General features: G+C 44.1%; 11 protein-coding genes and 1 long non-coding RNA gene across 25 annotated transcripts; 4 read left to right on the forward strand and 8 right to left on the reverse strand.

The window, feature by feature from the left end:
• Positions 1-305: 305 nt before the first annotated feature.
• On the reverse strand, positions 306-18248 carry LOC118386129 (calpain-8-like). Its single transcript, XM_052525818.1, has 21 exons — positions 17864-18248; positions 12972-13041; positions 11866-11984; positions 6390-6523; positions 5940-6111; positions 5623-5706; positions 5432-5517; positions 5243-5320; positions 4543-4736; positions 4133-4335; positions 3723-3802; positions 3505-3627; positions 3358-3394; positions 3124-3198; positions 2985-3030; positions 2604-2665; positions 2277-2345; positions 1703-1781; positions 1424-1540; positions 1265-1317; positions 306-881 (listed from the first exon to the last, which is right to left on the reverse strand). The coding sequence occupies exons 1-21, from the start codon at positions 18056-18058 to the stop codon at positions 855-857; spliced, it is 2103 nt and encodes a 700-aa protein (XP_052381778.1). The 5' UTR covers positions 18059-18248; the 3' UTR covers positions 306-854.
• A 38275-nt stretch (positions 18249-56523) lies between these two features.
• LOC118386137 (B-cell lymphoma/leukemia 11A) lies at positions 56524-71157 on the reverse strand. The gene is made up of 3 exons (XM_035773599.2): positions 70894-71157; positions 68551-68895; positions 56524-60113 (listed from the first exon to the last, which is right to left on the reverse strand). The coding sequence occupies exons 1-3, from the start codon at positions 70943-70945 to the stop codon at positions 58375-58377; spliced, it is 2136 nt and encodes a 711-aa protein (XP_035629492.1). The 5' UTR covers positions 70946-71157; the 3' UTR covers positions 56524-58374.
• Positions 71158-72351: 1194 nt separating this feature from the next.
• LOC118388755 (CLK4-associating serine/arginine rich protein-like) lies at positions 72352-88340 on the reverse strand. Of its 9 annotated transcripts, none has more exons than XM_052525830.1 (21): positions 88221-88340; positions 83992-84131; positions 83637-83734; positions 83364-83465; positions 83072-83151; positions 82893-82977; positions 82633-82772; positions 82264-82360; positions 81925-82003; positions 81746-81819; positions 81471-81512; positions 80660-80845; positions 79779-80096; positions 79236-79427; positions 76589-76628; positions 74847-74907; positions 74680-74738; positions 74479-74525; positions 74317-74402; positions 73882-73906; positions 72352-73072 (listed from the first exon to the last, which is right to left on the reverse strand). In XM_052525830.1, exons 2-21 carry the CDS (start codon positions 84088-84090, stop codon positions 73030-73032), a joined length of 1953 nt encoding a protein of 650 aa, XP_052381790.1. In that variant the 5' UTR covers positions 84091-84131; positions 88221-88340; the 3' UTR covers positions 72352-73029. The 9 variants fall into 9 exon arrangements, 3 of the variants coding, with proteins under 3 accessions (XP_052381790.1, XP_052381787.1, XP_052381795.1); XM_052525827.1 differs by having other exon boundaries at positions 79779-80099; XR_008143265.1 differs by lacking the exons at positions 72352-73072; positions 73882-73906 and having other exon boundaries at positions 76585-76628; positions 79779-80099.
• Positions 88341-92760: 4420 nt separating this feature from the next.
• Positions 92761-145804, reverse strand: LOC118386150 (protein jagged-1b-like). The gene is made up of 13 exons (XM_052525845.1): positions 144972-145804; positions 138166-138507; positions 105535-105592; positions 102309-102563; positions 101289-101349; positions 101072-101202; positions 100121-100240; positions 99740-99853; positions 96958-97071; positions 95209-95322; positions 94894-95117; positions 94658-94808; positions 92761-94538 (listed from the first exon to the last, which is right to left on the reverse strand). The coding sequence occupies exons 1-13, from the start codon at positions 145119-145121 to the stop codon at positions 94093-94095; spliced, it is 2280 nt and encodes a 759-aa protein (XP_052381805.1). The 5' UTR covers positions 145122-145804; the 3' UTR covers positions 92761-94092.
• Positions 145805-163347: 17543 nt separating this feature from the next.
• On the reverse strand, positions 163348-166099 carry LOC118386157 (U1 small nuclear ribonucleoprotein A-like). Its single transcript, XM_035773635.2, has 7 exons — positions 165947-166099; positions 165509-165584; positions 165211-165383; positions 164893-165069; positions 164553-164720; positions 164288-164376; positions 163348-164051 (listed from the first exon to the last, which is right to left on the reverse strand). Exons 2-7 carry the CDS (start codon positions 165579-165581, stop codon positions 163892-163894), a joined length of 840 nt encoding a protein of 279 aa, XP_035629528.1. The 5' UTR covers positions 165582-165584; positions 165947-166099; the 3' UTR covers positions 163348-163891.
• Positions 166100-171069: 4970 nt separating this feature from the next.
• On the reverse strand, positions 171070-185546 carry LOC118386164 (inositol-trisphosphate 3-kinase C-like). Of its 2 annotated transcripts, none has more exons than XM_035773649.2 (7): positions 183948-185546; positions 175648-175744; positions 174673-174886; positions 174362-174566; positions 174049-174150; positions 173850-173921; positions 171070-173203 (listed from the first exon to the last, which is right to left on the reverse strand). In XM_035773649.2, the coding sequence occupies exons 1-7, from the start codon at positions 185145-185147 to the stop codon at positions 172994-172996; spliced, it is 2100 nt and encodes a 699-aa protein (XP_035629542.1). In that variant the 5' UTR covers positions 185148-185546; the 3' UTR covers positions 171070-172993. The 2 variants fall into 2 exon arrangements, with proteins under 2 accessions (XP_035629542.1, XP_035629553.1); XM_035773660.2 differs by lacking the exon at positions 183948-185546 and adding an exon at positions 179289-179755.
• On the forward strand, positions 185033-187934 carry LOC127931853 (uncharacterized). The gene is made up of 2 exons (XR_008143296.1): positions 185033-185160; positions 187553-187934. It is a non-coding gene; the product is annotated as an uncharacterized LOC127931853 (long non-coding RNA).
• A 6142-nt stretch (positions 187935-194076) lies between these two features.
• On the forward strand, positions 194077-205586 carry gfm1 (G elongation factor, mitochondrial 1). Its single transcript, XM_035773673.2, has 18 exons — positions 194077-194595; positions 194769-194921; positions 195082-195214; positions 195401-195605; positions 195700-195816; positions 195972-196122; positions 196268-196422; positions 196633-196717; positions 196866-197003; positions 197260-197361; positions 197490-197546; positions 197686-197823; positions 198014-198096; positions 203695-203857; positions 204252-204396; positions 204499-204659; positions 204783-204836; positions 205021-205586. The coding sequence occupies exons 1-18, from the start codon at positions 194521-194523 to the stop codon at positions 205150-205152; spliced, it is 2247 nt and encodes a 748-aa protein (XP_035629566.1). The 5' UTR covers positions 194077-194520; the 3' UTR covers positions 205153-205586.
• lxn (latexin) lies at positions 200771-208148 on the reverse strand. Of its 3 annotated transcripts, none has more exons than XM_035773686.2 (7): positions 207897-208148; positions 202966-203127; positions 202643-202702; positions 202221-202395; positions 201938-202074; positions 201563-201625; positions 200771-201476 (listed from the first exon to the last, which is right to left on the reverse strand). In XM_035773686.2, exons 1-7 carry the CDS (start codon positions 208047-208049, stop codon positions 201357-201359), a joined length of 870 nt encoding a protein of 289 aa, XP_035629579.1. In that variant the 5' UTR covers positions 208050-208148; the 3' UTR covers positions 200771-201356. The 3 variants fall into 3 exon arrangements, with proteins under 3 accessions (XP_035629579.1, XP_035629588.1, XP_035629594.1); XM_035773695.2 differs by lacking the exon at positions 207897-208148 and adding an exon at positions 204954-205095; XM_035773701.2 differs by lacking the exon at positions 207897-208148 and adding an exon at positions 203367-203556.
• A 3486-nt stretch (positions 208149-211634) lies between these two features.
• LOC118386191 (coatomer subunit delta-like) lies at positions 211635-220360 on the reverse strand. Its single transcript, XM_035773715.2, has 10 exons — positions 220145-220360; positions 218701-218964; positions 218236-218415; positions 217926-218128; positions 215294-215455; positions 214959-215124; positions 214551-214698; positions 214317-214425; positions 213496-213700; positions 211635-213356 (listed from the first exon to the last, which is right to left on the reverse strand). The coding sequence occupies exons 1-10, from the start codon at positions 220145-220147 to the stop codon at positions 213267-213269; spliced, it is 1530 nt and encodes a 509-aa protein (XP_035629608.1). The 5' UTR covers positions 220148-220360; the 3' UTR covers positions 211635-213266.
• A 5905-nt stretch (positions 220361-226265) lies between these two features.
• On the forward strand, positions 226266-241744 carry LOC118386197 (porphobilinogen deaminase-like). Of its 2 annotated transcripts, none has more exons than XM_035773736.2 (14): positions 226266-226481; positions 233966-234019; positions 234466-234538; positions 234695-234744; positions 234907-234962; positions 235572-235649; positions 235888-235965; positions 236074-236149; positions 236309-236422; positions 238086-238124; positions 238304-238423; positions 239217-239270; positions 239373-239459; positions 239585-241744. In XM_035773736.2, exons 1-14 carry the CDS (start codon positions 226458-226460, stop codon positions 239756-239758), a joined length of 1077 nt encoding a protein of 358 aa, XP_035629629.1. In that variant the 5' UTR covers positions 226266-226457; the 3' UTR covers positions 239759-241744. The 2 variants fall into 2 exon arrangements, with proteins under 2 accessions (XP_035629629.1, XP_035629621.1); XM_035773728.2 differs by lacking the exon at positions 226266-226481 and adding an exon at positions 233635-233773.
• Positions 241745-256387: 14643 nt separating this feature from the next.
• Positions 256388-273127, forward strand: LOC118386205 (transcobalamin-1-like). Of its 2 annotated transcripts, none has more exons than XM_052525907.1 (5): positions 256388-256488; positions 271673-271708; positions 271805-271949; positions 272232-272371; positions 272739-273127. In XM_052525907.1, the coding sequence occupies exons 1-5, from the start codon at positions 256428-256430 to the stop codon at positions 272798-272800; spliced, it is 444 nt and encodes a 147-aa protein (XP_052381867.1). In that variant the 5' UTR covers positions 256388-256427; the 3' UTR covers positions 272801-273127. The 2 variants fall into 2 exon arrangements, with proteins under 2 accessions (XP_052381867.1, XP_035629642.1); XM_035773749.1 differs by lacking the exon at positions 256388-256488 and adding an exon at positions 271266-271329.
• The last annotated feature ends 6107 nt before the right edge of the window (positions 273128-279234 follow it).

Genomic DNA, 279234 nt, shown 5'->3' on the forward strand with positions numbered 1-279234 from the left:
GTGACAGAGCACGGAGGGTAACCAGAGGGAGAAGGAGGCAGAGTGTGAGACAGAGTTACTAGAGAGAGCGCGAGGGAGGGAGGAATGGAGCAAAGGAGGGAGGGAGCGAGGGGACGTAGTGGAGGAGGCGGCGAGTGCGTGTTGATGCTGTACGTGGCGTCAGTATGATAAGAATAGAGACGGTGAGTGCAGCGCGGCTGAGACCTCACCTTCAATCCCTCACCGGGGCAGGCCGTACTCACCGTGTGTGTGTGTGCTGGGCTGTATTTATAAACACAGGAATAGTTTTACATTATCAAAGCAGATTCATGTTTGCAAAGATTTATTTTCAGATACATTTCATTATTGCGTTTTTCATTTTAATTTCCAGAGCTTCAAATACATTTTCACTATTTCAGCTGTTGGGCAATACCACCTCATTATTGGAGTTTTAAGAAATACTTGGCTGTAAAACTGAAAATACTTGACTCAATTACTTTGCGGAAATAGCTGAAACAAATGAACATTTACAGATTCATATCTGTGTACACATCAAATACATTAGTAGTGACACTAACTCCAGAGGTACTATCCATGTAAATGAATGTAAAGCACTATAGGACAATATGGCAGTGGTGTATAGTATGGTGACAAAGTTCAGGGAGTGTGTGTGTGTGTGTGTGTGTGTGTGTGTGTGTGTGTGTGTGTGTGTGTGTGTGTGTGTGTGTGTGTGTGTGTGTGTGTGTGTGTGTGTGTGTGTGTGTGTGTGTGTGTGTGGACGAGGACGCCGACAGAAGCATGATGTTATCATATGCTCCTGGTCAGACAGAATGCCCCTGCAGTGCCCACGTGGAGACCCCGTTTGCAGAGCACACTCACACGGTCAGGAGTCGGAGCAGCCACTGTAAAAAAAAAACAGCAAAGAGAGGAGCAACCAGTCAGGCAGGGTTAGAGGGCATTAGTAAAGGTATAGCATATATAAAGGTTAGGGTCAGGGACAAGGTATAAGTTAGGCTTGAGGATATGGTCTGGCACAGGACGGGGTAGGGTCAGGTTATGATTCATGTTTAGGGTCATGGTTACTGTCAAGATAGGGTTATGGCTAGGGTAAGGGTTGAACAGGAATGTGGACATTATGCTAGGGTTGTGGGTGAGGTTAGGGTTGAACCGGGATGTGGACATTGAGTTAGGGTTGAGGGTAAGGATATGGTTGAACCCGGATGTGGACGTGAAGTTAGGGTTAGGGCCAGGGTTTTGGTTGATTTCATAGTCAAGGACGACTCACGGCATTGATTCCCACATCTTTGACCTCTGGGTTGCTCTCTGATTTATACAGGGCTGGGGAGAGGGGACACAAACACACACAATATTACGGCAGAACATCATAACCGGACAACAAAACATAACTCGCCTCGCTGTGTGCGTTGCTCGTGTGTTGACATACCGAATAGCTTGCGCAGCCTGGTGACACAGGCCACAAAGCCATGGAAAGGCAGATTCGGCTCCCCAGAGCCAAACCTCTCCCACAGCACCTGTATGACCTGGCCATCACACTGCAACCCTAGCAGGAGCGAGAACGGAGGAGAGAGAAATGGGTTATTATCCATTCAAGAGTGGAGTGGAGGGTCAAATGTAACACACCATATGGTGAGTGAGTGAGTGAGTGAGTGAGTGAGTGAGTGAGTGAGTGAGTGAGTGAGTGAGTGAGTGAGTGAGTGTGTACCTGCAGCCTGGAGGGCCAGACTAAGCTCAAAGGGGCTCATGGTCCCTGAAGAGTCCTGATCAAACTTGAAGAAGATGGACTGAAAGAGAGAGAGCGTGAGAGGTCAATGACAGATGGTTGAGTAACTGTAGCTAAGTAATATTACTAATTATAAACCAGGTATTTTGTGTCCTGGATACTGATTGGCCAAAACAGCATTTCAGCTGTGTGTATATCAGACAATATAAAATGGGTATGAAGCAAAAATACCATTTATGTTGGTAACCAGTTTATAAAAGCAATAAGGCACCTCTGGGGTTTGTGGTATAAGGCCAATATACCACGACTAAGGGCTGTATCCAGGCACTCCGCTTCACAATGTGCATAAGAACAGCCCTTATAAACTGGTTGCCAACGTAATTAGAGCAGTAAAAATGTATGTTTTGTCATACCCATGGTATACGGTCTGATATACCAAAGCGTTCAGCCAATCAGCATTCAGGGTTGATTGGCAGTATATAATGGCCAATATACCACAACCCCTCTGGCTTTATTGCTTAACACCTTGGGGCTTGTCCCTCTAGCACAGTCGTACCTGCAGACTGCGAAGAGAGGCCAGCACAGGCTCTGTCTGCTCTCGGGTCAGACTACTACGCCCCCCAGTCTGACAGGTGGGTTAGGGATAGCTCTCAGACACAGACCGAGGTGCTCAAAAGTACCAGGGCCCGTATCCACAAAGCATATCAGAGTATGAGTGCTGATCGAGGATCAGTTTAGATCACAATGAATAAGATTAAATGGACAAATCCTAGATCAGCACTCCTGCTCTTAGATGCTTTGTGGATACGGGCCCTGGCAAGAAGAACAAAGGCAGTGAGATGTATGGGGTAAGGTTGTGACAACTGGCCAAATGAAAGGATACATCCTCTCCAAAGATGAGCTGTCTGCATGTCTCCAGTGGCAGCTGGTAGTCTTTCTCCAAAACTGAGAGAGGGGGAGAGGGGAGGAGTGAAAGTGGCAGATGATTTTAATGCTATATTAGCTATGAGGTTATGCCTAGAGAAGTCATCTCTGTTTAGCCCAAAAAGTTTGTCGACCTGATGGAGGAAACCTTGCCACTCTGCTCCCACCTACTGGCTGTTACTGGTACTGCATTGTAAGAATATTCCCCACAATAGGACCAACGTACAAATGGTGGTACCCTTCATCACAGCAGTTTAGGGAGTTCAGCGACACGGTTTGACTAAATTAACCTTAGAAATTAACCTTAGAAATGAAAACCTGAGCTCATGAAGGACCGAACCTGAGTTAACCAGCTTCATGAACTCCTTAGCATTCAGCTTGTTGTCCTGCCAGGGAGAGAGAACAGGAGTTTAAGACTGTCTAAGGGAGATAATTCTCTTCTATGATTGAGTTATAATTTGAGAAGAGAGAGTTCCTACAGGTCCCGCCATCTCATCAAAGGTCTTCTGTACTCTCTTGCGATCCTCTGGCAACACTGGTGGCATTGACATTACCTGTGAAGGACACGGACACACGCACACGCACGCACACGCACACACACACACACACACACACACACACACACACACACACACACACACACAGTGACATTTGGCTTGCTGAACTGGAGAGCGGTAGTGCAGTAGAAGTATGCTCCATAAGGTCCAACGCACCATGATGAAGCCAGTGGAGCAGGTGAAATCTTTGGTCCTGGAATACAAGGAGGAGCTCCATCAGTCTCAACGTAATATGAGATTGTCACTGAACTGTCATCATCGGCAGCATCATCATCACCCGCCCCCACCCATCCCCTTCTGTACCCCAGATTGTTGCCAGTCTTGGAATAGACGCGGAGGAAGAATTCCGCAGGCTGGTTGGGACTGTAGGTGGAAGCCAGAATCACATAGTTTCCCGGGTCCAGCCTCACCTCCCTCCACACAGCCCTACGGCGACAAATGACAAGAAGAAGAGATGAGATACAACTTTGTAGACTGTTTTCATGAACATGTGACACAGTATTTGCATGGAGGTACAATACCTCAGGGGCTGGTACTTCCCAGAACTCCCCACAGGCTGCTGGGAAGAGAAGAAGCTCTGGTCCAGACACAGGCCCTGGAGCTACAAGAGGGGGAGCGGGGAGGAGAGGAGAGGGGAAGATAGGAGAGGAGAGAGAGGAAGAAGGCAGATATAGAAAGGAGGGAGAGATGGAGGTAGTGGTTGGAGAGAGAGGGGGGCAGCAGACATGGTTGTTAGATTAAAAGTGACATTATCTAACAAATGAAAATATGTCGTTTTTCCCCCAATTTCTTCCCAACATGATACTCACCTTTGGAGGAACCTGCGGAGACAGGAAAAACGTCAGACTAACTGAACATGTAGAACATTCAGATTCACAGCACACACGGGGACAACGCATGTTCTCTCCCTCGCTCTCCCTTCCTCTCTCACCCTGTAGATGTGGAAGGCGATGTGGAGGAAGTTGACTTTGTCCTTCTTTCTCCGGTTTTTCTGCAGTAGTTCCACCAACACGGTGCACTGCTTCGCTTTCTCCTTCTGATTCTCGGCCAACTTCTTCTCCTCCGGAGTCATCGCATGATCGTCATCATGCTCGGCAAGGACAAGCTGGAACTGGGGATTCTTCCAGAAGGATCCTACAATAGAGGAGGGATTGATGGTAGTAAATGACAAGGAAGGTAGTAAATGAAAAGTAGATTAAATTACAAACGTTCTACACACACACACACACACACACACACACACACACACACACACACACACACACACACACACACACACACACACACACACACACACACACACACACACACACACACACACACACACACACACACACTCACGAGGGTAAGTACAACTTCCCCCTGCAGTGGAGCCTGATACCCAGGAGCCTTTATGGGAGCTGAGGGTCCAGGAAGAGATGGGGGCGGCAGGGGAGTCGGGGTCGGTGGGTGCGTCCTCGTCCACTATGGGGTCAGGGTCCACACTGCACAGCTCCACTGTGCCAAACAGCTTGCTGAAGTCCTCCGCACTGATCCTGACACACAGAGAGGGACGCGCACTGTTGGAATGTGTTCGTGTGCTGTTGTTGTATTGTATGAAACTAGATTGCACTTTAGAGTTGGAGACATTTATTAAAGTGTCATTCCACAATGATACAATGCAAAATGCAGATTTTAAAAGACCACATTGTGGACCACTCAAACAGAGTTTTGAGACACGAAAAACCAGTCATAGTCCAACATGGTACACAGTGTTTCATTTGGAGTCATCTATCATTCATTACATCATCTATGCATTTTTGGTGTCAGTTATTGTACATTACATTGTATTTACACGTGTGTGTGTATCAACAGAAATAAAGTACAGCAGACATAAGGTGAGACTGGTCGATGTTTGCGTCTACGTGTGTTTGTGTCCATGTGGGTTTGTGTCTATGTGGGTTTGTGTCCATGTGGGTTTGTGTCTATGTGGGTTTGTGTCTATGTGGGTTTGTGTCTATGTGGGTTTGTGTCTATGTGTTTTTGTAATGCCAGAACCTACCAGAACTCTCCGTCCTCACTATTTTTCAGCTCAATCCTTTTCTTTTCAGCAGCATTCACATCATCCCAGTCTTTACTCCTGCAATTACACACACACACAGGAAAATGAGCACGGGATCACTGTGTAGTGACAAAATGAAACACACACACACACACACGCACACAAACGCACACACACACACTTCCTCACTTGTCACTCCAGGGTCCAGAGTACTCCACAAAGCCCCAGGGGTTCCTCAGCCTCAGTAACAAGGCCTCACCAGCCGACTTCTTCACCTGAACCACACACACACACGCACACAAACAATTATGTTAGCAAAATGGGAAAGTGGATTATTTTCTCAATGACTTTAGTTCAGGGAAGCACAGTATGATACATACCGTGTCAGTGTCTGTGATGGCGTAGGCATGGCCCTTCACCAGTCCCTCTGCAGTCACGGTGCCTATCTCAAGATAGTTACTAGCCTGTGGAGATACACAGCATGTACACAGTGAAAGTCACACTTGCAATCACAGTAGCTATTGACGAAGGAGCGGTGTGGGTGTCAGAAAGGTGTGTAGCTTTGTTGGTACAGCATTCTGTGTGTGTGTGTGTGTGTGTGTGTGTGTGTGTGTGTGTGTGTGTGTGTGTGTGTGTGTGTGTGTGTGTGTGTGTGTGTGTGTGTGTGTGCGTTGTTGCTTGCTTGTTTGTGCTGTACCTGTATGAAGCAGCTGAGCAGGCTGCCACGGGACAGGGCATCAGAGAGGGCTTTCCACATGATCCTGGGGGTGCGTGAGGATACAGGGAGGGAGTAGGCTATGCCCCCTGTGAAGTCCTCCATCGCCTCAGAGATATTACCCCCCTTCAGACTGCCATATGACCCGATCAGCCTGCTCCGATATAGGGGTAGAGGGAGCAGGAGAAAAAGGTGTGTGGAGAGAAAGGGGGAGGGGATAGAGTGGTGGGGGAGAGGAATGAGGGAGATAAAGGGGACATTTTCTAGATTGACATTTTCTGCGATTTAGCAGATGCTCTTATTTATAGTGACTTATGATAAACATATTCAAATGAGGCTGAAACCTCATAAGAGCATTGTCAGGCACACACAAACACTACAACCATATAGCATATTACACACGCGCACACACACACACCCCGGTTGACTCACTTGGCATAGGCTTTCTCCACCAGGGCGCTCCAGTACTCGTTGCGGGTACAGGAGTAGCTGAAGAGCAGGCGGCCTCCGCGTACAGGCAGCCTGTCATCCACTACCACCTCCACCCACTCACCATACTGCCAGAACTACACAGGAAGAGGGAGGTAGCGAGGGAGAGGGAGGCATAAAGAGGGTGGACAGTAAGGGAGGGAGAAGGGATGAGGGGGATGTAGGGAGAGAGGGAGGGAGAAGGAGAGAGAAATCTACATTTAATGTGTTGCGTAACAGTGGGCAAGTACAGGCCTGCATTTAAACATCCTGGAGGTCATGAGTTATGACTTGGTGATGTTCTCTAATTGCTTGCCCATAAGCGCGCGTGTGTGTGTGTGTGTGTGTGTGTGTGTGTGTGTGTGTGTGTGTGTGTGTGTGTGTGTGTGTGTGTGTGTGTGTGTGTGTGTGTGTGTGTGTGTGTGTGTGTGTATCCCAGGGTAGTAGCTACCTACAAGTCTGGACTACACTCCCAACATAACCCCTCCAGTTATCTAAGTCCACTCATATTTATCCCCCTTCCTTCCAACAAACATGTTAAGTCATGCCACACATACTTCACTGAGAGGACATTAGAAAATATTAAAGCAATTACAGAGTCATAACTCATGACCTCTATGTTTTAATGTTTCCATTGCATGTCTTTTCACAGATGTTATTTCATGAGACAATGTTTTTGTCAGGACCCGGTTACGAACCCGGGTCTCCGGAGTGAGAAACAGTCACTAAACCAACTGAGCCACGAATAGTCAGCAGAACCCAGAAGATGAGGCAGACACAGCAGTACTTGAGACGGTGTATTTAATGAAGTAAAAAGTGAAGTTCTTCTGGAAAACATGTAACTCCACAACCTCAAAAGGAATTCCACAAGAACAAAGGCAATCCTCCAAGACAAAAAGGCAAATCCACAAGGTGGAAGGCACAGCACAAAAAGCCTCAAAAGATACTCAAAAATAAACAAACAAGAACAAAAAACAGAACTCCACAAGAGAGTCCACCGGGATCAACAAGCGCTCACAGAGTACTAGGGCTGGGTGCTAACATACAAACACAGAGCAAAGAACTGAGTAAAACAAAGGGTTTAAATACAATCAGGGGAAACGAGGCACAGGTGCAAATAATAATGGGGATCAAGGGAAAACAAAAGGTCAAAAGGCACAATGGGGGCATCTAGTGACCAAAAACCGGAACAACCCTGGCCAAATCCTGACAGTTTTAGTAATCAATCCCTTTAAATTGACACAATTGGTCCAGAGACCAATTAAATGATAATGACGCCAGGGGCAAGTTTGCAGAGACGAGATAGAGAATGGGTTAGAGGTGTGTGTATGAAAATGTGTGAATGTGTAGGGGGGTGTAATTAGAGATCTCCCTCTTAGTGATGGGAAGGGGGGATGAAAGGTGTGTGTGGGGGGTCATAAATCTAGTAGGGTAATTATACAGCAGTACAAGCAGACTAGCACAAGCAAAGTTAATCTAGGGCAGGGATCATCAACTAGATTTTGCCACAGGCCCATTTGTTCTTGAGTGGATGGTCAGGGTGCCGGAACATAATAACAAATTATTTGTAGACTGCAAAATGACCGCAAGTAGCCCAAACAGGTCAAATATTTTACTAAAACAACCCTTTCAAACTTCACATATATCTCCATATCACAGGGGGTTCATGGCACCTTCATTGGGGAGGACGGGCACGTGGTAATGGCTGGAGAGGAATATTAGTTACACCACCCAACTTGGTCTCAAAGCGTTTTGTATTATTCTGTACGTAAACCCGAACCACTCCACTTAGTATGATATGTCACGTTTCATGTGGTTACATAAGACAGATGGTTACTAAAAGCAAAAACAAAAGGAGGGTGGGTGCACAGCAAAAACATCTCCCCCTCCTCCCTCTCTGCAGATGACTTCGTCAACCATTTTGAAAAGAAGGTCGACGACATCCGATCCTCGTTTGCTAAGTCAAACGACACCGCTGGTTCTGCTCACACTGCCCTACCCTGTGCTCTGACCTCTTTCTCCCCTCTCTCTCCAGATGAAATCTTGCGTCTTGTGACGGCCAGCCGCCCAACAACCTGCCCGCTTGACCCTATCCCCTCCTCTCTTCTCCAGACCATTTCCGGAGACCTTCTCCCTTACCTCACCTCGCTCATCAACTCATCCCTGACCGCTGGCTACGTCCCTTCCGTCTTCAAGAGAGCGAGAGTTGCACCCCTTCTGAAAAAACCTACACTCGATCCCTCCGATGTCAACAACTACAGACCAGTATCCCTTCTTTCTTTTCTCTCCAAAACTCTTGAACGTGCCGTCCTTGGCCAGCTCTCCCGCTATCTCTCTCAGAATGACCTTCTTGATCCAAATCAGTCAGGTTTCAAGACTAGTCATTCAACTGAGACTGCTCTTCTCTGTATCACGGAGGCGCTCCGCACTGCTAAAGCTAACTCTCTCTCCTCTGCTCTCATCCTTCTAGACCTATCGGCTGCCTTCGATACTGTGAACCATCAGATCCTCCTCTCCACCCTCTCCGAGTTGGGCATCTCCGGCGCGGCCCACGCTTGGATTGCGTCCTACCTGACAGGTCGCTCCTACCAGGTGGCGTGGCGAGAATCTGTCTCCTCACCACGCGCTCTCACCACTGGTGTCCCCCAGGGCTCTGTTCTAGGCCCTCTCCTATTCTCGCTATACACCAAGTCACTTGGCTCTGTCATAAACTCACATGGTCTCTCCTATCATTGCTATGCAGACAACACACAATTAATCTTCTCCTTTCCCCCTTCTGATGACCAGGTGGCGAATCGCATCTCTGCATGTCTGGCAGACATATCAGTGTGGATGACGGATCACCACCTCAAGCTGAACCTCGGCAAGACGGAGCTGCTCTTCCTCCCGGGAAGGACTGCCCGTTCCATGATCTCGCCATCACGGTTGACAACTCCATTGTGTCCTCCTCCCAGAGCGCTAAGAACCTTGGCGTGATCCTGGACAACACCCTGTCGTTCTCAACTAACATCAAGGCGGTGGCCCGTTCCTGTAGGTTCATGCTCTACAACATCCGCAGAGTACGACCCTGCCTCACACAGGAAGCGGCGCAGGTCCTAATCCAGGCACTTGTCATCTCCCGTCTGGATTACTGCAACTCGCTGTTGGCTGGGCTCCCTGCCTGTGCCATTAAACCCCTACAACTAATCCAGAACGCCGCAGCCCGTCTGGTGTTCAACCTTCCCAAGTTCTCTCACGTCACCCCGCTCCTCCGCTCTCTCCACTGGCTTCCAGTTGAAGCTCGCATCTGCTACAAGACCATGGTGCTTGCCTACGGAGCTGTGAGGGGAACGGCACCTCAGTACCTCCAGGCTCTGATCAGGCCCTACACCCAAACAAGGGCACTGCGTTCATCCACCTCTGGCCTGCTCGCCTCCCTACCACTGAGGAAGTACAGTTCCCGCTCAGCCCAGTCAAAACTGTTCGCTGCTCTGGCCCCCCAATGGTGGAACAAACTCCCTCACGACGCCAGGACAGCGGAGTCAATCACCACCTTCCGGAGACACCTGAAACCCCACCTCTTTAAGGAATACCTAGGATAGGATAAAGTAATCCTCCTCACCTCACCCCCCCCTTAAAAGATTTAGATGCACTATTGTAAAGTGGCTGTTCCACTGGATGTCATAAGGTGAATGCACCAATTTGTAAGTCGCTCTGGATAAGAGCGTCTGCTAAATGACTTAAATGTAAATGTAAATGTAAACATCTAGCAACCCAAAGGTTGCGAGTTCAAATCTCATCACGACCAACATTAGCATTTTAGCAACTTTTCAACTACTTACTACTTTTTTAGCTCCTTTGCATCTACTTAGCATGTTAGCTAACCCTTTCCCCTAACCTTAACCCTTTTAGCTAACTCTTCCCCTAGCCCTTAAAACTAACTCCTAAACTTAACCCTAACACCTAACACAAAACCTAGCTAATATTAGCCAGATGGCTAACGCTAGGCACCTCGCTAGAATCCTTAACATATCATACATTTTTCAACTTTGTAACATGTTGAACATTTTGCTTATTTGTAACATATAATACAAATTGTAATTCGTAACATATCATACAAAATGGGTGATGGACAACCACAAATTATTATATATACCACATGAAATGTAACATATCATACTAAATGGAGTGGTTGCCCCACCTGGTCCCATAACACACACTAACACACACCTATATCCTCTCATTTCCTTTGTTCCCGTAATAACTCTTTATTTCCACCTTACCACTGAGAAATAGCTACATGGACCGAGTTTACCTTGTATCTTTGTATATTTGCTCTGTCTCTGTGTACACTCACAGGGCTCCCTACGCACTCACACACACTGTCACTCCAACGCACTCACACACACTGTCACTCCAACGCACACACAAACACTCACTCCATCATTTGCACACTCACACATACATTTATACTGACTCCACTCACATACAAGCTGCTGCTACTCTGTTTATCTTATATCCTGTTGCCTAGTCCCCTTACCCCCTATTACATATCTACCTCCATCACTCCAGTATCCCTGCACTAGAGGAGATCTGCAAGGAGGAATGGGCCAAAATACCAGCAACAGTGTGTGAAAACCTTGTGAAGACTTACAGAAAACGTTTGACCTCTGTCATTGCCAACAAAGGGTATAATAACAAAGTATTGAGATACACTTTTGCTATTGACCAAATACTTATTTTCCACCATAATTTGCAAATAAATTCATTAAAAATCCAACAATGTGATTTTCTGGTTTTTCTTCTTCTAATTTTGTCTGTCATAGTTGAAGTGTACCTATGATGAAAATGACAGGCCTCTCTCATCTTTTTAAGTGGGAGAACTTGCACAATTGGTGGTTGACTAAATACTTTTTTGCCCCACTGTATAGCATGCTTACCTACTTACTTTATTGTGTTTTTCATATTATTGTGTATTTCATATTATTCTCATTTCTTGTGTGTGTTTTTTTTCTATTAGTACATTTGCTATTGATTACTGCATTGTTTTTTTTATGTACCTTTTATTTAACTAGGCAAGTCAGTTAAGAACAAATTCTTATTTTCAAAGATGGTGGGTTAATGGCCTTGTTCAGGGGCAGAACAACAGTTTTGTACCTTGTCAGCTCAGGGGTTTGAACTTGCAACCTTCCGGTTACTAGTCCAACACTCTAACCACTAGGCTACCTTGCCGCCCCATTGTTAGGTTTTGAGTTTGGAAGAAAGGCATTTCACTGTACTTGTGCATGTGACATTAAAACTTGACACTACTACTTTTCAGGCCTGCGTTTGCTACTCTCACTCTTTTACATGGCATGCTGCACTAATACGATTGTAATGGACATTCTCGTTGTAACGACAAAAAAGTGAGTATGCAGAACACATGTACACTGCAAGCTCATGAACCCTCCCCACGCATTACCGTGAAGTGGAAGATGCCAGCATAGGATTCTGTCAGGCTCTGATTAGGTGGTACCACTTTGACAAAGAGATTGGGGTGCATGGTAAGGCAGGACAGGGCAGCCAGAAGCCAACAGTCACCTATTAGAAAAACAAAGAGACAGGCCAAAGGCATGATAACTAGCCGTATGAATTAGATTTGATTTCAATTGATTCTACATGTTTTTTTTGTGTTTTTTTCCCCATTTCAAATCATTTCCTGACGCTTGAGGAAGTTCTAACACTGCAGAGTTCCCACACTCACACACTCTCTCCCTCACAAACACACACACATGCACAAGCGCACAAAAACATGCCTGTACACACACAGGCACATTCCTCTCTAACAGTCAACAGCTGCTCTTTGTGTCCGTGTAGAGGAAAGAAAGAGGTGTTGATGTCTGATGCACACACACACACACACACACACACACACACACACACACACACACACACACACACACACACACACACACACACACACACACACACACACACACACACACACACACACACACACACACACACACACACACACACACACAAGGGATGCCACATTGCCACCAGATCCTTTACACAAACCCAGAGGACAAATAATGAAGCAATAACAAGAGAGCAACATGAGAATTCTCCCTATTTCACAACAATGAAAAACAGACTGGACATCACATGAAAAGCGGTGGTAAACAAGGCACATTGTTTTTCATGGGAGAAAGGGGTGTGACCACAGGGTCCATTTTAGACCCACAGATTCCCCCAGGAGGTTGGGACTGGGAGGTGAGAGCACAGAATGTCTCCCCGATCCCCATGCTGTTGGGCCATGTGTTTGGAACGGAGCCCCTGGGGTGGTGTGGAAGGGTGACCTATTCAATGTGATTAGAGGATATCTAACCAGAGTCTGAACCACACAGATAGTAGAACCAGGATATCATCTCGACCCCATTCCCAGGAGAATAGGTTTGGAGAGGTGAGGTCAATCTAGTTCTACATGAAAACCGTGAGTTGGAGTGAGCATAAGTGTCTACCTGTTACTGCAATGATATCCCATCCTACGATGCTTAAAACACACGCACGCACACACACACTTACCCAGCTGGCCCTGGCAGATATCGGTGGTGCAGGTTGTGTCCTCCACAAACACAGCATTGGCACTGATCTCCTGCAGAGAGAGAGAGAGAGAGAGACACAGGGCAGAGTTCAAGACTACAGTTTACACTGTCTGAGGGAATGTGTAACTCTTTGTTTCATTCACATAACAGTTGACTGGATGATGACAAAGCAATGTCCCTGATTTCAACTGCATCACAGACGTTCCATGGCTTCTTCGGTTGTTCTCCTCTTTCCATGTCATTTCTGCTTTTAGTGATTTCCTGTCCAGCTGTTTGGCACAAACTCTGTAAGTTCTCTTTCTTTTCTCTCTCTCTCAACATTCTCCGTTCTGTCAATTCGCTCTCTTCTCTCTCTGAATACGCTCCAGCAGATCAATCTATCTTCCTCAGAACGAGACCACACCTGACAGTGAGTCATCTCCGGTGTAGCCTACATCTGTCCAGGAGCATCACCCAATTACATTTACATTTACATTTAAGTCATTTAGCAGACGCTCTTATCCAGAGCGACTTACAAATTGGTGCATTCACCTTATGACATCCAGTGGAACAGCCACTTTACAATAGTGCATCTAAATCTTTTAAGGGGGTGAGAAGGATTACTTTATCCTATCCTAGGTATTTACATTTACATTTACATTTAAGTCATTTAGCAGACGCTCTTATCCAGAGCGACTTACAAATTGGTGCATTCACCTTATGACATTCCAGTGGAACAGCCACTTTACAATAGTGCATCTAAATCTTTTAAGGGGGGGGGGGTGAGAAGGATTACTTTATCCTATCCTAGGTATTCCTTAAAGAGGTGGGGTTTCAGGTGTCTCCGGAAGGTGGTGATTGACTCCGCTGTCCTGGCGTCGTGAGGGAGTGTGTTCCACCATTGGGGAGCCAGAGCAGCGAACAGTTTTGACTGGGCTGAGCGGGAACTGTACTTCCTCAGTGGTAGGGAGGCGAGCAGGCCAGAGGTGGATGAACGCAGTGCCCTTGTTTGGGTGTAGGGCCTGATCAGAGCCTGGAGGTACTGAGGTGCCGTTCCCCTCACAGCTCCGTAGGCAAGCACCATGGTCTTGTAGCGGATGCGAGCTTCAACTGGAAGCCAGTGGAGAGAGCGGAGGAGCGGGGTGACGTGAGAGAACTTGGGAAGGTTGAACACCAGACGGGCTGCGGCGTTCTGGATTAGTTGTAGGGGTTTAATGGCACAGGCAGGGAGCCCAGCCAACAGCGAGTTGCAGTAATCCAGACGGGAGATGACAAGTGCCTGGATTAGGACCTGCGCCGCTTCCTGTGTGAGGCAGGGTCGTACTCTGCGGATGTTGTAGAGCATGAACCTACAGGAACGGGCCACCGCCTTGATGTTAGTTGAGAACGACAGGGTGTTGTCCAGGATCACGCCAAGGTTCTTAGCGCTCTGGGAGGAGGACACAATGGAGTTGTCAACCGTGATGGCGAGATCATGGAACGGGCAGTCCTTCCCGGGAGGAAGAGCAGCTCCGTCTTGCCGAGGTTCAGCTTGAGGTGGTGATCCGTCATCCACACTGATATGTCTGCCAGACATGCAGAGATGCGATTCACCACCTGGTCATCAGAAGGAGGAAAGGAGAAGATTAATTGTGTGTCGTCTGCATAGCAATGATAGGAGAGACCATGTGAGGCTATGACAGAGCCAAGTGACTTGGTGTATAGCGAGAATAGGAGAGGGCCTAGAACAGAGCCCTGGGGACACCAGTGGTGAGAGCGCGTGGTGAGGAGACAGATTCTCGCCACGCCACCTGGTAGGAGCGACCTGTCAGGTAGGACGCAATCCAAGCGTGGGCCGCGCCGGAGATGCCCAACTCGGAGAGGGTGGAGAGGAGGATCTGATGGTTCACAGTATCGAAGGCAGCCGATAGGTCTAGAAGGATGAGAGCAGAGGAGAGAGAGTTAGCTTTAGCGGTGCGGAGCGCCTCCGTGATACAGAGAAGAGCAGTCTCAGTTGAATGACTAGTCTTGAAACCTGACTGATTTGGATCAAGAAGGTCATTCTGAGAGAGATAGCGGGAGAGCTGGCCAAGGACGGCACGTTCAAGAGTTTTGGAGAGAAAAGAAAGAAGGGATACTGGTCTGTAGTTGTTGACATCGGAGGGATCGAGTGTAGGTTTTTTCAGAAGGGGTGCAACTCTCGCTCTCTTGAAGACGGAAGGGACGTAGCCAGCGGTCAGGGATGAGTTGATGAGCGAGGTGAGGTAAGGGAGAAGGTCTCCGGAAATGGTCTGGAGAAGAGAGGAGGGGATAGGGTCGAGCGGGCAGGTTGTTGGGCGGCCGGCCGTCACAAGAGGCGAGATTTCATCTGGAGAGAGAGGGGAGAAAGAGGTCAGAGCACCAGGTAGGGCAGTGTGAGCAGAACCAGCGGTGTCGTTTGACTTAGCAAACGAGGATCGGATGTCGTCGACCTTCTTTTCAAAATGGTTGACGAAGTCATCTGCAGAGAGGGAGGGGGGGGGGAGGAGGATTCAGGAGGGAGGAGAAGGTGGCAAAGAGCTTCCTAGGGTTAGAGGCAGATGCTTGGAATTTAGAGTGGTAGAAAGTGGCTTTAGCAGCAGAGACAGAGGAGGAAAATGTAGAGAGGAGGGAGCGAAAGGATGCCAATTGTACACAACTAGAGCTACTCATATCCTCATCAACCTCAATTCATAATGTCAATGTAAAAATGATAACATAGGCTACAGATATCCATAAAATAAGCATGACTAAGAAATGTGACTATTGCAATTTAGAAGTATGTTTTTGAGAGTGACCACATGGCTGACTATCATGTAGACCAGGGTTCCCCAAACTCTGTCCTGGGGCCCCCCCTGGGTGCACTTTTTTTTCTTCCCTAGCACTGCATAGCTGGGAGGGGGAACCCTGATGTAGCCCAGTTGTCACCAATCGGTCGATCGCGATCGACTGGTCCATCTTCAAGGCATCCCTAGATGATCACCAAACATTCCTGTAGAAAAGCGATAAAGGATTGAGTTCCTTTGTGTGTGTGTGTGTGTGTGTGTTTATGTGTGTGTGTGTGTGTGTGTGTGTTTATGTGTGTGTGTGTGTGTGTGTGTTTATGTGTGTGTGTGTGTGTGTGTGTTTATGTGTGTGTGTGTTTATGTGTGTGTGTGTTTATGTGTGTGTGTGTTTATGTGTGTGTGTGTTTATGTGTGTGTGTGTTTATGTGTGTGTGTGTTTATGTGTGTGTGTGTTTATGTGTGTGTGTTTATGTGTGTGTGTTTTTATGTGTGTGTGTTTATGTGTGTGTGTTTATGTGTGTTTATGTGTGTGTGTTTATGTGTGTTTATGTGTGTGTGTTTATGTGTGTGTGTTTATGTGTGTGTGTTTATGTGTGTGTGTTTATGTGTGTGTGTGTGTGTGTGTGTGTGTGTGTGTGTGTGTGTGTGTGTGTGTGTGTGTGTGTGTGTGTGTGTGTGTGTGTGTGTGTGTGTGTGTGTGTGTGTGTGTGTGTGTGTGTGTGTGTGTGTGTGTGTGTGCGTGCGTGCGTGCGTGCGTGCGTGCGTGCGTGCGTGCGTGCGTGCGTGCGTGCGTGCGTGCGTGCGTGCGTGCGTGCGTTGCGCTGCCAACTCTGCCTACCTGGCAGACCGGGAGATCTGTGGCTAAATCGAGTGTGCCGGCACTGGCCAATCCGGTAGCTCAAATCACTGTGCCTACAGCTTCCGTCATCCTGGCCACAAAATTTGATACTAGCCTATGTGAGATTTCATAACTTTTAAAACCATAACCAGAGAGAGACTGTCAAAGAATAACCTACAGCAACAAGCTGCTATTCTGAGTGAGTTCACATCTAAGTTTTTATTCAGTACTGTTTTATTTAACTAGGCAAGTCAGTGAAGAACAAATTCCTATTTACAATGACAACCTACCCCTTCCAAACCTGGGCCAATTGTGCACAGCCCTATTGGACTCCCAATCACAGCCATATGTGAACCAGGGACTGTAGTGACACCTCTTAGCACTGAGATGCCGTGCCTTAGACCACTGCGCCACTCAGGAGCCCTATTAAAGCACTATTACAAACAAAACGCTCTTCTTCCTACTTCCACTGGAGCTGCAATGAATGAGTATCCAAGTGTAGGCTACCCATAGCCCTGCGTTTTTATTATTATTAGCATTTCGTCCTGTCTATTGTAATATCAAGGAATTATGTAGCTTTCTCTGGTCATAGGGACAACATTAATTTGTGCATGAGGCAGACGCGGTTTGAAACATTCGAGTTTCGCCATCAGGTGGAAGATTGTGTCCTCTCTCTCTGGTCAGTCTCCCTCCCTCAGCTGAGACTAATGGTGTGTTCAAAGCAACTCGGGAATCTCATACTTCAGTGTGTTCAATACAGCTGGGAACTCGGAATAAAACAAGATCCGACTTGGGGGGGAAAAAAATCTTTAACAGTCATCCAACTGGGAATTCCAAGTCGGAAATATTTCTAGAGCTCTGACTTTCCGACCTGAAAATCACTAATATCATGATTTGACTTCGTTTTTTCCCCTTCTTGTTCCCAGTTGTCTTGAACGCACCATGACCATCAGAGGCAGTTAGCATCAGTCCAGTAAAATAAAAAAGCTAATTATTTCAAATTATACTGTGCCTCGCAAGTGCTACAACTGAAATATTTTGCTATCAAAGCTCGAGTTTTGAAATATAATGTGGCCTAAGAATAGCAATATTGGCCGGCCAGGCGTATAGCCAATATGCTGTGATAATGTATTTGTCGTACTGCACAAACCTCAATTCTACAGAACAGTTTTATTATTTTAATATTTCATTTTTTAAAGTCGTGTTTAAAAAATAAATCACTGCGGTAGATCTCGACTTGCTTGTGTATACACTGATAGGACAGTAGCCTACCTTGGGTCGCAGCCACTTGATCTCCTTTTTGGGATCCGGGTCGGTAGGCATACCGATTGAGCTCTGGTCCGGGGCGAAGGTTGAGTCAGAGAACAGCGAACCGGATTTAACGCACGCATCTAGGAGGGCTACATAGTCCTGGTCCCGAAATTGAACAGGGTTGGCAATGGAACCGGTTGCGACCTGAGTCTCCATTTCCAATGTTCAAGTTGAGATCAATTTGGAAAAATAGTAAACGTAGCCTAATTAGAGTTCAACTATGCCAGCTTTCCTATTTTGACTCACTCCTGTATGCTTATTTTTTGGGACTTGTGCAACAACCCCTGTTCTTAAATACACACACACTCATTCACCCGTATGGAGACATAAGGGCGCCTCCCTTACTCGAACCATCCCAGAAAGGTATGCAGAGCCCCCGGGAGGTTTGGAATTTTCTCCTTTTGTTAACACAATCAACATGTCCCTGTACTGTGGCCGGAATTGTGATCGTATCAATGTAATGTTAGCCACTCTCAATGCAACAAATATGAAACAAAACGAACTTCGACTTAGTAGGAGAGTGTATGCAAGATATTTTGCAGGGAACTTCTGGGTAGAATTATATTGCAACGACTGGCACAAGCGACTAGATATATGTGCTTGTTTTGAGATCAAAGCGAGAGCCGTATGTACTGCCACGTGTGCACATTTGTTGATATTCTTTGTTAGTTAGTGAGTTATTAGCCCAGTTATAGCTCATTTCTGGTCAGCAATGATGGAGTGATTGCTTCATACAAAAGCAGAAACTGTGTACATTTCTAGCCATCTGAGTCAAGTAGATGTTTTTATGTCTTAAAAGGGCAGTGTTGTATTTTGAGACATGCTTTGAGGGTAGCATAGATTTTTGTCTGATTCTCTGTAAAAATTATATGGGAATAAGAATTATTCTTATTTTGTAAATTGGTTTCTTGCATAAATCTATTTTGCTTCTGAGTGGTGACTTGCCTATACAACAGCATTTTCAGTGATGTCCTTGTCTGAAGAACAAGTTGATAAACAGGTTAATGACAAACCCTGCATGTTTTTTCAAAGGTGTCTTGGAATGTAGGCCTACATTGAACACCCCATGTTGTCTACTACTGTAGGCTGAATGATATAACTACAGTATGTCCTTGTGTCACGCCCTGGTCGAAGTATTTTGTGTTTATCTTCATGTATTGGGTCAGGCCAGGGTGTGGCATGGGGTTTTTGTATTGTGGTGTGTTTTGTCTTGGGGTTTTGGTGTTGGTATTGGGATTGTAGTTTAGTGGGGTATCTAGCAAAGTCTATGGCTGTCTGGAGTGGTTCTCAATCAGAGGCAGGTGTTTATCGTTGTCTCTGATTGGGAACCATATTTAGGCAGCCATATTCTTTGAGTTTGTCGTGGGTGATTGTCCTTAGTGTCTTTGTTCCTGTCGCTGTGTTAGTTGACAAGTATAGGCTGTTTCGGTTTTCGTTACGTTTAGTAGTGTTTGTGTTAATTCGTGTTTAAGTTTGTTGATTAAACATGGATTGCAATCTACACGCTGCATTTTGGTCCGACTCTCCTTCACCATATGAAAACCGTTACACCTTGTTAAAATGTTATGGGATGCATTTTCTCTGTTGTTTTTGACATTATTATCAAAGAGCCACAGTAGCCTTCCTAGCCACTGTTAAAAACAGTGACTTAAAGCAGGTGCAGCCTCAGTGTTGACATTAAACGCCGGAAATTGCACAGCATTTTCACAATGTTCAAGTTAGCAGACCTGAAATTTCCTCAGTGCTGAAAAAAATGTAAAGGAACATTGTCTATGACACTTGCTTTGTCCACAGGAGGATTTGGACTCTCAAAGAGCCCTTCAGTCTGTCACTGGGCCGTTCTCCTTCACGCCTGATTAAATCGACAATGAGGACAAGAAAACAATGACCAGAGCAAACAAACAAAGAATAACGATTCAAACCCATAGAATGGTGCCCATTTAACTCCATTATCCGCCTGCCCATTCTCTCCATATGGTCTTTGAGGTCGGGATTATACACAGCCCTAATAACATAGCTCGCCGATCTGCCCTAAACATCCACGCCTTCCGAGACCCTTTTGATCCCACGACTCGCGACGTTCTGACGAAAACTGTCACCGCCACTATTTAAAAATATATAATGTATAAATGTTTATGTATATATATATAAATATAAATATATATATAAATGTGTTACAAATTAATTTAAAAAATAGGTCAGGGAAATGAACAATATGAACAATATGAACCACCTGAAATAAAATAAATAATCGGGAAGCTGTAACCTGTAACGCACCTCGTTCAGTCTCATCAGGATTTTAAATGGTCCCACAAACCACGGACCCAGCTTCCGGCAGGGCAGGCGGAGGGGCAGGTTTTGGGTCAAGAGCCAGACCCGGTCCCCCGGTGCAAACACCGGGGCCTCACTTCAGTGACGGTCTGCGCCGGCTTTCTGGCGCAGCACGGCGCGCTGAAGGTGAACATGGGCGGCGTCCCATGTTTCCTCCTCACGCCGGAACCAGTCGTCCACCGCAGGAGCCTCGGTCTGACTCTGATGCCAAGGAGCCAGAACCGGCTGATACCCCAGTACGCACTGGAAGGGGGAGAGGTTAGTGGAGGAGTGGCGGAGCGAGTTCTGGGCCATCTCTACCCAGGGCACGAAAGCTGCCCACTCCCCCGGCCGGTCCTGGCAATAAGACCTCAGAAACCTACCGACATGCTGGTTTACTCTCTCCACCTGCCCATTACTCTCAGGGTGAAAACCCAAGGTAAGGCTGATCAAGACCCCCAGACGTTCCATGAACGCCCTCCAGACCCTCGAAGTGAAGTGGGGACCCCGATCAGACACTATGTCCTCAGGCACCCCGTAGTGCCGGAACACGTGTGTAAACAAGGCCTCCGCAGTCTGTAGGGCTGTAGGGAGACCGGGCAGCGGGAGGAGACGGCAGGATCTACAACAACCAGGATCGTGGTGTTTCCCTGTGATGGGGGAGATCGGTCAGGAAATCGATCGACAGGTGTGACCATGGCTGCTGTGGAACGGGTAAGGGGTGTAGCTTACCTCTGGGCAGGTCCCTAGGAACCTTTCACAGAGGGCGCACACCGAGCAGGAGGAAACATAAACCCTCGCGTCCTTAGCCAAAGTGGGCCACCAGTACTTCCCACTCAGACAGCGCACCATCCGACCGATGCCTGGATGACCAGAGGAGGATGACATGTGGGCCCAATAGATCAGCCGGTTACGGACAGCAGATGGAACGTACAGACACCCCGCGGGACACTGGCGAGGAGCGGACTCTGCACGCCATGCCTATTCAATGTTAGCGTCCAGCTCCCACACTACCGGTGCCACCAGGCAGGTAGCCGAGAGTATGGGGGTGGGATCCATGGGCCGCTCCTCTGTGTCAAACAGCCGGGACGGTGCGTCTGCCTTCACGTTCTGGGAACCTGGTCTGTAAGAAAGGGTGAAAACAAAACGGGTGAAAAACATGGCCCACCTTGCCTGGCGAGGGTTCAGTCTCCTTGCCGCCCGGATGTACTCCAGATTGCGGTGGTCAGTCCAGATGAGAAAAGGGTGCTTAGCCCCCTCAAGCCAATGTCTCCATGCCTTCAAAGCCTTGAAGACAGCCAACAGCTCCCGGTCCCCCACTCATAGTTTCGCTCTGCCGGGCTGAGCTTCCTCAAGAAGAAGGCACAGGGGCGGAGCTTCGGTGGCGTGCCCGAGCACTAAGAGAGCACGGCTCCTATTCCCCAGCCTCGGACGCATCCACCTCCACTATTGACGCCAAAGAGGGATCCGGATGGGCCAGCACGGGAGCCGAGGTAGTATTTGGCAAACCCTAGAAACCGCTGCACCTCCTTACCGTGGTGGGAGTCGGCCAATTACGCACAGCTAAGGTCACTCTCTATCTCCACCCCTGAGGTGGAAATGCGGTACCCTAGGAAGGAGACGGACTGTTGGAAGAACAGGCATTTCTCAGTCTTGGCATGCAGGTCATGCTACAACAGTCGACCAAGCACCGTGCGCACCAGGGACACATGTTTCGGCACGTGTAGAGGAGTATATCAGAATGTCATCCATATACACCACTACACCCTGCCAACGTAGGTCCCTGAACATCTTGTCTACAAAAGCTTTGAAGACTGATGGAGCATTCATCAACCCGTACAGCATGAGGTACTCATAATGCCCTGAGGTCGTACTGAACGCTGTCTTCCACTCGTCTCCCTCCTGGACACGCACCAGGTTGTAAGCACTCCTGAGATCAAGTCTGGTGAAGAAGCGCGCCCCGTGCATTGACTCAATCGCCGTGGCGATAAGCGGGTAACTGTACCTCACAGTTATATGATTAAGGCCTCGATAGTCAATACACGGGTGCAGACCTCCCTCCTTCTTCTTCACAAAAAATAAACTTGAGGAGGCGGGGGAAGTGGAGGACCGAATGTACCCCTGACGCAGGGATTCGGAGACATATGTTTCCATAGCCACCGTCTCCGCCTGTGACAGAGGATACACGTGACTCCTGGGAAGTGCAGCGTCTACCAGGAGATTTATCACACAATCCCCCCGTCTGTGGGGTGGTAATTGAGACGCATTCTTTTTGGAGAAGGCGGGAGCCAAATCGGCATATTCGGGGGGAAACCGAATAAACACCTCCCCAAGCACTCTCACAACCACCCCGTGAGAGCCCTCCGTTGCCATGAAACAGTGGAGTCATGACAAGCTAACCAGGGTAGGCCTAGTACCATGGGAAACGCAGGAGAGTCAATGAGAAAAAGACTGATTCTCTCTGTGTGACCCCCCTGCGTCACCATGCCTAGAGGAGCGGTGGCCTCCCTAATCAACCCTGACCCTAAAGGTCGACTGTCTAAGGCGTGAACTGTGAAGGGCATAGCCACAGGAATGATGGGGATCCCTAAACTATGGGCAAATGATCTGTCAATTAAATTCCCAGCTGCGCCTGAATCGACGAGCACCTTATGCTGGGAATGCGGGGAAAACTCAGGAAAAGTATTGAACAAAAACATGTGTGCAATAGAAGGCTCTGGGTGAGAATGGTGCCTTCTCACCTGGGGTGACGCCAGAGTGCCCTGCCTGCTGCCTCGACCCCCAGAGGAACCAACCCAGCACCGACCGGCAGTGTGACCTCTGCGGCCACAGATGGTGTACGAGACAGAACCTCCTACGGTCTCCCTGAGCGCAGCACCTCCCAGCTCCATGGGCATCGGAGCAGTGGTGCTGAGGGATGGAACCAACAGACCCCGATCTGGACGTCCGCGGGTAGCCAGCAGGTTATCCAGCCCGAATGCACAGGTCCACCAGCTGGTCGAAGGTGAGGGTGGTGTCTGCTAAATGACTTAAATGTAAATGTAAATGTGTCCCTGCAGGCCAACTCTCGATCAGGGTCGATCAGGGCCCTGTCGTTCCATCCCGCTCAGGCGGCCAGGGTCCGAAAGCCCATAACGAACTCCTCTGCGCTCCTCGTCCCCTGCCTCAGATGGAAAAGACGTTCACCTGCCGCTCTGCCCTCGGGCGGGTGGTCGAAGACTGCCCGGAAACGATGGGTGGACTCCTCAAAGTGGTCCAGCACCGCATCTCCCTCCACCCACACGGCGTTGGCCCACTCCAGGGCTTTCCCCGAGAGGCAGGAGAAGAAGGCGGACACCTTTTCACGGCCCGAAGGAGCCGGGTGGACGGTTGCCAGGTATAACTCCAACTGCAGCAGGAAACCCTAGCAGCAGGCAGCCATCCCATCGTACTCCCCGGGGAGGGCGAGACGAATCCCACTGGAATTGGGTGCAGGGGGAGTGAGTAGTGGAGGCCCCTGTTGTAATGGTGGAGGTGCTGGAGGAACTCTCCGTCTCTCCCAGAGGTCCATAGCTTGGACGACACGGTCCATGGTGGCGCCGAGATGGTGGAGCATCGCTGTGTGTTCCTGGACGCGCTCCTCGATCTCCATACCAGGGGCACCTGCTCCTGCTGACTACATATTCCAGTGTGGTATTCTGTAAGGGGTGCGTAACTGGTGGCAGGGAAGTCAGACACAGGAGAGCATAACTAGGTAATAGTTGGAGCAGTTTAATTTCCTAAACCAACGGCATTAAGAAAATATCAACATGGGTACAAAACCCAACGCGCACCAGTCAACATGTGCACAAGCACTTACAACAAACAATACCACACAAAGACACGGGGGGAACAGAGGGTTAAATACACAACACGTAATGAGGGAATGAAAACCAGGTGTGTGGGAAAATAAGACAAAACAAATGGACAATGAATCGGCGATGGCTAGAAGACTGGTGACGTCAACCGCCGAACACCGCCCGAACAAGGAGAGGAAGTGACTTCGGCAGAAGTCGTGACAACCCCTTGACTTTTTCCACATTTTGTTATGTTAGAGCCTTATTCTAAAATGGATTTTATAGTTTTTCCCTCATCAATCTACACACAATACCCCATAATGACAAAGCCAAAACAGTTTTTTCTGACTTTTTACAAATTTAGTTTTTTTTTAAAATCGGAAATCACATTTACATAAGTATTCAGACCCTTAACTCAGTACTTTGTTGAAACACCTTTGGCAGAAATTACAGCCTGGAGTCATCTTGGGTATGATTCTACAAGCTTGGCCCACCTTTATTTGATGAAGTTTCTCCCATTCTTCTCTGCAGATCCTCTCAAGCTCTGTTAGGTTGGATGGGGAACGTCGCTGCACAGATATTTTCAAGTCTCTCCAGAGATGTTTGATCGGGTTCGAGTCCGGGCTCTGGCTGGGCCACTCAAGGACATTCAGAGACTTGACTCGAAGCCACTCCTGCATTGTCTTAGCTGTGTGCTTAGGGTCTTTATCCTGTTGGAAGGTGAACCTTACCCACAGTCTGAGGTCCTGAGAGCTCTGGAGCAGGTTTTCATCAAGGAACTCTCTGTACTTTGCTATGTTATTTTTTTCCCTCTATCCTGACAAGTCTTCCAGTCCCTGCCGCTGAAAAACATCCCCACAACATGATGCTGCCACCACCATGCTTCATCGTAGGGATGGTGCCAGGTTTCCTCCAGACGTGATGCTTCGCATTCAGGCCAAAGAGTTCAATCTTGGTTTAGTCAGACCAGAGAATCATGTTTCTCATGGTCTGATAATCCTTTAGGTGCCTTTTGGCAAACTCTAAGCGTGGTGTCTTGTGCCTTTTACTGAGGAGTGGCTTCCGTCTGGTCACTCTACCATAAAGTCCTGATTGGTGGAGTTCTGCAGAGATGGTTGTCCTTCTGGAAGGTTCTCCCATCTCCACAGAGGAACTTTGGAACTTTGTCAGAGTGACCATAGGGTTTTTGGTCACCTCCCTGACCAAGGCCCTTCTAGCCCGATTGCTCATTTTGGCCGGGCGGCCAGCTCGAGGAATGGTTCCAGACTTCTTCCATTTAAGAATGATGGACCTTCAATGCTGCAAACATTTTTTGATACCCTTCCCCAGATCCATGCCTCGACCCAATCCTATCAGATCTCTACGGACAATTCCTTCGACCTCATGGCTTGTTTTTTGCTCTGACATGCACTGTCAACTGTGGGACCTTTTATAGACAGGTGTATGTATGCCTTTTCAAATGTCCAATCAACTGAATTTACCACAGGTGGACTCCAATCAAGTTGTAGAAACATTTCAAGGATGATCAATGGAAACAGGATACACCTGAGCTCAATTTTAAGTCTAATAGCAAGGGTCTGAATACTTATGTAAATAAGGTTACTGTATTTAAAAAAAAAAAAACAATAATAATACATTTGCAAAAATGTCCAAAAAGATGTTATCACTTTGTCATTATGTGGTATTGTGTGTATACTGATGAGGATTTGTTTTATGTAATCAATTTTAGAATAAGGCTGTAACATAACAAAATGTGAAAAAAAGTGAAGGTGTCTGAATACTTTCCGAATGCACTGTCAATCTTTTGTCTTGCCCATTCACCCTCCGAATAGCACACATACACAATCCATGTCTCAATTTAGAGGCTTTGAGGGCACCGGCCGCCATTTTTGCACTCCACAGAAGGCACAGTCCTCCATAGGAATGAATGGAATTCAAAATAACATGGGACATTGTTGTAGTGAGGATAGTAACATTATTACTATTTAAGAAAAATACTTTAAGGAATATGTTTTAATAAACAAATATATTTTTTTATGTTCAGTTCACATCATCATTTAATAAAAAATTAGGCTATGCATTAAGATGTCAAGGTGATTCGAAGCAAGAGGGTTTACTCCGCAAGAGGGTTTACTGATCGCTCCTCCTCCCGGCTGTCTGCCATCTTTGGAGACTTGCATTTCCATTGTTAGAGCGGTCCCTCGACTATCTCGTCAATATAATAGATCATAATTGCTAAAACTGTCCTCTCCATCAGACCAGCCATTTTGGGTCTTTGACGTGAGCGCCTTTTTCGCACTACCAGACTGCAATCAATAGTAGGCTACTACATTTCGCCACTAGATGGCAGTCTGTCTCTGCTAGATGTGCGAGGGAATTGGAGTTGCTGCCCATACAATTTTGAAGCACTTTAAATGCCAAGAGACAATAAAGCAAGAAAAGTGATATCATTCAAATGTTACTAGCCTTAAATGGAAAAAGAGAGACATTATATATACAAAAGAAAGTATGTGGAATCTCCTTCAAATGAGTGGATTTGGCTGTTTCAGCCATATCCGGTGCTGACAGGTGTATAAAATTGAGCACACATCCATGTAATCTCCATAGACAAACATTGACAGTAGAATGGCCTTACTGAAGAGCTCAGTGACATTCAACGAGGCACCGGCATAGAATGCAACCTGTCCAAAAAGTCAGTTTGTCACATTTCTACCCTGCTAAAGCTGCCCAACCGGTCAACTGTTATTGTGAAGTTGAAATGTCTAGGAGCAACAACGACTCCGCCGCAAAGTTTTAGGCCACACAAGCTCACATCTGTAGTCGGTTGCAACACTAACTACCGAGTTCCAAACTGCCTCTGGAAGCAACATCAGCACAAGAACTGTTCATTGGAAGCTTCATGAGATGGGTTTCCATGGCCATGCAACCACACACAAGTCTAAAATCACAATGCGCTATGCAAAGCGTTGGCTGGAGTTCACCACCACTGGACTCTCGAGCAATGGAAATGCGTTCTCTGGAGTGATGAACAACGCTTCACCATCTGGCAGTCCGACGGATTCATCTGGGTTTGGCGGATACCTGGAGAACGTTACCTGCCCCGATGCATAGTGCTAACTGTAAAGTTTGGTGGAGGAGGAATAATGGTTTGGGGCTGTTTTTCATGGTTCGGGCTAGGCCCCGTAGTTCCAGTGAAAGGAAATCATAACGTTACAGCATACAATGACATTCTAGATGATTCTCTGCTTCCAACTTTGTGGCATTAGTTTGGGGCAGGCCCATTCCTGTTTCAGCATGAAAATTCCCCCATGCACAAAGCGAGGTCCATACATAAATGGTTTGTCGAGATCGGTGTGAAAGAACTTGACTGGCCTGCACAGAGCCCTGACCTCAACCCCATCGAACACCTTTGTGATGAATTGGAACGGCTGACTGCGAGCCAGGCCTAATTGCCTAACATCAGTGCCGGACCTCACTAATGCTCTTCTGGCTGAATGGAAGAAAGTCCTTGCAGCATGTTCCAACATCGTGTGGAAAGCCTTCCCAGAAGAGTGGAGACTATTTTAGCAGCAAAGGGGGACCAACTACATATTAATGCCCATTATTATTTTATGAGATGTTCGACCAGCAGGTGTCCACATATCTTTGGCCACGTGTGTTGTATTTTCACATGACCCTCCCCTAAATTGAACATCTTACCCCCTCATAGAATTAACTCGAATAAATGCTTAGACCACAACAACAAATAACTGTATCAACCCTGTGTTTATAAACGTGGATATCTACTTTGCTTTTGTGGCACAGTCGTGTCGATGCCACGCAGGTTGAGGTTTCACCGATCACCACAGAGGAGCTCACTCTCCCTGCTTGTTTCACTTCTTCACGATCAGAGCCGGTTACAGACAATGATCAGATTTTTCAAAATTTTGGTGCCATATTTATAATTATCTAAAATTTACCGAAAACATTTTCCACCAACAAGTTTCTGTGACAATGCACTACACAACCAATAAACAAAAGGTACCGACATGGTTTGCATTTCAACACCACAATAAATAGACAATGTCAATCTCGACAAACAGAAAACACATCCCTCCCTACTTTGTAGTCTTGCCGGTGTGTCGAAGACTTGGTGACAATCTCTGAATGCCATTGAACTTGTTGGTGTTTTGGAACAGATGTCTATTTCCATTCATCAAATTTCCTCTGCACAGTTTGGATTGATTGATTGATTTTATTTGCCAGTTTAAAAAAGTACATATATACACAAATCATTTTTATAGTGACCGGGATTGCACAAAGTCAGGGACTGGTTTCCATTGTGGTCCCTATTTGCTGCAGAATATACTACAGTAATATTAGGTCTGATTGCAAGTCTAATTTACACATCTCCATCCGGCTTTCTGGTGTCACCTTGTTTTTTTTAACATAACTACATCTATGGGCTTTTATGTTTTTCTGTCGTGCGTAATGTGTGGTCGCCTAAATAATAGGCTATGTATTGGATGACGGTACAATCACTTCGCTTTTTTGGGTTTGGGCTCAAAAAAATATATTTAATGTAGGGCTCATAAAATGTATTTAATGTATGGCTCATCTGGCTCAGGTAGCATCAGACTTGAATTTTCATGCCGATCAAAGCTGTAATCAAATCCAGACATGTTAATAGGCTTTATACGCTTTACACTTCCGGTTTGGGCGTGTTACCCGCGAGAAAAAGGATTATACTCGGGATGGAACATTTGTAATACAGGGAAAATATTCTACACTAGTCTGTAGTTTATTTAGATATTTGGGGCTGCTGGTGAACCATGATGTGCTGGCATAATCAAAGTGACACTGAACAATAGCACTTGCGAGAGACTTTAGGGTGTCAAGGTATGTACATTTCACGGTTTCAAAATTCAAATTGTATCGCCGGACAACGTGACCGGGAAGATTTTAATTTACCAGACATTTGAGAAATTTACCAGACATCCATATGCATTCAGATCCGATTTGGCGCAGCCAGCCCCACCCAATAAACGAGGGATATTGGTCAAATGAGCCACGTGTACATGTCCTTTTGTATAATGATAATCATTATATTGTTCGATTATAGGAGTAACTTTGGTAGGAATGAAACATTCTTCCTCACCTCGAAGTTCAACTGTCTGAGTCAGTTGTAGCGCTGGTGCGCACCGCCTTCATATCATAGGCTAGCAGCAGCTAAAGTTTAATAATAGCCACACCAAACATCCACAAACATTTCTAAACTTTATTAGGGTAATATCAAAAGTATGTCAAGCCATTGCTTATAGTGAAAATATGAAAATATCTACTTTGAAACAAAAGTATACACCTCACACACGTGGTTGTAGTCGTAAACATGTCTACTTTGAAACAAAAGTATACACCTCACACACGTGGTTATGGGTTAAAATGCATAAGACACCTGTGCAATGTCAGATATAGAGTTGAAATGTATTACATTTTGAGTTTGCGTACAAATATTACACTTTATACACATCACAGAAGACTGAAATATAACAAAACAGTTTGACATAGAATTTAGATTTTCTGCAGCTTTAAAAAAAGTTGATTAATTATAGAATCGTGAAAAATATTAGTAACATTCCACCCATGAGGCCACTAAGTAATTTGACTGCAGGAAATGTCTCAACAGAATGAAACAAAACACTTGCAAACGGGTTTAAACCTTAACAAAAGTTTTGAACAAGGTATATTGCAGCAATTACTAAAAACGCAAGTGCCTACCATATCCAAAAATGAAAGAAATAGGCTTATGTTATGTATTTTACAACAGACCTACTTATAACCTATCTTAAACAAAAGAAGGAGCTCAAAATTAAAAAGACAGATATCATTTAATTAGCCAATGAAAATGTCTCAACAGAATTAAACAAAACAGGTTTAGCATAAGAACTGTTTTCGATTAATAAATAGGCTTACAATAATAACAAGGATATACAATAATAATTATAATAATTATGATAAAAAACAAATTATTAAACTACGTTTTAGTTCCAAAATTGCATCCTACCTAAATAGGGAGTTGAACAGTAGCCTGCATTCTTAAAAAAAAAAAACATTTTTAGTCCACTACAATATTAAAACTCGCATAAAATTCCTCTTGTAGGCTTTTCACTAAAGACATCCTCTTTTTCATCTAACTTTTGTTTGACTTGGAAAAGGCCTCCATCTTTGCAAGTATCTGTAGCCTAGACACTAGGCCAAGGCTCCTCTGTTCCTCTCTCTCCTCAGCAGCAGGCGCACGTGTGCGTGCGCAAGGCGAGAGAGATTGGTACTGAAGCGCCAATTCGGGGTGTCGGCTATGATAGACAGCCTCTCCAGGACAATTTTTCCTGCTACAGTTTTATTTATCTGCTTTAATTTTTAAATTCTCAGCCAAATGCAGGCAAGTACCAGCTAAGGGAACACATGGAGCATGTTCCCATCAGAGTTGTGTTCTATCAAATGCACTTCTTGCAGATAAAAGTATGTGTGTAATTATGTAGTGCACATGAAAATTCCCATGTATCGAATTAATGTACCGGGTTTCCATCACATTTTCAAAGTCCCACTTATGGTTTTGTCACAAAACATGTTACGTAGCGAATGTGCCCACTCTGTTATTGGCGGGTGCGCTCTAGCCAACAGTTTACAGTGCAGGTATAGCCTACTACATGATGAGATTATTATGGACAGAAGTGCCACGTTATTTTCATTTTTTTTTTTCAAATGGGAGCCAAGCGTCGATCACCATGTCACCAAAATAAGACCCTCGCTATTTATTGAAAGCATCATTAACTTCACCACTGAGCAGTTTCACCACCCTGTGAAGTTCATCATAACTTACTGCATCTGTAGCCTAATAAACTGCATGCTTTCCCAATGATGTGGTGACATTGTTATCAGACATGTAGGCTACTTTAGTTGCATAAAAAGGTTGAAAGGAAACCTGGTTAATGTCAAGCCATTTTGAGGATGCTGGATGTATATGTTGAATGAATGTGCGTATGCCTACATGACACTTTTGAAGTAGCCTAATCTGATTAAAACATTGTAACTGGATGTGTTTATGCCATATATAAAAAGGTAATACATCTGAACAGTTACATTATACATATCTTGGCTATGAAGCGTTAGGTTCTAGGTGTTTGAAGAATAGCCGGAGAGGATTGGAGAGGAAGCAGAACGTGGTAAACTTTCCTGGACAACTGGGCATGCCGGGAGCATATGTGGCCACATTATTATAGGACGACTTGGGAGAATGATGTTCTCAACAAACAGCGCATTCAGTATCAAAAGTTTTAAAAAATACAGCCAGAGTGGACTGCTACTGTTCCTTTCTAGACCTTATAAACTGTCAAAAGTAGACCCACAACTGATCCAAATCTAATGGCACATTCATATCACAGTGCTTTTGCACTGTTATTCAAATGACACTTTCACTGCGGCATAGAGTAGGCTAGAATGTTGACGCAAAGCCACAAGAGCATAGAACATATTTCAAACCTTGCTTGCTAGGGGGGGTAGTTGCAGAAACGTTGGAATGGTTATTAAGTGAACTTCCTCAATAGTTGGTCCAGATGATCCACCGCCTCCAGAAAACGGTGCCACCTGGTGTTGTAGGCTAGCATAGGTAGGATAATTGTATTGTCCCTAAACAAGATCAGTAGAGCTTTTTGAGTTGTGCGTCTTCACGGTTCTTTCATGCGCAATGATGCACCTGGCCTCTCCGCTGCCTTTCAGCTAATCCTATTTGTTCTTGTCCATTCATATAAAAAATGTATGCAGCTTTGAATGTTTTTATGTGTGGTATGATTTCTAGCTAGCCTATTGCAGATCTGGACAAACGGTCCAAATACCCTTATTGCCACTTTGAATTGTGTATGGAGGGCAGGATAGACTGTTAGACTGAAACTATGCTGACCTGTGGTATACTAAAAGTTAGCATAAGGAAAAGCATAGTGCATAATATCTTGATATAGGGGACGCACATGCAAGCAGATGAGGAAATTTGGCTTGGAATAAATTAAATAGTAAAACCTGTAAAAGAGCGAATGAAAACCAGGGGGAAAAAACGCACTACCCTCCCCTGTGCTAAAAAAAACAAAAAACAAACACAACACACCCCAAAGCTAAATAAAACGTTTGACAACCCTCCCCTATTTTGGACCCCCCCTCTCCCCCAGTAAATTGCGATTTGTCCCTGGTTTCTCCTTGGCTGTCCCATCTATGCCCCCCTCCATTGAACCTCCACTGCCTTTCCAAACCAAACTGCCTCAACTTCATCCCAAAATGACGGCTTTCAATCTCCACTATTTCCATTTTTCCACTATTTCCATTTTTCCACTATTTCCATTTTTTCGTTTTTTTTCTCAACTTTTGACGTGTTTTGAGATTCTTCGAAAAGCGCTGTACACGTAAAAGAAAATGTAAGTAAAATGTAAAAGTATAACGATGTTTACAATTAAATCTAGCCTCTTAGCAAGGTAGTCAATTTTTTTTAACTGTAATTTTTGCTCAAGGTAAAGTTTGAAACATACCCATTTGAAAAATATACTACGAGATCAAGATCATCCCAGAATTTGAGTATTACATGACATTCCAAAAAAAGGTCACGTTACGACAAAAAAAAAATAATTGTGCACTTCGAAATCAAGGCATTTGTTGGATATATTATGTATCACCTTCAAATGGACGTCTCTAGCCTTACTTGGTATACAAAACCTGTAAGGCTTTAACCATGCTTTTTTTCAAATCTATGTAATCAATTCGAATAAAACTTCACTTTTGGTGTTGCTGCCACAAGTATTCTGTCTGCAGCACACATTATGACATCACTTTCGTATGGCAATGAGGAAACCTTCCACATAAAACCCCCCCATTTCAAAAACATTGCCATGAAGATAACTCATTTGAAAAGTCCATTTTTTTTATTGTGCTTATAAACAAATGCAAGAAGGAAGTTATGAAAACAATTAGAAATATGTTTCCACAAAGAAAAAAAATACAATGTTCAGACTGGTATAATATTGGGCCCATAACATTGAGCTGTATAGACAAAACGATTCTATGTGCTGAGGTAAAAGTGGGGATGAAAACACTCAGTAGGGTCTGCAGAATCAGTAGTCTGTCATTTCTTGGGGATCTGAGACTTAAATACTCAGCAGCACTTTCTACTCCACCCATTCCATTGGCCACAATGCAATACACATGTATGAGTTACTATAAGGCTTCCAGAGAAAAAACTATTCTATGTGCCGAGGTAAAAGTGGGGTTGGGAATACTCAGTAGGGTCTGTAGTTAATCGTGAGGTACCCTATATTTTACAGTTAGCTATCTAATTGTGTGATGCCTTGAATTATGAAACGTAAAGTAGTATGCATTTGCTATGGATTGTAGTGATTAGCAGCAACAAAACATTTTGTTAGGCGCAGGAGAGCAGATAGTTGGTAGTAACACGGAGCCTTTTATTTGGCGAAACAAAAGCCCACCGCACAAACGAACACGAAATACAAAATAGGGGTTTAACATAACCCAGCGCAACCAGCCTAAAGTGCGCATACATGAACACAGATAAACAATACCACACAAAGACATGGGGGAAACAGAGGGTTAAATACACAACACATAATGAGGGAAATGAGAACCAGGTGTGTGGAAAAACGAGACAAAACAAATGGAAAATGACAAATGGATCGGCGATGGCTAGAAGACCGGTGACGTCGACCGCCGAACACCGCCTGAACAAGGAGAGGCATCGACTTCGTCAGAAGTCGTGACACATTTGCCTGGCTATCCACCAGTATGACAATCCAGGGACCGTAGTCAATTATTATTGTGACCCATCTGTACTGAACGGTAGGTAGCAAGTTAACTAAGTAAAGATGGATTGAACTATCCATTTTCTAGGGTTGTTATGTGATATTAAAATCCGTTTATTTGTTCCATGCGTGGAATACAACATTACAGTGAAATGCTTACTTACAAGCCCTTAACCCTTAACCAACAATGCAGTTAAGAAAAATACCCAATAATACCTAAAAGAATAAGAAATAAAAGTAACCAATATTTATAGAGCAGCAGTAAAATAACATTAGCGAGGCTATATTACAGGGGTCAATGTGGAGGCTATATACAGGGGGTACCGGTACAGAGTCAATGTGGAGGCTATATACAGGGGGTACAGGTACAGAGTCAATGTGGAGGCTATATACAGGGGGTACTGGTACAGAGTCAATGTGGAGGCTATATACAGGGGGTACCGGTACAGAGTCAATGTGGAGGCTATATACAGGGGGTACTGGTACAGAGTCAATGTGGAGGCTATATACGGGGGCAGTTAGTCGAGGTAATTGAGGTAATATGTACATGTAGGTCGAGTAATTAAAGGGACTATGCATACATAACAGAGAGTAGCAGCAACGTAAAACAGGGGCGGGGGTCAATGCAAATAGTCTGGGTAGCAGTAGTCTTATGGCTTGGGGGAAGAAGCTGTTTAGAAGCCTCTTGGACCTAGACTTTGATCTCCGGTACCGCTTGACCATGCAGTAGAAGAGAGAACAGTCTATGACTAGGGTGGCTGGAGTCTGACTATTTTTAGGGCTTTCCTCTGACACTGCCTGGTATAGAGGTCCTGGATGACAGGAAGCTTGGCCCCAGTGATGTACTGGGCCGTACACACTACCCTCTGTAGTGCCTTGCTGTCGGAGGCCGAGCAGTTGCCATACCTATATAACTGTCCTTCACAATGCCGGGGCTGCACAACTGTCAAGACACAGCAGTTTAAGGTTAGAGCCGTTGTCCTCCATAGCTCTGGTGTGTGCCATTTGTTTCATTACCACCATTTGAATTGTGATAATGCATTGTGATTGCATTGTCCTTCGCTTGTTATTTCTGTTGTCTAACACATAACCCCTTCCTTCTCTCTGTTACAGAAACCAATTTACACAATTCTCCATCATTCTCTGTGAGTCTCTCTATAAAGTTAAGAAGCGGGTTGATCTCTCTGTGAGATTGTCTAATTCCCTCTGACTGAGGAAGGGTCAGTGTGATGTATTTGTATTTTTATCGAACCTTTATTTAACTAGGCAAGTCAGTTAAGAACAAATTCTTATACATTCGTATATACCCACTTGATGTATAGATAAACCCACTTTTTTGTACAGTTACCTGGCCGTTCTCCTCTCCCTGTTTACGCGGTTACATCTCTACAGAATCTACAGAGGGGTTCTGGCACAGCAGAACCCCTCAGCAGGTACCTCCAGGGCTCCTGTCCCAACATCCAGATTTGTCCCCCTGGATCTACCCAACATCAGACATCCATCAAGATACATCATGCTCCTAAATCTCATCTACCATAACATTCTGGTTAAGTATTGTCTAACTAAACCTTCCCTAAATGCTTTTCAGTTGTAGGTGTGGTGTCCTAACTCATGAAGCAACAGTTATAAACAACATTCACCGGTGTTTGTACTGGGCGACTTCAACCTCCCGACGTCTGCCTTAGATGAATTTCTTTCCAACTCTCGCTTTCCCCTCCTCGTCTCTTTTGACCTCACCCTTTCCCAGTCCCCTCCCACTTTCACAGTCTCCTCCAACTCACAAGGCAGACAATACGTTTGACCTCATCTTTACTAGAGTCTGCTCGCCTACTAATCTCACTACAACCCCCCTCCAGGTCTCTGATCCCTACTTTGTTTCATTTTCTGTCTCCCTTTCCCTTTCCCCCAACCCTAACCACTCAGCTTCTACCCAGATGTTAATGCGCCGTCACAATCTTCACTCTCTCTCTCCCACTACTCTCTCCCCCTCTATCCTATCTCCATTCTGCTAAATCCTTCTGTCTCCTGATTCTGCCACTTCGACCCTACTCTCCTCAAATTCCGCATCCTATGACCCGCACCGTCCCCTTTCCTCCCGACTGGGTCGGCCCTCCCCTCCTGCTTCGTGTCTGAGTGACTCATTGAGAGTTTACAGAACAGGGTTGCAGGCAGCTGAGATCGAAGATGAAGGAAAACTAAACTTCCAGAGGACCTATCATCCTTTTCCACCTTCTCTTCCTCTGCATCAGCTTCTAAAGCCACTTTCTGAATTTCAAGCTTCTGCCTCTAACTCTAGGAAATTATTTCCCATCTTCTCCTCCTTCCTTAATCCTCCAACCCCTCCCCCTCGCTCCTCCCTCTCTGTGGACGCCTTTGTCATCCACTTTGAAAAAAAGCTTGATGACATCCGCTACTCATTCACTCAGCCTATTGAGTCCACTGGTCTCACTCACATAGGACTACCCTATGACCTCTTTCTCCAGATGACATCCTGCGACGAGTGAAGTCAGGCCACCAGACAACCGGCCTGCTTGACCCCATCCCCTCCTCCAGACCATCTCTGGAGATCTTCACCCACTCCTCACTTCCCTCATCAACTCATCACTGACCACTGGCTGTGTCCCCTCTGACTTCAAAATGGCCCGAGTTGCTCCCCACCTCAAGAAACCAACACTCGACCAACATCTGACACCCGACCAACATCTGACGTCAAAAACTATAGACCTGTATCCTTTCTTTTTTCTTCTTTCCAAAACACTTGAGCACGCGGTCTCTGATCAACTTTCTCGAAATCGTCTTGACTTTAAAAAAAATAAAAATGTACCTTTATTTTACTAGGCAAGTCAGGTAAGAACAAATTCTTATTTTCAATGACGGCCTAGGAACAGTGGGTTAACTGCCTGTTCAAGGGCAGAACGACAGATTTTGTACCTTGTCAGCTCGGGGATTTGAACTTGCAACCTTTCGGTTACTAGTCCAATGCTCTAACCACTAGGCTACCCTGCTGCTACCCTGCCGCCCACTTTAGCCAGTCAGGCTTCACGACGGGTCACTCGATCGAGACTGCTCTTCTCTGTTATCATGGAGGCTTTCCGCACTGCCAAAGCTGACTCTTCTCTGTTCTCATCCTCCTAGATCTATCCACTGCCTTCGACTCCGTGAAGCATCAGGTCCTCCTCTCCACCCTCTCGGGGCTGGGCGTCTCAGGCTCTGTCAGGTCCTTCTCTCCACCCTCTCGGGGCTGGGCGTCTCAGGCTCTGTCAGATCCTCCTCTCCACCCTCTCGGGGCCGGGCGTCTCAGGCTCTGTCAGATCCTCCTCTCCACCCTCTCGGGGCTGGGCGTCTCAGGCTCTGTCAGATCCTCCTCTCCACCCTCTCGGGGCTGGGCGTCTCAGGCTCTGTCAGATCCTCCTCTCCACCCTCTCGGGGCTGGGCGTCTCAGGCTCTGTCAGATCCTCCTCTCCACCCTCTCGGGGCTGGGCGTCTCAGGCTCTGTCAGATCCTCCTCTCCACCCTCTCGGGGCTGGGCGTCTCAGGCTCTGTCAGATCCTCCTCTCCACCCTCTCGGGGCTGGGCGTCTCAGGCTCTGTCAGGTTCTCCTCTCCGCCCTCTCGGGGCTAGGTGTCTCAGGCTCTGTCAGATCCTCCTCTCCGCCCTCTCGGGGCTGGGCGTCTCAGGCTCTGTCAGATCCTCCTTTCCACCCTCTCGGGGCTGGGCGTCTCAGGCTCTGTCAGATCCTCCTTTCCACCCTCTCGGGGCTAGGTGTCTCAGGCTCTGTCAGATCCTCCTCTCCACCCTCTCGGGGCTGGGCGTCTCAGGCTCTGTCAGATCCTCCTCTCCACCCTCTCGGGGCTGGGCGTCTCAGGCTCTGTCAGATCCTCCTCTCCACCCTCTCGGGGCTGGGCGTCTCAGGCTCTGTCAGATCCTCCTCTCCACCCTCTCGGGGCTGGGTGTCTCAGGCTCTGTCAGATCCTCCTCTCCACCCTCTCGGGGCTGGGTGTCTCAGGCTCTGTCAGGTCCTCCTCTCCACCCTCTCGGGGCTGGGCGTCTCAGGCTCTGTCAGGTCCTCCTCTCCACCCTCTCAGGGCTGGGCGTCTCAGGTCCTCCTCTCCACCCTCTCAGGGCTGGGCGTCTCAGGCTCTGTCAGATCCTCTTCTCCACCCTCTCAGGGCTGGGCGTCTCAGGCTCTGCACACTCATGGATTGCATCCTCCCTGGCAGGCCGCTCCTATCAGATGACGTGGAGAGGATTTGCGTCTGCACCACAGACTCTCACTACTGGTGTCCCCCAGGGCTGTGAGATGTGGTTGTCCTACCTAGCTATCTTAATTAAGATAGCACTAACTGTAAGTCGCTCTGGATAAGAGTGTCTGCTAATTGTATAAAATGTCAAATGTAAATGGGGCCTTTAGGATCATTTAGTGTCTGCTCTACAGGTCTAGATGGGGGACATGCCAATACATAGCCTCATCTGATACTGTGTCTATGTCTATAATAGTCTCACAAAAAACGGGGACTAACAGCCTGTCTCAGCCCTGACTTCACCAACCCCTTTAGCCACCTGAAAATAAACCAGACACGCTGCATGTTAAAATACAACACAAAGGTTTAGGGTTGCAGAGGGCATCAAATCTCCCATCTGAGGAATGTGATTATGAAATCAGCCACTATGCAACCTGCCCAAAACTTTAAATGAAATCTAATTCGCCTATGTGGTCGAGCTACAGCTGTGTTTGTCAGACCATGAGACATTATGAAAAACGGTCTTCTCACAAAAATGCCTGAGGCGTCTAAATGGTGGGTGTTCAAAGGTGTTTTCCATTTTGCTCTACGACCCCACAGTCAGTAATGCTAAAGTGCCAACTTCTGTCTGTAGTGTCCAAACTGTTTGAGCTACAAACTATACTGAACAAAATTATAAACGCAACATGTAAAGTATTGGTCTCATGTTTCATGAACTGAAATAAAAGACCCCCCCCCCCAAAAAAAAAAATAAAAAAATTTATGCACAAGTTCGTCTCTGTTAGTGAGCATTTCTCCTTTGCCAAGATAATCCATCCATCTGACAGGTGTGGCATATGAAGAAGCTGATAAAAAAACAGCAGGATCATTACACAGGTGAACCTTGTGCTGGGGACAATAAAAGGCCACTCGAAAATGTGCAGTTTTGTCACACAACACAATGCCACAGATGTCTCAAGTATTGAGGGAGTGTGCAATTGGCATTCTGATTCAAGGAATCCCCACCAGAATTGTTGCCAGAAAATTGCATGTTCATTTTTCTACCATAAGACTCTAATGTCATTATAGAGTGGCCTTTGTGGGGGAAAACTCAAAATAAGAGGGTAAATATGTACGTTTTCTGAGTTTTCTTATATATCTCCTAGATAAAGAACAGACACTTCAAAAAATTCCTTATGATCTATTTTTTTATGGTCTTTTTTGCCATTTATGAATGTGTTACTCAAATAGTTTCTTTGGGGTATAGTAGTAAAGGCCAAATTCAATATTTTATCAAATTATAATACCTAAAGGAGTTCTAAAATTCTAAATCAAATAGCAAAACAATTCCAAATGTTAGCTTTGAGTGGGGAGGGGAAAACTGAAAATGTGTTTTTATTGGCAGAGATGATTGGAACTCTTTCTTATTGGTCTATTACATAATTTATGACATGGTGATGTCACCATGGAAAGCCAAAACTCCCTCCCACTAAAACAGGCTGAACTTTCAGGCAGCCTTTTCAAACAGCTCTTACACTAAAAGTCCACTGTCTGTCATCATTTTCAAATTTTTCGAGTATTATTCCAACCCTAATGTTTGACTGCATTGGGCCTTTAAGATCTTGTGAAGTAGATATTCAGTAGAACTTTTTTTTATATAAGGGGTAGCCTGCCATCTTGTGGTCAGTTTCTGCAGTTGCAGTTACTGTCTTGTTCATTTTGGGTTCTCTACCTGGGAATATAGTGCACCTGATGGAATCTTTATCCCAGCCTCCAAAAACAAATCCTTAATGATGATGATAGGTTGTGTGTGCGTTTGTGTGTGTGTACCTTCTACGGCAGCTCCATTAGGCTCGGCGTATCCCGGTCCCTTAGTGATGATGCTCCATCCTCCCTTGTAACTCAAACAGCTCCATCTAACACACACAAACAAAATATTAATTTAAGCACTCTCACAAAATCACATGTCAATGTTGACTGAATGTATAGCTAAAAAGACAAACTCTCTCAATCCCTCACAGACAGACCTGGAAGTCGTGGTTCGTACTTTGGTTGTCCTTTCATAGTAACCACTCCCAGGTATCACAGCTTGATTGCATGACGTACGTACACACAGTTATAGTGACTACACCCAGGTCCAATGCCTTGATTGCCTGGCCCACACTAACACACAGACACACACACACACCCTTGCCCAGCTCAAAAGATAACGTATTTCCTTGTTCGAGGCCAGAGTAAAAACAGGGTTTCATCCAGCAGCATGCCAACATAGTAAACAAACACCTTGTCCCTGTGCTTCACTAACTACAGAGGGAAGGGAGGAAGAGAGACACTGAAGGTTAGTTCTGCTGAGGCAGTGTATTGCATGGTCAGCAACACACAATATAATTCCCTTTACATTCCCTTACATTATATACAAACAACATTTTGGATAGTTAGTACTCTGACATATACCTAGTGTTTTCAATAACTATTACCGATTATGAGCTTTTTAAACCCAGCCCTCTGCTACTCTCAGCCCATCCCACCAGTCTTTGTAGACCACCACGTTTTGATTTCCACGCGCCATTTATTTTTCAAATGTGCTGTGATGTCTCACATGAACTTTGAACTTTTCTAATCACATAGTATCCTCAGATTGTACGTTAAAGATAAATATTTTTCCTAAGAGTATTACTATTATTATTTATTGACTGACTATGACTTTCCACATCATCCAACACTGCGATTTGTAGGGTTAACTTTAAATGAATATTGTGATTTTTCATCCATTTCTGAACCAGTGACCAGAAATAAGCTACATGGGGACAATACCAGAATAAATTATCTGTGTTCAGATAAATCTGCAGAGCTGAGAGTGTGTGTGTCCCATTCAGGCTTCTGCCTCTAACCTTAGGAAACTTGGTGGCAAGAATATCGTATAATAATTTAAACGGAAAAACTTGCTGTTGAATCAAGTGTTGTTTTGTGTATTAGTTTATATACCGTGTGCCATGGAATTGGTACATCAGAAAAACATCTTTCCAACCCGTATGGCACAGCTGTCAACATTTGTTGTCCTCAAATGAAACTGGTATATTTTTCTATTTATGCCAATCTTTTTCAGACAGTTTTGGTCTTTAATATATAGCAGACTAACAAATTCTCTACTTTGTCCCCCTTCCACCTGCCTCCTCCATTTTTGCAGTAATGCTGCAATCAGTTGGTTGTAAGTTTGGACTGAGCAAACATTCCCATATATTTTCGATAGCTGCATGTGTGACATAAATCCACCATTACTACTCATAAAATCCTTAATAAATATATATATATTTTTAAATGTCCATCGTGCAGTTTTTTTAGCAATAAGTATATTTGAGTTTAACCATAATATTGGTTGTAATATTTGTTCTGTCTTTTCTGGAGGATACAATTGAAATTGTAACCAGTTTTGTATGGCTTGTTTCAGAAAGGGCGATACTTTGAACAAGGTTTATTTTTCAATTAACCAGAAAGTAGAAGTTGTAATCTGTAAAAAGACAACAACAAAAATTAACTAACGTTGAGGCTTTCTTAGTAATATACTGGAGAACAAATTCAGGTTTAAGTATAATTTATGTATGAGTGAAGCTTTTAGTGAGAGGTTTAATGCTTTAATATTTAATAATTTCAGCACCTAAAACTCATATTCATTATATAAATAGGCACTTTAAATTTGTCTGGCTTAGGGTTCCAAATAAAGTGAAATATTTTATGTTCATGTGATTTTTTTATTTTAAATCTGGAGTAGGCAATGCCATAAGTAAAGAAGTAAACTTTGATAGGACGAAATAATTGATCTGTGTGATTTATCTCTCCATTGTTGCAGAATCTAGTCTATTTTTGAGAATTTTCATAAAAATGTGTTGTAGTAAGTTCATTTATATCTTTAGGAATATGAATACCAAGTATGTATACTTCGTCATCAGACCATTTTATTGCTAAACTACATGGTAATGTAAGAGTTGTATTTTTTATAGATCCAATACGTAATGTGGTGCACTTATTATAATTTGATTTGAGTCCAGAGAGGCTAGAGAAGTGATTTTCAATGAGACCGGGCAGGGAACCAGATTGCATACATCGATTGCATACATTGCATACATCGACACTTTTGTTTTAAAGACCTGGATTTCTAACCCCTTGAGATGTTCTTGATGGATCGGATTTGAATAGCTAGCATTTCAATAACCATAAGAAATAGATATGGAGACAGCAGACAGCCCTGTTTTCCTGCTCTTGACAGTTGAATACTTTCTGAGATGTATCTATTATTTACTATTGAACACCTGGGGTTGCTATACATAACTTTAATCCAGTGCATAAGAGATTCACCTAAATTAAAATAGTCCAGGCAATTATGTATAAATTCTAGTGATACTTCATTAAAAGCCTTTTCAAAATCTGCTATAAAGATCAGGCCTGGTTTATTTGATGTTTCATTTTGTTCTATTGTTTCAAGTAATTATTGTATATTATCTCTCCTGTTTCAGTAATAGTGAAATCAGACCTCCTTGTTGAGTAGTTGACTATTTTTATAGGAGTAGTTAGACAATTCTAATAGTGTATCTTGAAGTACATTATTTTTGGGGGGATAAATCTCTACTGGTATGCCATCAGGTCCTGGGGTTTTTCCCAGACCAAAAGTATTTTATTGCCTCAAATTTCCTCCTCTGTAAGTTGGCCTTCACACAGGTCTTTCTGTACATTTGTTCATTTTACATTATTAGGAGATTGTGACGTAGAAGTCCGTCACTGGCCGCGGGCAGCATTTGGTTCTTTAACGCACACACATATTCATCACTCCTCCCAACGCCATTATAAGATAAGTTAACAATGTGGGTCGACACACAAATTAACTTCTGTCTTGGTGCATGCATTTCACACTTGTCAATGTTCATATTTGAGAGATACAATAATTATTATACTTATCAATGTTGTGGATGAGCGCATTGTTTGTTTGTTCTGTTTCTCTCTCTCCATCTCTGTAGCTTCCGGGTATGCTGGAAAAGGACCCGAGCTAAGGGAATTGGGTTGGCTTTATAGTGCCTGTCCCAAATGGCTCATTAATGCATATGGGCATATTGAAAGATATTGTCAGTAGTGATGTAATGTTGTAAATGTTATGTTGTGATATTGTTTAAAACCGTGTTGCAATGTATATCCTTTATGTTTAGTTCATGGAAAATGTAGGTTTGTATTGTTAATTGATTAATTAATTAGGGTTAATTGTTCTGAGGGGAGGGGCTAGCCCTACAAAAGGAGCCTCCCTTTCAGTCATAGAAGGGTTATTTTTGGGATTGAGCTGTGGATGGGGCAGCATTGTTTTTAAGCTGTCCCATAAGGTAGACGTTGATGGCAGTACTGTTGTTTTTTTGTTCCGGAATCACTTGTAAATAAACACCTTTGCACAGAAGAACTTTTGCGGTTCCGCCATCTTTTTATTTTGATAGAGGTTAGGTTATCCAGTTTAGCCTTCTGGCCTACTCTACGTGACAGAGATGGAGGAGAATGGAAAGAAAACATATGCTTAAAATATTTTGCTTCCTTTTTCAAAATATAATTTGGTGGATCATGGATGACTCTGTCATTGGTAATGGGTTTCTGTAACTTCTTTTTGGTAGGATTTCGATGTTGAAGATTCAAGTAAAATGTTATGCCCTATTTTCCATCCAGTTCACTTTATTTTTTAAATAAATTACACTTGATCGTTAATGAATAAGTTCCTCAAGTTCTTTTTGTTTTTCCTCTAACCTCTATAGTACTGTTTGTATTACCAGCTACCTGTTCAGTTAGTTCCTCTATTTCCTTTGTTCGTCTAAACTTTTATATATTCTTTTATATTTATTTATTTTTACCACTTTTTCATGGTATCGAATTGGTAGATAGTCTTGTCCCAATGCTGCAACTCCCCTATGGACTCAGGACGAGAGCCATGTGTCCTCCGAAACACAAACCTGTCAAGCCATATTGCTTGTTGACACACTCCTCGCTTAACCCGGAAGCCAGCCGTACCAATGTGTCGGAGGAAACACCATCCAGCTGGCGCTAGAGTCGCCGCTAGAGCCCGATAGGACAAGGAAATCCCATCCGACCAAATCAAATCAAATCAAATGTATTTATATAGCCCTTCGTACATCAGCTGATATCTCAAAGTGCTGTACAGAAACCCAGCCTAAAACCCCAAACAGCAAGCAATGCAGGTGTAGAAGCACGGTGGTTAGGAAAAACTCCCTAGAAAGGCCAAAACCTAGGAAGAAACCTAGAGAGGAACCAGGCTATGTGGGGTGGCCAGTCCTCTTCTGGCTGTGCCGGGTGGAGATTATAACAGAACATGGCCAAGATGTTCAAATGTTCATAAATGACCAGCATGGTCGAATAATAACAAGGCAGAACAGTTGAAACTGGAGCAGCAGCACAGTCAGGTGGACCGGGGACAGCAAGGAGTCATCATGTCAGGTAGTCCTGGGGCACGGTCCTAGGGCTCAGGTCAGTTGAAACTGGAGCAGCAGCATGACCAGGTGGACTGGGGACAGCAAGGAGTCGACCAAACCCTCCCCTAACCTGGACCAATTGTGCGCCGCCTCATGGGTCTCCTGGTCGTGGCCGGCTATGATACAGCCTGGGATTGAAGCCGGTTCTGTAGTGATGCCTCAGTGCACCACTTGGGAGGCAGTCTAAACTCTTCTGACCGAAGCTGCTGTGTTTTAGAGATGAGCATGGCATTGCATGGCCTCTGAAGACACATTTGGAAGGGTACCATACAGTAAGGGGATCTGCTGCACCTGTATATTGTGGGTGAAAAATTCAGTTATAAATGATTTTGTCTCAGTTAAGAACCAATTGTCATCCAGTAGGCCTTGATTACATTTCCATTACCCCCGTCCACATGGATATTCTGTAAGAGTTATGTGGAGGCTAATTAGATGGTGGTCCGATCGCATTCTGTCTCCTATCAATACTTTTTAAAACTTTTGGTGCCCAAGAGAATGACACAATAAATTATTCAAATTATTCATTATTCAATAGCTTGATTAAGTCTCCTCCATGTATATCTCACTAGGTCCGTTTTTTCCCCCCACTAGTACTAATGTGGGACGGTAGTTAGCCTAGTGGTTAGAGCGTTGGGCCAATAACCGAAAGGTTGCTGGATTGAATCCCGAGCTGAATCCCTGCCCTTGAACAAGGCAGTTAACCCACTGTTCCCCGTTAGGCCGTCATTGTAAATAAGAATTTGTTCTTAACTGACCTGCCTAGTTAAATAAAGGTTCAATAGAAAATGTTTCCATGATATTTGTGATCTCCTTAAGGGCGTGTGGTAGGGGTACTGTATTCTGTCTAGTACTTTGGCCTGCAGTTGTGTTCAGGCCTTGGGCTTTGGGCTCTTAAACTGCAAGAAGTGAATTGATTTGTGTGATGTGGGAACTGTCGGATGAGACAATGAGAGTCGTCTGTATATCATAAATACTACATGAAAATGACAGTGGGTTGTGATGAACAGCCTACTTGATATCTGAAGGCAATGAGCGTCTCAAGCATAAGGGACAATAAAAGTAAATCATAGATACATGAAAATGACAGTTCAAAAATCATTGTATAATAAAAATCAATCCCTGTGACATCTCACATTCATAACTGAAACCGTAACATACCAAACATTATTTTAAAACCGTTGTTTTGCATGTTAACACACCCACCTACAACTGAAAAACGTTTAGGGAAGATCTACAGAGAAAATACTTAACCAGAATGTTATGGCGGTAGATGAAATGTGACGCATCTTGATGAAGGTTGGTTGCCTGATGTTGGGTAGATCGGGGGGGACTTTGGATGTTGGGAAAGGAGCCCTGGAGGTACCTGCCGTCTGGCGCTGCAGAACCCCTCTGTAGATTCCGTAGAACTAGAACAGAGTAAACAGGAAGAGGGGAGTAGAACGGGGAGGTGGAGGGATGCAAATACAGAAAACACACAGGTATCAGTAGATCAAGTGGGTATATAAAAATGGGTAGTTTTAGTCATCTTTACTTAGCTAACTAGCTACCTTGCAGTACAAATGGGTCACAGGAATAGTTGAGATGGACTATGGTCCCTGGGTTGTTTCTAATCACTGCAATCCAAAGCAAATACTATACTTGCATTATTCAAGGCGGCACACAATCAGATAGTAAGACAGAGTTAGATTACTACTAACTTTAGCTACGTTAGTTGTACCGTTCACTATCATTATGTACAATAACAGTGTTGTAAAAACTAGCGAGCAGGATAACATTTCCATTATTTGTGTAAGTGTCATCAACAGTTGAAGAGATGCAAAGCTTACCTATCAGAACGAGCTCCTCTCAGGAAGGTAGCTAGTTAGCTTTGACTGGAGCTCCCAATCAGACAGACTAAATCAAATCAAATCAATTTATATAGCCCGTCGTACATCAGCTGATATCTCAAAGTGCTGTACAGAAACCCAGCCTAAAACCCCAAACAGCAAGCAATGCAGGTGTCGAAGCACTACATTATTAGCATCGATACGAAAAGTACGCCCAAATTAAATCTTTTTTTTTTAATCACATGCTTCGTGAACAGATGTAGACTTAGTGAAATGCTTATGGGCCCTTCCCAATAAAAAATAAACCAGAATTTGTTTAAATAATTATATATACACACACAATGCCAACAAAAATTGTGAACCCTTTGAAATGACCTAGATTTCTGCATAAATTTGTCAAATTTTCTGATCTTGATCTAATTCACAACAATGGACAAATGGTCTGCTTAAACTAACACACAACTTATTGTATTTATCTTGTCTATATTAAATACATAATTTAAACATTCAGTGTAGGTTAGGAAAAGTATGTGAACCCATAGGCTAATGACTTCTCCGAAAGCTAATTGGAGTCAGGAGTCAGCTAACCTGGAGTCCAATCAATGAGACGAGATTGGAGATGTTGGTTAGAGATGCCCTGCCCTATAAAAACTCGAAAAATTTGAGTTTGCTATTCACAAGAAGCATTGCCTGATGTGAACCATGCCTCGAACAAAAGATCTCAGAAGACCTAAGATCACAAATAGTTGATTTATCGTTGTGCAGGTCTGATCCGCAACAGAAAAAGTTGGTTTTTGCTGCCAAAGGAGGGTCGACCAGTTACTAAATCCAAGGGTTCACATACTTTTTCCACCCTGCACTGTGAATTATTTTTTACAGTGTGTTCAATAAAGACATAAAAACATATAATTGTTTGTGTGTTATTCGTTTAAGCAGACTGTGCTTGTCTATTGTTGTGCATTAGATGAAGATCAGATTTTATGACCAATTTATGCAGAAATCCAGGTCATTCCGAAGGGTTGCTACACATATACATACATATAGTAACGGAATTCCTCTTCAGAGGAGTAGCAAGGATCAGACCAATGTGCAACGTGGTAAGTGTCCATAATTATATATTTAATCAAATCAACAGCACACTGAACAAAATAACAAAAGTACAAACAACCGAAACAGTCCCGTATGGTGAAAACACTAACACAGGATACAACCACTTACAAAACACAATAGAAAACAGGCTACATAAATATGGCTCCCAATCAGAGACGACTTTTTTATTTATTTCACCTTTATTTAACCAGGTAGGCTAGTTGAGAACAAGTTCTCATTTGCAACTGCGACCTGGCCAAGATAAAGCATAGCAGTGTGAGCAGACAACACAGAGTTACACATGGAGTAAACAATTAACAAGTCAATAACACAATAGGAAGAAAAAAAGGGGAGTCTATATACATTGTGTGCAAAAGGCATGAGGTAGGCGAATAATTGCAATTTTGCAGATTAACACTGGAGTGATAAATGATCAGATGGTCATGTACAGGTAGAGAGAGATATTGGTGTGCAAAAGAGCAGAAAAGTAAATAAATAAAAACAGTATGGGGATGAGGTAGGTAAAAATGGGTGGGCTATACTTCAGCGATTTTTGCAATTCCAGTCACAGGCAGCAGAGAACTAGAACGAAAGGCGGCCAAATGAGGTGTTGGCTTTAGGGATGATCAGTGAGATACACCTGCTGGAGCGCGTGCTACGGATGGGTGTTGCCATCGTGACCAGTGAACTGAGATAAGGCGGACCTTTACCTAGCATGGACTTGTAGATGACCTGGAGCCAGTGGGTCTGGCGACGAATATGTAGCGAGGGCCAGCCGACTAGAGCGTACAAGTCACAGTGGTGGGTGGTATAAGGTGCTTTAGTGACAAAACGGATGGCACTGTGATAAACTGCATCCAGTTTGCTGAGTAGAGTGTTGGAAGCAATTTTGTAGATGACATCGCCGAAGTCGAGGATCGGTAGGATAGTCAGTTTTACTAGGGTTTGTTTGGCGGCGTGAGTGAAGGAGGCTTTGTTGCGGAATAGAAAGCCGACTCTTGATTTGATTTTCGATTGGAGATGTTTGATATGAGTCTGGAAGGAGAGTTTACAGTCTAGCCAGACACCTAGGTACTTATAGATGTCCACATATTCAAGGTTGGAACCATCCAGGGTGGTGATGCTGGTCAGGCGTGCGGGTGCAGGCAGCGAACGGTTGAAAAGCATGCATTTGGTTTTACTAGCGTTCAAGAGCAGTTGGGGGCCACGGAAGGAGTGTTGTATGGCATTGAAGCTCGTTTGGAGGTTAGATAGCACAGTGTCCAAGGACGGGCCGGAAGTATATAGAATGGTGTCGTCTGCGTAGAGGTGGATCAGGGAATCGCCCGCAGCAAGAGCAACATCATTGATATATACAGAAAAAAAGAGTCGGCCCGAGGATTGAACCCTGTGGCACCCCCATAGAGACTTCCAGAGGACCGGACAGCATGCCCTCCGATTTGACACACTGAACTCTGTCTGCAAAGTAATTGGTGAACCAGGCAAGGCAGTCATCCGAAAAACCGAGGCTACTGAGTCTGCCGATAAGAATATGGTGATTGACCGAGTCGAAAGCCTTGGCAAGGTCGATGAAGACGGCTGCACAGTACTGTCTTTTATCGATGGCGGTTATGATATCGTTTAGTACCTTGAGCGTGGCTGAGGTGCACCCGTGACCAGCTCGGAAACCAGATTGCACAGCGGAGAAGGTACGGTGGGATTCGAGATGGTCAGTGACCTGTTTGTTGAGAACCATACTAGGCCAAACACATAGAAATATAACACAACAAAACATAGAATGCACACCCCAACTCACACCCTAACCAACTAAAATAAAAGACATAAAAGTGGAACAAAGGTCAGAACGTGACAGTACCCCCCCCCCCCCAAAGGTGCGACACCGGCCGCAAAACCTGAACCTATAGGGGAGGGTCTGGGTGGGCATTTACCGCAGTGGCGGCTCTGGAGCGGGACGTGGACCCCACCATAGTCTCGGCCCACTTATGTGGCACCTTAGGAGTGGCGACCCTCGCCACCGACCCCGGATTGGGGACCCCAGCAACGGGTCCCGATTGGACGGGAAATTCCGGCAGCACCGGACAGGAGGGAGACTCCGGCAACTCCGGAGTGAACGGCGAGTCCTGCAGCCCCGGAGTGACGGGAGACTCCAGCAGCGCTGGACAGGAGGGAGACTCCGGCAGCGCTGGACAGGAGGGAGCACCTGTAGAGAGGAGATGGAGAGACAGCCTGGTGCGGGGGCTGCCCCCAGAGGGCTGGTGCGTGGAGGAGGCACCGGATAGACCGTACCGTGGAGGCGCCCTTGAGGTCTCGAGCACCGAGCCTGCACAACCCTACCTGGTTGGATACTCCCCGTAGCCAGGCCAGCGCGGCGAGGTGGAAAAGACCGCACTGGGCTGTGCTGGTGAACCGGGGACACCATGCGTAGGGCTGGTGCCATGTACCCTGGCCCGAGGAGACGCACTGGAGACCAGATGCGCTGAGCCGGCTTCATTGCACCTGGCTCGATGCCCACTCTAGCCCGGCCGATACGAGGCGCTGCGCTGTAACGCACCGGGCTATGCCTGCGCACCGGGGACACAGTACGCCTCACGGCATAACACGGTGCCTGCCCGGTCCAGATCTCTCCACGGTAAGCACGGGGAGTTGGCTCAGGTCTCCTACCTTACTTAGTCACACTCCCCGTCTGCCTCCCCCCCAAGAAACGTTTGGGGCTGCCTCTCGTCCCAGCCACGCTGCCGTGCTGCCTCCTCTCAGCTTTCGCTGCCTCCAGCTCTGCCTTGGGGCGGTGATATTCCCCAGCCTGTTCCCAGGGTCCCTTGCAGTCCAGAATCTCCTCCGATGTCCAGGAGTCTTGAGATTTCTGCCGCTCGTTACCACGCTGCTTGGTCCTCTTTTGGTGGGTGGTTCTGTAACGGAATTCCTCTTCAGAGGAGGAGTAGCAAGGATCAGACCAATGTGCAGTGAGGTAAGTGTCCATAATGATATATTTAATAAATCAACTGAAAAAAGTACAAACAAACAACCGCACCAGTCCCATATGGTGAAACCACTAACACAGGATACAACCACCCACAAAACATAACAGAAAACAGGCTACCTAAATATAGCTCCCAATCAGAGACAACGACTGACACCTGCCTCTGATTGAGAACCATACTCGGCCAAACACATAGAAATATAACAACAGAACAAAACATAGAAAAACAACATAGAATGCCCACCCCAACTCACACCCTGACCAACTAAAATAAAAACATAAAGGAACATAAAAAGGTCAGAACGTGACGTATATCTATATCTATATATCTATATATATACAATGCCTTCAGAAAGTAGTTATACACATTTATTCCACATTTTGTTGTGATACAGCCTGAATACAAAATGGATCAAATATATATTTTTCTCACCCATCTACACAAAACATCCCATAATGACAAAGTGAAAACATGTTTTTATACATTTTTGTAGATTTATTGAAAATGAAATAGAGCAATATCTCATTTACATAAGTGTTCACACCCATGAGTCGATACTTTGTAGAAGCACCTTTGGCAGCGATTACACCTGTGAGTCTTTCTGGGTAAGTCTCTAAGAAATTTCCACACCTGAATTGTGCAACATTTGCCCATTAACAAAAATATTCAAGCTCTAAAACTTCGTTGTTGATCATTGCTAGACAACCGTTTTCAGGTCGTGTCATAGATTTTCAAGTAGATTTCATTTAAAACTAACTCGGCCACTCAGGACAATTCACTGTCTTCTTGGTAAGCAACTCCAGTGTAGATTTGGCCTTGTGTTTTAGGTTATTGTCCTGCTGAAAGGTGAATTAATCTCCCAGTGTCTGGTGGAAAGCAGACTGAGCCAGGTTTGCCTCTATTATTTTGCCTGTGCTTAGCTCCATTCCGTTAAATTTTTATCCTGAAAAACTCCCCAGTTCCTAATTGTTATAAACATACCCATAACATGATGCAGCCACCAGTATGCTTGAAAATATGGAGTGGTACTCAGTAATGTGTTGTATTGGATTTGCCCCAAACATAACACTTTGTATTCAGGAGAAAAAGTGAATTGCTTTGCCACATTTCTTGCACTATTACTTTGTTGCAAACAGGATGCATGTTTTGGATTTGTTTTTTTAAATTACAGGGTTCCTTCTTTTCACTCTGTCCATTAGGTTAGTATTGTGGATTAACTACAATGTTGTTGATCCATCCTCAGTTTTATTCAATCACAGCCATTCAACCCTGTAACTGTTTTAAAGTCACCAAATCCCTGAGTGTTTTCCTTCCTCTCCTGCAAATGAGTTAGGAAGGAGGATGACTGTATCTTTGTAGTGACTGGGTGTATTGATACACCATCCAAAGTGTAATTAAAAACTTCACCATTCTCAAAGGGATATTCAATCTCTGTTTTTTTCTTTCTTCCCATCTACCAATAGGTGCCCTTCTTTGTGAGGCATTGGAAAACCTCTCTGGTCTTTGTGGTTGTATCTGTTTGAAATTCACTGCTTGACTGAGGCACCTTACAGATAATTTTATGTCTGGGGTACAGGGATCATTCAAAAATCATGTTAAACACTATTATTGCACACAGAGTCAGTCTGTGCAACTTATTAGGCGACTTGTTAAGCACATCTTTACTCAGGAACTTATTTAGGCTTGAAATAACAAAAGGGTTGAATACTTACTGTCTCAAGACATTTCAGCTTCTCATTTATAATTCATTTGTAAAAAAAAATTCAAAAACATAATTCCACTTTGACATTATTTAAAGTGTGCAGGCCAGTGAAAAAAATAAATCACAATTTAATCAATTTTATGTTCAGGATGTAACGCAGTAAAATGTGGAAAAAGTCAAGGGGTGTGAATACTTTTGGAAGGGGGGTACCAGTACATGGGGTACCACTACCAGAGTCCTGTTTAGTAGACTTATGTCTTGTGGGTTAGAAGCTGTTCAGGGTCCTGTTGGTTCCAGACTTGGTGCATCGGTACCGCTTGCTGTGCGGTAGCAGAGAAAACAGTTTATGACTTGGGTGGCTGGAGTCTTTGACAATTTACAGGGCCTTCCTCTGACAACGCCTGGTATAGAGGTCCTGGATGGCAGGGAGTTTGGCCCCAGTGATATTCTGGCTGTAATCACTACCCTCTGTAGCGCCTTGCAGTCAGATGCCAAGAAGCTGACATGCCAGGCGGTGATGCAGCCAGTCAAGATGCTCTCAATGGTGCAGCTGTATAACTTTTTGAGGATCTGAGGAACATATTCCAGTTTGTGCTATAGCGAAACAGTCCTTTATCTTAGTATCCGCTTCATTGGACCACTTCTGTATTGAGCATGTCACTGGTACTTCCTGTTTTGAGTTTTTGCTTGTAAGCAGGAATCAGGAGGATAGAGTTATGGTCAGATTTGCCAAAGGGAGGGTGAGGGACAGTCTTGTAGGCATTTTCATGTGCTCATCCATACGCAAAGCACAGACGTTAGGAAATGATCAAGAACATTTCCCTTCCGACACCGCCTACGCGGTACATGACGTCTTTGCATCTGAAAATCCATAGAATATGAATTCCAAAAACAGATGTGTTTTGACACGCTCAGATGAACGGTCGACAGCAGAGTTATCCACAACCATCGCTAACTGCTCCTTCTCCCGGCACGAATCAGGGCCTACTCTCCTTAGAGCTGACTTAGCTGGCCATCCAGGTAATGCCAGGTCATGGCAGTTAGGCTGTGTGTGTGTGTGTGTGTGTGTGTGTGTGTGTGTGTGTGTGTGTGTGTGTGTGTGTGTGTGTGTGTGTGTGTGTGTGTGTGTGTGTGTGTGTGTGTGTGTGTGTGTGTGTGCACGTGCATGCGTTTATGTCTGTCACGGAACCCTGGAAGGATGGATCTGGGGTCAGAGGAGCTAGTTCTTCCAGTTCTCTCATGTGTTGCTGGGGAGTTAGAATGACCCTGTGACTGGCCCTCAGGTGTGGAGAGAGAGAGGGAGGGAGGGAGGGAGGGAGGGAGAGAGAGAGGTTTATAACCAGGTGCAGAGAGAACATGGTCATGTGTGTGTCAAGCGTTGGAAGTGTAAACAGACTGCTTGTTATTGAGTGGGTGGAGGTGGCAGTGGAGGTTTTATTAATGAGGTAGCTAGTGCAGGAATGAGACTGTGAATATCACATTCTTTCTTTCTCTACGCTGGTCATAAGGGTGTATTGAGGTGGGTGGAAGAGGTCCAAATGAGAATTTCCACTGAAATGACAGTACTCCAAAGAGCATTTCAGCAAATATGTTCAGTGTCAATAGAGCAAAAAAAGACATGACACGTTTCAGGCGTGACGAATAGTGAAAATAAAGAAAACGTTTAAACGCTCCAAGTTTTAAGCAAGGTTTGGACCACTGTGGGTCCTGGCAAAGAGTACGAGCCGTAAACCATGAATTGGGAGATGGAGACAGTGGCGTCTATGACATACGATCAGTGTATTAGGCTACAATTCACTGAAGGGAATCAGGCAGACACAGATGTTCAGTTAGGCTATTCACTGAAACTGTACTCGAGGACATGACTCATCTTTAGGAAAACACTACTAAACACACATCTTAATGCTGGTAATATTAGCCATTTTGGTGAACTTCAGGCTTCAGTGTAAAGGCAGTTGGGTCCATTGAAATCCTGTAGATCCTAGAGGTTTGCTGTTTGCACCACCTAAATGGCAGACATCAATAGACGTCCTGCCCTGTTTTTATCATAACCTTGTATCACAGCGTTCCCACCTTGTCATGATTATTCCCCATAGAAGCCCGGCAAGGCCACTCTCATACGGTCCTCCCCAGCCATTCAATATCATTATATAACCCTTAAAGAATGGACACCATCTGAATGCATTGTTTCCCCCCTGCTCATTATGTGGAGGTGTTGAACGGCACAGACTGGATTTGACGGCTGGGACCGCGTCGCCTCTCACCCATCCTCTCACACTCTCACTGGGAGAGGAAGGTGATGGAGGGGAGGGCAGACGGTGGGGGAGTTTAATTCCAGGGTTTAGGTTTCACGTTGTGGTCTTTGTTGGAGGGAGGGAGGGAGGGAGGTGGAGGTTGTGGGAACGAAGGCTTAGCCTATTCATTCCCAAACGCATCTCTCCCCTTTCTCCTCACCCCTTTGGTGTGAACCCTCACCCCTGCCTTGCCTTCTAAACTGTACCCCCTCCCCCTTTCCGTTCTGGGAGGCAAAGAGGGAGTCATGGGGGTGGAGGATTGGATGGCAGACGTTAAATGTAATTAAGAGAAGTTAATTGGCTTTTTACATGAGAAAGCCTAACCTTGGTTCTAATATAAGGTAGAGGCATGTTTGTGGCTCCAGGCCTGCCCCATACAATACCACAGTGTATCACAGACCTGCATGTCTGTCTGGGCTATTCGTGGCAACTTTCATAATTGGATGTCTTATCAATACGACAGTGTGTCCCTGTTTACCCCTTGAGATTAAACTAATAACAAGAGTCAAAGACAATATCAAGAATGAATCCCATGACCGCATGGCCATAAGGCAGGGAAGGTAACCGTGACGGTGCTGCGAGCTCTATAAACACTTCAGTTGGTTCAGCTGTTAGTATTTTGTACACACACTGGAACCTCTTGCACAACCCTGATGGCTTTCTGGCCATTTTACTGCAGGTAAAGACATTAAATGTTCCAAAAGTTTCCAACCAGAAGAGGCTGGTGGGAAGAGTTATCGGAGGACGGGCTCATTGTAATGGCTGGAGTAAATGGAACGTCAAACACGAGTCAAACACGAGGTGTCCATATGGTTTGATTTGTTCGACTCCGTTCCATAAATTCCATTCCAGCCATTACAACGAGCCCGTCCTCCTATAACCCCTCTCCCTGTCCTGGCCCAACAAAAGCCTCCTCTGTCGAGCTGAGACACGGCTATTAGATCTCAAAGTCCATGCCACCGCCGCCCCAGGGCTGGGCTCTGGTCAGACACACACACACACACACACGGTCAGCTGATGATTTCCCCCGCACCCTGCCCTGCTCTATTGGCCGACGGCCTGTGTCTGATAAAGTCCAGAAAGGTGATTGGCTGACCCAGTGTGAACGGAGCAGGGTCGGGGTTGGTCATCGTTGCTCCGGTACAGAGGTGTGGACTGGAGGTGGCTGGCAGGAATACAAAGGCCAGTTGGGGGTGGGAAGGTAAGCATTTGCCGTGGTGGCTACTGCACTGCTGTGTATCACCTTACCTTACGTAATTTACGTAATTTGGTGCATACGGACACCAAATGGTGCAGGAGTGCCCACGTAGCGTACCTGCCCTGGGTCCAAGGGGAGAAGTGCAGGAGGTTACCTGTCCCACACCTGTGTGGTACCTGCCCTCTCACCCTCTTTGGGGAGAAGAGCAGACCAACTCCTCTGGGTCTGGTCCAGTGAACGGCTTTGGTTCTCTTCATTCCCTCCTTATCCTCCCCTCTACACAATAGAAATCGGTAGTGGGGGGCGTGTGCGCATCTGGTGCCCACCCCTCCCACCGGCCATGCTGAAAGCTCATTAAAAATGGCTTGCTGTTAATGAGCTATAGGGATCATAGCTGCCTTCTCATTAGAGGGGGCAGGGCTATGGCCATAGGATGCTGGCGCAGGGATTTTTGTGCCCCCAAAATGCAGTCCGCAATTACGTGAGCGCAACCCCCTGGCACCCAGTACCCCCTACCCCTAGAAACCTTACAGCTTTCCCCTGTCCCATCCCAATTCCCCTGGATATGTAGCCTTCTACATAAAGTTCAACTGGCCTACAGATTGAGTCACGTCACTTCCTTGTAGAAACTCCCTCCGGTTGGCGTTTGATCTGATGCGGGTTGTTTCTCTGTGGACTGACTCCAGTCATCCCGAGTTATGAATGTTTAATGTCAGAGCACCGGATCAAGGACCCTCAATGCTTGTTTACATCCGTCTGACGTTTGTTGCCTTTGACCTTCAGGAGCGGGTTAGCCATTCCTACACGGAGACCAAAACACACACACACACACACACACACGAGATCGCTTTGCCTCAAATCTTTAATGAGACTTCTCATAACCAGGTCAATGACAAAATGGTATCAAGTTTACTAAAAGACAGTGGCATAGTTAGCCTCATTGCAGTCAGCACAGACAGAGAAAACCAGGAATGCTGGGAAAATGAGTTTGAGGCATACAGCATACAGTCAATTGATGATAACAAACGGCAACGACATCTACATGTAGGAGTGCCATTTTACGTACATAACATTGGTCCCTGAACAAGTATACTCCGCTCATGTCCATCAATCATTCACATTTTACCCTATCACTACATTTCATACACAAAAGCATAGAATTGGTTTTTCAAAGTGTCCAAAAAGAAGGGTTCCCTGCCATCAGTATATATAGACATCAATAATGATCATGTAAATCACAGTAGTCAGAAAATTAGTTGGTGACACATCACTCAAAGCATGTTCTCAGCCACAATGGCAAATGTAGCTAAATGTTAGCTGCATAATTGTTGTTGGCATAGGCTCACTTTCCATGCACATAAAACAGCTTGCTTATGACTTGTTACGTCATGTTTCAGATGTAGTTAGTTAGGCATTTGACCGAAGGTTCAAGTCAAGTGTTACCAAAAAATTCCCCTGTACACACACACACACACACACACACACAGAGTAAACATAGACACATACACAAGTGCTCATTCGGTGTTACCCACAAAACTCTCCCACCTATCAACAAGCCATTCACTGTAGCTCTCCACCCTGTAGTTTAGCAGTAGATAGACTTTTCATTTGCCCACCACTAACATGCAGTGTTCATAAATAAGGACAAATTTTAAAGCACACAGGCAAAAGAAAACAGAAAAAAATGTCAGATGCCAGCAAAACATGCATGCTTAAGCTTCAAGCAATTCAGCGTAAAAAAAAAGTAAACAAAGGAAAGAGAAAAGATCCCCCCCCCCCAAACAATTATCAAGCACAAAAAGAAAGAAATTCACAAGTTTCATATGAAGTTAAATTGCAGTTTTTTTTTTATGCATAGGAGTTCAGGAAATCAGCAGATGAGACGTATACACATCTAAAAATAACATCCATACACAGAGAGGAACAACACAATGCTGCTGGGCCTCGTGAGCCTCAAACTTTACATTAAGTGGCAAGTGTTGTGACATAGAAGCACATTTAGAAGGACAGAGAAACGACAGGCAATCTATGTTTGGCTTCGTTTCCCCTTTGACCCCGTCTCCGTCCAAACAACTAGTCTTTCATTCATCCACAGAGTGAAACGACCACCATCCCAGTTGTCACCAAAGCAACGGAACAGGATATGAAAGCCTCACTATTGTCGCAATCTCTTGCCACTAGATATAAAAAATATAAAAACAATTAAACCCTTTTTACATTTGACAGTTCAGATTGGTAATCATCATTATGTTGAGTGAGTGAACCAATCAATTGACCACGGGTGTCCAATTCCTATATTCTGCTGGAGCATAGTGATCAACTTCCTGTGTTCTGGTGGACTGTGGTGGTATGAATTCCTGTTCTTAAGTCCTGTTTGCCCTCCACCTTTCCATTGCATGTCTGGGTTTTGTGCTGTGGTCTAAGTAGGTGGATTTGCATATGCTAATTGTCAGCTCTGGCGAGACGTGATGCACCTCAGCATTGCACAGATAGGGAATTCAGAGGAGAGCAGGGTTGGTACCTAGATTCCAGTTGGAATTGATGCCCAGTTGAGTGCTAGGAAAGGTTCATTACATTTATATGGATATTTATGTTGGTCAAAGTGGTTGGAATGATTGAGAGTCCAAGCCAGTGCTTCTGAATGTCTTAGTCAGTGTACAAAAGTGTGAAATGACGGCTATGCTGGACCCGTAGTTTACACCAAGCCCACATCCACACTGCCTTCAGTAGGAAGCTCACCCACATTATCCTCCACTACGGCTGGGCTGACAGTACCATCCACCTCCCCTTTCTGGTTCTCCTCAGCCTCCACTACCACCTCGATGGCAGCCATGTTGCTTTCTGTCTGGTCCGTGCTGGCTTCATCCTCCATCTTGATGACCAACCCGTCCTCCATTTTGACAAGGGCCCAGTTGGCATCAGCTGTGCTGGCCTGGGTGTAGGTCCCGACTCTGGCATGGCTCAGCCCATGCACCTTCTTCAGGTGTTTCTCCAGGGTGGCGTACACAGTGAAGGGCACCCCGCACAGCTGGCACAGGAACGGGGCGCGGGCCCCGTGGGCGCCGTGGGTCTTCATGTGGCGTGTGAGCTTGGAGCTCTGGGCGCATGCGTAGCTGCACAGGCCACACTGGTAGGGTCGTTCTCCCGTGTGGCTGCGCCGGTGCACCGTCAGGTTGCTGCTGTTCCGGAACTGTTTCCCACAGTACTCACAGGCCTCCTCCTTCTTCTTCTTCCCTGACCCCCCATCGTTGTTACCACTGTTACTGCTGATGACGCTGTTTCCTCCTCCTCCTCTCCGTTCACTCTCCCTCTGCCACTCCTGGACCACCTCGATGTTCCCACCTGCAAGCCACTCCTTCTCTCCATCCCTCTCGCTCACCCACTCCCCCCCTACCTGAGCCCTCTCCTCCCTCTCCGGACGTTTGGGGGTGCAATTTCCGCTGGCGATGCCACTCTCCCCGCTGCCACCCGTCTCTCCACTTTCAAGTGACCCCCCTGAAGGGCTGGCGTAGGGGGACGCATGCTGGGGCTCCTCTTGACCCTCCACCACTTCTCCCTGGGGTTGGAACAGCCTGAACAGGCTCATGTCTGGACCTCCAGGCTGGGAAGCGAGCAGGATAAGTCCAGAGCCTGGGGAGTGAGGCTTGGACTGGGATAGGTCCAACTCAGAGGTCTCCCTCTCCCCTGGTCCTCCACTCAACACCCTCTCTCCTGTCCCCTGCATTACAAATCTCCCTCTCATCCCCTGCCGACCCCCCTCATCCTCCCCTACCAGCCCCACCTCCACCCCCTCGTAGCCCCCTCCACCAGTCTCTCCGCGGTGACTCCTCATGTGGCGAGCCAGCTGACCACTCTGGGCAAAGGCCTGGTCACACAAGCCACAGTGATAGGGCCGCTCACATGAGTGGGTCCTCCGGTGGGCTGACAGGCTGCGGAGGGACTGGAAACCCTGGCCACACAGCTCACAGGGAAACCCCAACTGGGCGGGTCCGGACTGGGGGAAGGAAGAGGCGGCCGGGGGGGACGGCGATGGAGAGGTGACCAGATCTCCAGCAGTGGTGACAATGGTGGTGTTGCTACTGCCCTCAACCAGCTCTCTCAGACAGAAGTTGAGGGCCTGTCGTTCTCTGGAGGAAGGGATGGAGCTGGCCCGAGAAGCTGGCCTGCGGTTCTGACGAGAACTGAAGATGCGGGGCAGACGCAGAATGGAAGGGTGGAAGGCAGTGGCCAGGGTGTGGCTCAGTTGACAGGGATCCAGAGTAGCTGCAGGTTTGGAGTGCTGGTGACGCCCTCTTCCCATCTTCTCCTCGTCATCCTTCTCCTCGTCTTCCTGGTAGATACTAAAAGAGTGTGTGTGCTGGGCGTGTTGGAGCAGGGCCCAGGCAGAGGGCAACACACACTCACACAGTTGGCAGGTAAAGCAGGACGGCTCTTCTGCCACAGGAAAAAAAAACACAGTTAGTAAGCAAGCCAAGACGACATTAGCAGAAACATTTCCTTCATCTGAAAAATGTAAGGGATCTCAATAGTTTAAAAAAATTAAAACAGCACATATCAGACAGTAGGAACTATTGTGGATAGCTAGGCGGTGACAGCAGAATACTGTGATAAATAAAAGGAACACGGCACAGAAAAAAGGCACTCTGGTTAGGGCAGTACATAGGTGCAGAGAAACTAAGCCTGTTAAGTCGGTGAAGAGTGAGTGACCACAGCAAGAGGGACGGTGCTTAACATCCTCTGGTTTGCGGACGACACAACAGTGGTAGGCTTGATTACCAACAACGACGAGACGGCCTACAGGGAGGAGGTGAGGGCCCTCGGAGTGTGGTGTCAGGAAAATAACCTCACACTCAACGTCAACAAAACTAAGGAGATGATTGTGGACTTCAGGAAACAGCAAGAGGGAACACCCCCCTATCCACATCGATGGAACAATAGTGGAGAGGGTAGCAAGTTTTAAGTTCCTCGGCATACACATCACAGACAAACTGAATTGATCCACTCACACTGACAGCGTCGTGAAGAAGGCGCAGCAGCGCCTCTTCAACCTCAGGAGGCTGAAGAAATTCGGCTTGTCACCAAAAGCACTCACAAACTTCTACATATGCACAATCGAGAGCATCCTGGCGGGCTGTATCACCGCCTGGTACGGCAACTGCTCCGCCCTCAACCGTAAGGCTCTCCAGAGGGTAGTGAGGTCTGCACAATGCATCACCGGGGGCAAACTACCTGCCCTCCAGGACACCTACACCACCCGATGTTACAGGAAGGCCATAAAGATCATCAAGGACATCAACCACCCGAACCACTGCCTGTTCACCCCGCTATCATCCAGAAGGCGAGGTCAGTACAGGTGCATCAAAGCTGGGACCGAGAGACTGAAAAACAGCTTCTATCTCAAGGCCATCAGACTGTTAAACAGCCACCACTAACATTGAGGGGCTGCTGCCAACACACTGTCATTGACACTGACCCAACTCCAGCCACTTTAATAATGGGAATTGATGGGAAATTATGTAAATATATCACTAGCCACTTTAAACAATGCTACCTTATATAATGTTACTTACCCGACATTATTCATCTCATATGCATACGTATATACTGTACTCTACATCATCGACTGCATCCTTATGTAATACATGTATCACTAGCCACTTTAACTATGCCACTTTGTTTACTTTGTCTACATACTCATCTCATATGTATATACTGTACTCGATACTATTTACTGTATAAATGTAATGTAAATGTAATGTAAATGATACCATCTACTGTATGCTGCCCTGTACCATCACTCATTCATATATCCTTATGTACATATTCTTTATCCCCTTACACTGTGTATAAGACAGTAGTTTTGGAATTGTTAGTTAGATTACTTGTTGGTTATCACTGCATTGTCGGAACTAGAAGCACAAGCATTTCGCTACACTCGCATTAACATCTGCTAACCATGTGTATGTGACAAATAAAATTTGATTTGATTTGATTTGGTCCAGGTCTACAGGACAAGGTAGTTGGCGTTTCAAATAGAAAAACAATGCATTGTTCCTGCCTCTCGTCCTTTTTGAGACAGAAGCCAAGGAGAGAGGGACTCAGAGATAGCGAAGGCTGTTGATGGGACCAGAAGCAGGTGAGAGATGAACGACAGAGGCCAGCAGAAAGGGGAGATGGATAGTCAAGTACATCTGGAGAAATGTTTTAAATGTGGTTAGCATTGTCTCTTAACCGAGAGCCACTCTCCAATTAAGCTGCAAATTGCTAATTAGCGGAACCGAGAAAACGAAGGCTTTATGTAAATCAGGGACTGACTCAGCCTGCTTGACAAATGAGGCCTTTCTGCATAAATCTAAATTGGAAAGAAGATCCTCAAATTGAGGGGGAAAACAGTTCTATTTTTTGTAAAGGTTCAAAGCCGACTCTGGTATAAGCCTCTTTCATGTTTCCTGAAGTCAAAATCCTTCTGTATTTTACTGGAGGGGGAGGAGAGAAAAGATGAAAAAGAAAGCAACTGTTTCTCCCTCACCCTCCCTCTCTCTTGCGCTCTGCCTGGAGAGGATAGGAGATGTGGTGGACACATCCTTTAACTTAGCCTGAAGAGATGAGTAAGAGCAGGAGAGAAGTTGGTGTATTTATGAAAAGTGGGGTGAATGAGAGCACAAACAACAAAAAAAAAAGAAATGAGGAAAGCGAGAGAAAGATCAAAAAGGAGGATGTCGCAGCGCGGGGTCGAGAAACACCACAAACAAATGTGTCACCCCTTGGATTGTACTTCAGACCCATCCTCCTACCCCTCACCCCTCTGCCCCCCTAACCCTCCAAATCTCTCCCCGAGGGGGGGCTTTTGTCTTGGGCTCCTGGAGTGAAACACAATACCCAGCCGGTTTCTCATTCGCTCTTTCTTTCCCTCTCCATCTTTTTTTTTTGTAAGGATTCCCATTTGGCCCGGGGTAGCACTTGAATATTAAGCAGAAGCAATAACTGCTAATTAAAAATGCAGATTGGCTCGGAGCACTAACGAGCAGTAGGCAGAATCTCCTCTCCCGGGGGAGAAAGAGGGAGGAGAAAAGAGTGTGGGGGGAGATTGAAATAGGGCAAGCGAGAGTCTGTTGAAATGGGGGGGATAATGTTAGAGATGAGAAAAAACAAACAAGTCGAATAAATAAAAATAAATGGAGACAGACGTACACGTTACACTCAATATTCCATCACGTTCTTCCATTCTCCATCACATACACATTCTAGAGTGAAAGGGACACCTATCCGCTGTGGGGTTAATTGCTCTTTCAGTTTGAGTCATCTTCCTCAAGCAGACATATTCACATGCCAAGAGAAGCCAGGCTTCCCCAAAACATCTACCCAGAAAAATATGTAATAATTTATCTTTGGTCTGTTTCATTTTTTTCCTTCAAAATCGCAAGAGGCTGAATGTACAGTATCGCACCGGAGAAAGCAGCCGAGCGAGCAAAACAGCAACCCTCTGTCTCTGTATGTGTAGCTCATCTATCTGATGCTCTCTGGTCAAAAAGAGTATGACATTGTTTCCGCCAGTAGTATTGAATGCAAGAGAAGTCAGCGAGCATTTAGCCTCCCTTTATAAAAAAAAGTATAAAATAATAGCCAATCAGTGTTGAGCTAAACCGAGTGAGCTGAACTGTGAATGGTCCTGGTGCATCCCAAAATAAAAAATAAAAAAAAGGAAGCCAGTTTGGATTGGGCTTCACGCCAATCACATCGAAAGAAAAACACAGACAGAAAAAATATATATTGTTGTGTCGTTTTCCTCAGTTGGCTAGCTAACTAGCTAAAATTGTCCCTTTCCTAAATTAGCCATGAATGGAGATAGGGATTTGGACTTGTGATTTTACTTAATTCTCCGTACTGGCTAATGATTTATAACGGCGATTCTGATCCATCCATAAATTCATACATTGTTCCCCTAGCCTGAGAGGGTGGAAGTTCAATATGTAGCTAGATGTAGAAGGCGAGTGTTAACTAGTTGGCCTGAGGCATTGATGCACATGAAAAGGACGTTAGGCTAGTGAGCGAGCATTTTAGCCAAGTAGCCTAGGTCAACAACAAAAAATAAAGTGTGTACTGTATGACAGAGTCATAGACCTTTTCGTCAACATGAAAGAGAGGATGGCATTGCATTTATCGACATGTAGGGTGAGTCAACATGTTCTCTCTACTTGAACGCACGCTTGCACACAGCAAGAGAGCAAGCCATGGACAGCCACATGATATTTAGCTTATGTTGATTGGACTAAATTGTTTTATGGTATATTTTATTTGTCATAGCATAGGGGATATGATGATGTTGAAATGGTGCAGGCAGCTCCTGTTTTCTTTGCGACTTGCGCTAACTCTCCGCGGTTTTAAATCAATAGTTGTTGAGTAGTCTGAAAATGTTGTAAACATCCACTTGCTTGACCCTGCTGTAGGTCATGTAACCGTCTGTCACATGCAATATGCTTTGTGGACTCCACCGGACAGAGGTTGGTCTCCGGATTTCTGATTAAACAAAAGGTGTGGTTGAATTTACTCTGCCACCGTCATTCCTATGGTCTTGTTGCATATATACCACAGTCACAAAGGCATATGAACTAACAGGTTATAGAGCAAACAACGCAATTATCACAACACACAGGTTGTAATGTGAATTTTTTTTATGGGCTTGGCATCACCAGGGATTTTAGACAGACGCACAACACATAGCGCATACAGTACTGTATCAAATCATACCACATACAAAACATTTAACTTGAGATACTTAACCCTTGTGTTGTCTTAAGGGTAAAAAAATAAAATAAAAAAGACCCGCCACTGTTCAACAGCAGAGACATTTTTTCAATTTGAAATGTTATGACTTTTCCTACAGTGACCCCAATATTAGAAAAAGTGAAACATCGCCTTTGTTCATATTTCCATGAAAGCTGTACACCACCAGGGTACAAAGATTGTCTTAGGGACATTTTTGACCCGGCGGTTATAAAATAAATTTACGCACCACACAAACCACAGAGACACAGACGAAATTGAGATTACATGTGCTACTGATTGAACTCAGCCAGCAGCTCCTGGAGAGGAAGATCCCCATGGTTGGCACAGGTAGAAAGAACAAGCCTGAGCTCCCCCCTGCACTCCTCGCAAACAAAGTTTGCCTTCACCCCCACCACCCCACTAACCACAGTGGTTAGAGCGTTGGACTAGTAACCGAAAGGTTGCAAGACCGAATCCCCGAGCTGACAAGGTAAAAAAGTCTGTCGTTCTGCCCCCCTGTTCCGTCATTGAAAATAATATGTTCTTAACTGACTTTCCTAGTTAAATAAAAAGGTAAAATAAAATACATTTAAAATATTTTAAAAAACATCACTCTAGTTTCCTACCTCCCAAAGAGGAACACGAATGCGGTCCTCCTGAGCACACTGCACAAAACGGCTGAGATCAGTGATCGTGAGGACAGGAAGCCAGCCATCGTCCTGGACTACAACCACAACAAAGGAGGCGTGGACAACCTGGACAAGGTGACTGGAACTTACTGCTGCAGGAGGACGACTGCCCGCTGATCCCTGGTCATCTTCTATAACATCATTGATGTGTCCTCGTACAATGCCTTCATGATATGGAACAAGATCAACCCTACCTGGATGCCTGATAAGTGTTCCTGGAGGAGCTGGGAAAGACCCTTATAATCCCACACGTTCAAAGAAGGGAGCGCCTGCCCCGCACAGCAGCGCTTGTGAAAGCTGTTCAGGGGGCTGAATCTTGTTCTGATCCACCTGAGGCTGTAGCTGGGGCAGGCAAGAGGAGGAGATGACAATTCTGCCCCCCAAAGAAGGACTGTAAAACAAACTGTGTGCTGCACATGTGAGAAATACATCTGCAAAGTCCATGCACACACACTTGCATACTTTCCTACATGTGCTAATTAGAGTTGATTGATTTATGTTCTTCACGTTTCTGTTTTGTATCTATTATTTTATTAATATTTATTGTTGTTGTTGTTTATACACCTTGTGGGTGGGGGCAATGGTTGAAAAAATTGGGAAAATACTAATATTTTGTAGTTGAATTCCTCATTGTACAGTATAAGAATATCACTATGTTGCCAAAAAAGCTCAAGACATTGCTTCCCGTCAATAAAATGCATTCAAAACGACCTTCTGCACATTTTTGCTACTTTCTTAGGCTATACAATAGCCATCTCTTGCAACAACAACAAAAAGAGTATGTTCACACTTATGCAGTACCATTAGCAATACTACTTTAGTAAAGAAAACAATTGAAAACAATTAAATAGTACCCGCAAAACACCAGTCTCAACGTCAACAGTGAGGAGGCGACCCCAGGATGCTGGCCTTCTAGGCACAGTTCCTCTGTCCAGTGTCTGTATTATTTTGCCCATCTTAATCTTTTATTTTTATTGGCCAGTCTGAAATATGGCTTTTTCTTTGCAACTCTGCCTAGAAGGCCAGAATCCCAGAGTCGCCTCTGCACTGTTGACATTGAGACTGGTGTTTTGCAGGCACTGTTTAATGAAGCTGCCAATTGAGGACTTGTGAGGCACCGGTTACTCAAACTAGACACTTATCCTCTTGCTCAGTTGTGCACCGGGGCATCCCACTTGTTATATTCTGGTTAGAGCCAGTTTGCTCTGTTCTGTGATGGGAGTAGTTCACAGCTTTGTACGATATCTTCAGTTTCTTGGCAATTTCTCACATGGAATAGCCGTCATTTCTCAGAACAAGAATAGACGGATGAGTTTCAGAAGAAAGTTCTTTGTTTCTGGCCATTTTGATCCTGTAATCAAACCCACAAATGCTGAAGCTCCAGATACTCAACTAGTCTAAAGAAGGCCAGTTTTATTGCTTCTTTAATCAGAACAGTTTCAGCTGTGCTAACATAATTGAAAAATGATTTTCTAATGATCAATTAGCCTTTTAAAATGATAAACTTGGATAGGCTAATATAACGTGCCATTGGAACACAGGTTGGTTGCTGATAATGGGCCTCTGTAAGCCTATGTAGATATTCCATAAAAAATCTGCCATTTCCAGCTACAATAGTCATTTACAACATTAACAATGTCTACACTGTATTTCTGATCAATTTTATGTTATTTTAATGGACAAAAAAAGTGACTTTTCTTTCAAAAACAAGGACATTTCTCTGTGACCCCAAACGTTTGAACGGTAGTGTACATATCAATAGTTCAACCTAGGTCTTTTCCACAAATACCTCCTAACAATTTAAACAACACATCTAAATTTTAAAAAAATGGGCAATCGACATTAGATACACGTTTTCATGCACCAGTGACTCATTTCGTTATTCAAAAGTTGAATTAAAAGTTATCTGGCTTTGCTTGGTTGGATACAGCTCTTGTGTAGTGCACGTGGGTAGCTCTGTTGTGTAGTGCACGTGGGTAGCTCTGTGCACGTGTGTAGTGCACGTGGGTAGCTCTGTTGTGTGAGCCATTGGGCACAGAGAAGAGAACTTACACACAGACAGAAACATTTTTAAAAAGCAGCTAGAAAGCGATAGAGCAGTTGAGAGAGACAGAAGAGAGAGAGAGAGAGAACATGTAAAACAGGCAGCGAGAGACCTAGAGGTAGAGACAGGTTGAGAGAAAACATAACAGGCAGGACTGGAAGAGACCGAAAGAGAAAAACGTGGACAGACGGAAACAGAGCATGCAGCAGTCCCCTGAGCGTTACACAAAGGAAGGAAGTGCACGTGGCTGTGTGTGAGAGAAAGAGTGCGTATGTATGTCTAAGGGATCTCAGTTCCAAAAATATGCATATGAAACAAAACATTTAAAAATATATATGTTTTATTGTCACACACTGGATAGGTGCATTGAAATGTGTTGTTTTACAGGATAAGCCATAGAAGGATGGCGCCTCTGGTGCGAATGAGCGTCAAGTGCTTTGCGCATGGCCCCATCAACTGATTTTTCATCTACTTGAGTATTCGAACAAGCTACATTTCGGTTACTGGCTCAACGCTCTCACAGCTACCTGCCGCCCTAAAGCGCATCTAATCAGAGTCATTCAGACCATATACTGTAAATAGAATCTAGAGATTCTATTTCTATGGTTCAGACACACAATGAGAACTTGCTTGTTCACTTCTAAATACATGACCTATACATACTGTGAGTTTAGGCCCCCTCTTACTGCCTACATAGTCCTGCTTCAGATGCCTAGTAGAAAGCCTCTAAGGTAGGAGAGACAAGGAAGGGAACCATGGGTGCATCTCAATAGTCATGTCGCTGTTCTTCACTTGTCTCCATTCCTCCCATCTCTGTAAAGACGTTGGTGAGGAGACAAGGGGAGGAAGTATCACTCAACTATTTACTATCAAAATGCAGATTGGGATGCCCATCTGATGGACACCACACACTTGCACCGAGAAGCCATGCAAACATCAGAACGAACGATGGTGACATTATCCTTTTAAACATGTTGCAATGGTAGTACGACCACACCGCAGCCTGTTGTGGCACCATCTCATTGTCCCCCTCAGCTTAGCACAGCCAGTCCTCCAGTGAGCGCAGGCCGTGTTATTGCGTGGCCAGAGAGCACGGTGCCTTGCCCTACGTGTTTACCTGGCCACTTCACCTGAGAGAGACAGAGTCAAGGAGATGGAGGGGAGCTCAGGTGCACCGGAGCCCTCAGGGGCCCCCTATGGCCTCAAAACACTGCTGCCTATCCTTTCCACACAATTACCCAGCGCGTCGCTAACTCAGAGGCCTCCTCAGCACAGCAACGACCAGCTAATGAGCTGGACTGGGGGGCGGTTGTTAGAAGGGGGGGACAACAAAACAAAAAAAGTCACTAATTAGCGACCTGCCCGCACTCACCTGCTCTGTTAGCCTCCATCTTCACCTTCACACTATGCTCCTCCCCTCTGGACATGTCTGTCAAACTCCTCAACTCCACGAACCCAGCCTCTACCTGAGTGACATCACCACGTCGCTGTGTCCGGTTGGCTGGGGAGGGAGGGGTGTGGGTGTTGGGGGCGTGATTCCGGGAGCGGCAGCCCCCTTGTTTGTGCTGGATGAAGGCCAGGATGTGGGCGAGAGGGAAGGCCTGGCTGCACTGCCCACAGGTCAGCAGGTCACGACCCTCCTCAATACCCCTGACCCGGGGAAGGGACCACCTCTCCTCCAACAATGGAGTGGCAGCGTCCAAGGGCTCAGGGGCATCTGAGAGAAGATGAGAGGCAAGTGAGGGAGAGTCAGAGAAAGAAGAGGGGGAGAGTGAAAAACGAATTAGGGCAGGGGAGTGATACGGGGAAAGGAAGCGAAGACAGAGGGAGGAAGACGAAGAGAGTCAAGAAGAATATTTGAGAAAATAGAAACTACGAAGAACTTGAATATTCTGTCCATCATGTAAGATCCTACAGCAACAGGGAGACAGTGGGTGGTCAGACACCATGTAGATTGGGCAACTGCAGATATGGCCTTCAGAGAAAAACAACTCCTCCCTGTTTTTTTTTAAGCATTACTTTCGATGCTGCGCCACTCCCCCCCACCCCACCCGCTCCAGCAGGGCTACAGAGGCAGTCAGGCTATTCCGGTCAGCTGATACTGACCACTTCCCTCTAACTAACCGTTTGACAGCTCCTTTCACTGAGATGGCAGGCTGCATAGTGGCATGTCTTCACTGACACCGTTGCTTCCTGTCTCTATTGGTGCTGTGAGTAGAAATATATCTATTTTTAAATTATACCATTCCCAATGCCTGGGAGAAAGAAAGAAAACACCTGTCAACACATTCCCAATCATCAACTACTCAAGTAAGAGAAACAACAAGGCAAGGAACTGACCAGTTTATCAGCGAGAAAGTGAGTGGCCATGACTTGAAGGCGTTCAGAGTCACTCAGGGTTTGAAGGCCAAATGAATAATTTATCACTAAGAGAGTTGAGTCTAACACGAGATTACTCAAATTAAATGTGTGGTTTAGATTTAAGCACCTCTCAGGGATGTAGTCTGGTTTCCAATTTCAGTCTCTCATTAGCGCCATAAATGTAGGCTACAAAATAAAAATGTCCATGACTCATATATGACCCAAGTAGACAGCCAAAGACAAGGACGGTTAAATACCGTTGGTCGGGTTTGAGCTGTTGGACTGGCCCTCACCACTCTTTTAACGACTTGTGAGAGTTGAGGCAGGGAGTGAGTCAATATGGTCGTGTACACACCTTAAAGCTTGGACCGGCTTCACTTGCCCGGACTAGGCCGAGTACAGGACAGGTACAGACAGTACAGTCGCGCTGAGTAGCTCACCGGTGGTTACTCAAAAATGTAACCTTTCCTGTTTCAGTGCTGCTCACGGTTTGTGCAGACAAGCTAGGCGCGGTTTGCACGCACACCATTGAAGAGTCAAGGCTTGTGGTCAAACTAGACACGCTCGACTGGTCTTCATTGGGGTAACAGAGAAAGCGATGTTTTCTAACATTTTTCAGTGTTTTTGTCATAGGCCTGCCCTCAGTGACCGGGGGAAGAAACACGATATCATCAACGAACCCGCGGTTTAATAAGCAGGGCCTGTTATTTTGATATACAACTATATCTTTATGATAACCTACATAGGCCTACGCACAAGTCAAGTGTATGGGGTTTCTAGGCTAGATCATTTATTTTTGACGAAACGGCTATAAAAGTGGAAGAGGTCAGTGGAGTTGTTGTGAGGGCAGACTGTATCCTCTCCTCTCTCGCCTTGTCACACGGATACAGTGTCTAGAACACGCGGTCTGCCCCACAAGGAAGCGTTCATGTTGGCAAAAAAAGATAATTCAAAACAGCCCCTCCACAGACAAGACAGAAAGAAAAACTAGAATAAAATACATAGGCCAGTAAAGAACCCTGATAAAAAAAAAATAAAAAAACATTACCTATGTTTAAAAGCCACCTTTTAATGTGTTGTTTATAAACACATTTAATTGATTTTAAACTTCATTTGTTGCACAGCTGAGTGTAGCCTATATATAAATCAGCTCTTTACAAAAATATATTTGATAACTTTATCAATGATTTAACTTCAATGTCAAGGTGCGCATAACCCCACAAAGCCCTACTGACCCCCCCGCCCCACCCCAAAAAGCGACGTTTAACATGAATACATCGTATATAAAATACATAACATGCATATAGCCAACCCCTTATTAGTCAACTATGGCCATAGCCCCATCTCAGTTTACCTTGAATTGCACTCAGGTGTTGCGGTCGGCTGCCTTGTTTGCGTCTGGACATTCTGTTTGATTACACCAGGCAAGGTTTGTCTGGTGTATCCACAGCCCTCGATCGGAATCTGACTTAATTGATCAAGTTGATAAGAATACTGTGTAGCTCAATGGCACGGACGGGTCGTGGCTCGCTGTGTACCAGCCAGTGTTCAAGTTCAGGCTACCAGCCCCGCAGCGGAGGAAAGAAGGGGCAACATGTTAGGCGCCGCCCGTCACTAACTACTCCGACCCCGACCCCGCCCTCTACACAATGTTACACACTCACACATACCTTGTTTTACTCTCACTTGTGGGGACAAAAACAATTGATTCCCATTCCAAATAATATTTTCCCCTAACAGCCTTGTTTTTCTCTTGTGGGGGACCAGCAACATGTCTTCACTTATCCTAATGTTCCTTGTTTTACTTCTGGTCCCCACAAGGAGAGTAAAAACCTCACCAAAATAATACATACACAGAATCCTCATGCGATAGTGTCATCACAGTCTAGACCGGTTTGGCTTCTATAAGCAATCAATATTAGTGGCCCATTTATTTCAGGAACTATCTCATGCAACGATATTAAAATGCACGTTGCAGAATACATGGGATGATGGGAGGCAGCAATAGGACTTACAGCTACACAGCCACTTCCTCCTTGCACCCCTAGCTTACATGCAGCCTACTGGTTATAGCTGCCTGCTAAGGATGTGGGTGAGGAGGAAGTGGCTTTAACAAGGTCGCTGAAGACAGGTGTTTGTTTTGCTGTCCGGCTGATTTCGAAACCGATGTAAACGGTCCGTTCGTTTCTCCTTTTGTCACTCACCAGACAGCACATCAAATACAGTGGCGGGTGGGGTTAAAAACCATAGGCCTGACCGTAAACTTTTACAAAGCCAAACTAAGCAGCCTAGGCGCTAGCTTATCTTGGTTGGGAAATGATTCAGACGGATTAGGAGACAATATAGCTATAAAGTATGTTGTGAAACATTGTAAATGGTTAGATGTAACACATGATGAATAATGTGCGTAAAAGGTAGGTTATTACACGAAATAAGGTGTTTGGCGCCACCCGGTGGCTAAACGTGGCCTGCTTAACGAGAACCGCGCCTTACAAGTAGGGTAGTAGACCATAAATGCTGACACCTTCCCTTCACACTCATCACTTCGTGAGTTGATCTTACCAGTACGCTAAAGCGCAATCATTTCGACAAAATGCATTATAATGTATCTTAGCTACAATAACCAAACTACTTGTTAAATTGGTCCTTGACATTTATATAACTCCAAACAACTTTAATCAAGAGTTGGACAAGACACTTTGCTGCTTGACTCAACAAAGCCTTAGTGAATTGTTGCAGTTATGACTTGGGGACATTTATAATGCACGTATGAGAGATGAGAACATTCAAGTAAAGACACAAAACCAATAGATTGACGACAGATACTTTTTTTTCATTTTATTTGGATTTCTCAGTTTGATAACTGATCATATATTTGGATTAAAACAATCTGTTACTCAGAAGAGTACAATCAAGTCTCAATTCAATGGGTGAGTGGTTGGGGGGCATGCCATACAAAAAGATTAAAATCATTAGCGACCAATTATTTTTCGTATTCACATGGAGCTGTACACCGCCTCGGGATTTCATCAATGTTCACTCACTTGTAATTGAAGAAAACTATGTACATAGATGAAGGTAAAAATTTAAATCCGATTTCTTTTACATCCTATTCAGTGATGCCAACATACTCTTATCAGAGAGAGATTGAGGGGACAGGGGCACAGGGAAAGATAGAAAGAACACCCAGAGATGGAGAAAAAGCAAGACCATCATAAAAGGAGATAAATATGTATACAGAATTACTGATACTAAAATGTGGCCAGATGCAATAACTACCAAATCTCAATCTCCGGCCTCCAATTCAGCTCTTCCATTTTCCTCTCCCCCATCCATCTCTACCTCTCCCCCATTCAGTCTCTCTACCACTTCTCTTCCATTCAGCACATTGTCCCTCACTTCTCTCCTTTTCTCAATTCTCTTCACTGGAACAGTAGGCAGAAGAGGGGATGAGGAGGGTTGTGGGGGTTAGTGGGTCCAAGCGGTATGTTTAGTATCGGTAATATGGACTCCTCGACCGGGAACGGGACCTCCTGGAAACCCGAGAAAAGAGTGTGTTTGAGTCTCAGGTAACACAGTGCTACATTTGGACCCCCACAGTATATTCACTACCCCCACATATAATGCTATATGTCAAACTGGACATGACTAGCCAGTTATTACACAAGACATTACTTTCTTTAAAATATTGGGATACTTCCTGGTGTAAACAGTTGCTCTCCAGTATTTGCTGGTACTTGCTAGCTTGTATCATATTTGACTAAGCTACCATTGGTCGCATACACATGGATGGTCTAAGTGCAGAACTGCTGTAGTGTATTGAGACTTACAGTGTTAAGCCTCATCTGTTTCTGATGTACTGAGACTCCAGGTTCAGTGTGTGTCCCCCCCATTACCCAATACCACAGCCGGCCCCACAACTCCCCAGGGAGGACCAGGGACGAGAGAGCCTAACATCAGTACTGACAGCCCTCTGTGAGAGTATGCAGGCTTTTGATTCAAACTCTTTGTCCCAATGTGGGTGCGTGTGAGCGGGAGAGAATACATTTGAATACGAGTGTGTGAGGGGGGGAGAAAGGAACAAAGAGTGTGAGAGTGTGTGTGTCTGTCGTGTGTCACAAATAGAACACTGGAAATCTTGAGCATTACAGAAATATGCTCAACATTGTGTTAATCACTCTAAACTGAATATGGACTTCAGTGATCATAACTTCCCCCATTACAGTGTCGAGAAAGAGTTGCGACAGATCGCAGAGGGAGAGTACGATGCGCTACTGAGATAACGTGCGCGACAGTCAACATCCTTCCTCAACAGTGGAGATTCTTGTGGTTGCTCACATACCTTCTGGATGAGCTGTGGTCACGACCTGAGGGACAGACAAGAGGACAGACACACCTGATGAAAGAATGACCAACACAACAGCGTGCCAGAAAGTTAACTGACAACACTCAGAACTAGTACTGAGCCAATGTCACACACATTGACAAAAAAAAAAAAAAGTATCATTTGCAAATTCTTACTTTTAACTCTGCATTGTTGGGAGAGGGCTCGTAAGTAAGCAATTCACGGTGAAGTCTACACCTTTTGTGTTCGGCACGTGTGACAAATACAATTTGTTTTGACAACTAATACTGAGCCACAACTAGTACTGAGCTACTGTTAGAGGCTTATGAGCTGCATCCCAATTGCACGGCCATTTCAAAAAGTGTGCAATTGAACACATCCCGTCAAGGATTTAACAACGGTGACAGTTAAGGGGTGACTCACTGGACTCACCATATTTAGATGGGGAGGGCGAGTGGCTTTGTCGTCCGTACTGTCTCTCCCACTCGTCCCTCTCTTTCTCCCGACGCTCACGCTCCCTGGAACACACATCACCGTTTAACCGGAGTCATACGGCACCACAATGCCGCATCACACACAATCACACAGTCTTACTTCATGCGGATCTTGCGTGCCATGGCTCTGAGCTCTCCCTCGCGCTCCTGTAAAGTATACACAGCCATGAGGGCCAATGGCAGATGACAACATGTATCAAAGGACTGTCTTAGGGGGACACTGTCTGTTTCTAGAGGAAACATCACAATATGCTATTGTGGGGGGCTGGCTAGCAGATCACAAACACAAATCCACACACACCGCTCGCTTATTTTCCTGCTGAGTGACTTTCGCCTGGGCTGCTTTCTTATCCGCCTTGGCTGTGGGAGAAACAGAAGAGCAGAGGTAGGATTAATATTTATATACAAACACAGCATCAACTAGTTGTAACTGAGACTGACCAAACAGAGTCCAGTCTGTCTACTCACACTGCCTGTTGAGGGCCTTCTGCATGCGTATCTTCAGCTTCTCCTGCGGGGTCATCCTGGGCTGTAAGAGACACGCAGGCATCAGCACACACACTCGCAGGGCAGGAGCGCAGGGTGTGTGTGGAACTACGGGGATGGGCACGTTTTGGACCACCACTGCCTCATAAAGCAGCTGGTAAGGCCACAGTTAGTCATATGGGGGTTATACGGCCATAAATCACGTGAACCGTTTGTCATGTCCTGTTCTCTGCTGGACTGGAAGAGCCGGCTCCGTGAGGAGAGGCAAACTCAGTGCCCGTTGCACACTGTAGCAGGACAGGATCACATTACATGGAACTGGACTCTTAAGTATATGTGTCTTATGCATTTGTACATATGTGTGATGTTGTGAGGACAGCTAAGGGTAAGAGAGCCGAACAGGGAAAGAACAGTCTGGCACAAGTAGCGCCAGCAGCCCTCCCCTCCCCTGTACATTCCCTGCTGACACTCCCTGGCCAGGTAGGAATTCAGCTTGAAGATAAACAAGCGCACACATACACAACAGGCTAAAATGGCAACCTACTGAGTTTAATGACCCTTCCCTCTACCACTCTCTTGCTCCGACACAGCAACTACGAGACATCCCTTTACCCCGGTGAATCCCCTGTACTGGAGCGGTTACTAGCCATGTCTAGTGGCGTGTCTCTAAGGGGAAGGCAGCAGGTAACAGTGTGTGCTGTTCAGTCCTGGGTGGAGAGGCGCGGTGGTGTATTTCTCCTGCCTGCTCAGACAAGCCCAGCCCCCCTCACCGCTCTGCTGTCCACAACAGCTGCATACACCTGAGAGCTCCGACCTCACTACATAGCAGCCTAAAATGGCCTCCTCTCCCGAGTGTCCTTCACTTTAGCTGATCTGAAACGTAACAGAGAAGAATATAGAGTATGCCTGCCAGTGCACCGCCTTGACCGGTCTAGTTCTTTTACCGTCAGCGCAGATGGCAGAATGGAGACGAGGAGAGGACGCCTCTTAAGACTATTGGAACGCACCCAGACTACTCTCCACCCTATTCTCTTATATGGCTTCCTTTACTACTCCTGCGCTTTTACTGGCCCAGTCACTTAAGATCAATGGTGAGGGGAGAGAGGAGACAAGGAAAGGAGACAAGGAAAGGAGACAAGGAAGACATTTAAGAGCTTCTGACAATGACATATCAGTGCTTTCCCCTCAGTCGGAGGGCACAAGCTTTAAAAATGTGTTGTCTATATGTAGAGTGAAACGTCTCAGCATTGAGATTGAGGGACACACTCCACTCTCTGGTCTGACCCACACCACTCTGCATAGCTCAGCAGGTGCCGCAGAATATCCATAATATAGACAGATACATAAGTGACAGAAAGGGTGCTGGGAACACCAGTCCATTCAGGGATACAGAGAAAGAAGGGTCCGGGAAAAGTCTGTCACAACACTCTGCAATGTAGGTTGTGCCCTTTGGAGGCAGGCTAACCCTGTAACCACACTCTACACTGAGTAGAGAAGGGTTTATCTCTACACTACATTCAGGGGGGAGGTAAGGACACATTTAAAAATATGGGAGCTCCACAGAGAGGGGCAGTCAAAAGATATTTCATATGATTTCCATTCTCTGTGTGCACAGTGGCCTTTTGGGGGGGTCCCCGGCCTGATGGATAGCCAGCTCAGCCTGTCAGGGGTGAGGGAGGCGTAGACTTTTGCAACAAACCCAGCTAGATCAAATTCTTACTGACTTTGGCAGCTCCCGTCTCTTTACCACCCGGAGTATCAGGCCTGGAGGGAGAGAAAGAGAGAGGGGGGGAAAGAAGAAGAAAAGTAGGGCTGAAATGGTCACCATTTCCCATTTCAGAGCTCCTCCATGGGACAGACTAGGGCAAATATTAGCTACTTATTGCTGCTGTTTGTTTTAAACGGCATGTGAGGGGGAGGCTGGGTGTATATATATACAGTGGGGCAAATAAGTATTTAGTCAGCCACCAATTGTGCAAGTTCTCCCACTTAAAAAGATGAGGCCTGTAATTTTCATCATAGGTACACTTCAAATATGACAGACAAAATGAGAAGAAAAGAACTCCAGAAAATCACATTGTAGGATTTTTAATGAATTTATTTGCAAATTATGGTGGAAAATAAGTATTTGGTCACCTACAAACAAGCAAGATTTCTGGCTCTCACAGACCTGTAACTTCTCCTTTAAGAGGCTCCTCTGTCCTCCACTCGTTACCTGTATTAATGGCACCTGTTTGAACTTGTTATCAGTATAAAAGACACCTGTCCACAACCTCAAACAGTCACACTCCAAACTCCACTATGGCCAAGACCAAAGAGCTGTCAAAGGACACCAGAAACAAAATTGTAGACCTGCACCAGGCTGGGAAGACTGAATCTGCAATAGGTACGCAGCTTGGTTTGAAGAAATCAACTTTGGGAGCAATTATTAGGAAATGGAAGACATACAAGACCACTGATAATCTCCCTCGATCTGGGGCTCCACGCAAGATCTCAACCCGTGGGGTCAAAATGATCACAAGAACGGTGAGTAAAAATCCCAGAACCACACGGGGGGACCTAGTGAATGACCTGCAGAGAGCTGGGACCAAAGTAACAAAGCCTACCATCAGTAACACACTACGCTGCCAAGGACTCAAATCCTGCAGTGCCAGACGTGTCCCCCTGCTTAAGCCAGTACATGTCCAGGCCCGTCTGATCCAGAAGAAGATTGGGAGAATGTCATATGGTCAGATGAAACCAAAATATAACTTTTTGGTAAAAACTCAACTCGTCGTGTTTGGAGGACAAATAATGCTGAGTTGCATCCAAAGAACACCATACCTACTGTGTAACATGGGGGTGGAAACATCATGCTTTGGGGCTGTTTTTCTGCAAAGGGACCAGGACGACTGATCCGTGTAAAGGAAAGAATGAATGGGGCAATGTATCGTGAGAATTTGAGTGAAAACCTCCTTCCATCAGCAAGGGCATTGAAGATGAAACGTGGCTGGGTCTTTCAGCATGACAATGATCCCAAACACACCGCCAGGGCAACGAAGGAGTGGCTTCGTAAGAAGCATTTCAAGGTCCCGGAGTGGCCTAGCCAGTCTCCAGATCTCAACCCCATAGAAAATGTTTGGAGGGAGTTGAAAGTCCGTGTTGCCCAGCAACAGCCCCAAAACATCACTGCTCTAGAAGAGATCTGCATGGAGGAATGGGCCAAAATACCAGCAACAGTGTGTGAAAACCTTGTGAAGACTTAGAAAATGTTTGACCTCTGTCATTGCCAACAAATGGTATATAACAAAGTATTGAAATAAACTTTTGTTATTGACCAAATACTTATTTTCCACCATAATTTGCAAATAAATTAATTAAAAATCCTACAATGTGATTTTCTGGAATTTTTCTTCTCAGTTTGTCTGTCATAGTTGAAGTGTAACTATGATGAAAATTACAGGCCTCTCATCTTTTTAAGTGGGAGAACTTGCACAATTGGTGGCTGACTAAATACTTTTTTGCACCACTGTACATATGTGAGTATTAATGTGTGTGTGCTTTAGAGGTCTTCGCGAATCTACCTATACCTGATTACCAGACCCAGAATTCTAAATATCACGGGGTCTGGGTCAGATCTGATTGTCACAGGTCTCAGGTACCTGTCATTTTAACTGAGTTTGCACATGATGCGTACAGATCCAAACAGCGACTGCTGCAGTAGAGGGAGAAATGTAATCATTTATGCTGCTGCTCTTGCTTTTCACGAGAATGGCACATGTAGCTTGTTGGCCAATTATAAGTCAAAGCGGCAATAGGCTACAGTCAGAGGCTCCATGTGTGGCAAAAGTTATAGATATCTAGTCAATGGAATGTAAAGTTAGGCATTTCACTGTTTGGCTACACCTATTGGTTTACAAAGCATTTGACAAATAACATTTGATTTGTAATCATATTGAATGATGAATAACCTAGCTATGGCAGCTATCTACTATAACACGAGTCGGCTTGGTTGGTTGCATTCCCTCCCTCCGTCCTTCCTTTGGCTTGGTTGGTTGCGGTATCATCTTTCACGCCCTCCTCCGTGTCACTCGCTCACACACTCGGAGTACACGCACGGCCCCCCTCTCTCCCCCTTGCTTATCAGCGCCAGTTAATAAAGTAGCTTAAAATGTACTTTTTGTCTGATTCCGGTCTGAAGTCGGTCTGGATCGGAATGGGTCTAGTTGTTCTTGTGTACTTTTAGAACAGGTCATTATATTTTAAAATTGTATTTATGCATATCGTGTCTGCGCAGGAAAGCCCCAGGTCTATTTCGGAACGGGTCCAACTTTTTTTTAACCCGTTTAAGATCTCTAGTGTGTTTATGCATGTAGGTGTCAGTGGACTCACTTTCTCAGCTTGTCACAGAGTGCAGTGGCAGAGGGCGGGCCTCCTCTGTGTGAGGGGGAAGGGGTGCAGCTGGGCTGGGGGGATTGGGAGGGGCTAGGACTACTGCTGCTGACCCCCCTCTGATGGCCTCCCATAGTCCGCCCCCCACCCCCCCGCCTTGCACGGGCCCCCTGTCGAGAGTTCGAGCGGGACCTGGAATTCGAGCAGACAGATGTGATCAGCACAACAGCGAAGAGCTCACCGGTTCAAGTGGTAGGATTTTTAAAAATACATTACGTTCAGGATTTACTTAGGTTAAAAAAGTCATATGGAGGGGCCTCCCAAGAGGCGCAGCTGTCTAAAGCACTGCATCGAAGCGCTAGAGGCGTCACTACAAAACTCGGGTCCGATCCCAGGCTGTGTCGCAGCCGGCCGTGACTGGGAGACCCCCATACGGAAGTTGCAGCGATGGGACAAAACTGTAACTACCAATTGGATATCACAAAATTGGGGAGAAAAAGGGGTCCAAAAAATAAATAAATATTGTTGTCTAGGCTGCCTTACCGTGTGCGCCTGCGTGCCACGAAGCGACGTCCCACGTCCCTGTCTCGCTCCCTGTCCCTCTCCCGGTCTCCATCTCGGTCATTGGAGCGGGACTGTGTCCGGTCGCATCTCCTCCGTGACCCCCCTCTTCCTCCTCCGTTGGCTCCTCTACCCCGGGACCGCGAGTCGGAGCGCCGCCTCGACCGGGAGCGGGAATGTCGTCTGTCCCTCCCTCCTCCACGGCGTCTGTCGCGGTGTGAGTGAGAGGAGGAACGAGAGGAGGAGCGATGAGTGGAAGGGTGGGTGGAAGAGGAGGAAGGGCTGGAGGAAGAGCGGCGTCTGCTGAACAGAGAGACAACACTGAGGTATTAGCAACGACCCACAGGCTGCTCTAATCCTAAATGTCCGCTTGAACTCATTTTTATTTCAGGTTTTGATCTACATTGGACTGATAGTGCTGCAATTTTGTTGTAAAATCATGTAACCACACAGGTAGACCAGAGCTCAGGACTTAAGCATTGCTGCTACTTTGTGAACCATACTGAATATTGACACATGGCATACATGCCATATACGTTTTCCCTTACCTCCTGGTGCCTTTAAAAGTGGTACTAAGTTGTCTAGGGCAGCTTTTAATGTGAAGAAGCACACAATCTAATTGATTTACCATGAATAACAACATGCAGAATTAGCTGTTTGGGATGTACAAACTAACACGCATCTCTAAAAAGGTCACTACTAAGACTGTAAACTGTTCAGGTCAAACTTACTAACCTAAATCGGAGCTCCACTTCACCTACCAAATCTCTAAAGCCCAAATCTTTACAGCTGTAGTCAATGGACAGCAACATGACTGACAGGAGTAAACAACCAATGGAAAGCAGAAAGGGAAAGCTACCGACCGGGAGCCCCTGCTATGACCTGCGGGCTGGTGCAGCGAGTTGGCAGGGGTGTGGACAGGGGGTGGAGCTTGAATTGCAGCGGCAGCCTCCTCGTCACTGCCTCCGAAGCTGGTGATAAAAGTGATCTTCTCTGGGCCCGGGGAACGGGAGCGGGACCGCGACTCCGAACTGGACTCTGACTGGGGCCTGAGGGAGAGAGGAAGGAGGTCAAAAAAACTAAACAAAACAAAAAACCACAGGGCTACTTATATTTGTCTTGTTTCACACATGTACAAGCGTGTAACCTGTACAAGTGTGTGGTGCGAACTTGAACCCACCCTCGGAGAGTGGGCTCAAGGCCAGGGATCAGCCATTATTGACAGCGATGCTGGACTAATTACGGGGTAAAGGAAAATTCCACTCAAAAACTGTTGGTATTTGTTTCACTAGTCAACTGTTGATACAGTCCCAAAATGGCTTGCATGCCAGCAATCACGTTTTCAAGATATAGAACTTTCAAAATACAGAAAGTGTCACAGTATGATGCATTTTGGCATCATGTGCTAGGGCAGATGCTCCATACCTAGACAACTCAGGGATTTGAACTAGCTCTAACCACTAAGCTACCTATCGCGCTGCCAGGGAAGGGAGAATCAGTGTTCTCTCTACTGATTAAAAGGGTGACCTCAAACTAGCAAGCAGTTCATCATTAGTTGGTAGCACTGACCAAAAGGATGACAGTGCCATTACTTTCCTAGTCAAAACATACTATTAGATGGACTTGAAAGTGAAAAACTTCAACAGAAAGTTAAATGGTTGGCCTCCAGCTCACCGTTTGTAGGGATCGTAGGTTGGGCTGTCTCTCCTGGCATAGCTGGAGATCATAAACAGGGAATGGTTTAAAAGAGGTGTGACAGTGTGTCTCGTACCATGTGTGCACTACACATTGGTCGTGGATGAGGTGAGTTACCCCATATATTACCCCGTATAAAAATCAGGGTAAATTCAGAAAGCAAACTAAATTCAAACGACAAAAGCAATGAAAATAATTGGAATTTCTGTGTACTTCCTGAATTGACCCCAACCCTGGTATAAACTTCTGTTTACCTGGGTGGGCTGATCTGTCTGCCCTTCAGTCTCTTCTCTCTGAACTCCCTCCTCTGTCTGCGAGAGCGACGGCCCTGAGGGTCACACCCACAGTCAGTCAGTCAGTCAGTGACATCATCAGGGAAAAGGCCTACCAACAATCATTGACATAACAGCAACACACACCAATTCTTTCTTACCGAGTACATGGCCTTCTCTGCCTCCAGAGCTTTGGCATGTTTAATGGCCTCCAGCTCATCCTTGTCTTTCCTCAACATCCTGTCAACCAGTCAGCCAGTTAACACATTGTATATAACAGCAGACTTTTTACTCTTTAACCTTTGTTAAAATACGCTATGAAAGGAACTGGTCATTTACTAGAAGCATAAAATGCACAAAAAAAAAAAAAAATGCAACACGAAGCAACGTAAGCGACATTTAAAAAACAAAGTATGACAGGCATTTGCGGCGATAATGTAACGTCGACAATTAAAATTGTAGCGAAACGCATAGCCTATAATGGGAGCATGTAGACTGACCTGACAAAATCTCCCTCTGCCATTCCATATGGAGTGGCCATCTTGTTCAGATCCAACTCCTGCTCTGTGTTGAGCTCGTCAACGTCCACCTCCACGTCTGAAACACACACAACAAAATGGTATAAGAGAATAATGCATACTCGCATTCCACATACATGACCATTTTCTGGGCTTGTTCAAAATTGCAGTCAACATGATGCATTCTGGGTAAATTGTGACCGACTGATCTACAAATAATAATTGATTTTATTTTTGACGCAACGTCATTTCTAGATCAGTCAGTCGGCTGCAATGTCAAACAAGCCCAATGTCCACTTAACCCAACCACTCATACTTACAGTATGTGGGTGAGAAGATACGGGAACTCACCAATGTCTGGAATACCCTCGTCCTCCTCTGATTCGCTGTTGTCAGAGTCATCCTCCTCCCCTTTCTCTTCTTCCTCCCCAGGCTTTGTAACAGTACTGTCCTCGTACGTGTAGCCAATTGTGGCCTTCTCCTTGGCAAGCCTAAATGAAAAAAAGGTATGGGTTTATTCATAATCAATACAAATAATCTAAATACGAGTATACTTCTATAAGCCATAAATAGAGAATGTGGAGATCGTGAAAAGATGGGATAGGACTAACTTTTTCTTCTCGTCCTCATTTGGCCTCTGCAGGCCACCATAGAGCTCGTCCATTTGGATCTGGTACAAACACTGCTCCTCAGAGACTGCAGAGGGACAGCGGGAGGTTAGAGAACACAATATACCCACTGGGAGGGAAGCACAAGAGACATAGCATTACCAACACTGGTGGATACTCACTGCTGGCAAAGTCGTTCTGCACTAGGCCTCTGTAACGCTCATAGTTGCACTTCCTCTCCTCCGACTCCTGCTCTGGTGTGCTGCAACCCAAACGCAACACTTCAATATGTTTGATAAAAAACGGCGGTGGTTCCACGTAACACATTTGACCTTTCATATCACATTTCATTAAACAACCACAACAAATATACCTGTGTGTGTGTATGATTATAATCAATTTCAGTGAGGACATCTTTACTAGAGTGTTGTAATAAGGTAGGAAGTCTGAAGGAGACCTCAGTCACACACTTACGCTGTGTTGAGGAGCGGAGGGGTGTAGGTGAGTATGAAGTCCAGGTGTGCCCTCACGTCAAACCTGTCAATCATGTTGTTGGCGTCTCCCTGCCACGGCATCCTGCAACAACAAGAGAACATAACATCCTGATTAGTGTTCTCAGGTGGTGCGAGCGTGTGATGTGCAGAAAGAGTATTTGTGTGACAGTATTATATCAAGAGTAAGACATGGTGGCATGTATGCACATGCATGTCTTGTGTGTGTTGTACTCATGCGCGTTTCTCTCCTCACATGTTGACGGGGCTTTCTGCGGCGAGCGCCACGGCCGAGTCCAGATGGATCTTATAGGCCCGGCCGTGAACCTGAAGGAACTGAGCCGGGTCCTTTTTCTGTAGAGGAGAGAAGGGTGAAAGGAAGGACAGGGGGAGGAGACCAGAGCAGGTGAATCTTCATTCAGTAAGAAAAAATAAAAAATAAAAAAAAAATCACCAACTCTGGTCCTGGAGAGCTACACGGTGTGAAGGCTTTAGTTCCAGCCCAGCACGAAACACCAGATTGTATGAAGTTGTGCAGATCTGGATGATTCGTGTAATGAGCTATGCACAAGAAAAGCAACAAAAAAAAACAGTGCGCCTGGGCGACTTACGATCTTCTCGTAGTACTCTCGCCGGCGCTCGCCGCGGCGTTTGTAGTCCACCATCATGCCGCGCAGCTTGCGCTCATGTTTGCGGGCCTCCTGCCACATGACGGCTCCGCTGGGGGTGGGGGCGCGGCGGGGCACGGTGACTGAGGAGACAGGACCATATTACACAGAATAAAAATAGAAGACGCAGCAATAAAGACTTTACAGAGTTAAAGTTTATGTAAGGAAATCAGTCAATTTAAATAAATAAATTAGGCCCTAATCTATAGATTTCACATGACTGGGAATACAGATACATCTGTTGGTCACAGATACCTTAAAACAAAAAAAAAGTAGGGGTGTGGATCAGAAAACCGATCAGCATCTGGTGTGACCACCATTTGTCTCATGCACGGTGACGTAACTCCTTCGCAACGAGTTGATCAGGCTGTTGATCGTGGCCTCTGGAATGTTGTCCCACTCCTCTTCAATGGCTGTGCGAAGTTGCTGGATATTGGCGGGAAAAGGAACATGCAGTAGTGCTGTCGATCAAGAGCATTCCAAACATTCTCAATAATTGACATGTCTGGTGAGTATGCAGGCCATGGAAGAACAGACATGCTCAACTTCCAGGAATTATGAACAGATTCTTGCGACATGAGGCCGTGCATGATCATACTGAAACATGAGGTGATGTCGGCAGATTAATAGCACGACAATGGGCCTCAGGATCTCGTCACGATATCTCTGTGCATTGAAACTTACATAGATAGGAACACACTTGCATTCCTGTCCCTAGCTTATGTCTGCCCATGACATAACCAGACCACGTGGGCACTCTGTTCCCAACGTTGCCCAGACCACGTGAGCAACTGGTTCCTGGACTTTGACGGGCCGCACCCAGGTGGTGAAGGTAGGAAACATCTCCACTCCGCTGATCCTCAACACTGGGACCCCACAAGGGTGAGTTCTCAGCCCCCTTCTGTACTCCATGTTCACCCATGACTGCGTGGCCATGCACACCTCCAACTCAATCAACAAGATTGCAGACAACACAACAGTAGTGGGCTTGATTACAAACAATGAAGAGACAGCCTACAGGGAGGAGGTGAGGGACCTCGGAGTGTGGTGTCAGGAAAATAACCTCAATGTCAGCAAAACAATAGAGATGATCGTTGACTTCAGGAAAAAGCTAAATGAGCACCCCCCTATCCACATTGATGGGACTGCAGTGGAGAAGGTGGAAAGTTAAGTTCCTCTGTGTACATATCACCAACAAACTGAAATGGTCCACGCACACAGACAGCAACAGCACCTCTTCAACCTCAGCAGGCTGAAAAAAGATTGCCTTGACACTAAAACCCACCACTAACTTTCACAGGTGCACAAGAGCATTCTGTCGGGCTGTCACCACCTGGTACGGCAACTGCACCGCCCACAACCACAAAGGCCATCCAGAGGGTGGTTCGGTCTAGAGGTCGACCGATTAATCGGAATGGCCGATTAATTAGGGCCGATTACACGTTTTTATAACAATCGGAAATCGGTATTTTTTGGGGCCAATATGCCAATTAAAAAAATAAAATAATAATCATACCTTTATGTAACTAGGCAAATGAGTTAAGAACACATTCTTATTTTCAATGACGGCCTAGAAACGGTGGGTTAACTGCCTTGTTCAGGGACAGAAAGACAGATTTTCACCTTGTCAGCTCGGGGGATCCAATCTAGCAACCTTACAGTTAACTAGTCCAACGCAATAACGACCTGCCTCTCTCTCGTTGCACTCCACATGGAGAGTGCATGTTACGCGAATGCAGTAAGCCAAGGTAAGTTGCTAGCTGGTATTAAAATGATCATAATCACTAGTTAACTACACATGGTTGATGATATTACTAAATATTATCTAGCGTGTCCTGCGTTGCATATAATCTTACTGAGCATACAAGCATCTAAGTATCTGACTGAGCGGTGGTAGGCAGAAGCAGGCGCAAGCATTCATTCAAACAGCACTTTCGCGTGTTTTGCCAGCAGCTCTTGCAATGCTTGACGCACAACCACTGTTTATGACTTCAAGCCTATCAAGCCTATCAACTCCCGTAATGAGGCTGGTGTAACCGAAGTGAAATGGCTAGCTAGTTAGCGTGCGCGCTAATAGCGTTTCAAATGTCACTCGCTCTGAGCCTTCTAGTAGTTGTTCCCCCCTTGCTCTGCATGGGTAACGCTGCTTTGAGGGTGACTGTTGTTGTGTTGCTGGTTCTAGCCCTGGAAGGAGTGAGGAGAGGGACGGAAGCTATACTGTTACACTGGCAATACTAAAGTGCCTATAAGAACATCCAATAGTCAAAGGTTAATGAAATACAAATGGTATAGAAGGAAATAGTCCTATAATAACTACAACCTAAAACTTCTTACCTGGGAATATTGAAGACTCATGTTAAAAGGAACCACCAGCTTTCATATGTTCTCATGTTCTGAGCAAGGAACTGAAGCGTTAGCTTTCTTACATGGCACATATTGCACTTTTACTTTCTTCTCCAACACTTTGTTTTTGCATTATTTAAACCAAATGGAACATGTTTCATTATTTACTTGAGGCTAAATTGATTTTATTTATGTATTATATTAAGTTAAAATAAGTGTTCATTCAGTATTGTTGTAATTGCCATTATTACAAATAAAAAAAATTAAAAGTTTTAATTTTTTTAATTGGCCGATTAATCAGTATCGGCTTTTTTGGTCCTCCAATAATCGGTATCGGCGTTGAAAAAGCATAATCGGTCGACCTCTAGTTCAATCAGCTTAATTTCTCAGAGATCAAATTAGAACATAATGTGTCAGGAACGCTCATTTTATCTGTTCCAAACTACAGAGACAATTTCAGAAAAAATTGAGATGGTGGTTGTCATGGTTTGCAGAAAAATTGGAATGACCAATGGTCCATACACACCAACACAGTCGTGAAGAAGGCACAACAACTCCTTTTCCCCCTCAGGCTGGATAGATTTGGCATGGGCCCACAGGTCCTCACAAAGTTCTACAGCTGCACCATTGAGAGCATCTTCACTGCCCGCATGACTGCTTGGTACGGAAAGTGATTGGCATCTGACTGCAAGGTGCTACAGAGGGCAATATATACGGCCAAGTTCATCACTGGGGCCAAGCTTCCTGCCACCCAGGACCTCTATACCAGGCGGTGTCAGAGGAAGGCCCTAAAAATTGTCAAAGACTCCAGCTACCCTAGTCATAGACTGTTCCCTCTGCTACCACACAGCAAGCAGTACCGGAGCGCCAAGTCTAGGTCCAAGAGGCTTCTAAACTGCTTCTACACCCAAGCCATAAGACTACTGAACATCTAATCAAATGGCTACCCAGACTACTTTGATTGCCCGCCACCCTCCTTTACACTGCCGTTACTCTCTATTATTAACTATGTATAAGTCATTTGATTAACTCTACCACACGTATACATTACCTCAATTACATCGACTAACCGGTACCCCCTGTATATAGCCCCGCTATTGTTATTTTACTGCTGCTCTTAAATTAGTTCATTTAATTTATTTATTTATTTTATTTTTTTAAACTGCATTGTTGGTTAAGGGCTTGTAAGTAAGCATTTCAGTAAGGTCGACTACACCTGTTGTATTCGGCGCATGTGACAAATAAAATGTGATCACCTCGTACACTTCCACATCGACTCGGTACGTGTACCCGGTGTATAATAGCAAAGTTCTCGTTACTCATTGTGTATTTATCCCTCCTGTTATTATTTCTCTAAATAGTTGGTTAGGGCCCTAAGTTAGCATTTTACTGTTATGCTACAACTATTCTTTACGAAGTATGTGACATTTACAATTTTATTTGAGCCCTGACCCTGCAAGCGCACCGTGGCGCAACCAAAACAACACGGTAAACACCGTTTTCGTCACTAAAGGTACAGATGTAGCACACTCGTTAGTTAACGTTACCTAGGTATACTAGTAAAGCAAGATTTGGTTTGGAGACTTAAAACACCATGTCTGCAGAAAATAGGTTTTAGCTTCCTGAATTTGCCACAAATTGCTAGCTACTAAACGCAATGACTTCTGGCCCACTAACGTGTTAGCAAGCTAGCCAGCCATTCAGCTAATGTTAGCTAGCAATTAGGGGGGGGCTCCATGTGTGGTTGGGATAATGCACACGAAAGATTGTGTATGAATACAATACATGCAGTCATTCATTTAGTTGATTTTAGGCACGCATTGGTATACCTGTTTTTGTAGTTCTCCAACACACACTTGAATTATTTCCTCAGATTGTTCGGCTGAGCGATAGCAGCCGAAGTCATCTCGTCACGGTTACACCTCCTTTCAGACCGGAAGCTGACTCTGAGTTCTTCTATGATATATTGACGATCACACAATTTAATGTGCATCCCGCCACCCACTGTTCGGGATGGAAACAGGATTCCCAAAAAACTGAACAAACTACTAAAAAACGACAACAACAAAAAAATGCATAAATAAAACCACAACGTTTTAAAAAATATATTTTAAATAGATCTGATCCCTACGCAGGCTCAAGGGGAACCTGGGAGGCCAGGTCTTCCGGAGCCAATACAACTTGCAAGTCTTCAGATGTAAAATCCTTAAATCCCAAGGATGGCCGCAGACATAATAATGGCCAGTTTCTTAGACTTGTTTGAGACTCGTGCCTTACAGTGTATAACTGTGGCAATGAACGCAACAAAATCCACATTTTTAACAAACAGGGTATCTTTTGTCTGGAAGCAAACATTTACTACAGGCTGTGGTGCGTCCACTACTAATATCTTCACCAGCATCATTTGTTTTCTTAATTGTTTTAATCGCCCCCACATAGGAGATTAGATCGACAGCTCTATCTTTTGCCACCTCAATCTCCTTTACCCTTATAGTGCACTCCAGGAACTCAAGATCGTGATCTCCACCACAATTGCAACACTGTTGCCCTTCTGCACACCGTTCTTCAGTATACTCTGTCCGTCTGTTGAAACATGGACATATCCTTTACAATTCTTACAGTGGAGTGGTTTGGGGACGAAAGCTCTTACAGCATATCTAACATAACCAACCACATGCATTGGTATTTGCTCTTTATGAAAAAACAACAGGACAACAGGCTTTCTTCTTTTTCTCTATTCACGCCGGGCACCAACCACCCCAGGAATTCTCTTCAGGTATTCAACCGGAACATCTGTCGTCACTCCTGAGATGACTGCTTTGACGGGTGCTCTAGTCCGAAGATCAAAACACAACACTTCTGTTCTTTTTGAGGCCCACTGCAATCTTCCCCTGTTCTTCAGAAATACAATTACTCAAAATAAGACCACTCTTGATCACTCTGACAGACTCCACTTTTCCAAGCGCATACTTCACCATTTTTGACACCTCAAACGGGTCTCCCACATATGCATGCCTACTCAAAAACGCATCCCAACAAGGAGCGATTCATTATCATTCATACATGTATCCTCCACTCCAATTTTAGACAATTTCGTTTTTGTTCCAGTTTTTGATACTATTGTTGTCCATTCAGAACATTCATCTTCACCAAATTTACTCGACACGACGCTTGATCCGTTGTAGGAATCACCTTCTGCTAACCCCATCTCCTCACTCTGAGTTAGTGGGATGTTGTCAAAATGGTGTGTAGGTTATTTTTCTTCTTCTTTGGTATGTCATGACTGTTCATGAGAATCCAAAAAGGTCAGATCAGGTTTGCAATGAATAACTTCAATCAGACCCCCTCTCAACAGTAAACAGGGATGGAAATAACTAGTGGGGATTAACAACTCACGTCCTGGTGTAAATCAAGGAGAAGATCCAGGCTCTCCCTCTCCAAATTCACCAAAGTAATGTGCTTTGTCTCAGCAGACCTTTTTCCTGCTGACACTTGAACACATTCAAAAGCAACTACTGGAACAGTATTTCTAACATAGAACGTGGGGAATGGTCAGAGGCGAACTATAGAACACTAATGTCATTTTGTTTGTTATTTTGTGATGACATTAAACATGTTATAAAGGAAATACTGTAACTATGAAAGTATACCCACAACATATATGAAGTTTTCATACTATGCATTGTGCATGTAATATGACATAAGATGAAAGTGTTTTTGTTAAGAGAGGGATGTGATTTGAGAAGCCATAAGAGATAAGTGTTTTACATAACTTTGCACCGGGAGTAGTCACTGCCCTGAAGTGGAGTCAGAGAGCGTGTCAGCCTGCCGGAGCCGTCCCTTTCTGTCAAAAGGTGTAAATGAATGATTAAGAAACAAACACATTGGACCAGAAAAGCATGAAGTGGCAGCTACACGTTTAAAACGGTTTGAACTTTGAATCTCAACAAGAGGTGATGACAAACTCATCTCCCGGACAAACACTGGTACGGCTGATTAGCTGTCCTAAGTAAAGTTTCTTCAAAAGTGAATTTAAGTCGGACCATCCTGTTACTCTGCTCAAAACATCATATTACGCTACTCAACCCCCCACTGGGGAACCATCGATACGGCTCGGTAGCCTATCTTCAAAAAAGCATCTTCAGGAGCAAATGGAAGGAAAATCACTCCTGTAGTTCTGTTCAGGACTACGTGACAGGTTACTGGGTACCGGACAACAACAAAGAAGGACAACAGTATAATAGCCAAGTTATCATTACTCATTGTGTATTTATCCCTCCTGTTATTATTTATCGCTATAATGGATGGGTGACAACTAAGTTCGACTGCGCAGCCAAACTGTTTAGACTTGTATTGAAAATCTGCAGATAAACTCAAGTGAAGCTCACTATTGATTGATTGATTGATTGGCACATTTTCTGTATTTAAACAAATATTTAATAGAGTTAAAATTATATGAACAATTAATTTACTGGCACTAAGCCACAGATGAATAGTTAGTGTTGCAAACTAGTATAAAAGCAAAAGTGTTTTCCGCGAACATAATGACTACCTTTATTGGCCACCAGATGGCGCTACATAACCTGTAATTTCTTTGTGGTTCATTTACCTAATCATTCTCTCGTTCCTCTGAATTCATTGCCAGATGATGAAGCTGTAGCAAAACTCAATGAGTACCCTTTTGATATGATTCTACCTGCCCTGCTGCTTTGAATGGTAATATGAAGAAAGTGAGATCTGTAGTGTTCATATTCAGTTGGAGGTGCCACATATTGAAGAATAGAAATGTCTCCCAAAAATTCCACCTTTGAGGGACAAATGGCTTATATTTATCATACCTATCATACCTACTTGTGAGTTATGTTGATATTGAAAAGGGGGTTGTTCCACCGATTCGGTGCCTTTTGAGAAGTGTAGCTTAACTTGTTTAAAAAAATGAAGTTTAATTTCAGCTCATTTTAACCTTCTGCACGAGGAAAACATTTTCAACTTGATAAAAAAACACATTTTCCCATTTCAAGAGGTACATTTTTTTTGACTATAGTAAGTTCCTATTCAGTGCCAAACAAAGTAACAGGGTTCTTAAATCAACCATAAATCCCCTTGTGACAGGAAGCTTGTGTTCAACAGGGAGTGGAAATTGAATGCAAGCTTCACAAAAACATATATAATTGTTCAAACATTTCAAGCCTAACATCTATCAGTCACAGCGTTGACTTATTATTCTCGAACCTCACCGTTTCCCACCACAAAACACCAGGAAATGGCCAAAAAGAGTAGAAGATGATTTGAAATAGAACCACGAGGAAAGCTGTCGGGAACGTTATCCTTTCATCGCTACTTTCAACCACTCCAAAGCTAATTTCTGACAAGAATATTGAGAGGTCAGAATGGAAGCTACAGGTTTCCAACAGCTAGTGGTCTCTGGCTCCTCAAAATAGACCTAGAGGAACTAGCAGAAACATTAAAACCACCCTCTGTGATTTTAACCTTGACCCCCAGTTCATGGATTCAAAGCTGCAGGGGCGGACATACAGGCACCAATGAGATGCCAAGTGGACAAACTCTCACTCGAGTAGCAGTAGGAAACATCACCGTAAATGGAATGTGTGATATATACCCTGAAATAGTATGATAGCAAAATTAACGGATGATTGATGAACGAGGAACTTTGACCTTTGCTTGGTTGATGATGGGTGGGTTATGGAGTCATCCTGAGCTGCACAGCAGGTGTGAAGAGGTCTCTACAATGCAGTGGTTTTGTGTGTGTGTGTGTGTGTGTGTGTGCATGCGTGTTGGGTAGAAACTCTATTTCCTACATTTCCTTGTGGCCAGGGTGTGGACGGGAAGCCCATGGTCATTTCCACCCTTTCGCCTGTCTGAGAAGGGCAAAGGTCACATTCGTCATAGCCATAAGCCTGCTCACTAACTGCTCTGACCTCTCACTCACTTTCTCACAACATACACACATATATATCACATATTAATTCTCACTGTATTGTGAACCCACTTACAGTATCTCTTGCTCTCTAACATAAACATGCAGGGACTTACACACTAGCAAAGTCCCTCACAGGCAATTCAATCAAAGCCGGTCAGGTGTGTTATGTGACCTCGTGACACGGTCGTGGTGGCTTAGAGCCATGCTCTTCATGATGGAATATCCTCTCTGGACTCCCAGTACTGGTGGAATAGAACAGGCGCTACTAGCCATAGAACGGCATGACCCATTCGAACACTTTGAAAATGTCTTTCCTTTCTACCTCCCGTGATGAACAATCTGCCGCGACAGGATTGCTGAAAGCTACCCGTTCCCCCGATCCATTCGTGTTGGATCTGAGACATACAAATAACTCTGCGACACAAACGTTGATTTGGAAGGTAAATGCACTTTAATTTACAATCCACACCCGCTTGCAGCCCCAGACGAACGGAAGGAGAGAGAGGACAAATAAAGCAAAGTAAAACAGCGACATTCAGAGACAAACCACAGTACAAAAAAAAAAAACATGTCAATATGTACAACATATATACACAACAGAGCTATTTTACACACAGGTATAAAAAACATCTTACATCTTTTGACAACCGCAGTGTGTTACAGAGACCGCACAGGCAACAGTGTCATGTTTTAACTCAGTTCTCTCATGTTTTAAATGGATTGGGGTCAGGCTCTACTCTCTTGTCGAACCTTTCCCTCTTTTTTATCTAAAGGTTGCATTTATTGATTCTTTTTTCCCTCTTTTGCGCCTTCAGTCATTTTCTCTCTTTCTCCTGGCAACAGGCATGAAGCTCTGTAATGCTTATCACACACACACACACCTCAGACTGACACACGCTGTCCGCCTGTGTCAGAGACACACAGTGACCAACGCACAGAGACACACAGAGACCAACACACACCTCACACAGACACACGCACACACACACACACACACACACACACACACACACACACACACACACACACACACACACACACACACACACACACACACACACACACACACACACACACACACACAATAATTATACCACAGTTTATCCTTCAATAATTAATGTGGAAATGGACTAATTGGAATTAAAACCACTTTGCCCTTCCCTCACATCCCCTGTCGGTTGCTGCCGCCCAGAAGGCAACAGCGCAGGGCTGGAGTTCCTGTAGAGGTCCCGTTACATATGTCGGTAACAGGCCATCCAGTCCTTCCAGGGCAACCAGGGCAGTGGGGTGCCTACAGAGGGACATTAAAACTGGGGAATGGCTCACAGGGCTCCTCACAGTTGTTCCCGTCTACATGAGTCCCCATACAACACAGAGACACTCAGACACAGGCCAGACTCTTAACTCAAAGGCCAACCCTCGTAAGATTAGCTCCGGGGTCAGCAGTTCAGAAGGGCACGATGTAAAAAGTTCCCCGCCATGCTGTTTCTGGGTGTTGGCGAGGTCGGTCCCCAAAATAGATCTGCTTAGCTACCTCGTAGGCCCAGCATTCTACAACAATAATTTATGCCAATTAGCAGATGACAATATCAGCTCACAAAAGATGAGGAGTCAACTCACAGAGGGATGGGTCGGGGTGCGGTCATCGCCACAGGAACCTGTGCAACATGCCACGGCGCCGGGGCCCAGTGCCAGGGCCCGGTCAGAGAGAAGCGGGCACAAAATAATAAAAGCCTCTAGACAGTTGAAAGGTCCAAAGGTCACACCTCCAGTTCCTGTTTGTCTGAGTAGTGGAAGCGGTTGAGCTTCTCCCTCTCACGGTTGGAGATGTCCTGTTTGGGGGCGTGGTTTGATGGTTTGAGTGCAGGGGAGGGGTGTGAGGGGGCCGGGGAGGGGGGCAGAGTGAGCTCGATCTCTTCGCAGAAGCGAGGTACAGGGACAGGGACAGGGGTGTGGGCGGTGGTGTTGGGGGTGAGAGGGGGCAGGAGGGGCGCGGGGCGGTCCAGGTTTCGGACGAGGGTGACGAACTCTCTCTGGTTGTTGATGCCCTCCTCCTGGGGCCCGCCCTGCGTCTTTTTCCGTCGCCGGTGGAGACGGGAGAGGAGGAGGGCGCAGGCTGCGCAGCCGCACGCCGTTACTAACGCTGACACTCCCACCAACACCATGTAGAGATAGACCCCTCCACGAGCCGGGTCTGACATGGCACCTAGTGAGAGACAGAGCGACAGAGAGAGAGAGGGAGGCATGTTAGTTAGTTAACAAACACACCTGTACACACACATAATGTGAAAAATAAAAAATCTCCCTAGTCCCACTACGACTCACCTGGACAGTGTTGGCCATGACAAGGGTCCTTAAGGCTCGTGCACTCATTACCATAGTAACCCTCGGGGCAGGCACACGTGTACCCCCCGTCGGTGCTCTGACAGGGCACCCCCTGCTGGCATGGGTTGGGATTGCACAGATCCACCACCATCTGGAAAATATTAACAAGAACAAAATATGTGAGGAAGATTCAGAAAACCAGTAGGAAGATGACGAATCTGAGAATGGAGTCTGACCTCGCAGTACGTCCCTGAGTAGCCCATGGGACAGCTACAAAGCTCCGCCCTGCCCTCCGTGTCCACACACTGGCCTCCGTGCTGACAGGGGGTGCTGTCACAGGGACTGGGGCCAGTCTGGCAGTGCTTCCCAGAGAAACCGGGTACACACAGGCAGTGTGAGCCTGACACAGAGTCCTCACAGTGACCTCCGTTTAGACATAACCCCTGGCAGCTGCTGTTCCCTACAGAGCAGAGATAAATACAGATGAGCGCACGCACGCGCGCACACGCACACTGGCACACATCTTGCTCCATCCTCAACCTCATACTCACTGACGTCACAGGTAGGCCCCGCCCAGCCTGGCAGGCAATCGCACAGGTATCCACCAATCAGATTACGGCAGGAGCGGGCATGGACACACACACCCGTGTCACACTCGTTGGTGTCTGTGGAGAGAGATGGGAAGTAGAGAGAGAATGAGAGAACACATCAATGAAAATGCCTGGTGGGGTCTCGGGACAATCTTGTAGCTTGGGCCAATTTACAACAGCAGTCATTTTGTAAGTGCCTGGCACAACTCACATATACGGAGAGCAATAAAACCTCTTAAAAAGAGAATGAGCAAACTTGCTAGACAACAATGACAAAGGCTGTGGTGACTGAAATGTGACTCTACGTGCGTGTCTCTACATGTATGTCTCTGTGTGTGTGTGTGTGTGTGTGTGTATCTGTGTGTGTGTGTTTGTCTCTACATTTATGTCTCTGCGTGTGTGTGTCTCTACATGTATGTCTCTGCGTGTGTGTGTATCTGTGTGTGTGTGTTTGTCTCTACATGTATGTCTCTGCGTGTGTGTGTCTCTACATATATGTCTCTGGGTGTGTGTGTATCTGTGTGTGTGTGTGTGTGTTTGTCTCTACATATGCGTGTCTCTACGTGCGTGTCTCTACATGTATGTCTCTGCGTGTGTGTGGGTTTGTGCATCTGTGTGTCTCTACATGTATGTCTCTGCGTGTGTGTGTGTATCTGTGTGTGTGTGTGTGTCTCTACATGTGTGTCTCTACGTATGTCTGTGTATGGGCGTCTCAACTCCTACACGAGACCCCAGGGAGCTGAACCACCTCCAGTGTGGATATAGAAGTACTCGTGTCTCTGTCCCCTCTGCCAGACTCCAGAGTGTTGGAGCTGAGAGAGGTCTCTGATAGCAAGGCAGAATGAGGGTGTGACACCATCAAATCAGGAGACAGGAAGCAGTCAGGTAATAGAAACCCTGCTGCTGTCAGCCCCATAAGGATTTTACCACCAGGGATGAGAAAGAGCAGAGAGACAGGGAGCGTGGACCTTTGCAGGAACAGCCTGAAGGCAGGGGATTGCCACTGATTCAGCCAGTGAAGACTGGGAAGGAACTCAGAGACAGAACTATGTCAAGTATATTCTCTGTGTGTGTACTGAGTCTGTTTTACCCAGATTGAGGGTCAGGATTTTGGGGAACCTGTCCTGTGGGTCGGAGCTAAAGCCTGGGCTGTGGTGTGTGTGTGTGTGTTGAGTGCAAACAAGTGAATGTGAGCAATGTACCGCGCGCACTGAAGTGGAACTGTAGGGGATTATCAGGTGTCAGTGTGACACATCACTTCAACACAGAGGGATATAAGGAGACTGTCATCCTGAAATATGTCTCCACGGACCTTATGAGCCCCAAGCCTGTCTGTGTGTGTGTGTGTGTGTGTGTGTGTGTGTGTGTGTGTGTGTGTGTGTGTGTGTGTGTGTGTGTGTGTGTGTGTGTGTGTGTGTGTGTGTGTGTGTGTGTGTGTGTGTGTGTGTGTGTGTGTGTGTGTGCCGACCCCCTACTGAAGTATCATCTGTCATTAGAACTAATATGCATCAGGGCTTTGGGGAATTTCTTCTCAATACGAGAGTACTGGGGTCTAATGGACACAGTGTAACATTGTACGCATACCGAGTTAGATCTGGTTGCCTGGATTCTCAAGCTTGAAGTGCTTTGTGTGGACATACTACGTATCGACGCCGAAGAGGGTCGCTCTTGCGGACGACTAGTGTTCCATAGCGTGTCCATCTCACTGACCTAGTTGGCAGGTTCTGCCAGTCCAGCCGGGGGGGCAGAGGCACCGGAACCCCTCTGGAGACTCCTGGCACGTCGCCCCGCGCCCACACGGGTTTGAGTCACACCGCCGCTCCGCTAAGAGGAGAGAGAGAGAGAGAGAGAACTCAATGAATGAACCGATCAATCAAGAACATATGTTGATTATACGGCAAACAGTAAAATAACCAGTAACTCACACCTCAACATCCCTGAGGAGAGATGGAAAAATATGGATCCACCTAACAACCGACCAATTAATCGACCGACCAATTGGTGTATTAACCGTGATTCTTACCTACCCTTGTTTGTCCTATTATTGCTCATTTTATGTGTGTGGGGGGGTTCTCAGCTTTCTTATTCGCCCGCGTAATGAGTCGTTCTAGATTAGAGTATTCGCGAAAAATGACCCGGATATAAATGTTCAAATGCAAATGTGTGCGCAGTTGTATGTGCGTCAGCGATGCATGCGTGTGTTCCTAACCGTCGCGCTGGTATGTGGATGCTCGCGGCCGGGTTTTCATCCCCCTGTTCTCTTGCTCTGGTTCCGGCGCAATGTTCACACCTCACCGGGTCTCCTAAGCTCGCTTTCCCATCCGGGGATAGGGGGATAGGGGAGCGAGAGATAGGGAGCCAGAGACAGAGAGAGAGAGAGAGAGAGAGAGAGAGAGAGAGAGAGAGAGAGAGAGAGAGAGAGAGAGAGGGAAGGGGGATAGGGGAGCGAGAGATAGGGAGCTAGAGAGAGAGAGAGAGAGAGAGAGAGAGAGAGAGAGAGAGAAGGGAAAGGGGGATAGGGGAGAGGAGGGAGCAGCCACGCCTCGTTCCACTTCTCTGGAGAGTAATTAAAAACTGAGAAAAAAAGGAGGAATATATGGAGAGAGGATGACGGAAAGAGAGAGAGAGGGAACGGGTAGAAACGACAGGCTGGGAAGGAGGTAGGTAGGGTGAACCCATAGGCTAACATGGCATATTTGTTTAGTAATGCGGTCACTGGTTTTTTCTCTCTCTCACTCTCCATGCAGAGCCACTGTGGCGTACATTTCTCATCAGTCAGCACCTCTCTCATAGCCCTTTCCCATTTACCTAACCCCATAGTCATACCAGTTTCCATGATCCTGACCCTTACCCCAACCCTGCACAATAACCCATTCAAAGCCACCGCAGCCCAGGGGGCGAGTCAATAGCAAGCAAAGTACCCTCTAATTAATGTCCAGTATATAAATCACGTCGAAAAACTGAGCTGTGTTGTGGTTCCGACATCCATGCCCTAGTACCCGAACCGACAGTCTGTCCCCCAGGGTGTGTGTGTGTGTGTGACTTCGTGCTCCCACCCAGTGACAAACAGTAGATAGATAGTTCAGCTGTTTGCCATGTTGTCAACAAACGCTCAATGAATAATAGCATTCTAATTGGCATCATTACTACAATGTAATTGCCTTGAGAATTTCTGTTGAGAGGGAGAGAGAGAGGGAGAAATTGCTTGAGAGAGGGCGAGCGAGAGAGAGAGAGAGGAATAAATAACGAAAGAGAGAGAGGGAGACAGGGAGGTAGAGAGGGAGAATGTTCTTGTAAACACGGTGTCCATTGAAAGAGAGAGAGAGAGAGAGAGAGAGACAGAGACAGAGACAGAGAAAGAGACAGACAGACTAAATTGCCTTCTTTCTTCGCACACAGCCAGACTCTCATACTTTCCCACACACGTTAAAAGAAAATAAGCAGTGGTAGAGACAGGGAGGGAGGGAGAGTGAGTTTGTGACCTGGGGCTACGGTTCCCCTCTGTCCTCACTGAGGAAGGGAGAGCACCTGCGGCACAGTCATTATTTCCCGTGAGTGTATCTGCTGTACCTGTCTGACTGTCTGCTGACCTACACAATAAACAAACATGGGGGTACAAAGAGACAAAGTGGAACCCTGCATGTTTCTACAGATAGCGCTTAGATATCCAGATGTAACATTTATGAATGCATGACTAAACCACTTAGGACAAAAGCGTCTGCTAAATGACAACTATTTGATTATTATTATTATTATATATATTATCTTACGCTCTGTCTGCGTCGTGCACACACATACGCAACACACAAACAAACAAACTAACTAACAAACACACAGACACACGCGCACACACACACACGTGAGATCACGAGATCTTTTGATTGTGGCCTCTGATTCTGGACCAGACTGACCCTGTAATCCACCCAAACACTTGTGACCTCAATGCCCCCCCGTAATGGTAAAGTGTAACATTCTCCAAGCTGTGTGGGCCCCTGTTAACTTGTGGGAAGAAGGGGGAAGGTAGTCAGTGGTGATTGGTATTCTAACTAAAGACCAAGCACTCATCTTAACTTAAATGGTTAAGCCTGTTAGCTAATTGGCTAATCAGCAAAGATCAAAATACATCCCCCTCGGGCCCTCACATACCCCAAACACACCCCATGTTAACCTGCCCAGCTTAGCAAACTCTACCTGTTTTGAAGCGACACGGCCAGGGACACACGGAATGGGTAACGGGTGCATGTGACTATGCCGACTGTGCCTATTAATTTCCCTCTTTCTCTGACACACATAACAACTGGGGGGGGGGCATGGTTGACTCCACGTCGTTAATGTGTTTGTACCAGTGGTGTAATGGCTTCTATCTGTATCTGATTACTGTGTCGCTTATGTTCTGTGCAAATCAGTCTCATCCTGGACACTGATTAGAATCTTGGCACTGGCTCGGCTCCAATCGCGGCTAATCTCAGCCGTGCTGATTGGCGCTAATTACCGTCGGCGCAGGTGTGTCCGGTCCAGCTGTCCGCACAGACACAGCTGAAACCCGACGGTTCCTCCGCACAGGTGGCCCCGTTCGCACAGGGGGACGAGAGACACGCATGCTCCACTGAGGAACGGGAGAGAGGGGGAAGGGAGAAGGAGAGAGAGAGAGAGAGAGAGAGAGAGAGAGAGAGAGAGAGAGAGAGAGAGAGAGAGAGAGAGAGAGAGAGAGAGAGAGAGAGAAAGAAAGAAAGAAAGAAAGAGAAGTCAAACTCAGAACCAGGCAAATTCGGTCATGAATCTGGTCACTAAGTGCCCACGTGCTCGAAGTTCCTTCACGCTGATATTATTCTCAAGATTCTCTGCAGAAGTACTGCAGCAGCAAAGAACTCACCGATATCACAGTTGCGCCCGCGGAAGCCCTCTTGGCACTCACACTGGTACTCGTTAGGCTCTGTGTTGGAACAGGTGCCCCCATTCTTACAGGGCCGGTGTGTACCGCAGTAGTTCAGATCTGAGAGGTAAAGGGAGATGGGGGAGACGGGGGGGGGCAGCAAAAAAAGAGTGAGGATAGGTAGAGTGGAGGGCAGTTGAAAAAGTGACGGAGAGGGAACGGGGTGAGGAAGAAGGAGAACAAAAGAAAAAGGAATCATCTCCAACCCTTCCTCTTTTCCCGTGTCCTTGAGCCGTCTGGTCTCAGAAGCGCAGAGCGGCACTGCCACGTTAGCGCAAACACACACACACAACAAAGCGATCCGCGGCAGTTGACACTGAGACATCCTCATTAGATACATAACATTAAACTGATAAAGTTTTCCATAAACCACAACCCCCCCCAGAGTGAGTGAATCCATGTCAGTGTGGTACAGGAGAGCGGCTGCCTGCCTGGGGCCCGGGTGTGGGCCCTGTGCGTGGAAGAAGGCAGTATTAAGCCCAACTTTCTAAAGATCTCTCTCTGCAGTGTTCGGCTCTCTTTGTGACTGAGCCTCTTCACAGACGACCTGAATGGAGGGACAGGGAGAGGCTCAGTACCCCAAATAGCTAAGCAGGACACAACCCAGCCCAGCTCACATTCACTTTACCCAAGGCTATCGCCTTTCCCCTCACAATGCTCAGCTGCTGGCCCCTCATGTGGCTCCCGGAGGTTCCCACACTGGGGCACAGGAGGGCAACATTGGGGAATTGTTTGGACAATGTTGCGGTAATGTCACCCATTCACTCACACGCGGTCGAAAACAGACTGATGCACAAGCACTCTCAAAGCATGACCTTCTTCTGATCGATGGCTTCCTCTTCTTTATTCCAACGCCGGTACTGCGTGGACGCAAACACACACAAAAATCACCTTTGTCACACAGCAGGCCTCCCCAGTTGACGTCACACACACACTGCCAGGGTTCAACGCAGCTCCCGTAGACGCAGCCTGGGAACGTCATACACCGGTGACACAGAGCACCCTCATAGCCGTAGTGACACCTGCAAAACACAGAGGCGGGGGGGGCTACATGGTAAGATACATGGAGGCCTTTGAGAACAAATTTTATTTTCGACGGCAGACTCACTTGCATTCTCCAGGCACAGAGCAGGAGCCATGGATCTGATGACACCCCTGTCTGCACACCGCTGTAACACACACACACACACACACACACACACACACACACACACACACACACACACACACACACACACACACACACAACATTACGTCACCGTCTGTCAGGTCAGAGGCAGTCCACTGACACTGGGGACCTATATAGACGCTGCAGTCCCTAGGTGCCGACCAAGAGTACAAAACAACACTGTCATCAAAGAAACACAGCACACAGAACCACAACAGCACACAGCATCACTGACGTCAGGTGAGGTAGTTCCATTTATGGTAACGTTCAGTGCTCGCCACCCTCTACGCTTCTCTGGGGACAAACTCCACTGACGGCTCTCAACAAATGGATGACTCCCTTCCTGTATCTCTCCGGTCGAAATCAGCGCCCTGCTGAGGAGGAAGTGAGATGAGCCAGAGGAGGGTGGTAAGCGGGAGGGAAGGGCCACAGGATGTCATTACTCCAGGCTCATATCCTCCAGGGTTTCCGCCATCATTTCCTTGATTTAGTCTCACCTCAGCAACCCTGCCGCTTCAGGTCAGAGGTCAGAGTGTGTGGTCGCCTTAATGATGACTCACGAGCCGGAATCATAAAGTGACTTTGAAAAAACTGTCAGGACATTTGAGGTTTTAAGGGGATTTTCCAGGCTTGATGGTTATAAACTTGGTTATTACCTTGGCATAACATACTAAGAATAGGAATTGACACACAAAGAGCCACGAATCACAGGCAAGGAGGAGCCATCACTTGGATTCCATCCAATCATTTGTGCTGGCCCTAATATGTCTGTAGTCTATAACACCAAGTCCCTAATGCAGGCAAAGCCTGAAACGTGTTGGTTTCCTCAATAAAGAAGCGTTTTCTATCAACTTCCACTGTCCTCTAGGAGCTGCTGAAGGTCCTCTTCACTACCGGAAGTCCAACACAATATCAGACACAAAACAAACCTTTGCCCAGCACCAGGTGGCCCTCGCTCACCTTCTCGACACTCCGGTCCGGTCCAGCCCTCCTTGCAGACCTTGATGCCGCTGACGTCACAGTCAAAGTGTCCGAAGAAGTCGTCCCGGGGCCGGCAGAACTTGTTGCAGAAGGGGCCGTAGTAGTTGAGGTCACAGCGGTACCGCAAGCGGTACTCCAGGCTGAGCGAGCGTCCGTGGTGACGGTACGTCTGCCACTGCTCGCCGGGATTCAACATGGAGGACAGGAGGACACGCTCGATCAGACCAGCCTGACCTAGTGGAGAGAGAGAGACAGAGAGAGAGAGTTAGATTTGCCTTGAGAGAAAGACAGTAGAGAAGAGACAGCGTGTAGGTAAAGAGAGCAGCTAAAGGGCACAGGGTCGGTGTGGCTGCCTTGAAAGAGAGAGAACGAGAAGGGACAGAGTCTCGCTCCACCCTGTATGGTGGCGACATGTTGTGAGAGCTACTGGTAAGGAGAAGAAGACAGGGTGAGGGCAGAGGTGGCAGACAAGAGACAGGGTGAGGGAGCAGAGGGCACAGAGGGTAGAGGGGGCCCAGATGGGTAGGAAGGGCACAGCGTTTGGGTGGTGACATGGTGAGAGAGCTGCTGACCCCGGGGGGATTTCCCAGAGAGGCTGTCATCTCCACCTCAGTTATAATCCCCCCTGACAGGGTATTAACCCACACAAAGCACTGTGTGTGTGTGTGTGTGTGTGTGTGTGTGTGTGTGTGTGTGTGTGTGTGTGTGTGTGTGTGTGTGTGTGTGTGTGTGTGTGTGTGTGTGTGTGTGTGTGTGTGTGTGTGTGTGCATCTGCGTGTGTCTGTGTGAGGTGTGTGTTGGTCTCTGTGTGTCTCTGTGCGTTGGTCACTGTGTGCGTGCGAGAGAGAGAGAATGTGAGTGGCAAAACAGTGTACTGTGTGAATGTGTATTTAAGAGACGGGGAGATGGAGCAAGAGATAGAAACAGAGAGAAAGAGGGGGCCTGTAAGTGAGTGGGAGAGAGAGAGAGAGCATTAGAGAGGGAGGGAGACAGGGAGGGAGAGAGAGAGAGCGAGCGAGGGAGAGCTAATAACACACATAGCAAAAGTCCTGATGGAGGGATGAGATCATCTGGGTTTGAAACAAAAGAATGAAAACAGGGGCACATATTGTCTGGAAGGGGAGAGGGAACACAACGGACACTAAGGGTGTTATCCCAGCTATACCCCCCCCCCCCCCCCACCCCCCCACCCCATTCTCCACACGTGCGGCCGTGTGTGTGTGCGTGCGTATTTTGAACTTGCAGCTACAACAGCATATGTTCGTTCCTTACTTTGACGCCTCCGATGAGTCCAACAGCTCATTTCAACGCCCACAGTAAAGTGCTCTACCAGAGAGACAGAGTCAGAGAGGCAGTGTTGTGAGCGAGTGTACAGTATGACTGTTCCGCTGTGGCGAGTTGGGCACAGTTAAGACAGGGACAGGCGGAGAGAGAGGTCTCAATGGGCGAGAACCCACACAGACAAGGATCATGTCTAGTATCTAATCCTTTGTGATTGTGTCCCACTGCTCTGTATTGGATCTGAAGTGTTTGCCCTTGACGGTGTCTGTGTGTGTGTGTGGGGGGGGGGGGGGAATAGACAATCCCAGTCAATAGATCAACAGATAAACACCCTTTGAAACTGTCTCCAAACACACATTAAAAGAGGTTAGGGGGAGAAAGACAAAGGAAGAAAGAGAGACAGAGAGAGACAGAGAGAGACAGAGAGAGAAAGAGAGAGGGACAGAGAGAGAAAGTGAGAGAAAGAGAGAGGGACAGAGAGAAAGTGGGGTGCGGTTGGTTGTTCAAAAAAGGGGGGAGTAGTCGTTTTTTATTGATTGTATTGCCTTTCGTGTGATCCAACGAAAATGTATTGTTCACATAAAAAAGAGGGATAAAATCACCGGGGGAACACAACTAGCTCCATTCCGGAGAGTCGATGAAGGTCATTAATGTTTTACAGCGTTGTCACTATGTTCTCCGCCTCTGTCCAAGGACTCTGTAGCTCTGTGTTCGACAGATACATTACAGCGTTGTAATCCATCCTGATTAGAGCTGTGGGCCTGTAAGTTGGCCCTGACTGCTCTAGGATGTCTGTTTTTTATTTATTTAGCTAAGCTGGGAGCCAGGAGAGAGGCTTTAAACCCAATGTGGTAAAAAGAGAGAATATTTCAGGAGCTCAGGAAGAACGAGGGATGGCGCAAACGAGACTTACGGCTAGAGCTGTGGAGGGCAGAGGGAAAGAGAGGGAGAAGGAGGAAGAGGAGGAGGTCTGGGGTTTGGGTCCCAGTCTCTCATTATCTCTCCACTCATCTTTTGGCTGAGTCTGTCTGCAGCCTTTTACTGGGCAAGAGGGGGCAGAGGAACGAGGGAGACAGGATGAACGGGAAAGGCTGGGGAACGAGAGGAATGAGGAAGGATAGTCGCATCTTTGTGTTTGTGTGTCTTAGTGTGTATGTAATGATTATTGAAGTGTTGATTTTGGTTTATGTGTGTGATGTATGTGTGTGTGTGTGTGTGTGTGTGTGTGTGTGTGTGTGTGTGTGTGTGTGTGTGTGTGTGTGTGTGTGTGTGTGTGTGTGTGTGTGTGTGTGTGTGTGTGTGTGTGTGTGTGTGTGTGGTCTATATCTGTCTGTTTTTAGAGAATGCTGCTCACATTCCCTATCTCTGATTATGAGCAGAAACAATAAGCGGAGTGTGAAATTAAAGGGTCTGACTGGGAGACCCTTACACTGAAACACACACACCCGCACCAGCACACATACAGGCACAATTAGAAGCACATGCAGACGCACACACACACAGACAGGCTTGGGGCTCATAAGGTCCGTGGAGACATACATACACCCACCCTGTACGCACAACCACAAAGGCAAACACATTTTCTACACGGCAAGTGCAAACTGATACACATTCAAGACAGACAGACATACTGGATGTGCCTCCTTTTCAAGACTGCAAGGGGACCCAGTGAGGACAGGGGGGAACCATAGCCCTGGGTCACAAACAGGAAGGGGGAGGGGCCACATGCACTCTATGTCCCCCTCCCTGTCTGTATCACTGCTTATTTAGCTTTTAACTTGTGTGGGAAAGTATGAGAGTCTGGCTGTGTGCGAAGAAATAAGTCAATTTAGTCTGTCTGTCTCTTTCACTGATTCGCTCTCGCGCACACGCACACACACACACACACACACACACACACAGGGAATTCTCTCTCCAGCCTTACCTGATTCGGATGTTTTGTTGTCATGGTCCAGAGCCTCTAACACCAAGGAGAACGATTTCTGTGGAGGACAAAGAGAGAGAACAAGGTTCAATCAATTCAGTTTAATCTACGTACGTAGTTCAGATCCAAATGGATTTGTCACAAAGTGCTGAGCCACAATCTGGCGTGATTGCTAAAGAGTTAGCCAAGAACACGTAGCAGCTCACAGTAGTCCTACTGATGAAATGAAACAAACACAACCTTGCAACCTCACAGTGTTAAGAACAATGTCATTTTTTGACTCACTCCAGAAACGTCCATAAAATCCATGAGGCAGATGGGCTGTGATTGGTCACGGAATTTTGGATGATGGTAATTGGCCAGCCAAATGACCGTGGTCACCGCAATAACAGTTTGAATAGCATTTTTTTAAATTTATTTTAATTAAATAATATTCCAATTAAATCAATCCTGACAAACATGTTCTCCTATCCTCCACTCCAGATAAATAGAATGAATAGAACAGGCGTTTTCATTCTAGTCAATGATGGCATAATGGGTGGACTGGCTACCATTGCGAGTGTACCGATTGCAGAGATGGACAGACCATTTTTTCTGGTTATATTACAGTCAATGAACAAAGTAGGCCACACAAAGCTGCTATTGCACTGGAGAGCCAGAACCTTAAGGACACCGGAACTGACCATTCCGGTGGTAAACAGAGTCTTAATTTATCCACTGTCTTTGGCCATAGGAGCAAAGCAGGAAGTAAAAAGCAGGAAGTGTACCCATCAATGTGTGCTGTGATTTGTTGATTCAACTCAACTGACATTCCAAAGAAAGACATGAGCCACATCAGGTAACATCATTTGAATGAACATTCTACATTTCAGCAAGGAGAAACAAAGATTCCTCACATGTGTTAAGAGTCCATGTTAGCGCTGAAACGGAAACAACCTCACGAAAAAAACTGAGTGCTCACATGCCAAAGTATAACACTTTTTTGGTTATTGCATGATTCCATATGTGTTATTTCATAGTTTTGAGGTATTCACTATTATTCTACAATGTCGAAAATAGTACAAATTAAGAAAAACCCTGGAAAAAGTAGACGTGTCCAAATGTTTGACAGGTACTGTACATGTATCAATAATTATTGGGGAAATTATTGGGAAAGGGAAGCATTTTTTCATCTTTTGGCTCTATACTCAAAAAGTTTATATTTTAAATCAAACAGTGACTATGAGGTTAAAGCGCAGACTACTTTAATTTGAGGGTATTTTCATCCATATCGGATGAACTGTTTATAAATTACAGCACTTTTTGTACATGGTCCCCCCATTTTAGGGCACCAAAAGCTTTGGGACAAATTCACTGATACAGTTCATTCGGAATATATTCAGACCCCTTGACTTAAAAAAAATAAAAATATTGCGTTACAGCCTTATTCTAAAATTTATTAAATAAACATTTCCCCCATCAATCTACACACAATACCCCATAATGACAAACCGAAAACAGGTTTCATCCAAATGTTTCTACAACTTGATTGGAATCCAACTGTGGGAAATTCAATTGATCGGACATGATTTGGAAAGGCACACACCTGTCTTTATAAGGTCCCACAGTTGACAGTGCATGTCAGAGCAAAAACCAAGCCATGAGGTGCAAGGAATTGTCCGTAAAGCTCTGAGACAGGATTGTGTCGAGGCACAGATCTTGGGAAGGGTACCAAAAAATGTTTGCAGCATTGAAGGTCCCCAAGAACACAGTGGCCTCCATCATTCTTAAATGTAAGAAGTTTGGAACAAACAAGACTCTTCCTAGAGCTTGCCACTAGGCCAAACTGAGCAATCGGGGGAGAAGGGCCTTGGTCAGGGAGGTGACTAAGAACCCGATGGTCACTCTGACAGAGCTCCTCAGTGGAAATGGAGAACCATCCAGAAGGACAACCATCTCTGCAGCACTCTATCAATCAGGCCTTTATGGTAGAGTGGCCAGACGGAAGCCACTCCTCAGTAAAATGTACACAACAGCCTGCTTGGTGTTTGCCAAAAGTCACCTGAGGGACACTCAGGCTATGAGAAACAAGTTTCTCTGGCCTGAAAGCCAAGCATCATGTCTGGAGGAAACCTGGAACCGGTGAAGCATGGTGGTGGCAGCATCATGCTGTGGGGATGTTTTTCAGCGGCAGGGACTTGGAGACTAGACAGGATCGAGGGAAAGATGAACGGAGCAAAGTACAGAGAGATCCTTGATGAAAACCTGCTCCAGAACACTCAGAACCTCAGACTGGGGCAAAGGTTCACCTTCCAACAGGACAACGACCCTAAGTACACAGCCAAGACAACGCAAGAGTGGCTTCGGGACCAGCCTTTGAATATCCTTGAGTTGCCCAGCCAGAGCCCAGACTTGAACCCGATCAAACATCTCTGGAGACTGAAAATAATCTCTGCAAAAGGTGCTTCAACAAAGTACTGAGTAAAGGGTCTGAATATTTATGTAATTGTGATATTACAGCTTTAAATTGTAATAAATATGCAAAAATGTCTAAAAAAACTGTTTTTTCTTTGTCATTAAGGGTATTGTGTGTAGATTGATGAGAAAAAACTATTCAATTTTAGAATAAGGCTGTAACGTAACAAAATGTGGAAAAAGTCAAGGGGTCTGAATACTTTCCTGATGCACTGTATGTGTATTAAAGTAGTAAAAAGTATTTGGTCCCATATTCCTAGCACGCAATGACTACATCAAGCTTGTGACTAAACACATTTGTTGAATGCATTTGCTGTTTGTTTTGGTTGCGTTTCAGATTATTTTGTGCCCAATGAAAATGAGTAGTAAATCATGTATTGCGTCATTTTGAAGTCTGTTTTTATTGGAATTAATAATATAATATGTTTCTAAACACTTCTACAGTAATGTGGATGTTACCATGACTACGGCTAAGCCTGAATGAATAGTGTATAATGATGAGGGAGAAAGCTGCAGACACACAAATATCATACCCATAAGACATGCAAACCTCTCACCATTACAATAACACGAGAGGTTAGCATTTGGGGGGGTGTCTGTTGTTATTAAATTATTATTAGAGATACACAAATGGTTTTTTTTGCACCCACCAGGCGTCATGCCCACAATGGTGATGTGAGGTGAAATGCGTATATTCTAGGATGTGAGCACTCGGTGTGTTTGACCGGACGAAGATCCGTTTGGGATGGAAACGCTGTCATTAAAGCGGTGAATTGGGAGCTTCAACGGTGTGCGGGCCCTTCTTGTACGACCACAAACTCTTCTGTAACTATGTAAAGAAAAAAGTATTTAATAAGAATATTTCATTCATTCAGATCTAGGATGTGTTATTTTAGTGTTCCCTTAATTTTTTGAGCAGTGTGTATAATTTTTTATATTTATTATTATTATTTTTTTTCAATACGTTTATGACAGTTATTTTATTTTCATGACGATCTTCATCCATAACCATCGTTTACACGGTTATACGGTAATTGTGCCAGCCCTATAAAGCAGCACTGATGTGATTTGCCAAGCTAGGCTACCTCAAGGAAGCCGTGCTACCCACATCTACGGATCCTAGATCAGCAGATCCTAGATCAGCACTCCTACTTTGAGACGTTTGTGGATACGGGCCCAGGTACAGTATGCCTGCATGATACGACAGAGTGGGGGGAACCCTTAGGAATTCAGCACCTTACAAACAGCAGCAACACAGAGAGAGACACACAGACATAGAGAGAGAGAGAGAGAGAGAGAGAGAGAGAGAGAGAGAGAGAGAGAGAGAGAGAGAGAGAGAGAGAGAGAGAGAGAGAGAGAGAGAGAGAGAGAGAGAGAGAGAGAGAGAGACTGTAGTACTGTATAGACTACTACATCCGGCTACAAAAGGGCCTGTACAGAAGACAGGGACAAACAGCAGATATCTTACGATTTAGGATTTACAAAGATTCTTACATTTTTTTCCCGCTCAACCTGTCTTTTGGTGCAGATCAGCAATGAATAATTCAGACCCATGTCCCCCCTCACACCAGCCACACCAGTGGCTGCCATGCAAATCACCCCGCCGTGCATTGTGGGCCGGGTGTCCTCCTAAAGGGCTGGATGGATGTGCAGTCACGCCTCTGCTCTAAGGGCCCACCGCTGAGTGGATGAGTGGAGCGAGGGAGGGAGGGATGGAGGGATGGAGAGGCGGACGACGAAAGGTGAGTTTAGATGGAAGAAAAGAGGGTGGAATATAGGTTAAAAGGTAGTGCGCAGAGAGTACATGACATGTGGAAGAATGACAGCAGGATGGAGGGGAGAGGGAGCGGGTATAGAAATGTGTAGAAGGTAGTTAATTAGAGGTTGGGGGGGACAATCAGGAGTGTGGAGGGAGAGGGAGCGGGTATAGAAATGTGTAGAGGGTAGTTAATTAGAGGTTGGGGGGGAACAATCAGGAGTGTGGAGGGGAGAGGGAGCGGGTATAGAAATGTGTAGAGGGTAGTTAATTAGAGGTCGGGGGGGCAATCAGGAGTGTGGAGGGGAGAGGGAGCGGGTATAGAAATGTGTAGAGGGTAGTTAATTAGAGGTCGGGGGGACAATCGGGAGTGTGGAGGGAGAGGGAGCGGGTATAGAAATGTGTAGAGGGTAGTTAATTAGAGGTCGGGGGGGCAATCAGGAGTGTGGAGGGGAGAGGGAGCGGGTATAGAAATGTGTAGAGGGTAGTTAATTAGAGGTCGGGGGGGCGGAACAATCAGGAGTGTGGAGGGGAGAGGGAGCGGGTATAGAAATGTGTAGAGGGTAGTTAATTAGAGGTTGGGGGGGAACAATCAGGAGTGTGGAGGGGAGAGGGAGCGGGTATAGAAATGTGTAGAGGGTAGTTAATTAGAGGTGGGGGGGACAATCAGGAGTGTGGAGGGGAGAGGGAGCGGGTATAGAAATGTGTAGAGGGGAGTTAATTAGAGGTTGGGGGGGGACAATCAGGAGTGTGGAGGGAGAGGGAGCGGGTATAGAAATGTGTAGAGGGGAGTTAATTAGAGGTGGGGGGGAACAATCAGGAGTGTGGAGGGGAGAGGGAGCGGGTATAGAAATGTGTAGAGGGTAGTTAATTAGAGGTTGGGGGAAACAATCAGGAGTGTGGAGGGGAGAGGGAGCGGGTATAGAAATGTGTAGAGGTGAGTTAATTAGAGGTTGGGGGAACAATCAGGAGTGTGGAGGGAGAGGGAGCGGGTATAGAAATTTGTAGAGGGTAGTTAATTAGAGGTGGGGGGACAATCAGGAGTGTGGAGGGAGAGGGAGCGGGTATAGAAATGTGTAGAGGGGAGTTAATTAGAGGTCGGGGGGGGGCAATCAGGAGTGTGGAGGGGAGAGGGAGCGGGTATAGAAATGTGTAGAGGGGAGTTAATTAGAGGTGGGGGGACAATCAGGAGTGTGGAGGGGAGAGGGAGCGGGTATAGAAATGTGTAGAGGGTAGTTAATTAGAGGTGGGGGGGACAATCAGGAGTGTGGAGGGGAGAGGGAGCGGGTATAGAAATGTGTAGAGGGGAGTTAATTAGAGGTTGGGGGGGACAATCAGGTGTGTGGAGGGGAGAGGGAGCGGGTATAGAAATGTGTAGAGGGGAGTTAATTAGAGGTTGGGGGGGGGCAATCAGGAGTGTGGAGGGGAGAGGGAGCGGGTATAGAAATGTGTAGAGGGGAGTTAATTAGAGGTGGGGGGACAATCAGGAGTGTGGAGGGGAGAGGGAGCGGGTATAGAAATGTGTAGAGGGGAGTTAATTAGAGGTCGGGGGGGGACAATCAGGAGTGTGGAGGGGAGAGGGAGCGGGTATAGAAATGTGTAGAGGGGAGTGTGGAGGGGAGGACGAAGGGAGGGGTAGAGTGTAGACGTGGAGAGCGTGCGCGTGTGAGACCCGAGGTGAGGGTGGGGCATTGAATAAATAGGTCGGTGGGTCTTAGACCGGCCAGGCATTCAGGAGAACAGGATATAGGAGGGAGAGAACGGGAGGATGGAACTCTGGCATGGTAGAGGAATAGAGGAAAGTGGAAAGTGAGGAGTTGAAGGTCGAGGGGAGATGTTAGATAAAGAAGGTGCGGAGAAGAAAAGTGCTGGAACAATGGATTACAGCACAGAGGAGCGGTAAAGAAGAGTTGGGGAGGCGAGGGGGGAGGTGTGAATGTGGAGAGCAGTGACGAGGCGGCGCGCGCACACGCCGGATTAGAGAAGAGTGAGACATCCCTCTCTCTATCTGAGTTTTCCTCAGTCCGCCTATTTTACCTGTGGTGTTTACAATCCACCTCCATTCACACACACACACACACACACACACACACACACACACACACACACACACACACACACACACACACACACACACACACACACACACACACACACACACGCACACACACACACACACACACACACACACTGAAAAAATCCTTATAGACTGGCGACAAATTAGGATTGAAGAACAGCGACCGTTCTACCTATTCTATTTCTATGTGAGAGGGGACTAGGGAGGGGTGAATATGGGCAAAAGTCATCATTGGTTTGGACATCCTGTCAGAGAACTTCTGGGTAGGAAATGATGCAGCGCCCAACACACACACACACACCATTACCTCAGTGTTGGCCTGCTAGCTAAGGACACCTTTCCCATCCAATTTCCCTCCTTATCTCTCTCTCTCCCTCTGTTCCCCAACCGCTGCCCCACCCCTCCTCCACCCCTCCCCCATTCTCCCCCACCCTGTACCTGCTCCCATGCCAGCAGCAGGCTACGACCTAAGGGAGGCCCATGTGACCCACAAACACACACATGCACGCAGAGCCCAGGTCACACACACAGCCAGGTGACACACACACTCAGGAAGGGTGTACCTGTGACCAAACCTGTTGCTAAGGCTGGGATCACACCCAGGGGACCAGAGTAACCATGGTTACTCATCATGACATCTGTACACTCATTTCTTTGTTGTGCAATATTTTAGCCCTGCTATTACATGAATTGTTATTTTATTGCTACTGGTCATTTTCATGTAAAAGGATCAATGAGCACCAACATGTGAAATTCATAGGAGCATTTGGTGTCAAATTAAAACTAAGAGTCTATATTTTGGAGAAATGAAGAAATCCTTTTCCAATCCAAACAATTTGGAATAAGCAAAGGCTTTGATTTCTGGGCAAACAGATGGAAAAGGGTTCGAAGACAACATCTAACATAAACATTATTAAAAGGAATTAGAAATACATAAAAACACAATAATGTTGAAGACCCCTGCCAACTAATATTAACACTTATATTTTGTTTTGGAGAGATTTCTCTGCTTTCTGTAAGTTTAAGAAACATTGCCTTACCAAAACACAAATATCTTTAATATATTAGCTACTGAACTCTACTGTACTGAACTCTACTGAACTATACTCTACTCTTCTATACTCTACTGTATTCTACCGTAGCGTACTCTACTCTACCGTACCCTACTCTACTCTACCATACCGTACTGTACTCTACCGCACTCTACCGCACTGTACTCCACTGAACTCCACTGAACACTGCTGTACTGAACTCTAATGTACTGTATTCTGCTGTACTGTACTCTGCTGTACTGTACTCCACTGAACTCTACCGCACTGTACTCCACTGTACTCCACTGAACTCCACTGAACTCTGCTGTACTGAACTCTAATGTACTGTATTCTGCTGTACTGTACTCTGCTGTATTGTACTCCACTGAACTCTACTGTACTGTACTCCACTGAACTCTACTGTACTCCACTTAACTCTACTCTACTGAACTCTACTGTACTGTACTCTACTGTACTGTACTCTACTGAACTCTGCTGTGCTGAACTGTACTCTACTCTACCATACTCTACTCTACAGTACTGTACTCTACTCTACTCTACAGTACTGTACTCTACTCTACAGTACTGTACTCTGCTGTACTGTACTCCACTGAACTCTACTGTACTGTACTCCACTGAACTCTACTGAACTCTACTGTACTGTACTCTACCATACAGTACTCTACTCTACCGTACTGAACTGTACTCTACTCTACTGAATTCCACTGTACTGTACTGAACTCTACTCCACTGTACTCTACTCTACTGAACTCTACTGTACTGTACTCTACCATACAGTACTCTACTCTACCGTACTGAACTGTACTCTACTCTACTGAACTCCACTGTACTGTACTGAACTCTACTGTACTGAACTGCACTCTACTGAGCTCTACTGTACTGTACTCTACTGTACTGAACTGTACTGAACTCTACTCTACTCTACTGTGCTCTACTGTGATGTCCAAACTTTTGAAAATTACGCTACCGGTCAAAAGTTTTAAAACACCTACTTATTCAATAGTTTTTCTTTATTTTTAATATTTTCAACATTGTAGAATAATAGTGAAGACATCAAAACCATGAAATAACACATATGGAATCATATAGTAACCAAAAAAGTGTTAAACAAATCAAAATATATTTTATATTTGAGATTCTTCAAATTGCCACCCTTTGCATTGAGGACAGCTTTGCACACTCTTGGCATTCTCTCAACCTGCTTCATGTATATAATACCCGAATATGCAAAGGCGAATATTGCATATTTATACCTTTGTGTACCTATTTAGAATACATCGCCATGAAGAGAACGACATTCATATCCATAATAATGCATTTCTGTGTAGTACAGATCAGGGACCCATGATGAAATTCTGATACCACAATTCCATTACCATGTGTAAATCCACTTCACTTCCTGTAGTTTAATAACCAAAGCGATTTTTTTTCAAAGTCAATGTGTCATGACTTAGCTGACACCCCACTCTTTCTGCAGACATTGTTGAATCTTAATTCAGAGCAGATATTTAACAGAAAATAGAAAAAACGGAGGGAGATTTGACCAAAATCCTGCTACCAAACTTTTCATCTGCACAGTTCTTCCAGTAAAAGTGTTTTTGTCAACAAAACCTGCGTAAATTGTTGAAAATAGTCATTGCGCATAGAGTTGTAGGGTTTGGTAAACATTGAAATGAAGTGTTTTTAGTTTGGCATATATTTTAAGTGAAGAATCTGAGTGTCAGCACAATTCCATTACCATGGAATTGCCCAATTGTTTAATTTTGAAGGTCTTGGGACTACATTTTTGTATGAACTGTGCTATAAAGGTCATTATCAAAAACCGTATCGCATCATTTTCCAATAATGCCATGCTACAAAACAGATACACAGTCCAACACACTTCAAAATGTAATCTATCAGTAATGCAATAAAACACAGATATGCAAAATCAGATGCACAGAAGCATACCAACGTATTCCAAAGTAAACACAACAAAAATACGACAAATATAAGCACCAACCGAATCATTATTATTATTAAACCACAATAATCTGATGTGAAATATATACTGCAGATTAGAGGTCGAACCGATTATGATTTGTCAACGCCGATAATGATACCGATTATCGGAGGACCAGAAAAGGCCGATACCGATTAGTCGGCCGATATTTATATATATTTGAAATAATGACAATTACAATAATACTGAATGAACAATGAACCCTTTTATTTTAACTTAACATAATACATAAATACAATCTATTTAGTCTCAAATAAATAATGAAACATGTTCAATTTGGTTTAAATAATGCAAAAACACAGTGTCGGAGAAGAAAGTAAAAGTGCAATATGTGCCATGTGAAAAAGCTAACGTTTAAGTTCCTTGCTCAGAACATGAGAACATATGACAGCTGGTGGTTCAATATTCCCAGTTCTTTAATATTCCCAGTTAAGAAGTTTTAGGTTGTAGTTATTATAGGAATTATGATGCGTCAACTATTTCTCTCTATACCATTTGTATTTCATATACCTTTGACTATTGGATGTTCTTATAGGTACTTTAGTATTGCCAGCCTAATCTCAGGAGTTGATAGGCTTGTAGTCATAAACAGAGCTGTACTCAAGCATTGCTAAGAGTTTCTCGCAAGCGCAGTAAAGTTCTGTTTGAATGAATGCTTACGAGCCTGCTGCTTGCCTACCACCGCTCAGTCAGACTGCTCTATCAAATATCAAATCATAGACTTAATTATAATATAATAAACACACAGAAATACGAGCCTTTGGTCATTAATATGGTCAAATCCAGAAACTATCATTTCGAAAACCAAACGTTTTTTCTTTCAGTGAAAGACGGAACGATTCTGCATTTTGTCGAACGGGTGGCATCCCTAAGTCTAGATATTGCTGTTACATTGCACAACCTTCAATGTTATGTCATAATTATGTAAAATTCTGGCAAATTAATTGCGGTCTTTGTTAGGCAGAAACACAGTTCGCAACGAGCCAGGTGGCCCAAACTGTTGCAAACCTTACTCTGCTTGCACTGAACGCAAGAGAAGTGACACAATTTCCCTAGTCAATATTGCCTGCTAACATGCATTTATTTGAAAATATGCAGGTTTCAAAATATATACTTCTGTGTATTGATTTTAAGAAAGGCATTTATGTTTATGGTTAGGTACATTTCTGCAACGATTGTGCTTTTTTGGCGAATGCGCTTTTGTTAAATCATCACCCCTTTGGCAAAATAGGCTGCGATTCGATGAAAAATTAACAGGCACCGCATTGATTAAATGCAACACAGGACAAGCTAGTTAACCTAGTAATATCATCAATCATGTGTAGTTAACTAGTGATTATGTGAAGATTGATTGTTTTTTATTAAGATAAGTTTAATGTTACTGTAGCTAGCAACTTGCAATGGCTCCTTGCAGCCACAAGGTCCTTTTGACGCTGCACTCGCGTAACAGGTGGTCAGCCTCCCACGCAGTCTCCTCGTGGATTGCAATGTAATAGGCCTTAATCGGCGTCCAAAAAGGCCGACTACCGATTGTTATGAAAACTTGAAATCGGCCCTAATTAATCAGCCGTGCCAAATACGCACACCCCTAGCACCCGCACATATATCCACTCACTCTCTTACATACTGACAGAAACATACAAACAAACTTTCTTTGACACACAATGTTTCCCTCTCTCCTTGTCACTCGACCCTGCAGCTCCACCACAGCAGACTGGTTCCACTCGCTCTCTTACAAGTCAGGATAGAAACACGCAGATACGTCGCTAAGGTCGCTACGGTCGCTAAGGGGGAACGAAACAGGCATGACTGAGTGCACAGTGTGTGCGTGTGCGTGCCTGCGTGTGTAAACAACAGTAATGAGACACAGGGTCTCTGATGACATCAGCGACAATGACAATAATGCAGGGATATTTCTACCTTTAGTCACCAAAACAACAACATTGTGATATTTGCGCTATTCGGGACAATAACAGCAGGAGGGATGACAGAGCCGGGGGAGTGACATGCGTGTTGTTTATGTCTGAGAGCGTGGTGTGTTTGTGTGTGTGTTTGTGTGTTTGTCAGGGTGCAATGTCGTTGTGGGAGTGTGTGTGGGAGCGCAGTGTTGTCCGGTGTGTGTGCGCAGACTACCACAGTGTGTTTTGTGTGTGTCATTTCATTGTTCACTGTGTGTGTGAGTGTGTGTGTGTGCGTGCGTGTGTCGTCTAAAGCTCAGGAGAGAGCTCAAAGCGTGTCACGGCAGTGAGTTGAGAGGCTGGAAAAAATAACATTTAAAACACTTTAAAATGTAATATGATTCGTACAAGAGGACACTCAACTGGACTTTCCTAACCTCACTATTTCCCCCAGAAAACATTCATGGAATGTCTATCATCTCTTGCAGAACTGTCATTCGTTTCATCTTCTCTTAAACCAGTGTTCTGGAAACATTTGACAAATGTTACCCCTCGTAACCTCTCCATCCGCAACAAGTCTGGGGTTGATGTTGCTGTGGGCTGGAGGGATGGACGGGGCCTTTTTCCATTTGGACATACCACAGCTCCACAGTTCCAGGTCTCTCATGCTATGCCCTCGTTGACCACTCTTCTTAACAGGCTGTGTTAGCATGGAGAGAGAACGAGAGGGAGTTCCCAAAACAAGACGCAATAACAACAAGGAAATGAAACAGCCATAAATCCCTGGAAACTGTCTGATTGTTTCTCCCTCCCTTCCCTTTCAGTCTACCATACATAACAGAAAGGCCTAAGTTAATTATGCCCAGACAGATCCCCATTAATGCCCACAATCCTACCCCTCCACATGCCTTTTCCTCAAAGCTCATGGAGCCAGGTGTGCTCCTCTCTCTCCATTTATCCCTGATGTTTAGTCTCTCTGCCTTTCTCTCTCTCTCTCTGTTGTGTCTTTTATTCCTCTCACTCCATTTAGGATGGGCACCATGACCCTCCCCCTCCAGTCACTCCCCACCTCTCTCTCAGACATGGGCAGGGAAGGATATCCCGGCTGAGCCAGGCTGTACAAACACAGCTCTACGACAGGAAGGACTCCCAGCCCCGAGAGAGGAATTTCCCTTACACACACGCGCGCGCGCGCACACACACACACACACACACACACACACACACACACACACACACACACACACACACACACACACACACACACACACACACACACACACACACACACACACACACACACACACACACACACACACACACACACACACACACAAACCACCAGTGCACATGAGAAATATGACAGTCAAAACTATCGACTATAACAGTATTTTCCCTCTCTCTCTCTCTCTCTCTCTCTCTCTCTCTCTCTCTCTCTCTCTCTCTCTCTCTCTCTACCTTTCTACCTCCATCACCGCATTTTCTACATTCTACATGAGCAGCACACCAATCATTCTGCTACCAGGCCCATTACCATGAAAACCCTTCTCTCATACAGATGGCACCACTCTCCTGAAGTATCAATAGCCCAACTGTAATTATAGACACACATACACACACACACACACAGACACACACACACGTCGCCTCAGTAACAGTGTTGTCATGACAGCGGTGCTTGAAGCTGGATACCACCACACCAGCAACACCCAAATGGAATCACAGCAACAGCGGGTCCATCCCAAATGGCATATAGTGCACTATACCCTAGGGGCCCTGGTCAAAAGTAGTGCACTACGTATGGAAAATAGGGTGCCATTTGAGACACAGCCAGTTTTACCTTTCCAAGACAGACCGACGCACTAGTGTGAATTTACAACAGGTACATGAATAGAAGGGGTTATGTGAAATAGTAGTAAGAATATGGATTCGCCAATGAGGCGGCAGCGTAGCCTAACAGTGAGAGTGTTGGACTAGTAACCGAAAGGTGGCAAGATCGAATCCCTGAGCTGACACGGTACAAATCTGTCGTTCTGCCCCTGAACAAGGCAGTTAGCCCACTGTTCCCAGGCCGTAATTGAAAATAAGAATTTGTTCTTAACTGACTTGCCTAGTTAAATAAAGGTTTTTAAAAAATGAGAGTACATCCTGGTGAATTGATTTTGGCACAGCTTTGATAGGCATTTATAATTCTGGAATACTGGCTGCTTTCTAAATAACTCAGAGCATAAAATTAGAATGACTTCTAATCTGACTATTTCTAAAAGAGGGAGAACCAACACTGAATGTACAAAACATTAAGAACACCTGCTTTTTCCATGACATAGACTGACCAGGTGAACCCAGGTGAAAGCTATGATCCCTTATTGATGTCACCTCAAATCAGTGCATATGAATGGGAGGGGACCGGTGCAAAAAATGATTTTTAAGCCTCGAGACAATTGAGACACGGATAATGTATGTTCTAATCATATATATGTTTCACCTTTATTTAACAAGGTAGGCCAGTAGAGAACAAGTTCTCGTTTACAACTGGAGGAAGAGGGCTCAGGGAAGAACCATATTAAATGCTATCAACATCATAATACTTGATCAAGCCTTACAATAACAAATCTATGCAGTGTGTGTGGAAATGGACATCCCTCTCCCTCTAGTACAAGTTCATCTATTGCTCTCATACTCTACCTGTTCCCTCTCCCTCTTTCTCGTCCCTTCCTCATTACATACTGTGACACGCAACTCTTCGGGGAAGTTAGGAACCGATATACACAGGCAGTTAGGAAAGCAAAGGCCAGCTTTTTCAAACAGAAAGTTGCATCCTGTAGCACAAACTCCAAAAAGTTCTGAGACACTGTGAAGTCTATGGAGAATAAGAACATCTCCTCCCAGCTGCCCACTGCACTGAGGCTAGGAAACAATGTCACCACCGATAAATCCATTATAATTGAGAATTTCAATAAGCATTTTTCTACGGCTGGCGATGCTTTCCATCTGGCCACCCCTACCCCGGTCAACAGCCCTGCACCCCCCACAGCAACTCACCCAAGCCTCCCCCATTTCTCCTTCATCCAAATCCAGATAGCTGATGTTCTGAAAGAGCTATAAAATCTGTACCCCTACAAATCACCCGGGCTAGACAATCTGGACCCTCTCTTTCTAAAATGATCTGCCAAATTGTTGCAACCCCTATTACTAGCCTGTTCAACCTCTCTTTCGTATCGTCTGAGATTCCCAAAGATTTGAAAGCTGCCGTGGTCATCCCCCGATTCAAAGGGGGAGACACTCTAGACCCAAACTGCTACAGACCTATATCTATCCTACCCTGCGTTTTTAAGGTCTTCGATAGCCAAGTTAACAAACAGATTACCGACCATTTCGAATCCCACCGTACCTTCTCCGCTATGTAATCTGGTTTCAGAGCTGGTCATGGGTGCACCTCAGCCACGCTCAAGGTCCTAAACGACATCATAACCGCCATCGATAAGAGACATTACTGTGCAGCCGTATTCATCAACCTGGCCAAGGCTTTCGACTCTGTCAATCACCACATCCTCATCGGCAGACTTAAAATCCTTGGTTTCTCAAATGACTGCCTCGCCTGGTTCACCAACTACTTCTCTGATAGAGTTCAGTGTGTCAAATCGGAGGGCCTGTTGTCTGGACCTCTGGCAGTCTCTATGAGGGTGTCACAGGGTTCAATTCTCGGGCTGACTCTCTTCTCTGTATACATCAATGATGTCGCTCTTGCTGCTGGTGATTCTCTGATCCACCTCTACACAGACGACACCATTCTGTATACTTCTGGCCCTTCTTTGGACACTGTGTAAACTAACCTCCAGACGAGCTTCAATGCCATACAACTCTCCTTCCGTGGCCTCCAACTGCTCATAAATGCAAGTAAAACGAAATGCATGCTATTCAATCGATCACTGCCTGCACCTGCCAGCTCATTCAGCATCACTACTCTGGACGGTTCTGACTTAGAATATGTGGACAACTACAACTACAAATAAACTATGAGTTTACAGCTAACTGGTTAGACTGTAAACTCTCCTTCCAGACTCACATTAACCTCTCTAGGGTAGGGGGCAGCATTCGGAATTTTGGATGAAAAGCATGCCCACATTAAACGGCCTGCTACTCGGGCCCGGAAGATATGATATGCATATAACTGGTAGATTCGGATAGAAAACACTCTAAAGTTTCCAAAACTGTTAAAATAGTGTCTGTGAGTATAACAGAAAATCTGAGAAAAATCCATTCAGGAAGTTTTTTCTTTTCGTTGTGTAGTTTTCTATTCAATGCCATTACAGTATCCATTGACTTAGGACTCAATTTGCAGTTCCTATGCTTTCCACTAGATGTCAACAGTCTTTAGACATTGTTTCAGGCTTGTATTCTTATAAATGAGGGAGTAAGACCAGTCTAAATGAGTGGACCCTCCCGTGTCGCAGAGCTTTTTCATGCGCAATCCCGAGAGAGTGCATTTCTTGTTTACCTTTAATATTGACAACGTTATTGTCCGGTTGAAATATTACAGATCATTTAGGCTAAAAACAACCTGAGGATTGAATATAAACATCGTTTGACATGTTTCTATGAACTTTACGGATACAATTTGGATTTTTTTGTCTGCCTGTTTTGACTGCGTTTGAGCCTGTGGATTACTGAAGAAAAGTTTTTGGATATAAAGAGACTTTATCGAACAAAAGGAACATTTATTGAGTAAATGAATGTCTTCTGAGTGCCACCATATGAAGATCATCAAAGGTAAGGGATTCATTTTAATCTATATTTCTGAGTTTTGTAACGCTTTTGCTTGGCTGGTTACTGTTTGTAATCATTTCTCAACTGGGCTATGTTCTGGGCTAGGTATGTTCTGGGCTAGGTATGCTTTCGCCGAAAAGCATTTTATAAATCTGACACCGTGGTTGGATTAACAAGAAGTTCATCTTTAAACCTATATAAAACATGTTTTGTTTTCGGAATTTTTATAATGAGCATTTCTGTATTTGAATTGGGCGCTCTGCAATCTCACTGGATGTTGGCCAGATGGGACGCTAGTGTCCCACATACCCTAGAGAGGTTAAGCATCTCCAATCCAAAATTAAATCTAGAATTGGCTTCCTATGTTGCAACAAAGCATCCTTCACTCATGCTGCCAAACATACCCTCGCAAAACTGACCATCCTACCAATCCTCGACTTCGGCAATGTCATTTACAAAATAGCCTCCAACACTCTACTCAACAAATTGGATGCAGTCTATCACAATGCCATCCATTTTTTCACCAAAGTGCCATATACTACCCACCACTGCAACCTGTACGCTCTCGTTGGCTGGCCCTCGCTTCATACTCGTCGCCAAAACCACTGGCTCCAGGTCATCTACAAGTCTTTGCTAGGTAAAGCCCCGCCTTATCTCAGCTTACTGGTCAACATAGCAGCTCTTACCCGTAGCAAGCGCTCCAGCAGGTATATTTCACTGGTCACCACCAAAGCAAATTCTTCCTTTGGCCGCCTTTCCTTGCAGTTCTCTGCTGCCTTGACTGAAACTAACTGCAAAAATCACTGAAGCCTGAGACTCATATCTCCCTCACGAACGTTAAGCTCCAGCTGTCAGAGCAGCTCACAGATCACTGCACCTGTACATTGCCCATCTGTAAATAGCACATCCAACTACCTCATCCCCATACTGTATTTATTTATTTATCTTGCCCCTTTGCACCCCAGTATCTTTACTTGCACATTCATCTTCTGCACATCTATCACTCCAGTGTTTAATTGCTATATTGTAATTACTTCGCCACAATGGCCTATTTATTGCCTACCTCCCTTATCTTACCTCATTTGCACACACTGTACATAGATGTTTTTTCGACTGTATTATTGATTGTATATTTGTTTATTCCATGTGTAGCTCTGGGTTGTTGTATGTGTCTAGTCTAAATGCTTTGCTTTATGTTGGCCAGGTCTCAGTTTTCAATGAGAACTTGTTCTCAACGAGCCTACCTGTTTAAATAAAGGTGAAATAAAAATGGCTTCTCTCACACTACCTCTTTCTTTACACATTGTTATCTGTATCCCAAACAGAGGATGGATGGAATTAGAGGAGACATACAGGGAGAAAAATACAAAGAGAGCAGCAATGCATATACACTGCGTTTCAAAGGTTTGGGGTCACTTAGAAATGTCCTTGTTTTCCATGACAACATACATGAAATGAATTGCAAAATGAATAGGAAATATAGTCAAGATGTTGACAGGGTTATAAACAACCATTTTTCATTGAAATAATAATTGTGCCCTTCAAACTTTGCTATCGTCAAAGAATCCTCCATTTTCAGCAATTAAAGCCTTGCAGACCTTTGGCATTCTAGTTGTCAATTTGTTGAGGTAATCTGAAAAGATTTCACCCCAGGCTTCCTGAAGAACCTCCCACGGTCAAGCTGCTCCCACAATGGCTCAAAAGGGTTGAGATCGGGTGACTGTGCTGGTCACTCCATTATAGAATGAATACCAGCTGACTGCTTCCTCCCTAAATAGTTCTTGCATAGTTTAGAGCAGTGCTTTGGGTCATTGTCCTGTTGTAGGAGGAAATTGGCTCCAATTAAGCGCCGTCCACAGGGTATGGCTTGGAGTTGCAAAATGGATTGATAGCCTTCCTTCTTTAAGATCCCAGTAACCCTGTACAAATCTCCTACTTTACCACCACCAAAGCACCCCAGACCATCATATTGCCTCCACCATACTTGACAGATGGCGTCAAGCATTCCTCCAGCATCTTTTCATTTTTTTCTGCATCTCACGAATGTTCTTCTTTGTGATCCGAACACCTCAAACTGAGATTAATCTGTCCATAACACTTTTTTCCCCCAATCTTCCTCTGTCCAGTGTCTGTGTTCCTTTGCCCATCTTAATCTTTTCTTTTTATTGGCCAGTCTGAGATATGGCTTTTCCTTTCCCAGCCTAGAAGGCTAGCATCCGGGGGTTGCCTCTTTGCTGTTGACGTTGAGAATGGTGTTTTGCAGGTACTATTTAATGAAGCTGCCAGTTGAGGACTTGTGAGGCGTTTGTTTCTCAAACTAGACACTCTAATGTACTTATCCTCAGTTGTGCACCCGGGCCTCCCACTCCTCTTTCTATTCCGTTTAGAGCCAGTTTGCATTGTTCTGTGAATGGAGTAGTACACAGCGTTGTACGAGATCTTCAGTTTCTTGGCAATTTCCCGTATGGAATAGCCGTCATTTCTCAGAACAAGAATAGACTGACGAGTTTCAGAATAAAGCTCTTTGTTTCTGGCCATTTTGAGCGTGTAATCGAACCCACAAATGCTGATGCTCCAGGTACTCAACAAGTTTAAAGAAGGCCAGTTGTATTGCTTTTTTAATGAGCACAACAGTTTTCAGCTGTGCTAACATAATTGCAAACAGGTTTTTTAATGATCAATTAGCCTTTTAAATTATAAACATGGATTAGCTAATACAATGTGCCATTGGAACACATGAGTGATGGTTGCTGATAATGGGCCTTTGTACGCCTATGTAGATATTCCATAAAAAAATCTGCCGTTTCCAGCTACAATAGTACAACATTAACAATGTCTACACTGTATTTCTGATCAAATTGATGTTATTTTAACCTTTCTGCAAGTAAGGCTAGTTTCCTGAATTTCCTCCAGTCTGATGTGCTCAAAGTAAACTGCCTGTTACTCAGGCCCAGAAACTAGGATATGCATATGAAAACATTCTAAAACTGTTAAAATAATGTCTGTGAGTATAACATAACTGATATAGCAGGTGAAAACCTGAGGAAAATTGATCCGTAAATAATTTTTGGGGAGCTCAGAATGACTTCCAATGCAATGCCATTGAAAGATCTAATTTCCGTCACCCAGATTTCAGTTCCCATGGCTTCCAGTAGATGTCAACAGTCTTTATACAAGGTTTTAGGTTTAAGTATTTGTAGTTGTTCCAAGTTGAGCGCCAGGGCAAAAGTAGTGGGCGCGCTCTTTGTTCTTTTCCTTTGCTATTGAACATAGTAATCTCCGTCTGAAATATTAGCGTTTATTTTGATATTAGACAACCTGAGGATTCATAGAAAACATCGTTTGACTCGTTTGGATGAACTTTGCTGGTAACTTTTTGGAATCCTTTGTATGCAAGTTGAAGGACTGGATTATTGAATTCAATGGCGCCAACTATACAGCGTTTTTGGGATATAAAGATGGACAGTATCAAACAAAACAACCATTCATTGTGTAGCTGGGACCCTTGGGATTGCAAACAGAGGAAGATCTTCAAAAGCAAGTGATTTATTTTATCGCTATTTGTTATTTCGTGACGCCTGTGCTGGTTTGGAAAATATGTTAATGTGAGGCGATATCCTCAGACTATCGAATGCTATGCTTTTGCCGTAAAGCCTTTTTGAAATCTAACAACGCAGTTTGATTACCAAGATTCTAAGCTAAAGAATCATGTATGACATTTGTATTTTCGTGAATGTTTAATATTACGATTTTGTATTTGAATATGGGGCACTCCGATTTCACCGGATGTTGTCGAATTTGATCCCGCTAGTGATGGTGTACACAGTTGAAGTCAGAAGTTTACATACACTTAGGTTGGAGTCATTAAAACTCATTTTTCAACGACTCCACAAATTTCTTGTTAACCTCTTCAACCTATGGGGGCGCTATGTCATTATTGGATAAAAAAACGTGCCCGTTTTAAGCGCAATATTTTGTCACGAAAAGATGCTCGACTATGCATATAATTGCCAGCTTTGGAACGAAAACACTCTGACGTTTTCAAAACTGCAAAGATATTATCTGTGAGTGCCCCAGAACTGATCTTACAGGCGAAACCAAGATGAAACTTCAAACAGGAAATGAGCAGGATTTTTGGCGCTCTGTTTTACTATCGTCTCCTTATATGGCTGTGAATATGCTGTGAACGAGCTTATGCGCTCTGCCGTTCGTCCAAGATGTCTGCAGCATTGTGACGTATTTGTAGGCATATCATTGGAAGATTGGCCATAAGAGACTACATTTGCCAGGGGGCCGTCCGGTGTCCTTTGTCTAAATTGGTGCGTAATTCCCAGTGGCAATAATTTTACCATGCGATACAGAAGGAGACGCATACTTCCAGGAACGATACATCATTGAAGAGATATGTGAAAAACACCTTGAGGATTGGTTCTAAACAACATTTGCCATGTTTCAGTCGATATTATGGAGTTCATTTGGAAAAAGTTCGGCGTTTGGATAACTGAATTTTCGTTTTTTTTTGGTAGCCAAACGTGACGCACCAAACGGACCGATTTCTCCTGCACAAAAAATCTTTCAGGAAAAACTGAACATTTTCTATCTAACTGAGAGTCTCCTCATTGAAAACATCTGAAGGTCTTCAAAGGTAAATGATTTATTGAATGTTTTTGCTGGTTTTTGTGAAAATGTTGCCTGCTAATGCTAACGCTAAATGCTAATGCTAAATGCTAATGCTAAATGCTAACGCTAAATACTAAATGCTAGTTTGCTATGGTAGAGAAGCATATTTTTGAAAATCTGAGATGACAGTGTTGTTAACAAAAGGCTAAGCATGAGAGCTAGCATATTGATTTCATTTCATTTGCGATTTTCATGAATAGTTAACGTTGCGTTATGGTAATGGGCTTGAGGCTGTAGTCATGATACCGGATCTGGGTTGGCTCGACGCAGGAAGTTAACAAACTATACTTTCGGCAAGTCGGTTAGGACATAAACTTTGTGCATGACACAAGTAATTCTTCCAACAATTGTTTACAGACAGATTATTTCACTTATAATTCACTGTATCACAATTCCACTGGGTCAGAAGTTTACATACACTAAGTTGACTGTGGCCTTTAAACAGCTTGGAAGATTCGAGAAGATGATGTCATGGCTTTAGAAGCTTCTGATAGTCTAATTGACATCATTTGAGTCATTTGGAGGTGTACCTGTGGTTGTATTTCAAGGCCTAACTTCAAACTCAGTGCCTCTTTCCTTGACATCATTGGAAAATCTAAAGAAATCAGGGGGGGGTCGTGACCCTGTCCATATAATTACGCCTCTGTTCCTTTATGCTTTCCATCTTTTTGTTTTTCTTTCATTCAGGACATGATTAGTATCAGACTCTTCACCCCCTCCCATTCCACCCCTCCTCCTCTCTCTCTGTCTTTGAGTAACATTCTTAGCAGGTTAATTGGCTTGACAAAGGTATGTGTTTCCAGGCTACTTCAAACACTCTGAAACAACAGAGCCCTTGCGGCATGGCATGTTCCCACCCTGACTCACCCTCATCTCCCCATTGTGTCCCCCTCGCCTCACCTCCCCGGCCCACAGCGAGACGCCCCCTCCGGCTTCCGCAGGAAATTACCTTGTCTGGTCACTTGGCTGCTAAAAATCCACACTTGTGTGTTTAGTGTGAGGCACGGCAAGTGAGAAAGTAGGTATGGGGATGGGTGTGTGTGTGTGTGTGTGTGGTCACTGGATGGCCTCTCAAAAGTTCTCCAGTTTCTACTTTCTCAGTAAACCGGATTCAAGGTTGTGGAGAGAAAAAATCTGTTCATCCCAAAAATATAGACATCTACTCTCAAGTACACACCCCACACACTCTCTTTTCCCAGAGATGAGATGTCAGGTTCGTGAGTCAATCACCCACAGACCGACAGCAGAACAGAATGAGAGCAGTGTTCATGTGTTAATCATGAGTAGTACGTGTGAAATGCTTGATAGTGTATGTGATGTAAACAGAGAGGTCTACTTTCTTGGGGATCTGAATATTGACTGGTTTTCATCAAGCTGTACACTGAAGAGGAAGCTTCTTACTGTAACCAGCGCCTGTAATCTAGTTTAGGTTATTAATCAACCTACCAGGGTGTTTACAAACACTACAGGAACAAGATCATCCACATGTATTAATCACATTTTTACTAATGCTGTAGAACTTTGTTCGAAAGCTATATCCGTACCCATTGGATGCATTGATCACAATATAGTTGTTGATAAATATGTGCCTGTAAAGAAACTGACTGTTAGAACTGTTAAGGCTCCATGGATTGATGAGGAATTTAAAAAACTGTATGACTGAAAGAGATGGGGCAAAAGGAGTGGCTAATAAGTCTGGCTGCACATCTGACTGGCTGACATACTGCAAATTGAGAAATGATGAGACTAAACTCAACAAAAATAAGAAGACACGTTATTATGAAGCCAAGATCAATGATATAAAACATTTTAAAGTACTTTAAATGAAACTAGGGACAGAAAGACAAATTAAACTCCATCTACCATCAAATCAGATGGCTTATTCATTATTTTAATGATTATTTCATTGACAAAGTGGGCAAATTTAGGCAGGAAATGCCCATGACAAACAGTGAGCAATTATATTAATGTATAAAAAAACTAATAATGATAGAAAAGCATGGCAAGTTTGAATGTTGTAAAGTTAGTGTGGGAGAGGTGTAAAAATTATTGTTACCGATCAATAATGACAAACCTCCTGGCATTGACAACTTAGATGGAAAGCTACTGAGGATGATTGCTGACTCTATAGCCACTCCAATCTGTCATATTTTTAATCTGAGCCTAGAGCAAAGTCTTTGTCCTCAGGGCTGGAGGGAAGGCAAAGTAATTCCGCTACCCAAGACTGGTAAAGCGGCCTTTACTGGTTCTAACAGCAGACCTATAAGCTTTCTGCCAGCTCTTAGAAAACTGTTGGGATAAATTGTGTTTGACCAAATACAATGCTATTTCTCTATAAACAAATTAACAACAGACTTTCAGCAAGCTTATAGAGAAGGGCACTCAACATGTACTGCACTGACACAAATGACTGATGATTGGTTGAGAGAAATTGATAATAAGAAGATTGCAGTGCAGCATCTGTTAGATTTCAGTGCAGCATTTGATATTATTGACCATAACCTACTGTTGAAAAAACTTAAGTGCTATGGCTTTTAAACCTCTACCATATTGTGGATTCAGAGCTATCTATCTAATAGAACTCAAGGGGGTTTATTTAATGGAAGCGTCACTAATGTCAAACATGTAAAGTGTGGTGTACCACAGGGCAGCTCTCTAGGCCCTCTACTCTTTTCTATTTTTACCAATGACCTGCCACTGGCATTAAACAAAGCATGTGTGTCCGTGTATGCTGATGATTCAACCATATACGCATCAGCAACTACAGCTAATGAAGTCACTGAAACCCTTAACAAAGAGTTGCAGTCTGTTTTGGATTGGGTGGCCAGTAATAAACTGGTCCTGAACATCTCTAAAACTAAGAGCATTGTATTTGGTACAAATCATTCCTTAAGTGCTAGACCTCAGCTGAATCTGGTAATGAATGGTGAAGCTGTTGAACAAGTTTAGGAGGCTAAATTACTTGGCGTTACCTTAGATTGTAAACTGTCATGGTCAAAACATATAGATTCAATGGTTGCAAAGATGGGGAGAGGTCCCGCCGCAATAAAGAGATGCTCTGCTTTTTTGACACCACACTCCAAAAAGCAAGTTCTGAAAGCTCTAGTTTTGTCTAATCTTGATTATTGTCCAGTCGTGTGTCCAGTGCTGCAAGGAAAGACCTAGTTAAGCTTTTTGGGATAGGGGGCAGCATTTTCACTTTTGGATGAACAGTGTGCCCAGAGTGAACTGCGTCCTACTCTGTCCCTGATGCCAATATATGCATATTATTAGTTGTATTGGATAGAAAACACTCTGAAGTTTCTAAAACTGTTTGAATGATGTCTGTGAGTATAACAGAACTCATATGGCATTCGAAAACCTGAGAAAAATCCAACCAGGAAGTGGGACATCTGAGGTTTGTAGTTTTTCAAAGCTTTGCCTACCGAGTACATATTGAGATATGGATGAGGTTGCACTTACTAGGGCTTCCATTAGATGTCAACTGTCTTTTTAAAGTTTAATGAGGATTCTACTATAAAGGAGGGGCTCATGAGACCTGTTTGAGTCAGTGGTCTGGCAGAGAGCCTCGGTCTCATGACGCGCGCTCCCGACAGAGTTACCTTTTTTGCTTTTTCTGAAGACAGGAATTCTCCGGTTGGAACATTATTGATGTTTATGTTTAAAACATCCTAACGATTGATTCCATACGTCGTTTGACATGTTTCTAAAGGATTGTAATGGAACTTTTTGAGTTTTTGTCTGGATGAAATGCTTGCGCCTCATGAAGATGGATTACTGGGCTGAACATGCTAACAACAAGTGGCTATTTGGACATAAATGATGGAACTTTATGGAACAAATCAGTCATTTATTGTCGAACTGGGATTCCTGGGAGTGCCTTCTGATGAAGATCATCAAAGGTAAGTGAATATTTATGGTGTTGTTTCTAACTTTGTTGATTCCAAAATGGTGGCTATTCCTCTGGCTGTTTTGGGTTATGAGTGCCGTTTTTTGAAATCTGACTCAGCGGTTGCATTAAGGAGAAGTCTATCTTTAATTCTGTGAATAACACTAGTATCTTTTATAAATGCTTATTATGAGTATTTCTGCTAAAATCACCGGATGTTTTGGAATCAAAACATTACTGCACATAAGCCGCCAATGTAAATTGAGATTGTTGGATATAACTATGCACATTATCGAACAAAACATACATGTATTGTGTAACATGATGTCCTATGAGTGTCATCTGATGAAGATCATCAAAGGTTAGTGATTCATTTTATCTATATTTCTGCGTTTTGTGACTCCTATCTTTGTCTGGAAAAATGGCTGTGTGTTTTTGTGACTTGGCTCTGACCCAACATAATCGTTTGTTGTGCTTTAGCTGCAAAGCATTTTTTAAATCGGACACGATGGGTAGATTAACAAGATGTTTATCTTTCATTTGCTGTATTGGACTTGTTAATGTGTGAAAGTTACATATTTCAGAGAAAAATATATATATTTCGCGTGCTGCCTTTTTAGCGGAATGTTGTCGAGGGCTAGAAAGGTTAAAGTGCAGCTGGCCCAGAACAGAGCGGCACATTTTGCTATTCATTGTAATCAGCGGGCTAATATTAATTATACGCATGCCAGTCTCTCTTGGCTAAGAGGAGAGGAGAGACTGACTGCATCACTTCTTATTTTGATAAGAAACATGAATGTGTTGAAAATCCCAAATTGTTTGCATAGTCAACTTACACACAGCTCTGACACAAACACTTATCCTACCAGACAAACCATCAAGGGTCTTTTCATAGTCCCCAAATCCAGAACAAATTCAAGAAAACATACAATATTATATAGAGCCCTTATTGCATGGAACTTCCTTCAAAATCATATTGCTCAAATAAACAGCAAACCTGGTTTCAAAAAACATATAAAGCAACACCTCCCGGCACAACGCCTCTCCCCGTTTTGACCTAGATAGCTTTGTTGTATGCCATTGATATGTAGGCTACGTGCACCTTTTGAAAAAGGTATGTAGTTCTATCCTTGAGCTGTTCTTGTCTAATGATGTTCTGTATTATGTCATTCTGTATTACGTGTCATGTTTTGTGTGGACCCCAGTAAGAGTAGCTGCTGCTTTTTGTAACAGCTAATGGGGATCCTAATAAAATACCAAATACCACAGTTAGAGACTGTGGCTTCCAAGGCACCATAGAGAGATTAAGAAGAAGGATATGACTTGGAAGATGACATATAAAGGACAGGGAACTGCACTTGGGACCCAGGGGTTTATCCAATTCACTATGTTGCATTCACTGTGTCCCTGAACAGGGATGCCCCCAGGGAAACCGTTAATAGTATGACCATTGTTCCCTTCTACATCTAATTCCCACCACAAAATAAGCTACAGTGAGCTCCAAAAGTATTGGGAAAGTGAATTATGTTTTGCTGTTATGGTACTGTACTCCAGCACTTTGGATTTTGGATTTTAAATGATACAATAGCTTTGAGGTTAAGTTAAAGTGCAGATTGCCAGCTTTAATTTAAAGGTATTGTCATCCATTTTGGGTGAACTTACAACACTTTTTGTACATAGTCCCCCCATTTTAGGGGACCAAAAGTAATGGGACAAATTCACTTATATGTGTATTAAAGTAGTCAAATGTTTCGTATTTGGTCTCATATTCCTAGCACGCAATGATTACATCAACTACACAATTGTTGGATGCATTTGCTGTTAGTTTTGGTTGTGTTTTAGATCATTTTGTTCCCAATAGAAATGAATAGTACATCATGTATTGTGTCCTTTTGGAGTCCCTTTCTTTGTAAATAAGAATAGAATATGTTTCTAAACACTTCCTGCGGATGCTACCACGATTACGGATAGTCATGAATGAATCGTGATTAATGATGAGTGAGAATGTAACAGAAACACAAATGTCATACCCCCCAACAAATGCTAACCTCCCCTGTTATTGCAATGGTGAGATGTTAGTCTGTCTCGTGGGTATGACATTTGTGCGTCTGTAACTCTCTCACTCATCAGTACTCACGATTCATTCAGGACTATCGTAGTCGTTGTATCACTTCAAATTCATATGCTGGAGTACAGAGCCAAAACAACAAAACATTTGTCACTGTGCCATTACTTTTGGAGCTCAGTGTATGTGGTTTAACATCAACAGAGGGACAGAAATGAGTGCAAGAGCAGTAACAAGCAAAGGAATGGGTTTCCATGGGCATAAAGAACAGAGAGAGAGAGAGAGAGAGAGAGAGACAGTAGGAGAGAGAGAAAAAATGAGAGATATGGAGAGAGACAGAGAGAGTAGGAGAGAGAATAGGAGAGAGAGAGAGTATGAGAGATATGGAGAGAGACAGAGAGAGTATGAGAGAGAGAGAGTAGGAGAGAGAGAGAGAGAGAGAGAGAGAGAGAGAGAGAGAGAGAGAGAGAGAGAGAGAGAGAGAGAGAGAGAGAGAGAGAGAGAGAGAGAGAGAGAGAGAGAGAGAGAGAGAGAGAGAGAGAGAGAGAGAGAGAGAGAGAGAGAGAGAGAGAGAGAGAGAGAGAGAGAGAGAGAGAGAGAGAGGAGAAAGTGTGTGGGAGTGTTGACAGATGAGTGACATCATAGGGGGTGGACACAGGGGATGGAGGATAGAGTAGTAAAGGTAGAGAAACAGAAAAATGGAGGGGGGTGCTAGAGGGAGCTGGGTGAGGAGTCAATACACTTCTGTAATTACACCTGCTCAACTAACAAAGCTGTGTGCCCATGCACTTCTTCAAACACAGCATACTCAGATGAACGCACGCACACAGACACACACACACACACGGTCCCTCCAGGATCTCCAAGGTGATCTGCTTCCCCCTCCTAATATAGAAACTCCCATTTCAATCCAATTTGCACACAAATGAAATCATTAAAAGGCTGCCTCCCTAGAGAGACTTGTGTCCTCCAGGTTATTAACTTATCTCTAAAAAACACAAGGCTCAATCCCTGATGGAATCCACTTTCTTTGTGTGTCATGATACACTGTGTGAGCATGGGGTGCTAATTGACAGCATGCATGCCAGTCGATTTGTGCCTGCGCTCCTGTGCTGTGTGGCTACAGAAGCATATACAGTAGGGGAGTATGAGAGGGCGAGAGAGGAGTGTGTGTGTGTGTGTGTGTGTGTGTGTGTGTGTGTGTGTGTGTGTGTGTGTGTGTGTGTGTGTGTGTGTGTGTGTGTGTGTGTGTGTGTGTGTGTGTGTGTGTGTGTGTGTGTGTGTATGTGTGTGTCCAATGTTAGCTCCACAGGTGAGTGTGTATGGGAGAGTCAGCGGCGGACAAAGGAGAGGAAAGCACAAAGGAGGAGTAGAGAAAGCGAGTGAAAGAGAGGGAGCGACCCAAATGAAAGAACGCTCCAAGTGAGCTCTCTGTCCTCCTCTCTCCTCTCATAACCCCTTGGCCAGCCTGACTACCCACACAACGCCAATGCACAGGTAAACCCGTGGTGTGTGTGTGTGTGTGTGTGTGTGTGTGTGTGTGTGTGTGTGTGTGTGTGTGTGTGTGTGTGTGTGTGTGTGTGTGTGTGTGTGTGTGTGTGTGTGTGTGTGTGTGTGTGTGTGTGTGTGTGTGTGTGTGTGTGTGTGTGTGCGTCCGAGCGTATTAGAACCAACCTAGAACACAGTAGAGTACTGGCTGAATGACATGTGCGTAAATCCTCTAATTTGCGTGTTTGACAGCAGGGCCATTTTTAGTTTGATATATTTAGACGTTTTAACCACTAACTCTCACGAACACTTAGTTAACAAATAGTAGTCCTTCCTCAACAGTTCTGTGGATATATGCCTCTTTTGTCCGTTCTAGCGTGGCCATCTATTGACAACCCTGAGAACCCTAGTTTGGGAACTATGAGACATATTTCAACTATGACCTTTGACTGCTGACGGTTCCTGGTACTACAGCCCTCACAAAACTGGCCCATATTCACGAGGTTAGTCGTGTAAACAGTATGTGTGGCACGGAAGGTCTTTCACTCTACAACCTGAACATACAACACAATACTGTACAAGCATGTCTTTTTAAGTAAACTTTATGAACAAATAAGGCAAGTGGTGGGAGCGAATGAAGAAAGAAAAGAAAGAGAGTGAAAAAAAGTGGTATTACTACAGATGATATGGTTACCGAAACACACACACCACACACACATACACGCACACACTCTGAACGCGAGTCGCGAGTCCCGACAGCTGAGAGCTCTCTCCCTCTGGCAGTGAACCTGACCTGGAATCAGATTTAGGGGCTTTAACACTTGAGGTCAGGATTATGAATGATTGACCTAAGATTGGCCTAAGATGAAGAGATGGGGACCACAGCCCGTTCCGTTCTTTTTAATGGCGTTTGTTTAGTGCCTATCACAAAGTCATTTGTCACAGGACTCTTAACAAAAGACTAAGCCCAAGCCCTTCCTCTAAAGCCAGCCCAAGGCAACAACAGCACGATGGGAGAAGTTGTTGGGAGTAGACAGCAAAGCAGGCCACTTAAACAGTTCGGTGTACATCATACTGTAACATTGATGTCAACGGGAGCCCGAAAGTTCAAGTCAGGCAGAACAGATCTAGAGATATGATTCTTAACTGACTTGCCTAGTTAAATAAAGGTTTAAATACAAATAAAAATACATTTGAGAGGAACAAGACTTTAGAGAGATTATAATGCACCTTTGTCTAAGAGCTGCCTGGCAACTCCTTCTGGTGTACCGCCTATTCACTCCTTCCATTCATTCAGAAACAGTGTAGGTTTCCTCTGCCACATAGACAACGACAAAAAGACAAACCCCACAGACCCCCCCCCCCTCCACCAATCAGATATGAGGTTGGAAACAACAGCAGAGACCGTGCGACTTGAGAGAGACGACCTCACGGTTCTAAAATGCTTTGATATTTTATATCTGAACGGAAACGCCTTGGCTAAAACGTCCCAGACTGGGCCGCTAGCTGTCCCTGGACTTGGGAGTCAAACTGCAGCCAAATACTTCAGTCCATATGATTAGACAGTGAGGGGCTGGGAGACACATGTGCGCACACACACACACACACACTTCCCTGAATAGATGAGTGGAGAGAAAGAGCAAGGGCAGGAGATAAAGAGAGCTCACCTTTCCTCATAATGACTGTGCTCACCTGTTCATCCCCCTCACCTGGGGCAGAGGGATCAGAATACTGCCTGAGCACCCCCCTCCTTCTGTCTCCCCCCCACGGCCTCTCCCCTACCTCCCAGAGATGGCCAGGTCTTTCGGAGCATGCAGTTGCATGGTTTGCTAACTATCTGTCTGATAGAACTCAGTGCACTCAATTTGATGGGCTTGTGTCTGTTAAATTGTTTGTCTTGAATGGTGTGCCCCAAGGCTCTGTACTTGGTCCTCTCTTATTCACTATCTATATAAATTATTTAGACAAAAATGTCCAAAATGCACAACTTCATTTTTATGCTGATGATACTGTTATTTACTGTTGTGCCTCGTCTCTTACAAAAGCTTTCCAGAACATGCAAACTGCTTTTTATACTGTTCAACATACCTTGTGTCAATTGAAGCTTATCCTCAATACTGAGAAAACTAAACTAATGTTGTTTTCTAATGCAAGAAATAGACCTCTGAACTTTTCACCTATTACTACCTGTCAGGGCAAGGAGATTGAGGTTGTAACCTCATGTAAATATCTTGGAATTTTAATTGATGACGGCCTCTCTTTTAAATTGCATATTCAACAACTTACAAAAACATTGAAGCTGAAATTGGGATTTTATTTTAGGAATAAGGCCTGTTATTCTTTTGAAGTCAGAAGGAGGCTAGTATCAGCTACATTTATGCCTTTACTAGACTATGGGGATATTTTATATATGAATGCTTCCGCTCAGTGTTTGAGATCAATTGACACTCTTTACCATGGCACTTTGAGATTTTTTTTAAACTGCAAAACCCTTACGCACCACTGCACTTTGTATACCACGGTTGGCTGGCCTTCTCTAGTCACTCGTAGGCTCAGTCACTGGTATACTTTTATTTACAAAGCCATTTTGGGTTTACTACCTTTTTATTTGTGCATGTTTATGTGGTGGGTACTCTCTTCGTTCGCTGGACTTTATCCTGCTAACTGCTAAATGTCCGAACTGAATTTGGTAAAAGGGCTTTTATGAACTCTGCGCCATCGTCTTGGAATGCCTTACAAAATACTTTTAAACTGGAAGAACTTGTCTGTCTGTAATTTTTTGTAATGACTTGGTGCTGCCTATCTTGGCCAGGGTGCTCTTGAAAAAGAGATTTTAATTTCAATGAGCCCTTCCTGGTTAAATAAAGGTTAAATAAAAAATAAAGCCATCCCCATAGAGATGCTGGCCTGCCTCGGAGTCCCCCCTTCCCCTGCAGCCCAGCCCGCCCCACGGCCAGGGCCTGAAACTGATCCAGACAAGACTTTCTGCTGGAGAATTTTCTCACACTCATACCTGCCACTCACACGCCTCCCCAACATGGAGGAGAGTCACTGACACGGACCGTGTATGAAGACACACTTCCACAGGCGAATGGACTGATACCGATTAACGTGAGGCGGATAAACGCGGAGGCGCTGCGTGCGTGCGCGCATGTGTTCCAGATGCCTGAAGCCAGGACACACAGACCTGTGCGCTCCAACACCAGACCAGCTGGTGAGCATGACCAGCCTTATTCCCGGTCCGCCTCTAAATCTCCACCAGGGCTTTGCACAATATTAAAAACATTATTACTAGGCAATATGAATATAATTACAACCATACCGTCAGCTCTCGTTCCCCGTTACTATAATACTTTCATTATGAATAACTATTCAACCTCACGGAGGAGGTCAGAAACGAAGCATTCCAGACCTTAATCAAATATAGACCGCTCGCATTGAGACAGCAAACGTTGAAATAAACAAACGCTCCCATCTCAGGAAGGAAGACAATGTGGATCAGTCGTCCTGTGTGTGCCAAGTCATCTAAAAGGGATACTCGCTGTGGCTCTGGCCCTGAAACGACTCGGGCAAACAGACATTAATTACAGTAAAAAAAACAAACAGGGAACTACTTCTAATGGGCGTGGATGAAGGGATGGAAGGAAGGAATGAAAGGATGGAAATGGGGTCGGGGGGGAGACTGCTCGTTGAGGACTTTAGTGCTTTCTACCACCAGCTAAAAGCTTTCACCCCCCTCCAGTTGTCTTTCCAGTCCCTTTCCAACCCCTTTCCAACCCCCCCCCCCCTAGCGAACATCTCAGGGCTTAGTAACAGTCAAATAGAACAACATATTTGTGAGCAGCAGCAATACACAAACCTATGTGAGCCAGAACCAACAGACTTTGGTCAGGGGGCTTTTCTATCCCCCCCTCAAGCCCTCCACTCAACCTCAAGGCTTCAAAATTACTCTTTAATTGTATTTGTTGTTTCTATTTCCCCTCTTCCTGTATTGTTTGGGTCCTCCTTATGGGGGACGGAAGACGAGAAAGATAGAATTGGATTATCGATGGGTCTAATGTGCGATTAATAGGCCGGCTCTTTAATGAATACACGAGTCGTAGCCCCCAGCCTGGACTCCGTATCTGATACAGACACAGGCAAGTCGATACACGAAGTCAGACAGAGAGGAGCGATATCAGGGACTTTAACGGAGATAAAAAAAAACGCAACAGGGGAGAGTTTAGGAGGAGAGAGAGAAAGGGATGGATAAAGAGAGACAGAGGGAGAATGAGGGAGAGAGAGAGAGAGGAGGGAGAAAGAGCATCATCTCAGCATCGCACCCAGTGCCCGTGTTTAGACGAGCAGAAAACTGCCACTAGCTTGTGCAAATAGGAGCAAAGCCTCTTGACTGAATGCTAAGAGCTAGTGTCAACACTGTCACAGGTCTCTGTGAGTGTTGACCTACTTGAACCGCAACATGTTACCATGGTAACCACATTGTAACTCCACTTCTATACTCACCGGCCAGGCGTATTTGAAGGGAATGACAATGTGTCCTGTAGTGACATCCCCTCCTCCTCCCCCTCCTCCCCCTCCTCCGTCGTGACCTCGATGACGGAGGGACTGGGTGTTGCCCCCCAGGACGGTGGTGCTGCCCGCCCCGAAGGTGCAGGCTCCGGTGGGGACGACGCGGGCCTGGTACTCCTTGAGGCAGGCCTTGAAGAAGGTGTCACACTGGTCCCTGAGAGAGCAGCGCTGCCCCTCGGTGGCCTGGAGGTCACAGCACTCTCCACTCTGCAGCACACCTTGGGGGTTCTGGAAGTGACGGATCTGCAGCTCAAACATCCCCACTGCACACACAGCCTGGAGAGGGGGGGGAGACAGGAGAGTTAGGATGAGGTATAACTCACACACACACACAGCCTGGAGAGAGAGGGAGACAGGAGAGTTAGGATAACGTATAACTCTCACACACACACACACACACACACACACACACACACACACACACACACACACACACACACACACACACACACACACAGCCTGGAGAGGGAGGGAGACACTCACACACACACACACACACACACACACACACACACACACACACACACACACACACACACACACACACACACACACACACACACACACACACACACACACACACACACACACACACACTGGACAGCCTGGGAGGGAGACAGGAGAGTTAGGATGAGGTATAACTCACACACACACACACAGCCTGGAGAGAGGGAGGGAGACAGGAGAGTTAGGATGAGGTATAACACACACACACACACAGCCAGCCTGGTATAACTCACACACACACACACACACACACACACACACACACACACACACACACACACACACACACACACACACACACACACACACACACACACACACACACACACAGAGAGAGGGAGACAGGAGAGTTAGGATGAGGTATAACACACACACACACACAGCCTGGAGAGAGAGGGAGACAGGAGAGTTAGGATGAGGTATAACACACACACACACACAGCCTGGAGAGGGAGGGAGACAGGAGAGTTAGGATGAGGTATAACTCACACACACACACACACACACACACACACACACACACACACACACACACACACACACACACACACACACACACACACACACACACACACACACACACACACACACACAGCCTGGAGAGAGAGGGAGACAGGAGAGTTATGATGAGGTATAACTCACACACACACACACACACAGCCTGGAGAGAGAGGGAGACAGGAGAGTTAGGATGAGGTATAACTCACACACACACACACAGCCTGGAGAGAGAGGGAGACAGGAGAGTTATGATGAGGTATAACTCACACACACACACAGCCTGGAGAGAGAGGGAGACAGGAGAGTTAGGATGAGGTATGACTCACACACACACACACACACACACACAGAATCATATACACCACCCAAAGAGAGGGTGAATCTACGGAAACAAAAACAACTGGTTTGTTGAAAAAACGTTAATGAATGTGATGAATACACCTGATCAATGGGTGAAGTATCGCATTTCATCCCAGTGCTTTCCAGCAATGGGATTCTATCTCTCTCTCTCTCTCTCTCTCTACTGTCATCCTTTTCTAAGTGGTATAAAAAGAGAGGGTGATTGAGAAAGGAAAAACAACATTGATTCACACACCCCATCAATCAAATCACTTCATCCCAATGGAGAGACACGCCCCCACTCCAGCAATCCCTCTCTCTCTCCGTATCTGTCCATTTATCTCCCTCTATCTGTCTCCATCTTTCCCTCCTAGCTTATTTACCCTCCTCCCTCCCTCGCTCTCTTTATCTTCCTCTTTCACCTCTCCCCTCCCCTGTGTCATGCCCTTCCTACACCTCTCCATCTAGCGCCTTCCTTTCTTTCTTCTCCTGTATCAGTACCCCTCCCTTCTTTTCTCTCCCTCTCTCCCCAGTGGGACTCAGACACTGGGAACCTGGCCACGGTTTCTCGGTCCTTCTCCTCCACTTCCTCCTCTATCTGGGAACAGGCTGCAACTCTTGCCCTCGCTCTTTCTCTCTGCACCAGCTCTTCTTCTCTGCATTTCTTCTTTTCATCTCTCTTTCTCCCTCTCTCTGTCTCTCTCGTTCTCCATCTCTCCCTCTCCCTTTTCCCAGAGCCTACAAAGCATATTCTTCTCAGCTGGGTGCAGAAGGGGACAGACAAGCTGGTAGAGCTAACAAGCCCCCCAGAGGGACAGGTGTGTGTTTGTGTATGTTGGTGTGTTGTATGGCAAGGAAATAATGGTTAGGATTTCCAACCACTATTAAAGCACAAACCACACAAACACACACATCAAACACATGTCACATGCACACACATCACATACACACACGTCACACACACACACACACACACACGTCACACACACACAATGAAATTATGCAATAACGAATAACGGTGTAATAGTCTTGACAAAAGCCAGATAGAAGAATAGCTGGTAAGTCAACCCATTGTGCTGTTGTATTGTGTCCCTCACCTGCCCCTGTCCCTGGGCTAGGGGGCTAAACTCTCCTACATCAAACAGCCCGTGGAGATACAGGCCCACTCATCACTCTGCATCCTCCTTTCTTCCTCTCTTCTCCTCCCCCCCTCTTTCTCAGCCATTCCGGGAATACCTGAGTTTCAGCGCTCCATCTGACCGCTCCAAGCCCTCAGCCTCGAGCATCACCATGGAGAGCTGTGGTAATTAAGTCCCCAATGAACCCAAAAACAGGGTGAGACCAGGACCACAACCTGACCCTGGATGAACCCGGTTGGATTGTACACTTACTAACTCTATTGTTAAAACCTCTTAGATGTAATGGCAAAATAGACATACCAGAAAGGAACTGCTATTCGTGTGTAATTACATGATTCTGACATGCCAGAACGTATTTTAAAGAAGACATCTGGGAGACGAGGAAATCATCAGAAGATAGGAGTTACATAGTTCAGAATACACAAAATCAAGCACGCACAAAATAACCGTTTTCTTTTTTCATTTTAAAGTAATCTTTCATTGACAAGCTATAAGTGAATTATTGATGCCCAGAGCTGGAAACACATCAGACGGCTTTCCACAACATGTGAGCAATATCAGAGAAAAAAAAAATGGGATTGATCGACCTAACAACTAGAAATGGACAGATGTTTTAGTAAGTGATGTCAGGTGTGGACACGGGACGTTTCCAAGTGTCGATAAAACCTCTCCAAAGTGGCATATGTGTGTAAATTAGATCATTCCATTGCTATCACATATTTGCAATCCCTAAATGCTATTTGTTCAGTATGAAAACACAATTTCCATATCAATTACCATAACAACCTCACTCAAACATGGTGGTGTTATGAGGTATCCAGGGGACATTCAAGTGTCCTTTCAACCTCTCCAAAGTCTCCAAATGTGGTAATTACACTGTTTTTGCACGCACTGGATATGCCTGAAAAGGTATTGTTCACAATCAAATCAAATAAACTACATTTGTACAACACCAACCTCTCTCAAACATTGTGGTGGTTGTTGGTGGACATTACAGGGGATATCCCAATGTGTTCATCATATTTTTCATGGATTATCATAACACCTTTGTCGCTATAGCTCAAGCACAGACCAAAAGGAAGCTTACCGTGTAAAATGATGGCTGTTTGGTGAAAGCGTTGAGTAGAAGAAAAAAAGTACTCTCGGGGCTGGTGATCAAAAACGGTAGGTCACAGGTAGGCAAATAAGACATCCTCGTGATCTGTGGAGTCCCGGTTTTTGGTGTGAATCGACGTATTTGGTCTTTATTTCGTTTGTGCTTCACAAAGCTAACCCGAATGTAGGTAACAGCCATCTTGAAATTAGGTCTTTGGCTCGGCCTGCCCTTATTTATTTTTATTTTTATTTCACCTTTATTTAACCAGGTAGGCTAGTTGAGAACAAGTTCTCATTTGCAACTGCGACCTGGCCAAGATAAAGCATAGCAGTGTGAACAGACAACACAGAGTTACACATGGAGTAAACAATTAGCAAGTCAATAACACAGTAGAAAAAAATGGGCAGTCTATATACAATGTGTGCAAAAGGTATGTATGCCCATATATGGTAGTAAGTCACACCAAAAATGTTAAGGCACAGATCAATAGCCAATATATTCAGCTTTCCGCAGATACCCTGATTTTGCAGATAGGGGCTACCGTTCTCATACCAGACTGAATTGAATTTTTTTCAAATCAAATAGGGGGTTTAAGAGGTTTTAAACACTTAACTTTTAACACTGTTAATTATGGCACTATCTTGACTGTTCTGTAATAACAGAGTAATATCAGAACAACATTATGCACTGTATCAAACAACATTAATATATCATCCTGAATGCTCTTATCTGCATTGCACTAAATTTGACACATCCCCAGACCTCTACTCTTACATGTTATAGTATCTTCAATGCTGAAATGGATGCAGTATATCAACTCTCCTGTGGTGATCCTACATTATAAATGTCCCACAGCACAGTAGAAAGGTCTGCATCGTACTGCAGTAGGGGAAGGGATGTTATATTAGTGAAGAGCTTCAGAGCTGGGTGCAGAGATCCATGTGGATCATTCACATGCCCCAGTGCTACACGGCTGTGGCCGCTGGCCCAACACACACACCCCAGTCCATGAGTCCACACACACACACACACACGCGCGCACACATGTACGCACACACACACACACACACATGGGCATCTCATTTCACATAAATGCACACACACACACACACAGAACGTTCTATCTTGCCTCTGCACTGAGGGCTGTGTCACTCCGCCAGTTGGGGGCCCTTTTAGGCCGACAACCATAGCCTGGGGGTGGGTCTGGGAGGGGAAGAGTAGAGAACAGATTCAGCCAGCGCTCTACCTCCAGGCTTTCCCTCTTGGTCTGTGTGAACTTGAACTTGAATGTGACAGGCCCATGTCCAATTTGACTGAATGTGAATTGGTTTTCTATGTGTTCATAGTGGTTTGAGTGTTGTGTTTTTGAATCAAACTCATTATTACCTAGTTATTACAACTATAAGGTAGCTTATAAGGTAGTTTCTCGGCGAACACATCAGTGACAAACTCAAATGGTTCACCCATTCAGGAGGCTGAAGAAATTTGGCTTGGCACCTAAAACCCTTACAAACTTTTACAGATGCACAATTGAGAGCATCCTGTTAGGCGGTATCACCAGCTGGTACGGCAACTGCACCTCCCGCAACCACAGGCCTCTCCAGCGAGTGGTGTAGTCTGCCCAACGCATCACCGGGGGCAAACTACCTATCCTCCAGGACATCTTCAGCACCCGATGTCACAGGAAGGCCAAAAAGATAATCAAGGACAACAACCACTCGAGCCACTGCATGCACTCCGCTATCATCCAGAAGGCGAGGTCAATACAGGTGCATCAAAGCTGTGGCCGAGAGACAGAAAAACAGCTTCTATCTCAAGGCCATCAGACTGTTAAATAGCCATCACTAGCATATTAGAGGCTGATGCCTATATACATAGACTTGAAATAACTGGCCACTTTAATAAATGAAACACTAATCACTTGAATAATGTTTACATATTTTGCATTACTCATCTCATATGTATATACTGTATTCAATTCTACTGTATCTTAGTCTATGCCGCTCTGACATTGCTCGTCCATATATTTATGTATTCTAAATTCCACTTTTACTTAGATGTGTGTGTGTTGAGTGTATTGTTGTGAAGTTGTTAGATGTGACTTTTTAGATATGACTGCACTGTTGGAGCTAGAAACACAAGCATTTCGCTACAGCCGCAATAACATCTGCTAAACACGTGTATGTGGAGGCGAAAGAAATGCACAGCTATTTAGGCGAGGTGCTGGCTGGCGACGTAGAACACTCGAGAAATGAAAGGAGAGCCGCACACTCGAGGAAGCTCAGATGCAATCATTTAATAAGACGCTGGTAAGACCTGACAAGACAAGACCGAACGGGTCAACACGTGTACGTGACCAATAAAATTTGATTTGATTTAGATGTATACTATGCTGGACTATTCCTGGTCGTCTGCAGAGCTTTTACATACTGTAGAGAGAGAGGATGGACTACATTTGTGGGAAGAAATTAAGGGAGGCACTGACTGTAAGACACGTGAATAAACACACACACACACATTACAAGTACACCCACGCAACACACACACACAGACTGACTGACCAACAATTCCCGTGAATCCCCTTTCATCGTGTGATCGTGTTCATAATATTCACAAGGTTGACTTGTGCGTGTACTGTAGTAGTAAACACATAGAAGACAGCCTTACTCCATCCACGGACACCATCACGTTTAGCTTGTTTATCTCCCATAAAGGATGTATTTTTACACCATTAGAGCCCACAGGAGACTGTGTTCAGAACATTTCCCTCTGCAGGTTCTGGTTTAAACAATGCACCTCGTGGATGGGTCTTCTAGCATTCTTCAACAGGAAAACAAATCAATTGCAGTGTAATAGTCTTCGAATGCCAATAGCAAACATTGGTGAAATGAAAGGTCATGCTTGGTGAAGGTTTGATCATGTAGCCTATAGAAGAAAGGACACGCCCATGGGGCAACAAGTGGATGACCAGACAATTAAGACGCACAACAACAGGTGGGCACCGCGCTATTAGAAGCAACGGTAGACATATTGACCAGAGAAACAGGGAAGTAGAAAGTGGGCAAAATGATTGAATATGTGGGAAGAAAACACCGACTGTAAAAGTCAGGGCAGGTTTAAACAACGGCCAAAAATAGCGCTTAATCGGTGCGGCTTACCTGCGGCTGCAGAGCGAGGGCGATGAGAAAAATCACGGTCCACTGCTGTCTCCAGCGCCGATCTCTCCTCATCTCCGTCCTGGCGCAGCTCCTCGCACCTTCGCTGCAGCAATCAACCGGATTTCGTCCGTGCGCTCTTTCTCTCTCCATCTCAACGTCACAGGATCGAGGACAAACAACGAGGCAGTATCCCCTCTTCTCTATAATATCCCTTTCTCGGCTATCTTTAAGCGCCAGTTCATCGTTTCGTACTAGGCTTGAGAGAAAGCATTATTGCCTAACTTGTATTGTTCCCCTTGTGGAGTTCCTCCTGCCTGCCCGCCCCGCCTCGACCCTTCTCCCCGGCTTCCCCCTCTTGGTGCGGTGTCCAGGGTGGGTCTCTCCTCGGAAGAAAAAAAACACTCTCACTCCACCAGGTCGATCTTCACTCCACCTGCCGTTAAGAGGCTTTGAATGTCAGACCTGCTGGCTCCCTGACTTGAGCTCTCATCCCAATTACACTCTCCTTATGCGCAAAGCACTCGCCCTTCAAACTAAACCCATACGCATACACCCTTTCCTTCTTTGCGCCACGGACTCAAATTGATACCCAAATGAAATAGGATCTCCCTCTCTTCCAGTCCAGACTCTACTCTCTCTTGTTTATCCACTGCATGCTGCGTCCCTCACTCTTTCCGTAGGCTTTCCAACCCGGTGTGGTCACTTCGCTCAGGGCTACGGATCCGAATCACCCAGGTCCCGGGCAAGGCTCTGTGCGTATCGGCTGTGGGAAAGAACTCGGCGAACAAGGATGCCAGCCAGTGACGAGAGGCTGTGTGTGTGGGGGGCGAGGAGGGTGTGTCCTCAGGCAGGGGATATCCGTCTTCTCTTTTTATGTGCACGCGGTCTGTGCGCTTGCACCCCTGGACGGTTCCTATGGGTTCCCATCGTTGCTGGAATGCCTGTCCTCTCCTTTCTGTCTCTCACCATCTCGCAGAGCCATTAAACAAAGGAGTAGGTAGGTATTGATTATAATTATACTGTTTTAATTACCCTTGTAGAAAAGTGTAACTGCATGAGCAGGCTTTTGATAGCCTATAAAAAAATGGCCATCTTGAACCTCTTTTCAAATCATTTCTCTCGCATATTTGACCATGAAATTAGATATTGTGTAATTCAACTCGACTCTGTAATAGAATAATGGGCCTAACCCCGGTTTCGGGCCTCGGTTAATCCGGTATAGATCAAAGCGCCGCTGTGCCAATTAAGTAGGCTATCGGCCACAGTCTGCACTGTCTGTAACTGGTCGGGAAAACTGAAAAAGTTTCTATGGGACTACCTCAGCGCAATTAGGAGACCGCTTATTATGGTAGTGGAGAATGTATTTACTAACAGAATCCAATCAGGCCTGTGTGCAAAACAAATCGGAGAGAGAAGAAAATACACTAAAGTTTGAGTGGCCAAACGGGTGGCAAAGTATGTGGTGTTTATGCTGTGCTATTCTTACATAGCCGGACCGCAGCTGACGATTGGACGTTTAAAATCGTTTGATTATGAGTGTACACGAAAGGACATGACATCATTTCTTCCAGCTCTGGCCGTCTCGTGTCTGTGTGTGTCACTGCGTATGCGCATTTACAATTAAACCTGCCTGGACGACTACAAAGATTCCACCGGTTCATTATACTGTCAACTGTAGTTGCCATATAGCCATAACAAAAGTGAACAAATCGTTTCCTCTAAAATGCAATTAAAAAAAAAATAAACTACAGCCTAGTTAAAATAAACTCTGTCAAAGCAACTCAAAATGTTATATGGTCACCTTCAATTTTGAGTTTATATCCAATTTAATTAAGCGTTTCATGCATTAGTGCCTTGACTTTGCCCTCTGTTTTTACATTATAATTTAGGTTAATGTAAAGGTTTATTGATTCCCAAATAGACAATAATGTTGTTGGGTTTTTTTTCAAATGAAAAACACAATGGTCTTGATGATAACCAAGTGTCTTGCTATTACATTTTGGGTTAGATTCACAGTGATTACACTAAACCTTGATTAAAAAGCAATGATCTTACTTAATGTATTACTATAATGTTATCTGCTTCATGCTTAACAATTATTTTAAAATGTTGTCCAAGACAACAAGTTTTTTTCCTTTCATTTGGGCTATTGGCTTCACCCCATAAGACATTACGTCCCACCGATGGACAATACACAAAAGACAGTCAAAGTGTACTGTTTAAACATAACTAATGACACTTTCAGAAGTTTCTGACCACTGTAAAAATTCTTCAAAACATCCGTTCTAAACATCCGTAATGGATCCTCATTAAAGGATTTGTAGTGAAGCCTACTCGTTCCAATTGCAGGGACACAAAAGAGTCCTGTTTTTTTTATTTTTTCGCCGCTACCTCCCTGAAGCAGGAGTGGATCATTTGTGTGCCTGCTACCTCCCTTGGATGTGGTAGCCACTGCGAAATCTAACCCTGATTCCCGTTACGCATGGTCAACACAGAAACTCCCATTTAAAGTTGATAAGGCACACATTCCAATGATAAGCCTGTGCCAAAAGCGAGAGCACCCACCTCTGCATAGCCGCAGGAAGTAGGGGTGCTGAGAAATGCTGCAGTACCACCTCAAATAAATGATTTTAAATATTTTTTTAAAATTCTCTCTCACAAAAGTAGTGCACTGTGCCTTTGCTAGTCCTGTATTAGCGGACCAATATACTGCCCAACCAAGCAAAAAGGCAGTAACTGCTCATAGCATGTAACTGAGAAAAATGGCTTTTATTTACCTTGGTTTCACAGTTACCTTATGCAGTTACTGCAAACATGACCCCCATTTTGTCCAAAACACAACACCAATAGAGGCAGGATACTTGTCCACATGATTAAGCTTGCATGTAATGTAGAAAAAATGACATTAACTAATTTTTCGACCAAATGAGAAGTTACTGCCTTCTTGCTTGGCAGGGCAGTATAGCTGTCTGCATTGGACAAAAACATAAAAACAGTGATGGAGGACACCCAAGCTCACGTGTGGGCAACGAGTGGTAGGCCCCAAACAACCCACAGCTGAAGCCACTCAGGAGGTGTTCTATTGGAGAGTTTATGGAGTATAACCCCCCCCCCCCCCACGTAGGCCAATAGGTCAGGAGGAGTGACACTGGTAGGATAGGCAGAGAGGGACCAAGGGGATGGACGGTCTAATGCAGGCAGTGAGAACCAGGAATAGGAGCACCACAGCCAGCCCCCATTATCTGCCTGCACCATCACTGGGGCCAGGTAAAATAACTAGACTCTACCCTGAGGGCAGAGACAGGATCCAGAGGTCGCCGGAGCAATGTTCACCTGCCAAGAGTGAGAAACCAGGCATGGGCGAATGAATACATAAATAATGCACTCAGAACCACTTAAAAGGATAAAAAATTGCAACAGAATACAGATTTATTTTATTAATTGGTTATGTCCCCTGGATTGACAGCTATTTCCTCTGGTGTGACACCAACTTCCTTTCACACCAAGCAAACAAAGCTGTCACACTGTTGGAAATCTCAGGCTGTATGGTCCATTTTTGGGTCTTGTTGTTTTTTGGGTCTTACAGTACAGCCACTCGTTTGACAATACAGCCATCCACAACATGTTTCCATTGTTTTTTATACTTCAATTGTCAAAAAAAAAAAATTATGTCATATATACAGTACCAGTCAAATGTTTGGTCACACCTTCTCATTCAAGGGTTATTCTTTATTTTTTACTATTTTCTACATTGTAGAATAATAGTGAAGACATCAAAACTATGAAATAACACATATGGAATCATGTAGTAACCAAAAAAGTGTTTCACAAATAGATTTTATATTTGAGATTCTTCAAAGTAGCCACCCTTTGCCTTGATGACAGCTTTGCACACTCTTGGCATTCTCTCAACCAGCTTGGCCACTTTAATAAATGGAACACTAGTCACTTTAACAATGTCACTTTAAAAATGTTTACACGTCTTGCATTACTCATCTCATATGTATATACTGTATTCTCTACTATTCTACTATATCTAACAATGCTGACCACACCACTCGAGTGCCATACACGAGAGTTGCAAAAGTTGGAAGTTTACATACACTTAGATTGGAGTCATTAAAACTAGTTTTCAACCACTCCACAAATTTCTTGTTAACAAACTGTAGTTTCGGCAAGTCGGTTAGGACATCTACTTTGTGCATGATATTGCTGCACTGTCGGAACTGTTGGAACTAGAAGCATAAGCATTTCGCTACACCCGCACCAACATCTGCTAAACATGCGTATGTGACCAATAAATTGGATTTGGTGTGCCATGCACCAAAATCTCAAATTTGGACTCATCAGACCAAAGGACAGATTTCCACCGGTCTAATATACATTGCTTGTGTTTCTTGGCCCAAGCAAGTCTCTTCTTATTATTGGTGTCCTTTAATAGTGGTTTGTTTGCAGCAATTAGACCACGAAGGCCTGATTCACGCTGTCTCCTCTGAACAGTCGATGTTGAGATGTGTCTGTTACTTTAACTCTGTGAAGCATTTATTTGGGCTGTAATTTCTGATGCTTGTAATTCAAATGAAATTATCCTCTGCAGCAGAGGTCTTTCTGGGTCTTCCTTTCCTGTGGAGGTCCTCATAAGAGCCAGTTTCAACATAGTGTTTGGTGGTTTTTGTGACTGCACTTCAAGAAACTTTCAAAGTTCTTGACATTTTCAGGTTTGACTGACCTTCATGTCTTAAAGTAATGATGGACTGTCATTTCTCTTTGATTATTTAATCTGTTCTTGCCATAATATAGACTTGGTATTTTACCAAATAGGGCTATCTTCTGTATACCATCCCTAATTTCACACATCACAACTGATTGGCTAAAACAAGGCACACCTGTTAATTGAAATGCATTCCAGTTGACTACCTCATGAAGTTGGTTGAGAGAATGCCAAGAGTGTACAAAGCTGCAAACAAGGCAAAGGGTGTCTACTTTGAAGAATCTCAAAAATAAAATGTATTTTGATTTGTTTAACACTTTTTTGGTTACTACTTAATTCCATATGTGTTATTTCTTAGTTTTGATGTCATCACTATTATTCTACAATGTATAAAATAGTAAAAAATAAAGAAAAACCCTGGAATGGGTAGATGTGTCCAAACTTTTGACTGGTACTGTACATTCAAAAAACTGTCACACTAAGAAATGTACCCTTTTATGACAATGGCAGATAAGTGCAATATTTTGCTAAATATTTCTTATAAAGCTTACAACCTGTTCATGCCATGTGCTCCAGCCATCTGTTCTGTACTTCCGTCTTGCAAGAGAACCCTTCCCGGTGCAATGGTGCCCAAATGCTAACTTGTTGTTAAAATTACAGAATTGTGTCACACACCAAGTGGACATTACTTTTAGGGTCAAAATGTTATCAACCAGAACTATTTGGAAATGTCATGAATAGACTCTCTTGAAATATAACTAAAATGATGAAGGGAATGTTATTCATTTAAAAATTATTTTTTTTAACTTAAGTTCAATGTTCCAAAACCTTACATGGGACAGTCACACCATTGGACAATTGTCAAATTTGGTTAAAAATAGTTAGAAAACAAATAATGCATGAATTTACAAATGATCCAAATGATATTTTAGTATTATAGGCTATTGTAATTTTAGCCAATTTAATTAGTTATATTTGTGTTTGACATCATGGTAAAAAAAGGGGTGTCACGTCAACTACCCAAAGCATCCAGTTTCCTGTATGTGCATAAAGGTAGCGTTGTATGTAGCCATCTTGACGTTGAATACATTTTATACAAATGGATGAGAAGCAGAAAATGAAAGAGAAGTGTGGGTTGCGTCTTTTTGCATTTTGGCACTAGTTCCAGTAAATATTTTCCACTGTCCATCTAGTTCCTGTCCGCGCGTCCGTTGGAACCAAGACTACAGGACAATGTGTCCGCTTCATGCCTGAAATATAATGAGCCAATTTTAGTGACCCCCAGTTCTCCCCCTCTCTTTCTCTCCCTTCTCTGTGAGAGCAGGGATGGACTTGTTGCTTACGCTGACGCCCCTGGCAACCAGTAGGCCTAGTATCTCCGTTGCCACGTGCTGCGCCACGACCCGTGGACAGAACAGAGGGCTCTTGAAGCGCTCTGTGCTCATTAGCATAGAGCAGCAGTGACCCCGAGACATGTGCTGAATTTGAATCATCCTCCCTCCCTCCCTCCAGAATGAAGCGATCTGCAGGTCGTTTCTACATTATGTTGGCACCTGGTGAAGAGTGAAGGGCTTGTTATCATCTACACTGCCAGCTGAATGTACAAAGTGACTCGGTCAATAATTGCTTTGAATACCCAACATTAGTGGTTGGGTGGTTGGTGCCATCTGATGGTGACCGTCTTAATGACACATACATAAGTAATGAGAGATCATCAAGGGGCCCTTGACTATCTACGACTTGAACCACATAGTCGTTCTAACTGATGATGTTTTCAGATATTTGATGGGCACAAATGAAGGATGTGTATATATAGGGTCCATGCATCATTGGAGGCTGTTTTCAACAGGATCTAGGCTATCCTTATAATAGGTCTAGTTGTCGCTAAATGACCATTCAATTATCTCCATAGTCTACTTCACTTCAAAGCAATAACAAATGTGCACAATCACATTAGCCAGTTTACTGTGAAGTGTCAAAGCATGAGAACGGCCAGAGAGCTTTGAAGAGGGCCACAGCCACAGATAGATTTACTCTGGATAGTGAGTGATGGCCAACCAGTACTCCCCAATGACACAGCAAGCCCTACAGAGATGAGCAGTAGGCTTTGTGTGAAAGACCCTTCAACAGCCTACAGTAAACACCCCTTAAACATAAAAAGGTGATTTACTTAATTCAGGGTTAGCCTAAACTGTTATTGTCTTTGGAATGCTATTGATGTTCTGATCTTATAATATACGTAGATGTGCTTGGAGATGTCCCACGCAGATGGCGGATAAGTTGCCTCAGTTCCCCGGCTGAAAGATCCCAGTGTAGTGAATAGGGAGTGGCATGTCGCCAAGAGCATGGGACACTGACACACACACAGACACACACACACACACACACACACACACACACACACACACACACACGCACACGCACACGCACACGCACACGCACACACACACACACACACACACACACACACACACACACACACACACACACACACACACACACACACACACACACACACAGTGCCCGAGCGGCTAAGGTCAGCGCTTTCTCAAGGCAAAATAAGGGAGTGTGGAAAAGCTTGGGAAACTGCAGAAGAATAAGCATTTTGTGTACACTGAAGAGCTGACCTAGAGACAATTATTCAGGGAACAGTGGAAGTCGACAACAGGAGGCCCTTGTTTGCACTGGATACGGTTGATGGTACAGGCCTAAATTAACCCTTTCAAGCTTAATTCACAAGTCGCTCTGCTCTCCCTTCTTAAATCCATTTGGAGAGGGGAAGGTGCTCCTTCTTGACTAGCAATTACACTCCACTATCTTTTTAAGGGCCTGCTCTGGCTAAACCACGGGAAAAATCATGGGTCCACCAATTCTAACTCATGAATAAACAAACTTGGGTAACTGATATGGTTCATAACCATAAATGTGTCATAAGCACAGGTAAAACAGTGTGGTTGATGTTGCCTTGGAATGATCTAAAATTTAACTACAAGCACTTAAGACGCTTTATGAACTACACACTTTTGAACAGCTACCGTTAAAGATAGAGAGCAGTGAAACATTTATAGTTTTGCGGGAGCAAAGCTGTCCTGGAAAGAAAACAAATTATTTATTGACAGTAGGACACCAGTACAAAGCCAGTGACCACCGGTGTGCTAAAAAGACCCCTTAAAGGCCTTGTCTGGCTAGCTCCCAGTGCTATGAATTAATAGTGTTTAATTAGGGGTTCACCAATTATTATTATCTGAAATCTCAATTGTTTTGACACGGTCAAATAACCAAAGCATAGATTGGTAACCTTTTTTCTAATTCGGCACACAGAAACTAGAGGCCATGAGCAACTTCGTCAAAAAGAATGGAACCGAAACGGACTATTAATCAATTCACTTTTTGACTATGTAACGCTAATGCTTAAAAGAATCATAAAGAATCATCTTCTCATGGACTGAAAGTTTAGATTCACTCCAAATGTGGTCTTTGGACACAATAGTCCCTAAAGAGTTCGAAAAAAATAATGTGATTTTGGAATAAGTGGGGCACTTTGTTCATTTCCATCTTCTGTTCCATCTTTTGACATCTATCCAACATAGATCTAGTTTTGTCCCATAGGAAAAAAATATGGTGGAGCTAAATGTTTTTCCTCATAATCCTGGACTATCAGACCAACATCTTATTACGTTTGCAATCGCAACAAATAATCTGCTCAGACCCCAACTAAGGATTATCAAAAGTCAAGCTATAAATTCTCGGACAACCTAAAAATTCCTAGATGCCCTTTCAGACGCCATCCACCTACCCAAGGACATTGGAGTACAAAAATCAGTTAACCACCTAACCAAGGATCTAAACTTTGCCTTGCGTAACACCCTAGATGCAGTCGCACCTCTAAAAACAAAAAACATTTGTCACAAGAAACAAACTCCCTGGTAAACAGAAAACACCCGAGCTCTAAAGCAAGCTTCCAGAAAATTGGAACTGAAATGGCGCTCCACCAAACTGGAAGTCTTACGACAAGCTTGGAAAGACAGTATCGTGCAATATCGAAAAGCTCTCACTGCTGCTCGATCAAACAGCATTTAGTTTTGATACTGTCGCAAAACGGACTAAAAAGAAGCATTCCCCAAGTGTGGATGGCCTTCACTTCAGCAGAGATGAGTTCATGAACTTCTTTGACGAAAAGATAATGATCATTAGAAAGCAAATTACAGACTCCTCTTTGAATATTTCTCTAAAACTCAGTTGTCCTGAGTCTGCACATAACTGCCAGGACCTAGGATCAATGGAAACACTCAAGTGTTTAATATCCGTATCTCTCCACACATTCACGAAAATAATCATGGCCTCTAAACCTTCCAGCTGCCTACTGGAACCTGTTCCAGCTAAACTACTGAAAGAGCTACATCCTGTGCTTGGCCCTCCTATGTTGAACATTATAAACGGCTCCCTGTCCTCTGGATGTGTACCAAACTCACTAAAAGTGGCAGTAATAAAGCCTATCCTGAAAAAGCCTTGACCTGGAAAATAAAAAAAAATATTGTCCTACGGTACACTGAATCTCCTATTCCTCTCAAACATTTGAGAAAAAGCTGTTGCACAACAACTCACTGCCTTCCTGAAGACGAATAATATACACGAGACACTCCAGTCTGGTTTTAGACCTCATAGTACTGAGACCACACTCGTGAAGGTAAGTAAATTACCTTCTTCTGGCATCAGACCTAGGCTGTGCATCTGTCCTACTTCTCTTCGACCTTAGTGCCGCTTTTGACACCATCGATCACCACATTCTTTTGGTGAGATTGGAAACCCTAATTGGTCGACACGGACAAGTTCTTGCCTGGTTTAGATCTCACCTGTCGGAAAAATATACGTTTGTCTCTGTGGATGGTTTGTCCTCTGACAAATCAAAGGTAAGTTTTGTTATTCGTCAAGGTTCAGTGTTAGGGCCACTATTGTTTTCACTGTATATTCTATGTCAACTGTCACTGCTATGCAGACAACACACAGCTGTACATTTCGATGAAACATGGGGGAGTCCCAAAATTGTCTACCTTGAAAGCCTGTGTTTCAGACATAAGGAAGCGGACGGCGACAAATGTTTTCATTTTAAACTCGGAGAAAACAGAGATGCTAGTTCTAGGGTCCAAGAAACAAAGAGATGTGTTGTTTGATCTGACAATTAATCTTGACGGTTGTAGAGTCATCCCAAACAAAACTGCGAAGGACCTTGGCATTACTCTTGACCCCGATCTCTCTTTTGACGAACATCCCAAAAACATTTCAAGGGCGTGCTTTTGTCACTTCTAGATTAGGCTACAGCAATGGTCTACTCTCCGGCTACATGGATAAATCACAAAATAAACTTCAGTTAGTACTAAATAAGGCTGCTAGAATCTTGACTAGAACCATGTGATCATTATACTCCAGAGCTACCCTCTCTACACTGGCTTCCTGTTAAAGCTAGGGCTGATTTAAAGATTTTACTGTTAACCTACATAGCATTACATGACCTTGCTCCTACCTATCTCTCTGATTTGGCACTGCCGTACATACCTATATGTATGCTATGATCACAAGACGAGGTCCTCCAAATTGCTTCTAGAATTTCTATGCAAACAGCTGGAGGCAGGGCTTCCTTTTATAGAGTTACATTATTATGGAATGGTCTGCCTATCCACGTGAGAGGCGCAGACTCGGGCTCTACCTTTAAGTCTTTACTGAAGATTCATCTCGAACCACCATGTCTCTGCCTGGCCGGGCTCCCCTCTCTCCACTGGGATTCTCTGCCTCTGACCCTATTATGAGCGCTGAGTCACTGGCTTACTAGTGCTCTCCCATGCCGTCCCTAGGAGGTGTGCGTCACGTGATGACAGGATTTTTTCGCTATACTCGACTTGAGTGGGATGAGTCACTGACGTGATCTTCCTGTCTGGTTTTGCTCCCCCTCAGGCTTGTGTGGCGAGGAAAATCTTTGTGGGCAATACTCAGCCTTGTCACAGGTAGTAAGTTGGTGGTCTGTTGTTGATATCTCCAGTATCTACGCTGCAATAGTCTACATGCTGGGGGCTAAGGTCAGTCTGTCCTATTTGGTGTAATTCTCTTGTCTGATCTGGTGTCCTGTGTGATCTTAAGTACTGTATGCTTCCTCTAATTCTCCTCTCTCTCTCTCTCTCTCTCTCTCTCTCTCTCTCTCTCTCTCTCTCTCTCTCTCTCTCTCTCTCTCTCTCTCTCTCCCTCTCTACCACACCTACTGTCTTGACCTCTGAATGTTCAGCTATGAAAGGTCAACTGACATTTACTCCTAAGGTGCTGACCTGTTGCACCCTCAACAACCACTGTGATTATTATTTCACCCTGCAAGTCCTCTATAAACGTTTGAACATCTTGAAGAACGATCTGGCCTTAATGGCCATGTACTCTTATCTAGTGTCCTGTATGTTCCCTCTAATTCTCCCATCTCTCTCTCCCCCTCTCTCTCTCTCTCCCTCTATTCCGCACCTGCTGTTCTGACCTCTAAATGGTCGGCTATGACAAGCCAACTGACATTTACACCTGAGATGCTGACCTGCTGCACCCTCTACAAGCACTGTGATTATTCTTTGACCCTGCTGGTCATCTATGAACATTTGAAAATCTTGAGGAATGATTAGGCCTTAATGGCCATGTACTCTTATAATCTCCATCCGGCACAGCCAAAAGAGGACTGGCCACCCCTCAGAGCCTGGTTGCTCTCTCGGTTTCTTCCTATGTTCCTGCCTTTCTAGGGAGTTTTTCCTAGCCACCGTGCTTCTACACCTGCATTGCTTGCTCTTTGGGGTTTTAGGATGGGTTTCTGTATCAGCACTTTGTAACATCTGCTGAAAAATACATTTTATCGATTTGATCGATATACTGTAAGCCCGACACAAGATACATTTCTGAAATCCTCAAGATGTTTCCTAATCACACAAAAAAAGCTAATGTTAACATATTCACATTAGGCATGTCACACCTATTTGTGTACACTGAGTCAAAACCATATTTTCAGAACGCATTTGGTAGACTGGGATAGCAGGTTTGATAAACTGGGACACCATTATTATATTCCTAAATGTACCCAAATGACAATGAACTTTTGTGTGATATGGACACGTCTGAGTATTTCAGAAATCTATCATGTTTTGGGCTAATACAGTACCTTCAGAAAATATTCATAGCGCTTGACTTTTTCCACATTTTGTTTTGTTACAGCCTGAATTAAAAATGGATTCAATTTATATGTTGTGTCACTGATCTACACACAATAGTCCATAATGTCAAAGTGGAATTAGCTACAGTACCAGTCAAAAGTTTGGACACACCAACTCATTCAAGGGTTTTTTCTTTTTTTTAAACTATTTTCTACATTGTACAATAATAGTGAAGACATCAAAATTATGAAATAACACATATGGAATCATGTAGTAACCAAAAAAGTGTTTAACAAATCTAAATATATTTGAGATTCTTCAAAGTAGCCACAAGCTTCATGAGGAATGCTTTTCCAACGGTCTTGAAGGAGTTCCCACATATGCTGAGCACTTGTTGGCTGCTTTTCCTTCAATCTGTAGTCCAACTCATCCCAAACCATCTCAATTTGGTTGAGGTCGGGTGATTGTAGAAGCCAGGTCATCTGATGCAGCACCCCATCTGATGCAGACGCCTTTGGATAAAAGCGTCTGCTAAATGACATATATATATATATATATATATATATATATATATATACCCCATCACTCTCCTTCTTGGTCAAATAGCCATTATAGAGGCTTGAGGTGTGTTTTGGGTCATTGTCCTGTTGAAAAACAAATGATAGTCCCACTAACTGCAAACCAGATGGAATGGTGTATCACTGCAGAAAGATGTGGTAGCCAGTCTGGTTAAGTGTGCCTTGAATTCTAAATAAATCACAGACAGTGTCACCAGCAAATCTCTCCCACACCATCACACCTCCTCCCCCATGCTTCATGGTGGGAACTACACATGCAGAGATCATCCGTTCACCTACTCTGCGTCTCACAGATGCAGCAAATACATGTGTACCAAGCTTGTAACGTCAAACAAAAATCTCAAATTTGGACTCATCAGACCAAAGGACAGATTTCCACCTGTCTAATGGCCATTGCTCGTGTTTCTTGGCCCAAGCAAGCCTCTTCTTCTTATTGGTGTCCTCTAATAGTGGTTTGTTTGCAGCAATTTGACCATGAAGGCCTGATTCACGCAGTCTTCTCTGAACAGTTGATGTTGAGATGTGTCTGTTACTTTAACTCTGTGAAGCATTTATTTGGGCTGCAATTTCTGAGGCTGGCAACTCTAATGAACTTATCTGTCACGTCCTGACCTTAGTTCCTTTTTTTATGTCTCTATTTTAGGTTGGTCAGGGCGTGATTTGTTTGTATTTCTATGTGTTTGGCCTGGTCTGGTTCCCAATCAGACGCAGCTGTCAATCGTTGTTTCTGATTGAGAACCATACTTAGGCAGCCTGGTTTCGCCCTTGAGTTGTGGGTAGTTGTTTTCTGTTTCGTATCTGTACCAGACAGAACTGTTTCGGTTTCGTTCGTTTGCGTTGTTGTTTTTGTATTTTTTCAGTGTTCTATTAAAATAATTATGAACATGTACCACGCTGCACCTTGGTCCTCGCCTTCTTCCACCTACGACGATCGTTGCATTATCCTCTGCAGCAGAGGTAACTCTGGGTCTTTCTTTCCTGTGGTGGTCCTCATGAGAGCCAGTTTCATCATAATGAAGAAACTGTTTTTTCCCACATTGACTGACCTTCATGTCTTAAAGTAATGATTGAGTGTCGTTTCTCTTTGCTCATTTGAGCTGTTTTTGACATAATATGGAGTTGGTCTTTTACGAAATGGGTCTATCTTCTGTATACCAACCCTACCTTGTCACAACACAACTGATTGACTAAAACACATTAAGAAGGAAATAAATTCCACAAATAAACTTTTAATAAGGCATACCTGTTAATTCAAATGTATTCCAGGTGAATGAATACCTCATGAAGCTGGTTGAGAGAATGCCAAGAGTGTGCAAAGCTGCCATCAAGGGAAATAGTGGCTACTTTGAAGAATCTCAAATATAAAATATATTTGGATTTGTTTAACACTATTTTGGTTACTACATATGATTACATATATGTTATTTCAGTTTTGATGTCCAAACTTTTGACTGGTACTGTATATATATATATATATATGTCCTTGAGTGGTCGAGCCAGAGCCCGGACTTGAACCTGATCGAACATCTTTGGAGAGACCTGAAAATAGCTGTGCAGCAACGCTCCCCATCCAAGCTGACAGTGCTTGAGAGGATCTGCAGAGAAGAATGGGAGAAACTCCCCAAATACAGGTGTGCCAAGCTTGTAGCGTCGAGGCTGTATGGTGCCAACGGTGCTTCAACAAAGTACTGAGGAAAGGGTCTGAATACTTTGGTAAATGTTATTTTTTTATAAACTAGCAAGCATTTTTTAAAACCTGTTTTTGCTTTGTCATTATGGGGTATAGATTGATGTGTAGATTGATGAGGGAAAAAAACAACTTAATCAATTTTATAATAAGGCTGTAACGTAAGAAAATGTGGAAAAAGTCAGGAGGTCTGAATATTTTAGTAGATGCATATTAGCACATATGCTAAAATGCTAAAATAAAATACTTTAAAATACTTATTCTCCTGACCCAAATAACACCAAATTGAAATGTAGGCCCATGGTACATGTCTTAACTTAGTTTGAGAAAAACTAAGGGATTGGTCAAAAGATGGCTGAGTTAATGACAAATCAAAAATCAGATTTCACATGTCCATTGAAACCACTGTAAATCCACTTCCCAGGGCCCTATCAACTTGAAACTTGCAATCACTATCACGATGAACCACCCTGAATAAAGGTATTGATATAAAAAAATGGAAACTATTAACAACTCATTCTTTGCATTATGTAACGTTAATGCTCAAAATCATCTGCAATCATCTTCTCCTCATGAACCATACTTCAGATCCACTCCAGATGTTGTATTTAAACTCATTACATCAGTCTTTAATGGTTTATATATGTTTTGCTGCACTCAAACATGACTGCAGTTATTTTATGCTAATGCTAAAATAACTGTTTTATTTTTTATTCTCATGACCCATAAATCAGATTGACTCCAGATGTAGTATATAAACTGAATTGAGAATGATTAGTTGTTGCATTCAAATTTGGCCACGGCACACCACAAGGTAGCACCATATAGGGCTAGCAGGGGTGAACCGATGGACATGAGGCCATGACATTTGGGGTGTAAAACTTATGTATATGCGTTTAGAAGATCACCTGCCGCGTTCAAAGATAACCAACCTACAGCACTGGACTAAAATGCATATGTGTTGTCCTTGTAGAATTGAGATAAACACAGTCATGCTTTCACTCATTGCACGTATAGCTGGGCTCCCTGCCTGTGCCATTAAACCCCTACAACTCATCCAGAACGCCGCAGCCCGTCTGGTGTTCAACCTTCCCAAGTTCTCTCACGTCACCCCGCTCCTCCGCTCTCTCCACTGGCTTCCAGTTGAAGCTCGCATCCGCTACAAGACCATGGTGCTTGCCTACGGAGCTGTGAGGGGAACGGCACCTCAGTACCTCCAGGCTCTGATCAGGCCCTACACCCAAACAAGGGCACTGCGTTCATCCACCTCTGGCCTGCTCGCCTCCCTACCACTGAGGAAGTACAGTTCCCGCTCAGCCCAGTCAAACCTGTTCGCTGCTCTGGCCCCCCAATGGTGGAACAAACTCCCTCACGACGCCAGGACAGCGGAGTCAATCACCACCTTCCGGAGACACCTGAAACCCCACCTCTTTAAGGAATACCTAGGATAGGATAAGTAATCCTTCTCACCCCCCCCCCTTTTAAGATTTAGATGCACTATTGTAAAGTGACTGTTCCACTGGATGTCATAAGGTGAATGCACCAATTTGTAAGTCGCTCTGGATAAGAGCGTCTGCTAAATGACTTAAATGTAAATGTATAGGAAGAAGGTTTGTATGTGATAAAGTGTTTTCTTTGTTATCCAACTGTTCTTCTGTCCTTTCTGTCATCCTGTGAACCCAACTCATTGCTTTCTTCTTATCAAGACCTTTCTCCGGTCAGCGGTCATTTAAGGCATAATACGACGTTTTGGCAACTAAGACATTTTTTCGACATACCCAGAGTCAAATGAACTTGATGAGGACCACAATGGAAATAATTCTCTGGGCTTCATTGTGTTTTTATCCTCGATAATGTTTAAACGTGTGTAATGTTGTCTCTGGCTGGAAAAGTCTACTGCTTTTAATTGTGTAATAAACTCCATCAATCATTTTTATGTCACTCAATGCTAGTTTGTAGAAAGTTGAAGGTCGTTTCTGGAGCCAAGGCTAATAGTGTTAGCGCAATACTGGAAGTCTACAAGAACAGCTAGCAGTAGCTCTAGAAGCGACCTTCAACTTCCTTCAAACATAAAAATGGTATCCATGAGTTCATCTGACTTCATCTGCGAAGGTGCATAAAGATGGCAGCTCCCATGTATTTACCACAAATGCCTAATTTGCTAAGTTCGCCGTAGTGTACAATGCTCTCAGGTACTATTTTTAAAATGTTATATTGGCATTAGCACAGTGTACATGTTCCCAATTCTAGCTCCAAGACAGCGGCAATTTGAAAAAATGAAAAAGTAGTTTGTGCTGATTTATCGGCTCACAATCCCACCTACTCACAGACACAATCAATGCTAAAGACATTCAAAGAGGAAACGTCTTAAATTAAATCTCCAAAACGTCTTTAAACGAAGTGAGCACAAAGGGAAAATAGCATTGATGAAATGGGCCATCCAGGCATTCCTGTCCGATTCATGCTAGGAATTAGATGAAACTGCAGTGGCTGAGGCCAGAAAGGGAAGAGAGTGAGTCAGCAATGATGATTTACGTGGTAGCACAGAGCCATTTGATTATGACACAACGCTCCAGAAAGAAACCGCATTACTTTATAGGTTATAATAATCAAATGGAAACGTTATCCCAAATTGTTTTAATTGATAGCAGAATTATCAAGGGGAGTGCACAAACTCAAGTTCTTGCAAAAGTGTAGACAAGAGGCCAAATCAAAGTTTGGACTACAGTCCAACCAGTCCGCCTACTGCAACATGTTGGGAAAAGCATAATATTTCTCACTGCATTAGTTAGTTAGACACACAGAGGACACAACATTGTATCTGTCCCATTATAGTGTCTGTGAGAGCATGGGCATCGACATTTTGATGTATTCTATCTTCTTCTACTACTACTTCTATGAGATGGTAAACAAACTGAAAGGGTACATATTGCCAGCTGGAGTGGGATGTTTGAACAGGTATGAAGCCACGGTTGGCAATTTACTGCCACCTGCAATTACGGAAGGTTTGCTCACAAGTATAATTCATTGGCTGATCCATAGAGATGGAAAGAGGCCTCATTATTATATCTGTGCCATCCTATCTCAATTTTGAAGTAGTCCATTTTCTACTTCACAATTGGCTGATCGCTCCTGATGACCCAGTTGGACATGCCTCCAACAGGGTCACCAGGAGGAATCAGCCAATGAAGTTGGAAGTCCCACCCAGTTGACTACATTCAAATGGTGGAAGCCTTCAATGGCACTGCCACTGTTGTCTTTTGGCCACTAGAGGCCTTGATCATTCTCTATAGGCTGATCCCTCCTGATAACCTGGATAAAATTATGTTATCCTTCCTTAACCCATAGGAAGGCCCACCCAGTTCACTACTTCAAAATGGTGAAAGACCTCAATGGCACTGCCCATGCTGAAACTGGCTTTCGGCACGAGAGTCCATCATTCAATGTGGTTACAGACACGCCATGGAAAACTCTGATAAACACTGCCCTCATCAGGGTGTCAGTCATCATTGCAGCTATAGTGGTGGTTTTGATACTGAAACAATGGTTCAGTGAAAGATGTTCATGAAGTTACAGTAGGCCGTTTGAAATCACTATCGATATAATTACATCTCTGTCTCATCTAGAGACATTACTGCGCAAGAACCCATATCTGGGGCCATGTGTAACAAACATCTCAGAATAAGTGTTCGGAACTAAGACCAGGGGCTGTATCCACAAAGCATATTAGAGTAGGAGTGCTGATCTAGGATCGGTCCATATAATCATAGTCATGATCGAGAAGGAAAACCTCACCCCAGATGCTTTTGTGGATAGCGGCCCAGGTCCCTCTTCTCCATGTAATATTAAATTGTGCTCGAGAAGGAAAGGCTTAAATCACAAGACAAGTTGGCTGACATTACAAAAAAGATGCGTGCGTCGATGGAGCCGGCAGACATGCGTTATGATTTTGAACAGTCAGCTAGCAACAATGAGACGCTGCCATGTAGGGAATCGTAGGTTGCTCATTTCAGTTGGTTTGGAGGCGTTTATAATATACAACATTTGCTAGTTAACCAACAACGTATTTGCGAGAAGTGCTCATTGAGCAAAATGTATTTGTTTTCAATAAACATTGACACAATATATAGTTGTCAATCTAAGCCAACCCGGCCCAGTTTGCTCCGTAGTTTTGTTTACAATACAGCCCATGGCGTCTCCCCAGACATAAAAGCAGAAACCACCCACAGGATTAGTCATTAGAAAAGGCAGGTTTTAATCAAACAGAAACGCTCCAGGTACAATGTCTGGGTGAAACAGACCCCGGGTGCAATGCTTTTACAACATACAAACAGTAAAAATGTAAATATACTTACTTATTATCCTCAAAGAATGGGTGCAGAAACTGACTAAATTAAAAATGTTCTCAACCAGAGCTATGGATACGCAAATGTCAGCTAACTGTCCTGTTAACACCAAATCACTATACCAATATTCTCCTTACAAGTTATCGTTTGAGCCTAGCGCCAGCATTGCAATCATCAAAATGCTGACCTGTCTACGCCTGTGCTCTGAAACTGTCGGTACCCTACAATCAGACACAAGGCAAGTCATCTCCAGTTATTCTGTGTGTGTGTGTGTGTACAAGTAACGCACTGCACCTTCTTGGCAAAGGACAGGTTAGTAGTCAGCTCTGTGCTGGTATAGTGTAAGGTGAGGAGGTCTCTCTGGTGTGTGTGTGTGTGTGTGTGTGTGTGTGTGTGAGATTGTAAACCATTTAAGAGCTCTCTGGTGTGTTATTTCTTGGCGAATGAGATCTTCATGGCGTTGGTCTGGGTGATCTTGAAGCCCTGTAGAGCTTCCCTGGCCGCTCCAGCCTGCACGTCATTATCAAACTCTACAAAGGCGATGTCGTGGCGACCAGGTACCAAACGCACCTCTTTGAACCCAGGGAACCTGAAGTGGGAAAACAGTCAACATCAGGACAGAACTTCAGGCAGACTTGTTAAAGAGACACACCCATCAAGGGTCTATACTTGTCAACATACACAAACACTAGTAGACAACATAACCACAATATTGGAAACTGAAAACAGAACAGATACTACGGAACATGGAAAAATAAACATTACATTTTCACACTGCACCAAGGAGTACATGAACAGGGGGGAATACAATGAAGAGGTACTAACTGGTTGAAGAGCATAGACAGCATGAGCTCGTTGGTCTCCTCTGGGAGGTTGGTGAGGAAAAGGATGTGGTTGGGAGGGTTTTCTGCAACCTGGAGGTAAAGAAGATCACATTTATCAATGTAATGAGTTAGTGAGATTATACAGTAAGACAAACTTCAAACAAACTCATGATTACAGCATTCCACTAAACAGACTCGCTGTTTAGTTAATAAAAAGGGCGCTGACAAGATATAAACTAACACTGATAAACACACGTGATCCATACCTGGGCGTGGGGCATTTGCCCTGGCATCATCCCACCCGGAAGCATAGCACCAGGGGGCATCCCCCCAGGGCCCATCCCAGGAGGTGGCATCATCCCTGGCGGGGGCATGTAAGGGGGCTGCCCTGGCATTTGCATCATACGAGGAGCCCCGCTCATGGGTGGCATTCCCTTCAGAAAAAATTAAATAATGTTCAATGAACTCAGCCGCATTATCAATTAGCAATACACATGGAATAACACAATCTGCCATTTTAGATAGACATGTCTTTAAGAAAGCCATGCGCTTAACACGTTATCAGTGGCTACAAAAGGTGGTTCTGTCTCACAGTAGAACACTTACAGGCATGGGTGTTGGAACTCCAGGCCCCATGGGTACTACAGGGGTTCCTGGCACACCCTTCTTGGCCCCTGCAGCCTCTGGGCCCTTGACCCTCTTCTCCTTCTTGCGGTCGCGCTCCACGTAGGTGCCCTTCATTTTAGCGATGATGTCAGAATCCCCTTTGGCGTACCCAATACGCTGTGACGAGAAAGAGGTATAGTTGACGACAGGACTATTTAAAGGACAGGGCTGCATACTGGAGAACCATCATTCTCTAGATAAAACATGTGTCAGGCAAAAGCTAGCTGATGTGTACCATGTGTATTGGCAGTAGCTCACCATAGGTTTGTCATAGAATGGGAACCCCTGCATGGAACGCAGAGCATTGGAGGCGCTGTTGACCTCCTTGAAGATGACAAAGGCCTGACCCCTCATCTTCAGGGAGCGGGCAACCAAAATGTCAAGGATTTGACCAAACTGGGAGAAAATGGCGTACAACGACTTCTTCAGTTCTGGGGGACAAAGGGTACAAACCAGACATGTTTATGCAAGGAGCAGTTGGCATGGTTGATGGGTAAACAAATAGACATCAGGGCAAAATAGTAACAAAAATGGGGGGGGGGTAGCCAGATCTAACCATCTTTTTTAATCTTCTCGTTGAGGTTGTTGATGTATATGGTGTGGTTGAGACGCATATCCGGAGCAGCCATCTTCTGTGAAATGAAACAAATGGGTCATTTAGAACACATGTCAACTAACGATACTTTTAGCGCCCTATAACCTCCTTAAAGTAGCTAGCTAACTTACGTAGCTACATGTAAAATAAGGTGGGAGGTAACGACAGCTAGTTTTAACCATTAACCACGTGTTTTACAATTAAAAAGTAGACAGTTAACTAACTAAAAAAGATAACTAGCTAGTTACCATTTGTTAATGTTAGCTGCTGGCTAAATTAGCTACTACAGATAAGTTAACGTTAGTTGGCAGACGCACGCCATCAACGTCCACTCATTTTCCCAAAATGGTGACTTGCATATTAGAATAAATAAATCAATGATTGAGACGTTGTATTTACCTTTCAGTACTGAGATGCACAATATAATCGGCCTCGAAAGAAATGAATGAAACGAGTACCCGACAACCCACTTTTTATTTCTGCTGGAACTTGCTACTAGCTAACATCGTATACGTATAAAGCCTTAATAGCTAACAATGCCAACTATTTTTGATTGGCTGGTGTAATTTCCGGATCCTGTCCAGAATAGCTTTTCATTGGATTATTTTAGCCACCCCGTTAACATCATTGGATATGATGTGCTACATTTCAGACGCTCCCGCCCATTGGTAACGTTGCTGCTCATTCACGAGTCAACCTAAGCAAGATGCTGCGCAGATGCTCAAATCTGAAAATCATATTGATTTACTTTTACACATCCAAAGAATTAGGCTTTAACATATCCTTATGATATTATCATCGTGCAATCTACTGTGTTTGAGAGCCATCCGTATGTTTCAAACAGCTATTATTCGGTTCAAAAGATGAACTACTTTTCAATTATTTTGTTATTGATAGCTAGCTAGCTAAGTAGTTATTCTGTTCTGTAAACTTACTGTAGAAAATGCCACATTGTAGCCGCTTTCTATGAAAGTCGTGTTTGTTACCAAACATGGCTTTAATTCAGCTACCTAGCTAGCAGCTACTAGTCCTAACATGTAACAACTTGAAAATAGCTCTCAGGTCTGCACTTGAAGTCGTCTCATTACTAAACTCAACTAAAACAGACATGCAATAAAGTCAATGTTAATCAGACTGCATGTCATATGCACATATTTCAGAAACGTTTTTTGCAACTTTAGTCATGATGTAACATACAGTACATTCGGAAAGTATTCAGACCCCTTCCCTTTTACACATTACGTTACTCCTCATTCTAAAGTTGATTATTATTTTCCAGTCATCAATCTACACACAATAACCCATAGTGACTAAGAAAAAAAAAAGTTTTTAAAAACAGAAACACCTTATTTACATAAGTATTCAGACCCTTTGCTATGAGACTCGAAAATGGGCTTAGGTGCATCCTGTTTCCATTGATCATCCTTGAGATGTTTCTACAACTTGATTGGAGTTCACCTGTGGTAAATTAAATAGATTGGACATGATTTATAAAGGCACACAGGATTGTGTTGAGGCACAGATCTGGAAAGGGTACCAAAAAAATTCTGCAGTATTGAAGGTCCCCAAGAACACAGTGGCTTCCATCATTTTTAATTGGAAGAAGTTTGGAACCAACAAGACTCTTCCTAAAGCTGCCCACCTGGCCAAACTGAGTATTCGGGGGAGAATGGCCTTGGTCAGGGAGGTGACCAAAAACCCGATGGTCACTCTGACAGAGTGCCAGAGTTCCTCTGGGGGGGGTGAACCTTCCAGAAGGATAACCATCTCTTCAGCACTCCTCCAATCAGGCTTTTATGGTAGAGTGGCCAGACGGAAGCCACTCCTCAATAAAAGGCACATGACAGCACTCTTGCAGTTTGCAAAAGGCACCTAAAGGACTCTCAGACCATGAGAAACAATGTTCTCTGGTCTTGTGAAACCAAGATTGAACTCTCTTGCACCATCCCTACGGTGAAGCATGGTGGTGGCAGCATCATGCTGTGGGGATGTTTTTCAGCGGCAGAGACTGGGAGACTAGTCAGGTTGAGGAAAATATTGTTTTTTTGTAAGGTTCACCTTCCAACAGGACAACGCAGGAGTGAGTGGCCCAGCTAGAGCCCTGACTTGAACCCGATCAAACATCTCTGGAGAGACTTGAAAATAGCTGTGCAGCAATGCTCCCCATCAAACCTGACCGTGTTTGAAAGGATCTGCAGAGAAGAATGAGAGAAACTCTCCAAATACAGGTGTGCCAAGTTTGTAATGTCATACCCAAGAAGACTCTGGACTGTAATTGCTGCCAAATGTGCTTCAAGAAAGTACTGAGTAAAGGGTCTGAATACTTTCTGGATGCACTGTATCTAGACATTAGATGTAGAAGCTCTGACAGTAAGTTAAGCAATAAGGAGCTCAATTAATAGGCCTCCTACACAGTAATGTTTTATTTTTTTATGTACACAAATTAAGCAAATTTCACTTAATCATTAATGCAACTTTATTCCATCAGTGGATCACATGTCATTTCAATAGCTTCCTGTCATGGAGTGGAGCCCTTGTCAATTCCCTTCTGTCTCTTATCACCCAGAATTGCACTGCATTGACAGGTATTTCAATGGAGCACCTACAGCTGCCTCGGGCCAAGCAAGAAGAAGCTGTACAAGGCCACAGTGGCAGGAAAGACCTCTGCCGAGGGGGATCACTCAGAGGCCCAGTGCTGCTCAGAGGGAGAGCAGGTGAGGCTCACTGTCTACATAAAAATAAGTTATCAGACAAGCGTTGCAGATTAAAGCTATTTAAGATCTGCATCATGGCGGTTGGAAAACCACTGGAAGAGTTCTGCAGGTAGCCTAATGGTTAAGAGCTTTGGGCCAGTAACCGAAAGGTTGCTGGTTGGAATTCCAAAGCTGACTAGGTGAGAAAATATGTCTATGTGCCCTTGAGCAAGGCACTTAATCTGTAATTGCGCCTGTAATTCACTCTGGATAAGAACATCTGCTAAATGACAAAAATATCTACACCGTTCACACTTGTGGTGAGTGTGTAATTTATTTTACATTTTTAATCGGGCCTACAGATTATGGAATGGAATGGGGCCATCAGTTGCAAAATGGGTAACACTCTCCACCTTTATAGTCAATGCACTGGGGTGGGGGTGTTCTGCACCTGGGCGTTCAGTTTAGAACAGATTCTGTCCATGAAAGCAGCACTGTTGTGATCATGTGGGAGTTGCCACTACAAATAGAACACAAATGCAAGAAAAGAGATGACGCTCTGAGCTATCCCATCAAGACCAAGCTACAGACTACTGTGATATATCCATTGTTCAATAACTCATTTGTTACCAGCTGGCAGTAAGAACATCTGTTTTGTGGTGTGGCTGATTGTTTGCTGGTTGATGTAGTTTCAGGAAAGACCTGCAGTGGATGCTGTTCAACAAGTATGTGCCTTCCCTCATCCAAGACAGCCCACATTAAGTCACGTAAAGCTTGATTTCGGCTTGTCAAAATGTAGCATTCCTCCATTGAAGGAATCACTGATCTAATACGTGTGAATTAATCTTTCTTGATGACTTTTGTTGGTAGTTTTGTCATTAAATGTGATGTTATACTTCCTAAGGTACATACCCCTGTCTGAGGTGTGTCTTTTTACGTGTAGATGTGGTCTGGTGGATCTATGGATGGCAGATCACCTACCACAGCCCCCTCAGTGTTTCCATGGAGACCATAGTCCAGACAGTGATGGACAGGGGCTACACAGTACAGGAGGAGATGTTCTCAGGTAATGCTTTAGCCATCTGTGCTGCATACACCGAACAACCGCAGAGCTGTACTGTATTAGTGAGGCTAGTGTGTGTGCTTTTTCCGGGGTTACAGCACCCTGGCTTCCCCCCCTGTCTGCACTCACCTCTCCCAAGGTTCTGTTCACTTGGTCCCCAGCTGCTGACTGGGCATTCTGTGACCTCAAGCTCCGCTTCACCACTGCTCCCATATTGGTTCATCCGGATCTGTCCCGTCAGTTCATGGTGGAGGCCGATGCTTCAGGAGTGGGGGCTGTCCTGTCCCAGGATTTTGCACTGGACCCCAAGTTACATCCCTGTGGCTTCTCCCGTCCCCTAAATGCCAGGAGAGGAACTACGATGTGGGGAATTGTGAGCTTCTCGCGGTGAAGATGGTGTTGGAGGAGTGGAGACACTGGTTGGAGGTGGTGGCGGAACATCCGTTCATTGTGTGGGCGGACCACAAGAACATGCTGAGCGCTTGTTGGCTGCGTTTCCTTCACTCTGCGGTCCATCTCATCCCAAACCATCTCAATTGGGTTGAGGTCGGGTGATTGTAGAGACTAGGTCATCTGATGCAGCACTCCATCACTCTCCTTCTTGGTCAAATATGCCTTACACAGGCTGGAGGTGTGTTTTGGGTCATTATCCTGTTGAAAAACTAATGCTCGTCCCACTAAGCGCAAACCAGATTGGACGGTGTGTCGCTGCAGAATGCTGTGGTAGCCAGTCTGGCTAAGTGTGCCTTGAATTCTAAATAAATCACTGACAGTGTCACCAGCAAAGCAGTCCCACACCTCCTCCTCCATGCTTTCATGGTGGGAACCATACAGGCAGAGATCATCCTTTCACCTACTCTGCGTCTCACAAATACACGGCAGTTGGAACCAAAAATCTCAAATTTGGACTCATCAGACCAAAGGGCAGATTTCCACCGGTCCAATGTCCATTGCTTGTGTTTCTTGGCAGAAGCAAGTCTCTTATTAGTGTTCTTTAGTAGTGGTTTCTTTGCAGCAATCCAACCATGAAGGCTTGATTCACGCAGTCTCCTTTAAACAGTTGATGTTGAGATGTGTCTGTTACTTGAACTCTGAAGCATTTATTTGGGCTGCAATTTGAGATGCAGTGAACTCTAAGGAACTTGTCCTCTGCAGCAGAGGTATCTCTGGGTCTACCTTTCCTGTGGCGGTCCTCGTGAGAGCCAGTTTCATCACAGCGTTGATTGTTTTTGTGACTGCTCTTGTAGAAACTTTCTGGATTGACTGAGCATCATGTCTTAAAGTAATGGACTGCTTCTCTTTGCTTATTTGAGCTGTTCTTGTCATAATATGGACTTAGCCCTATTTGGTAAAAGACCATATTCTGTATACCACCCCTACCTTGTCACAGCACAACTGATTGGCTTAACGCATTAAGGAAAGAAATTCCACAAATTGACTTAAGGCACACCTGTAATGGAAATGCATTCCAGGTGACTACCTCATGAAGCTGGTTGAGAGAATGCCAAGAGTGTGCAAAGCTATCAAGGCAAAGGGTGGCTACTTTGAAGAATCTAAAATAGATTTTCATTTAACACTTTTTTGGCTACTACATGAATCCACGTGTTATTTCATAGTTTTGATGTCGTCACTATTAGTCTACAATGTAAAAAAATAAAGAAACACTCGAATGAGTCGATGTGTCCAAACTTTTGTAGGGGAGTGTAAAAACATTCATCAATAAGATTCATACTTCTGATGTTTGGTGTTGAATGAGACGACACAGGGTTTCAGATTAGAAAGACTTGAGCTCTTAGTTCCAGTTTATTGCAATCAATGGTATTCTAGACAGAGAGCAGGGACCAGTCTCAATCCTCTGAACATTCGTATTTGTGCTCTTGCAATGCACTGTCTCCTGAAGTACAGCACAGAGGAAAGGCTTATCCAAACTATATAACATCTTAGGCTTTCCCAACCCAATTACAGTCCAGCGCTCAGCCACACCCAAACAGTCAGAAAGCCAGTAACTATCAGGTTAAGATGAAGAAGAGGATACATGGTACGTAAGATATAATACTTTGTAAACAATATATTGTTCCAGAATGTGTTTTTATGGTGTGAGATGTCAACAGAAGAAACATAATTCCATGATGTCAATGCTGACAGTCACACACAGAGCGCCTCCATTTTCTAGACATAGAAATCTACACACACACACACACCATAAATACACAAACAGTGTTGTCTATGTAGGAAGACTTGGATGGGAATGTTGGCTGGCAGATCTACAAATCCAGTGACAAGTCTGACGTGTGGATGACCATGTCATAACAAACAGTAGGTCATTCATTCCAGTTTCAGGTGACTTGTTCAAATAGTCATTTCAGTTGTCAGGCCAATCGTTGCCCATTCCAGAAAAATGTATGAACCGAACTGAAGGAATAAAATGGTCACAACTCTGTAGATTGATCAACTTCTATTCACCAGAAAATGGTTTGCTTATAAGAACCTTGGACACCAGAGTGAATCCATATTCAGAGACACAGAGGCAGGGCTAGCTTTGTTCAATGGCTTTTGTGAGGAACCCATTTGTGCAATCCAGTCTAGTTAGCCATGACCACCAAGTCATGTGCCCACTAGGAGAGAAAGTAAAGAAAAAAACATTAATAAGATCCATTAGTCCAGTGGTTCCCAATCATTTGCGGTTACTATAGCAACAGCTGAATTTTGCTCTGCCCAGAGTACCCCGTCATGTACTTTTTACCAGTAAGCCTATGGTCTCATTAAATATTCTCAAGTACCCCCCTGTGGATCGACCAAGTACCCCCAGGGGTCCTAGTAACCCTGGTTGGGAACCACTGTTAGTTTATCTGCTGGGTCAACTCTGCCAAATCAGACACCACACGGGGTCAGACAGAGCCAATCAACAGCCTCCAGTTTTCACCAGGTGTCAATCCAATTTACAAAAAACAAATTGTTACAGACTTTGGGTCAACTCTCCAGCAAACTTTGGAATGATATATAAAAAAAAATATCTGCCTCCAATCACAAAATCTAGGCACAGAAAAAGTACAAAGTATAAAGAGGCTACTCGTGAAGGGAAACAGATGAAATAAAACTGTATTTACATTAAAAGGCGAAGTACCAGATAAAGTTTACATATACACCACTTTTTTTCCAGTGTTTCTAGTGTTGACAAATATATAAAATAGTTTTAAAAAAAGCATAAAGTCAAGTGGTCCACAATGAAAATAAAAATGTTCTCCATTGGTCACTTGAGGAGGATATATCCCATTGGAAAGGTTCAGTACATTATCATCATACTCGTGATAATATGAAGGAACAGTAGTGTGTCCGTGTGTGTGTCCTTGTGTGCGTGCTGCTGTGATAGTTGACGTCATAGCTCTTATAATAATGAGAGAGGTTGATGAGGGATGACAACACTAGTTGTGTGGACAGGTTTCCTCACTCTGGCTAAAGAGCGTCCACCATGTTCTGTGCGCTCCTCCGTTTGCCTCTTTCAATGTCATCCTTCTTTCCTTTCCCCTCCATCTCACCAGTCTCACATCTAGTTTGGGTAATGACCCATTCCATTTGTTCTTCCACACTTTCATTCTCCATCTGTAACTAGGATGAGAGTGTTCTCTCCATCCTCCTCCTCTCTCTCTTCCAGGCCATCCCTTTGTGCTCTCTCACACGGCCCGCTCTTTCTCAGCGGCTGGGGGGGAGCATGGTACTGAGAATGTCTATGAGGTTGTCCAGACCCCACAGGTAGCCATCCTCGCAGTTGCCCTCGATCCAGGGGGTCCGGTGGTCCAAGGTGAGGGGGGCAGGCAGGGGCACCGTTTTCCCAAAGTCTATCATCCACACACAGGCCTGGCCTGACGCATCGTGCACAAACAGCAGGGAGCTGCCCACCACCTGGGAGAAAACAGGACATTTGAGTTCAGGCTTGTCAGTGAGAGTGTTTGTTTGTGATTTAAAGCTGCACTACGCAGAAATCGCTCCGCCATGTCCTGGTTACTAAAATTATAATAGTTTGCTTAATTTGGAAGACACATTTCAGTTGAATGCATTCAGTTGTACAACTAACTAGGTATCTGCCTTTCCCTTAATTAATTTTCAGTTTGTGAGACAAAACAAGCATGTATAGTGTAGAGAATCATTGTAGCATCTAAACCACTGAAATATATTGTCTATTACCAAATAAATATTGTATTTAAAGCTGGTGTACAAAACAAAATTTAAGAATGGGACGCATCGAAATAGTTCACATAGAACAGATCTACCGCTTCTTAGACTTGCTTTCAATGAGGATGACAGATCTATAACTATTTCTATTTCAATTTGGTCCAGCAGCCCAAAAAGTAACATATTGCAGGTTTAATAAGGAATTTGAATCATGTTCATATCAATCACATTTAATCATAATCCAGCAAACAAGTTTGTTGAGGGAAAGTACTCATTCCAAACTTTACTATAAATATCGTCTTCAAGTAAAGCAGAGTACTATGGGTACAGAGAAGTGGGAAGTAGTATAGGATGTGAGTGAGTTTGTGTGGGTTACCTCATGTGTTCTGAAGAACTGTGACTTCTCCAGCACAGATCGCAGCTCCTCCAGACGTTGCAGGTAGACTTTCTATCAGAGAGAGAACGGGAGACAAATAGTCAAATAGACAGTCAATCTGAAGGGACTGAGTAGGTCCCCCAAGAACTCATGTTCCCTTATGTACCACCCGACTAAATGTCCCTCTAGAAACGCGTACCAGGATCTGAATGTTCCCATCAACAAAATCTCCCAGGGCCTGCATGACCTGCTCCCGGTGTTTGGTCTTCTTAAAGTTGGTGTTGCACGTCCCATCCGCTCTCTGCAGATAACAAAATACACACAAGTAATTATTGATGAAGATAAACTATTATTCGTTTTTTTAACGAAGTAAGCTTTATGTGACATCTTTGAGTACACACCCATTTCCTTGTCTCATTGTTAATTTATTTTGCCCATAAGTTTGAAACACTAAAAATCATTTCTCAATCCCCTCATTTAGACCCCAAGTTGAACCCAGTGGGCCGCCTGACCTTGATGCCCTCGATGCGGAAGCCCAGGGTGGCAGTGGAGCTGAGGGTCTCTCTCCACTGCATGTATCTGGGCTTCAGGATGCCTTGTTGGGCCCTCTCCTGATCCGTAGGGGCCCCAGGGTCCACGGCCACCATCTTCTCATACATGTCCCTGCGGAGCCGTGGACGCTCCCTGGCCTTCAGTAGCTCCTCTGCCAGGTAAGTCCTGATAGGACAGGGAAGACCGGGTTAGTGAGCCAGTTCATCATCTAACAGCGGAGTTATCCAACAATAGTCATCTCCTCTCCAGCATTGGTCCTGGAGAGCCTCACCTGCTGCCCATCTTGCAATCCATGATGGAGGGAGAGTCAAAGTCAGCCAGGAGGTCGTCCATTAGGTTGTAGTCCTGTTCGTCCCTCTGAACCACGCCGTAGTAGCCAGGGACATAGGGCCGCAGAATGTCCCCCATCAGCTTCGACAAGCACAGCTGCTCACACTCACAGTAGCGCTTCAACAAACGCCCATACTCCCCCGCCTGGAAGTTACCTACGAGACAGAGGGAGGGGACAAGTGAGTAACAGAGGAAAAGAAAGTGAGAGAGAGAGCAAGAGAAAGAGAGCTAGAGAAAGAGAGAGAGCTAGAGCGCGAGAGAGCTAGAATGCGAGAGAGCTAGAAGAGAGAGAGAGCGAGAGAGAGAGAGCAAGAGAGAGAGAGAGAGAGAGAGAAAGAGAGCGCTAGAGAGCGAGAGAGAGAGCTAGAGCATGACAGCGAGAGAGAGAGAGAGCTAGAGAGAGAGAAAGAGAGAGAGAGCGCTAGAGAGCGAGAGAGAAAGAGCTAGAGCACAAGAGCGAAAGAGAGCTAGAGAGAAAGAGAGAGCTAGAGCACTAGAGAGAAATCTAGAGCACTAGAGAGAAAGTGAGAGCTAGACCACTAGAGAGACAGAGAGAGAGAGCTAGAGCACTAGAGAGACAGAGAGAGAGAGCTAGAGCACTAGAGAGACAGAGAGAGAGAAAGAGAGCTAGAGCACTAGAGAGAAAGTGAGAGCTAGAGAAAGAGAGAGAGCTAGAGAGGAGAGAAAGAAAGAGCTAGAGCACTAGAGAGAAAAAAAGCTAGAGCACTAGAGAGAAAAAAAGCTAGAGCACTAGAGAGAGCTAGAGCACTAGAGGGAAAGAGAGAGCTAGAGCACTAGAGGGAAAGAGAGAGCTAGAGCACTAGAGAGAAAGAGAGAGAGCTAGAGCACTAGAAAGAGAGAGAGAGAGAGAGCTAGAGCCCTAGAGAGACAGAGTGTGAAAGGGAGTGGTGTATACCTGCATGCCCGGCGAGCTGCACCCAGGGATAACGCTTGTTCAAGGACACGAAGGGAGACCAGTGCACCATAGTTTTCAGCTTCTGCCATTGCTTGGTCTGGGAAGGAGAGAAGCAACAAAATGGGTTACACACCATCAGTCAGCTAAACTAGTGGTTTACATATGGTCATCCCGACTCATTCTTACATACACTCACACTCGACCGGAGGCACAGAGTGAGGTCCCAGCTCACGTGAGCCAAGGCCAGGTACACAACATTTCTCACAGCCCCCCCCCCCATTCAAAAACATTGACCAGAAACGTCACACTGGTTCCGCTGTAACAAAAATATAACGTTCCTGGCCTACACAGGAACACTATGTGCGAGTTTGATTGAGTAAGTGAGTGAGTCTGCGGATGTGTGTGTGTAGTTAGTTTATCTTTATTGGAAAAACATAGCAAGGTCACTATGCAAGAGAGTTTGACGCAAGCAAGCAGAGAGGAGAACACACAGCATCGATTGCACACACACACCACTGATTAGGAAATGATACTGTGTGGGAAATCACTGGAAGGAGACAGAGAGAGATAGGGACAGAGAGACAAGGAGAGAGCAAAGGTAGGGCATAGACAAAACGTTTGAGGAAAAGAGAAGAGAAAGAAGATGGGAGGCAGAGGTCATCATAGAGGTAATTGAGTGGAAGGACAGGGCGTCATAAACCCATATTTATGATCATTTACAACCCTCGGACTGCTAAAGAACGCATGCCCCACTACACTCCAGCCCAGTACAACCAACCAACCCCAGCCAATGTTTGTCTGCCTCCTCCGCACCCACGCATTCTTTACACTGGACTGCTGAAAAGTTGTACTGAATACAGAGCGAGGGAAGAGGAGAAACACAGGCCAGAGGCCGTGTTCATTAAATATCTGAGCAGCAGTGCTGATCTAGGATCTGTCCATATAATCGTATTCATTATTAAAATCGGAGACGCTTTGTGGATACGGCCCCTAAAGTTGTGCTGAATACATGGTGAAGAACAGAGACAGCGCAGGCTAGTAGTTTGAGTCCCGGGTCAATGTCAACAGAGACTTCCGAGCTCTAAAAGCTCTTTACCAGCTTAACCCAAACATAACCCTGACCTCAGAGCAGAAACACACAAAAGTGTACAGTCATCCACACACATACCTGCCAGACTGAAAACATTGCAAAATGAAGACAAAGCCCAGAAGGAAAAGTGCAAAGAGGCAGAGATCAATGTGACAGGTGAACGATGAGCTAGCTCCACGGTGGCACAGCACTAATCTGCAGGGGGAATCCAGCTAAATCAACCACTTTATCATTCTCTCCCTCTGTCCCTCTCGGAGCTGAGCATTGGGTGCTGGGTGTCACTACAGGGGGTCCGGAGAGGTACGGGGTCGTCAAAGCAGGGCTATACCCCCCCTAAATGGCTCTTTTACTCCTCTCTCATCCACTCATTTATCTCCCACTCGCTCTCTCTCCAGCAGTTCAGGCCAAACAGTTTAATGAATGGCCCGGGGGGGCATGTAACTCAGTTCCCTCTTTTCGATTTCACCGCCTCCTCCCACCTCCATTATTACCTGACCCGAATGACCCCGGAGAGAAGAATCTTCCCTTCCTTCTCTTTTTACTTCTCCTTTTCCCTTCCTCAAAGTATTACTCCCTTTCTCCTGCCTTCACTCACTGCTTCCCGCTGTTGTGATCCTAATCCCGCTCTATTTTCCTCCTGCTCCTCCACTACATAACAGCAGAGCTCTGTTGTTATCCTAATCCCGCTCTATTTTCCTCCTGCTCCTCCACTACATAACAGCAGAGCTCTGTTGTTATCCTAATCCCGCTCTATTTTCCTCCTGCTCCTCCACTACAAAACAGCAGAGCTCTGTTGTTATCCTAATCCCGCTCTATTTTCCTCCTGCTCCTCCACTACATAACAGCAGAGCTCTGTTGTTATCCTAATCCCGCTCTATTTTCCTCCTGCTCCTCCACTACATAACAGCAGAGCTCTGTTGTTATCCTAATCCCGCTCTATTTTCCTCCTGCTCCTCCACTACATAACAGCAGAGCTCTGTTGTTATCCTAATCCCCCTCTATTTTCCTCCTGCTCCTCCACTACATAACAGCAGAGCTCTGTCCCTCTGCCGCCTTCCTCCATCCTTACCCCAGTCTTTTCTTCCCTTCATTCTACACTACGTTCTTGGAATGTGTCTTGACTCCAGCCAGCAGCCATGAAACACACACACACACACATTATCAGTAGTGACATTCTGGACGTCAGTGTTGTCCGCAAGAGGAACACAAAAGCTCTGTTCTGACCACGAGGTCAAGAACTAAAGGTCGTGAAGCTGTGACCCTACTGACCTACAGCCCTAGTGTCTATTCTGACAGCAGCCGTCATCATAAATCTCCCTGGCTTACCACCGCCTTAGCCCAGATAGAGACAAAGCAAACGTCAACTCAGAGAACCTTACTAAAACACCCACAACAAAAACAGCTTTTCATAATAAAGACAGATCCTAGGTGTTAAACCTGCTCAAATAAAGATACAATCATCAAATTGTGTGTTGAACTTTAATGGACCCAATACACACCTGACCCAGCCTACAGACACACAAAGACAACTCTCCTTCTACCTGTCCATACTAGCTAATGCCAAAGCAGCTAGATAATCCTTCTACAGACAGAAACCAACACCTGCCCAGACCTGCCTCAACTGGAGAGGACAGGGTTTGTAGCAGAACTTCCACACATACCTGTGTGGATCAGCACAGAGAGAGGAGATACTGTGTACCTGCCCACCTCGTACCTAATCCTAGAGAGAGAAACACAGCCTTACATACTGGATGTACACCAGGGGCGCGTTCAGCAGGACGCAACGTTTTGGAGTGTTCAGTTAGCAATGCGCTATGTAGAACAAACATGCCTCTCTGACTAGTACAATAAGGAATCACGCCGGCTCTATTTGTGGCATTTCTATCTGCAACGTTCAATGTGGCCCTACATTCCAGCCCACAAGGACAGTCTTCACCTGTCCACACCAAAGGTTATTATATCCATGACTAGAAGACTATTGTTATCGGACTTCAACTCCTCGCTATACTATACTTAAGCAATAAAGCCCGAGGGCGTGTGGTATACAGCCAATAGGCATGGCGTAATGCAGATGGCATATACCCCAAACCCCCAAGGTGCCTTATTGCTAGTATAGACTGGTTACCAATGTAATTAGAAGGGTAAAAATACAATTGTGTCATACCAGAGGTATACGAGCTGATATACCACAGCGTTCAGCCAATCATTCAGGGCTCGCACCACACAGTTTATATTGGGGCGGCAGGGTAGCCTTGTGGTTAGAGCGTTGGACTAGTAACCGGAAGGTTGCAAGTTCAAACCCCCGAGCTGACAAGGTACAAATCTGTCGTTCTGCCCCTGAACAGGTAGTTAACCCGCTGTTCCTAGGCAGTCATTGAAAATAAGAATTTGTTCTTAACTGACTTGCCTGGTTAAATAAAGGTAAAATAAAATACTATATTTTTTTATGTAAACCTGTCCTCCTCCACCTGTTGGCATCCAGCTCCAATCTCAACTCTTCCCAACAGTGTATCTAATCTAGTATGACTAATCGGTTTGTCTCATCTCTTACCTGGCAGACTGAGCAGTAGTGGAGCAGCAGACCGGCGCTGACACAGGCACACACAGACATAGAGGGGAGGTGAGAGTGTAACCAGTCCCACACACTCCGCGCCATCAGTACAGGTTCTCCAAACGAGACCGCCACGAGCATCCGGCGCTCCATCGGACTGTCCCTCAGTCAGCCTAGAGGGGTTAGCATTTAGCCTTGCCCCTCTCTGTATGTCCCCGTTAGCCTAGCATGAGCATTTATCCCTACCCATGACTGTTAGAAGGGCTGCAGCTCAATGCTACAGAGGCCAGCTGTCCCTCAGTTAGCCCTGCAGCATTAGCAGTCAACCAATGCAATTGCCTGGCTTAGTTAACTTGTGTCGTCTGGTTAACATCCCCTCTCGTGTGAGGTTACATTATAATCCCTCTCCTACTGAGCCCTCCCCCCTCTCTGCCTTCTCTTTAACACCAACTGATCTCTGGCCTCTATGCAGCATTTTGTCACTCCTCTCTTACAGTCTCACCGTCTCCCTACCTGGTGTTACTTCTCCCTCCCAGGTCTCGTGCTCGCTCGTCAACTCGTCACTCTCCCTCACACTAATCCGTCACTCGGCGCTACATTTTCCCCTCTCCCAAAGTTTGGTGACCTCTGTCTCCCCTTTTATCAATTTTCCCCTCTCCATGTTTCTTTCCCCACCACACCAACTGTCTTTCTGATATCAGAGTCCTCTCATAATCTGTTTATAGTAGTCAGTAGCAGTCTCTCTCTAATCCCCCCAATCAGCCCGTCCTGGGCCAGTGTCCTCAGAAAGACAGAGTCCCCAGTGACAGGCACGTCTGTAATACCCAGAGAGAAAGGGCCTCTTTACTCTGCACTACTTTGATGACACACTCTAGTCCCACAAAATGTACTTCTGTAGTGTAGAGAGAGACAGAGCGATTCAAGATCTCTCTATGAGAGATGTCTCCCACACTAGCTCCGGAGGTAGCTCTAGCCCCCCAGTAGTATAGCGTATAGACAATGGCTCTCCCACACCACATGTCCCTAAAATAAATACCTTAACCAGCAGACAGCATTTTTTCCCCCCTCTGTTAACTGAAAATTAAAGGATTTCAAAATATCAAAACATTTTAGACAGACAGACAGAAAAAATAAAAAATTGTGGGGCAAAGACAGCTTTCAAGTGTGAGTATGATGCAAAAGACATCGACCTAACGTAGCCAATTCTGTTTTATGGGAGTCATCATGCTGGAGCCAAAGTGAATTACTAGATTGGATATTCAGAGGAAAACATTTCTAAATACCCCTAAGCACTAACCTCACTTTTGCTCGCTTTCTTAAAAAAAAAAAGATTATGTGGAACCCAGGACTCCTTGGAAAACAGTAGCATTTGTTACAGAGTGGGCTATCCTGACTAAATAAAGACTATTTAAATCCACTAGAGTACTCCCCTATAGCTCCCTCTAAAACCTTCCCCCACAGTCCTGTTTCTCTTTGTCCCTCAGAGAAACTCCTCAGACATACAAGCCCAGAGAGAAAGAGAGAGAGAAAAACACAAGCATGTGGCTATTGTAAATAGCTTTTGATTTATTAAGGGGGTACGCCCTGTTTTACTGCTCACAACACCAGCGTGTCACTGCTGTAGTCTTTAAAAAGATATCCTCCGGCGATTTTTTTATTAAAAAAAATAATTATAAAAAAAACTGTTGAAAAGCAATATCCCACACTAAAAGGGTCAAATAATATATCTTCAGCATATGTTTGGTAGACCGCTGCAAACTTCAAGGAGTAGGGCATTGAAGGAGTTGGTCTGATGGGAATCTGTGATGTCGCGGCCTTCCCCCTTGCTTGAGGAACAACAGAGAAGCATTAGAGAACAAAAGAGAAAAGCCTCTCTCCACTTGTGCCGTGGCATAACGGACTTGGACCACCTATTGAGATGTGCCTTTTGTTAAGTAAATCTTGGGATATCGTTTATCCACAGTAAAACGTTGAGTAGAAGGACATCTTACTCTTAGGTGTGATGCTGCTCTTTTTCCAGGCCTCTGTTACATGTAAACCACATCCCCTTCATTCTGCTCTGGGTGGCATGAGCAGCACAGCTCAACCACAGCCCAGTTAACACACACAACAAAAAAAAGTCTGACACAAATGTGTGTTTTAATGCTTGTGTGGACACTTACAAGTACGTGTAAGAGTGTTTGTGTGTGTGCGTGTGCATGCATGTTCGAGTGTGGCAACTTTGCCATCGTGACTTGCATAACGTGAGATTATCAACGAGTTGTTCTTGTGTGTGTGCGTATGTGGAGTATGTGCTGTACGTGTGTTGTGGGATATATTGTAGAGTGTGTGTAGGGAGGGTACTTTATCCTCCTCCACTTATTTATATTTTCCTCTGCCTTCTGTTCCACTGCCTGTGCATCAGGGGAAAACATTGTGCTGTGCTGCAAGGCTTAAATGGGTGGGGGGGGATTGTCAGAGAAATGAAGGGATGATGCAGGCAGAAAGAGACTATGAAAATATGTCAAAAGTAATGTGTAATATTTCAGAAGTTACATTCAAAATACAGACCAGAGAAGAAAAAAAAAAAGAAAAAAGAGAAACAGCACCATATATGGCAATGATGTCGCCTAGCAACACAACTGCCTGCAGACCAATTTTCCATGACACTCTGAGATGGCATCAGAGTGTGTAGTGCCTGAGTGTGTGTGCCTTCAACTCTAAATATGCAGTGTGAGCAGGCAAGTATCTACAATGTACGTCATTGAGCAAAGTGTAACAACTGGTTTGGCCACACTTTGAAAGTGTACAATTAGCCAATAACAACCAAAGCCCTAATACTATCACAACCAACACTCGCCTCAGTGCTGCCGTATCACACCAGCTAGATCCAAAATGGACATCCAGTACACTCACTATGTTCCAGATATTCAATCATAACAGTAGTGTGGGAGGGATCTGTAACATGGGAACTGCTGACTAAATTCATACATTAAACATGACACACACACACACACACACACACAGATATGGAAATATCTGGACTCACAGAAGATAAAGCAAATTAGAGAAAGCAAATGAGGGAGGAAAAGAGAGCGACAAAGTAGGTAGAAAGAGAGCTATGGCTAAGTATCGGAATTCAGGATGTTTGGGTACATTATTTTTAAGGCTCACTCTCTCCACACATTGACTCACACACACACACAGTATAGAAACCCACTGGAGCACACACAATGTGAGAGTGAGTCACTCACAGCAATGTCATCTAAATAGGTCAGTCATTATGTGTATTTTTGGAAGACCATCTCCCTTTCAGAGACATGAAGAAATGAAGGCTGAACACATGTTCTCCTGAAGTAGTTTCTCTCATAAAACACGTCGATTACAACAACTATGCACTCAGAGAGAGAGAAAGTAACAGGGAGAGAGAAAGTATGTGTGTTGGTGAAATGTAACATGTATACATTCTAGGATTTTCACACAGTGGTGACTTCCAGGGATTCACACCATTCTTGTTCAGGGAGAGAGCTTGCCCGCATTTCATTTGGTCCATTTCTAGGAAAGACATCCTGTTTTTGAGCTCATGTCATTCCAAACATTTCTGGTCAGGGCGCATCAAAGGCCTCTGACTGGGGAGGGAAACATACCACTGTAAAAAGCTGGTTCGTACACGGGTCAAAACAAGAACATCTTGGGGTTCAGCAAATGACCCCGTGTTTATCAAGACGAGCTCATTAGTGACAACCTCAGCTAAGGCTCATAGTGGTGGGAGTCATGGGTAAAGGGCCACTTAGGAGTGAAAGGGACTTCATTGGTGAACCTATTTATTGGCTTAGGTGTATTATGTAAGCGACACCACAGGTTCACCTCGCTCAGCTGATTTCCACCATATTGTTTACACCCAAAGCTAAATATTCACCACACACCCTGTGGTAGGAGCACAGGGGCTTGGTGGCTTTGTGTGTGTGAGACATTTGAGTTTCAGATATGTTATCTAGGAGTTGATCTGACATAGAGTATTGTGTGTGTGTGTGTGTGTGATTGACATGCAATCTGTAAGTCAACAATGGAGTTGTGGTTCTGGAACATGCATTATCAGTGAATGTCTGCTCATTAGGGCATCATTTCAAATCATAGTCTTTTTCCATTTATGCAGAAGAGATGCACTATGCCTTATATCAATAGCATGAGTGCATACAGTAGGCTACAAATGTACCATGGAAGTGTGTGTACAGAAAGTAGTCTAACAAAAAGCATGTGCTGGTGTACACCCAGAGAAATTATTTTGTGTAGAGGTGCTCACTAACACCATATAAACTGCAAGCTGTAAAAAAAATATATAGTGTTTATATAAAAACTGATTGGGTAAACCAACAACATTTTACCCTGAAGGGGGAACAGCAATGCTGAAATGTTGGTGGTTTACCCAATCAATTACTTGGAGTTTATATAGGTGCTATGCTCTTGATTTATTCGTGTGCAGAAAGTAAACAATAGGGCTGTGTTTAAGTATGTGCCCATCCATGGCACTTCTGGCCAACATTTAGGATCGATTATAGCCAAAGAGTTTAACATAATACTAATGGGTGTTTTTGTTATGCAACTTCATACAGAAGATAAACCTCTAGTCAGCACACCACCAGATTTCATGCACAAACAAATTAAGGATGGCACACTCACCCCCATTCCTTCGTCTGGACTGCCCAGCATGTTGCAAATGACTGGGGACAGGCTGGACTCGATGTCGCTGCCGGTGAAGTCATCCTCGGACTCCTCAAACGACGAGGCGGAGGATACGCAGCCGGCGGAGGACGAGTTGGAGAGCTTTCGGCGAAAGCGCATCAGCGCCGGGGAGCCTCCACAGCCACTGTCCGAGCAGGGGGACTCATCGTCGGCGTTTGGATCCAGGGATGATCCACCGATTCCGAGTTCCATGGTCCTTGGGTCTAGTGTTTCCTGAGTCCGACTGGGGCTTGGATCTCTGGTTATAATAAGCTTTGGGATAGTACCAGGGAAACGTTGGCTACCTAGTGGACTTTGGATCTGTCCGTGTGGATGTTTTGGAGAGTTAATCGAGGGGTCCTCCTGCTTCCCCGACTCAACCGGACAACCGCTTTGTTCATTTTTCCTGACAGCTTCGGGCTCACAAGAAGCAGCGAGAAAGTTCGATTTGGTCATTTCTAACTCTGTGTGTGGTATATCATACCCGATCGGTTCTGATACGCCACTTGTCAGAGGCTCGTCTAAACGCAAGCTCAGTGATGCCAGGGTCAGTTTTAAATTCTCCTCTCCAGATATGCGCCAATGGACTGAACCATCCGGTGGTACAGCCCCCGATATCGCCATGACCTCGGAGGCAACCCCATCCTGTTTATCAAATCCGAATGGCTTGTTTTCCATGGCCCAAGCCGGGGCATTCCAGACATGATCCTCCCCAGTTGTTTCTGGGCTGCTGCGCTGCGTAACCACGCAGCGGGTTCTTTCGAATCCTCTGGCCAGCGTATCCAAGCCTTTCGCATCGAAGGAAGAGTCGGCCGCTCCCTTGCTCACAGCGTCACTGTCGAGAGCCTGAATATTTTCATAATGAATTCGAGATGGGTATTCGGCGACCGGGGTGGTGTAGTCCACTACCTCCGACTCTGTCTGGCCTCTAAACAACTTTCCTCGCCCGTGACCACGAAGGGTTTCCGAATCTCCAGATCCTATTACAAGCCCTACCTCCGGTTGACCTGTGCCTGGCGAAGGCAATTGCTTCGTTTTCATCAGATTCCTGTAAAACCGGTCACCCCTTCGCTCCACGCTGGTAAATCTGCAGATAGGGAGTCGTTTGGCTGTCTCAGTTGGTTTCCAGTACGAGAGACCAGAACGCGTTTGACCCATTCTGTACACGGTAGTAAGTAGCGCACAAGTCACACCTTCCAGAGATGTTTCCAATTTGAAACAATTCTCACTGTGCTACAAAGTAACACATGAGTCACGTGCTCCACTCATTGTTGCCAATGGTAAATGACAATTATAGGAAAATGTTGAAAGTGTTTGAATATTCCATATCTGCAAGAAAAAACAAACAGTTTTAGAATATTTTGCCAAAACACTTCACATGAGCTACTGTACTGCTTTCCATTTGGTCTTATCTATGTCATATTGCAATAAACAACTTTAAAACAAGCTCATAAAAAAAGGTACAAGGTGCAAATTTTTGCTTTCATTAAAAGAGATGTGAAATTGATGTTCGGTGTGAAGGGTAAACATGTCAATATGCTACAAAAACAGGAAAACGTTATTTTTTGTGCCCTTTGAGGCCAATAACTTGAGCTATATTGCTTTGCTCATGTTTTAGTATTTATTATGGATGGGGTCGGCAGGTAGCCTAGTGGTTGGAGTGTTGGACCAGTAACCGTTAAGGTTGCTGGATTGAATCCCCGAGATGGGAGAAGGTAAAGAAAATCTGTAGTTCTGCTCCTGAACTAGGCAGTTAACCCACTGTACCCCGGTAGTCCCTCATTGTAAATAAGAATTTGTTCTTAACTGATCTACCCCATTAGCTGCTGCTAAGGCATTAGCTACTCTTCCTGGGGTCCAGCAAAATTAAGGCAGTTACACAATGCAGCACTCCATCACTCTCCTTGGTCAAATAGCCCTTACCCAGCCTGGAGGTGTTTTGGGTCATTGTTCTGTTGGGGGGGGATGATATCCCATCTGGTTTGCGCTTAGTGGGACTGGCATATCTCTGCAGAATGCTGTGGTAGCCATGCAGGTTAAGTGTGCCTTGAATTCTAAATAAATCACTGACAGTGTCCCCAACAAAGCACTCCCACACCTCCTCCTCCATGCTTCATGGTGGGAACCATACATGCAGAGATCAACCTACTCTGCGTCTCAAAAAAGACACGATGGTTGGAACCGATAATCTCAAATTTGGACTCATCAGACCAAAGGACAGATTTCCACCAGTTCAATGTCCATTGTTTGTGTTTCTTGGCCCAAGCAAGTCTATTCTTATTATTGGTGTCCTTTAGTAGTGGTTTGTGGCCATGAAGGCCTAATTCATGCAGTCTCCTCTGAACAGTTGATATTGAGATGTGTCTGTTACTTGAACTCCGTGAAGCATTTATTTGGGCTGCAATCTGAGGCTGGTAACTCTAATGAACTTATCCTCTGCAGCAGAGGTAACTCTGGGTCTTCCTTTCCTGTGGCGTGTCCTCATGAGAACCAGTTTCATCATAGCGCTTGATGGTTTTTGCAACTGCACTTGAAGAAACTTTCAAAGTTCTTGAGATTTTTCGGATTTGATTGAGCTTCATGTCTCAAAGTACATCATTACTTCATTAAGAGTGTTATTTTATTGTCCCCAGCACAAGGTGCACCTGTGTAATGATCATGCTGTTTAATCAGCTTCTTGATATGCCACGCCTGTCAGGTGTGGGATGTAAACACATTTGTGCACAACAATGAGAAACAAGCTTTTTGTGCATATAGAACATTTGTGGGATCTTTTATTTCATCTCATGAACCCAACACTTTGCATGTTTCTAAGCACCTAGAATTTCTAAGCAAACAGCTGGAGGCAGGGCTTTCTCCTATAGAGCTCCATTTTTATGGAATGGTCTGCCTACCCATGTGAGAGATGCAAACTCGGTCTCAACCTTTAAGTCTTTACTGAAGACTCATCTCTTCAGTGGGTCATATGATTGAGTGTAGTCTGGCCCAGGAGTGTGAAAGTGAACGGAAAGGCTCTGGAGCAACGAACCACCCTTGCTTTCTCTGCCTGGTCGGTTCCCCTCTCTCCACTGGGATTCTCTGCCTCTAACCCTGTTACAGGGGCTGAGTCACTGGCTTACTAGGGCTCTTTCATACCGTCCCTAGGAGGGGTGCGCCACTTGAGTGGGTTGAGTCACTGATGTGATCTTCCTGTCTGGGTTGGTGCCCCCCTTGGGTTGTGCCGTGGCGGAGATCTTTGTGGGCTATACTCGGCCTTGTCTCAGGATGGTAAGTTGGTGGTTGAAGATAACCCTTTAGTGGTGTGGGGGCTGTTTGGCAAAGTGGGTGGGGTTATATCCGTCCTATTTGGCCCTGTCCAGGGGTGTCCTCGGATGGGGCCACAGTGTCTCCTGACCCCTCCTGTCTCAGCCTCCAGTATTTATGCTGCAGTAGTTTATGTGTCGGGGGGCTAGGGTCAGTTTCTTATATCTGGAGTACTTCTCCTGTCCTATCCGGTGTCCTGTGTTAATTTAAGTATGCTCTCTCTAATTCTCTCTTTCTCTCTTTCTTTCTCTCTCTTGGAGGACCTGAGCCCTAGGACCATGCCTCATGATGACTCCTTGCTGTCCCCAGTCCACCTGACTGTGCTGCTGCTCCAGTTTCAACTGTTCTGCCTGTGATTATTATTATTTGACCATGCTGGTCATTTATGAACATTTGAATATCTTGGCCATGTTCTGTTATAATCTCCACCCGGCACAGCCAGAAGAGGACTGGCCACCCCACATAGCCTGGTTCCTCTCTAGGTTTCTTCCTACGTTTTGGCCTTTCTAGGGAGTTTTTCCTAGCCACCGTGCTTCTACACCTGCATTGCTTGCTGTTTGGGGTTCTAGGCTGGGTTTCTGCACAGCACTTTGAGATGTCAGCTGATGTACGAAGGGCTATATATAAATACATTTGATTTGATGTTGTGTTTACATTTTGTTCAGTATAGTATCTCTGCCTTGAGGATCTCCTGGAATACAAGCTAAATTGGCTTCAGCAAGGCCACAGGAGCCAGGTCCAAGTTGATGTGACTTCACTTTATCTAGATTGATCTATCTGACGATTTTCGTAAGCAGCATCAGGAACCTAATTAGGCAGCTGTAGCTAATATCACCTTCTACCAAAGATGGAAAAGGAAGCGAGACATCCCACTGTTTTTCAATGGAAGTCAATGAACTAAGCAGAACTAATCACATTCGTTTTTAATGGGAGAGCCACCCTGTTAAGTAGACCAGAACTTACCATTTTGTACAGTGCTAAACGGCCTGAGTGAACTATCTTAAGTTATCCACCATCGTTGCTTCTACAATGCTGCCCACATTTCTGCTGCCCCTCCGGTAACCTTAACGGAGCAGGCGTAAAATAATGGCGTTTCTCTTTCTGGTCCTGACTTAAACATTTTAGGCAGGTTCTCTTCTGCACTGTTCAACCAATCCAGTAGATTTGGAGCAGGAGTTAAGTTGGATTGTCGCCTTGTTGATGTCCAAAAGTGGAAGTCACGTCACAGGCTCTCTTTCGATTTCACATGAAAACCGGACGCATCTGGTTTTCGTGGCCTTTCGGTGTTGCAATGTCACGATACATAGCATAATAAAGCTGTAAACCATTAGACTATAAGGAAGATCTGAGGGGGGTTTCACTGTTCCATGTATTTTCTTTAACATGAAAAGCTTCTAAGTGGAAGTTAATGAGATGAAACAACAATGCCGACAGGCAAAGATGACATGTCAATTTCCCCTAGCATCAAATCAGCAGAGAGGGTGAAGTAGTAGTTTGCGTCACACCGAATCTAAGTTTGCGTCACACTGAATCCCCTACAGTAGGGATGGGTAATCTTGATGGGGGGGGGGACCACAAAGAAACCGAACTCATCCGTTGCCCATCCCTGCCCTACATAATAGACAGAATCTAGGACATTGGAAGGAGGTCGGTTCAGTTTCTAGTTTGAGACTCGTTGTAACACTGATGTGTCTTTTACCACAACATTGTAATAGGGAAATGCAATATGACTAAAGTTCATATTTGGTTTGTAGTGATCAACACAATGTTTAGCATATTTGGAGTTTCTGTTAATCACCATTTCCAGTGTTCTGTTTGTGACACTCAAGATGCGGATTGATGGTCACTAGAGTTGATGCTAAAAGTTATGGATTATACTCATATCTGTTGATAGCGATAGACACCAGACTGGAGGTACAAGGACACACAGAAGATTCACTGTTGTATTGATAACATTTTGTGAACGCTGATTCTGTAGCAGTTGACAAAGTCACTGCCTTTTTGTTGACTTCCTACAAGCCTCTCGGGCTGGTGTTTGATTAATGGATCAACTGTTTGTTGCAATGTGACCTGCTGACCCAGGTTCCACAATAGAAAAGAGACCTGCGTTTTTCCACACGTGGATTTGAATAGTCCTATGCATCATGCCAAGACAATACACTGACTCATAATCATGCGGTCTGACTAGATTGTCCAGACCGAATGAGAGCAGCATGACAGTAGAAACCCTGTCAAGTCAGGAAGGAGTGCTTAGGCACAGGAAATGAGATGGGAAGGAAAGTAATGGAAAGATTTGCTCATGCAACCTCCACACACACACACACACACACTCACAAACCACACACACACACAAACTGATCCGGACATAATGAATAAGTGGCAGTGAATCACACAAGGATGACAACAACACTGTGCTGCGTTGACACACCCCTCACGGATAGGGATGTTGCAATGTCCTTTTAGGGAAACTGTTCATTCCATATTGCTGCGTGTGGAGGAAACTCCAGAGATTAACACACATCACCGATGGTGAGATAAATTTAGCAACCGGACAGCCACCACAAAATAACCCAGTATGGTCATAAAGATGAATGATGAACACAACCAGTTAGCCTAATGTAACAGGTTGAAGGTTCTAGCCACTACGCCACTTTGTTTAACAAGGTGAGGTCCTCGGATAAATGTATATACTACTAAACATTAACAAAACACAGGTTCTTCACATCAGGGGTGGAGCATGGAAATGATAAGACATATTGCACATGTCAAACATGATCTTCAGCGCTATCGCTCGAACATCAAGCTCTCCAATGGTTAGATTCAATACAAATTTGAAAAGTACATAGTTGAGGAAGGAATGCTCAGGAAGACCGTGAGAGGATCTGGAGGGAGAAGGGCAGTAGTACTCTCTTCACTGCCTCAGCATATGACACCTTCTGTACTGCTCTGATCTTGGCAAACCTCAAACTGCCTTTCTCTCACCGGACATCTCTGATGTCCAACACCATGGGTTAAAACACACTTATTCCATTTATACTACACCTTCCTTTGTCTCGTGCCCTCTTTACACACTTCTCACATCTAGAAATATCCCTCTTACACACTGCTGCAACATGACACCTAAAACAACGTAATGGATTTGGGACAAAAGCTCTCATGGGATAGCTGACACATCCAAACTTGACCTTGTCAGCTTGATTCGGCATCAAAACACAGGACAGACAGTGTCTGCTCTGTTTTACTACCCTCTCCACCAGGTCTGCTTCACACGAAAAGGCGGGTGTCACAGACACCGGGAATCCTCCATTATTAGTTGATCCTCCTTAACGCCACCCCAGTTATCACTCCCTTCAACTGAGCCCTGCTCCGGAGAGCAAAGCAAGTCCGTATTTTTTGGCACGTGATGCGGAGCGCCTGCTCCCTCTGGAGGGAAGAAACAAAGAATCATCACGAGTCCACTTTGAGTTACTTTCACCGAGTCAACAGTCCCCACCCTCTTCATCACCCGACCTAACACCACATATGGATCAGTCAGAAGGAAAGGATCCATTCTCTCCAAAAAAAGTCTCCCTCCCACTGGGCCAAAAAGCATCTTTATCATCATCGGGATGAGGCTCGAACTCCGGTCTTCACCGCACCTGCCACCGCAGGTAATTCATCCTCACTCTCGTCAGGTTAAACTTCTGAGCTACCGAGTACATCATTTTTTGGGGGGTACTTACCGCCAATCTTCCACACCACACAGCTTCCCTCTACTCCTTTTCCTTCTTCCTCTCTTTCCAAAAATGTCCAAATCTCCCCGCTCCTTCTGATCCTTCAGCCACTGTTGTAGCAAACTGTTCAAATAGTTCTTGCGGCCATGTCACGTCAACACAAAAAGCTCGATCACCGGGCATTTATACTCAAAACCCTACCCCGCACTCAAAGGAAGCACCTGGAACTAATTACAATTAAGTGACGCATGTCACTCTAAGATAAACACACTATGATGATCACAATAACTGTTATAAGATACATATAGGTTACAGTAATTGAAACACATGAAATCCATGATCAACTGGTATACCGATGAGCAGAGAGCCAAAGATCAATAAGAGATAGAATAGGCTACAAAGCACCATGAAAAAACAACTACTTCTCCAAAGAGCATCAGACTTTCTCCATAAACTGAAACGAAAACTTACCATCAGTCAAGTGTCTGCCAATAACCTGTTTGTTGTATAAAAGTGCCTAGCCTGGTTGTGTGATGCCAAACCAATGATGCTTCTCCTTGCTTGTTAGGCTGGGAATGTAGCGTCTCAGTGTGATGTCTACTGTATCTGTATCTGGGTGTGGAAGGGATGTCAATGCGGCGTATCTGTTTGCTGTGAATGTGCAATATGGTGAGGTAAGAGCATGTGGTTAAAGTGATAGAGGAAGCACATGTCAAAATACTTGCTCACTGAACATGGAGTGTTTAAGTTGCTCTTCTTCTTCTGCTATGCTATTATGGCGGTCCGCAAACATATGTTAGAGGTGTAATGCTGTCACCCACTGTACAGGGTAGTATACGAGATTTAAAAAAAAAATGTATACTAATATTGTTCCCAAATAACTAACAAAAGACAAAGAAACAAAAGCAAAAATCAATGTACTTCTTCATTCAAATTCAAAGGTCAACTCCGAGCCCTATAGGCTCTGGGGCCTGAAAAGGAAGAGCGTCTTTGGGACAGTATTCCTTGCGATGTTTCGACTGTGAAGTCCTGAAGACCCAATAACTTTTCAGCCGTAAAATACAATTATGGCCAGCTTCGTGGACTTCTTGTTGGTTTAGGCAGTACAATTAATCACGTGCAATAAATGTCACAAAATCCATCTTCACGATCAGCGTGTCGGTTTACCTCAACTGTCGAACGACACTGAATCTCCTCAGGCTGTGGGGCATCCACTGCCATATCTTCAGTTTCACTAGCTTCTATTTTGCGTACCTCCTTGTAGGAGACCTGCGGTACAGCCCTGACTGACCCTTGCCAGTTCAAACTCCTTTACCCTTAACCGGGCACTCCGGGGAATTGGGAATGTGATTTCCAGCACAATTGCAATGCCATACATCCTCAGATTCTTCATTCCTTCGACACACACTTGATACGTGGCCATACCTTTTGCAATTTCGGCAAAACACGGCTTGGACATGAAAGCACTCACTGCATATCTCACACAGCTTCACATGTGAAGGGAGATACTCTCCGTCAAACATCAATAATACCAACAGGCTTTCCCATCTTTTTCAATCCAATGCACGGTTCAGACAGCGTGCTCCAACTACTCCTGATGTGTTCCTCCGTAAACCACAAGGCCTCAAAATCCAATGCGACATGAGAGATTACACCTTTTATCGATGCTCTGCTCCAAAAATCTAGACTCTCCACTTCATTTGTCGATACTTTATAGAGCCTTAATGCCTTTTCCTTCTGCTCTTTCGGGCACAGAAGAAGTTAAAACAAAACCACTTCTGGTCTCTTTGACCAACTCCACCTTTCATAATGCATATTTTACCATCCTTGATACTCCAAAATGGATCTCCCACAAAAAAAGTAGTATTGCTAGTGAATCGTACTCCAACCAAAAACCTATGCTCATTTACAACTTTAGCCCCCTTTTGCTCCATTTCCTTTATCACAGTCTTCCATCATATTCAATATTCTTCCACTCCAGAAACAGTCATCCTTCTCGTCCTCTAGTTGCATCTAGTTGAGCATCTCCATTCTGTCCGGCCATGCTGGATCCATCGTCCTTCCGGTCCCCAAGGCTCGAGTCCTTCCGTTTGAAGTTGCTCACTGCACGCCACACATTTTATGACATGGAAAGAAGGACACACCCTCAACGGATAAAGCCAAGGCCACTCTCATAATAAACTCTGCCCAAGTCATAGCCAAACAAAAGCCAACGATAGGCCCTGTGTGTGACTCAGTTCAACCAAATACATATTATAGTGAGTAATATTCACGACATGTTATAAACTGAACACTGCAACAGCTCACGGAATAATCTTCTAAAAGCAGAAGCATACATGTTTTCCTGTGTAGGCTGGAGTACTGTATTTCATCCAGGGCTCGAAATAAACTTTTTTAAATTGGTAGCACTGGTGCGCTCCACTTTCAAAAAGTTAGAAGCACATAACATGATTTATACTGATCAAAAGCATAAATGCAACATTCAACAATTTCAAAGATTTTACTGAGTTACAGTTCATATAAGGAATTTAGTCAATATAAATAAATTCATTAGGCTCTAATCTATGGATTTCACATGACTGGGCAGAGGTGCAGCCATGGGTGGGCCTGGGAGGGCATAGGCCTACCCACTTGGAAGCTATGCCCACCCACTGAGGTACCAGGGCCCAGCTAATCAGAATTAGTTTTCCCCCACAAAAGGGCTTTATTACAGACAGAAATACTCCTCAGTACCCCCTCAGACAATGCCGCAGAAGAGGAAGCCAGATGTGGAGGTCCTGGGCAGGTTACACATGGCGGTTGTAAGGCCGGTTAGACATACTGCCAAATTCTCTAAAACGATGTTGAAGGCGACTTATGGTAGAGAAATTAACATAAAATTATCTGGCAACAGCTCTGGTGGACATTCCTGGAGTCAGCATGCCAATTGCACGTTCTCTTGAGACATCTGTGGTATAGTGTTATGTGACAAAACTCCACATTTTAGAGTGGCATTTTATTATCCCCATTACAAGGTACACCTGTGTAGTGATCATGCTGTTTAATCAGCTTCTTGACATGCCACACCTGTCTGGTGGACAGATTATCTTGGCAAAGGAGAAATTCTCACTGACAGGGATGTAAACAAATTTGTGCACAGAATTTGAGAGACATATGCTTTTGTGTGTATGGAACATGTCTGGGATCTTTTATTTCAGATTATGAAACATGGGACCAACACTTTACATGTTGCATTCATATTTTTGTTCAGTGTAGATGGCTTTGTCTGGTGCTACGTTTGGATTTTTGGGAATGAACGAGCACACGTTTGTCCGCCTTGCCAATGTGAGTCACTGTTAAATTTGGCAAAGTGGATTTTGTCGATCCCCCCCCAAGTTTGACTCCTCAGACCTGCCGTAGTCCAGGAAGTAATGTTTCACAACGAACCGGCGTGCAGTACGGTGACTTTCACGGGTTGACTGACATCCAGTGGGGGTTGTGTAAACGGAGCTAAACCCGTCCTGTCTACCATCAAAATGCGACTTCTAAAAGCAGGACTAACCTTAGGTCAGACACATTTAAGGAAACCGGGAACACTAACATTAAAAAAGGTAAGAAAATACCCCAAGCCGTTGAGAATAGGACAGGTGAGAAGGGATGGAAATGGACACGCTAGGTTAGCTATCTTACCACTCACTGGCTGTCCTGTCTCGCGTTGTATAACGTTAGCTAATAATATAGAAACTATTCTGAAAGATGTCAAAATAAATTCTTCATTTTATAGGTGTTGATGAACAGTTGTCGGTCGTGCTCCTCTGATATCGTCCCCAATGAAAGAATCCGCAACATCGGAATCTCGGCGCACATCGACTCGGGGAAGACCACACTCACGGAGCGCGTCCTCTTCTACACGGGCAGGATAGCAGAGATCCATGAGGTGAGTTAATCATGATCATAATCTGGCTCTGATTTATTGTAGTAGCTAGTTGAAGTGTGTATTTGCGCCCGCCTCCCTGCGTGTTTTAGAGGGAGACAGACAGACTAATACTATTATGTGTGTTTATTTATACATACTGTGGTTCCCTCTAACTCTATAGGTAAAGGGAAAGGATGGAGTCGGGGCCACCATGGACTCGATGGAGCTGGAGAGGCAGAGAGGCATCACCATCCAGTCAGCTGCCACATACACCGTCTATAAGGATTACAACATCAACATCATCGACACCCCAGGTATGGTTGTACCTGGCAGAAAGATTTGCATTAGTGGCAACACAGATCTTATGACCAGGTTATTTTTTTTCTTTTTTTTGATAGATATACCATAGGTCACAGATCGATGCTAGTGTAGCCAACAGCTGTTGAACTTAGAATGTATTTTTGCTTTAACCCCAGTTTCCTCCTCTCTGTCCTGTCCAGGCCATGTGGACTTCACCATCGAGGTGGAGCGAGCCCTGCGTGTTTTGGACGGGGCGATCCTGGTCCTATGTGCAGTTGGAGGGGTCCAGTGCCAGACCCTAACCGTGAACAGACAGATGAAACGCTACAACGTTCCCTTCCTCACCTTCATCAACAAGCTGGACCGCATGGGAGCCAACCCCAACCGCGCCCTGCAGGCCATGAGGTCAGCAGATATACAGATACTGTGGAGTAGACGGATCGACTAATCTGGTTTTCCATAAGCTCTGTTTTGAGTCCGACTGTGTTCCCTCTGTCAGGACCAAGCTGAGCCACAACGCAGCCTTTGTGAACATCCCCATCGGTCTGGAGGGGAACATGAAGGGCATCATAGATCTCATAGAGGAGCGCAGCATGTACTTCGAGGGCCCATTCGGGTAAGAGAATGGAGAATGTGTGATAACGGCAGGCATTTAGAGATTACTTACATCTCAGGCCTGAAACATTTCCATAGCTGGCAACCCTCTTAACTGGAAGAAGAAAAAATGTACGAAAAAAAGACGAATCCTCCTGTCCTCTGTGGTTCCTGCAGACAGAATATTCGGTTCGATGAGATCCCGGCGGAGTTCCGTGTGGAGGCTGCAGACAGGAGACAGGAGCTGGTGGAGTGTGTGGCTAACGCTGACGAGACCCTGGGCGAGATGTTCCTGGAGGAGAGGATCCCCACCGTGCCAGAACTCAAGGTTTGTGTGTGTGTTTCTGTTCATTATGTCTTCGGACATCGCAATAAATTATGTAATTTGATCTTCCGCATCAGTCATGTTTTTCTGCTATGACCTATGAACTCTGCCCCCTGGGGCCTGACCTCTCCCGTCTCTCCTACCACAGACAGCCATACGCAGGGCCACAGTGCAGCGGCTCTTCAGCCCCGTGCTGGTGGGAACTGCCCTGAAGAACAAGGGGGTCCAGCCTCTATTGAACGCAGTGCTGGATTATCTGCCCAACCCCACAGAGGTCAACAACTACGCCCTCTTCAACGATGAGTGAGTATGACCTCTGTGCCTAGACAGTGGCACCATTCAATATGACACGACCGTCTTTGAATGATGAATTGATATGCCAAAATCCGGTCAGAGTATGGGCTCGGGGACAAACTTGAGCAATGCATGCGTAACTTGACGTTTTGTGCCATTGATCTATTGATGTCAATGGAAGATTTCACCACTGTCCTTGTGCTGTTTCCCCTGTGTCAGGGAGTCCAGTGACAGTACTAAGATCCTGATGGATCCCACCAGAGACGCCTCGCAGCCCTTCGTTGGCCTGGCCTTCAAACTGGAGGTGAACACATCACAGCGCTCAAACACTGTGTGGCAAACCATCTTCAGCAAGTAATCTGGCACTTTTACTGTATACACTTTATTTGTGTGATAAACCGTATATGGGGATTGTGGCCTTTCTCTCCTCTCTTCCCCTTACTCTGTTATAGGCAGGTCGGTTTGGTCAGCTGACGTACGTGCGTGTGTACCAGGGCTGTCTGAAGAAGACAGAGTATATCATCAATACACGCACTGGCAAGAAGGTCCGTGTGCAGAGGCTAGTGCGTCTCCATGCTGACCAGATGGAGGTGAGAACCAGGAAGTGAATGTAAATAGAGTAGACCAACGGATTCAGTGCTATGAAAGGCACAGCACTGTGATTGGTTAGAACGGTAATGTTCCGTATTTGTTTTTTAGTTTGTTTCTACCACCCAGAACCAATGACCCAGATCCCCCTACCTGACTTATCCTAGTGATAACATCTCACGATTTACAAGCAACTTTATTTATACATTTTTATAACTGAAACAATCTTAATTTGGTGTCGTCAAACTGTTTGGTCAGGATGTAGAGGAGGTGTATGCAGGGGACATCTGTGCCCTTTTTGGGATCGATTGTGCCAGCGGAGACACCTTCACCTCCCGGACCAGCGCCAACCTCTCCATGGTACATTCCTATGGCCATTGTCCAGACTAGATAAACAACCATTCAGCACTCACTAACATGTATTTAAAGACGCAGTCTGTTATAATGTTATGACCTTGTGCATTATTCAACATGTGTTTCTCCCACAGGAGTCCATCCACATTCCAGAGGCTGTCATCTCCATGTCTATGAAGCCGTCCAACAAGGTGGGCCCTCTCATATTCAATGTAGTATGAGGAGTCTAAATGACCATACTAAGGCTCGATACTATTTCAGTAGAGTATATGAGCATGTATTATCAGTAATTAGCGTCTCTCTATAATAAACTCTCTTCCTGTGGATCAGAATGACATGGATAAGTTCTCTAAAGGCATCAACCGCTTCACCAGAGAAGACCCCACGTTCAGGGTCCACTTTGACACAGAAAGCAAGGAGACTATCATCTCTGGTATGGGAGAGCTGCACCTGGAGATCTACTCACAGGTACAAGTCCAGGGCTCAGCTCTCCGGAGATCTGACGATCCTTCTGTCCGCAGTGTTTTTGTTTCACCCTGTTTTTACAGTGGCTTAAGTTGTCGTGAATGTATTAGACTTCCAAACATCTAGAATCTTTAATGGCATTTCAGTGCAGTAAATCAAGCTGACCTTTTACTTTCTCGCTGTCTTTCTGTAGAGGATGGAGAGGGAGTATAACTGCCCCTGTGCGATGGGAAAACCAAAGGTATCCTTCAGGGAGAGCGTGACCAGTGCGGTACCGTAAGTACCACTCCTAACAGACACACAAGCGCCAACGATGTCCAAATGAACCACTCTCAGAAGCATTCAATTGTTTACAGTGATGGCTTCAGTCAGGGCCGGTCCTGGACGTTCTGCCGCCAAGACAAAAATCTGCCCCGCCCCCAATATGTTTGGTATTGGGCCAATTATTTTCTCAGCTAAAAGTCGGAGGCACATAACAGAAGCCCAATTAATAGGCCTATGCTACACATGAAACAATGTAACACATCTGGTTAATAGGCTATATAAACAGTTCAATGTCAATAACATAGCCTAATATTTTCAATTACATTGACAAAATCGCCAATGCCCTGCACGTTCTGCCGCCCGAGGTGAGACACGTAATTACATCTTAGACATCCTTATGAATCTAAGCATGGCACTTTCAAAAGTTACCCAGACAGAGGCTCTATTGATGCAGAGAACTGTAAACTTCAACTGCTTGCGACTCGTCCATTGTATAACCCAACAGTAGAAGTACTTCCCTTTAAGCTGACCGGGTTTAAACAAACATTTACTCTATTCAGAAAAAGAAAGGCTCAATTAATAGGGACAGAATAGCTAAATCAATTCTTTTTTTTATCTCCTCGAGTATTATAGCCTGCAGTTTAGCTTCAGATTGTCATAGAGAAGAATCAATATATGCCATTTAGCAGACGCAATATATCCCCATAGGTAGCCTAGTGGTTAAAGCGTTGGGCCAGTAACTGAAAGGTTGCGGATCGAATCCCCGAGCTGACAAGGTAAAACAAAATCTGTCGTTCGGGCCCTGAACAAGGCAGTTAACTGTTCCCCGGTAGGCCGTCATTGTAAATAAGAATTTGTTATTAACTGACTTAACTAGTGAAATAAAGGTTAAATTACAAAAAAATAATAATATGCATCTTTCGCAAGCATTTTAAAGCTTGTTTCTAACAATGTATCACCGAGTTAAGCATTGTTATAGAACGCTTGATATAATCTGGATACGTTTTAAGTATTTATTTCAAAATATAAAGCAAACGATATATATCCTTTTGGCCCTTTTCTTTAACAAAGGGTATGTGATACCCTCAGTCAATTGGTGCCCTGGTTTTGAGTCAAACACACCAAGCCCTTCACAGACAGAGGTATTTAATCAGTGCATGCGACAGTATTGGAGTATTTGGCCAACATCTATGGATAGGATAAATGTGTCTGTCAAACAGTTAGGCTTACCACTTATTTTTTGGAAGATGAAGAAATAAGCTCAAATTGCCTATGTTTATTCCCATAAACATTTTTGGTGGCCGCGTGCACATATAGGAGGTCCCTTACCAGGCAGAAGGGAATTTTACTTTAACCCCAGCATCGGAGAGTTACATTGTCGCTATCACTATGCAACCTACTACCTATAGTAGGAAAACAAGTTTCTTATTAATAATATCCCACCTGTTATCACACATGGCACGACCCCATAATTGTTACAATTAAAATAACACTTTTATAGAACATATTTAACATATTCCTGTAGAACTGTAAAACCGAGATCATTTGAGCTTTGGAAACAAGTGCTTTCATAAATGCATGGCGGGCCTCGTTTCGCTGGAATAAAATAAGCTTTATGTCAATGACCCAGCCTTAACGAATTTAGTTTATTTACATATCGAATTTGATTGTCCAACATCAGCATTTATTTATTTAGTCTCCACCTATAGTGGCCTCTTTCCTTTTGCTGTGGTGCTGCATTTGTCAGCGATGTTCTCTCTCGGTAGCTGTCCATGGTCCTGAAATCAAATCGTCTGAGTTTGCTTGAACACAAGCCTGATCTCCAGCTCCTTCCACCTCTGAAAACTATCTAGATGGTCATGTGACTTCTCATGCGAGCTGAGAAGGTGGCACTGATTCTTCCAGTCCCCGGTTCCTTCCCTGACTAGAGCAGATTTGCACTCGTGTGAAAAAAGTTTGCATCAAAAACAGAAGGCTGCATCGTTTTGCTTGGAATAGACAAGCCTTGGTCTATCCCCGTTCGCCATCCTTGTAGTGGGCCACCGATAACTTTCGTTGCTCCTCGTCTCTTGGGAAATTCCCCTCCTTATCCTGATGTGGCCCAGCCTGCACTAACATATCCTGTATCCATTCATATATTTTGGCCTCTCACCGGGATCTTTTATGTTTTTTGCCTAGGAGTCGGATTTAGCAGCAGCACCACCACTGTCGTCGGGGACAGGGAGCGACGAATCTGGGTCCAAGATAGTAGGGCCTTCGCCGGCATTGTTTAGAGGTGTGACCACCTGTTCTTGTCCAGCCAAAGAGCTGTCATCGTCGGTGGAAGTGCATGGCCCGGACTCCTCCGGTTTGCCCTCTTCCCTGCTAGAATCAGCGAACGGGGGCTCGTTGTTCTCGGCTAATGAATGGCCTGTCCTCGTGTGTTTGTCATTCTCCACACTGATAAATTTCACCAGCGAATTTCTTTGGTTTAGTGCCACTTTAAAATATATATATATATTTATATTTGCTACCTGATAGTTTGTCTTTTAGACATGGTAGCAAATTGTTTCAAATCTCTATAGATTACTTTTCGCTAAAATGATATCCACTAGTAGTAGCTAGCTAACATTAACAGGCTAGTTTAGGCTACTGCCTTAATTAATCACTAATCGTCTTCGTCACACACAAACTTAAAAAAAGACAATTTATTTGGCAGATTATTTTTTATTAATGTTTCACAATTGGATAATCCCATATAAACACACACATCACCATAGCTACCAAGGATAGTGGGAGTGAACTTCGGGAGAAGTGGGAATGGAGTGGGGGTGAGAACTGCGTCAACGCTATGAACTGATGGCCGGGGTGCCGGAGGGCGTTGTAGTAGCCAATCAGGGGCGCCGGAGGGCGGTGTAGTAGCCAATCAGGGGCGCCGGAGGGCCGACCCTGGATTTATTAGACCCCTTTACTTCATCAATAGAGTATATTAACAGAAAACGCTTTTACAAACGTGTTATATCTTACCAAGCGTCTTACAAGCCGACGCCGTAAAAGCAGTGCATTCACATAGCTGCAGTAAGGCCATTGGCGTGTGCCCTATCCTCTCTGACGCAGTAGTGGCGAAGGCAAACATTATTACTAAAGCTAAGACGAGTGTGATGTGTAAAGCTCAGCTTTTCAAAGCAGGTAGAAAGTGGCTTTTTACCCTTCGTTCAAGTCCTAAGAAAGATGTGCTATACTTTTCTTTGCAGCACTTTGAGTAAGGCTAAGGAGTATTTTTGCCGTGTATCTCAGTTGGTGGTGTTTGGAGGAGCCTCGCAGTTGTGGCACTTTGGCTGCAGCTCAGTCTGCAGGACTTGAACTCCCTGTTCTGGGGACCAGGTGACTAGCAGCTTCCAGTGGATGATCTCCTGCACACACGCAAGAATGTTCCCATATAATAATAAACATGACGTCCGATGTTCTGTTAAGACGGGTTGCAGAATGTTTTAGTTACCTGGGAAATCATTTCATGCAGCAGGACATGGTAGTTAACCCTCAGCTGGTCCTTCTCGGTCTCCTGTTAAGGGACGGACAGAACCAAGTGTGAGAAGGATGGACAGAAAGTGTGTGGGTCGGGAGTTATGGGTCAATTTGGAATTGGGCAGATGTCTCCATGGTTACACTGAGGTACTAGTCGAGTTACTGTCCGACTACATTGCAGACGCATACCAGGCCTGGATAGGTATTTTAACACATCAGCTAACCACATGGTATAGCAATCTGATGCTGACTGCACAGTCGATGGAGTGGAACGTAACCATTGGTTGATGCAATGCAATGCCTGCATATCTAGTCGGGCGGGAACTCGACCTCTCTCTTGGCTGCTCACCAGCTGTGTGAAGTTTGCCACCTGGGCCATGTTGTAAAGCGTGCTCTCATTGGACTCCCTCAGCATGATGAAACTGGAGGCCACACCCCCAAGGTGCCAGAAGGGCTTCATGTTGGGCTCCATGTGACCGTAGCTGTCTGTCAAAGAGACCACAAACACATAACGGTCCGAAAGACCACAAATGGACCACAGTCTGAACAAAAATGGTCATTTGAGTGGTTGTCATGTTTGGACATTATGCTAAGGCTGACGAAGTTGTGTGTATTTGTCTCTCTATATCTACCTGGTATATCGTTTCCTGACACCATGTTATTGCTGGCTCTGTGTTGCTGGTAGAAGGCCTCTTCCTGAGCCGTGGTGTTGCTTTGAAGCAGTCCCTCACAGGAGGCCTGGACCTGGGGAGCACTCTGCCCCTCTCCCCCTGGAAAGAAGAGCTCTGCAGAGCACTGCCCCGAAACCTTTTATAGGGAGAGGAAAGGGTGAGGGGTTGTGGTGGGGAGGAGAACATGGAGAATAGGAAAGGAGTGTTTGGGAAAGCAATGGTGTTGCAGTATTTTAGGAGAAGAGGGGAAGATGCAGGAGAGGGGAATATAGGTTGTCTAACACAGGTGTATTTATCACCGTGGCAGTGTAGCCATGTATTTATTCAAACTGCTGTTGTCTGTGCAATAGTGAGTCACTCAGAGAATGTGTGTCGGATCTTACGTTACTGATAATTTCCTGCATGGTAAGCTCCAGTTGATACTTCCTCATCTCTGCCACATCCTGAGAGAGAGAGAGAGGTGAACCACTTAATTAAAACAGTCGTCAAAATAAGCCGTATACTCAATAGGAAACCTTAAGGCACATAGATATGATATACCCAAGTCTGTTAATGTGCCGGCTGTTGATAACTGACTTTTTATCCACACTGACCTCCCATATCCATCCTCTTCAAGGATCCTTCCTAGCTTTAATATTAACCCCCCCCCCCCACACACACATACACACTCCCCAAGGTATGCTGATCTTCCCATCTCCACTCTTACCTCTGCGCTGCCGCTGTGTACTTTGCTGAGAAATATCCACCTGTAGGGTGAGCCGTAGCGGGTGTTCAGGTAGTGTTGGACCACCGTGGCTGCCCGGCGGGCAGGGTAGTGACTTGGGTTCAGCACGCCAGTCATCATCACTTCCTCCACCACCTCCCTCACCTAATCCACACCGGAGAGAAGAGAGGGGAATGAGAGCGAACAGGAGGAATGAGAGAGGGCAAGGAGGGTTGGGAGAGTGTCTGTCTGCTCTGATGGGACTTTGACCTCTGTGGGTGCAGGATGTCTGGTCCTGCCCTAGTTCTAGATAAGGAGACGACCGAGGGGGAGAATATAGAGAAACATAGTGAGTAAGGGGAGGGTAGAAAGTGTCGGAGGAAGAGGGAGGAAACTGTTCTTGCCTGTGCCTGGAAAGTCCGAGACTCCCTGCCTGTTGAGAGGCTGTTGCTGGCAGACACTCAGACCGCTGGAAGAGCAGCCACACGCAGGGGTAGAAACTTCCTGCTTCCTCCCAAGCCAGGAATTCAGTTAGGACCGCCCCTTTTTAAAGAGACAGGCCACACATTTCCCCCCTCTACTGTAACATAAAAGCATGGCAAATGACCATACAACTACTTTGTTTGTAAGTATTGATTGTTTGGGCAACTATAGCAGTTATTTACCTAGCAATGCTTTAATGAAAATCCTCTGAATGAATGACTGATTTTGACGAGATGCTTGTTTCTGCAGGTTTGACTTTACCCATAAGAAGCAGTCTGGTGGTTCTGGGCAGTACGGTAAAGTGATAGGAGTTCTGGAACCTCTGGACCAAGAGAACTACACAAAAGTGGAGTTTGAAGACCAGACTGTTGGAACTAACATCCCCAAACAGTTTGTGCCGGCTGTTGAGAAGGTAAGCATGTCTGGCTGTATTCTGAAAATCACCTAGGCCCTTGAGTAAGTGTAATTCCCATTAAAAAAAAGATATATATATATTTTTAAATCCTGTTGCTTTATTCAGGTAGAAATTATAGTAGAACTCTTATCTCATACCCCAAGGGTGGGCAATATTTTTGGCTCAAGGGCCACATTGGTATTTCGAAATTGAGGGCTGCACATATTAGTTTGTCAAAATCAATGTGGCCTACAAAAATTGCACACAGTTGAAAATATGTCGGTCCATTATCCTTTCTAAATTTTTACTTTTTTAAAACTCAAACCTCCCATGGATCGGCTACGCTGCCGCCATAGTTTGCCCAGCGCTGTCAGTCATTCTCCATCTCCTCACTCATCACTCTGTCCTGCAGGGATTCAGAGAGGCCTGTGAGAAAGGCCCTCTGACTGGTCACAAGATCTCAGGTATCAAGTTCCTATTGGAAGACGGAGCGCATCACATGGTGGACTCGAATGAGATCTCCTTCATCCGTGCAGGGGAGGGTGCTCTTAAACAAGGTGGGTGTCAACCAACCAGAATGCACCCTTGTTCTCCCTCTATACTTTTTCCACGCTTCTCAGCTTTTTGACAGACCTACTGAATGTCTCCTCTCTCGGTAGCCATGGAGAAGGCCAACGTTGCCGTGCTGGAGCCAATCATGTCAGTAGAAATTGTGGCGCCCGATGAGTTCCAAGGGACTGTCATCGCTGGGGTCAACCGTCGCCATGGCGTCATCAGTGGGCAGGATGGGGCGGAGGGCTACTTTACTTTGTATGCTGATGTGAGTGCAGCTCTGTCCTACTCATACTTCCTATTCCCTTTTTATTTCTGGAAAGACAGGATAGGTTAAACGTCTGTCCAGTCACTGTGTATTTGATGGTTAATCTCCATTTCCTCTTCCCAGATTCCACTGAATGACATGTTTGGTTACGCCACAGAGCTCCGGTCCTGTACAGAGGTAAGGCACTGGCTGCTCTAGTCGGATGTCAAGACGTCATAAAAATAAAGGACACGAAGCCATATATTTTCAATGATATTGAGTTTGTATTTCCAATGTTTTTGTTAGACTACTTACTTTAGTCCAAAGAAATGAACTATGATCCTTTCTGGAGAACTGATGTGGGGGTGTGTGTTGTGTCCAGGGGAAAGGAGAGTACACCATGGAGTACAGCAGATACCAGCCCTGTCTGCCTGGCACTCAGGAGGAGCTCATCAACAAATACCTGGAGTCAACAGGACAGCTGCCTGCCAAGAAGGGGAAGTGGAAGAACTGAGCGTGGACCACCCCCACACACACACACACACACACACACACAATCACTGAATTGTAAACACATTGCAGTACTGCAATGGAATGCTCGACAAACACAAACAGCGCTCAACCTGCTGTAAACATACTGGGCCCTGCCTTACCAAGGTGGGTGTATTATATCGTATGTGCGTTCAAAATGCTACAAATGGTCAGACAGATGACCAAGTGATTTCCTTGATTCACCCTCGTTTTCCGTCTCTCGTCCTAAAGTATCTATTTTCATTTGGCCTCGGCTCTCCAGCAAACAGCCTTGTCCCCACAGCCTAGCAGTTATTATGAAGACTTGAGGCGAGCTCAAAGTTTGGACTTCAACTTGGGCATGTATATTAACTGGTTTTGTACTATGTACAGCATGTTGTTGTTATAAATGAAGATGATTAAATAAGATTTATCTAATTCAGTGGTTCCCAAAGTTTTTAAAGTCCCGTACACCTTCAAACATTCAACCTCCAGCTGCGTACCCCCTCTAGCACCAGGGTCAGGGCACTCTCAAATTTTTTTTTTTTTGCCATCATTGCAAGCCTGCCACACGCACACACTATACGATACATGTATTAAACATGAGAAGGAGTGTGAGGAGTTGTCACAACCCGGCACGTGGGAAGTGAGAGTGGGCTTATAGGACTAGGGCACAAATAGTCAATAATTCTGCTGTCTTAAATAAAACTTTATTTGTTCATTGAAAATGGTGAATAACTCACAGGTTAATGAGAAGGGTGCACATAACTCTGCAATGTTGGGTTGTATTGGAGAGTCTCAATCTTAAATCATTTTCCACACACAGTCTGTGCCTGTATTTAGTTCTCATGCTAGTGAGGGCCGAGAATCCACTCTCACATAGGTACGTGGTTGCAAAGAGCATCAGTGTCTTAACAGCGAGATTTGCCAAGGCAGGATACTCTGTGTGCAGCCCAATCCAGAAATCTGGCAGTGGCTTCTGATTGAAATGACATTTTAACAAAACCAGAACCGCTTGTTGCAATTTTGATGAGGATCTCTTGTTCAGATATCGGTAAGTGGACTGAAGGCAGGGCATGAAAGGCATAACGAATCCAGTTGTTTGTGTCATCCGTTTCGGGGAAAGTATCTCCGTAATTGCGCACCCAACATACTCAGGTGCTTCGCTGTATCACATTTGACATTGTAAGCTTGAGTTAATTTGCACACAAAATAATGGAAAGACATGTGTTGTCCTTGTTAATGCAGACAGAGAAGACCTCCAATTTTATAATCATAGCCTCAATTTTGTTCCCCACATTGAATATAGTTGTGGAGATTCCCTGTAATCCTAGATTCAGATCATTCAGGTGAGAAAAACATCACCCAGATAGGCCAGTCCTGTGAGAAACTCGCTATCATGCAAGCTGTCAGACAAGTGAAAATTATGGTCAGTAAAGAAAACTATAAGCTCATCTCTCAATTTAAAAACAACGTTAATTCTTTGCCCCTTGATAACCAGCGCACTTCTGTATGTTGTAAAAGCGTTACAAGGTCGCTGCACATATCATTGCATAGTGCAGAAAATACACGAGTTCAGGGGCCTTGCTTTAAAAGTTAACCGTTTTCACTGTAGTGTCCAGAACGTCTTTCAAGCTGTCAGGCATTCCTTTGGCAGCCAGACCCCCTCGGTGGATGCTGCAGTGTACCCAACTGCCGTTGAGAGCAACTGCTTGCACGCACGTTACCACTCTACTATGTCTCCCTGTTGTGGCTTTTGCACCATCAGTACAGATACCAACACATCTTGACCACCAAAGTCCATTTGATGTCACAAAGCTGTCCAGTACTTAAAAAATATTGTCTCCTGGTTTCCAGAAGAGGATGTTTTCCTTAATTGAACCCCCATAAACGTAATGGACATATACCAGGAGCTGTGCCAGGCCCGCCACGTCGGTTGACTCATCCAGCTGTAACGCATAGAATTCACTGGCTTTTATGTGAAGCGGTAATTGTTTCAAAACATCTCCTGCCATGTCACTGATGCGTCATGAAACAGTGTTGTTTGATGAAGGCATTGTCTTTATAGTTTTTCTTGGCCTTTCCCCCAGCATTGTCCCAGCCATATCCGCAGCAGCAAGAAGAATGAAGACCTCCACAATAGTATGGGTCTTGCCTGTCCTAGCCACTCGGTAGCTCACCATATAAGACGCCCCTAGCTCCTTCTTTCTTGTTAATGGTATCTGTTGCTTTTATACATGTCTTAATACCCGAAAGTTGTCTTAATTCTCGCTCAAAAAACTCCTTCGATTTATTTTTCAAATTGGCATGTTTTGTTTCTAAATGTCTGCGCAAGAGTGAAGGTTTCAGCGAGAGGGGGGGGGGGACTCAAATGTATAGCCCAGTTGAAAAAATATAGATGGGCTGTTTAAAAATGTGAAGATTTTTTTTTTAAACAAAAATAAAAAATATTGTATTTTTAATAACCGTTTCACCAGGATGTCATTGTTCCTTCATTTATTTAGCAGATGGTTGTGTGGTTGACGTTAGAATTTTGTTGACTGAATTTGATATAATCTGGAAGAAAGGAAAGCACAACTTGGTTGTGACATAGTATCTAATAAGTATCACAACAAGAAGCTGGACAAGGTTAAGTCAAAGCAGTATTTTCATGCAAAACAAACTGGAGACTCATTCTGCATGTTATGTAGGCCTATGCTGATGTGCCTCCTCTGAGTAGTGGATTCTAGGGGTTTGTAGCTCACTCACCTCTGTAGTTGTCTGTGTGTCCTCGCTCAGAGGAACACTGTTTGGGTGTTGATCAGACCCCACTGTTGGTCCTGACCCAGTTCTGACAGTCACTGTCGGGTTCCCATGGACCACGGTCGGAACAACCAGAAGGATAAGTAGCGTCCAGTCCATACTCCACACTGTAAGATCTGAAAACTAATGCCAGAGAGGACTGAGGAGTCCTCCTAAGGAATGCAAACTGATCCCAGTTCAGGGTTATGTAAGAGGAAGGATATGGAGTGAGAGGAAACAGACTGTCCAGACTCAGCTGCCTGTTCTGTTTACTTGGTCTTTATCAAAACAAACTGCTCTTCTGCAATTCTGAGTCTCATATAGGCCTACACATTTAACACCGAGTGGACCTGTCCTCCGGATTAGTTATTTCTGTAAAGGTGCAGTTCAGTAAGAACTGTGATATTCCAGTTTAAAGATATTTCCACACTGATGTTGTGAAAATGATGCTATTTTAAAGTAAGAGCTTTTTGTAAGAGAACTCCTGGGGCTTCATATCAACATTGAGTAGAAACTATTCTAAAATACTACTTAAACGGAATTTAGAATGGTCATACCCATAGAAAATGTGTGACTTATCAAACAAGCGTCATAAGCACACCAGTAGGAGGTAACCATTGATAAATACCAATTGTTCTCAGCCTCAGTGCTAGTGCACGACCTTGGCTGTTTGCATGTAGACACGCCCCTAATGAACCATATATGGTCAAAACCATCCATTTAAAGCCTGTGGGGAATATACAACGCCATACCATGAAACACAAAGGCGCAACCTATAAAAGCTCATAGATTTAGTTCAGACTGAAATAGAATGGGCTTGTGTCAGAGATTGAGTACAACCAAAAGGTTTTATTTGGCTCGCTCAGTTATGGCTTGACCAGTAAAAAAAAAAAAACATCTACAAAGAGAGGACCATTAGGACAACTCAAGTTGCTTTAGCATGGCAAATATACTTGAGTAGGCAACACTCACCAATAAGCCATCCATCCTCAACCGCTCCCACCTGTAGGCGTATAGGCCAACAATACTGTTGTGCATTCCACCTAGCCACCTTATTCAGCAGCGTCTTTTGGGCATCACATGCCTTTGCTGTTTACATATAAATCGTTTTAAGATGGTGATTGTATGGGTTTGTGGGTGCCTTCTATTGCTCCGTTCGTATTTGGGAACCCATTGATGGCATGATGGCAAAGAAACCCCTCTTGACTTCAACCTGTTGTGCGATATTGTATGCGCTACTGTTCGTTTTGCTGATGATTGCATCCAAAACATTGGACCGAGGTAAAAACAGATTCAAGTTGGATATTCGCCTGTAGATTTCCTTACGTCCACCAACAGTAGTTAGGGGCCGTCAACATAGTGACAAATCACATTTTTCAAATTGCAATAGCTCTTTAACCATTACTCCTAAAACTTACTTTCAAAAACTGGTTCGAGTTAATCCGATGGCATCGACACACATTGCACACACTTTTATTTTGGTTGGTTTACATCTCACACTATTTTAAATAATTGATTTACATTTTGGAAATTCAATTAGCGCCTTGGTAATGTGACCCACACACCTCAAACAAGGTTCATAATGTACACTCAGTGGGCCTACACATTGGACACACTATTGTTTGTCCATTTGCATCTCATCAGATCTTTAACATTTCAATAGCTCCTTAGTCTGATGACCTACAACCCTCAAACTACTTTCAGAATACCCACTGAGTAGCCTTATATGTGGCAAACCTTTTGTTTGTCCATTTTCATCTCACATGATTTTACATCAATTTTCAACGTTTTTATGTTTCTAATTTCAATAGCTCCTTGGTCATGTGACCTACAACCCTCAAACTGCTGTCAGAATATCCACTGAGTAGCCTTATATGTAGCACAAACTTTTGTTTGTCCTTTTTCATCTCACATGATTTTTACATTAATTGTTCGAACTTTCAAATGTCAATAGCTCCTTGGTCACATGACCTACTGGACTCAAACCAGGTTCAGAATGTACACTCAGGGGGCCTACACATTGCACACCCTGTAGTTTGTCCATTTTCATCTCACACGATTTTACATGAATTTTGTCAACTTTAAAATGGCAATAGCTCCTTGGTCATGTGGCCAACTGGACTCAAACAAGGTTCAGAATGTCCACTGACTACCCTTCTATATTGCATACTCTTTAGTTTGTCCATTTTCATCTCACACGGGTTTACATTCATTTTTTAACATTTTTAATTTCAATAGTTCCCTGGTCATGTGATCTACTGACCTCAAACAGGGTTCAGAATATCCACTGACTAGCCTTATACATGGCACACCCTTTTGTTTGTCCATTTTCATCTCACACAATTTTACATTAATTTCCTGTTCTGTTCCCCTGAAGGACAGTGTCAAACACACCTATTCACTTGGGCCTTCCTGACCTCCAAGCAGGGCCCCATTGACCTGGTGACCTCTGACTCCAGGCTTCTAGGCCTACACTCCCTGCCCACCCTCTCCCTGGGCCTGAGTGTATAGCTTACTCCCTGGAACTACAGACCCCCAGGCCTCCACACCTGCTCTCAACACCCCTCTCACTGGGCATCACCCATCACCGCGTCCCTGCCGGGAATCAGCCATTTCCATAACCTTGCCCACCAGGCGAACCGGGGCACCCACACTTAAGCACCAGAGACTAAGTCGGGCTCGGCTCCCGAGTGGCACAGCTGTATAAGATACTGCATCTCAATGCAAGAGGTGTCACTGGAGTACCTGGTTCGAATCCAGGCTGCATCGCATCCAGCTGTGATTGGGAGTCCCATAGGGCAGCACACAATTGGCCCAGCGTCGTCCGGATTTGGCCGGGGTAGGCCGTCATTGTAAATAAGAATTTGTTCTTAACTGACTTGCCTAGTTAAATAAAGGTTAAATTAAAAGTCCCCATTCCAACCTCCATGGCCCCCGTGTCCGGTCGGCCCCGGCTCGGACTCTGGGTAATCCCCTCCTTGATGGAGGTCTCCTTGTGTAGCTGGTGACCCTTCGACTTCCACAGCAAGTCCCCTACGGGCCGGGCGGATGGGCGACCACCTAGCACCCTACCTATCCAGAGCCCCATGTCAATGTCTTATGCCTTCTATCTATGCCTTCTAATGATGTATTTGAGACAAGTGCTCATTGTTCAACTGTATATTTAATATAGTTTACATAAATCTAAGGGCGCGTTCGTAAAGTCACCCTGGCTATCTACGCCGATTTCAGATCGCTCTCGTCTGAGTGTGCAGAATAATTTATGAATTTACAAACGCTCAACACCCATCAAATATGGCTGGCGTCAGTAAACATCTGCAAAAAAACTTCAATTGTTGCCAGGAGCACAGTTACAGTCACCAACTCTCTGGATAACATGAAAACAGCATAACCAGCTCTGCTAGGCCAAGTACAATGGTTCTCTCGTTCGTCTGGAACTAGCTAGCTAACTTTAGCCAATTAGCTTGGGTGTTTAAATGCCATTGGGAGGTCAGAACGCTCAGATAAACCCTACTCCCCAGCCAGTGTGCGCTTTAACACTCAAGAGTGAAACACTCTGAATTTACGAATGCACCCGAAGCCAACCCTGTCTGCTTTGCCCCATAGTTGCGCACGTCAACCTACCTGTCTATAACGTAATTGAAATGTATTAATGAACATTGAAACTACCCCCCCAAAAAATATACAAAAATAAAACAATGACCACAAAATTGAATAAACTTTAATCAATTAAAGATCTTTTTCATCAAATAGTGGAATGTTATGATTCCCTCTTTCTTTACAGTTAAATGTCCCATCTAGCCATCTTCAAAACCCATTATCCAACCAACCACATTGAAATTCCAGGAATACAAACAAAACAAAAATAAAAATGAAACCCCTACATGTTGTTCTTATGATGAAGCGGACTTTATAAGAGACCATTCGCTCATCGTGGGAGTAGATGACTGACTGGAGTCATGAGAGGGAGGTGGTGTCACTGGCAGCAGAATCATTCTTGCAATAGGACCAAAGTATTCCTTCTATTGATGTTGGTTTGATGACTGAAGGCAGAAGACAGAACTGATATGGACCACAGTATACTGATCGGATCTCCCTTTTCAACAACATAAGTTTGTAAATAGTATTGAGCTTTCAATTGGTTACTTTTCAAGAACTCCTATAGCCACAAATGCAGTGGTTAGCCTTGTGAATTGGCTGTTCTTTTCATGGGTTGTCTTTGTCTGGTTTTCAATAACTATGCCTGTGTTGGGAAGAGATGAACAGTTCGTCCTTGAGATGAGTAGAATTTTGAAAGGGGGGAGAAAATGCCAAAAACCATTTACAGTGCTGATGTTTACTGCATTTCTAGGTATGTCTACAGAACACAAAAGGGACAAGTTAAAACACAATGAGAGAACAGGTTAATGTCAACTGCTAGAGGACTAGCTGGACAGGTCTACACAGCCATATTGGATGCTTACTCTTTTCAATCTTAAGTTTCTTAATACCACAGCCAACACCTGAAGCTACATATTGTGAGATCAACCAATCCAATGAAAAAAAAACCAACAACCTGCCTTTAGTGGGTAAACAGGCGGCATTAAAATTGGTTTCTGGTGAACATGTAGATATGATTAGAAACATGAAAGACCACATGACTAGTCCTGCTTTCTTAAAGCTGGTCCAATGTTTAATGTTCAATGTATAAAAGACTAAATGGCTCTGGTAGAGGATGCATGATTCTTTGGGGTTGGGGATGACTAATTTCTCAACCTCAAAAGTAGGGCGATGAACCAGCTGAATACTGACCAGCTCCTCAGCCACCAGGGTCATGTTCATTAGGCACCAAACAGAAGGAAACTGACTGAATCAGGGAGGGACTACCTTGGACTTGTAGAATTAGAAAAGGCTCACTTTAGTTTTCCGCAAATGAGAAAGGATACGTTTTTGTTGCAAAACGGTGGGATATTCTCTCTCCCTGTTGTGCGTCCTAACGAACACATCACTGATGCTTGTTTGTAGCTTGTACTGTCCCCCCCACCACATAATCAAGAGCACCACCCATCTCCTTCCTCTGCTGCCATTTTAGTCATGGTTTGACTTCCCGCCTCTCCTCGGCAGACAACAACATGTTTCGCTGCCTGTTACATTTTGTTTTCTATATATATATATATATAACACACACACAGTAGATTTTTCTCTCTCATACAAACATAAATACACCAATACCGCACTCCGCCCCCAGAGGGGCTTTTGAAGAGTTGAGTCCAGTTGATGTGTCGTCTCAAATGTTACACAGGCGGGCGAGTATTTATTTTGTCTTCTCCGGAGCTTGAAGGTAGATTTTTGTTTTTTTTACAGGATCTCGTATTTGTCGACAAGGAACGAAGTTTCTAAAGAGAATTTTACTGGTGCGTCTCCTTCTACGTGAGTCACTTTGGCAACCTGAGGGAATAGGAGAAAAAGGTCATGTGATGAGTGAAATGCAGGGATAGCAATGTCAGCAAGAGCATTGTGTTCCATCTTTGACTGTAGGCCTAAATGTGCATAGTTGGTAAGCATTAACGTAAGAAGGGCAACTTGCCTGTATGTCGCAGTAATTGCGTATGGATACGAAGGACACGTTGACAGGGAAAAAGTCGTTGGGTTGCCCGGCGATACTGAACTCCAGGCTGCCGCTTTTGTTTTTGGCATCTATGACGGGTAGGCTCCACTCTAGAACGTTCCGTCTGCTGTCGTGCTTATACTCTCCATCCACATCTCCTACCACAGGTGCCCCAACTCCAGACCTACACCAGGATATACACCCATATACTGTAAACAACTCATCCATCAACTTCAGGCTCTCTAACTCTCAATGATCGGCTATGAAAAGCCAACTGACATTTACTCCTGAGGTGCTGACCTGTTGCCCCCTCTACAACCACTGATTATTATTATCTGAACCCGCTGGTCATCTATGAACATCATAGCCATGTTCTGTTATAATCTCCACCCGGGAACAGCTAGAAGACGACTGGCCACCCCTCAGAGCCTTGGCTCCTCTCTAGGTTTCTTCCAAGGTTCTGGCCTTTCTAGGGAGTTTTTCCTAGCCACCGTGCTTCTACATCTGCATTGCTTGCCGGGTAGGGTTTTAGTCTGGGTTTCTGTACAGCACTTTGTGACACCGGCTGACGTAAATTGGCCTTTATAAATACATTTGATTGATTGGTTTACCGGACACAAATGAAGCATAGTCTTAGACTAAAAACACCAATGGAGGAACTCCATTGCACATGCTTCTTAGTCCAGGGCTAACTTAAATCTGTCTCTGGGAAACCAGACAATAGAGAACCCAGCAAGGTTGTTATACAGTCACAACAATACAATAAAATACAACTAACATTTTATCACCCATGCACTCACGGTATAGGGATAGCAATAACTACATCGTTGAGTTCAAGGCTCTCCTCCTGCAGTTCATATTCAATGTTCACGTCGCAGCCAGTAGCACTCTCTGAAGGCCAGCAGTTTACTACAGACAAAACAAAGGTGCGATGACATTTAAAAATGTACTACAGTTAACATAAAATAAATCATACCACAATAACTGCAGATTACAGATGGTGCCAGCAGGATGACAGGTTGAATGAGACTCACTGGTTAGAGGTATGAGGGCCTCATCTGTGCTTTGGAGTCTCCACTTCAGCACCCCCACATCATTGTTGAGGGGGAAAGACTTCTCGGGGTTCTTCAGACCAATCACAGAGTCTGAAGTGAAGAGCTTCTTATCCACATTGGGATGTGTCTAAATACCAGGGGAGATGCAATCAATTTCAACAGTGGACATACATTAATATATCTGATATGGGATGAATTGTTACATAAATCTAATACATAGGGCCGTGTTCAGTAGGAGCACACAGGGAGAAACATTTTGAAATGGAATGGTGCTGGAGTTGCTAGTCAAATAAGAACACTGGAATTTTCACAACGTTGTGCCCTAATGAACACCACCCATGAGCCTTTACAAAAGGTCATGGGTCAGTCTGGATTGGAACAACTCACCTGCAGTTGTACTCCCTTCTTGTCGTAGTTGTTGACCATCAGGCGGATGCGGCCAACCTTGTCGTCGGTGACTCTCAGCGTGATCATGCCCAGGAGCTCCATGTTCTGTAGACCTCCGTCACGTCCACAGGTCAGACTGATCTTCTCCTCAACTCTCATGTGGACACTGAGGAAAACATACATACACAGGTGTCATCAATGTTAAGATTGAGGTTTAATCGTCACACACGGGAATTATGTCAATAGTAAAGCAGACATTGATTGCAAGATAAAGACCGATGCAAAACCTTGGCTTACTATCAAAAAGTAACATTTGAAGAACAGGAATAAAATACCTCTCCACATTAACTGGTGGCGGTAGGACATTGGATGCAAGCGAAGGCATTTTCCCTGTGTTGGACATGATGGTTTCCCCCTCCCCCCTGAGCTTGTCCACAAAGTTGTCCACCTCTTTCCCCCTGGCGCCCAGCTTGAGGGCTTTGCTGGATCCGGTTGGCCTGTGGGAGACACATGATCGTCAGTACCAGCCTCTATCTGTGGCCCAGAGTTTTTCCTGGTCAGGTCACGTTCAGGGTGGGAAATTAACACCCGCCAAATGCGGGTAGAAGGGCATTGGTGGGCAAGAACGTCTTTCACCAGCCACGTTGACGGATGGTTACACACAGCATTTGGTAACAGTTTTTTTTTCAATCCAAAGCCAAAATGTAGACGGTCGAATTCACGAAAGGCTACTCATGTGTGACACTATCCTCATGTTTCTTGTCTAGTTACATAGTTTTGTTCACATGCTAGGTCGTTTTCAATATTAGTTTGAGTTTGCTGCAACTGTCTGCTGCTAGTGCAGAGATTCTCAATCATCTCTGAAAAACAGTGCTGTTGCCATAGTAACGGCTCACCCCTTAAAGGGGCAGCTGAATATTTGTCTCACTGAATGAATAAAATATTTCAGGTTAGATTGTGTTTGAGCATGGAACACTCAAATTATTTTCATAAAACTTTTAGTCACTCATAATTTAATTGTGCTCCTCAATTTATATATGTTCTCATAAATATCAGTGTTAGAGGCCTGAACTAATAATAATAAATAAGTCGTATCACTTAGCATTTTGGACAGGGCAGGCACTTTGTTGATTCTTAAAATGTTTAATTGTAGAACTGTTTATTTGTTTTACTATTCTAACTAAAGGATTGATTTGAAGATTTGAAGGCCAGCTCTCCCGCTATCTCTCTCAGAATTACCTTCTTGATCCAAATCAGTCAGGTTTCAAGACTAGTCATTCAACTGAGACTGCTCTTCTCTGTATCACGGAGGCGCTCCGCACTGCTAAAGCTAACTCTCTCTCCTCTGCTCTCATCCTTCTAGACCTATCGGCTGCCTTCGATACTGTGAACCATCAGATCCTCCTCTCCACCCTCTCCGAGTTGGGCATCTCCGGCGCGGCCCACGCTTGGATTGCGTCCTACCTGACAGGTCGCTCCTACCAGGTGGCGTGGCGAGAATCTGTCTCCTCACCACGCGCTCTCACCACTGGTGTCCCCAGGGCTCTGTTCTAGGTCCTCTCCTATTCTCGCTATACACCAAGTCACTTGGCTCTGTCATAACCTCACATGGTCTCTCCTATCATTGCTATGCAGACGACACACAATTAATCTTCTCCTTTCCCCTTCTGATGACCAGGCGGCGAATCGCATCTCTTCATGTCTGACAGACATATCAGTGTGGATGACGGATCACCACCTCAAGCTGAACCTCGGCAAGACGGAGCTGCTCTTCCTCCCGGGAAGGACTGCCCGTTCCATGATCTCGCCATCACGGTTGACAACTCCATTGTGTCCTCCTCCCAGAGCGCTAAGAACCTTGGCGTGATCCTGGACAACACCCTGTCGTTCTCAACTAACATCAAGGCGGTGGCCCGTTCCTGTAGGTTCATGCTCTACAACATCCGCAGAGTACGACCCTGCCTCACACAGGAAGCGGCGCAGGTCCTAATCCAGGCACTTGTCATCTCCCGTCTGGATTACTGCAACTCGCTGTTGGCTGGGCTCCCTGCCTGTGCCATTAAACCCCTACAACTCATCCAGAACGCCGCAGCCCGTCTGGTGTTCAACCTTCCCAAGTTATCTCACGTCACCCCGCTCCTCCGCTCTCTCCACTGGCTTCCAGTTGAAGCTCGCATCCGCTACAAGACCATGGTGCTTGCCTACGGAGCTGTGAGGGGAACGGCACCTCAGTACCTCCAGGCTCTGATCAGGCCCTACACCCAAACAAGGGCACTGCGTTCATCCACCTCTGGCCTGCTCGCCTCCCTACCACTGAGGAAGTACAGTTCCCGCTCAGCCCAGTCAAAACTGTTCGCTGCTCTGGCTCCCCAATGGTGGAACACACTCCCTCACGACGCCAGGACAGCGGAGTCAATCACCACCTTCCGGAGACACCTGAAACCCCACCTCTTTAAGGAATACCTAGGATAGGATAAAGTAATCCTTCTCACCCCCCCCCCCCTTAAAAGATTTAGATGCACTATTGTAAAGTGGCTGTTCCACTGGATGACATAAGGTGAATGCACCAATTTGTAAGTCGCTCTGGATAAGAGCGTCTGCTAAATGACTTAAATGTAAATGTAAATGTAAGATATATTAGATAAAAGACTTGGGTCACAAAAATGAAATTGAATGGAGCAATATACCACATTATTTCTTTCTAGTAATACATTTCTTGTTTTAGAAACATTATAAAGCATACTCGTCTGTCATGTGATTTTTGGTGTAATTATGTCCCAAAAATATTTGGGCTGGTAAAAAAAGAAACTGAGTGGCTAGAAGATTCTCATCTACCTGCCAGTGGCTGTTGGACCAAAAAGTTAATTTCCAACCCTGGTCACGTTATCAGGAAAAACTCTGGGGCCTATCTGCCAATCACAATTATACACAATCAAATTCAACACCTAAATTCCATCATTTGCGTACCTGACTGGGACGGGAGCCATCTTGGGTTTCTCGGATTCGATTGTGTCTGTGATGATTGACCCCGAGGACATGCTGCTCATCCCAGTGCTGCCAAACCCGCCGAAGGCCGGCACCTTCTTCCCAGAGCGCTCGGCATCTCGCCTGATCTGCTGCAGCTCTTTGGCCTTTCGCCGCATCTCTGCCATGGCCTCCCGCTCCTGGGTCTGTGGGGCCGAGCAGATGAGGAGGAACGTTCAAATCACGGTTACTATAAGCCACACACATAAACGTCCTCTGGATGGTATGAGCGCTTCAGCTACAAGTGTCTCACCTCTCTGACGGCCCGGAACACCTTCTCCTCATGAGAGTCCATCTCGGTGAAGGTGCGGATCTGGGCCAGGTTGACGTTCTCCCTGTAGCCCAGGGCCACGATCTCGTCGAAGGCGAATATCAGGTCGAAACAGTGGTCTGAGATCTCCCCTTCCTCCAGCACACGGCAGTACTCCGGGATCTGAAAAGAGAAAAACACAATTGAACGCTTCAATACCAAACCAACAGTCATACGTTTATAGTGGGATCTGATCCCATTTGAAGTTATTGGTGGGATGGATGAATTCTGAACTCGGAAGCAGCAGTGGGCTGTTATAGCATTGGGTTATCCCCTGTGCTGCTCCCAGCCTGTTGTGTGTGTGTGTGTGTGTGTGTGTGTGGGTCCTAAGTACTATGACCACAAAATGATACATTTCCATTGTCTCTGCATAATGGACCAATAAAGATGTATTGGATCGTATCATACCACGCGTGAGAAGAGCCGCAGCGTCTCCAGATCTTCCAGGATGTTGCTGTTCTTGGTGGTGACCAGCACCATGTAGAGCTTCTCCAACGGCTGGTAGACGTAGCGCACGCTCTCCGTCTCCACAAACGTGTGCTGCTTTCCCATGCCCATGAGCTTGGGGAAGGCGGCCAGAAGGCCCTCGACGCGCGTCCGGGTCATCTCCACAAACTGCCGTGACACTATTGCTTTGCCTGCCTTGGTGCACACCGCCGCTGCCAAAAGCACCTGCAGGGAGGACAGAGAGAATCACAAACATACGTTCACAAGTGGGATATCTTCATTAATGATGACAGAGTGATAGACAGGGTTACCATAAGTGGTACAAGCCTGTTCGCCCAAGCAAGGTAGTTATGTGCCAATTTACTCAGATTCCAACGCTACCAATACTTTTGTTTACACTGAACTGACTGGCTTCTGAAACCAATCATGGTTACATTAAGACACCGTGGAGCCGGCATGAGATATGGGTCGGAAAACATGGGTTTAGAATGCCACTGCTCTGGCTCCTAGCTGGCATGAGGACGAAAGGACAGTTTTCTGGGAAAAATAGCAGTATTTCAATTTTCTCTATGTATCAGTGTGGAAAGGTACAATTTGTACAGTGGCATATTCCACCCCTGCATTGAGGTACGTTTTCTAACCCATATCTCACGCCAGCTCCATGGTGTCATAATGTAACCATGATTGTGTTCTGACCCCCAGTGCAACTCAGTGTAAACATGTATAAAGATGGGATCAGAATATGCTGGCTACAATTGACTACAGGTGACAAAATAAAGTATGTCAGTCAATTACCCTCCCAGAATACCAGGACCAAAGCAAGGCATGATAACGCATTGATCCAAGCGACTTCATTTACTAGATTACCGAGTGCAAATCAATAACAATGTCATACTGCCACGATCCATTGGTTGACATTTATTGATAACTAGCTAGCTAGTTAACTCGCCTAGCAAGGCCAAGTATTTAACGTTATCAATAAAAATAGCTTAGTACAGTTGACAGCCAACAGTAGCAGCTAACCTGTACAATGCAAAGATCTATCACGATTGTTAAATTGTAGCTAGCTACCTAGTAAACTTACTTAACTAACGTTAGTTATCCAGCTAGCGTTAGCTAACTGAACTAACAACGAGCTGACATTTGTAGTAGCTAGTTAACGACATTAGGTAGCTAAGTTACATTAACTAGCTGCTAAATAATAGTAGTATTCACGTTATATAGTTAACTTAGCTAATAAAGTTGACTGGCTAACGTTACCTTTGTGGTTGTCTGGCAAGTGAAGTTTGATTTGCTTTTCATTTCATTGTGCCAAGGGGCTAACGTTAGCAAGCTAATGTTTGTTGTTATGATCAAGCTAAAGCGAAAAAGAAGATAAAGCCTTGACATGTGACACGATGCTCACCATTTTTAGTTTATCTTTAGGAAAACGATCTTGAATCCCCGATGGTGTTTGCTCAGTCGAGTTCCAGTGTTTCTAAAGCGCCGTTAGAAAGAAAATATAGTTGAATTGCTAGTTAAGCTGTGTGTTGCTAGTGTTCAATATGGCAGCCGGGCAGAGCCACGTCTCCAACTAGATGAGTTGCTTCCTTGATAAACCACTAGCCCGTCAAAAGTTGCGCGCTGTGTGCTTGATCCATAGAGATAGATAGAGGACTCTTCTTTGGGATTTGGTTGGCGGATCGCATCCAACTGTTAGGCGCATACACTGCCATCTACTGTACTGGTGTGTGAGGCCATTCACGGCCAACCTACATTAATTACATTATTTGATGTGGTAATACAAAATTGGGGGAAAGGAAAATTGCCCTACCAACTATTAGCCCTATCTAAAAAAAACACCAACTCATTTCACTATTTAACCATATCCAGTCTTACTCCAGACCAATAGTCTGAGAGGACATAACACTACCACTCAACAACCCCTGCAGCTGTTCTGCAGATGTAAATCATTGTAATCCCAAGTACTTCTCTGCCACCACAACCTCTATTTTCTTTGACTTTCAATCCATTTCTGCAGTACAATTTACAATCCCCGCTATAAAATGCCAAAAAGCCCACCTTACTGAAGCACAAATTATTCCCATCACTCTCTCTTTTGGTCTCTGCCTACTCACAGGAATGCTCTCAGTATCCCTCAACCTGTACCCATCTTCCTCTACGACTCAATTCACTGTTTCGGCATACAACACTTTCTGTACTCCTCTACCCTGGCAACTTCAATCTGCCTTTCTCTCACAGGACACCTCTGATCTCCAGCCCCATGGGCACCCACAACTAACACACATAACTTTCTCCATCGATACCACACATTCCTTCGTCTCATGCTCTCCGGCACACTTCTCACACCTAGGCACCCCCCCACCGTACAACACTGCTGCAACATGCCCATAAACTGTATCAGAATGTATCAAAAACTCAGCATGACAGACACTGTCTTCTCCTCTTCCCCATCCTCTCCACTGGATCTATATCTCATCAAATGGCGGGCGTCGCAGACATAGGGAATCTTCCATTTCAATTGATCCTCCTCAACACGTAATGTAACCCTCATTATCACTCATTTCAACAGAACCCTATCCTGAAGATCAAATCGAGTCACAATTTTTGTCCCTAATTGCGTTTTCCAGAGCGCCCTCTCACTCTGGGCGGACGAAACACAATAAATCATCACGAGCACTCCAAGTTACCTTCACCAACCACTTCTCCACCCGACCTGACACCACATATGGATCAGCCAAAATGCAAGGATCCATTCTCTCTATAAATCTCACTCCATTGGACCAGAATCATCCTAATCATCCTCGGGACAAAGCCCAAACTCTGCGGTCCTCACCGCAGATACTTCATCCTCTCTCTCGCTAGTTTCCATCTCTGAACTACGGGAGCACATATCCCTCTTTTTGCACTTGATGCCAACCTCCCACACCACACCACTTCCCTCTACACTCAACTCCTTAAAGCAGTCATCACTGCTTTAAATTCTATCACAAGAATTTGTAGACTATTGGCCCTCTTTCTGGGACTCACCCAGACCAAGACCAAGCCTGGCCTGTTGAGGAGTGACGGACTCCATCCAAGCTGGAGGGGTGCTCACATCTTATCTACCAACATAGACAGGGCTCTAACTCCCCTAGCTCCACAATGAAATAGGGTGCAGGCCAGGCAGCAGACTGTTAGACAAGCCTGCCAGCTTAGTGGAGTCTGCCACTAGCACAGTCAGTGTAGTCAGCTCAGCTATCCCCATTGAGACCGTGTCTGTGCCTCGACCTAGGTTGGGCAAAACTAAACATGGCGGTGTTCGCCTTAGCAATCTCACTAGAATAAAGACCTCCTCCATTCCTGCCATTATTGAAAGAGATCGTGATACCTCACATCTCAAAATAGGGCTACTTAATGTTAGATCCCTCACTTCAAAGGCAGCTATAGTCAATGACCTAATCACTGACCATAATCTTGATGTGATTGGCCTGACTGAAACATGGCTTAAGCCTGATGAATTTACTGTGTTAAATGAGGCCTCACCTCCTGGTTACACTAGTGACCATATCCCCCGTGCACCCCGCAAAGGCGGAGGTGTTGCTAACATTTACGATAGCACATTTCAATTTACAAAAAAAAAACAGACGTTTTCGTCTTTTGAGCTTCTAGTCATGAAATCTATGCAGCCTAGCCAATCACTTTTTATAGCTACTGTTTACAGGCCTCCTGGGCCATATACAGCAATCCTCACTGAGTTCCCTGAATTCCTATCGGACCTTGTAGTCATAGCAGATAATATTCTAATTTTTGGTGACTTTAATATTCACATGGAAAAGTCCACAGACCCACTCCAAAAGTCTTTCGGAGCCATCATCGACTCAGTGGGGTTTGTCCAACATGTCTCTGGACCTACTCACTGCCACAGTCATACTCTGGACCTAGTTTTGTCCCATGGAATAAATGTTGTCGATCTTAATGTTTATCCTCATAACCCTGGACTATCGTACCACCATTTTATTATGTTTGCAATCGCAACAAATAATCTGCTCAGACCCCAACCAAGGAGCATCAAAAGTCATGCTATAAATTCTCAGACAACCCAAAGATTCCTTGATGCCCTTCCAGACTCCATCTGCCTACCCAAGGAAGTCAGAGGACAAAATCAGTTAACCACCTAACTGAGGAACTCAATTTAACCTTGCGCAATAACCTAGATGCAGTTGCACCCCTAAAAACATTTGTCATAAGAAACTAGCTCCCTGGTATACAGAAAGTACCCGAGCTCTAAAGCAAGCTTCCAGAAAATTGGAACGGAAATGGCACCACACCAAACTGGAAGTCTTCCGACTAGCTTGGAAAGACAGTACCGTGCAGTATCGAAGAGCCCTCACTGCTGCTCGATCATCCTATTTTTCCAACTTAATTGAGGAAAATAAGAACAATCCAAAATGTACTTTTGATACTGTCACAAAGCTAACTAAAAAGCAGCATTCCCCAAGAGAGGATGGCTTTCACTTCAGCAGTAATAAATTCATGAACTTCTTTGAGGAAAAGATCATGATCATTAGAAAGCAAATTACGGACTCCTTTTTAAATCTGCGTATTCCTCCAAAAGCTCAGTTGTCCTGAGTCTGCACAACTCTGCCAGGACCTAGGATCAAGGGAGACACTCAAGTGTTTTAGTACTATATCTCTTGACACAATGATGAAAATAATCATGGCCTCTAAACCTTCAAGCTGCATACAGGACCCTATTCCAACTAAACTCCTGAAAGAGCTGCTTCCTGTGCTTGGCCCTCCTATGTTGAACATAATAAACGTCTCTCTATCCACCGGATGTGTACCAAACTCACTAAAAGTGGCAGTAATAAAGCCTCTCTTGAAAAAGCCAAACCTTGACCCAGAAAATATAAAAAACTATCTGCCTATATCCAATCTTCCATTCCTTTCTAAAATTTGAGAAAAAGCTGTTGTGCAGCAACTCACTGCCTTCCTGAAGGCAAACAATGTATACAAAATGCTTCAGTCTGGTTTTAGACCCCATCATAGCACTGATACTGCACTTGTGAAGGTGGTAAATGACCTTTTAATGGTGTCAGACTGAGGCTCTGCATCTGTCCTCGTGCTCCTAGACCTTAGTGCTGCTTTTGATACCATCGATCACCACATTCTTTTGGAGAGATTGGAAACCCAAATTGGTCTACACGGACAAGTTCTGGCCTGGTTTAGATCTTATCTGTCGGAAAGATATCAATTTGTCTCTGTGAATGGCTTGTCCTCTGACAAATCAACTGTAAATTTCGGTGTTCCTCAAGGTTCCATTTTAGGACCACTATTGTTTGCACTATATATTTGACCTCTTGGGGGATGTCATTCGAAAACATAAAATGTTAACTTTCACTGCTATGCGGATGACACACAGCTGTACATTTCAATGAATCATGGTGAAGCCCCAAAATTGCCCTTGCTAGAAGCCTGTGTTTCAATCATAACGAAGTGGATGACTACAAACTTTCTACTTTTAAACTCGGACAAAACAGAGATGCTTGTTCAAGGTCCAAAGAGACAAAGAGATCTTTTGTTGAATCTGACAATTAATCTTAATGGTTGTACAGTCGTCTCAAATAAAACTGTGAAGGACCTCGGCGTTACTCTGAACCCTAATCTCTCGTTTGACGAACATATCAAGACTTTTTCAAGGACAGCTTTTTTACATCTACATAACATTGCAAACATCTGAAACTTTCTGTCCAAAAATGATGCAGAAAAATGAATCCATGCTTTTGTTACTTCTAGGTTAGACTACTGCAATGTTCTACATTTTCCGGCTACCCGGATAAACCACGAAATAAACTTCAGTTAGTGCTAAATAGGGCTGCTAGAATCCTGGCTAGAACCAAAATAATTGATCATATTACTCCAGTGCTAGCCTCCCTACACTGGCTTCCTGTTAAGGCAAGGGTTGATTTCAAGGTTTTACTGCTAACCTACAAAGCATTACATGGGCTTGCTCCTACCTATCTTTCCGATTTGGTCCTGCCGTACATAGGACTACCTGGCATGATGGCTCCTTGCTGTCCCCAGTCCACCTGACCGTGCTGCTGCTTCAGTTTCAACTGTTCTGCCTGTGGCTTTGGAACCCTGACCTGTTCACCGGACGTGCTACCCGTCCCAGACCTGCTGTTTTTAACTCTCTCGAGACAGCAGGAGCGGTAGAGATACTCTCAATGATCGGCTATGAAAAGCCAACTGACATTTACTCCTGAGGTGCTGACTTGTTGCACCCTCGACAACTACTGTGATTATTATTATTTGACCATGCTGGTCATTTATGAACATTTAAACATCTTGGCCATGTTCTGTTATAATCTCCACCCGGCACAGCCAGAAGAGGACTGGCCACCCCTCATAGCCTGGTTCCTCTCTAGGTTTCTTCCTAGGTTTTGGCCTTTCTAGGGAGTTTTTCCTAGTCACCGTGCTTCTATACCTACATTGCTTGCTGTTTGGAGTTTTAGGCTGGGTTTCTTGTACAGCACTTTGATATATCAGCTGGTGTAAGAAGGGCTATATAAATACATTTCAGTTGATATTCACTGCACCTGCCATAACAGTTAATTCATCCTCACTCTCGTCACATTCATTTTCCTCCTTAAGCTCTTCCAAAAGTTCTATGAGATCCTCCATTCCATATTCACTCAAAACATATTCCACTTTTCTCCTTTTTTTCTTTTCCACCATCTTCTCCTTCACCAGATCTCCCAGAAGGCTTGTGCAGTCCCGCAGTCCATATTTGTTCATAACGTTCCACTTTCTTCCTTTTTTCTTGTCTGCCATCTTACCGCATCTCAGCTCATCACCATCCTTCCCTGCCTCTTCGATAAAGGACTCATCTTTGTATCTGTGCCATTATAGCATCTGTGATAGCATGGAAACCTAGTCAGTTGCATTCAACCGAAATATGTCTTCCGCATTTAACCCAACCACTATGAATTGGAGAGGGCGAGGGGGTGCCTTAATCAATATCCAGGGCAGTGCCATTGAGGCTATCTCCATTTTAAAGTCGTCAATTTTCTTGTTCTTTAGTGGCTGATTGCTCCCAATTTATAGGAATCACCATTCAGTTGACTACTTTTAAATAGTGGAAGCCCTCAATGGCAAAGTCCATGCTAAAACAGGTAATATCCATGATGAGTCCTCTATCTATCTCTATGGCTTGAACAAGTTCTGGTACAGAGAAAAAAAACTAGAAGTTAGCTAGATAGATACTCTGACATTTAGGAGAAGAGTATCAGGGTTGGCCCTTCATTTATAGCTCAATGACAAGGGTATAGTAGCTAGAAGACAGTGGTCAGCTGTGCACATGTTACTTATAAATTGTCAATGTACAAAAAATGCCATTGTTACTAAGTTTGCTCATTTTGCTAGTGAAATGTACTTTAAATTGATAAAACAATAATAAAAAAACAAATTGGGCTGTTTTCAAACGGTTACTGTGTGACCAAGAACAAATTTGCATGAAGCTTTTTTAGATGTTCGTGAACGCAGCCAATGCACACGGAAGTGAAATGACATTCCGTGGAGTGACGTCGGAAGGGCACCGGCAGTCAGCAGAATTGACCCTAGTTACAAATGCCCCGTTCATCCCTGATTACAAGGAATTAGCTATAGTCTCATGGGTTGAACGTCGGGAATAACTGACAAAGACAATACTCGCTGATCATCACTGTATCACTGAGATGTCGGGAGAGACGAGTTCACAGGTGAGAGACGTGGCTAGTTAGCTAGCACTCTGCATAGCATAACGTTCATACCTCAGTGATAACCTTTGGCGGAGTGAGGCATGCGCCATTTTTACAGCCAACCCGGACCGCGCTGATTGGTTTACTGTCGCGCCCTCCTGCACCTCGGAGCTCTACCATTGGAGAATACATCTCATATATCAAATAATTGACATTACAAATAACATCTGCCTCGACAGTCACCATTAGCAGCTACATCATTGAACATGTAGATTAGAAACTGTTATGTTTTAGTTTTCCCTTTCTAATGACAGATTGGCCGTTCCCGTAGTAAAAACTATGTGTGTTAATTCATTAAATAACAGTATAATATGATGTTCATGCCTGTCAGAGCTTCTATGGCTGCTGTACAATGCCTGCAACCAATGTTGCCTGTGTAGTAGCCCCGAGATTGCCGAGCAGCTCCCCTTGGACAGCCTCGCAGGAATATCAACCCCACAGAGAGAAGAACGAGATTGAACTTCACTTCATTTTCTAGGGCAGTTGTCGATCTCCAAGGCATTCGTATTCGATCGCAGTTACGGATTTAGGTAAAGGCGACATGGGCAGCCGCCCTGGGCGGCACGGGTAACCCGCACAAAAAAATCGGAATTAGTGTCAACACAAATCGGTTTTCTATCGCTTATTTGCACGTCACGTCAATGATATCATGCCACCACGTGGGACTGTGGGTCAATTAACCTTGTCGGGGTGGGCGCCCTGATTCTAGTTTGTGAGCTAGGCAGGCGACTGCCTAGGAAGGTCTCTCTATGATTATTTATTTGTGTTGTTCCAAATGTCTGAATAAACGTTACATTTAGTGCAGAATTGTGCTTTTTTTGGCGGGGGTGCTGAAGGGGCTGTTTTCCCAGGGAGCCATACAAGCTAGAACCGCCACTGCTCGATCGCCAAACATTTCTGTAAAAAGAAAAAAACGATAGAGCCTTGAAATTCTATTTCTCTTCCGTCTGGGCTGCTGGCGTTAGGTGTACACTATTCAGCTGCCCTGTGCGCCAGGTAGGCGAACTGTTGCCATTTTGAACCTTCTCTTATGACTGAAGGTACAAACGCTGCCTTCCCGGAGGGCCCAGAGGAGCAAATCAAGTGCACTATGTGTTTACTGTAGCAGGCACAATAAATCTACAGCCAAATTGATACTGAGATTTCAAAACGTTTAAAACCATGACTAGAGAGACTGTCAACAAATACAGCAAAGAGCTGCTGTTTTATGATTGAGTACATTCTTACTCAGCACTGATAACACTTTGTATTCAATACTTTTATAAGCAATTTCAATTTAGCGCTGCAACAAGAACTGCATCGGTAATGAATGAGTAGGAAAGTGTATCTATAGGCTTGCGTTGATATTATTAGCGGCATGGGTCTTTTTTAATATCGAGGACTAAATTACTTTCTCTGTTCATAGAAGCAACAACATGAATTTCCCTTTTTGGCCAGTGACCCTTTTTGGTCAGTGTCAGTGGAGGAAAGGGAGAGCATGGGGCTGTTGAGTCTCATCCTCAGTCTGCTGCTCTCTCCCTCCGTTGAGACTAGAGGTCGACCGATTAGGATTTTTCAACACGATACTTATTATTGGAGGACCAAAGAAAGCCGATACATAGGTAACACTGTTTGTAACAACTGAGGTGGAACCAACAACAGGAGTGGAACTCACCCAGCCTCCCAGACCTGCAGTCGAGAGGAGACTACCAGGGCACAGACCGTATGTGAAGTGGCCTGGCGCCAGTGACAAGAAGTTGTGGGAAACAGTGAATACTGACCTTACCTTGACCCTCGAGAAACTTCAAGGCACAGTGGAGAAGAAGTTGGAGAGGATGGGGGACATCATCTATGAGTACGGGACAGAAATATTTGGAGTGGAAGAGGCAAAAGGAGGGAGAAAGGTTCCAACCCCACCAGTTTCCAGGAGGCAACAAGACATCAAGCGCCTCGTACAAGAAAGGCGACAGCTTAAGAAACAATGGAAGAAGGCCTCGGAAGTGGAAAAGGAGGGCATAGAGGCACTTCAGGCTGATATCAAAACCCGGTTGGCATCCCTCCGTAGAGCAGAGAACCTATGGAAACACAGAAGGAAGAAAGTACAAACTAGAACTCGATTCTATAAAGATCCCTTCAAGTTCCTTAAAAGTCTCTTCACAAAGGAAAAAAGTGGAGCTCTAAAAACAACAAAGAAAGACCTAGAGGAGCACCTGAGAACAACAAACTTTGACTCAAAGCGAAATGAACATCTGGCCATCCCATCAGATATCCCACCCGTTGAACCCCCGGAACATCACATTGAGACCAGCCCTCCGACATGGAAAGAGGTGGAAAACACAGTTCGACGGGCAAGAACAGCATCAGCCCCGGGGCCAAATGGAGTCCCGTACAAAGTATATAAGAACGCACCAGATGTCCTGAGGTTCCTCTGGAGGCTTATGAGAACAGCTTGGCAAAAGAAGATAATACCCAAAGTGTGGCGTAGGGCAGGCGGGGTCCTGATCCCTAAGGAGAAGGATGCAGTGAACATCAGCCAATTCCGCCCAATCTCCTTACTGAATGTCGAGGGCAAAAAGGGACCTCCATGTAGTCTTTCTCGACCCCGCCAATGTATTTGGCTCTGTGCCCCATGAACTCCTGTGGTCTGCCTTCAGATTTTTCCACATACCGGACACCATCACAACCCTGGTGAATTCGTGGTTCCAGGATCTGCAGTTCTGCTTCACCACCTCATGGCAGTGTCTGAATGTAGGTATAATGGCGGGATGTACCATTTCTCCGTTGGCATTCATAATGGTAATGGAGGTTATCATCAGATCCTCAAAATGGGTTGCTGGTGGACAGCGAATCGACTCTGGTTTCCGCCTCCCTCCACTCAGAGCCTACATGGACGACATTACAACATTGACCACCACTGTCCCATGCACCAGGAGACTGCTCAGAAAACTTGAGGAGAATATCAGCTGGGCCCGTATGAAGATTAAACCATCCAAGTCACCCAGCATCTCGATTGTGAAGGGAGTACTCTCTGACCTGAAATTCTTCATCGGAGATGACCAAATCCCAACAGTGTCTGAGCAGCCGGTAAAAAGCCTTGGAAGGTGGTATGATGCAAGCCTGAAGGACAAAGACCAGGTGCAACAGCTGCGCAAAGACATCAGTAGTAGCCTACAGTCCATCGACAACACCCAGCTACCTCGAATGTTAAAGGCCTGGTGTCTGCAGTTTGGTCTCCTACCCCGGGTGTTGTGGCCCTTAGCAGTGTATGAGGTTCCAATCTCAACAGTGGAGAAGATGGAAAGAGGAGTCACAGTCTACTTAAAGAAGTGGCTCGGAGTTCCACGATGCCTTACCACCATAGGCCTCTATGGAGATGGTGTCCTCAAGCTGCCCCTCACCAGTCTAACAGAGGAATTCAAGTGTTCAAAAACCAGGCTCCAGATGACACTGAATGAATCTCGAGACCCAGTGGTGAGCAACAACGCGCCGACCTTGGCAACTGGGCGCAAATGGAGGCCAGGAAAAGCAGTCCAGGAGGCAACACGAGTCTCACCCAAGGACGCTACACTTGGCGTCACAACCAAGTCCTTAAAAACCTTGCGTCCGCCCTGGAGGACAGGCGAGCTGCCACCAACTCCCTACCACCCCAGCAGCATCACACCCCTTACGGACAAACTTTGTCCGCGAAGGGGCTAAACCACCGAAGAGCGGCTCGACACCAGTAGAGCGAGACCAGCTGCGCTTGGCCCGCGACTGGAAAATGCTAGCTGACATTGGCCGGCAACTTGTGTTTCCTCCGGAGATCGCAACCACCACCCTAAGACCTGACATGGTGCTCTGGTCCCGTTCGCTCAAGAAGGTCTTCATCATTGAGCTCACAGTACCCTGGGAGGACTCAGTAGATGAGGCTTATGAGCGAAAACATCTGCGCTATGCCGATCTAGCTGCCGAAGCACGGCATCATGGCTGGAACACAGAAGTCCAACCAGTGGAGGTGGGCTGCAGAGGTTTTGTGGCAACATCTACAACCAGACTGCTTAGAGACCTTGGAATTAAGGGCCAGAGCCAGCGTTCGGCAATCAAAGCTGTATCGGAGGCGGCAGAAGGAAGCAGTCAGTGGCTCTGGATGAAGAGGAAAGACTCCAGCTGGGCCCCGAAGTGAGAGGGCCAGGAAGTATGCGGTCAACAATGCTTGACTCAGGGAGGAGGACTCCCCTGCCATGCATAGTCCCATGGGATTGTTGGCTATCAACAACAAGGCAACTCCTATGACTAATTGGGAATGGGACGCAAGCGTAGGATTAATCACCCTGTCGCTGGCCGCCTTTGGGGAGGGTGTATAGTGTGAAAGGCCGAAACACCCTAGGAACCAAAGGTACACTACTGACGATGCGCTCCCCAAATTTCACCAGGCTCACTGTTCATTAACTCTTGGAAGTGCTTGCACAAAGGATAGCAACATCTCATCCTGTGTTCTTGGAATCTGTAATAATGACAGTTACAACAATACTGAATGAACATTGAACACTTATTTTAACTTAATATAATACATACATGAAATCAATTTAGTCTCAAATAAATATTGAACCATGTTCAATTTGGTAAAATAATACAAATACACAGTTTTTGAGTAGAAAGTAAAAGTGCAGTATGTGCCATGTAAAAAGCTAACGTTTAAGTTCCTTGCTCAGAACATGAGAACATATAAAACATACCAGTTTACCAAACATACCATACCCAGTTAATACGTTTTTGGTTGTAGTTATTATAGGACTTCTGACTATTTATTTCTGTACCATTTGTATTTCATATAGATTTGACTATTGGATGTTAATTATAGGCACTTTAGTATTGCCAGCCTAATCTCGGGAGTTCATAGGCTTGAAGTCATAAACGGCGCTGTGCCTCAAGCATTGCTAAGAGCTGCTGGCAAACACAGTAAAGTGCTGTTTGAATGAATGCTTACGAGCCTGCTGCTGCCTACCACCGCTCAGTCAGACTGCTCTATCAAATATCAAATCATAGACTTAATTATAATAAACACGCAGAAATATGAGCCTTTGGTCATTAATATGGTAAAATCCGGAAACTATAATTTTAGAAAACAAAATGTTTATTCTTTCAGTGAAATACGGAACCGTTTTCTATTTTATCCAACGGGTGGCAGCCCTAAGTCTAAATATTGCTGTTACATTGCACAACCTTCAATGTTATGTCATAATTATGTAAAATTCTGGCAAATTAATTACGGTCTTTGTTAGGAAGAAATGGTCTTCACACAGTTCGCAACGAGCCAGGCGGCCAAAACTGCTGCATATACCCTGACTCTGCTTGCACTGAACACAAGAGAAGTGACACAATTTCCCCAGTTAATATCGCCTGCTAAAATGCATTTCTGTTAACTTAAATATGCAGATTTTTTAAAATATATACTTCTGTGTATTGATTTTAAGAAAGGCATTCATGTTTATGGTTAGGTACATTTGTGCAACGATTGCTTTTTTTCGCAAATGTGCTTTTGTTAAATCATCCCCCGTTTGGCGAAGTTGAAGTAGGCTGTGATTAGATGATAAATTAACAGGCACCACTTTGATTATATGCAACACAGGACAAGCTAGTTCACTTAGTAATATCATCAATCATGTGTAGTTAATTAGTGATTATGTGAAGATTGATTGTTTTTTATAAGTTAAGTTTAATGCTACTGTAGCTAGCAACTTACCATGGCTCCTTGCAGCCACAAGGTCCTTTTGATGCTGCACTCGCATAACAGGTGGTCAGCCTCCCACGCAGTCTCCTCGTGGATTGCAATGTAATTGGCCATAATCGGCATCCAAAAAGGCAGATTACCGATTGTTATGAAAACTTGAAATCGGCCCAAATTAATCGGTCGACCTCTAGTTGAGACTGACCATCAGATGCTCGCTCAGTTGTGCCTCACAAGTAATACAACAATGGATCTATTGCCGGTGTGATCATATAGCCTACCTTAAATTTTGATAGATAATTTTAAGAAATGGCCTGAACAACAATACATTGGCAGGGCAATTTATGCACAGCCAATATGCAGTGAAAATGTATTGGGCCATATAGCTTACTGCACAAACCTCATTGCTACAGAACTATTTTTAATTGGGTAATGTTGCACAGGTGTATGTTTTTTTACTCAAAAAGTGATCTAGACTCAGAAAAGGTTGTTGACCACTGTTCTAGAGTTTTCCTGTTAAGACGATCAACGTTTCCCTTCACTGTGGCAATTGGGATCAAATCAACGCTATATTAGCCACTTTCAATGCAACATACCGAAACAAAACGAACTATGCAAGAGATTTTGTTGTAGGCAAAACACATAGGTAAAGAACTTCCCTGATTCCCTGTAATAATGGTATGGGAATAATAATGCATTTTATTTTGTAAAGTGGTTTCTTGCATCAAACAACACAACATTTTCAGTCACCTCCTTGTCTGAAGGAGAAGTGGATAAACAGGTTAATGTCAAGCCCTGCATGTTTTGTTTTAAGTCTCATGGAATGTGGGCCTACATTGAACATCACACATTGCTACTGTAGGCTGAATGATATAACAGCTATTCCCATGTTAAAATGTTATGGGATGCATTTTCTCCATTGTTTTTGATAGTAGACCTCTCTGTCAGGCCTACATTATGATCAAATAGCCACAGTAGCCCACATGGCCGCTGTTAAAACTGTAACTTAAGGCAGGTACAGCCTCCGTGTTCACAGTAAAAGCGTGCTGGAAGTTGCACAGCATTTTCACAACATTCAAGTTTGTGCTCAGCAGACCTGAAATTTGCTGTGTCGATTTTTTTGTTGTTGTTGTTGATGAGAGAACATTGCCTACAACATCCAATGTGTCAACTCTTGTCTTGTCCTTTAAAACCTAAAGGTTGTCACTTTTGAATGGGATCCTTTTTATATCGGTGCTTTCCACATACATACATGTCTATTTCATGACCATTTGGAAAATGCCAATAGGCAAATGATCTTACAAAAGACCATCGCTACCCCTCACTGCTCATAATAACTGACACAATGAATCTGCACACTTGACTTATCAGCTAGGACCAGGGAAATGGGGGTGTAGGACGTTGAGGCATGGTTCAGTATCTCTAGGGCTAGGCTGTATGACTTGCCACTGCTCCCCACATAGACACAGCAGGCTTTCACAGCTCTACAGACGACACAAAGTGCTGCTCTGCGTGTAGAAGCTAAGGTTTCCTGAGAACTATGGAGGGACCTTATAAGTACGTCAGGGTAAGAGGAAAGCAATTCATGCAGCGTTTTATGTTTATATTATGATATGGAGCAGTTGTATGTGGCTTACAGTGAAAGTTGGGACAATACGAAGGGAATCACTGCCAGGAACTGCAACTACATGTAGAAATGTAAAAACGACGTTATTGGAAAAATGGCTGTTGCAATGTATTGCTTGTGTTTTTCCAACAGAATGCTAATGGGAAAGTTAGCCGGGTCATAAGAATTGGAACCCGAAAGAGCCAGGTAAGATACCTTTGGTGGTTGAGTGGAACGAAATCGCATGTGATTTTTAGGTTTAAGGTAATGTCATTTTTCACTTTAACAATTTTTCCCGGTGTCAGTGAAACTACTGTGGAGTTTGAATAGGTTATAGCGCAGAGTGTGGCAACTCTTTATCAGATAAGCTTCTCTTCTCTGTTCCCTCAGATACAGCAGTCAGGGAGGTCTGCTCCTCCTGCAACAGAGATAGTCCATTCACTGCTCCAATAATGTCTAGCCTTTTACTACAGCTTCTTATGTTCACGTCCCAGTGATTTGATAACGCACGGCTGAACATTTGCTTCTCGAATAGACTATGATATTCAGTATTATCCAGGAAGTGAACTAGCTAGAAACCAACCATCCAAAATGTGCACACACACAAGTTGTCATCCAAATTGCATGAATTTCTGTCAATTTATTGACCTCAGCTGGCTCGTATTCAGACGGACAGCGTTGCAGAGAAGCTGAAGAGACTGTACCCCGATGTCCACTTAGAAATAGGTGAGTCCAGATACACTCGTAGAAAAAAAAAGTGCTATCTAGAACCTATAATGGTTCTCTTCCTTTGACTACGGAGATGCGTCACAATAAGATATGTACAATACAGTAATTCAACGACTATATCGCTTTGTATATGTCCTTGTCTTTCTGTGTCAGTTGGCATGACAACTACAGGGGACAAAATCCTTGACACAGCGTTATCAAAGGTAAATCTGTTTATAAACTAAAGCGTTTCTCATCAGAACTCAATTATTGCCCAAATTGTTCATTTTACTTGACTCAGTAGTATGCCGAAAAACACTTTTAAGTTCTGAGCTAAAAATGTAATGGGGTTAACAGTTAGTAACCTATATGCTTTCCAAATGCAGATTGGAGAGAAGAGCCTTTTCACCAAAGAACTGGAGACTGCTCTGGAGAGAAACGAGTAAGTCTCATTTTGTCTTCTGGATCCACACAATCAACTCCTTATTTTCAAAGTTAAAAGAAAAACTATAGAAAATGTTCCAAATGAATAAAAAAAAGTTGTTGATGTATTGATTGCGTATGTCTTCACCTTTGATAGTCATCACAGCTGTAAATCATTTTTAATAAGATTCTATCAACTTTGCACAACTCTTAAGGCAACATTTATTTATAGTTTTTTGTCAAAATGGTTCAAGCTCAGTAAGTTTGGGTGGCGGTTATTGATGGACAGCAATTTTCCAACCTTGTCTCTGATTTGCAAGCAAATTCAAGTCAGGACTGAGGCTCGACCCACTCATGAACAATCGACACCTCTTGAAAAGCCATTCACTAGGCACTGTACATTCAAACTGTAGGGTACATTACTATTAGTTTTAATGTGAAAAGCCACTACTGTCGAGGTACTTTCTTTATTACAATGTAATGGCATGCATTTTGAGTAGCTTCAAAATGTCATTAATGTCTTCAAGACTTTGATTTGTGCAGGTGTTTAATGTCCAGTTTTTTTCTCCCTCAGTCTTTGCTCTGAAGTGTTGCAAAATAAATGACTCTGTTGTGCTGTGTCCTATAGAGTAGACTTGGTGGTCCACTCTTTGAAAGACTTGCCCACGACTCTACCTCCTGGCTTTACCATAGGAGCTGTGCTAAAGTAAGTTGGCACAATAGTGCCTCTGTAAGGATCCACAGGGAAATCAAACACACTGTCCTTATTCATCTGGGCTATGTGTATATACATTTATTTTGAATACTCCAAGCGCGCCAGTGTATAACTTTTTGAATATCTACTATTGAAGTCGGATTCTCTTCACCACTACTGTGGAATGAAGTAGCCTCCGATATTTTCATGGTAAATCGTTTTTTTTTCTTCTCCTACCTGTTCATTTAAGGCGCGAGAACCCCCATGACGCAGTGGTCTTGCATCCCAAAAACATGGGAAAATCCCTTGACACCCTGCCCGACAAGAGGTACAAAACAGTTTAATTTTACTCATGACATTGTTTGAAGATTCTTTTCCAATCTGTTTTAAAGGAGTGGCTTGACATTGATCTTGATGTTTTTTTTTCTTTTCATAGTGTGATAGGCACAAGTTCCCTACGACGGGCTGCTCAGCTAAAGAAAAGATTCCCCCACCTGGAGTTTAAAGATATTGTATCCTTTCTCTCAGTGCTACGTTCACTCACTGCCATTCTCACAGTATAGCGAAGGATTAAAACAAGATCTTCATTTCAAATCTGATGCACATTATATCAGTAATGAGCACCATCTGTAGAGGGTTGTGAGTTTGTTTCCTTAGTGCGTTTTTTCCAGCGAGGAAACCTCAACACGAGGTTGAAGAAGCTGGATGAAAAGGACGACTTCTCGGCCATTATACTGGCTGCAGCTGGACTCCGTCGCATGGGCTGGGATAGCCGAGTCAGCCAGGTACAGTTAAAGTCAAAAGTTTACCTTTACACCTTAGCCAAATACATTTAAACTCAGTTTTTCACAATTCCTGACATTTAATCCTAGTAAAAATTCCCTGTCTTAGGTCAGTTAGGATCACCACTTTTTTTTAAGAATGTGAAATGTCAGAATAATAGTATAGAGAATGATTTATTTGAGCTTTTATTTCTTTCATCACATTCCCAGTGGGTCAGAAGTTTACATACACTCAATTAGTATTTTGTAGCATTGCCTTTAAATTGTTTAACTTGGGTCAAACGTTTCGGGTAGCCTTCCACAAGCTTCCAACAATAAGTTGGGTGAATTTTGGCCTATTCTTCCTGACAGAGCTGGTGTAACTGAGTCCGGTTTGTAGGCCTCCTTGCTCGCACACGCTTTTTCAATTCTGCCCACAAATGTTCTATAGGATTGAGGTCAGGGCTTTGTGATGGCCACCTCAATACCATGACTTTGTTGTCCAACTTTGGAAGTATGCTTGGGGTCATTGTCCATTTGGAAGACCCATTTGCGACGAAGCTTTAACTTCCTGACTGATGTCTTGAGATGTTGCTTCAATATATCCACATCATTTTACTTCCTCATGATGCCATCTATTTTGTGAAGTGCACCAGTCCCTCCTGCACCCCCACAACATGATGCTGCCACCCCCGTGCTTCACGGTTGGGATGGTGTTCTTCGGCTTGCAAGCCTCCCCCTTTTTCCTCCAAACATAACGATGGTCATTATGGCCAAACAGTTATATTTTTGTTTCATTAGATCAGAGGACATTTTTCCAAAAAGTACGATCTTTGTCCCCATATGCAGTTGCAAACCGTAGTCTGGCTTTTTTTATGGCGGTTTTGGAGCAGTGGCTTCTTCCTTGCTGAGCGGCCTTTCAGGTTATGTCGATATAGGACTAGTTTTTACTGTGGATATAGATACGTTCATTTCTAGGAGACAGAACGCTCCTCCTTCCTGAGCGTTATGATGGCTGTGTGGTCCAATGGTGTTTATACTTGCCTAATATTGTTTGTACACATGAACGTTGGTACCTTCAGGCATTTGGAAATTACTCCCAAGGATGATCCAGACTTGTGGAGGTCTACACCTCCAATTGACTCAAATGATGTCAATTAGTCTATCAGAAGCTTCTAAAGCCATGACATCATTTTCTGGAATTTTCCAAGCTGTTTAAAGGCACAGTCAACTTAGTGTATGTAAACTTCTGATCCACTGGAATTGTGATACAGTGAATTATAAGTGATGAAATCTGTCTGTAAACAATTGTTGGAAAAATGACTTGTCATGCACAAAGTAGATGTCCTATCCGACTTGCCAAAACTATAGTTTGTTAACAATACATTTTTGGAGTGGTTGAAAAACGAGTTTTAATGACTCCAACCTAAGTGTATGTAAACTTCCAACACTCCACATCACAACACCTTGTCCATAACATAGAGATAAATCAAGAGTCATCTTAATTAATCAAGATTCATTGTATGTGGTTTTTAGACTATGTAAGCCTATATATAGCCTTTAACTAGGGCCCTGGGTTTTTCCAAGCGGTCACATGGTCATGGAAAACCTCCTGGCCCTACATAATGTAGCCGCCTACCTAAAATATTGGGCAGTTACCTTTCATTTGTGTCTTTGCATTTTGCAGATCCTGGGCCCTGAGGACTGCATGTACGCTGTTGGACAGGTAGGTAGATTTATTTTATGAAGGAGAAATGGGCAACTTTAACTCTTTAACTCTCATACCTGTGCCTAACTGTTGTTAAAACTGAATATTTTACCCTGAAAAGGCTCTGTGTATGTGAGGATTAGAATTTTCAGTGTGGTCTTAACAGACTGAGGGTCCATTGCGTGGCTGTGTTCCAGGGGGCTCTTGCCATTGAGGTGCGGGCCAGAGACGAGGACATCCTGGAGATGGTGTCTGTTCTGCACGACCCCGACACGGTCCTGCGCTGTATAGCAGAGCGAGCCTTCCTCAGACGACTGGCAAGTCTCACTCTGTCTTGTAGATGTTTTGTTACACTGGACAAAACACTATATCTGTGAATTGTTGGCTGCTTGTCAATGCTACTTAATATAAATACTCATAACGGACCAGTTTCCCCAGACACAGATGAAGCCTAGTCCTGGACTAAAAAGCATGCTCAATGGAGAATCACCATTGAAAGTTTATTTTTAGTCTAGGATGAGGCTTAATCTATGTCTGGGAAACCGGCCATTTAAGGTGCAATTGCAAGTGAAAGAAGAAGAAAAAAGAAAATAAAAAATAAGTAATGATAGGCTTTATAACCATGTCACATAAACAGTACTTAAAGGGGCAATACGGAGTTGAAACAATCACAAAGCATTTACCCCACCTCTATTTTGGTAAAAAGCTGAGGGATGGGCCTGGAAAAATGTGACTACTCACAAACTTGTAGACAGAGCTATGAATGCAAGGACTGACCAGATCTACCTCAATTACTTCGTACCCCTGCGCATCGACTCGGTACTTGTACCCCGTGTATATAGCCAAGTTATCGTTACTCATTATGTATTTATTATTACTTTTATTACTACGTGTAGTTTTTTCTTTTTCTTTTCTTTTTCTCTGCATTTCTGGGAAGGGCCTGTAAATTAAGCATGTCACTTATTATTATTGTTTACGAAGCATGTGACAAATGCGATTTCATTTGATTAATTTAGAAAATGGATGCAGCAACCTCAGATTACCCCCTTTTAACCACTGCACGTCTCATTATATTTGAAACTCCAGTGTAATCACTTTCGCTTCTTGTAGGAGGGGGGTTGCAGTGTACCGGTTGCTGTCCACACTGAGGTCAAGGACTCTCAGGTAAGGGCTTATGACATTTGCTTAAGTGTGAGTGTGTGTCGTTGCATACCCGTGGTTATGTGCGTGCGTGCCTTTGTAACTGTTGTGTTTTGTTTACCAAAGCTCTACCTGACGGGAGCAGTGTACAGCCTGGATGGTTCAGACAGCCTCAAGGAGACCATGCAGACCAGCATTGCTTCAGACAATAAGGTCAGACTAATGATTTCTCAACCCCCACAGTCAACTCTTCCAATTAAACATATCAGCTCATCAAGGGTCTCCCTTCTCAGGGCGTATTTATTTGGTTTATTTAAGCCGTCTTTCCTCTGTGGTAGGTGGAAGAGCGAGTGGATGAGCGGGTCCAGCGTGTTGGCGTAACAGCGAACAACATGCCAGGCCCGGCCCAGGATGCATCTGAGAAGCTAGGTCTAGACTTGGCCAATCTACTGCTGAGTAAAGGGGCGAAGGAGATCCTTACCGTGGCCAGGCAACTTAACGATGCGCGATAAACTCACTTTGTGCCCCCAGCTGGGTCCTGGAGGTGTAACCTGCACTCACCGGTACTCATGATATAGAATAGCACTGTCAGCACCACCAGACGCGGGTTTGAGTAGTATTCGTTTTCGTTCAGTTTGATTGAGCCTGCTTGACGTGCCAGAACATTAACTGCCAAAATAATGGAAACGCTTGAGTAAATGAAGAATGCAAAGCATATTAAGACGGGAGCTTCCACAGAGGTTTGGTTCCTGAGTTAATTAAGCAATTAGGATCCCATCATGCTTAGGGTCATGTATAAAAATGCTGGACAGGCCATAGGATCACAATTCCCTCATTCACAGGCATGAATGTTCACTCGATGGTTTGATGAGCCTGAAAACAATGTAAGCCATATGACGTGGCTGTTTCAGTCTCCAGATCTCAACCCAATTGAACACTTATGGGAGATTCTGAAGCGGCGCCTGAGACAGCATTTTCCATCAGCAAAACACCAAATTATGGAATTACTCGTGGAATAAGGGTGTTGCATCCTGCTTAATAGAGGCACGTTGAAGCTGTCATGGCTCGTGGTGGCCCAACACCGTATTGAGACACTTTATGTTAGTGTTCCCTTTATTTTGGCAGTTACCTGTGCACACATTGAGGGACTCCATTTCTCAGTGGGGATCATGCTACCTCTTTCATCAACAGAGCTCTGATAATCTTGTTTGATGAATGACGCGTGTGACACATTAGCGATGTCTGTTAAACAGACCCGGAACATGCAGGCAGGCTACAGTGACAAACTCTAGCTTATGAGTACTATCAGACCGAGTTCCAAGGCCACCTGTCTAAAACACCAGAGCGTCTATTATTATTACTACTCGGCGTATATCTATTTTTCTATTTCCCATGATCGACGTCAAGACGATAGGGAAAAAACTGCATATAAAATGCAGATGATGAACACTGGATGCAGTACAAAAAAGCTAAACTCACTGTCTGATGTCTGATACCTGTGGCATTTTCCTCTCACTGTGTTCACAAGTTCAATGTGTTTTGATCCTGAGAGGATTTTTATTGCTTGCTTGCCTTTGCTATACCAATTTTAAGAATATGAAGCAGCGTAAAATAACACCCAACAAATGCCATCTGCCTACTTCAAAACGGCCTCCATTCATAAAGCGTCTCAGAGTAGGAGAGCTGACCAGGTACTCCCCCGGCCATGTAATCTTATTCATTATAGCAAAACTGATCCTAGATCAGCACTCCTATCCTGAGAAGCTTTCTGAATACTGGCACAGGTTTGGTATGATCCAGCCTACTACTCAACAACTTCAGAATTTCAACAAGTATTCCATAACCATAGCACTAGATATGGCTCCAACGGTAACTATATGTGTGTATTATGAAAGAAATAGAGGAAATAATTGAATGTAATGTCATAAGCTACCTTTTAGATCATTTGTGGGTTTTTGTTGACAAACCTTATGCTGTCAGATACCATCATGTTGTGCCTTACTTTAGTTGTCTATGGGGCTGCTGTGCGTACAGCTTTGCTTCCAACCTAATACAACCTTATTACCTTGAACTACACGTATGCCTTTTCCGTTTTACCCTTAGAGCCTGCGCAGGTTTTCCTGAGTGTCGCCCCATTGTGACCTCTCCCAACTTATATTTAGCAGAATGCGTTATGTAACATATGTTGCATTATGTTACATCACGTGGTGTTTTGTTGTTTGACTATCAATACTTTGAGGGTGGTTGTGCCATATTTCTGTTTGGCAGCTTTCTGCTTTTCCACTGCAGTGCCCAAGACATTTTTTTTTTAAGAAGATGCTGGTCAAATGATACTTGCTATACCATCTATCTATTTATTGTTGCAGCAATCATCATGACATGACAGGATGTGGAAATGTAACGCAATCTGGAAGCGTCACACTTTGCTTTGTCACTTTCATGAGTTCTGTGTCATAAAAAGGAGCCAGCCTCAAATAAAAGCCACAAGTTGCTCTCTAGTTTTTTTATTACTCTCTAGTATTTTTTTTTTATTTGATTCGTAGTTTATTATTCAACCAATGTTCGGTAGAGCACCCGTGTTTTCATTTTCTTCGTTCTTCTCGGTCTTAAAAGGGGGCAATCTGCGGGTGCTTCATCCATTTTGGGACTTCTGAATTAAGGAAATGTTCCCATTGGTTCTTGAAGAATATAACTTAGAAATGCCTCATGAGCTTAGTTCAACTGTCGTGCCTCATCAGAACCCAAATTATAAGCTTCTTTCACTCCTATGTTTGTAAACAAAGTAAATATAAACAAACATGCCTCAATATGGTTAAAACTATAATTGTAATATCATGATTGGTCAGTCCTTGCATCCATAGCTCTGTCTATGAATTTGAGAGATTTTTACTGAAACGGGTGGGGAGAACACAGTTATTGTTTCAACAGCTTTAAAGGGAAAGTTCAGTTTACAAAGTAATGTTAGATGGTTCGTTCCTCACCCTGAAAGCGATCTGGCCTCGGAGAAACTAATCCATGTTTCAGTTTTCTTTAAATAGCCACTACAAATTTCAGCTAACTTTGGCCTCCATAGTGGAAATTCCATGGAAGTCGTTCTACCACAGCAGGTTCATCCCATCTGTTCTTCAAACAATAAAAATGCTTGTTCATATTGGCAGTTTGAAGTGACTCAAATCGTATATAGCTCAGGACCTCAGACTGGTGCAAAGGTTCACCTTCCAACATGGCTTACATCTGCTATGACAGGCTCATTGTCCAGCCTCCCTTCTAGGCTTCTATTTTTCCCAGTCTGTTTGTTTCTAGTCCTCCTTGTTTCAACCCTTGCCTGTCCTGACTCCGAACCCGCCTGCCTGACCACTCTGCCTGTTCTGTCTACCAGCCTGCCTATCCCCTTGTACTGTTTTGGACTCGGATCTGGTTTCTGACCCCTGCCTGGCCTGACCTCGAGACTGCCTATCATCTGGTACTGTTTGGACTCTGACCTGGTTTATTAACTATCGCCTGTCCCCGGCCTGCCTTTGTTATAATAAATATCAGAGCTCTATCTGCCTCCTGTGTCTGCATTTGGGTCTCGCTTTGTGCCCTTATAGCTTTCCCCATCCTGATGAGCACTTCCACAGTTTACCCTCCTGCTGAACTTTTCTTCCTGCGGACTGAATCCCTGTATGGCTGTTTAATTGTGCATGCATCTAAACAACCATAGTCAATGTCAGTTCTCCCTGGACATAATTCTCAGTAATCTGAACCAGGAGTGGTCAACCAGGTGTGTGTGTGTGTGTGTGAATGTGGACATATTCTTACAATAAACTCCCCTTAACCTGGACATCCACCTTATCTTTGTTCTGACCGGACATTCTGTAGCCGTTGCTACCGGCCTTAAGCCAGCACATAAGGTTAATTTGTTATATTCATGGTCCTTCGATTCTCTACAACCCTACCCCTATTCTTCAATATATATATATACACTATTTAGCAGATGCTTTATCCAAAGCAACTTAGTCATGTGTAAGTGATTTTTTTCCCCTTGTGGGAGCCCCCAGCAGGAATCGAACCATACAACCATACTGAAGAATCGCCATGACATTCTAATGGGAATGAATGTGATATTAGTGAATATATTACAGCCTTCATTACATTGTAGACAAGATACCTACCAGGCAGCAGTACCAGAAGGAATATGGATATGAGAGCCACCAAATGTCTACAAAACCTTCTCACATTTCCATTATCAGATTTTGCGCTAGTGTTTGCAACTTTTGTGATTCCACCTCTGAGGCCTGCATCATCTTTTTCTTCGGGATCAGCTCGAAATGTAGGCTATGCCCATGCTTCTACTCTCTGGTAGTTTAAACTCTATTTGACCTGTAGACATTCAAACAGAGTGGGTGCACAGGAAATGACACGGGGAAATCACAATGATTGATAAGACTTGTGCAGTATATTGTAGCCCTTTTATGAACTCCCAAACGTAATATTCCGTTTGTGCAATATCTTTTTTTTTTATGTGTAGCCAAGGTCAGAGAAATGTGTTAGGTTGTATGTTCAGTGAACTATTGCTTTAACTACCAAGTGCATTTTGTAATGCAAACTTGGTTTATCACAATCATGCTATTAGTACATTTCTTTCGATCAGTTGATTATTCATCTGAATGGTTCTTCAGAAATGGAACAGGAATATTTTTCCCCTCATGAATCTGCACCCTGTCCCATGTTGTTTCTATTGCGTTTACTGTCAGGAACTGCTATACACAGTCAATTATTCATAGTTGATCATTGAACAATTGGGTAACTTTAAAAAAAAAAATTAATTAAAATATTTGGTCTATCTTAATACCTGGCCATTTGATAACACTATTTTGCATGGGTATATGTCCTGAATTATTATGGGTGGAAAATAACTAACAGAAATTAAATGACCATGTACTGTATAAGTTAATTTTATGAAGTTATTTGACCAGAAGTCCCTACAAGAATAGTAAACAAACACACATTTGACCAACTGGGGACATTTTGTTAGTCCGCACAAGGTCAAATGCTATTTCTAGAGGATTTTGGGTTTAGTGTTAGGGTTAGAATTATGTTTAGGGTTAGGAGCTTGGGTTAGGGTTAAAGATTTCGTTTTTTGGGTTAAGGTTAGGGTGAGAGTAAGAGTATGGGTTAGGGTTAGGTTTAGGGGTTAGGGAAAATAGGAATTTGAATGGGACTGAATTGTGTGTCCCCACAAGGTTAGCTGAACTGTGTATGTGTGTTTGTGTGTGTGTTTTCCTACCTTATCAGGAACCCAATGTCCTAGCAGTTCACCCAAATGTCCTGATAGTCAGGACTTTTTCATGTCCTCAATTTGTTTGAATGTTATTTTAAATTTAAGGGTTAGGTTTTGGGGTGGGGTTATGGGTTTGGGGGTTAAGGTTAGAGTTAGGGAAAATATGATTTTTAATGGTCAAACATTTTTACCCCGAAAAAAAAAGCTGTATGTGTACAACTATTAGCACATAATATTTAATTACCAGAAAATCTACTAAGTTTAAATACCGAGAAAAAAATCATATTTATCTGAAAGTCCCAAGAAATACCGCAAAATCAGAAGTGCCCATTACACCAAAGATATGGTCATTATGCCAGGGTTCTCCCAAAATAAGATCGTTGCTGCTCCATATTGCCTGCGCCACTATGTAAATATTTCACAGCAAGTGAAACAGATATTTAGTAATGATAGAATAACTTTGATCGCAAATTACACTGTTGTGAATTGCGAAACAAGCCGTTCATAAATTCTTTGCTTAGTCATGTTGCTCAATTAATTATCGACACAGAGTGCGAACTCAAGACCCACACAGAAGGCATCCGGAGTAGCCTATAGCGGTGTCGAATCATACAAACTTTGTAACCGCAGTCAAACAAATGTCAAATTACCGAAGTTGCTATACCTGCTAGATAACCTCCAACGAACAACATAATATATCATATTCGAGTTGCTGATTATACAGATAGCAGATCAGCCCATGAATAACAGGGAGATGAATAGAGGGCATTTTTTTTAAATATCAAGGTACAGTATCTTAACCGGGACCAACTCTGTAAAAACAAAATCGATCTAAAATCTATGCTCAAACCGTTTGTTGATCATACATTCTCTATGGAAGCTCTCATATGTGCAGCAATACGAGACCGCGCAAGGGGAACGTTCGAGCAGTATTTTGATATGCGTAGGCGAGAGACGTGCTTTGATAATGCAACCTATGGATTACCGAATAAAGTTAGTCATTTGGGGTTTCAGTGGGACAGAAACGATAGGGAAATAGCCTAGGCTCTATAGAAGGCGATGTAAATCTACTACCTGAGTCAGTAGATACATTTTGCAATAATGTAGACTAAATCAAGTGTACGCTAAAAGTTTCCTTTGCAGTGATACGTAGATGAGCAAACGAATAAATGAGCTACCACTTCCGCTTGTCCAGCCAGAGATTCAGTAAAACAAAAGCACATTGATTATCAGACAAGTCACGGGGTTTTGGTCGGGAGTAGCCTAGGACAGGCTACTTACACAAGTGAAGCGCAAAATCCACTTGTAGGCCTATAATATGGTAGCAAAATATTTTGATCAGCTAATATATGACCAAACTAAATAAAGATGATCAGTAGCACTTCCCCAGGCTAATTATTGCCAAATATCCAAACGGAGATTCAGTGAAAATAAAATAAAAATCTGACATTTATTGATTGATTTATCTATAAGAGTCAACCACGCTTGTCTAAAAGCAGCGCGACGCCGCTGTCCCAATCAAAACCGTAAATAATAATAGGTAACCAAACGCATAGGCCTATATAAACAATAATTAGGCAAAAGGCTCCCTCCCATGCGACAACATGTTTGCATAATGTGCCGTGTAATTTCCTGGGTTTTGTCATTACATTTATCTCGGGAATGTATGGACCCGGGAGTAGTCCCAGGACAGTCCCAGGAGCCTGGTGTTAATCCCTAGCACATACCACTATTGCTGTAAATCTGTTTCCCACGTAAATATAAATCAGTGAACACACAAATTGTACTCCATAGATACAGGTGCTTTACTAACCTATTACACAGTAATTATATACAGAATGTAATGTTACAATAGTTCTGGTATAGGCTGAGGGATGTAAACTGTAGCCGGCCATTATTTTCTGTTCAAAATGTTCTTTTAAAACAACAATAACAGAATTATGTCAGGGTGAAACGCTTTCAATTTCAATTCTAAAAATGGGCTTAACATTACTTCCTTAGAAATAAAAGGAGCTATCTAGAGCCAAAAAGGGTTATTCAGCTGTTCATATAGGAGAACCCTTTGAAAAAAACATTTTGTTCCAGGTAGAACCGGTTTGGTTCCAGGTAGAACCCTTCTGCGTTCCATGTAAAAACCTTTCCACAGAGGGTTCTACATGGAACCCTAAAGAGAAACCTGGAACCAAAAAGGGTTCCCCTATGAGAATAGCTGGAGAACCCTTTGGAACCCTTTTTTTTATAATAGTGTACTGCAAATTATTGGAATAGTTATTCCTTTCATGACAAAAATAATAAATTGCTTTACAGCACTTTTTAAAACAAAACTGTATCAGTCAGGCGCTTCTGAATGTTCACCATTTTGTAAAATTCAGAATGATGCAGTCACTTGGTTCTGGGATGTAACAACCAATACCTGTGAAAACAAGGGCCAAATAGGTCAGTAGTGTTTTACAGTAGATGCACAATTAATGTGACAAATAGATTGTTGTAAATAACACTTGCCTTTGCCCTTAATTCTGTAGAAAGAGAGAGAGAGACATTCTAAATCATGACTCACCCACATCAGGTCTGATCACAGGTCCATTCTTCCCAGTCTGAACAAGGAGCTCCCAATAAGTGTGCTCAGCATTGTCCCCGGCAACACCATTCACACTCTCCAGGAAAGGACCATAGTTGAGGTCCTCTGTGTAGGTAAACCTGGAAGAACAATGCTCACTGACTACTGACATAATATAAAATAACTGGCACACCACCTGCCAATTATAATACCATTTATCCATTGCAACAGCAAGAAAACCACCATTACTTTTTCACATTGGAAACAGAAAAATCCTGTATCACTCAATGCCATGCAAGAATTGACACATAGAACAGTATCTGTAAATTAGAATGTAAATAGATTTCTCAAACTAACATCTGTATTGCATATATGAGCTAGTCTAGAAATCAATCTGACAATGGAATCTAAATGTCTACTCACTTGAAGTCTGCATTGGTCTGCTGCAGTCTCCTCATGGCACCGAGTAGGATCCCTCTGAACACAATGTCAGCACTGTAGGTCTCATTGGGTGCAATTGGAGATGCTGTTGACTATCGTCAACTCTATGGGGTTTGGTCCATATGCCTCTGTAATAAAATTGTAATAAAAAATTAACTACACTGTGTAGGTTATAGCGATAACATTACAAAGATGTAAATATATTCCACATGACTTTTGATCAGGATCCCATGAACCAGCAACAGCAGAGCTGCTTGCTTCTTATACAGTATTCCTAGACTTGTAGCCACTCATTTATAGTCTGGTTACAGTCTGTTTGGCTGTCCTTCCACTCCTTGCCACTCATTGTCATGCTGAACATATGACGCAGAGTACAAGGAGTGGAATGTTAAGACTGGTACCCAGGCTAACTCCTTTAGGGACCTTTTGGAATTTATGGAACGGTATACACAGAGGAATTTTATAATAGACAGTCTCCACTGATAAATAGGAGAGCTTTTCGAGCTGTGTGCCCAGTGGCTGGGAGCGCAGCCTGCAGGTTAACGTTTTTCCGTCATGAATGATGTTCTAGAAGCAGCTTTGCAGAGTTTAGCTAATGAAGGATGGGTTAATGTGCATACTCTTCTAAGTTAAGCTACACATATTTAGCCTGTCTGTCCTCACTGTTCTTAAGCCCAATTACGCACTTGGCCTCCCCGCTGCCTCTCTGCTATTCCTCTTCGGTCTTGTGCAGTCCCAGGAAAAGCTAAACTGCAATAGCTTGCTGGACACTTACACTATATGACCAGGAGAATGGGGACACCTGCTTGTCGAACATCGCATTCCAAAATCATGGGCATTCATTTGGAGTTGGCCCCCCAACATTCTCCACTCTTCTGGGAAGGCTTTCCACTAGATGTTGGAACATTGCTGCGGGGACTTGCTTCCATTTAGCCACAAGACCATTAGTGAGGACAGGCACTGATGTTGGGCGATTAGGCCTGGCTCATAGTTGGCGTTCCAATTCCTTCCAAAGGTGTTTAATGGTGTTGAGGTCAGGGTTCTATGCAGGCCAGTCAAGTTCTTCCACACTGTTCTGGACTGATCTGGACGGGGCATTGTCATGTGTAACGGATGTGAAACGGCTAGCTAGTTATCGGTGATGCGCGCTAAAAAGCGTTTCAATCGGTGACGTCACTTGCTCTGAGACCTTGAAGTAGTGGTTCCCCTTGCTCTGCAAGGGCCGCGGCTTTTATGGATCGATGGGTAACGATGCTTTGTGGGTGACTGTTGTTGATGTGTGCCGAGGGTCCCTGGTTCGCGCCCGGGTATGGGCGAGGGGACGGTCTGAAGTTATACTGTTACACATGCTGAAACAGGAAATGGCCTTCCCCAAACTGTTGCCACAAAGATGGAAGCACAGAATCGTCTAGAATTTCATTGAATGTTGTAGCGTTAAGATTTTCCTTCACTGGAACTAAGGGGCCTAGCCCAAACCATGAAAAACAGTCCCAGACCATTATTCCTCCTCCACCAAACTCTACAGTTGGCACTACAAATTTGTCTGTCGGACTGCCAGATGGTGAAGCGTGATTCCAATGGCGGCAAGCTTTACATCACTCCAGCCGACTCTTGGCATTGCACATGGTGATCTTAGGCTTGTGTGTGGCTACTCGGCCATTGAAACCCATTTCATGAAGCTCACGACAAACCGTTCTTGTGCTGACGTTGCTTCCAGAGGCAATTTGGAACTCGGTAGTGAGTGTTGCAACTGCAGACCAGACAATTTTTACGAGCTACGCACTCCAGCACTTGGCGGTCCTGTTCTGTGAGCTTGTGTGGCCTACCACTTTGCAGCTGAGCCTACATCATCCAAAATAATTGGTGGGGAGTTTGAAAGGAGAGAGTGCGCATGCAATGGTTTGATCACATTGGCTGGTGATGATAAATTGATGATAAGATCCAGGCGAGTTGACAACCATTAGAAAAATGGAAATCGCAATCCATTTGAGCAAAGATGCATGCACGATGCAATGATGAACTTTTACATGCTGACACAAAGATGCGCAGGCCACATGGCGCTTGTGCTTGAATTGCTATATTTATAATTTAAATCAAATCAAAGTTTACAGTGAAACCTTACAGTGAAATGCTTACTTACAGGCTCTAACCAATAGTGCAAAAAAGGTATTCGGTGAACAATAGGTAAGTAAACAAATAAAACCAACAGTAAAAAAAACTGAAAAATAACAGTAGCATCTGTTTGGGCGGTATGCAAATTGGAGTGGGGTCTAGGGTTTCTGGGATAATGGTGTTGATGTGAGCCATTACCAGCCTTTCAAAGCACTTCATGGCTACGGACATGAGTGCTACGGGTCTGTAGTCATTTAGGCAGGTTGTCTTTGTGTTCTAGGGCACCGGGACTATGGTGGTATGCTTGAAACATGTTGGTATTACAGACTCAATCAGGGACATGTTGGTTGGTCAGCACATGCCCGGAGCACACGTCCTGGTAATCCGTCTGGCCCCGCAGCCTGTTTAAAGGTCAACATAAAGGTTTAAAGTGTCACTTTCATTACAGTTAATGTACATTTCAGTATTACTTGCCGTTAAGACAATGTCTACAGACCACCATGAAAGCACTGATTGGTCTGGAAACACTGTATAGGCTAGCGTGCAGTAGAAGGAGTTGATTAGTTGATTGATAGGCCTACATGTGTAGGCTACTGAAGATCGATTAACGATAACCTGTCCTGTCATCTAGTGTGGATGCTCACCACCAGTGTATTATACACTCTCATCCCACTGGGCACACACTGGTTGAATACATGTTGTTTCAACATAATTTCAATTAAATGATGTTGAACCGATGTGGAATAGAGCCCCACAGTGGAGGTGTCATAATACCCATTAAACCTAGCAGTCAAACAGGGAAATGGTTCCAAATAGTTTTTTCACCATTCATTTTTCTCCTATGGGATTTTAGAAACACTTAAAATAAGGGCTGTGTTTCATGTAGGCTTACCCTGGCGTTGTAACGGCGTTCTTCGTTTGTTGAAAGAGAGTCAGACAGAAATGCAGCGTGGTGGTTACTCATGTCTTTAATGAAGAAAAACGGAACGATACATGAAATAACTAATAAATAAAAACAACAAACGGAATGTGAAACCTATTACAGCCTATCTGGTGAACACTACACAGAGACAGGAACAATCACCCACGAAATACAAAGTGAAACCCAGGCTACCTAAATACGGTTCCCCATCAGAGACAACAAGAATCACCTGACTCTGATTGAGAACCGCCTCAGGCAGCCAAGCCTATACTAGACACACCCCTAATCAACCACAATTCCAATGCCTACAAAAACCCCAATACGACAATACAATAAACCCAATACGACAATACAATAACCCCATGTCACACCCTGGCCTGAACAAATAATTAAAGAAAACACAAAATACTAAGACCAAGGCGTGACAGGCGTGACGTAAATCTCTCAGACAAGGTGAGTTTTATCAATATATTCGGCTCTATTTAATCTCAGATTCTAAAATGCCAATTAGCATCAAAGTAGACATGCAAGACTACAAATCACTGTAAGCTCCTCCACGTCATCTCTAGCTAACAGATATTGGGTAAATTTAAAACTTCACAGAATTCACAGAATTGTCCATTTAAAGAAATCTAGAAAATGTATGAATTACTTCATTTAGCTAGTATTAGATAGTTAATCCTGAGATTCTTACCTTTCCTCGATTCGTCAGTCTTGTCAGATAATCATGGCATTTGTAGTTCTTTATGATAGCCACATCAGCAGCTAATTTGCATTTTATTTTGGGTGGGTTAAATACAGGCGAATATATTGATAAAGTCACCTTGTCCGAGAGATATACATGGTTATCAAAACTTCACTCCAGGGTAAGCCCTTATTCTAAGTGTTTCTAAAAACACCTATGGGAAAATGAATGGTGGAAAAACGATTGGAGCCATTTCCCCGTTTGACTGCTAGGTTTTATGGGTATTATGAGTCACACTGTGGTACTCTAGATGTTGAATTGACATCTGTGCCCAGTGGGATAGTTCTGTATAGTTTATCATTAGTTATCGTCCTTGGTGTGGATGGCCCTAAAGGGCATGCAAAACTGTGCGAGTCAAGGGGCAATTTTCAGACCGGCTATATGCACAAATTTGTAATACAATTGCAAAAGAGGAACGTGACAGAGGGACCATTTTTTTGCCCAATGAAGGTAGGACAAAGGCTAAATAGCACTACATCAATGAAGACATGCTCCCATTCTATAGTCTGTGTGTGAAACAAGTTCTCAGGGTTATGCTCCATGACGTTGGATGCCAACCACTAATAAACTCCACAGAAGCAGACGCAGGGTGACAACACTAGCTAGCTAGGACAACAGTAGACCATGTCCTTCAACTCCTCCTGTTGGGCACTGTTATGCTGCAGTTCTGTTATTGACAGTGAGGGCAGATGTTCAGCAGGTGTTAGTGAAGGACACTAGCTAACTAGGACTCCAGTACACAGCAGGTGGGATGGGTAGCTAGCTAGCACACAGGTAGACAGTGTACTTCACCCCCGTCTGTCGGGCACTGTTTTCCCCAGTTCTGTTAACGATTTCAAGGGCAGGTGTTCGGCAGGTGGTAGCAAAGGACGACTGAGTGCTAACTAACTAGCTAGCTAGGACTCCGGTAGGCTGGACACATACAGAAGACACACAGTATACAGAAGATAGCCCAAGTCCATATTATGGCAAGAACAGTTCAAATTAGCAAAGAGAAATGACAGTCCATCATTACTTTAAGACATGAACGTCAGTCAATACGGAACATTTCAAGAACTTTGAAAGTTTCTTCAAATCAGTCGCAAAAACCATCAAGCGCTATGATGAAACTGGCTCTCATGAGGACCGCCACATGAATGGAAGACCCAGAGTTACCTCTGCTGCAGAGGATAAGTTCATTAGAGTTACCAGCCTCAGAAATTGATGCCCAAATAAATGCTTCACAGAGTTCAAGTAACAGACACATCTCAACATCAACTGTTCAGAGGAGACCGTGTGAATCAGGCATTCGCGGTCGAATTGCTGCAACAAAACCACTACTAAAGGACACCAATCATAAGAAGAGACTTGCTTTGTCCAAGAAACACGAGCAAAGGACGTTACATCAGTGGAAATTTGTCCTTTGGTCTGGAGTCCAAATTGGAGATTTTTGGTTCCAACCGCCGTGTCTTTGTGAGACGCGGAGTTGGTGAACTGATGATCTCTGCATGTGTATTTCCTACCGTAAAGCATGGAGGAGGACATGTTATGATGTGGGGGTGCTTTGCTGGTGACACTGATTTATTTAGAATTCAAGGCACACTTAACCAGCATGGCTACCACAGAATTCTGCAGCGATACGCCGTCCCATCTGGTTTGGGCTTAGTGGGACTATCATACGTTTTTCAACAGGACAATGACCCAACACACCTCCAGGCAGTGTAAAGGCTACAGTGCCTTGCGAAAGTATTCGGCCCCCTTGAACTTTGCGACCTTTTGCCACATTTCAGGCTTCAAACATAAAGATATAAAACTGTATTTTTTTGTGAAGAATCAACAACAAGTGGGACACAATCATGAAGTGGAACGACATTTATTGGATATTTCAAACTTTTTTAACAAATCAAAAAATGAAAAATTGGTGTGCAAAATTATTCAGCCCCCTTAAGTTAATACTTTGTAGCGCCACCTTTTGCTGCGATTACAGCTGTATGTTGCTTGGGGTATGTCTCTATCAGTTTTGCACATCGAGAGACTGAAATTTTTTCCCATTCCTCCTTGCAAAACAGCTCGAGCTCAGTGAGGTTGGATGGAGAGCATTTGTGAACAGCAGTTTTCAGTTCTTTCCACAGATTCTCGATTGGATTCAGGTCTGGACTTTGACTTGGCCATTCTACCACCTGGATATGTTTATTTTTGAACCATTCCATTGTAGATTTTGCTTTATGTTTTGGATCATTGTCTTGTTGGAATACAAATCTCCGTCCCAGTCTCAGGTCTTTTGCAGACTCCATCAGGTTTTCTTCCAGAATGGTCCTGTATTTGGCTCCATCCATCTTCCCATCAATTTTAACCATCTTCCCTGTCCCTGCTGAAGAAAAGCAGGCCCAAACCATGATGCTGCCACCACCATGTTTGACAGTGGGGATGGTGTGTTCAGGGTGATGAGCTGTGTTGCTTTTACGCCAAACATAACGTTTTGGTATATTGGTATATTTCGCAAAATATCTCTCAATGTGTACATTTAGATTTTTTTCAAGTCGGACACCATTTTAATCATGAGAATCTCCTCTTTCTAATTATGTAAGGCTGGGCAGTGTATTTTGTTGACATCGAATGCTAGACCAGAAATAGTCAGAAGTTCCTACTTCCTCGTTATGCAGACATAAGCACACTTGGCACCATTGAGGTGCGGATGTTCACTTTCTACACAAGTTATTATTTTTCAGTTTTGTCCTAAGAACAGGTTGTAGTGGTAAAATAAAAGGGATACATTTATTGGTGCCACTTAGGCGAAATGGAATTCTAAGTGTCATTCCAGTCAAAACAGGCTCTGCGAACGGTTGATGCCATTCATTTGCTTTGGGCTCGTGTTAGTGTTCCAGTTTAGCCAATGATATTTTGCCATTTTTCAGCCATGAATTTTGACTCGTTCTATTGCCCAGCCTAACTCCGGTACACAGCATGCGGGATAGGTAGCTAGCTAGCTAACGAGATAGCTAGGACACCGGTAGACTGTACCCTTCAGCCCCGCCTGTAAGGCATTGCTTTCCTGCACTTCTGTTAACTAAGGCCAGGGCGTGACAGTCGTTATCTTTGTTTTCTTTATTATTTTGGTTAGGTCAGGGTGTTACATGGGGGATTTATGTGTTTTGTCTTGTCTAGGGGTTTTGTACGTTTATGGGGCTGTGTCCTTTCTAGGTAAATTGTATGTCTATGGTTGCCAAGATTGGTTCTCAATTAGAGGCAGCTGTCTATCGTTGTCTCTGATTGGGAACCATATTTAGGCAGCCATATTCTTTGGGTATTTTGTGGGTGATTGTTTCCTGTATCAGTGTTTGTACCACACGGGACTGGTTCGTTGCCAGTTCACTTTATTATTTTGTATTTGTGTTCATGTTTAGTTTTTCTTATTAAAAACCATGGACACCTACCACGCTGCATATTGGTCCGATCCTTGTTTCACCCTCTTCAGAGGAAGAGGAGGAAATCTGCGGTGACAACGACGCCTTGGGGCGGACGGGTTTAGCGTTGTTAAATATTGTGTGGATGAAGGGTGGGTTGAATAAGGTATTGTTTTCTCATTAAAATATTCATTAAATGTTTATTTCCTGTGCAATTTATATCTATAGCCTAAAATAAAATCTCAATGTAGCCTATCTTGCATTAGTGCATAAACCAAAATATTAGGGCCTAACTGTATGAACGCCAAATAGCCTACACGCCAAATGCTTTTGGGAACAGGCAGACAAAGTTCACGTCAATTTGCAGAGACAAAAAGGACAATTGTCGGAGTTTATTTCAATAAGAAAATAACTGCGAAAGGAGAGTTAATGATAATGAAGGGCCAGAAAAGTCATGTTTGGGGAAAATGTGGTAAAGTGGAAAAAGAGGATGATAACAGTGTGATTGTGAGGCTCTATATAAATTCGACAGTCACAAGACCGGGACTTCAAATGGGCCTATGACACTCCAAGAGAACTGTTGCATACTGTTCAGATGGGATAAATGGAAACTGAAATTTGTGACATTGACTGTAGCCTACTGCCCTAAAGGCAAAACGTAGTAACTACGAATTTGGTCAGAAATCTTTGATCAGTTGTAATGGACAGGTATATTATCTGATTAATGTGGTATTTATTTTCCTTACAATAACAAGCCAGTTGATCAGCATTTTATAATGGAGTATCAGAAATTGCTGTCTATCACATAATATAGTCAGGCGTTGAATTATCATAGAATTATGTGGATATCTATTTAGCTTTTGTGGCACAGTTATGCCACACAGGGCTATGAGCCAGAAGGTTGAGGGTTCACCAACCTCTACAGACGAGCACACACTCCCTGCCTACTTCATTACTCACTATCAGAGCCGGTTGCAGAAAATGATCAGATAGGAGGAAATCTGATTTTCAACATTTTCATCACATAATTATATAAAATATATGCAACGAATTTTCCACCAACAGGTTTCTGTGCCAATGCACCACACAACCGATAAACAAAACACACCGACAAGGTTTGCCTTTTCAACACCACAATAAGTATATTATGTTAATCCTGACAAACAGGAAACACAACCCTCTCTACCTTGAAGGCTTACCCAGTATCGAAGGCTTGGCTTGACAATCTCTGAATGTCATTAAACTTTTAGGTGTTTTGTAACAGATGTCTCTTTCCATTTGTCCACTTGTTCCTCTACACAGTTTGGATTGATTGATTTATTGATTTTATTTGTCAGTAAAAAAAAATACATACACTGCCTTTGGAAGGTAATTCAGACCCCTTGACGTCTTCCACATTTTGTTTTGTTACAGCCTTGTTCTATTCTAAATGGATTCAATTAAATAAAACCCTCAGCAATCTACACACAATACCCCATAATGACAAAGTGAAAACAGGTTTCTAGAAATAGTTGAAAATGTATTAAAAATTAAAAACAGAAATAACTTATTTACATATGTATTCATATCCTTTGCTATGAGACTCAAAATTGAGCTCAGGTGTGCCCTGTTTCCATTGATCATCCTTGAGATGTTTCTACAACTTGATTGGAGTCCACCTGTGGTAAATTCAATTGATCGGGCATGATTTGGAAAGGCACACACCTGTCTATATAAGGTCCCACAGGTGACAGTGCATGTCAGAGCAAAAACCAAGCCATGAGGTTGAAGGAATTGTCTGTAGAGCGCCGAGACAGGATTGTGTCAAGTCTCATAAAAGGTATTTATTGTACGTCTCATCAGGCTCAAGTAGCATCAGTTTCAAAGCTCTAATAAAATACAGACATATTAATATGCTTTAGAATGACACTTCTGGTTTGGACAGGAAATGCTGGGTTACCTGGGAGAAGGGATTCTCAGGATGGAACATTTTGTAAAATACCAGGAAAATATTCAACCCTAGTCTAACTTATTCTTTTAGATGTTTGGCTACTGGTGAACCATGATGTGCAGGCATAATCAAAGAGACACTGGATTAGCACAGTTGTCTATAGGTTTCCATCCAATTGGTGACCGATTTTCATGCACGTGTTAAAAGTTCTGTTGCGGTGGACAACATGACCGGGAATATTTTAATTTACCAGACATTGGAGAACTTTTAACGGACATCCATATCAGTGGCTGTCGGTGCCGTTTAAGATGAGAGAGGAAGACTATTTTTCTTCATAAGCATGGCCTTATTTCTATTACAGCATATTGGATGACTGTCATTCACAATCCATACATCCAGTTCAATGTAACATCAATAGGTTTAGGCTACTACATGATCCTCAAATTTTCCCTTTACCCATCATAAGGTAAAAGTTTACAACGTAGGTGCACACAGGTCGAGAAATTTGAGGTGACTGTTACACATGGGCAGACAGTGACACATTCAATACTGCATTGCACATTCTTGCCTGAATCTAGCTGATCTAGGGTGTAACCATTAGTCCAACGGTTGCAAATGAGTCTTCTATTGGACCTGGTTTATCCTAGTTTAATTCTGTTTGCTTCTGTATAAAACATTTTTCAACAGAATCGGCCGAATGAATACACTCCTGATCACACATAAACACAGTTCACTTTCATTGCAGCCATGAAGCCACAGGGCTCTTCTCGCAGGTTCTATTGCCCTATGTGGGAGCATTGCGAACTGTAGGTAGTGATTTTTGACCTGGTTACATGTACAGTATGTTGAACAACAGTGCAGTGCACTTGTCATTTTTGGTTAATTCTGTGTAACAAAAAAACTTATGAAGTTGGCTCTTTTACAATGGGGAAAGAATGTTTGTTTTCCCTGATTTGTGAGTGTGGTTGAGGGGAATTCCTCCTTATGACATGAATAAGCTTCTATTACAGTATGTTTTTGTGAATATTTTGAAAACAAGGAAGGTTGACAGTCATTGACTCAACTTTTCAAAGAATTCTGAATTAATGTTATCTATTCTCTCATTTCCCCATCCTTTATGTTGTCTGAAACTGAAGGTTTAATGTATCCATTGTTCACAGGCCTTAACCTTTTCGGGGCCATAAGTGAGTTTTGGTCCGGGGCCCCAACCCCACTTCTGGACCTGGTAGGAATGAGAGTTATTTGCCTGCCTCTGAATAGTGCCGGCAGTTAATCTCTTTTCCGTTTACACAGCAAAGACCTTGAAGTCGTCCGCCACTCAGCCTTGTTAAAACACTTCAAACCAGAATGTGGCAGGAGGTCTAGCGTTGTTTGGCAATTCATGTCCATGTGTGTCGCACAGATTCCTATGTTAGCGCAGCTAGAGCTTCCTAGCTAAGGTTGTTCATTTGTAGAAAACGCTTGTTGATACTAGCCAGATAACTACCTAGCAAGATGATGAAACAATTTAATTCACTCTCCATAATCCCAAACTGCCAGTGCCAGCCCATAGCCAAATGATTAGCTAGCTAGCTAATGTCAGCATATTCTCTAGCTTGCACAACATGCTTTTGTATATATTCTGTATGTGGACACCCCTTCAAATTAGTAGTTTTGGCTATTTCAGCCACACCTATTGCTGACAGGTGTATAAAACCGATCAGTCATGCTGGCAGTAAAATGGCCTTAGTGAAAAGCTCAGTGACTTTCAACATGGCACCGTCATAATATGCCACCTTTCCAACAAGGCAGTTCGTCAAATTTCTGCCCTGCTAGAGCTGCCCCGGTCACACATTGGTGCGGCTGGCTTCCGGGTTAAGCAAGCAGTGTGTCAAGCAGTGCGGCTTGAATTTCGGGAGGACGCGTGACTCTTCAACTTCGGCTCTCCCGAGTTTGTGTGGGAGTTGCAGTGATGGGAGAAGACTGTAACTACCAATTGGAGGTCACGAAATTGGTGAGAAAAAGGGGTAAAGAAATACAAAAATAATAATAAAAACACACATTCCTCCCCAAAGCAAAAAAATATAATTCCCACATAAATGCATACATGTAAAGAATAGCCAGACACAATACATAAAACCATCACGAGCTAACAATGCAATACGCCTAGCTAGCCAACATGACATGAGTAGAGCAATATAATACTATATACAGATGGACGTATACTGGACATATACTGAAGTTATCAGAACCCTCCTCGCCTGCCACTACTTTGGCAGCTCTTAGGGCTAGGGGGCAGTGTTCGGCTGAATGACGTGCCCAAAGTCAACTGCCTGTTACTCAGGCCCAGAGGCCTGTTACTCAGGGCCATTTGCATATAATTGGTAGCATTGGATAGAGAACGCTCTGAAGTTTCTAAAACTGTTAAAATAATGTCTGAGTATAACAGAACTGATATGGCAGGCAAAACCCAGAGAGAAATCCATGTAGAATATTTTTTTTTAGGTCCACAGGCCATTTCAATGCAAGTCTATGGGATATACAAATAAAAAGGACCCAGATTGCAGTAGTAGTCTTGTTGCGCGCTTGAACGAGGTGCGCACTCTTCGTTATTTATCTTTCCTATTGAACATACTGTTCTCCGTCTTAAATTGTATTGTTTATTTTAATTAGAAACATTGGTTGACTTGTTTGGACAAACTTTACTAGTAACTTTTTGGATTTGTTTGTATGCCTGTTGAACGAGTGGATTACTGAAATCAAAGGCGCCAACTAAACAGACTTTTTTGGATATAAATAATGACTTTATCAAACAAAACGACCATTCATTCTGTAGCTGGGACCCTTGGGATTGCAAACAGAGGAAGATCTTCAAAGGTAAGTGATTTATTCAATCGCTATTTGTGATTTTTGTGATACCTGTGCTGTTTTGAAAAAGTATTTTGATGTGGGGCGCTGTCCTCAGATAATCACATGGTATGCTTTCACTGTAAAGCCTTTTTGAAATCTGACAACATGATTAAATTAACAAGTTAAGCTTTTAAATTATGTAGGACACTTGTATGTTTAATATTGAATTTGGCGTGCTCCAACTTCACCGGATGTTGTCAATTTTGATCCCACTAGCAGGATCGGATCCCTAAGAGGCTTAGGAGTGCCCTGTCTCATGACCTTGACTTCAAACTTTGTTGTCACTGATGGGTTCAGTTTTCAGTTTCCATCAAAGCCATTAGTTTCTGTGGACCTGAGTGTCCTTCAGTAAGAAGACATCTTGCAGGTTAGGTTTGTCGATTGTCCATTGTACATTTTCTACATGACTGGAGTGTCACAAGGTATTCTTCTCAGTTTGATGAAGCTGGGGGTAGACTGACTCAATCACCTCTGTGCACTGCTCTTGTACTCATGCAGGAGAACATGCCGGCCCAGCGTTTACTCTTTGCGCTGCCTCCTCTGGTCCGGCGTGAGGTCATGTTCCTCAGTGAATCTAAGTCTATCCTCAGGTAAGTTTGACTTCTTTTTTGCTCTTCCAGTTTTACTTGGAGTTTCCTGCAGGTTACACACTTATAGACCACACTGGGTACCAACTTTTTACTTCCAACAATCCACAATCCAGCTGACCGGACTGCACCTTCAGTGAAGTGATGACTCTGGTGTGCAACTTGCTCATGGTAGTATCTTACCAACAGTGGCTATTCTTGGGGAGGATGAGGCGGTTCTCTTCCCACATCATATCAGCTGCAGATGGGCGGCCTCCGATTCTCATCAACTTGTCTTCATCAATGATTGGGTTCAGCTTCTTGAGTGGACTGTGTTTGGGGGTACTTCATTTCCTCTTCAAAGACTTCTTGCTGTATGCATCTAATGATGGTGGTTTTGGTGCAAGATGGTTGCTCTTGCAGTTGTTACTGCCCTGGAGAAGGATTTGGCCTAGCTGTATGAGCTTTGCTGTTGCTCGGGTGAGCGACTTCCAGCTGGAAAATCGTTCAATCCTGTGGGCCAAGCTGGCCTCCAGTAGCTTTGGTAGTGAAGGTTGTGACTTGCTGCTGGATTTCTGTATCTGTCTGAACTTGGTCCAACAAGTTTGAAGGTCTTTGAGTAGACATTTTTGTCTGTTCTTGTCAGGAAGGCTGGACCCAAGAACCAGTAAGTGAGCTTGAGGGAAGCTGCTGGCACAGGCCTACTTCCATGTTGACGTGGTGCCACTGTTCTGGGTGTGTGGACTTTCTTATACGTGTAACTCTGTTTGATACATAAATGTAGGATCTTCTAGATGCGTTGTGAATATATCACAGCACAATATTGCTATTTGTGTACAACTTCACTGCATGAATCTCAATGTCCATTTCATTTTTGATCAGGTCTGCCATCTCAACCGCTAAACCCAGCGGCACAAAGCTCTAGGCGTGGAACAGTGTGAGCAGGTTGTGGCGCAAGTTTGGATTTTCTCATGATGAACCCAACTTGACTTTGTCCTTCGAAGTCGACCACTCTGAGGTATGATACAGCTGGTATGGCCATAGTGGATGTGTCTGAGAAAACGCAAAGTTCTCTGCTGCATGAAGGACAAGGAGACGGGGACATATGGTGGATGGTGAGCTGTTCGAGTTCCATCAATGTGTCTTTCCACAGCTTCCACTGAGTTACTTTCTCTTCTGGGAGTGGTATGTCCCAGTAACATTGCTCATGTTCAGTAGAGAATTTGCTCGTGGCCTTCCTGTGACATCGGGTGGTGTAGGTGTCCTGGAGGGCAGGTAGTTTGCCCCCGGTGATGCGTTGTGCAGATCTCCCTACCCTCTGGAGAGCCTTATGGTTGTGGGCGGAGCAGTTGCCGTACCGGGCGGCGATACAGCCCGACAGGATGCTCTCGCTTGTGCATCAGAAGTTTGTGTGCTTTTGGTGACAAGCCGAATTTCTTCAGCCTCCTGAGGTTGAAGAGGCGCTGCTGCGCCTTATTCCCGACGCTGTCTGTGTGGGTGGACCAATTCAGTTTGTCTGTGATGTGTATGCCGAGGAACTTAAAACTTACTACCCTCTCCACTACTGTCCCATCGATGTGGATAAGGGGGTGCTTCCTCTGCTGTTTCCTTAAGTCCACAATCATCTCCTTAGTTTTGAGTGTGAGGTTATTTTCCTGACACCACACTCCGAGGGCCCTCACCTCCTCCCTGTAGGCCGTCTCGTCGTTGTTGGTAATCAAGCCTACCACTTGTGTCGTCCGCAAACTTGATGATTGAGTTGGAGGCGTGCATGGCCACGCAGTTGTGGGTGAACAGGGAGTACAGGAGAGGGCTCAGAACGCACCCTTGTGGGGCCCCAGTGTTGAGGATCAGCGGGGTGGAGATGTTGTTACCTACCCTCACAACCTGGGGGCGGCCCGTCGGGAAGTCCAGTACCCAGTTGCACAGGTCGGGGTTGAGACCCAGGGTCTTGAGCTTGATGACGAGTTTGGGGGGTACTATGGTGTTAAATGCTGAGCTGTAGTCGATGAACAGCATTCTCACATAGGTATTCCTCTTGTCCAGATGGGTTAGGGCAGTGTGGTTGAGATTGCATCGTCTGTGGACCCATTTGGGTGGTAAGCAAATTGGAGTGGGTCTAGGGTGTCAGGTAGGATGGAGGTGATATGTCTAGTCTCTCAAAGCACTTCATGATGACGGAAGTGAGTGCTACGGGGCGGTAGTCGTTTAGCTCAATTACCTTAGCTTTCTTGGGAACAGGAACAATGGTGGCCCTCTTGAAGCATGTGGGAACAGCAGACTGGGATAAGGTTAGATTGAATATGTCCGTAAACACACCAGCCAGCTGGTCTGCGCATGCTCTGAGGGCACGCCTGCGGATGCCGTCTGGGCCTGAAGCCTTGCGAGGGATAACACGTTTAAATGTTTTACTCTCCTCTGCTGCAGTGAAGGAGAGTGCATGTTTTGGTTGCAGGCCGTGTCAGTGGCACTGTATTGTCCTCAAAGCAGGCAAAAAAGTTATTTAGTCTGCCCTGGGAGCAAGACATCCTGGTCCGTGACTGGGCTGGTTTTCTTTTTGTAATCCGTGATTGACTGTAGACCCTGCCACATACCTCTTGTGTCTGAGCCATTGAATTGCGATTCTACTTTGTCTCTATACTGACGCTTATCTAGTTTGATTGCCTTGCGGAGGGAATAGCTACACTGTTTGTATTCGGTCATGTTTCCGGTCACCATGCCCTGATTAAAAGCAGTGGTTCATGCTTTCAGTTTCACGTGAATGCTGCCATCAATCCACGGTTTCTGGTTTGGGAATGTTTTAATCGTTGCTATGGGAATGACATCTTCAATGCACGTTCTAATGAACTCGCTCACCGATTTCGTCAATGTTTGACGCAATACGAAACATATCCCAGTCCACGTGATGGAAGCAGTCTTGGAGTGTGGAATCATGTAGGGTGCATAGTCCATCCCGTTGTACTGTTCTCTGACTTTGCGCATTCTCAGTATCTCTTCCAAGCAGGAGGAGGATTGCTGCGTCTAAGTCCAGTGCTGGAATCTTGTCTGCAACTGGCTTCAGATGAGGGTGATTAAGTGCAACTTCAGGTGAGGGGATCTCTGATCGGTCTTCTGGCATCATGTCACATTCTATGAGACTGGGGAGAGTGAGCTGCGTTCTTGCTAAAGACTTTCTTTGTTTGTCTAAGAGAGCGTACAGTCTGTGGCCAGCAGGATACACTTTGATTAAGCATATCTTGACGCATGAGCTAGAGCTGACTGCATCTCCACAGATCTCAGTGCACTTAGAGGTTACTGCACGTGTTGCACTCTCCTTTTGCGGCAAACCATGATTTTCTTTCGTAGCAAAGTTCTCTGTTCTCCATCAGGCTGGCCCCGGATGTCTATCACTGTTGCATTCTTTGCACAGCAACACTTTTTCACAATCATTTGTGAGATGACTGGTTGAAACTAACACGTGGCTGTCCTCGAGATACGAATCTAGTGTCTTGCTCCTGAAGCTGCAGCATCTTCTCAGCGGATGAGGCTTGTTGTGCAGAGGACAACTTTCTTCCCTGAGAGACTAGCGTGGTTGGCTTCATACTCAGATGAGACATCTGTCTTCCGTATGGACACTGGTGTTCTGTGTTCTTTGTTATGCTTCTCGGGTGGAGTTGGAGCCGCCTGTGTTCAAGAAGGTGAGGCTTGGATCGCTGCTTGTCTTCGCTTGCTTAGGATGAACTGTAGGACTGACGGGTAGGTAGGCTCGACTTTTTCGGATTGGTGGTCTGGTTCTGTATTGTAGAGTCTGACTATCAAAGTTGACCCCTGCTAATTGGACATTTGATGGTCTCAATGGCTTTGTGTTGTGAGGTGGATGAGCAGTGTATACTCACGGGTGCGTTACGCTGAGAGGTGTGCCGTCTGGGTTTCTAACAAACAGCATGTCTCTCTGTTTAAATAATCGCCGGCTACTCCGAGAACTTCAGCTATGGCTGCTGTGGCAGCTTTCTCCTACTTGAGAATATGTAAGTGTGCCGTTACCTCAGCTTTTCTTCTAGCTAATTCCGCTGTAACCCTATGATGCTCTTTTATGCAGCCCTGTTCTCGTATCATGTCAGCTTCCCTTGTTGCATAGGAAGCCTCTGCTTTTGCAGGAGCCCTGGTGGTTGCAGCACTAGCTGATGACAGGTTAGTGGCTCGAATGTCTCAACTAAAGCGCTTAGGTCTGTCTTCAGGACTAACTGATGTCAGATCAGATATATTGGTCTCTAAAGCTTGAGCACCATGACCTGGTCCCCAGAGTGTATGTGCTGTCCTCTGAGTCTGAATGCTGAAGGATGTCTGTTACCTTGATAATCTTGTTTCATAATGAGCTGGGTTAACTCTGTGGAGTCTGATGGCTAAAGAGGTTGGATCGAGACGTGTAGAAGGGATCCACTCTCTTTGGCTGGTCCTGCTGTGTAGTCTTTTTTTTAAATGTATTGTTATGCCCTCACGGTATGTGTACATTTAAAGTACAGAATATAGCAAATATTATTGCAAAATTATCTGCACACATTCACACAACTGCATACACGTAAAGAATATCCTGACCCAATATACTAACTACAACAAGCTCATGATAGTCAATAGGCCTAGCTTGCCAAAATAACGTTGCAGAAAGGAGAAAATGTACCTGACTAGAAAAGTGCCACAAAATGACTAAAACAGCAATATGCGTACTAAGTATACATACAACATAATTACAACTATCATCTTGTAACGGAAAGATTCCTAGGCATGCACATTAGCCAGATAAAGTACAGGAAGTTGCGTGTCAAAGATAGGCTAACACCCAATGTATTTTCTATGGCAATTAGTTAGCACACATTAGTTTAGCATCATCATGAAGGCTAGGTAAAAACATACTTATTCTAGAAAGTACAACTTGAATTAATGAAAGCATGTACTAGTGACTCAAACAAAAGGTGCCTACTTTATCTTTAGCCAAAGCCTCGTAAGTAAGAAAGATGAAGCTTGTACTGGGAATGTGTTCTGAACCGGAAGTAAGCTGATTTAGTACCCAAGTTTGCTAGGGTAGCGCAACAGAGCACTAAACTATGTACAGATAAATGTATGTCTATCAAAAAGCGGACCAAAAATACATTTTTTTTATGTTGAGTTGTACCTTAATTATACACTGTCATTGTATATCCCTCCAGCAGCAATTCTTGGGGGGTTGTTGATAGAATTCAAGCTATCAAATCCAGACGAACTTATTTTAGCAGATGACCTTAATCACACATTCAATGAATTTGACAGACATGGCAATTAAAAAAGGCAAATTCAAGGAGCCTCCAATGAGAGGCTGAAAAATGTCTTATCTACAAATAATTTACATGACACCTGGAGATAATGCACAACTACAAAAGACTACTCCTTTTTTTTTCTCAAAGTAAAACAAACTATTCAAGAATGTACTTTTTTTCCTCCCAACATGCACTCAACAATTTACTGGCTCAAAAGTTTAGTCTGGGTTACTAAATTACCATCTTTTAAAAAAAAAAGTAAAGTTTTATTTTTTTAAGAGTTATTTATTTCAAGTTATAGAAGAAAATATATATTTCAATTTTAAGCAGGAATATGATCTTTAACTTTTGAACAAAGCCAACGACAGATTAAACTCAAATTACTACTTAATAGCAAATAAACCTGAAACCCTTACACAACCCTCACAAAATCAATACACTTCAAACCAGTTTTTTAAGATGACGATACAAGTTAGTTAATTAGAAACCACAACGGGATTAACAACTTTAAAAAATGTATGGAAATCTATATAAATCATTATTAAACAGTTGGACCGATCCTACAGCCTTAATCGACAACCCTGAACTCTCAGCAGACAAAAAATCAGGTAAAATAGAGATCACCCAAAAATAGACCGTGTTAAAACATTCACGCAGAGAAAAGCACCAGGAATGGCTGTTATAGCAGCAAAGTGGTACAACCCAGACTAATGCCCGTGATTATGGAATGAGATATTCAACAATCAGGTGTCCACATACTTTTGTTCATGTATTGTATCACTCAACTCAGTACTTCCTAGTTCCATGTTATTTCAGTTATATTAAAATCTTTAGAGTCCCCTGCTGATTAAAGACCATAACTCTAATAAATTGCAACAACAAAGTAATATAAAAGCTTATGCAAAATAATTGCAAGTCTTAAGATGCATATCAATCAAACAGGGTTTATTAAAAATAGACAAGCAAATACAATAACACTTTATAATACAATACATAGACTTAACAATAATGGCTTTAATGCCAAAAAGGCTTTTGACTGTCTTGAATTGCCTTTTCTAATACAAACGTTGAAAGCCTTGAACTTTCCAGCTGAAATAATACATTTAATACTAATGGTATATAAATATCCTCAAGAAAAAATATAAACATATGTTTTCTTAAGAAATTGCATTAGAAATGGCACAATACAGGGATGTCCCCTCTCCCCCTCCTGTTTGCACTGACAATTAAACCGCTTAGAAAGAATTAGACAGAACCCAAACGTAACACGTATCGGTCTTTGTTTACCAAACTAAACGTAAAAATATAAAAATTTTATTTGCTGACGATCTCCTGATATACCTGACCAATATTGAGAACTACATTTTCTAAAATAAATAAATCTGAACTCAAGTCTCAGGATATAAAATTAACTTTGGAAAAACTGAAGTAATGGCAATAGAAAAAAATAATAACTCTTGATATACAACAATTCTTTAAGTGTACCATTAAAAAATAACTTTATCCCATTACTCAACATAATGAAAGCAGATCTATTTAAATGGAAGAATATTCCTGAAAATCTTACAGGTAGAATTTCCCTCTTCAGAATGGCACGGCTCCCAAAGTTTTCATATTTATTCTCGGTAATACCATTTACCCAACTGAAGACATTCTTTAAAAATGTATACTCGGCCATAAGACTTTATATGGGCAAATACATTTACATTTACATTTAAGTAATTTAGCAGACGCTCTTATCCAGAGCGACTTACAAATTGGTGCATTCACCTTATGACATCCAGTGGAACAGCCACTTTACAATAGTGCATCTAAATCTTTTAAGGGGGGGGGGGGGTGAGAAGGATTACTTTATCCTATCCTAGGTATTCCTTAAAGAGGTGGGGTTTCAGGTGTCTCCGGAAGGTGGTGATTGACTCCGCTGTCCTGGCGTCGTGAGGGAGTGTGTTCCACCATTGGGGAGCCAGAGCAGCGAACAATTTTGACTGGGCTGAGCGGGAACTGTACTTCCTCAGTGGTAGGGAGGCTAAATAAAATAATAAAACTCATAGATGTAATGCATTCCTTTTTATTCTAAGTCTGAGGGTGGTTTTAACTTCCCAGACTTGGAATTGTACCAACTCACCACCCAAGACTTTTACTTGAGACATATTGTTAAATTCACTAGAGAGTCATATGTGTGTGTGTGGTATAAGGATATTTCTGAAATTATTGTGTGTACAGCAGTGGAGGCTCCTCAGAGGAGGAAGGGGAGGACCATCCTCAGTGAAATGTCATAAATATGTAAATAGTTAGTTATCCTTTTCAGATAAAACTATACTAAATATTCATGTCACCAAATAATTGCTTTAACATACACTGTTTTGCAAGGAAGGTCTACAGTAACTTCAACAGCACTGTCTGGGGTAACGCCATGGTGTAGCCAAAGGACAGCTAGCTTCTGTCCTCTGGCTACATAGACTTCAATGCAAAATCTAGGTGGCTCGTAGGCCTCACCCCCTTCCGTGGACATAGATGGTAATTATGACCACTCCCGCAGGATATGCTCCAACCAATCAAAGCTTTTGCAGTATGAACTGACATGTTGTCCATCCAATCATAGAATTAGGATCAGAGAACAAACCTAGTGAGTTGTATTGGGATTGTGCCACAGAGCAATATGTGGGTTCTATGTGTTGAGAAGCTTGGTGACATTGTTGGATAGAGATTACGAGTGAAGAGTGATAGTTAAGCATTATTGGGATATTATTCAAATTCGTTTTTTTTTCGAATTACAGGAGACTGAGGTATATTATAAATTGTTTTCTTGGTTTTATAACTTTATTTTTGTGTTAGTGCAATTTATTTGCTAGCTCCCAGCACAAGTGTAATTTTCTCTACCAGAATGGTAGAATGGCCAACGCTGTCGAATATTGTGGACTTCTTGGTTGAACCCCTCTCATTCTCTGGGGTACACGGAAAAGGTGCAAATTAAAAAGCGAGGGTTGACCTCTGCTTGATCAGTTTCATGAAGACTGATGAAAAGGTGAGGGCGTTCAATAATAACTTTAATCAAAAGTATAGATGGTTAGCAGGGAGCCTTTCATCAGGTCGCCTGTATTGCTGGTCTATTTGGTAAGTCAGCCTTGGTCGGAAGGTGGGTGCAGTGACCTGAAGAACATTGATTGTTCAGCGTCAACAAAAGCAGGGCATGCAAGAATATGCTTTTAGGAGGACACGGTGAGAGGGAAAGTTCCGTTAACAAGGACAACTACAAGGAGCTTGCAGGGGTAACTACGCGTTAATATGCTTTCCTTGCTGAAAGTATTGGAACTTTCAACTGTCTTTTGTAAGGATTTAGGATTAATGCAGTTTAAACCCGCTACCATATTACTTAAGATTGAATTGTTTGAACAACAGCTGCTTTGTCTGAACAACAGCTGCTTTGTCTATCTGTGTGTGTGTGTGTGACAAGAACTGAGTAACATGGTGTGACTTGCATGTTGCAAAGCGGTGTACTGTTTGCTACATTTGCCTTGCCTGTCTGTGTGTGACTATTGAGCACATGGTGTGACTTGCTGCATGTTACAAAGTTGTGGTTAGGTATAGGTATATATTGTCAGGTATAGGGAGGGGTGGTCATTGCGAGGTTTAACTGAGATGCAAAAATACTGAACAACACAATAGCAGGAACTGAGCAACTGTTACAACTAGAGTGTGGTACCAACACAGAGTTAATCTACACAACAGCAGATGTCTGGCTCCAAGGACGCCAAGAGGCTAGGACTAGTCTGAGCGCCTGCGATAGGCTGAGCAAGTCTAAAACCACGCTCAGCCTCTACTGTGATAGGCCAACAGACGGGTTGGAATTATGTCTATCACAGTATAAGAACAACTGTTTACGAACATCTGGTCAGTTCTCTGTTTGCCCTGCGAGGTGGGACAGAGAGCCCGTATATACGAAAATTGCATTTACCATTTATTGCTTGAATTTAATTAAAGACTTATTCTTCCTGATACCGGATTCAAAAGACTCAACCCTATCACTTTTCTGGGATGTTGAAAACCATTCTGAATGATTTGATGGCCTCCATTAAAAGTAATTGTCAAAGGCTATACCCATTCACTAACACGATCCTAAGCGGGATAGCACAAAATGAGATGCAGAGACGTGACTTCAACAAAAAGAAGGGAACTGTATTGGGGGTTCTTTCAACACTCCCCAGGGCAGTAGAAACAAAGGCCCGTTGAAGGGCTATCTAATTTTTTTTTTTTAAGTACCAGTTGGTACTAAATGCAAAACCAACAGCTTGAGCCGAACCTATAACAGGGAATCATGGTGCTGTGGAATTTGCCGTAACCTCCAGCTTGTAATCATTCTGCCTCTCCTCCTTATTAAATGTCTTATCTGCGATGTAATTTTTTTCCACACACATTGACTTCGGCAATGTCATTTACAACAGCCTCCAACACTCTACTCAGCAAATAGGATGCAGTCTTTCACAGTGCCATCCGTTTTGTCACCAAAACCCCATATACTACCCACCACTGCGACCTGTATGCTCTCGTTGGCTGGCCCTTGCTTCATATTCATCGCCAAACCCACTGGCTCCAGGTCATCTATGTCTTTGCGCGGTAAAGCCCCGCCTTATCTCTGCTCACTGGTCATCATAGCAGCACCCACCTGTAGCACGTGCTCCAGCAGGTATATTTCACTGGTCACCAAAGGAAATTCCTTCTTTGGCTGCCTTTCCTTCCAGTTCTCTGATACCAAAGACTGGAACGAATTGCAATAATCACTGAAGCTGGAGACTCGTATCTCCCTTACTAACTTTAGGCACCAGCTGTCAGAGCAGCTCACAGATCACTGCACCTGTACATAGCCCATCTGTAAATAGCCCATCCAACTACCTCATCCCCATACTGTTCTTTTTTTTCTTCTCTCCTTTGCACCCTAGTATCTCTCTTTGCACATTCATCTTCTGCACATCTATCACTCCTGTGTTTTTAATTGCTAAATTGTAATTATTTTGCCACTATGGCCTTTTTATTGCCATACCTCTTATCTAACCTCATTTGCACATACTGTATAGACAGTCAATAACACAATAGAAAAACTGTTTGTTTATTCCATGTGTAACTCTGTTTTGTGTCGCACTACTTTGCTTCATCTTGGCTAGGTCGCAGTTGTAAATGAGAACTTGTTCTCAACTAGCCTACCTGATTAAATAAAGGTGAAAAAAAAAATGTGTAGCCTACTTGGACACCAGCTCCTTGGACAATTTGTCCCAACATTTCCCACTCATCCACATGAATAGCCTGAAGCCACAGAGCTCTTCTCGATGGCTCTATTTCCCTATGTTGGAGAATTGCGAACCATAGGTCGGGATTTATGACCTGGTTACGTACAGCATATTGAACAACCAACACACTTTTGTCAATTTTTTTGTTATTTCTGTATAACAAAAAATATATGAAGAAGTTAGCTCTTACAATGGGGGTCAATGGAATATAATGTTTGTTTTCCCCCAATTTTTGGTTGAGGGGAATTCCTTATTACATGAATACGGACTCTGAGAATAACAATGGAGCTTCTATTACAGTTATGTTTTTTTGTGTGAATATTTTGAACACAAGGAAAACAAAAGGTTGATAGTCAGTGACTCAACTTTACAAATATTACTGATTTAATGTTCTCACAGTCTATGTTGTCTGAAGCTGAAGGTTTAATGTATCCTTTGTTCACAGACCTTAGCCTTTTCAGGACCATAAGGAAGTTTTGGTTGGGGTCCCCACCCCACTTCAGGACCTTCACTGTTGGGCTAGTCACTGCACAAGATTTTTACTTCGGTAGAGCTCTTTGAAAAAAAGGTGCGATCTAGAATATAAAAGCTCAGACACACTGGTAGGATTGTCAAATGTTTATCTGCCGACAAACGTTTGCACCTCTGAAAAGAGGAATTGGCACTCATTGGCAATGACGAGTGGAACGTTAACTAAAGAGACTGGTACTCAGGCTACTATAGGTCGGTACAATAAGTAATCTATGAAAGTTGAATACAAGGTCATTGTGGTCAAGTTGACCTTTTTTAAAGTCCCCTGAAACAGTTGACTGATGGTGATACATACAAGATATGAGAAACTAAATGTTGAGTTTGGCAGTACAAAACGTACAGGTCAAGCACTACGGCAAGAGAAAGGAAAGAAATCAGATTATTTTCAGTCTAGCCAGCATGTTGCCAAGATAAAGAAAATGCACTCCCTAAAGGAGTGGCTACAAGTTTTAATATAAAAAGGAGTGATTGCATCACTGTACACTTCCAACTGGATACAGGATGAGTTTAATCATGGCAACTTTTCTCTCTACAGCTCTGCTGTTGCTGGTTCCTGGGATCCTGACTGAAAGTAATGTGGAATAAAGTAATGTGGAATATATGTACATCTTTTTAATGTTCTCTTAATAACCTATAGTGTACATTTTTAATTACAATTTTATTACAGAGGAACATGGATCAAACCCCATCAATTTGACGATAGTCTACAGCATCGGCAATGCACCCAATGAGACCTACAGTGCTGACATTGTGTTCAGAGGGATCCTACTCGGTGCCATGAGGAGACTGCAGCAGACCAATGCAGACTTCAAGTGAGTAGACATTTAGATTCCATTGTCTGGTTTTCTAGAATAGCTCATTTGTATGCAATATCGATGATACAGTTTGAGCAATAGTTTATGCCAATTTACAGACAATGTTCTGTAGTTCAATGTGTGATTTATTGCATGGCAAGGAATGGTACGTCATTTTCATGTTTTCAATGTCTAAAGTAATGGTGGTATTCTTTGCTTTTGGAATGGGTAAGGTGTATTTATAATTTGCAGATGGTGTGTCAAAGATTTTATGTTTGTCAGTGATCATTGTTCTTCCAGGTTTACCTACACAGAGGACCTCAACTATGGTCCTTTCCTGGAGAGCGTGAATGGTGTTGCCGGGAACAGTGCTGAGCACACTTATTGGGAGCTCCTTGTTCAGACTGGGAAGAATGGATCTGTGATCAGACCTGACGTGGGCGAGTCATGATTTACAATATCTGTTTCTTTCTACAGAATTAAGGGCAAAAGCAAGTGTTATTTACAACAATCTATTTGTCACATTAATTGTCCACATACTGTAAACACAAAATGAGCACACTTACTGGGAGCTCCTTGTTCCGACTGGGAAGAATGGACCTGTGATCAGACCTGATGTGGGTGAGGAGTAGTAGTCTCACACTCACAATGTTAAGACTGTGTTTAGAACTCTCTCTCTCTCTCTCTCTCAGAGAGCAAAGCTATAGCATTAAGTGGAAAAGCTAGTGTTATTTACAATGTATTTGTCACATGAATTGTGCACATTAGTGTTAACACAAGTGACTGATTTGGACCTTGTTTTCACAGGTATTGGCTGTTACATCCCAGAACCAAATGACCACATCATCCTGAATTTTACAAAATGGTGAACAGTCAGAAGAAGCACCTGACTGATACTGGTTCATGATTTGAAAAAGTGCTGTTGTCATAAATTGCACATGTGCCATAACAAGAAAAAAGTAAGGTGTCATAACAAGAAAAAAGTAAGGTAGTAATGAACAATCTTAAGACTGTTTAGAATGAAAAATCAAGTTTCACCATGATAGTATATTATATATATATATATATATATACTGTTATATACCCAAACTACTGTAAAATAACATTCCATTTGTAATTACTGTGTCAAAGGTTAATAAAGTAAAAGTAGCTTTGGAGTACCACTTGTACGGGGAAACAAAATGACTGCAACAGTATACCTATATGTGCGCACACAATCATTTCAGAAATTACTGTACATATTCTTTACACTCACGTGTGGGCGTGTATATATATATTTTCACCCCAAAAAGTTGCTATCTAGAACCTAAAAGGGTTTTTGTCTGTCCCCATAGTAGAACCCTTTTTGGTTCCACGTAGAACCCTTTCTGCAGAGGGTTCTACATGGAAATGGAGCATTGATTATTTGATAAACCAAGTTTGTTTTACAAAATGCACTTGGTGGTTTAAGGACTAGTAGTCCACTAAGGTTACAAGCTGAATTGCCTGTGACCTTGGCTGATGGCTGGCAACATTTCAATATTATGTTTGACTGTTCAGTAAAGGGCTTAACATACTATGCATGAGCTTAAATCAGTCTTATCAAACATTGACAGTGATTTCCCTGTGTTATTTTCTGCACACCCACTCTATGGATTGTGCACCTCCTCTGTTGGAATGTCGACAAGTCTAATAGTGTATAAAAATACCAAAGAGTAGAAGCATAGGAATACATTTCCAGCTGGTCCTGGAGACAAGATGATTGAACAGGCCTCTGAGGTGGCATAACAAAAGCTTGTAAACACTGGTGCAATATCTGATAATGGAAACACAACAGGGATTTGTAGACAAGTGAAGCACACCAGGGGATACGACACTGACTGCTACTTTTCAAATTACCTGGACCCACTGTCTGTTCTCTGCGCCACCGCTGCCCCGCAGAAGAACTGTCCATGTCCAGCCACCAGCGACCAAAGATTACGAAATGTGTCTGGGTGACTACGACATGATGGGAGATTATGAAAATGTGTTATAGATTGGGTTATCTCTACTGTTGTCGGGACTTGGCTCTACAAGTTCTGCTGCAAGGTCACATCACCAGCCCGGATAGACCAGACAGCCTAAATAACAACCACACTCCAGACTGGCTGAAAACACCAGCCCCAATGGGGACCGCCTTTTTCACATAGCCGCAGGAATTAGGTGTGGTGAGGGTGCTGCAGCACCCACTGAAAAATAATAGACATCTGTAGCACAGGCAAAAAAATAATAATCAGCATCACTGCTTTGGCACAAAAAAAAAGGTAGTTGTATAATTAAGAATCATATCTTGAAGGATACAATAGTTGGAATTGTAAGTTGTTGGCCTGTCCTTTTCTCTACAATCTTCATTGTAATGGAATCCATAAAGAACAAAACCTTGTCCTCAAACATTTATATCAATTTGTGCAAAGTTATGGGCAAAAACTAAAAACTGGTCATATAGGTTTGTAACTGTAGACTTTCCATCACCACGAAGAAAAACAATGCATAATTGTCACAACCTGACCACAGAGCCCTTGTTTCTCGATGGTGTAGTAGGTAAGGGTGTGACTAGGGGGTGTTCTAGCTCTATATTTCCATGTTGGTGTTTTGTATGGTTCCCAATTAGAGGCAGCTGGTAATCGTTGCCTCTGGGGATCATATTTAGGGGTCCATTTTTCCCACCTATGTTTGTGGGATATTGTTTTGTGTATGTGCACGATGTAGTCACGTTTCGGTATTCATTGGTTTGTTTTGCTGAAGTTTCACTTTGTAATAGAGATGTGGAACTCTTACGTACGCTGCGCCTTGGTCCTGTGGATTGTGATGATGTGGCTCATTTGGTAGAGCATGGCGCTTGCAACGCTAGGGTTGTGGGTTCAATTCCCCGTGTAAAAATGTATTCACTTAAGTTGCTCTCGATACGAGCATCAATTAAAATGTAAGAGGAATGACTTGACCATTTCCCTTTTCACATAAAAATAAGTTGCATTTGCAAAGTATTTCAAGAAACTGGAAAACATATCAAGCCCCGACATACAATATGTTACTAATTTGCTAAATTTACTATACGTAAAGAAAAAAAGAATCTAAACGTATGATATGTTACGAATTCTAGCTAGGTGGCTAATGTTAGCTAGCTGGCTAACGTTAGCTAAACTAGGGGTCAAGGTTAGGGTTAAGTTTAGGAGTTAGGTTAAATGGTTAAGGTTAGGGGAAGGGTTCGATAAAAGGGTTAAGGTAAGTGTTAGGGAGAGCTAACATGCTAAGTAGTTGCAAAGTAGCAAAAAAGTAGAAAGTTGTTGAACAGTTATCTTATAACACAAACAAACTCATGCACATCATACAAGAATACTCATGCATATAGACACTCACAAGCATACATTTGAAATGTACACACATGCACAGTTATATACCCACACACAAATACTTGGAATGGATCATTGAACATAATTCTCGTCACAGGGGGTAGGGGATGACACACTATCACATTTCATAACAGTTTTAAAACAATGACATGCACTCCAGATCGCCAAATTAGCCAGTAGACGGTATGGGCATACTTGTCTAGAACACATAACCCGTTTATATCGTCATGACAAAGTATATATTTCGCTTAGATGTTCTCAATCTAAACAGCGTACCAAATGATTCAACTCCATTTCACCTTCAAGTACCATGTCGCAATGATGTTACAGATAGGAGCCCATTATGGGCTATTAGCAGGACAGTAGACGCTTGGCAACACTTCTCTGTATTTTGATACTTTGCGCAAGGCAATTGATCAGCATTGTGGATGGGGCCTCCTGAGTGGCGCAGGGGTCTAAGACACTGCATCTCAGTGCAAACTGCGTTGCTACAGATGCTGGTTCGATACCTGTGCCGGCAGCGATCTGGTGACCCATGAGCTGATTGTGGGCTTTTGCTTTCTCCCTCTAAAAACAGAAATAAATCATTCTAAATAACAAATTGGTTTTATTTACAAATTAGTAAGAATGTCTCATCCCATGTTCAAGAATGGCCTTTTTCTCGCTCACTTAGCTTATTTAAATACAAAATAATCTCCAAAATAGTGCTATTTTTTTAAACAAAGCAATTATTATTATTATTCATTCATTTAGAATTATATAAAATCCCCTTAGATATTCTCATCGATTGCGGCCTCATCCAGCGAGTGTATAGTTTTCTTAGCGAGTGAGGAGTATTCTCCACCTGGGCGGACTGTGAGAGGATCACGTACAAACGCAACGATATCCAAGAGGCTGATCCGTCTTCAAATCTGGTGGATAAGTTCCTAATTAAAGCCTCAAATTCTCCACGACTGTTTCCTTCTTCCTTGTAACTGCAGATTTAACCCGCACATTTTTTTCTAATAATAATAATTTGGGAAAGAAATCTCAGATTTTATAGGGCCCCATTAGAGTTGTTTAACCATTATTTTACCGGATATATTGACAGAAAGCAACATAGTTCACTACTTTCTCTTGTAGGCTACACTAAGGACCCAGGGTAGAGTTAGAGGAGAAGCATTTGCCTATTTGAAAGCTAGAAAAACAATTGTTGCCCGCGATATGTTTAATTTTTTAAAGTTAGCTCTCATGCTAGAAAAGTTTGGAGACAGCTACTCTAGGAGCTGATCCAGCATCAGTATTGTGAAATAATTATAATGTTAAGGAAAGATTTTAATGGAGAAAGCTGAGAGCAGCGCTCCCTTTCTTTTGATCCTATCAGTATCGACACATCCTCCAAAGACACACTTAGCAACCGTTCTCTCAGTGTGGTGTTTAGGGAAAGGCATGTTACATCATCAGCCGTTGTAGCAAAGATGCATCATTAAACACTCTTCAGCCTGAGTTCCATTGCTATCGGGAAACCGGGCCCTGACTGCTACCTAGCACTCAATCACGTGGCTAACGTTAATGCCGTCATGAAAAGGGACATGAGTGAATCCCTACATCAGGGGTATCAATCCAGCTACTATGTGAGAAGGTCCAGTGACACACTGGACCTTTTCCTAGGTGGCAAAGGTTCGGATTGATATCGGCGCTGTGGTACACCCGCACTTCCACCTGCTAAATATGTGTGTGACCAATGAAATTTGATTTTAGTAACAAACATAGTCGTCTACAACTTAGGAAATATGTTGCTATATAAAATGTACATTAAATACATTAAATGAGATTAAGATTTTGAATTGCAACTTATTTTGAATGTAAACGTGCAACATTGCATCAGCATTGCTGAAGAACAAAACTGGTTGCATAATTGTCTATGCAAAAAATGCACTGTACATGTGCCTTGAATGACAAAAAAATATTTAAATAAAATTAAGTGCATGTTTTCTGGAAACAAAAGAGAATTGAACAAAAATAATCACCTGAATGCACAGAACGTCACTGTGGGCCATTAAATATTAATGTAGAAGTCACTCTGGGCCTTGCCCTGCATTAATGAGAGAAACTACACTTTCTGTCTCCTGACAATAATTTGAACTTTGGCACAAATGGTGTGAGAGAAACAATGAGACACTGGTGCAGGTGTTTATTGGTGAGCCACTCCTTTTGCCCCATCTCTTTTAACCATACAGTTTTTCAGGTCCTCATCAATCCATGGAGCTTTACCAGTTCTAACAGTCAGTTTCTTAACAGGTGCATGTTTATCAATAATTGGAAGAAGCAATTTCATAAATTCATCAAGTGCAGTGTCTGGATGCTCCTCATTAATCACATCAGACCAACAAATATTTTTTAACACCATCCACATAAGTCACATCAACATTTTTGTATGATCTCTTATACACTATTTTGGGCCCAGCTTTTGGAACTTTCCCGGATATAGCCACTATATTGTGATCACTGCATCCAATGAGTACGGATACAGCTTTAGATCAAAGTTCTACAGTATTCGTATAAATTTGATCGATGTTCTTGTGCCTGTAGTGTTTGTAAACACCCTGGTAGGTTGATTAATAACCTAAACTAGATTACAGGCGCTGGTTACAGTAAGAAGCTTCCTCTTCAGTGTACAGCTTGATGAAAACCAGTCAATATTCAGGTCCCCAAGAAAGTAGACCTCTCTGTTTACATCACATACACTAGCAAGCATTTCACACATATGATTTAGATACTGACTGTTAGCACTTGGTGGCCTATAGCAACAACCCCAAAAGAAAAGACTTTAGATGTGCCAAGTGAACCTGCGACCACAACACTTAAATAACACTTGACATAAAATCTTCTCTAAGCATTACAGGGATATGGCTCTGAATATATACAGCAACACCTCCCCCATAAGCATTTCTGTCTCTTCTATAGATGTTATATCCTTGTATTGCTACTGCTGTGTCATCAAATGAATTATCTAAGTGAGTCTCAGAAATGGCTAATGTACAGTATGAATGTTGTCTGATGTTAGCAAGTTTGATTTCATGATTTTTTTTTTGAAGGCTACATATATTCATATGGGCTATTTTCAGCCCTTTCCTGGGTAGCTTATCAGTTTCATGACTGGCCTGTGAGGATCAGGTTACCGTGGATCACAGTTCTACAGAGATATCTCTCCCTCCCGCAGAGAAGGAGCGGTATAGAGGGATTGATGGAGGGGGTTTATGATGCCTCATGCACATTGTAAATCTTAAGGCAGCAGACAAATCCTTTGTCCTGTTAGTGTTTGGGACTGGAATGTCTGTGTGGGGCTTATGGAGAATCTACCTCAGAAAGGTAACATACAATAAATTGACTTTGGGACATTATATTTCATCAGTCAAAATGGTGGTAACAATGATAGATGGAATAGGAAAATTAATGTAGTTTTTGATATGTTATTAAAAGTTCAATTATAACTTTGTAACGAGAATTTACACTTGAAGAATTTTCATAAAATGTACATAACGTTAACATTCTGTGCGTTGTGTAGAAAATATCCAGAGCAATGATAATGTAATTGTAAAGATGAACTGTTTTCTAAACGAGTTGTCTAAATGAGTTTCTGGTAAGTTCTAATACCTTGCCGTGTAACGAGCAACACCCCAGGGAACCCAGAAAGCATGTCATAAAGACGGAAACACCCCTTTGTGACCCAAGGGTATAAAACATGCAAGTTAATCATTTACATGCAGTCTAAGTTTACCACGCGCTGCAGCCGAGGTTTACGACTAGTCGTGACCCTGAAACGCAACATGAGGAAGAGGACAAAGGAACCTCTTAACAATCAAGGCTACGGTTGATTACTGTATCTAAGAAGATGAATTCAAAAAGAACCAACCAGATATTCTCTTCAGATCATCAGTTGTCTACACGGCCCT

Source organism: Oncorhynchus keta, chromosome 1 (assembly GCF_023373465.1).
Source record: "Oncorhynchus keta strain PuntledgeMale-10-30-2019 chromosome 1, Oket_V2, whole genome shotgun sequence".
Taxonomy (NCBI): Eukaryota; Metazoa; Chordata; class Actinopteri; order Salmoniformes; family Salmonidae; genus Oncorhynchus; species Oncorhynchus keta.

What these genes read in the sequence shown, in the direction of transcription:
- LOC118386197 (XM_035773728.2), top strand. Translation starts at nt 233,747, where the DNA reads ATGGAGGGACCTTATAAGTACGTCAGG. An exon ending in CGATGTCCACTTAGAAATAG is followed by an intron (nt 234,539 to 234,694) that starts GTGAGTCCAGAT and finishes TTTCTGTGTCAG; the next exon opens with TTGGCATGACAACTACAGGG. An exon ending in TTGACACAGCGTTATCAAAG is followed by an intron (nt 234,745 to 234,906) that starts GTAAATCTGTTT and finishes TTCCAAATGCAG; the next exon opens with ATTGGAGAGAAGAGCCTTTT.
- LOC118386137 (XM_035773599.2), bottom strand. Translation starts at nt 70,945, where the DNA reads ATGTCCAGACGCAAACAAGGCAGCCGACCGCAACACCTGAGTGCAATT. An exon ending in ACACCTGAGTGCAATTCAAG is followed by an intron (nt 68,896 to 70,893) that starts GTAAACTGAGAT and finishes ATCTTCTCTCAG; the next exon opens with ATGCCCCTGAGCCCTTGGAC. An exon ending in GATGGAGGCTAACAGAGCAG is followed by an intron (nt 60,114 to 68,550) that starts GTGAGTGCGGGC and finishes TTCCTGTGGCAG; the next exon opens with AAGAGCCGTCCTGCTTTACC.
- gfm1 (XM_035773673.2), top strand. Translation starts at nt 194,521, where the DNA reads ATGCGACTTCTAAAAGCAGGACTAACCTTAGGTCAGACACATTTAAGG. An exon ending in CCAGCGCCAACCTCTCCATG is followed by an intron (nt 197,362 to 197,489) that starts GTACATTCCTAT and finishes TTTCTCCCACAG; the next exon opens with GAGTCCATCCACATTCCAGA. An exon ending in TTGTGCCGGCTGTTGAGAAG is followed by an intron (nt 203,858 to 204,251) that starts GTAAGCATGTCT and finishes TCTGTCCTGCAG; the next exon opens with GGATTCAGAGAGGCCTGTGA.
- LOC118386191 (XM_035773715.2), bottom strand. An exon ending in CCACCAGTTAATGTGGAGAG is followed by an intron (nt 215,125 to 215,293) that starts GTATTTTATTCC and finishes TGTTTTCCTCAG; the next exon opens with TGTCCACATGAGAGTTGAGG. An exon ending in AGAAGGGAGTACAACTGCAG is followed by an intron (nt 214,699 to 214,958) that starts GTGAGTTGTTCC and finishes CCTGGTATTTAG; the next exon opens with ACACATCCCAATGTGGATAA.
- LOC118388755 (XM_052525827.1), bottom strand. Translation starts at nt 84,090, where the DNA reads ATGTGGCAGGAGGCCCGCAAACATGAGCGCAAGCTGCGCGGCATGATG. An exon ending in AATGAGGACGAGAAGAAAAA is followed by an intron (nt 82,773 to 82,892) that starts GTTAGTCCTATC and finishes TTTTTCATTTAG; the next exon opens with GCTTGCCAAGGAGAAGGCCA. An exon ending in AGCAGGAAAATAAGCGAGCG is followed by an intron (nt 74,526 to 74,679) that starts GTGTGTGTGGAT and finishes TATACTTTACAG; the next exon opens with GAGCGCGAGGGAGAGCTCAG.
- lxn (XM_035773686.2), bottom strand. Translation starts at nt 208,049, where the DNA reads ATGGACTGGACGCTACTTATCCTTCTGGTTGTTCCGACCGTGGTCCAT. An exon ending in ACACACAGACAACTACAGAG is followed by an intron (nt 203,128 to 207,896) that starts GTGAGTGAGCTA and finishes GGTGTGGATTAG; the next exon opens with GTGAGGGAGGTGGTGGAGGA. An exon ending in TGGCAAACTTCACACAGCTG is followed by an intron (nt 201,626 to 201,937) that starts GTGAGCAGCCAA and finishes GTCCCTTAACAG; the next exon opens with GAGACCGAGAAGGACCAGCT.
- LOC118386164 (XM_035773649.2), bottom strand. Translation starts at nt 185,147, where the DNA reads ATGGGTCAAACGCGTTCTGGTCTCTCGTACTGGAAACCAACTGAGACA. An exon ending in GTCCAGACGAAGGAATGGGG is followed by an intron (nt 175,745 to 183,947) that starts GTGAGTGTGCCA and finishes TCTCCTTCCCAG; the next exon opens with ACCAAGCAATGGCAGAAGCT. An exon ending in ATGGGAACATTCAGATCCTG is followed by an intron (nt 173,922 to 174,048) that starts GTACGCGTTTCT and finishes TCTCTCTGATAG; the next exon opens with AAAGTCTACCTGCAACGTCT.
- LOC118386150 (XM_052525845.1), bottom strand. Translation starts at nt 145,121, where the DNA reads ATGGAGAGAGAAAGAGCGCACGGACGAAATCCGGTTGATTGCTGCAGC. An exon ending in CCTTCAAATACGCCTGGCCG is followed by an intron (nt 105,593 to 138,165) that starts GTGAGTATAGAA and finishes TGTCCTCCACAG; the next exon opens with AAATCGTTCTCCTTGGTGTT. An exon ending in ACTCAGGGACGTACTGCGAG is followed by an intron (nt 94,809 to 94,893) that starts GTCAGACTCCAT and finishes AATATTTTCCAG; the next exon opens with ATGGTGGTGGATCTGTGCAA.
- LOC118386205 (XM_052525907.1), top strand. Translation starts at nt 256,428, where the DNA reads ATGAGGTTGAAGGAATTGTCTGTAGAGCGCCGAGACAGGATTGTGTCA. An exon ending in TCCTGGGATCCTGACTGAAA is followed by an intron (nt 271,709 to 271,804) that starts GTAATGTGGAAT and finishes ATTTTATTACAG; the next exon opens with AGGAACATGGATCAAACCCC. An exon ending in TGTGATCAGACCTGACGTGG is followed by an intron (nt 272,372 to 272,738) that starts GCGAGTCATGAT and finishes TTGTTTTCACAG; the next exon opens with GTATTGGCTGTTACATCCCA.
- LOC118386129 (XM_052525818.1), bottom strand. Translation starts at nt 18,058, where the DNA reads ATGGAGACTCAGGTCGCAACCGGTTCCATTGCCAACCCTGTTCAATTT. An exon ending in CTGGCATCTTCCACTTCACG is followed by an intron (nt 6,524 to 11,865) that starts GTAATGCGTGGG and finishes CTTCCTGTGTAG; the next exon opens with TTCTGGCAGTATGGTGAGTG. An exon ending in CCATCACAGACACTGACACG is followed by an intron (nt 5,518 to 5,622) that starts GTATGTATCATA and finishes TGTGTGGTTCAG; the next exon opens with GTGAAGAAGTCGGCTGGTGA.
- LOC118386157 (XM_035773635.2), bottom strand. Translation starts at nt 165,581, where the DNA reads ATGGCTGCTCCGGATATGCGTCTCAACCACACCATATACATCAACAAC. An exon ending in CATTCTATGACAAACCTATG is followed by an intron (nt 165,070 to 165,210) that starts GTGAGCTACTGC and finishes TTCTCGTCACAG; the next exon opens with CGTATTGGGTACGCCAAAGG. An exon ending in CTGTCTATGCTCTTCAACCA is followed by an intron (nt 164,052 to 164,287) that starts GTTAGTACCTCT and finishes TTCCCACTTCAG; the next exon opens with GTTCCCTGGGTTCAAAGAGG.